Raw genomic sequence first — 270,495 nt, 5'->3', positions numbered from 1 at the left:
TGAGGAGAGGAGAGGAGAGGAGAGGAGAGGAGAGGAGAGGAGAGGAGAGGAGAGGAGAGGAGAGGAGAGGAGAGGAGAGGAGAGGAGAGGAGAGGAGAGGAGAGGAGAGGAGAAGGCTATGGGGAGATCTGATAGCAGTCTTTCGTATCTAAAGAGGGACTATAAGAAAGAAGGGACATAATCTTCAGCAGGGTCTAAAGCAGAGACTTGTGTTGGGATGAAGGGAAATGGTTTCCAATGAAAAGAGGGGAAATTTAGACTAGATATAAGGAAAAAGTTTTTTACAATAAGGCTAGTGAAGCACTGGCATAGGTTGCCCAGAGAGGTGGTGGATGTCCTGTCCCTGGAGATGTTCAAAGTCATGTGGGATGAGTCTCTGAACAACTGATGCAGCTGTGGGTGTCCCAGTTCATTGCAGGGGAGTTGGTCTGAATAGCCTTTAAAGGTCTTTTCCAACTCAAATGATTCTATGATTCTGTGATCATCACTTTCTATGCTGGCCTCTATTACCTCATTTCATCTTGTATCTTATGTTATGCATCTACATACCATTTCTTTTGTAATTAGATTGTCAGCTTCTTGCACAAGGACTGCATGCATGTTCTGCATTGGCTAAGAGCTCTAATGTTCTAAGAGTTCTAATGGAACAAGATATCTGATTAACATGGTCAAAATCAATAAATGTCTTGAATTCATCTTTTATTAAATTCATTTTACTCCAAGTGTTACATAATCTTAGGCAGTAAATGTAGCTGTTCTTAGAAGGACCAATCTCCTTGAACTATTTTTCTCTCTTGTTAACAATTTCAATCTCATTTCCTATTTCCGGCTCTAACTCCCTCCGATAATTCTCCTTAGCTAATATTGAAACCAAGGGGGAAAAATATATGAATAGTAGACATCCGATCCAAGCTTTGTGCAGAGAATTCAGGGATGGAATGTTCTTGAGAACAAGAGGTGTTTTTAAATAGCAGAAAATTGCTTGTTAAGGAAGAAAATTTGCACTGACACCTATATTCAGTGCTGCTGACGTTCGTTCCCACAGTGCTCTTATGTCAAATATAACCATCATCTTGAGAATGGTTTGTGTTGTTTTTTTTTTTTTTCATGGGGAAGTTCTCCATGCAGAGTGCATCTGCACAGCAGTTTGCTGTGTGACTGTGGCTCATGCAGACGTTGTCATGATGTCTTAAATACATGATCTTGAAAATACCGCAGCAGTGACCAGCTGGGCTTTTAATTTCACACAACACACTTGGTAAGCAGTATTGGCTTGGGGTGCCCTTGCCTCTTTCCCTGACTTTTAATTCTTCTACACTATACCAATTTGGTAACAGGCATTTTGTACAGTCATTCTGAACCACATCCAGCCCCATTATTTCCAAAGAAGCACATCCCCTGTAACCTGACATAGCTCTTCATGCACAAGTAGCTGTGGGGATGACCAACTACAAGGGTTCATGGTTCAGACCAATCTCACTCTGGAGTTTCAGCTATTCCAAAGCCCAGCTGAATGTTGCTGGGTGACCTGCCATTTGCTCTTTTTGCTAAAAAGACAAAAACAAGTACTTTATTTATATAATAATGAGTAATTTTGCTAGAGGTGGATATAGGAAGTCCTCCTTAAGAAGCAATCATGAAAGGGTCTCTCTGATGTAGCAGTTTTATGACCAAACCTATACCGGAAATACATCAAAGAGTCATTGGCTATGAAAGAAAGGCAGGAAGGGAGTGGTCTGAGGAACTGCAGCTACACCAGTGACTTGAGCAGAGCCAAAGAATGTCCTCAGACACTGCAACTCAATTGTGCTGTTAAATCGTCAGTCTCCAGCCAGCTACTGCAGATGGCCTGGAAGTTAGCAGGGCGAAGGACCAATCCCCACAGTAGCTTGGCTGTGGCCAACCTGCTGTGTAGGACAGCAGTACAAACTCAGGTGCATGTGTGCCAGTGGGCCAGGAGGTCATTCTGAGTGTGAGCATCAGGATGGTGAGCTGTTAATAGGAGAAGAAATTTGCGTTTTGTAGGTTTCAGTTTCTTCATTGAGGTTCCAAGATTTCTCTGCATGAATGGAGAGGTTTTGTGCTGCTCTGAGCTTTTTGTGCAGATCTGGAAGTATAATTCAGGCTTTACAGAGCTTCCTAATCTGAAGTTACTTAAAGATCTGTCTCTTAGTACACATGTCAATACCTGCCTGGGGCTCAGCATTTCTTCCACTGGATGCTCAGCTACTCCAGGACCAGGCTGTGCATCCTGTAACTCTGCCTCTGATGGCCCTGTCTGGGGATGCAGGACCCCAAGCCATACTATAATTCAGAGTTTGGGTGTGCATCTTCTTCCTTCCGATCCCTGGTCCCCCACTCTTAAACAAAGTAGTCATGGCTGCTGACTTTAGATCTCCACATTTTTTTTTTTATGTTTCTAAAACAAACATTAATTGTTTGTTTTAGTGCATCCTTGTTAATCTGCTTCCCTGTGGGACAACTATCTCTCTCAGAAGCTCTACATTTAGCACTTCTTGCAGCAGCATAGGAGCAATTTTTTATTATTATTATTTTTTAAAAGCCAGCTGGGTTAGGAGTCCATAGTACAAAGCAAAGAAGCAGAGTTTAGGGACATGTCCAAGCTGGAAGTGTAACTCACTTCTGTGTCTATCATAGTACAAACTGTCATAATCTCTCCATCCACTGCTCATGAGACAGCCAGCCCTTCCTGCAGAATCCCTGCACTCTGACACAGCTCCATGCTGTTCTCTCAGATTCTGTCCCTTTCATCAGAAAGCAGAGTTCAGCACTGCCCTCTGAGCTCCCATGAGGAGCTGTAACCACCATGAGGCCTCCCCTCATCCTTCTCTGCTCTGGGCTGAACAAACCAAGGGATCTCAGACCATCAGTCCATGTCTGTGACTGCTCTAGACCTTGTCACTCGGTGTCACATCTATCCTGTTCTTGAAAATCTCCAGGGATGGTGACTCCACCACCTCCTTTGACCAGCTTTAAGTTACTGACCTGAGCAAGGTATCCTGATCCCAGCAGGTTTCATCAGCACTTTATAGGACTAGCATCAGCAAAAGTCAATAGTGATTAGAGTATCTATTGAGCTGTGTGTATTGATGGCTCTGGGAGCTGAGGAGTCCTCTTCCAAGCAGAGACCAGACAAGCCAGGAGGGAGAGGCCATGTGTGAGCTGCTAATGTGAGCCCTAGGTGCTCACAGGAGGTTATGGCATAACCATACAAGATTTGGGTCAGGTACATGCCTGTTGACCTCTCCTACCATTCATGCCAGTGTCCCTTGTCCTCCTGATCCTGTGGCAGTAGGGTGAGGGTTTGATGGGTAGCAAAATCTTTCTTGCGCACAATGAGGAAAGGGATGGGACTGGGAAGCAGTGGAGGAAGAAACTATGAATATCTCTGTAACAAAGAGAAAGCAGCAAAGGAGCTCTGGTTTCTTTGAGAAGGGCATGGCATGCCGCATCTGGAGAGTGATTGTTTTCTTCACAACCTTCCCTAGAAGAGAATTGGCTGGGGAGGCCCATGAACTTCTGACTCAAGCTGTCAAACAGGAGCCATGCAGCTTGTTGCTGGGGCTAAGGGAGGTTTGGAGACAGGCCTGCACTTTCTCAAAGGATTTTGGAGGCCTGTGGAGCTGAATGGAAGAAGCATCAGAGAAGGGCTGCCAGCTGGATCAGCTCCATCATGTGCAGCCTATGCTGGCTCCTATGCCCTGGCTCCTTGCTGGCAGTTTCCACTGCTCCAACTAGGTTGCCCTCTGCAGTGGAATTGCCAGGTCACAACCTGAACCAATGGTTGAGCACCAGGTGAGAAGGCATAACTAACAAGGGGAGCTCAGGTGCAAGCAATGCACCTGAGTGACCAGAAGGGGTGGAGCCTGGATCCATCCCTCCTCACCCTCATTTAAGTGTTAGCAGCCAAGAGAGCAGCATCTCTCTGGATAGGAGCTGTACTTTTTTCAAAGCTGTTGCTGGTAATCAGAAGGGGTGAGTCAATTTTCCTTCTTTCTTACCTGCTGTTGCTCTCTGGGGTTTGTATCCTGTTAGAAGGCACTGTAATCACCTTCCTTTGCAATGTACCCTCTAAGAGAAGGCCTTGCCAGGATTCTTGAAAGTCCAGAAGCAATAACTGGAAAGGATTATTATTTTTTTTTTTTCTTCCCTAGTTCTCCTTGTGTGGGTAAGAGTGGTGGATCTCTGTCTTTTCAGTGTCTTTTCAGATGCTGTAGGCAGTTCTTGCCTCTGTGAAAAGATTTATTTTCTTATGTTCTGAACAACAAAAAGCACAGAGCCTTCTGGAGACAGGATCTCATGGAGAAGGCTCTCCAGGCCTTGTGTCTGCCAAAACTGGGGAAGAGGCATTTGGAGGATGCCCAATGTGGAGCATCAACCCACCTTGGCAGAGGGTAGGGGACATGATATTTGCCACCAACCAATCTGATGGAAAGCTGAAGAGCAGCCAAGTTGAGTGAGAAAGAGAGAGCCTGAGACTGGGCTCTGAAACTTTGTTTTGTATACCTGAGAATGTGAGTGGTCAAAAACACCACTGATCCCAGTGGGTGCTGGCAGTGTTGTTCATAAACTGCTTCCAGGCAGAGAGTTCTTGTTATTTTCCATTGGAAAATGCCAATTCCTTACAATGGAAATGCTCTGCAGGGCTGTATTGCCTCTGTGATTCTGTGAGAGAAGCCAGGCTGCTTTCTTACCCAACTTCTTGGCTCCTCACAGCCCACCCTGGCATGATGCTTTAACCCTCCATCCCATCCTTCTCCACAGCCAAGCTCCTGCTGACCTGTGAAGGCAACACAACCATGTAGTTTTTTACTCCCTAATTAGATTATTGGCCCAGGCATCGGAACAGCTTTTCTTCCTAATTGTGAAATTTCTGGAAGAAAATCTACCACTGATTAAATTCCTTCCTGTCTGCGCTGGTTGGGGGAGATGCTGGATCAGTGCTTCCTGGTTTCCTACTTGGAAGCTGGTTTGTTTCCAGGCAAATGGTATTTAAATGGTGCCTGGAAGGATGCTATTAAAGTAACTTACTATAGGGAAATACTTCGGAATCCTCTTTTAGAAGGAGCTCAGTGCTTTTGACTTGAAGCTGTCAGTAAATATGTAGCTTTGTGATAAGCTTCTATCTTGATCCTAAAGTGGTGGAAAACCTGAGTGTTTTCACTTCTGCAAGTCATCCTAGCAATGGCATGAGGATGTAGTCTGGTTTCTTCGTATCTTTTTTTCCCCCTGTAAGGGAAGGGAATCCTGGGATGAGGGCCTGCAGCTAAAATCTTATTTGCCCTTTGCAAAGACAGGAAGCAAATGACTCGTGCCTGAGATATACCTGAACAGTGCTTCCAAACAGAAGCAGTTTTCTGCTTTAAATATGATAACCCTGGCTTTCTTATGGAGCTGACCAACCTAAGACATATAAAAAAAAAAAAAAAAAAAACACAAAACAAACAAAAAACAACCATAAAACAACCCACAATTGCATCTGTTTTCAGCTCAAATTCAGAGCAGTCCTGTCCATGATCACTTCTCTTAATAAACAAGCACTGTTAGCATGTGGTGTGAAGTCCCCAGGCTGAGAACAACCTATCTGCAGCAGTGAGAGCTGAACCAAGGACAGAGCAGTCTGGGCTGAGCCAAATGTAGTGGGAGGGGAAAAAAAAATCAGAAATGGAAAAATAAATCACATTTAAAAAAAAAAAAAAATGCAATAAAGCCCAAAATATTCCATCTTCCTTATCTCAGGATTTCACAACTGGCAGGGAGATTTTAATAAACTATTTAGTGGCCATGGCAAATTGTGGAGGTGTTTTTATTGTCGTAGTTGAGTAGAACTCAACAGTGTCTGGTTTTTGGTAGCTGGGACTTTGTAGTTTTTCCACCAGACAATGTTGAGTTTTCCTTACCTTGTTTCTATTGAGGTATTGCTGATTGTGAGTGAGACTCTGCTTTAGAGCCCTGATTTTGATTGAATTTTCTCTTTCATACATATATATATATAAATAAAATTACTCAGAGCCTGGAGTTAGGTATGAGAGTACAAACACCTCCAGTGATTTAGGGATTTAATTTGCTGCTTCTCAGGTGTGCAGCAAGAGGTCGGGATCTCCTTGGGCAGGTCCATGCTGCACCACAGTGATGTTTGTAAGCACAGATAAAAGTTGCCTACTTCTCCTTAAGCAGTATCTCGCTCTGAATTATCCCAGTGATTTAGCTCCCACTAGGGCATTGGTTTTAGTTCCACTTTGCTTTATTGCAGCTGTGTTTAATTGATTAAACACCAGGATGGCACTGTGTAATGAGGCTGCTTAAGTGTAATGAAACCCATGCTTTGTTGAAAACCAATGTTTTGTCTGCAGACACTGGAAAAACTGCTAATTAAACACTTCAAAACTGTTAGATATAAGGTTGTGTGCAGCTTAGGAATTTGGAGAGCTGCACAAGTGGTGGACTATATATTTCCCTTTCTGTTCATCCAGGGATTCTCCAGGAAATTCCTCTCCCAAAATGAACTTCAGGGAGGCTTGAGGTTTTTAAAACATGCAGCTCTGAAGTAGCTGCAATTGGGGATGGTTATTACTGAGGTGTGCTTCTGTCTGTCCTCACTTTCACATGAAGCACAGTCCTTGTGTGCCTTTGGTTTTTGGTTTAGCTCTTCCCTTCCTGGGTGTTATTTCAGTGTGTAGGTTGATGTTAGCCACCTGGGTGCCTCCTGACCACTTCTTTTGCTGCGTGTGAAGGCTGCTGCTGGTTTATTTTGCAAGCAGAGCTCAGGAGACTGCTGTGTGCTGCATGCCAGCAGCATCTTTACTGGCCTTGTGGTCACATCTGTAGTAGGAGACCTGAACTAAACGGCTCAGGGTGACTTTCATCCTTGCTCACTGCCTACTGGAAAGGGGATTATAAGTCAGAATAGGCTTGCTGCATCTTCATCTTTGGTGGCTGTATTTCTTGCAACCCTCTGCAAAACCCCTCTGAAGCAGCCAGAGGAAATTTGGATTTGTCCACCAGGTGGTACTGTTAAGCTGCTGTAAAGATTTGATCGTTCTATCCCATCCAGTTCTCCCCTTTGGTTCAAGCTTTTAAAAGCTTTGCACCTTCATGTACCAAGCTGAAGCCAGAGCCCTGCTAATTATTAGGGCTGTGTCTGAATGAGTCCAGCATTCACACTGGACTTCCCTTCACACTAAAGACCAAATGATCTTGTTTTTTCCACCCCTAATAAAAGGGCTGGGCTGAGTTCTGAGAGACCAGAATAACTGTGTGCCATTGGGATCAGCACTTTTATTCAGATGTTTTCTAGAACAGCAGTTTAACTCCATGATGGATGTGGAAAAGTGCATTGGTTTTAAAGTGTTCAAGGATGCAGCAGGGTTTTACTAAGAGCTTATACCTCTAGCCTGGTGTGCACCTTTCCTCCTGCAGTAACAGGAGGGGACAATCCAAGGCCCTGTTAGGGCTTCTGGGATCAGTGCAGTCATTGAGGTCTTGGAAACTCTAATATGAACAGGACATCTTTAACTCATTGGGTTGGTGTGCTGAATTCTTGTCTTGGCTCTCACTGTTTGTGGCTGCATGATGTTAGGATGTGTGGGGAGGGGAGGAGGGGATGAGGGGATATTGAACAGAAAGGGGCCAGGTGGGAAGGAGCAGAGGAAATTCCTTGTGCCAATGCGTAAATGGAGAAATCATTTCCTCCTTTAGAGATTGGCTCTGTTAGGCAGATCTTGAATTATTTTTTTTTTAATGCAGCATCATGTTGAGGCCCTTGAGCCTCTCCCATGGTTCTGCATGGGGTGGTGCCTCTCAAGCCAGAGCAGAGTTACCCACAGAAAGGCTGCATGGCAGGCAGCTTGCAATGGGAGCCAGCCTGATGTCATTTGTAAATGCTAATTCCTGCTTTCCTTCAATTTAATTTCTCCCAGGCTTAATTTGCCAGTGCCCCATCCATAACCTCACCCACTGTTCTCCAGAGCTGCCTCTCTATGCTCAGCTTCCTGGCCACATCTTGCTGTGTTTGTGGACCTGGGGAACAAGTTTCACAAGTTTCTGGCTGCATTATGTCTTGCTGAAGGGATTTGGTTCCCGAGTATCAATATCAGTGTTGCAAACATCGGGATCGTGGGATTTTTTTTTTCCAATTCAGGGCTCCTTTGTACCAGTTGTTTTGCTCTTCTCTTAAATTTCTGTCTATTGTGAATCTTCTTTTGGCAAGGCATACCCACATTACTTCTCATAATGGTAACATTCATCTATCTTTTGTCCAAGTCCTTTTTAGGGCTGCAGAAGCAACACCTAAAATCCCTCACAGTTGAAACACTTTCTGGTTTGAAAACAGATTTATCTGCCTCCCTTTTATTGTGCATTTCCCCTCTATGTGACAGATGATTCATATCATCCCTTTTATCCTCTCTGCTTCAGCATGTCCTTTGGCTTTCAGTGCTCAGAACATTGTGCAAAGCCCTAGTGGGCTCTGCATGATGCACATCTTTGCTTTAACATCTGACTGCTGGGGCTGGGTAACACAATACACCCACATGTTCCCATTAAATGGCACCTGAATTAGAATCACTGACGTTCTCTAAATTAATACTTCATTTAAAGGCTTTTCCTGCCTGTTTTGTGCTTAACAAAGATGCCCAGCAGTGGGGGAAATGGAGTTTAGTATTTCAGCCTGCTGCTCTAAAGAAACCAAGCTATGTGGGAATCAGATTTGCCCTGAAATACTTCTCTCTGCTTTTGTGAACCTGATTTTGAATGGTAGTACTTGAAAATTAATGATCAAAGCCCAGGATACTTACTGTAAATATGCGGAATCAAGGATGCTAACAGTGCTGTGGAGCACGCTTGCAAAGCTGTTTTTGTACGAACTGTCCATCTGCAACATTATTCTATAGTATGTTTCTATGAAGTCATATACATACTGTAGCTCAAGACTGCTTCTTGCAGCTGTAGGCTTGAAAGCTGTTGTTATTTCAAGGGACCTTGCAGTGGAAGCATCCAACTGCCAGAGCCCTGGAGAGAGCAGTAATCTTGGTCTGTGAAAGCAGCCTTGTGCCTTCACGGAGTAGAGACCTGCCACCCTTCTGCCATGCTATGTCTATATACATTACTTTCTGTTCCCCAGCCTTCTTTGTAGCTGCACAATTTAACTCATTATTGTCCTTATTATATATTTTTTAGTTTGTCTAGGCTCCTGTCTGCTCACTCTTGCTGGAGGGCATATACCCAGAGGTGAAAGCTCTACTAAGGATAAACACGTGGCATGCTGGTGACTGTGTTTTGCTTGGGTGTCCCCTGAGATGGAGGACTGTCCCCTGTGGAGTGGGGAAAATATTGTTTCCCTGCTTTCAGAATTGTTTGTCAAAAGGCTGTGAGGCAATGGCCCATGCAGTGGTGCCCAGGTCTTGAGGGAGGAGGCAGCAAATCCACCCCACAGCTCATTAGTTTTGAGAAATGCTTCGGAGTTCATAGAGTGCTTCCTGGAAAGTGGCTTTGAAGGGCCATTTTCCACTTTCAAACACTAAATGAGTGCTTTTGAGTGAGGTTTTCTGTGCCTCATTTTGGGAATTGATATCTGTCCTCATGTCTGAGGAAAAAGCTGAGGAAAGCTGGAGAAAATTGTAGCTTCAACCCAGAGCAAACCAAAAAGGTTTTGGCTTCTCAGTTGGATGGCTAAACTGACAGATTAATTATTCACAGTCTTGTGCACTGCAAATGGATTACTTTTTCCAGGAGTTCAAGGGAGGCATGGTTGGTTGGATGAGACCTGTGGTGTTTCTTGTCATCACAGCTGGTGTTGAAATTGCTACATGCAAGAGCGCACAACTTGATTCCTATGAGAACTTGTGTAGTCTATTGTTTTCTGCTTGTTATACAGGGCCAGTATGCAAAATAGAAAGAAAAATCAAGGAGAGGTTTTTCAAGAAAAAAACTACCTTTTTTTTTTTTTTTTAAAGTTATGTGGCCATTGCTTCTCTACCTCAGGTGTGAGCGTAGAATTCAGCTGGGTAATTGGGTATTGCTTGCAGATCACTCAGTGGAGGGGATAAACTGGTCTATTGAGTGCTTTCCTTTAGGCTGCACCCTTGACTTTCTGAGTGGAATAATTTCAGAATATGGCAATGTCGTAAGCAATATTTGAAGAGCAGTGATGGGGAGTATGATTCAGGTTTTCGAAAGCATCGTGGCTGATCTCCCCCCAGCACCCATAATATTAAATGTGGGGGGGAGGGGCAAAATGAATGGGCTGGTTTAAATTAGGAATTAAAGAGCTTCTTTGTGCAGGGAGGCAGCAAGCAGTGGGATTGTGCTGCCACAGGATGTTGTGGAGACTGTCAGCTCCAAGGAGGAGGTGGACAAATTCATTGACAGTGAACAGATTCAGGCCGTACTGATGTGACAAGTGACAAGTGCTGGCTGGAAACATGGAACATTTTCTCTAAGTATTTGTACAGCCAGAGCTTGGCTGTTTGTGGAGCAGGAATATTAAACCAAGGCAAGTTTGCCCAAGCTGAATTCATTTGCAGCCTTCAAGGAAAATGTGTATGGAAAACCTGCTGGAGCCGATCCACCTCCAGCATCTTCTTTGTGCTTGGCAGCCCCAGCCTCCTGCTGTCCTGTGGCCTCATTCTCTTAGGCATGGCACCATCAGAGGCAGCCTCTTGTGTAGCTGTGATGAGGCATCATGGATGATGGACTGCCCCTGCTTGAGAATGGGTTGGAACAAGGGGTTTGTAGGGCATGATGAGGAAGTGGTATCATGTAGCTGGCTGCTGCTGGACTTTGCTCTTGCTGATGTGTGCACAGTGCAGGAAGACAATCTTTCCATTTGCACATCACCCTTTGTAACACTACTGTCCTTGAGAGAAATAACAGAGTCCATTTTTCATCTGGCCAGGGTTATTTTGGTGTGTTCCATCGTGCTGCCCAAATGTGTGAATGAGCTATGGGGTGAAGCCGGGGTGAATAGACCCAGCTCTGTTCCTGAATGACTGCGGAAAATTCCTTCAGAGGTGTTATGTGTACACAGAGGCTATTGCAGGCTTCCTGAAGGCTGCTACACCTTCCCTCATTGATGAGCCCGTGGGGTTTCGCACACGGGATTATTACAGGGTGCCCTTTTAGCCTCTTCTCACACGACACCGTTTGCATTTGTTCTCCCTCTGGAGAACAGGAGGGAGAGAACAGTGAGATATTGAGGGGGTTAAAACGCCTGTGCTTAACAAAAATGAAAGGGGATCTCATGCCAACTGTGTGATTCGCGCTCTCCCTGCTTTGTGTGCAACATCAGGGCTCTCCCCCTGCTCTCTTTTAGGTGATTAATTCCACCTCCTGCTAAATGGATTTACAATTAAAATGGGCTTATTTGTAGCAGCCACTGAATTTTACCCCTCCCCCTCTTTTTTTATTAAAAAAAAAAAAATAATTGAAAACATACCCCAACTCAAGCTGCCTGTAAGTATTAATTTTCATTTCCACAGAATGCTCTGTCTCCAGGGCAAGGAAGGAAATTCCAGAGAGTTAGCCAAGACAATCAGGGTTAATGTGCTCTTTAAGAAGTGTGGTGCAAGCAGGACCCTCTCTTTCCCATTCAAAGGTCAGTTCAGATGCTGGAACAGTGATTTTGGTATGGCAGGGTTGGGTCGTGAGGCTGCTATTTGCCCAGAATGGGATTTGGAAGACCATATTCCATGTGCAACAACTATGGGAATTGTTGTGCAACTCTTCATGTTGTCTGCATGTTGTTCAGAGGGGGAACATGTGCTTCTTCATGGCTGAACAAAGGCTGTTTGTGGTCATGTGGGGGTATCAGAGCAGGGAGAATGTTGTTGTGCGAAGATGACTTTAAAAAATGTTTTGTGGAGTTGGTACTTCTGGGATGTCCATCTACCTCCTCTCCCCTTGATATTCAAAAGACCAAGTACAGACCCTTTGGGTGAAAGTGCTTCATTTAGCTCAGTTTAAGCTGCAGCAGCAAAGGTGCATCAGAAACAGAAGTGAAAACAGTTCCCATCCCTGGAGATATTTGAGCCCAGGTTGGATATGGGGCCCTGGGCAACCTGATCTGGTGAAATTATAAGAGTTCCCCTCCTCATTCCCACAACTACTTTAGAGTTGATGATGAAATTAGAGATGTTTTTTTGTGCAATGGTATAAAACCCTCGAAGTGAAACTAACTTGTTGATCCTCCACCTCTCTTTAGTTAATCAGATTTTTTTTTTAGGTCTTGATCTGTTCACTAACTTGTTCCCATCCTGCAAATAGGCAGGAACACAGAGTTCTGCCTGCATGATAAGCTTTCAGGGTCATTTGCTCAAACTCTTCTTAAACTGCTGGTCCAAATAGCTGAGCTGCAGAGGAGTCCCAGGGCTGGTAAGAACATTCACAGACTCACTGCAAATACTCAGGGCAGCAGCATAAGGTGTGAGCCAAAGAAATGAGGGCTGTATTTTCTCCCCCATCTTCTTGCCTAATGTGAACAGTGCAGATAAGAGATGACATTAGTGAATGTGACATATTTTTTTCCTGATGGAAAAGTTAAAGTAATGTTGAGTTACAAATTAGAGCTGCCCTTACCCCATAGCCCTTGTGGAAAGCTATACTGGCTGAGGCTGGGAGGGACCTTCTGGCCTGCACTTGCTTCATCCAGAGCAGGACTCCAGGCAGATTTTGGAGATCCTGGGGAGGAAGATATGGTTTGGGTAAGTGGTGCTTTTGAAAGCATATCCTGCATTGACAGCTACATGCAGAACAGTTTTGGAAAGACGTCCAGTAGCACTAATGCCTGCTTGCATGACCTGTGCTGCCCCTGTTTCCTCTGGACAAAGAGTGGCTTTAGAAAAAGGGAGCTTTTTCATAGAATCATTTGCGTTAGAAGGGACCTTTAGAGGCCATCTGAATCAGCTCCCTTGCAAGGATCAGGTACATCTACAGTTTCATCAGGTGCTCAGAGCTCCATCCAGCCTGATCTTTAGTGTCTCCAGGCACCGTGTCTCCAGCTCACATAATTTTGAGACATGACATGAAGGCAATAGACTTGTTATTCAGCAGAATATTCACATGCAAGATCTGTTTTTCTGTGTTCTTATTGATATAAGTGGTAAAGCTGGTTGTATGCAGCTGCTATAAGGCTGATCTCATGGTTTGATAATTAACAATCTAACTTTAAAACATTGTATGTCACTAGGAGAATTGAGAGAGTGGAGCGGTGTGTCAGTTTGGGCATCTGTTTATTGCCATAGTCTTCAAATAGAGAAATATTTGCATTCACAGAATCATTAAGGTTGGAAAGCACCACTGAAATCATGTAGTCCAACTGTCAACCCATCCCCACCATGCCCTCTAACTGTGTTCCTCAGTGCCACATCTCCATGTTTCTTGAATACCTCTAGGAATGGTGACTCCATCAGTTACCTGAGCAGCCTGTGCTAATGCATTACCACTCTTTCTGAGAAGAAAACTTGTCTTTGCATGACTTAAGGCCAGTACCACTTATTGTATTGCTAGTTACCTGGGAGAAGAGGCCAATTGTTGAAATGCACTGGGCTGATGGAACTGATAGAATATTGTCTGCATCAATTTTTAGAAATAGCTATACTTTATACAAAAATGTGCATTGAAAATCTCTGCAGTAATGCTAGTGAATAGTAGTAATTTATTCTTTGTTCTTCAAAGTATGTAAACAGTATTCTGAGAATGTTTTCTTACATGTGAATCCAATTCCTTTGACCATAAACTTCCTGGCAGATTTTCTCATTTGTTAATGAAAAGCTGAGGTCCTACTTGTGGTGAAGGAAAGAACTGTGCACAACTACCAAGAAACTGGATGGGCATCACTGGAGATCATTCTGTCCAAACCTCAAAACATCAACATCAAATTTGTCAGCATCAAACTGCTATCAAATGCAAGGTCTCTGAACAGTGGTGTTATATTTGGTATGATGATCTTCCATGCTGACTTGTGTGGTTATGACAAGGGTGCAACTTAAGGCAGTTTGTGACTCTTCAATTCTGGGCTCCTGCACCTTCAACCTTTGTACACAAGTACAGTGTAAACTGAAGGTACTACTTCCCTAACAACACTAAGATTGATCCCTCTGTAGCCTGTGCACGTTGTGATGCTTTGCCCCTGAGAGAATGGCAACAAATAACTTGCAGAACAGTTATCTGCAGCTTAGAGACTTGACTGATACCTCTTTTCTATGCTGTACAGAAAACCTTGGTTTTGTGGTGTCAAAATGGTATCTCCAGCCAAGTTACTTCTCACAGAGTTATTGTTTTTTCTACCCTTGCAGGAGCAGATTTGATTAGGAGTCTGGGGTATTATTTTGACAATAGTGAATAGTAGCACTTTATTCCTACTCAGTCTTTATGCAGAGTCAGTCAGTATAATAAAATACATAGTTATATAGCATGCCAAAAGGTGATTATGTCAAATACTGAACTTTTTGTGTGCAAAAAAAAAAAAAAAAAAAAAAAATCCAGGTTAGAGAAAGAGTTACTTTATGAAGTTATCACTTACATAGAATCGGGCCAGGAAATTATACTATGTGTAAAGTCAAACTAAATGGGTAAAAGAGGAGAAGGAGAAACGCAGTCTGTTCCCTTGTTCTGGTCCCCTTTGTGCTGGACCAGCCCAGCTTGAGGATGAGTCTACTTCTAAAGCCTTTGTCCTTGTGCACCCAGGTCTTCATGGCCTTGATGTTAACAAATGTGATGTAGACCTTTTTAAAGGCTCATTTGTATTTGGTCAGTCAGTAGGTTTGTTCTGTCCAGGCTCCAGCTGGACATCACAGGGAAGATAAAGACTTCCCTGTGAGCAGTGATGTTCACTGCTGCTCAGAAATCCCCTTCAGCTGATTACAAAAATAAAAATACAAAATTTCAGAACATTACAAATGGACCCCAAGCAGCACTGTAATCCTCAGAGAGGGGATTTAGCAAGCTGCTCTGAAAGCTTCTCAGCAGCTGAGTTTTGTGAAAATTAAGTATCACTGCTGCTCACAGTGGAAGTATACAGGTCAAGAGGAGCATGTGCTGGTCAGTGAGGAATGTACTGATGTGCAATACTTAAAACTGAATTAAAGGTCCTCATTGCATGGTCACAGTGGCTTTTCAAGTAATGCATGTTTCTGCTGCTGCACTGTAGCTCTGCAAGTCGAAGGCTCTAAGCCAGCAGTTTACAAGAAAAAGCTACAGTTTTCCTTCTTCAAACTGGTAAGGCTTAGAAAAGTTGAAAATTGTCCAAGCAGTTCTGGGAGTTGTGTTGGACCCGTGGGGTTGGATGCAGCAAGGCTCAGCAGGTTGTGTGGTGTTGGTGAAGGACAGCTGGATGTCTCTGTGCTCTTCCGTCCCCCACAGCTGCAGCTGTTGGAGAAGAAAATAATTCTGGGGTCTGCACAAGGGGCTGGGTAGATGAAATCAACCTCCCCTGCCCAGCCCGGGGGCTCCCACCTCCTCCTCATTGCTCAGTAAAAAAGAAATAGCTGTGGCCATTTGTCATCCCCTGTTGCGCGTTTGCCTGTCGGTCTGTGCAATTGGGACTATGGTTCCAGATTCCTTCACCAAAGGCATTGCTCAATGGGATGTATGCTCCAGCTGCTGATGACGACACAGCCAAGATTTGCTTATCCACGTGGTCGATTTTTGCCTCTTTATCCTCTTCACTTTCCAACTCCCTCTTGCAGTTTTCTGTATCTTGGCATTTACACTCAGAAGCGCTTGGCGTGATTCTAACAGCCTCCTGCATTCAGGGGGTACTGCTGGAGTAATCACTGGTCTACAGTCTTTACTGTAAATCAGTGCTAGTGAAGTGACTGAAAAAGGTGAAAGATCATTCTCTTGAACAGGGATAATGATCTCCATGGTAGGCTGAGACCTCTTAATGGACCTCCTTATTGTGTCACTTTGCTGTTTCCCCTGGTCCCCAACCACACTGCATATGGGGAGATATGATGCTGATATAACCCTATTCTCACAGCAGAGTGCTGTCATTGTGCCTGCTAAAAACCCAGTTGGACTGGAAAGAGTAGGAGCACCAAACAACATGTGCCAAGACCATGGTTTACAGAAAACAAGCTGTGGAAACTGGTCCAGAAACTGTCATCTTCAGACTGCCAAAGCTCCTGTCTTTCATATCAGCAAAGCCTTCCTCCTTTTTTTCACCTCATCCTCCCCCTTAGTCCAGCTTGGATCTTTTTGTTGTGCAGATAAAAGTCCACCTTTAGCTCTGTGAGCACGAAGCCATTGTAGCTCTGGGAGAACAAAGCTGATCAGCTGGAAATTACTCAGCTGTATCCATCCTTGTCTTCTTTAATACCCCTAATGAGAGACTTTTATTCAACCTGTAATATAGTCAAGGGTTCTCACTCCTGAAAGTGTTTGTTCTTGTCTTTCTGGTCCAAGGCTTACTATTTGGATCCTTGGGTATGCAGCACTTCTTGCCTACAACTTTGTTTTGTTTTCTTTTATTAATTCTCTGGGGATATCTAGGTAAACAGTTCAGTGTTTGGCTGTAGTTGATAAATAATTACTGGGATGCTGGTATGAGGGAGAGCAATTACAATTAAGCCAATAAAATATAGCTGTCAATTGTGAGGAAACCTCCCAGGGAAATGTGTTGATTTCCAAATCTTTGCAACATGTTTTCAGTAGATTTTCAGGGACAGTCTTAGCAAGGAAAGAGACATAAGGTCAACAACTGCAATGTGTTTTCCTCTGAAGTGCAATGTTAAATTCTTGAAATGCTGCATGAATCGGGAAAGCAAGCAGGAGCTTTTTCTCCTCTTCCACTTAAGGGTGAAATGCAGCTCTGATGGCTCTGTCCTGCCTGGGTTCTCCTGTGTAGATGCTGAAACTGAACCCAATATCTCGCACTGTACATGTGAACGCTGCAATGTTATTTAAGAGGTGGATGCTTTCTTCCATCAGTTCTTCCTTGGAGGGAGATCTGAGACTCTCACCTTGAAATGAAATAGCTGAGGTGCTAATTTAGCAATTAAACATGAAAAAGGGCTTGGAATGCAGCTGTGTCCCTGTGCTTAGCATTACCTTGTGCCCAGATCCAGCAGGTTCCATGTAGCTGTAAACAGCCTGTTTTCTTCCCTCAGCTATGGTGAAAGGTCAAATAGCTGTAGTGCAGGATAGTGATGGTCTGTGCTTCTCTGTTCCTGCGTATCTGTTGAGTTCAAAATTTTCCAGATTGCCATAAGAACGTTTCTTCTTGGGTTCATGCTGGTATCTGGGTTTTGGTTCCCTCTCTACAGGTAACGCTGAGGTCCTGGAGTGTCTCCAGAAAAGGGTAAGAGAGCTGCGAAGGGTCTGGAGCAGAAATCTAATGGAGAGCAGCTGAGGGAGCTGGGATTGTTCAGTCTGGAGAAGAGGAGGCTCAAGGGAGACCTTATCATTCTCTACTTCTTCCTGAAAGGAGGTTGTGGTGAGTTGGGTGCCAGCCTTTTCTCTCAGGTAGCAGTGAAAGGATAAAAGGGAATAGCCTCAGGTTGCTCCAGGGGAGGTTCAGGATGGATATCAGGAAACAATTATTCTCCTGAAGAGTGGTTAGGTACTGGAATGAGCTGCCCAGGGAGGTGATGGAATCACTGTCCTTAAAGGAGTTCAAGAACTGTGAAGATGTGACACTGAGGGATGAAATCATTCATGGGCATGGTGGGAGTGGGTTGACAGATGGCATAGGTGATGTTGGAGGTCTTTTCCAACCTTAATGATTCTATACCCTGATATCCCATACTCATGCTAAGAATTGGGAAAAGGATATTTTGTGTCCACAGTCTGAACCTCTCCATCTCAAGCAAAATACCAAGGGCATAATTTCCTAGACCATGAAATCGAATCTCCAGAGGTCTGAAACATCCAGAAGTTCTTCTCCAGCCTGGAAGTTTCTTTGTTGGTAGGAGCGAGGAGGTGGAACTGAGACTGCATAAAGCAAGATAGTGCAGTGCACTATGTAGTGCAGTGAATCCCAGCCAGTTCAAGCCCATGCTTGGAGTTTAGCAGGGTTGGTAATTCTGAAACTGCAATTCCATGAGAACAGTCCTTACCAGTCTGGGCTTGCAGTACAGAAGTCAGTGACGTTGGTTCCTTTAGCAGAGGACAGCTTGAGAAAATGCATGTAGGTGCACGTAGACACATGTAAAACTGTTCCATTGCTATCAGTTCTCACAGCCCATGCTCCCTAAGTCTCATTGCAGTAATATGTTAGTGATTGCCAACAAGCCAAGTCAAATTAGGTCTTTCCAATGCTAGCTTTACACTGTTGATGGGTCTGCACATAATATTTGGGTTCTTCTCTTCTCTTGACTCGTGTCTCTTGTCTCAAAGAGACACCTGCAACTGTGTCCCTACTAGGACTTACTGAAGGATGGCTGCAGAGGTGGAGGTCAGCAGCCCCACAGAGCACAACAGGAGGCTAAGGGAGAAGCAAACTTCTAAATAAAGGAACATTTGGAAATGATTTCCTTCATGCTTTTCTGTGTGGCAGATGGAAGTGGGTTACCCAGCGCTGTATACTACCTACCAAACACCTGCTGAGCTCTTCAGAGCTTTCAGAGTGGCTTTATCATAGAGATAGTGGCTGGGCTTGGAACAGTGTGACCACTGCCATCAAACTTGCCAGATTCATTAGAAAACCTTATTAGAGACTTATCTTTGACAAAGTTTTGGTTTAGTGATCTGGAATCATTAATCAGGCTAATTTCAACTGATGTTTATTGGCCTGTCGCTGCTATATAGCCATGAACAGCTGAGCACACTGAGCTTATCAGCTGAGTAATTGTCTCTGATAAATGAATTGCCTTCAAAAGAAAACAAGAGATGGCAGCAATCCATCATCAAATGGTCTGAGGGAAACCAGTGGATGTGTTCAGTTCATACGTGTTCAGCAGTGCTACTTGGTGTTAAATAAAGAGCGAGGGCAAATTCCAGCAAGGACCTAAATCCCGGGCTGTGCCCTGGGGTCATGCTGCTTCTGTGCATGCTGTGAATCCTTTCCCAGAAAGGACAAATGTATTTATATACGTATGTGTATGTACCTACATATCCCTGACAGTGCCCTTGTGTCCTGCTTTCTTGATGCTTTTGTTACCAAATCTTGAGACTTACAGACCAAAGGATTACGGGGCTTTGACCATGGCGTGCAAGCTTTCATTATATGAGAACAATGGGTTTAGGAAGGTGATGGCATAGCTTTCCCAGCTTTCTCCCCTTCTTTGCCATGCTTTCTCCTGGATGTCCAACAGCCTCAGAAGTACTCTGAAAAACAGTGGAAATTTTGCAACTGTAACATCCAGCTGTCACTATAACCAAAAGTAAGTTTCTTGAGCAGTAAAACAACCCAAGGATGGTGAGGCACTGGTACAGGCTGCCAAAGAGATGGTAGATTCCTTGTCTTTGGAGATGTCCATGGTCAGGCTAGACAGGGCTTGGAGCACCTGATGATGCTGTAGGTGTCCCTTCTTATTGCAGTGAAGTTGATCCAGATGGTCTTTAAGGGTCCTTTCCAACTCAAACAGTTCTATGAAAATACTACAGGAAAATGATAGGAAAAGACTCAGGAGAAAAAAATGGAAGAATAAGGTGATGCTCTTACCTTCTAAAATGGGGGGGAAAAAAAAATAAGAAAAGTTCTGTGGTCTATCCCTGCCCTACAAAACTGCAGCAGCCCTGAGATGAGGAAGGAGCCAGGAAGTTGGGTAGGTTTTCTTTGCAAATGGCCACATGAGCCATGTGTGTTGGAAAAGAAAAAACTGGAAAAAGAAGGCACACGTACCTGCTCGCAAAGAAAAGCCTGTTTGTGCTGCTAGCACACTAGGGGAAATTGTTGAAGAACAGTTCATCCATGTAAAAATATGACCTGTGCAAGGCTGCCAAGGCTGGTTAGAGCTGAGCGGATTCGTTGTCTAAATGCAGGTCAGACAAATTATTGGTGCCTAGGGGCAGCTTTCAGTTACACACACCTTTTTTTTCCCCTATAATTTATAAAACTTATGGACAGCAGGATACAGGCAAATAGCTCATTGGGGTCCCAGTTACTCCTTCCTCTTTCAAATTCCTTGGTCTCCTTGTGGAAATGCCCTTGCTATCGCTTTATTTATCTTCAGACTTGGAGCAGATCCTGGGCTGGGCTGGAGGGAGAGGTGTGCTTTTCTGCAAGAGCAATCACTTTAATGGTCTCTGTTTTATTTTATTTATTTTTTGCTTTTTTGATAGTAGAACAAACAGTGTCTCGTTCTGTGTTTTTTTTTTTTTGAAGTTTTTGGTTTGTAGTAAGATACATATTTGTCAGATTGTTTCAAAGCTGGGTTTTAATCATCTGCTTTGACTTCCTAGTTAACACAGAGCTCATTTCTGCTACAAGCCCATAACTCTTGATGGCACCATGCCTTCTTTAAATACACCCTGATTCAAGGCGCAGAGCCCCCCAAAGTGTCTACACAACCAACTTCAAGCAAACGATCTAAGATGAGAAATCAGTGTATTCCTTGCTCTCCTAATTATAAAACAGCTCAAGGAAAAGGAATAGCCATGCTCCCACATTTCTGCTTGCTTAATTTCTTTTTTATAGAGAAAAATGGGTTACAGCCATGAGTTAAGAGTCAGGGCTCCTGGGTTCTTTTCCCAACTTAGCTACTGACTCATGTTACGTTTGGCAAATCATTTAATATCTTTGCTTGGCTTTCTGCTCTGTAAGAGAGATGTAATAATACTTCAGTGGCTTAATTAACTAAACCTTGTAAAGTACTTTGAGATCTTTGGATGAAATTGTTCTAAATGGTGCTAAATATTGTGGTAGTGGAAAAAAAAGCATAGTAGTTAAGCACAGCATTCACCAGGTGGTATGGCAAGGAGAGATGGAATCATGTGGTAGAATTGCAGAATGGCTTGGGTTGGGAGAGACCTCAAGGATCATCAAGATCCAGCCATGCCACCACAGGCAGGGCTGCCAACCTTCATATTTAATATTAGAAGTAGTGAAGCTTTTGGGGATGCCTGGGAGGCAGGAACCTAAAATCTCCACCTGTGTTGCCGAGGATGTCTTTCCTCAATGAGTGATGAGCATCACATTTTTGAAGGTGAGGGGAGATGCATTTTGATTACAAGGCAGCGTGGAAGTGTTAAGCTGTGCTGCAAAGCTTCCATTTCAGTTTCATAGAGTCATGGAATCATTAAGGTTGAAAAAGGTTAAAATCATCTAGTGCAACTGCCCACATACCGTCAGTGTTGCATGCTAAACCACATCTGTAAGTACTACCATTCCCTTAAACACCTCCAGGGCCAGTGATTCCATCACCACCCTGGGCAGCCTGTTCCAATGCATTAGCACTCTCTCTGAGAAGAAATTCTTCCTAATATTCAATCTGAACACTCCCTGGGGCAAATTGTTGTCACTACCTTTTGTCCTATCCACAGAAAAAAAAAACAAGAAAACTGTACTGCAAGAATAGAGCAAATTTTTGTGCTTTGGCTGCTTCTTTTGCAAGGAGGTCTTTGTGATAAAGGACAGCCCTTTTTCAGTGTTGCAGCTCTCTTGAAGTTGGTTGAGCTGCTTATGAGTGACCAACTCCTGTAAAGACCCCCAATGCTTTCAGTGAGTACTCCAAAGAAAGGTGATGGATAGAAACAAAGGTGTTGGAGCTGCTATGTCGTTCAGAGCTGGACCACAAGCCACTCCTGGCATGTTCCGTTACTCAGTAGGACAGAGAAGTTAACAAGTGAGCTGTATGAAGCAGGGCAGAGGGGGAATCTGAGTGCTTGTCTCCCAAGCCTTATTTTTTAATTTTGATAAGCAATCCAGCTTGCAGCACAGAGGGAGTGAAGCGAAAAGGGGGGAAGAGCAGGGAGAGAATAGGAACTGCAAGGCATGTAGTTTCACAGGCTCACTGGGTGCACAGCCACAGGGTGTTGAAATATTTAAAGGGATTCAAGATAAATAAATCTCGCCTGGGTCCTGTCTCAGCAGTGCCTGTTGGCATAACTCAGCGTCAGAGCAGAAAGTAACCCGCTCTTACAGGCAGTGTATGACTTGAAACAAGCTAATCCATCACTCACTTATCCACCCTTGCCCTCACCTTGCTCTGCCTGATAATTTCTAATCAGTGTCTGGGTCCAGGTGTCACTGTAGCAGCTGTTCCTGACTTTATGGTGCAGAAATCTCCCCTTGCCAAATGCAAACCCACTCATACTGTAGTTTGGTCAGAGGCCAGCCTTAGCCCCTGCCTATCCTGAACCCAGATGAGGCTGCCCTGGGATGGAGACTGCCTTGACACCACACTTGGATCCAGGGTCACTGTGCCAGGTTATCTGTCCCTTGCAGCCTGACCCTTCAACCTGTGGTTTGTGAGCTGTCCCCTGTTTATAGACTAGACACACTTAGCATGGCAGCAGGCAGGGGGATGTTTTGTATTCCCACTCCATGCCCTTTTTGGCAGCCTCATAAGCAGAGTTGCATTTCCTATTTTAGTTTCAAGGCAAATCTGTCTCTTTGGGCACAGTGATATGGTTCATCTTCGAATCATCTGTATCTTCTGAGTTGCCCAACCCATAGCAAATCAGGTATATATCATTCATAGAAAGGACAAGTCTGCCATCTCCCCCTTAGGACATAATTTCTCTGCTGTCCATGCACCTGCTGCTTTTCTCTGTCATCCCAGTGTACTGAAAGGCCCCTTCTCTGCACTGTGCGCAGGGTTGGCCTGTCCTCTCTTGGAAGCAAACTGCTGTGCTCTCTAATTGTTAGTCACCTCCTGGACCTGCCCTCTCCTGACTCTGAATGCTGTTACTGAGTCATGCCTTTTCTTGGCAGATAGACCCCTGAAGAGTAACAATTCAATGCTGTATTGCTGCCAAGTGTGTCATATGATTGGAACAGTGTTGAGAGACTCTCCACAAGTTAGAAATGGGGAAAGAGGCTTTCCCAGTGGATGCTCTGCTTCATTTAGTGCCTTCCCTTTATGGATGGTTTGATGGCAGGGCTAGGCCAACACACACCAGTTGGACACGGGCTTCAGAGGGGAAAAACATTGTTAGATTGGGATCCAGCAGTTGCCTAGACAGAGTGGGCATGACTGAAGAGAGGTTTTTATCTCCCATCTTCATCCAGATCTCTTTCAAGCCCGTCTTACATCTGTCTCGTGGCAGGATCAGGTTGGATATTAAGAAAAATTACTTAGAATGAGAGGTAATGCATTGGAACAGGCTGCCCAGAGAAATGTTGGAGTCATCATCCCTGGAGGTGTTCAAGAGACGTGCAGATGCGGCACTGAGGGACATAGTGGGCATGATGGGGAGGGTTGGCAGTTGGACTTGCTGGTCTTAGTAGACTTTTCCAACCTTTATGATTCTGTTTTGATTTTCAGTGTACTTATGAGGCAAAACCTCTGGAATGGGCTTGTTTGTTGCTAAACTGAGGAAGAAAAATAAGGCTAGATGAAGGGTAGTTGCTCATGGTGGCAAATGGTTCCTTCTTACATGTAAATGTCACAAAGGTCCTGACAAGTTCACAACGTGACATCTCTTCCTTCCCTATTTTTTGCTGTTATTTGTTATGGTCTTTAGTTAGAAGAGAATGATAGAGCCTGTATATGTAGGCTGGTGTACCTACATATAAATATGTATGTGTATATTTGTATACTCATGCTTGAAGGAGAGTGATCTGCAAGACAGGCAAGCAAAGCAGATCTTAAGCGATCATGTCTATGTAGGGTAGAAGGACCAAGCCAGGGCTGCTTGTGGGCTATAGATGGGTCAGGCCTCTCTGTGTTCAGTACTGAAGGCTTTGCACCATGCCAGGAATGGGATGTTGGGAAGACACAGCCTAACCCTCTGGTAGACTTCTATTGGTTTGGATCAGGGAACTAAAGAGCGCTGAGTTAAAGACATGGCAGAAGAGATGTCCCTGTGGTCATCAGTTATTGAGCCTAAATTGTTGCTTTCTCTCATGTCTATGTTGACTTGGCGTCCAAGGTGGAGTTATGGAGTTAATTCACAGAGAACATATTCAAGATTTTTTTTTTTCATTTCAATCCAAATCTAAGGAATTAAAATAGAATGGTAAATTTGGTGGAGACAGATGCCAAGGAAGTCTCTGGAAGGGTCAGGACCTGATGCAAAGCATCTCTGACCTTGTTCAGTGCCATCATCCTTCCTGCCCGATGGGAGTTGGGAAGCTGGTTCAGTACAGTTTTTTTTAAGACTTCTAACTGCAGTATGCTGAGAGGAGTCCTGTTACTTTTCAAGGGAAGTCCACAGACAGTGTGAACTGCTTGGTGTTTGATGTCCAGCCAAGGTATCTCTCTGCAGGACTGTTGCCTATGTTTGTAAACTAAACGTGCGAGACATAGGAAGGTTAGAGCTCTGCTCTCCATCTGACCTCCCATAGGCATAATGTCAGCGTTGACTGTAAATAACTTTTGTCCCATGAGCTGAGTTGTTGTGTCCTAGAGTAATATTATTTTAAGAAATATCTCAACTTTCTTGCACTTTCTCTTGTTCATACAGGTCAGCACCAGGTTGGCTTTAGGAAGCTGAATTTCTTTTACGATAGGAAGGTTTATTTTGGCTTAATCCCTGTCCCCACTTATCACTTTGTTTGAGCCCAGACTGTTGTTTCTGAAGTGAGAAGCACGTTGCAATAACAACATGACCATTGTGTCTTCAGTTGCCTTTTTTTTTTTTTTTTTTCACTTGGGTGTTTTTGTTTCTCCACCAAGGCAAACAGTTTCTCACACAAATCAACAGTTGAAATGCACTCAGGGGAGCTGGGAAAAGCCAGGGCCATGTCCTCTAGCCCTTGATTAGCCCCAGTTCCCTCTGCCCTCTGTGGGAATCTAACAGCACGGGAACTGCTGGATTAGGAATCTAGTGATGAAAAAAGCTGCCAGTGAAAATTAAGTCAATAAATCTCTGGGTCTGAAGCATCTGATGATGGTACCTGGCTTTAGGAAGATCACAAAATCAGGTCTCGGCACCTTCCATGTTATTAGATTGTTCTGGAGAAGTGTCAAGACTTCAGAGTGCGTTAAGGAGCTTGTATAAAGACATTTGGCAGAAAAATATCCAATAGTCAGTAAACAACATGAGTGTATTAAAAATAGATCATGCCAAACAAATGTATAATTGTCTTCCTGTTTTACTGCAGTTTCTAGCACAGCCATAGAGTTCTTGGGAACTGCTGGCGTATGCGATATTGCACCATGCTAGAAACTGGATAAAAAATTCTAAGTGGTTAAAAATACACTTGTACATACTATATATTACCCAGCAGCAGTGGAGTGTTGCTGTTGAGGAGCTCCCAAGGGCACAGCAGGGTGCAAAAGAGGTCAGTAGTGACTCTTATTTCACACCTTCAGGACCAGATCAGTTCCTGGTCATCTGGTGACTTGCTCTTTCTCTCTTTCCTTGATGGCACCGGGAATATTTGTGGGCTGTGGGTGCTGTCAGTGATGCTTACTTGAGAGATGGCCAGAGCAGAGAGGAGGAATCTACAGTAACAATGAGTGAACAGCATCTTGGGAGCAGATATAGAAAAAATGAGTTCAGCGGAGATTAGAAAGTTACAGTAAGTAATGAAATGAATACAGTGCTCTTGGAACAGCTGCAAGAAACAGGCTAAGAAAGACCCCTTTCTGAATATTTCAGTCAGTCTTGACATGAGCTAAGAATTGTAGTCACAATAGCAACCATAAGAAATGGTCAATGTTTTGAAGATGATATAGAAGGAAGATTGATATTTGATATTCTTGCAAGCAGGAAAAACACTTCATATTCACACTGTGTTCAAGCAGTGATGCAAATGTAGGGTGGGACTCGCTCATTCTTGGAAGATGACTAGGTAACAGCACTGGTCAGATGGCAGCAGGGCTTATGTCTTGCCTTAGGCATCCATATGCTCCACTTCTCAGTTCAGCCCCAACCTGTACACTGAACTTCTCAGTTCAGTGTCAACCTTCAGGTCCCAATCCCTTTTTACGCTGTTGATGATTTGGATGCAACCTCAGTAATCACATTCATGTTCTCTATAGAGTGCAGAGATGTCAGGCACAGCCAGGTTGCACTATGCTGCAACCCAAGCTCCTGATATCTCCTCAGCTAAATCCACCAGGGTGCAGACCTTTCAATGGCTTCAAAACTTGCACACATTCTCATATCTCCTCCTGATGACAGGCTTGTGCAAAGAGATACTCTGAGCGGTAGGAAATGTGTGTAGATTATGAAGTGACTAGAAGAGGTTGAAGTCATTTAAGACTTCTGAAACTCTCTATGTGTTTCTTATGCTTGAGTTATGCTAAAAACAAGGCAGTACCTGTGCATAGCATCAGACTGCTTTCATAGTGACCCTGGTTTACTTGAAATTTCAGAGCCTATTAAAAGGCATTTTCAGACTAAACACATATGCTCGTTAGAAGCCAAATAATTAAATAACAGTAGGACTGCAAACACTTGCTGCCATGAGGCTGCAGGTCCCATGCGCTGCAGTAGCCATTTCTCCTTTCCTGGAACAGGAGATGATTTCATCCCTTCCTGCAGCAACATCATTACCAGCCAGCTTTTTGGTAGGGAATGCCATGCACCTCATTCATCCAGCTCACATGAGCACTGCTGATGACAACCTGCAGCATGGATCTTCCCCGAAGCTGTGTTTGTTTAGCCAGTATTTAGCAAAGTCGTTGTTCCTAATTTGTCTGTCTAATTTGTGTGCAATTAGCCACTTTTGAACCCATCATCCTGCACACCTACTTGTGTGAAGTGATCCTGGTAGGTGGAGAAAAGTTGCTGTTGAAATCAAAGCAGCTACACTGGTGCAAGCGAGCTAGGAGGTGGGTATGATGTGGCAATGCTGGAAAGCCCTCTGCTTTCAGGGTCTATACATTAAAATGTACATAGTAAATGGGGCAGCTGAAAAACAGGAGGATTTGTCAGCTGTATGTGTATATTTGCATCAGGTCTGGGCTTGCACACTCAGACCAGTTATTTCTCCACAAAGAGCTTCAAGATCATGCATCCGTTTGCAGTAATGTACCTTTTTAAAAAAAAAAAATAATAATAAAAATTATTTATTTATTTATTTTACAGCAAAGGGTGGGTTGGGAACATCCAGTTCCCCATATTCATGATTCAGATGAGTAATTGGCAGCTGTCCTAAACATGTGTCCTCATGTTTTTATGTATATTTATGATCTTTCTCAGGAGAGAACGTATTTTGCCTCTGCAAATCCCGTGAAATCCGTTTTCTTCTTCATTTTCTGCACCTACAGACTGTCAACAGCCACAAAAGCTGCCCAAATGGATATTGGGGTACCCCAATATTGTGTGGAAGAGGAATGCTGGGGCATCATTTCTCTAGGAGGCTGGGACAGCAGGCTTGGCAGACCAAGGCTCTGCTTGGCAGCTCCCACATCCCTGTGATCCTCACTAATGCTGCCTGATGCTTCCAGTTCACTCCTGCAGGCAATGCTGTTATACCAGAACAGCCAGGCTGCTGGAGTGTCTCCGGATTTCACTTCTTGGAGGCTTAAGGAAAGGGTTTTGTTCTGTGCTGGAGTGACTCCCTGGCCTGGAGTCCCCAGCCTTTAACCAGAAGATGGCACAATGTAACCGCTGTATGAACCTGATTACTGCTCCCAAGCCTATCAGAGAGCTCTCCCTAAATAAAGCACTGACAGTTGTTAAAAGGAGAACTGAACGGTCTGAAGTTTTCTTAGGAATCTATGCTGGCACTCAGGTGATCACTGGAGTGTTGCAGCTCCCAAATCTGTCTTCCTGGGGTCTTCTGTCCTGGAAGCATTGGAGGCCAGGTTGCATTGCCCTGGACAACCTGATCTGGTTGGGGGCAACCAGCCCATGGCATGGCTTGTGAATTAGGTGATCATTAAGGTCCTTCCAAATTAAGCCATTCTATCATTCTGTGGTTATTGTGCTTTTACACATACGTGTGTGCCTTTTTTTCTCACCCCCCTCTCTCCACTTCTGTGTTCATGTGCACACATATGTGAGGATATCACATATACGACTTACACGGGGTTACACCCACTTCCAGCAGGCCTGGATTTGGCAGGCATTTCAGACAGCCAGCAGCCCACCTGCTTAATTATCCCCCTGGCCCCCAGCAGATCTCTGACCCTCCAACAGATGCAAGTGAGACCCCAGGAACTAATGTATTAGGGACCCTGAGCTGTCAGCACCGACTTGTGGCCTCAGTCCCCCAGCCTGTGTCTGCACACCTGGGCTTGCTGGCAGCACCAGAACCCCAGGTGCTCCCTGCTCTCGCATTCCTCTGCTTTTCTTCCTGTGAGATTTGGGGACTTTCTGCTCACGTTCATGGGACTCCTGTGGACTTTCAGCTTAGCTTCGTGTTGTAACACCACCTGTGTTAGTGTTGTACCTACGGCCTTGGGAGTCAGATAATGGCTCAAGGTAGGGAGGCACTCCGTGCCTGTAGGTTATTCTGTATCAGTTGATGCCCATGGTCGGTGTCAGTCTGCCCTTGGAAAGACTGAAAGTCCAATGCTGCCCTTCAAAAAAGGAAACTGAGGCTCATAATAAAGCAAAGGATTGGGCACGGATACTCCATGATTCTATCCAGGGCTCAAGAACATTTGAACAGCACTCTCAGACATATGGTCTTATTTTTGGGTGGTCCCGTGTGGAGCCACGAGTTGGACTCCATGATTCTTGTGGGTCCCTTCCAACTTGGGGTATTCTATGATTCTATAAAATAAATGTAGTCTGGATCTGGATTCCTTTTTCTGTGCCTTGGCTGTGGCTATAGGCGAGCGTGTATCTTTGTGGCAAACAGTTACCCCTGTTGTGCCCCTGACCAAATTCTTGGGCACATTGCAATGCTTCAACAGTCGGGACTTGTAAAGCCCTCTGAGTCTTGCATGAACAGGCCCGTAGGAGTGCTAAGCATTGTGGTGCTGAGGATGGATTATTTTAAGGCAGGGCCCAATTAATGCTGTTGATGATGATGGTATGACAGGCAGCAGCTTAACAGATCCTGCAAGCACTGAGGCCAGGAAGTGAGCAAGGCCAGATTCTCCTATAACTTTTTTGCCTTTTCGCTCAGTACTGACATCAGAGTTGTGCCTCTGGGCATCACCTTAAGGGATGTGTCCCAAAGGCCAGATGCCCGTCTCCAGAATTACTCCTAAGGTTTCTTTGATTGCTACTGAAAGTTTTTATTTCACATTTCAAACAAACCCTTTGCCTATCTAGGAAGATACAAGTCTAAGAGAATTGTGGTGGCAAAGAGAGCTTTAAAAAAAAAATTAAAAAGAAATAGTAATTACTTGCCTGTGTTGTCTCTTAGGTCGCTGAAATTTGTTCTTTGGTGCTTTTTTTTTTTTTTTTTTTTTTTTTTAATTGCATTAAATAATCCTCTTCTGAACAGAAACTGTTGGGACTAATTTAAGTTTCAGGGCATAAATCCAACCTTAGAAGACTGTAATGTGGTAGCTCCTTACCATTGAATTACATGTTAAGTGTCTTACAGTAGAACTGTAATTATATGCTCACTCCAAGCATTGACAAGTAAACAGGATTATAACTGTCTCTGGAACCAGTGTTTGCGTTAATTCTTCAAGAGAAAAAAGATACTTGAGGACACATATGGGGTTTATTTTCTAGCTGAAAGCATATCATTGTTATTTGTTATTCACACACTACTGCTATACATGGCAAAACAGAGCGGCACTTACCAGCTAAGGGGGAGACGTGGATAAGAAAAGAAGAAACAAAAGTAGATTTTGGTGAATTCAGTGTATAATCATACTTCCATTATCTGGGAAAGTGTGGGATGGGAATAGCTAGAAATTGACAAAAATAGGGAAATTTATGTGATGCACTGGGAACACAATAGAGACGTGCCTGTACAGCATCAGCACTGAATGGCTCAGCCATCCTAGAAGGTCTGGAACACTGCACACAGAGCTTATTATCCATCTTTTCTTATCTGCCCTAGCACTTCTGGTTCTCAAAGGACTTCCCAGCCTGAATCCAGCAACAGGATCCTGCCAAAGACTTTTGGCCTGGACCTTGAAACCAAATATCTTGGTTTGCATGGCTTCTGATGTAAGAATTGCAGTGGTGTCGAGCTGCCTTTGAAGGAACTCAGCTGGGTGTCTTCGCTTTACCAGGAAGGTTTAGCTGCAGAGGGACAAACCACCCATCTGTTACTCACTCATGACTGGAGACTTGGCAGAGTTTCTCTCTCTTTCTCCTTTGGCCAGTGCTGGGGTGAGGAAGGGGAACGATTAGCAAGATCAATCTCCTGTAGACTAGATGGACATGTAATCTTCTGCACTATCCTCAAGACAAACTGGGTTAAGGCTATTGTCTCCCTTTCATCTGGGTTTGGATCTTCATGAGCAAAGGTAATAAGAAGGAAGTAGGCATGAAGGGAAAAGCACGAAGGAGAAATGAAGCTGCACAAAAAAGAAAAAAAAAACAAAACACCCACCAAAAAAAACCACAACAACAACAAGAAAAAGGATAGTGTTTTTATTCTGCAGATTCAGTGGGGGCAGGTATAAAGCTGACAAGTATCTGTAAAGATTTCCTGAATACAGTACTTACTAAAGTGAGTAAATGATAATGTGCAAGGACAAGGGGTGGGTTCATGGAAGGGGAAGAGGAAGAGGATGGTGTTGGGAGGACCATGTGCTCATGTAGGTATTTGCATGAGGCAGCAGGAGCCAAAGCAGCAGAGGACACATCCCACAGTGTCTTTGTGAGAGTTTCTGCCTCTAACAGGCTGAACATCAGCTCCAGGCTCAAGTGCTTCTGATCTTTGGAGAAGTTTGGACTCTGAGCCAACTTCTGTGGCCGTGGCTCATCTCTGACCATTATTTTGTCAATCTCAGCTCACAGCCTTCACATTTACTCATTGTGCAAAGTCCCCTTGTTAGGGGGTGGTGGTGTCAGCCGCTTGTCCTACACCTACGTTGTTAGGAGACACTTTCACACCATGTGTCCTGCATTGTGTGGTGGTATCTGGGGCTTCACACAGGCATTCTCACTTCCAGCTCACAAGAGCTGTGACATGACTTGCCATAAATCAGGAGCCTGTATATGATTGACATCTGAACTGGCAGTGAGAGGAGAAGGATTGACATCTGGTTTACTCATGCTCTGTGTCAAAATCTGGGTATGTCCTTGATGGCAAATGCTGCTCCGGTGGAAGCCCAAAGATAAGTTGCTTCTCTGTGATATGGAGGTATTCACAGGCCAGTGAAGAGGGAGACTGAGATTTAATTTATGAATGGTTGTAAAACATTTGGAGATATGTGAGTGACCAGCCTAGTGTATATCTGAATAGCAACCATACATCTCTGAATAGCAACCAAACAGCTTCTTATACAAGCCTAAGAACTGGCGACTATTTGGCTTTACAGGTTTCCCGACTTTCCCAAGGATGACTGTACCTCTGTGCATGTATGGCTGGAGAAATTATAACTTTACATGTAGTATTTCAGATTGCAGTTCTAAGCACCTCAATTTCCTTGTCTTCACCAGTTTTCCCTGGGTAATGATCTGTTGACTTGGGTGTTTCTTGTTAGTTTTGGTGTTTTTTTGCTTTTTGCATATTTGAAGTGAACCTCAAAGGGATGGGAGAAACTCAGTACCTCCTTCTACAACTGCATTCCCTCTCTCATATAGTTGTACGCATAGTAAATGTGACTTACATTTTTATTCTGCTTCTTGAAGAAAACAAAAAGACAGAAGGAGCAAACCAACCTGCACAGAGTTGGCTATAGAAAGGTATTTGTTTCTTTGCGTGAAAACATCAAAAGGATGAAAACAGACAGGGTCAGTTTTTACATTCTTATCCGCAGGAGGGAAAGATCAAGAGAAAAAGTTCAAAATGCCCTATTAGATGGCAGAAGACTTGGCCTGAAAGATTTTCCAGGACTGTTGGAATACTGCTTTGTTGAAGTTCATTAATATAGCATAATTCAGCTGTGTCTTCAGACAGAGTTGTCAGAAAAGTTATAGTGGCAGTAGGTTAACCTCCACTGCACTTTGAGTTTTGTGTCACTTTCGAGTGATCCATAAAGCTTGACTTAGATCCAAAATGACCATTTTGCCCAGCACATTTCTGAGGCCTGAGCAAAAAAGTAACTACTAAGTTGTTCTCACCCATGTGATATTAGCTTCCTTGGGTGGTATTTTCAGTACAGCATGGACCTATGCATAATGAAAGTAATTATGCAAGAATATAGATGTTAGCAAACCAGTTTCTCTAATTAAAAAAAAAAAAGTTCTTATTTCCTTCCTGCAGACACCAGCTTGTATACCCTCCAGTTCCACATTTAAGAGCCATGTGGATGTGATGCTCAGGGACACTGCTCAGGGACTTAGAATGTTAGGTAAGTGGTTGGACTCAATGATTTTAAAGGTCTTTTCCAACCTAAGTGGCCCTCTGATCCTGTGGTCTTCTTGAAAAGCAATTTTTCATGTCCAAAATCTTTCGTTTTTCCAGAAGGTTGCTGCTGATTCCCAGCTTCCCAGGTTTCAAGCCACACAGATGTACTTCCTGCATCCAAATTTCTATCAGTCCATTCTGAAGCACCTTCTGGAGCACTTTTCACAAGGCACAGCCTGTTGTGTTGCCTGAGGATGTTCTCAACATTAGTATGCCCAGAAACATCGTTGGGAAAATGTGTGATGGGAGTGAATATTGCTCAGATGCTTTGTGATGGTTGCCTTTGAGGGGGCAATTCTTCATCCCCTGGTTGGTGGAAGCAGAGTCCTTCTTTGGGCCATTACTGTGGGCTGGCATTATGAGAGCTGCACACCCTGCACACTCACCAGTGTGGCTCTCTCCACTGGACATTGTGGCTGGTGACTTGGAAGAGTAGAGCAATGGTTTCAAGCCTGGTTTTATCTTTGAGTTTCTTCTGAAGTGAGGGCCTAGTGGAACTTCCTTGCAGATACCCTCAATGTCTGTAACCCAAGACCCATGCCTTTGTGCTGCGTTACGTGACAGACTTGTTCACTGCTTTGTAGGAGAATTTGTTGGAATTCACGTACCTTGGATTATTCAGCTTGATCATCCTCATAGTTCTGCCTAGCCCTGAAATGTATTAATTTTTTCCACACTGCCTGGACTTCATTTCCTTGTGTAAGACTCAGGATGTGGTATTCCTTGAAGAATTCTTTTGCACTGTATAATTTTACAATATGCATAATTTCTGCCTCTCCTCCTCCTTCACATCATCTGCTATGAGCAAGTAGGGGTGGTTGTGGCTGTTTTCTGTGTATCTCAGTAAATGGCTGCATCAAATGTTCTAATATCCTTTCTATATTAACAATTGATTTGTGGAAAATACATTTGGATGATAGGTAGGAAAATGCCTGTATAAAGTTTCATATATTTAGCCTTTGTGCACTTTTTTCAACTGAAATGACAGTCCTTATACCCGTGCTAGCAGATTAATGCATCCTTAATGAGCAAGTTGAGCTATATTATGTACTGCCAGAATTCACTGTTTAAGCTCTGCCACTAGAATTCCTGCAGAAATTATGTCTTTGTTTTTCACCCTCCAGATTTACTGTCCTGCTTTCCCATGGGAAGGACTCTCACCTTGCAAGCCCAGCAGATCTCCCCTGGAGCTGGTGAGAAACAAATGTGTCAGAGTCATTCAAAGTATGGCTTTCCCAATACCATTGTGTAAAAAAGAGAGAAGAGGATGTCAGCTCTGATAACGACTCCAGATATGCTTTGTACCACTTGTAGGTTCTAGAATCATTAAGATTGGAAAAGATCTCTAAGATCATTTAGTTCAACTGCCAACACATCCCCACCATGTCCACTAACCATTTCCCTCAGTGCCACTTCTCCACAGTTCATGAACATGTCCAGGGAATGTGACTTTACCACTGCCCTGAGCAGCCTCTTCTAACACATTGCCACTCTTTCTCAGAAGATTTTTTCCATAATATCCAACCTGCTTACATGTTCAGTTGAGAGCTGATATTAAATTCTTTTTCCCCCACTAACTGCAGGTCAACACAGCAGAGAGATGGAGGCAGTCTGGGTTCCACCTTGGGTTATGCAGGTATAAACACAATCACACCCTTGGTTTTCAAAAGCTTTGTTTCTTGCTGTGGTCCTACAAAGGCAAGTGCTCCTTGCACCTGGGAAAAGCCTGAGCACCTGGGAAAAGCCTGGAATGGCTGTGAGCCTCACATCATCTGCCCCTTACCTTTTTGCTAGGGGTAAAATAGCCTGTGGACCAAGACGGATCAATTGTCTTTAGAGCTGGTCAGATTCATGGCATCTGTGAAACATTCCCAAAGATCTGCATGCTGAGGCTGCCAGAAAGCATAAGATCCTCTCCTGCCTCGGGACATCACACTGCTGCCCTGGGCAGAGCTCCTGTAGGATCCCTGTGTGAGCAAAATCCCATTGCTGCCTTCAAACATGCTCTAGATTTGGTTGGAGCGGCATCAAAGGGAAAGAGGAGGTGAAGCTGAGGACCCGACCTGCCAGCCCAGGCTGAACTACAAGGCTGGCAGTGATGAGAAAACATGTTTCTGCTGCTAAACAGATTTGGGCTGGAACCAGTGAGGAATTACCAGGCTGTCTCTGAAGTTTTCTTAGGAAGGGCTCTGCACATGCACAGATCATCCAGTTTTGCTGGATTTCTCTACAATCACTGCTCAGATTTTAGTGAGTGCGTAATTTTCTCTTTGATTGATCACTGCCAGGAATTATTCTGTTATACCAGGGTTGTCTATTTACTCTTGTAAATAAGTAAGTAAGTGTGTTTCTTTCATTTATTCCTCCAGAGCTGCCTGTTTAATCCAATCTCTTTTCCACTGAATTACACCAACACAATAAAATGAGACAAACAGGTTCAGGCTGGGTCAAGGGTGGCAGAGGAAGGGGCTATATGCTTGCCAGATAATAACTCTAGCATTAAAAAAAAGAAAAAAAAAAAAAAAGAATTTATTGGGACTGTTGAGTTTGGAACCCTGCAGGTGTTATTCTATCTACTGAAGCCTTTGTTCATTGCAGGAGTGTTGGACTAGATATCTTTTAAAGGTCCCTTTCCACTTAAACAATTCTATGATTCTATGATTTATCCATTTTCTCCATCAGACCACACGATCTGTTTACGAGGGTGGATAGTGATAGGACAAGGGGGAATGGTCTTAAACTGAGACAGGGGAGGTTTAGGTCAGATATTAGGAGGAAGTTTTTCACACAGAGGCTGGTGATGCACTGGAACAGGTTGCCCAAGGAGGCTGTGGATGCCCCATCCCTGCAGGCATTCAAGGCCAGGCTGGATGTGGCTCTGGGCAGCCTGGTCTGCTGGTTGGTGACCCTGCACATAGCAGGGGCTTGGAACTGGATGAGCATTGTGGTCCTTGTCAACCCAGGCCATTCTATGAATTCTATGAATCATGTACACTGTCGATAGAAGCCCCTGTGGGAGAAGCCCCCATGTCTGCAGCCCTGGTAGGCACTCATGGCACGTTTCTGCTGTCTCATGATTGCCCTACACTGCACACTGCAAGTAGCAGCCTTTTTTTTGTTCTTCATTATTAGTGATATATCTTAATTGCTCTCTTCAGTAAACAGACACCTGCACTTTACAGGAACACGAGCAGATAAGTCCTGCAGCCTGTGGAGGTTAACTCTTTATTTATTTCTGTGGCACACGATTTACTCTCAAGCAAAAGGTTGTCACCTTTCAGCTGCTCTGCCTGTATCTGCTGTTCCCCAGGCCACCAGCCAGCTTCATTCTGCTCCTGTTATTTTGGAAATCCGGAGCTGCGAGTTTTGTAAAGGCTGGGTTAAGTAAGCAACAGATTTATCTCTGTCTAAAGATAAAAGTGTTTGGCAGCAAATGCTGGCAGCTCCTCGCATATTGCCAGGGCTCCTTAGTGTGCTCTCTCTGCTCTTCCCTTCATGTGGGGATGGTGGCGAGGATGGCTGGCCAACCATGGGGGTTTTCTCCCAGCACCACAGTTAATGTTTAATCCTGATGTGCCTGGGGAGGATAGGGTGGAGGCTGTGCCTTGTTGTCCTCAGCATGTCACATGCCAGTAGATTTTGCAGCTTGGGTTCTCAACTAGAACATCCTAGGGATGGGGAAGTATTTGTGTGGATGCCCCATCCCTGGAGGTGCCCAAGGCCAGGGTGGATGGGATCCTGGGCAGCCTGATCTGGTTGGGGCACCCAGCCCATGGCAGGTGGTTGGGGCTGGGGGGCTTCAATGTCCCCTGCAACCAAAGCCTTTCTGTGATTCTATGGTCTTCCTGCAAACCCTATTGCTGGTCCAGAGCAGCCCATCCTGGCTAGATTCACACCTGGAGGAATCAGAGAGTTTCTCAATGAACCACAGCTCCTGCCACCCAATTCCCTGCCAGGAACAGGGAATAATTCTTATTATTTCTTTATTATTATTTTTATTTGAATACAGATAAACAAAACAAAACAAAAAAAGAGATTTCCTATGACGATTGTTTCCGTATGGTTTTATGCATAAGAGTAAACAAAGCATAGCTGTTGACTATAGAGTTAACATATTTTTGGTGGTGTTTCCATCCAGAAAATGCAGCTGCATTATATTCATGATAAAGTGGAACTAATGTTCAACTTCAGCAAGAATGTTAATAAATGAAAGCCATTGCAAACAACACTGATTGAAGCAAAGTGTCTGTGCTCCTCCACAAAGAGAGGCAAAAGTATAATGCCTGACCTGGGAGTCATCAAATTTCTGATTCCAATTGCATCTGTATGAATCCGAAATCATTTTCTTGGTTTCAGTGGATGGTTGTGGGTTATTCCTTCAGATGATTTGGGGTTTATCCTCCCTGCAATGAACCAGGAAAAGCTGTGCTTGTGCCACCCATCTCACCCAGCACCCTGACACAATGCACACAGCTATTACCCAATATCCTACTGACAGCAATTAAAACACAAACACACGGTCATATTTTTGGATGAAATTGTACAAACATTTCAAAACAGTTTATGTATTCAGATTTGTATGTTATCAGAGAGCACCACACAGGCGCATGGAATTTATGGAAAAGGCTGAAAGATTTGAAAAGGAAATAGTTTGGGAAGTTGTCTTATTTTTTTGAACATAAATCCCCAAACAGTTTCCCTTAACATTCTTCACATCTGTGCAACAATTAAGTCTTGACATTTTTGTTTTTCACTCTGTCCATCTTGGGCTTTTAAAATTTTTTGCTTATTTCTGTTTATTTTTTGCATCACTCCCTTCATGTTTGCTACATCTGGAGGACACAAACCCAGCATCAGCGGTTACAATTAAACCTTGTGCAGCAGGATGGTGTGAAGGAGCACTGAGAGGAGATTTAGGCCTCCAAAACCCTGGTCACATCCCCAGATGAGATGTTTATTGGCACAGGCTGCCCATGGAAGCAGTGGAGTCATTGTCCCTTGGAGGTGTTCAAGAAACTTGGAGATGTGGCACTGAGAAACACGGTTAGCGGGCATGGTGGGGATGGTTCAGGGTTGGACTAGATTACTTTGGAGATCTTTTCCAGCCTTAATGATTCTATGATTTTGTGATTTAGGCTCAGGGATGCATGTTCAATGTCTTCGGCTCAGATACCTGGAAGATGTAGTTGCTCACAGATTGTTGGCTTGATCAGTTTTTTTCTCACTTACAGCGATTCCAATGGCTCCAAGGGGATTATTGCTGTAATAGCCAGATGTAAAAGGAAGGCAAAATCAAATCCTTCATATATCAGTGTCAGGCCAACTTCAAGCAAACCCATGCTGAGTGATATAAAGGATAAGGGGCCTGAGGAAGGATGTGTTTATGGAGAACATTTGGAAACTTTAACTACTTGTAGCTAGACCAAGCACTGAGTAAGGAAGCTGCCTGCAAATGTTTAAGAGGGAAAAAAGTATAGAGCATAAAATAAATTGCTCACAGTGATACAAAGGGATATGAGAAAGAAGAATGAGATCCATTCAAAGAAAGCAGAAGGATCATAGCTCTTCCAGAAAAAAAGGCAACCTGATCTCCCATGGGGTTTTTATACCATATTCTTCATCCAGAACACCTTCTGGGTGTGTGAAAATGGTTTGCTGTGGGCATTAGGGGGAAAGTAAGAAAATCTTGCTGGAGGAGAATACGTTTTGTTGGGTCTACTAAGCTTCCCCTGAAACTACAGCCCCTGAGGAAGAGGAGAGCAATATAACCTCCAAGCATCACATTTGGTTGACGGGACTCTGAGCATCATTTCATCACTTTTTCTTCTATGCCAGACCATGGCGTCCATATAAAATTTAATCTTCTGCATATAACAGGCCATTTCATTTCCTTGCAACACTGTTTAAAACAAAGCTTATTCTAAGGGAATAAGCATATATGTGGGGAGAAGTGCCATTTTTTAATAAGAAAAAAATATAGTTTTCATGACCATATAATCCCAGTCCATCTTTCCTTCTGCATGTACCTCTTCTCTGAATATATCTAAGTTACTGACAGACCTTAGCTACCACATATAGAGCAGATGATGATTCAACTCTCAGAAAACATTGCTTTCTTCATAAAACACACTTCATCTTTAACTATGACAATTTATCTGTAGATCCAAGTGACTTAGCACAGTGGCTATGACAAAACTCATCTCAGTTTCTGGGGTCTGAAGAGTCTCACCTGAGCAGCCGAGTAGAAGGTCTAGAACTTTGGGGTGATCTCCAAAGCCTGCAGGTAAAAGCATCTATGGAGCTGTAGAAGTCCATAGATTATCTGTAGTTACACAACATAGTTATAGTTAAATAACTATACAGATATCTATATAAGGTGGTGCCATGTTTCTTGGCTTGCCCAGTGTGCAGATGGGAAGCTGTGTGCTGGGCTCCTTGGTTGCTCATCTGGGACATTCTCCACGCAATTGATAACCAGAGAGGGTTAGGTTTAGGTCACGGGAATGCTCTTAATGCTGACTGTGCCCTTCCTTTCCTCACCTTCTTGTGCTCATCAGCTGTGCCCCATTCCATGGACCCTCCATGCCATGGACCTGTGCCACCAAATGTTATGCTCCATCAAAACATCAGTGCCAGCCCAAGTAGCCTTAGTGGCCCTAGCCCAAAGGTACTTGAATAAACACAGCAGCCCATGTGCTGGCCCATTTCATGGACCTGTCCTGCAGTTTGAAGAAATCCACAAACAGCAGGTGAGGAATTACAACCCAGAGCAGATGTGTCTCCCATATTTTCTGTCGGAAAAAAAAAAGAAAAAGAGGCAAAATAGCTGAGATGGAAAGTGAAGAAAAAATGGGGATCTGTAACGATGGAGGTGAGCAGCACCTGGGAGAAAAGAAGCAAGAAAGCTGGAAAAACACCAAGCCACAACTTCAGAGACAGAAGGAAAGTCATTATGGGGATGTACATTCACTAGACCATCACAAGTCTGGACAACCACATTCTAGCAACAAGGCTTTGGGGACAAGTGGGATACAGATGGACTGTTAGCTGCTCCTTGAGCCATGTGGAGAAACATCCTTGGTTGCTTAGCATTTGGGTCTGTTTGCCTCCACTTTTCCCACAGCTGACTGTGGGGTGCGGGAGCAAAGCAGGGCTGTTGAATTTCAGCCAATCAATCATCCTGCAAAATACAGCCAGCCCAGAAAAACAGAGCTTGGCATGTTTCCTTATTTAGGTGGAAGTGTTGGGAAAATGGCATGAGATTTTGTTTCTGATAAAGTAGGAGCTGTTTCAGGAATATTAATTATTTTTGTTGTATCAATGTTTTACATTTATTTCTCTACAGCTGTATAGTGAAAAAGATGGATGAAGCTTGTGGCCTGGTTTCAGGCTGTCTTTGGGGCACTCCCAAAGCTCTGAACAAGAAAGTAAGAAATATACAGACATCTGGGAGTCAGTAGGGGTGGTTCCCTGGTTATTTTAGCCTGGGGTTTGTAAACTGTGGGCTTTGTTCCCTGTCTCTTTACAGTGAATGTCCCTTTACAGCATTTGTTATGGTCAGATCCTTAAAAAGTTTCTGGATGCCCAAAGATGGAGGCCTAAGGGGAACCTTCAGGTACATGGATGCTTTTGAAAATCTTGTGGTCTACCTATACTGCATCTCTCAGAACGTCCCAATGGGAAAGGCTGCAGGAGGCATTCTGCTGTTTTATTGATTGTAGGATCACAGAACCATAGAATGGCTTGGGTTGGAAGGGACCTCAGAGATCTTCTAGTTCCAACCCCCTGCCTTGGGCAGAGTTGCCACGCACTAAATCAGGCACTAGACAGGTTGGGATGCACTGGGAGACCAGGAGATGTGAGAACACATGAAACTTTTCAATAAGAAAATGAGGACATAGGAGTGGATTCATCCATAGTTACTTTTCCTCCAAGCTGAAAATGCTTTAGACTTCAGTGTGCATGGGGACAGAATGTTGTGTAAATATTTTAGGACCAGATAATAAATGGTGATGTCCTTGGGACAAAAACCTTGCCTCCTTCACAGTAAAACGGCCAGGAAATGTTACCAAGAAGTGTTCAACAGATCATCCTCTAGTTGCAGATCTCATCTTGTGCAACTTAAAACAACTTTATCAGGACCCATGGCACAAACACAACCATGTAGGTCAAGTCCTGGAGGTTTGACTCAGTCAACGCTGCTTTGAAGTCAATGAAGCTGAAGTTATTGCCTGACATGAGGAGCAGTCCATCTGGGATTTCTCATATGATGAACTTCAATAATAAAAATGATGGTAAAAATATGTAAAATAAATAAAAATGATATTGTCAGCCACTTTGTTTGTTTCTGACTCAGGGGGTTTATATGTTTAGTCTTGAGTGTTTTTCACATTGATTATGTATATCCAGATTTAATGCTGTCTGGAACTGCTGAGTAAAGGCATTTAGTAACAACAATAACAGAGGGTGTGATTTCATAATCCTAACAAAACAGATAAGGTGGGTTTGGGCTGTTTCCCTGCCTGGCTGTAGGGATTCTCTGGCTGCAAACCACATTGGGCACTGAGATAGCTTTGTCTTGGGAGAGGCCTTTGTGCTGGAGCACAGCAAACGAGATCTGGTAAATCTGAGAGCCCTGATAGCAGCCTTTCAATATCTAAAGGGGGCCTATAAGAAAGAAGGGGACAGGGCTCTTCAGCAGGGTCTCTTGTGATGGGACAAGGGGAAATGGTTTCAAACTAAAAGAGGGGAGATGTAAGATAGAAGGAATAAGGCTTTTAGAGTGGGGGTAGTGAGGGACGGGCACAGGCTGCCCAGAGATGTGGTGGATGCCCAATCCCTGGGGATATTCAAGGTCAGGCTGGATGGGGCTCTGAGCACCTGATGGAGCTGTAGGTGTCCCTGGTCACTGCAGGAGAGTTGAACTAGAAGGCCTTCAGGAACCTCTTCCAGCTTAAAAGGTTCTAAGATTCTAAATAATGTCAACAACGTTTCTCTCTCTCCAGATACAAAAGGGGAGCTGTTTAGGCAACACAGGTTTAGGAAATCACCAGTATTGCCCACTGAGCTGTGTCCCTCAGTGCCACACCTCCACGGTTCTTGAATAGCTTCAGTGAGTGACCCCCTCCCCCCCCGCCCCCCCACCCCTTTGGGCAGCCAGTGATAATGCATCACCACACTCGGAGGAGTTTTTTTTTCCTAATATACAACCCGAAATGTTAGGAGCCGAATTGTAGCAGCTCATCTCAAGAAAAGACATCCCAACAGCCCATTTTCCAGCTCGTTTGAACTCTTCCCGAGACGAACCGTACCCGAGCGCTGAGTTGGACGCGCAACCTATGGGCGCACGTGGCCCAACGTCCCCTCGCCGCTTCCCTGCTGCCCCTATGGGGCTGCCCACCCGCGGTGCCCGTGGCTGTTGCGCACGGTGGGGCCGCGGGGATGCGCGGAGCCGGGAGAGAACTCGGAAGCTCCAGGACGTGGTTCGGGGACCGCGGGGCGCTCGCCTCGCCGCTAAGGGTTAAGGGGAGCGGCGGGGAGGGCGGGGGCTGCCGGGGATTGGAGCGAAGTTTGGAGCTGGGCGGTGCCGGGCCGCCCTCCTCGGCTCGGCCCCCGCCGCCACAAAGCCCTGCAGGGAAAGTTGCTCGATCGCCCGTTTCTCTTCGCCCCCCCTTCCCCTCCCCCTTTTCCTCCTTCTCGCCCCGACTCCCCAACCCCTTTCCCCTCCTCCCATCTCTCCTTAAACGGGATTCCGGCTCGGGACGGCACCACCGGGCATCCCGCGGCGGCAGCCCCCGGGGCTCCGGCAGGTCCCCGCTGTCCCTCCTCGCACGCACACACACACATACACTCACCCCACCCCGAGAAGCAGTGAGAATTATAACCCCCCCTCTTCCCCACCCCGTCTCCCGCTTCTCTCCCTTTAACCCCTCTCACCGGTGTGGCAAACCGATCCGGGGGTGCCGTGTCCGCTCGGGAGGGCTCAACCCAAAGAGCCCCCGGTCCCGGGGGGGTACGATGAGGTAGAGGGCGGCGGCGGAGAGCCCGGCCGGGGGCCGCGGCAGGAGGGCATGAAACGGAGAGCTGCGGGGATGGGAGGCAGCGCTCGCTGCTGAGAGCCGGCAGCGGCCAAGGTAAGTGGGGACCCCCCCATGGAGCAGGGTGGGTTGGGACGTCCCCGCCTGGGCTACAGGCGCACCTGGCGGCATCATTCCCCGTGCGCCCCCGGCTCCTAATTTTTGCTTTCACTCTTCCCCTCTTGCCCCCTCACCCCTCCTCCCCGTAACCCTTCTCTACGAGCTCCCTATGGTGCAGGCGATGGTTGGATGCGGTGCGTTGTGCATCCCGGGGGCACTGAGGTGTCTCAGCGAGAGCTTCACGAGGGTGAGGAATTCAGACAGTGCTTAGAAAGTGAGAGTGTGAGGGAGCGGGGCGTAACGAGCGTCAAGCCGATCTGCCCCGGCGTATCGCTGCGAGGGCATCGCCCGAGGGTGGTGGGTTTCATGGAGTTTGGCTTTGGGACACACCTCTGGTACTCAAGGAAATAAGTGGGGGGGTTGGAAAATAGGAAAGCGATGCTTAGAAAGCGATGATCCGTGCTGGAGGAGCGCGTGTTCCCGGGGCAAAGCGGGGCCGGTGAACGGAGTCTGTTGGGCTGTGGAGGCAGCGCTCCCCCTCTCTCTCATCCGAGTTCCTCCGCAAATTGTTAACCTGAAATCTTGGTTTACGGCCGCTTTTGCTCGCATTTTGCCTTCCAGACTGGTTCTGTGCGGGATACCGGAGAATTATGCATTAACTGTAAACTTAGAGCAGCGTGCTGGCCTCAGTGGGTCCCTGATTTATATCACGCTGAAGCAGAGCGGAGGGCAAAGTTTTGCTTGCTGAGCGCCAAGGAATGAATTACAAACACGCTGCTGTTGCGTTTACTCTTCCTGCTCTTGCGCTTCTGCAACAACCCTTAAAACTGTACAAACTTGTGGGCTGTTTGCTCATTTCCCCCCGTAATTGCTCCGCTCCCTTTCCTGCAGCTCCGAGGACGGCAGCTCGTACAGCTCACAGGGATCCGCTTTTCACCATGGGATTGCAGCTGGCGCTCCTGCTCGCAGGGATCGTCGCGCTCTCGGACTCAGCGAGAGGTAAGGACCGAGCAGCTCGAGCCCTCCTGCTTGCTGCCCTGCCGTGCACACGTGCTCCATTGCTGCCTCTTGGTGCTGCTGGGCGCAGCGTGGATTTGGTGCTGTGGTCGCAGGTGGACTCGCATGAGACTTTCCTCATGCATCCCATTTGATTTTAAAGAAAAGCAGCTGCATTCCTCCGTGGATCAGAAATACCTCTCCCCTCTTGTAATCCCCCCCAGCCTCTGCGCCGTATATTCCCACCAGCAAATGTAACAAACGCATCCATTAACCTTCCTGGTGACAGACAAATGACAGCTCCTGATAGTGAGAACATTTAAGAACTGGGGCTCCGGCAGTCAGTAGGGTTTCAATGCACAGGTTGCCAAATGCATTGACCTGGGAGTGGGAAGGTGCCTTAACTCGAGTGTGGGGTCAGAGCAGAGAAGGCTGCCTTCTTCCCTGCCCCATACCTTGGTGGGTGCTGTCTGAATGGGAAACCACCGCTGACAAAGGAGGGGTTGCATTGTTCCAGCAGAATGGGTGCGTGGCTTTAGGATGTAGATTGCTTCAGCTGCACGTCCCAAGAGGATTGGAGTTGTGCAGATGAGTATTGGAGTTGAGTGAATGAGTACTGGAGTTGCATGAATTGGTGAAAGAGCTTTAAATCACCTGATGCAATGAAAAGATCTTAAAACTTGTGCTTCATTGGGGCCATAATTTGCCAAAAATAAAACCAAAGGGATGGGGAGGGAGCATTGCTCTACAAACCCAAGGCTCAAATTAGTGCTTTGCTTTTTTTTCCATCTTCGTGTTGGCTCCCAAGCAAATACTTTATGGAGGCAGAAGCACTATAAAATGATCAGCTGGAAGCTGAATGAAAAAGAAAACAGTGCATATAGGCTCAGAGCCCTGCAGACTGAGTTCCCAGCCAGGTCCATAATGTAGACTCCGTTGAAGTTGTAGGCAGTGGCGTATGAAATAAGAACGGCCTCATGGATGTAGGTTATTGCCATAGACTTGAGGAGCTGGTGGAGTTCCGAAAAAAATCTGAAGTGGGCAGAAGAAGACAAAAGGAGTTTTGTCTCTGTTGTGAGCGGAGTGTCGGCTGCTTTCCTGGCAGCCCGTTTCGATGCTGTTTGCACTTGTCTTGCTCGTATTCTTTTATTGCCTCTGGAAAACGTGGTGCGATTGACTGCGGGCTGCTGTCGTGTGAAGAAGAGCCAGATAATTAACAGCGTTAATTTCAGAACATCATTGTTTTTCCTATGGAAAAGGTTTTTATTTTTAAGGCAACATTAACAGGGTCACAATAGTGATTGGGTTTGTTGAACTCGTTCTATTCAGAGCTGGAAAAACCATCTAGTGTGTGGATGGAGAGTTGGTGTGGGTTGTTTAAAATGAAATAGAGTATAAATCCAGGGCCAAACCCATGAAAAACATCATTCACTCGTTGTCTGTAATGAGGGAGGAAGAGAAGAAAGAAGTGTAAATGTGGTAAAAACAGAGCCATGGCCCTACCATTACAGTCCTGCTCTGCCTCTCTTTGAAACTGAGTATTCAGAGGGCGATGGGTGCAGATGAAGGATCAAACGTGCACATGAGCAGAGGTGGCACATCTCTGACACATTGCAGCCGCATTTTGGTCAGGTGATTATCACTGATCATCGGTTGTTTACTTTGGGATAACTTCAGATTCTTGTAAAAACGTGTCCTACCATGAATGTGCCCACAGATTTTTTCCAAATGTATCATGTGGTGCGTTTGGTGGTGGGTAGGTGTCACCTGCTTGAGTCTATCGATCGTTTTTCAGCCTGAGATTTTTATCTGGAGGGAGATGAGCTCTTTGTTTTGGCCAAACAGCCTTTAGTAGCCCTGTCCCAATTGCAAATTTTACATGTGTGGCACAAAGTGTGCCAGCGTTTCCTAACCTGAGTTGTCAAGATGTGCTCAGGTGAGGAAGGTGGCTAAGAAGGCTCTGACTGAAAGCATTGGCCCTTCTCTTTTATTAGGCAAGAGGAGATTTTAGTGGAATTAGGATGTTGTTTGTGTGCACTGCATTGGGTAAGGGCTGTACCAAAGTGCATTTGCACAAGGGGGCAGAGGTAAGTTGCCCACGCAACGCAGCCTTGCTATTCCCTGGCAGCTCATCTGCAATCTTGCATTAATGTTGCCTTACAGTATTTTTACCTCCTTATTTAGGTGGTGCCTTTTAAGGTGAAGGAACCCACAGGGCTGCCTGATAGGGCCAATGCTGCAGCTTTTTCCCAGGTTGGGAGCTGTGCCCTCTGGCTCTGTCACTTCTTGCACACTTGCGACCTGTTGTGTCTCATCACCCAAACACAAAATAGTGAAATAGGGGATTTCTCAGGTAAGCAATATAAACTCTTAAGAAAGCAGCAAGATAAGTATCAAGAGCAGGGCTTTATTTTAGAGGATCGGGTGTGGAACTTATTCTGTCTGAAAGGATGAAGGATGAGGTAGTTTTGTCGAGGTCTGAACCCATATTTTCCAGTACTGAAATTTAAAGACTTTGGCTAGGGGCTTGTCTACACTGGAATAACCCTTCCAAAATAGTTAATTTGGAATAAATGCCCCAGAGACCAATCTTAATCCAGTCTGAGGACCCTCTGGAAGGAGCCTGTACTCAGTGGTTGCTCCCTGGGAGCTGTTTGGGTGAACCTCCACACTCCTCCATTCCCTACTGGGTGAACACGGGAACTTCTGTGTGCACAAAACCCACCATTTGAGCACATAACCTGCTCTCGGGGGGGGAATATCCCTCCTGGCTGGCAGCCGAGGCACAGGGTGACAGCTCCAGCCTTTCTGCCAGCAGCCCCAGCTACGTCAGCCCTTAACCTGGGAGAATGATGCAGGGCCAGTGGCTCGTCCCTCATGTCGCTCCGTTCCCTGCCCTCTGCACAGCCCTATACTGGGCATAAAAGCCCTCCTCCGCGGGGATGAATGCCATCTTGGGTCACTAACCCTTGGTGACTATGTCCTGCAGCAATGTGGCTCCAACCACTCCACACCTCCGGTCGGATACAGGTAATACAATCTGATATTTTCCCGCTGGTGTTAACTCAGTGACACACGACGCAATATTTGTTCCAAATCTGTCAAGTTGCCATCCGATTCACTTTGGTTACCGTATATGGTCACATTGGGATGTGCCTGGCTTGGTCCCGTGGCTTAAACAAGATTTTGTATAGTATGTTTAGAAGTTTTTGGTAAGAGCAGTGACAACCTTCCTGTTAGCGAGTAAACTGATATTCTGCTGGAAACTAATTAGTTTGGATGTTGATTTCATTTTCGGTGCCTTGCGTAGGGAGGGGAAGAGCGGGACCTTAATTACTTTCTACGCTTGCACTTCTCTCTGCGCCACTTGGCTTCCAAATTCTGGTTGGTTCCTGCTTTATGGGGAATGTGTTGGGACTATGTTAAAACTCAACAGTTTGGTGCAGAAATAATGCTGTTTGCCTTTTTTGCTGAGCATTGGAGAAAAGGGAATGGGATACTAGAAAGTTTGTGGTTGCGTTTATTATTATTGTTATTCCTTGGAAGCTGAGTACTTGATATATAAACCACAAAGTTAGGGAAGGTTAAATAAGAGTGAACGGTATTTAATGCGGATAAGATAATGATAATATAAGAGGTGGCTGTTGGCTGCTGTTTACAGTCTCCTTTATTCCTGCCTAAATGTTGTTATCAGGTATAACAATTGGGTAATTCTTCACTTGTGAAAGAGAAGCGCATTCAGATCCACAGTCTGATCCAAATTTTACGTAAGTCGCTGCAGATTTCCTGGTTAAATTTGGTGTCTTTTTTTGGGCCATGCTCTTAGGGAGCTTGCTTGTGAATAATCTGTCATCACGACTTGTACTGAAAGCCAACAAGACAATCTACGAAAATCCTGGTTATTTTTTTAAGCTGTGGTTCCTCCCTTCTTCCAAGACCGTCGGTTTCTTTAAATTGTGGCTGAGTTTAAACATAAAGTACAGCATGTGTTGTACTGGAAAATTATATTTTTTTTATTTTTTATTTTATTTTTTAAGGAATATTACAGAACTCAGCAAATGGCTCAAGTACATATGGATTTTCCTTAACATTTTTATAACTTTGTTTTTGAAGTACGTGTGCTGCTTTGACCTTCATTAAAGGACGCAAGCGGCAAATTCACATACGTCTGTTCTGTGATGCACCTGGAAGCAGCTCAGTTCCAAAGCCAGACTTTTGTCTACAGAAGAAAAATTTACGTGCCATGAGGCTGTACTTGAGAAAATACAGAAATAGCAGTTCTTTCATAAGAAAATATTGTTCAAAAAAAGCCAAAAAAGCAAAAGTGACAGTTCTAGGATGTTGGTACCTACTTTTTTGCTGGTGAAGCTGATCATTCCTTTCCAGTGGGTGTACTGCTGTGCAATGGGTTGGGATTTGCTTGGCCACTGCCTTGACTGCATATTTTGGATTATTTACTGGCAAAAAGAAAACATTTCTACCAAAGTGGGAAAATAATAATACCGAAGTCTTCTGCCTATCTGAAATCAGAACAACAAAACCCTTTGGTCACAGCTTTGTTTACTCAGTGGGAGAGGAATCTGTGCAGCTTTCTGGTTTTTCTAAGATGTGAAACTCCTGCTTGTGTCCGCAGCAACCTGTAGAATTGTGCTGTTCAAAGGGACCGTGCAAACGTATCCCTGCATTACAAGTGTTGGTGGCAATGTTCCTTTCTCTTTCATTTTGTTAACCCCCCTCATTTTGTCTTGTTTCAAAGAGTTGGTCTTTCATCTGCCCTCTTCCTGTGTTTTCTGGTGAGCTGCTCAAGCTGAAATGCATTTGATCTTGTTTTGGGCATTTAATTTGTATTTCTATCCCTCTTCTTGCTCTCTGTAATCAGTCTTCCCTTGGAGCATTCTGTAATATAAGCACGCCTGTGTTTTTAGTTGGGTTGACCTGTCCTCATATTTTGCACCAAACTTGTTATGAATGCTTTTGTTCATAGAAGGGAACTTTTTAAGAGTAGTGTAAATGTGCAAGTTGCAAAGACTTTTGCAAGCTTATTGAACTTGGCACTCATTTGTATCTGCCGTGGTGCTATGATAGAAGAAAGAAACTTGCTCAAACAGCCTGATCCTGCTGCCCTAACACTGGATGAGATAAGCAGATGCAGCCCATGCCAGGCGGAACAGGTTAGGACCTGATTTGGAGCCTGTGAGCATTTATGCTGTGACTCCTCCTCACTCCCATGGCTTTGAATCCATCTCTTAAGGATGACCTGCACAGATGATACGTGATACCGACTGCTGGGCTGACCCCCACTGTTGTCAGTGGTGGGCTTGGGGCAGGATTTTGAATTCTTCTTCTTGCTTGCTCAATGGGACAGCTCAGCTTGATTTTTTTTTTTTTTTTCTCCCAGAAACACACAGATTCTGCCTGCTGCAGGCTCAGGCTGGCAACTGGAGTGTGCACAGCAGAGGCTGAAAGGAACTTGGAAATTCATCGCTTTAACTTTGGGTTTTATCCACGAAGAATGGGTGCCATTCTGCAGGCAGGGTTGCTAGGTGTGGAGGAGCTGACAACTGGCCTAAGTGTTATTTAACAAGTTAATATATGCTGACTGCTGCTGAATCCTTTCACATCTTGGATTTTTTCTTTTTTTCCTTTTCCCCTTTCTGAGTCAAATAAACGGGCTGCTTGGAGCTTGATTGCTTGCCCTCATTACACAGTCTCCCCATTGTATTGCAGTAGAAACACAGTATCCAGCAGTGCTGTGAATAACCTGAAGTTCTGATTTCATCACAACCACCCTGATTTTCAGGAAGAATTTCAGCCAATAACTCCAGGCTACTTCTTCCATTAAGTGTTCAAACTTAGTTTGGAGCTTCGCTAAGGGAAGAAAAATGTAAATTGGGAACAGAGGCTTCCCAGAGGAGGTTAATGTTTTTCGGGACTGCTGCACCACTATTCCCAGCCTCTCCTGCATAAGAATAGGAATGGCTTCTAGTTTGTAAAGATCCCGAATCACTGCTCCTCGTGTCTGGGAAATGTATTTCAAGAACAGTTGACACAGTCTTGGGTATCCTGTCAGGTGGCTGAGAAGTGAATAATGCAAGGATTATCACAACTGTGCCTCTTGGGTTGTATCGCCTTCAGTGATTATTTTAGGACTTGTATTTGTGCATATTAAATAAAAATCCAGGAACAACAGACAAATGCAGAAATGTTGATTTTAAAAAATTTGCCTATTTTGCAAATTAATTCCTATTCTCTGTGCTGGGTTGGCTCACGTATGCCTGGTGAACTGATGGGTGTAGGAATTTGGTACCGCCTTGTACTGATTACCAGTGGCAGCTGTGCACCTCCCAGTTCTGTCCAGAACAAGATGTCCAGGAAGGAATAAAGCTGGAAGAGGTCATGCAGGGAAATCTAAGCATCAGCCAGCCTCTGGGAGGCAATTTAGTCTGAACTACAGTGCTGAAGCTCTCAAGTCCTTGTGAGGCCAAGTGTTGAAAGAGAGACTTGAACGAGCCGAGTGTGTGTGTGATCAGGATGATGAGATGCAGCTATTCCAAATCTGCCCTGTATTTCCCTTTTCCTTTGTGTCCTCCCAGGTGCCCCATATCATTATATATCTGGTGAAGTACCTAATTGACTTCTGGCCACCATGTGACTTGGAGCAGAAGCATCCTGCTGCAAAGGGAGGCTTTTATTATAATTGTTAGTATTTTCCTATTACTCTTTATGAATTTAAATCTTCTGTTTTCTAGACACGTGGTTTGGGTGAGGCCAAATCAACTCCAAAGGAGGGGGAAGAAGCAGTTATTCAGCCCCCCAGAGCAGAAGCAGCCCAACTAGAGGAGTTAGGCTGCTATAGACCCTGGGGCACTATGAACTGGTTTCTTCTTCTCCTTCTTGACTAACAGATTTGTGAGTTGGAGTAATTGAGGGAAGCTGTTTTAGTTCTCACCTAACCCAATCTGTTAACACTGGTTAAGCAGTGACAAGTGTCAGAGAAGTTGCAGGTGCATGTCAAGGATAGAAAGGTTAATGAATAACATGACAAAACTCTGGATATTATGGGATACCTGTCCAGGGCTGCTGCATGCTTGCTGGGCATTGAGTAGTTGATGTAAAATTGGTGGTTAAAAGCCCTTAAAACTTTGGATACCTTTGGGATAGGGAATGCCTTGTGCCTCTGCTTCTGGGTGAACCAAATTCTTTAATGTTCTTCTCCAGATTAACATAATATCCTGGTGGCAATCACAGTGTCTGTTTAGCTGGGTGAGTAATATTAGGAAGTACTTAATGTATTTTAGGGCACATTTAAAGTGGGATCTGGGAGGGCTATTGCCAGCTTTACCGGCAAGTGGAGACCAGTCTTGCTGCTTCAGAAAGTCTGGTCATATCAAAGCATTCAGAGTCAGGTATTGTTCCAAGTTATGAAGGTAACAGTCCTTTTAGGTTCAGTAGCTGTGGCTGAGTGGCTGTGAGTAGGATCAGAAATAATAATCCTACCAGAGAGCAGGAACTGGAGCCTCATCAGAGCAGGTTGTGTGTCAGACCTGTGTAGTGTGGCATTAAGCCAAGGCAAGGTTCATCATGATCTGCAGGAGTTAATATAAAACTAGATTAAGGGATCAGAGCTGATGAGTATCTTTCCTCCTCCTGGTATTCACAACCAATCAGAAATGCAGTATTGCCAGGGTTAATTTTGTTAGGGCCTAATGAGAGTGGAGCATTCCACTTAATCATGGCCTCAGACAGGTGTTTACTTTTCCTTGACAGGTTTGATTGACAAAGAGTTGTAAACCCATTATGGAGACATTTACATATGTAGGGGAACAAGGTTTGGACAGTTTATTTCTAATTGCCACATTTGTTATCTGGAAACGTTTAAGGTAGGGATGGGCAAGGCTTTATCTAGACCAGAGCATGCTTGTAGCACTGAGGCAGAATGCTTTGTTTGATTCCCTGCATACTCAAACTGAGATAGACCAGAGGCTATGGAGAATTTCAAGCAATAGTTTGTGATAGTGATATATATGGGCAGTAGCCTCAGGATGTTTAATTGGAAATTTTATCTGTGGCTTTTCTTCCCAAAAAATAATACCCCTATTGGGATGAGCATTGCAGGCTCATAGAGGTGGGAGTCTGTCCACTGATTCTGTATTTTACCACTAATCCTAAGTAAGAGTGCAGCAAGGAATTATTCACAAACAATTTGTATGTTTATAATATTATTAATATTTATTGAGAGTTTCTGGGGAACAAAAAAGACCCAGAGATCAGCATAAGGTTCCTCTTCTAGATACACTGGAAGAAAAAGGCTGCCTCTCTGAAGACTACAGACTAGTTAAGCGGAGTTTGAGGCTTATCTTCCTTTTATCCTAGAAAATCCAATAAATCCAGTAAATTCTTTCAGTGTGGTCTTCCAAGAGTTTTTCAACTTCGTCTGACTCACAGATTATTTGAGTGCCATTATAGACGAGGGTCAAACAAGTTAATTCCCAAAACAGTATGCTGCCCTGTTTTCAAACTGTGCTAATCAGGGTTTTGAGTCAAAGCATGGTAGTTTGCTTAGTGAAATTATTTTCCTGTTAGAAAATTACAAATAGGCTCTGACTATTCCTACTCGCCTCAGACACTGAGGCACACACACATCACATGTGTGCAAAGCCCCTGGGGATGTGCTCAATGGGATCAGGGCACTGCTGGGGGCTTGGTTCTCAGCTCCCAAGATTGAACTCAGAAAATGAGCTGGCTCTGAAGCCTTATTTTAAAAAAAAAAAATAATAAAAAATTGCTGCAGTTGCATTTACACCTCCATTGGGAGCGAGGGAGGGCTGCATGGAGCTCATCCGATCTGAAATTCCGTGTCCTTTCCCAAAGGAGACATTTGGTGGAGTTATTGGGTTACCTCTCCCCCTCACCTTTTTGTAATTCACTCCTGTTTACTTTTTCTCCTCCTTTCCCCAAGTTTATTACAGCTGCTTGGGCAGAGGAAATGAATTAACATAATTTACTGGTTTTAGAGCAAGACACATTCCCTGCATGTACGTATGCACACGCAGCTGCCCTCCCAGTGCCGTGCAGAGGAGCGTGTTTACAGAGTCTGGGTCCATTTAGGGAGAACAATACCCCGATTATGGAGGGCAGCCTTTTATTCCCAGAAACCAGAAGGAACCACTCGCCTAAAGTAGCTACTGCCCCTTGAAGGCACAGGCGTGCGAGCTGCTGGAATAGGGAATAAATCTGTTGTAGACACAAACCGGCAGCATTGTTCGCGGCGGAAGTTGATTTAGGGCTGGGGGTGAGAAATGGTCTCACGACAAACCAAGCACCAAGTTTAAGATCTACCAGTGTGCAGAGAGGTGTTGTGGTCACCAATCCAATTTCTGAATAATAGCTGTAAGATTTGTGTTTCGTCTGGAGTGAGGGGAGACCTCATTGGTCTCTACAGCAGCGGGGATGGTGTCAATCTCTTTTCTCAGATGACAAGCGTACGCAAGGAAACAGGCTCAAGTTGCACCAAGGGAGGTTTATATTAGATATTAGGAAGAATTTTGCCACAAAGATTGTGCTCAAGCATTGAAGCAGGCTGCTCAGGGCGATGGCAGAGTCCCCATCCCTGGAGGTATTTAAAACATGTGGATGTGGCACTAAGGGGTTAGTGGCAGGATTTGGTAGATCAGATTGATGGTTGGATTTAGTGATCCTGAAGGTTTCTTCCAACCTAGATGATTCTATGATTTAAAAGGGAGTTATTTGGTGCTTTCTGAGCTAGTAAGGCTCTAGGGAGTCTGGGTGGAAAGGTGGCAAATGAGCCTCCAACAATACTTGGATCACTTCTTGGATCACTACAGCTGATCACTTCTAATTGCAATCATGCACCTGTTACTGGCAGATAATGCTGGAGCCATGTCATGTGGAGCATTTGCTTCATGGGATTTTTGGGAAAGGTCAAGCATTTGATTGCTGTCCTGCTAAATTGAATCATTAGCAGCACAAATAGGACCCCCTTCTCTGCCCAATTACAGCTGCTTGGCTCCTGGCAGTAAATGCTTCTCAGGTGTGAAATCATGGCAGCTGAAGACAGAATAAATTGATTCCAGCACCACCCTGCCCTTCTTTTGCATTGCTCCTTGGATGTCTCTTGTGCTGGTGTGAAGTTCTCCTGGCCTTGCTGTTAGGTGTTCTGGGAAATTGGAGCCAGCAGAGAAAAGAGTGCGGTAAGTGAACTATAGCCTGAGCTCTTGGAATATCAGTATGACTATAGGCAGCAAAACCTTTCCCTTCTTTTTTTGTGGCAGGAGGGCTCTGGACTTTGGAGGAGTAGGCCTTTATGCGAACATTTATTGCGTAGCCCCTGAGGAGTGTAAAATGCAGTAGGGTCCATGAGGTCCATGGTTTGTCTTGGTAGGAGGGTGGTTCATTTCTGGCCCTTCTGTACTGGGACTCAGACTACATCAGGACAGTCTTCTCTTTGTGCTGCTCGGCTTGTGTTCATGTTGTTGCTGTCTTTGCTGCACCCTGGCTTTCCCTTGCTCTCAGTTCTCATCTCAAATATGTTTCATCCCTCTGTGTTCCCTCAGTTATGTTTCCATGGTGTTTTAAGTCACAGGTGCTGTATGTTTTGTCCCAAGAAGCCCCAGAGAAGGCCAAAATCACAAAGGAATGAAATGTATGTTCTCCGAAATGGTCTATCTTTGTTCTCTCTTTTGGACAAATGTAGCTCTCTTTCTTTCTCACTAAAAACAAACAAACAAACAAAAAACCCCACCACCCTAAAAAACAGCCCCAACACAAAATAGCTTGAGCTGGACTTCTAAGAACTGACTAAGAATGCAAAGGCCTGTGGTCCTGCACCCTGGAGACAGTAATTGAAATAACAGTGTAGAAGAACAAACCTGAATTAATTTTAACATCATCTTGATGACAGTCTTTTTGTTCATGTTCTTATGCAGTCTCTGCAAGACTAATACATATAATGCATTTAATTGTTAAATGCAAAACAAAAAAAAACAACCAACCAAACAAAAAATACAGAAACTCCATTATGAGTTGAAGATGAAAAGTGCACCAAAATAATTGAAAGAGCTTTGTTTTGTAAGTATCCCTGCTTAAAACCGGAGCTTGGCCATCTTTCTGTGGCATGTGTTGGATGATATTTTGCTACTGGACAGAGATATTAAGGCAGAGCTGGAGGAAGAAGACAGCATTTATTTTATTTTGCTCTTGGAATATGTGTCAGCAAGTGTGTCAGGTAGGTTTTGGTTTATGCAAGACAGCATAACGCACAGTTGTTTTTATAGGTAGTGTAACATTTTAGTCCTAGGGGTTTAGTGCCCAGAAGATCTAGTTGTGTACAAAGCCTGAATCTCATGGTGGAACAGGTGCAGAGGTGCAGCCTATGCATGCACTGAGGGGTTTGTACTGCACACTTATGTGATTTGTATTCAGTGACCGCAATTCCACTCTTGCCTTCTCTGCTGAGTACAGAGTTGGTAGATTTTAGGGAGAGTTTTGCATTGTGCCGTGATTATTTTTGATGATACTTGTGGTGAGATTCCTTGAAAGGAGGGGGGAAAAAAAAAGCCAATTACAGGTTTTTCACGTAGCAGCAAAGTGTTTGCATGCTAACAACAAGTTCTGCCTGCACCCAAGCGTTACTCCGTGTCCTGCTGGAGCCCACCGTGGTTTCTGTTCCCTCCTGGAGCAGAGCAAAGAAATGCCAGCCTCAAATTTTGGAATCCTACAGAGGGAAAAAGCATTGAGAAACACCAGTTTCCACACGTACACACAAAAAGAGAGGTTCTTCAAAAAGATTTCATTTTGCTTGGAAAGGCTGTGGTGGCTGTTGAAAGGGCATTTGGGTGGAAAAGGGCCAAGCAGCCCTAGGCATAACCAACACCCTCAATTGAGAAATATTTTCAAATAGCGATGTTGTTAAGAAGTAATTAAAGTCAAATAAAACAAGGAAAATAATTTATGACATGTACTTGAATTCATCCTGGTTTGAATCCACTGAAACTCATGTAGCGTGACACTGGAGACGTGCAAGGGGAAGAACAAAAACAAGTCTTTCAATGCACTTTTGTAACTATAGAAGTTTCTGACCTCATACACCATTTCAACCAAGTGTTTAAGCACAGACTTACTATTAAGCACCCTAGAATCCCTTTTATTCAAAGAAATGCTTGTGGAGAACCCATTACATTGCTTATTCAAAATGTGGAGGACCTAAGCATAGGTTGAAGTGGTAGCAATTATTTTGGGAGGTTTCTGACCCTGTTGTTTTTTTCTTTTCCATTAAAATAAGTTTTCTAGAATCATGGAAACTAGGGAAATAGTTCAGTTTTCAAGTGGGGGTTGGGGGGGGGAGAGGGAGGGGGTGACGACAGTGGGGAAAGAGACCACAAGTCTTGAGAGTTCTGGAGGATGAATAGAAAATATGAGTTAAATATGAGTTGTGCAGCTTTAGGCAGCAGAAGAAAAATAAGGAAGTAACTTTTGTATAACTTCTTTAAACCAATCGTACTATTTGAGAGCCTATTTTATAATTTTTGTGTTCTTGAGGTTGGCTGTACTCCTGTTACATGAGGGCCTCAGCCTGGATAAGGAGAGCAGTTTGCAGTTCTCATTGCTTCATCCCTCTGCCTTTCCTGCAGAGCTATCTTGGTTGAAATGTGGAGGAGGAAAAAGAGAAGAAAACACTTCTGGTGGCCAACTGTGTCACTTCAATTTTAGCTAGTTCTTGAGGAAGATTTGTGAGGATGGTCCATGGGGGAAAGGTTCAGGTCAGGGGTAGAAATCTGCTTGCCCCATATCAGAGGCATTTATAATGCCAGGACAGCTCTCTGGAGAGTGTCCATCTGTCTGTCCTTTCCTCTGGGGTTGACAAGAGGCAGACAGCCTCCCCACGGCTGCTCCCTCTGTCATGTTACAAATGAGATGCTGAAATGCAGCCCTTGGCCTTGAGACAGCTCTTCTCTTTCTTGTTCATTCTACCCATCAATTAATGTCACATAAAGGTGTTTTATAACTATTTTATAACTTTTTAAAGGGCGAGACCCTTTTGAGGGGAAGTCCAACCCCTGTGCAGGGTGGCTGCCAAAATCTGTGTGTGGGAAGTTATGCTCAGGAGCTCTGCTTGTGGTGGCTTACCAACCAGAATGAAAAAACGGTACCCTAGCATCCAAGTTCTTCAGCAGATAGTTTATCTGTAAAGAGAGGATCTTGTAAGTGAGGGTAGAGAAAATCCAACTTTTCCTGTCTCAGCAGGGCAGTAGTACTTAACACCAGTGTGGAAGTGGTCCTCTATCTTTGTCCAGTTCTGATGCACTTGGTAGTTCTTTGAAATTGTTGGAGTGAGTCTAGTGGGGGCCATAAGTATGCACAGAGACTGGAGTATAGGGATGATAGCCTGGCAAAGACAAGATTCTGGGGAAGCTTTACTGTGGCTGTTCAGGACCCAAGTGGTCATGAAGGAAATCTGGAAGGGGACCCTTTACCAGAGGGTGTATAGTAATGGGACAAGAGGGAACAGCTTTAAGCTTCTTTAAAAAAAATAAATAGAAGAAAAAATTAAATTAGGTATAAGGAAGAAATTCTTCACTATGAGGATGGTGGTGAGGCACTGGCATAGGCTGCCTGGAGAAGCCATGGCTAAACCTTCCCTGGAGGTACTCAAGGCCAGGTTGGATGGAGCTTTGGGCAATGTGGTCTGGTGGGAGGTGTCCCTACCCACTGCAGGGGGCTGAGACTGGATGGGCTTTAAAGTTTCTGCCAAGCCATGAATCTCTGATCTCTCCCTATGCCAGTACAATGAGAGCAAGCAGCGCTGCAAGTCATTGTTCACTCTTGTAGCTCTTGGCCTGTGCAGTGGATGTGAAGCACAAGGAGTGAATTATGAAAAAATAATTAAAAATCATGCAACGTGTTTCCTGATGGAGAATGGCAAGATGATGGCAGAGGCTTTCAGGCTTACCCGCTTCCCATCTCCTCTTCAGCCAACTTCCAGCAATTTGGCTGCCTGTTTTCTTAGGAAACAGCTCCCATCCAACGGCTACTGAATTTTTCTTAAACGCTGGTTTCTGTTAGAGCTGATAAGGCAGCAGCCAGTCTACAAAGATAACACAGGCCATTGAGGCTTCTTGGTTTTGTCTTTATTTGGGTTTCTTAGCAAGTATTTGACACATGTTGAGAGACTCTGGAGATTTTGGGTTTGGTGAATTTTCCCTCTCTCTTTGTTTTTGGTCTGAAAATACTTGTAGGGTGGTTTTGGAGTATTTAAAAAAAAAAAAAAAAAGTGCTAATGGAGTTTGTGAATTAGCAGTGTTTGCTAAAGAGAGTAGGACAGGTGGGCACTAAAGGAGGCTCTGGCTCCTGTCTTGTGATAGTCTCAGCTGGAAATACTGCCTTGGCCACAGTTTGAAAGGGGTAAGAGGCAATACAGCGCCCACCATTGGCAAAACATGTCTTGGTGTAGAAAAGCTTGTAATTGATCACCTTTTCAACTCACTCTGTCTCCAACTCCAGCTTTCCTTTTCCTAAAGTGTTGTCCCTATTTGGGCTGTTGGATTTTGTTACTGTGAAAGGGACTGTTTATGCTTGGCTTATGTAAACCAGAAAATAAGCTTTTCCAGCTAAAGCTGATTAACCTGTTGATAATAATAGTCTGGTTTTCACCCAAGCAAGCCCTTAGTGGCATAAGGTATCCTTGAATCTTTGTTATGAACCTGCTGCATCCCAGCTTGCCCACTGCCTGTGGCAACTTTGTGGATCATCGTGAGACATATTAGGAAATCCGGCAGGAAATCCCACCAAAAAAAACCACCCAAATAATTCATGGCACATCCCTCAATGCTGGGTTATTTACCTGCTTTTTCTTGTGGGGAGCTCAAGTGGTTTGCACAAAGCATGCTGTTATTTTTTTGATATTAATATACGTTATTTTCTCAGTGGTGTTTCACTGTGGTTGGAATTACAATGCCAAACACAAGTTCCTGCTTTTGAGTTTCGATGCAATGAGTGTGCCTTCATGAAGCTTCACAACAGTGCTTATGGGGATGTGTTTCATGCCTGTAGTATCATGCAGGCATCCTCATCCAGAAAGTCAGAGCAGTGTGGGAATGGTGTTTTTGTTACGCGCTTCTGCCCAGCCAACCTTTAATGCAACCTGTCGCATATGAAATTAATTTCAAACGTGCATTTGCTCTCAAAGTAGTGTTCTTCACACCAGAAATGTATAACAGTAGAAAAAACCACAGCCAGATGTCTATATTTATAGAAAACTGGCACGTTCTGTCTGGTGATGACAGAACATTTTGGTGTATTTATGAAGCACTCATGTTTTTAGAAATAGAGAAATCCAGTCAACATCAGTAGAACTATTCATCAGACTTTTTGCTTTTTTTTTTCTTCTTAATTTTAACCAGAGGAACATGTTTCTTTAGTTGATGTAGAAGAAAAAAAGAAAGTTGGCCCCACCTTCCTGTCACCACTGGGTCTTTCTCTTTCAACTTCTTAAATGTATTCATTTTAGAGAGGCATATTTGGTTTTAAACTAGTTGTTACCAGCATCGTGCAGTGTTGATCATGTTCTTCAACATCAGGCATTTTTAACTGAGAAGTAACTGTTCATAGAGCCAAAGGAGTGATCTCTACTCCAAAGATGGATCTTGCTGCATTTTATTTTTTGTTTGTTTGTTTTGAGAGTAAAGTTTTGCATAGCTGCTACTTGTTTGCTTTGCTACCATGCAGAACTTCTCACGCTGGGATCTGAGTGGATTGGAGGTAAATTTGGATCAAGCCAGAGGTGTTGGAGGGTGCTGGAGATCAGGGGGTCCTAGTTTGAACCCATCAGAAATTGTGTCCTCGAGACTGTTCCACTCTGTGGCAAACTCTTAACAGCTAAATTGAACAACTTGATGCCTCAGTTCAGCCATATGTCAAGGCTTTGGTTTATATACCTGACATAGATACGGGAGTTTTCAGAATTGAAATCTGCAGAGATTTCCACAGTTGTTGGTCAGAAGATACATTTTGAGACCAAGAATGCTTACTTGGCAGTACATAAATTTAAGGGATTTTTTGGTAGATATCCTTAAGTATTAGTGTAATGAATGAGGAGCTGTAGAGAAATATAAGCGAAGGGGCTCCTTCTGGGATTTGCTATTAGAACGCAATTGCTAATCTGTGCAATCTACAAATCAAGTTAATTGGGTTTGCTCAGGCTGTTTCTTTCACAATTGCTAAGCACGGTAGCTTGAAGGCAGTGGGGGTTTGGCCTCCCAATCTTTGCTGCATATTTGTTTTTACAGAAAATGCCTTTGATACATGTAAGTTATATTTCCGTGCATTACAAATGATAGATTCCTCCCCCATATCCTGTGACAGCCTTCCCTGGAGACAGACAGTCTGTGTTGTTTTAGCAAGATGAAGAAAGATTAACGGGAAAAGTTTTGCTAGTGTTTGTGAAGACTTGGAGCAAAAGGGAAAGGTTTGGACTGAGGATTTAGACAGGAGGAAAAAGTGTTTCTGCAAACTGCTGCCTGCACTCTGTGCTCCTCTCACTGGCAAAGAGCACCAGGACAGTCCCAATGAGCCAAAGGGAGCAGGGCTAATGTACATTTGCTCCTTCAATGGTAAGCTGTGGTTGGGAGCTTCAAACATGAGCTAATTTCTCTGTGTGTAGTATTGTATGTATTTGGGAAAGGATGGCTGTTCTTCCACTAATAATCAGTTTGTTCCCCAAGATTAATAGACCTTGCAGCTCACTTATCACCATGCAGGAACTGGTATCTAGAGCAGAAGGGGCTCAAAGCATTTACATAAAACCTTGCATGATGTTTTCTTTGCAGAGCATGAACAGAACATAAAACAAATCAGTAAATCAGGTTGAAACAGTTCTGTTCACTGAAAATAACATCATTTCACAGTGACCCTGAAAGCATGGCGTTTCATTTTGAAGCATCCTATCAGAAGATTTGTAGCTGGATTCAGGAGAAGCTGGAAAAGAAAAACTTCCCTCTCTGTCCTTGGTTACAAGGCTGGTGATGCACATCAAGGACTTGGTGGCCTTCCCCAGGGCTAGCTATAGGTCAGTATAGCAGTTCCTGCTTTGTGAGAGTGGGAGAAGATGGGCATGATGGCCGTCATGATAGGGAGCAGTGACAAAACATGCTCTGTGCAGAGCTCCAATTGTCCCTGCTCTGCTGTAGATCACTTGTGATTCATTTCTCTTAATTTTGAGGGAATTCTTGATAGTTCCTGGCCTCTTTTAATGTTAATAGATACATGAGTAGGATTTGTTCAGCCCAATCTATCTGTTTACCTGTATTAAAATGAGATGCATCATGCCTGAAAGCACCTCTTTGTTCTCAAGAGCTGTAAAGGAAAGCAATGCAACCTTCAAGTGCCTCCACTGTGTCTGAAATTAGAGATGAAGTAGTGGTTGATGAGCTGGTTCTCTGTGTGATGGTAGAAATTAGGAATGTCATCTTGGAAGTGGAAGGGGTAACCCTCATTTAAATCCAACAAGTGTGAACTCACCCTCAGGCTGCAGTAAGTGTTGGTAAAGTATTAATATATAAGCCACCCCATTTCCTTACTCAGGCAAAACTTATCCTTATGCCATGAGATTCAGCTCTTTGCAGAAGGCTCAGGTACCGCAAAAGCTCTTAAGGGCTCATGCAGGAGGCCAGGGCTTCGCAGATTTTATGCTCTCTATCTGCCTGCACAGAGAGGTGTTACTCTAAGTAAGTTCATTACCCTGGATTGTTTGTTTAACACCTTTCTTCTGCCTCTGGAAGAAGCCTTGTTCCAAATCCTAAATCTGCGTTATCTTCTGCTCCCTTGATGTAATTGGGGATTTGAGGATTAGAGGATTGGAGCCAATGCCATCGCTGCTGTTCTGCATTTTTTGGAATGTGAGGGAAGAGGCTGGGGGTGGCAGGTTTCTTGTATGTGCAGTTTATTGATGTGTCTTAGGTAAAGTTTTATTGCCTTGCTAAAAGATGTTGAGCTCTATGATTTATTAGCACTGCCGCAGAGTCTTTATAAATGATTATTTCACATTCCATGAGATCTTAGTGAGTCCTGCCCATGGTAAGGTCAAAACGAAGGGGTATTTGACATAGTACTGCTTTACTTACAATAACAACTGATAATGAGCCTAGAAAATAAGTCAGTCTCTTTGCAGGGCACGTTATCTGGAAGCAAATATCAACACAGCCTTCCAAAGAGAACTGTTGACCCTTTGCTACACGTTGTCAGATCTTTAAGAAGCGCCTGGCAAATTTGCATGTATGCACGTGCTTGGAAGTGCTTTTACTTGCTATGGAACAGCCATACCAGTATTAGTAATTATCCCTGGCAAGTTCAGTACCTTCTACAAACCATGCAGGAAATGGTTGGTTGGTTGGGAATGACCATACCCAGTTGGCATATAAATGAATTTGAAAACATTTGTTTTCTAGAGATACTCTAGTATACTCTGTGGCTCACTTGGTGCTTTCCAGAGTGAAGGGTCAAGTCCCTACACCAGGGATGGATAGTCTCAGATTCACACCTGATATAGTCTGGTTCTTGGACTATTTCTGCTGCATGTTCAGATGGCTTTTGTTTGGACTACAAATTCTACATTGCTACAATGCTGGAGCAACTGAAGCTTTAATGAAATTAGTAATTATTGCTGCTTTCTTAATAATAATAATAATAATAATATTATGGAGCAGAGAGCTTCATTTTGCATTATTGCCATCTAGCATTGTTAACTGGGGCTTGCATTTGACCTTGCAGATTTGCTTGGGCCAGTTTGGAAGGACATGCTGTCCATGGGTCAGCCTTGCAGCATCTGCACTAGAAGAGATAATTCAGCAGTTGCATCATCTGCTAGCTCTCCCCTGCTTCCAAAGGGGGTTTTATAATGTTTTGCTAATTTTTCTTAGGCTACTTGTGGCCAACTGAAGGCATTCCTTGTCAGTTGTTCGTGAGGAGAAATGTTAGATTACAGCTTTTCTTCCTGGAATCAGTGAAGCTGATGCCTTGGATCCTCTTCTGCAGATAAGATTAAGAGCGCTGTAATCAGCATGCTCCTGCCAGTGGTTTTGACAAGCTTAGGGGGTAACTGCAGAGAGGCTGTTTTGGATGATGAGAAATTTTTTGAAAGTTTTCCCATATCATTTGTCAAGCACCTCTTTCTGGTGGGAACTGGAAGAAGAGGCTTTCCTTTACATATATATATATTATATATAACATATATATATACACACACACACACAAACATACTGCATTGTTTCTTTAGCTGGCAGCAGCTGTGAAGGTTGCTGCTGAGAAGGCATTTGTTTGAAGCACTAAAGAAAGTTTCTTCATGTTCCCATTGATACTGAACATGAAGCTGGGACATTGGTGGTTTCTTATTCTGTTGCTTTCAGCATTTTAGTTTTTGTATCATGGAGGTCAGGACTTCATGTTTACATTCGCTGCATTGAAGGAGGAAGGTGTTGTGTAGTGTTGAGCTCTTTTTGGCTGTCCCAGTCTGCTGTCGCCAGAGCACTGCAGAGGCTTTCTGCAGGGGATATTTTCAGTAGCCATTTTTATAGGGAACTTGTCTGATAGTGAATGAACTCCAAGGGGCAAACCTGAGCCCCAAAAGGACAGATATCCGCCTGACATCAGGAGCAGCACGAGTTTACACCACTGTTTTTACTTTTTTTGGGTCTATAATTAAACAGGCAAAATCATCCAATCCGTACATCCAGAGGTGTATTTTGGACTCCCTAATAGTTGATGCAAACTCAATGTTTTAAAGCAGAAAATGTATCTGAAAAGAAACCTGAAGTGATGTGAAAGTCACATTCTTCAAAGAAAAATGCCACCCCGTTTTTTCCTTGTGGTCCTGGAAAGGATTTTATCTTGTGCAAAATGCATTTTCCCCTCTGCCCCCTCCCCTTGCCCAGTGCTGTAAGCCTGCTTTTGTTAGGCTGCTGTTGTGGAGCTAAATCCTGGAAACATAATTTATTCGAAGTGTTCCGCACACATGTAAATGGGCAAAACTTATTGATAGCTGAGTTAAAGTATCTCTTTCTTCTGCATAACAAGGCACTTTTTGCTGAATCTTTCAGCCACCGGCTTTGTTCCTCAGATGAATGAAAAGAGCTTATGGAAGGAAAACAGGCAGACAGCGAAAATGCCTCTGGTGCACGTTGTGTGTTTGCACAAGAAGCATGCAGAGGGATGTACAGAGCAGCAGCACCTCTCCCCATGCACGTATCCCCATTGCATCAGAAGGTGCACACGTAGCACACAAACCCAGCAAATGCGTGTTGGATAGAAGATGAGCTGCTGTGGCTGCATATATGGGCACGATGTGAATGTGTTCCTCTGAAAATCTCCAAGCGTTCGTGTGTCCACCTTTTAACTGTGTAAAATAACAATCCCCTAAAGGATCTTGGTATTCGTGTATTAAATTCTGAGCACACAGCAAACTCAGCTGAACTTTCTGCTGCTTAAGCAATACTCTTTCCTCCTCCATACAAAGCTTTGAATTAGCTAATTAAAATCTAGCTGAGAGAGGGAACAGTCTGCAATGTAGTGAACTCACCAGATTTCTGAGGTCATTGCTGGTACAGAGTTCCCCCGCTCTGTCCCATGAAAAGATTTTTAAGTATTCATTGGAAATCTCCCATGGATTTAACTTCTTCCTTTGTTTTGCTTTGCAGTAAAAGCTTGATTGAAAGTGGCTGTGGCAGCAGTAATGCCTGGCTGAGTTTGGAGAAAACAAGCTCTAGGCCCATTTAGACGTTTCATTTGAAAGCAGCTTCCATTATCTCCTATTAGACGTGGTTAGTAAGTAGCAGAGTGAATGCATATGTGTGTTCATCCATTATGACTTCTTTATCAATTTTGTTTTTATTTTTTATCACTTTTTTTTTTACAAGAGGTGGGAATTATTTTATATATAAATTAATGTCTAGTAAACTTGGATCCATTTTTCTAGGGATAAAGTTTGACAGAAATCCTGGGAGTATTAAAGCAATTGATTCCAGAGTTCAAATACAATTTATTCTACTCTGTGCATCCATCTGTTTGAATTTCTTCAGCATTCCATGAAAGACAACTGAAGATAATTTGGGATTTTTTCCCCTCTAAATTTTTTTTGTTTGTTGTTTTACACTTATAAAACTTAGAATTACATACTAGTATTTAAAGTACAAATTAGGGTTAACTGATCAAAGCTGCCCTGTGTTTTATTAAATATCTTGCTTTCTGGACCTTATTTAATGCAGGATGATGACGAGAGGAACAGTTCTTCATGGGCAGCACAGCTCCACTGGCTCAGCGATACTGGAGGAAGATTTTTACTTTCCTATAGCGAAAGGAAAATACATCAAAACATGAAACAGAGTACTTATTTATTGCAGGACATGGCTGGAAATGTTTGTCTTCAAGCCAATAGGGCATATGGAGGCAGTACTAGCTTCTTCAGCACATCTTATTTTGCTAAGCAGGGAATTAATTGCCCAGGGGAAGTTCTTCCCTCTCAGTGTTAGGACAAATAACAATTTGTCAGCAGAAGAAGCTGCATGTAAAAGTCATATTTTTGGGTGTTTCTTTCTGGAAGCCCTTCTCTTTTCATGTCCCCTCCTGATGCCAGCTCCTCTGGCTGCACTGAGCCAGCAGGGTTTATGATACAACTGAAAAATAATGCAACAAAACATCTTCTGCTGGATTCTACTGAATGATCCAAGGGATGGAACACCTTCCCTACAAGGACAGGCTGACAGAGTTTGACTTCAGCCTGGAGAAGAGAAGGCTCTAGCATTTTAATGTCTTAAGGGGTTCTGCCAGAAAGAAGCTGACAGACCATTTAGCAGGGTCTGTCGTGATAGGAAAAGGGGAAATGGTTTCAAACTAAAAGAAGAGAGATTTAGACTGAATATGTGGAAGTTTGTTGTTGCTTGGTTGATTTGTTTTGTTCTTCTACAATAAAGGTAGTGAGGCACTGAAACAGGCTGCCCAGAGGAGTGGTGGATGCCCCATCCTTGGTGATGCCCAAGGCCAGCACCTGATGGAGCTGTAGGTGTTCATGTTTACTGAAGGGGTGTTGGATTACAGATAGCCTTTAAAGATCCCTCCCAACTCAGTTGCTTCTATCGTTCTATAATTAATGACCTAAATCTTCCTTCTTACAATGTCAATACCTAGAAAGTAATAACACTTTAAGGGTAAGAAAATGTCATCTTGTTGTTGGTTTTTTTTGTTGTTTTTTTTTTCCTTAGCTTTGCTTGAAGTTGGAGTTCCTTGTACCTGTGGTCTGCTTTTCTGTCCTCTGGCTCTTACCAGTGAAGTTCATATGGAAATGTCACAAACTAGGAATGTATTTGAACAAAGAACAAGCCGTGTGCCTGCTCAGAGTTGACAGTTGAATCAAAGCATCCTTGTGGTGATGGTGGGAGAATTTGCTTGCTCTTTGCAATTTGAACTTATGTTTGGAAAAGTTTCCAATGCTTCCAGGGTCCACCTGAGGTGGTAGGAAGGAAGGAGTCCTTCATAGTTCATAGTTGAATTGTATGACCCCCAAGGTAATTTCTATCCTCTGTTGTAACTTTTCCTTACAGGTCATTTTTGTCTTGAGCAGGGAAGGAGAAATTGAGAATCCATTAGGCCTTGTTCACCACTGTCATGAAACGTCCTGAGTCCAAAGGCTACTTTTGAGTTGGGTGGGGTTTCAGTTAAGGATTTAAGTATGCTGAACAAAGCAAAGGGCTTTGGCAAGAGGCAGTAATCCAGAAGGGCCTCCCAAACTCTTTGTGATGGATGTTAGTCCTAGCCTGGTGTAACGGGCAAAAAGATGACTGAGTTCTATGTTGTATGTTTGATTTTTAGGCTCTGTCAGGAGCGAGGCTCATGGGCAGGCCAAGCAATGTGCTGTGTGGATTAATTTTAAATTAGCCAAAATAGAATTATTTAGTGAAGCCTCATTTCTCAGGAGGGTGTTGGTGCTGTTGAGCTTGGATGTGGCCTGCACGCAGGACTCCTGTTAGCGTTATGAGTGCGGCTGTGAAATTAACCATTTAACCATGTAATGACTTTTTAAATTTAATCTTCCAAAAATGCAGTTTATGCTGAAGTGTCAGGAGTGTTGAGGGTTCTAATGACGTTTCTTTGGCACATTTCCTGCTCAGTTGTGGTCCTCTCCAGTCCTACATCCCTTGGCCTGCAACTGTGTGGAGGTCCCATTGGCAGCTTTGCAATGACCTTGTGAGCCTGTCTGCTCCTCATGGAGCCAGGTCCAAGCTTAGCCTGGGTCTGTCCAACTTCTGGCTTGCTTCAACCATCATGCCTGGCATTGGCCCTGCTGCTGTCACAGACACCAGGAGTATTATCTCTGGAGCTAGTGTCTGATGAGGCCATCATGAGGCAGGAGCACTTACTGGAAAATGATTCATACTAATTAGATGGCTTGAAGGCTTCTTGTGGAGCAGTAGGAGGGAAGGCACAGAGGTCAGTCATCTTTATTCTTCAAAAAGCCATCATCACCTGATAAAGATTCAACTGCCTTAGGTTTTGAAGAGGATGTTTCATGCTGCTTCAGCCAAAGCAGGGAGTGAAGACTTCAATCCTGTGACCTTTGTTCTCTAAAGAGCGTGTCAAGTTTTGGCTGTGCTGCTGGCCTTGACTTTTAATTGTTGAAGAGGATGTGAAATCAGCCCTGAGCTTTTGTGCTGCAGCTTACCCGGTGAGAGAGGGGAAGTGCTGTGCTTCTCCGCACACCGCTGCCACAATTTAATTGGAAAAAAAACATAACCCCTTGCTTCCCCCAAATAATGAGCTACCTCTAAATAGCAAAAAATTAAAACAAAAGAAAAAAATGACTGTCAGGGAGTGTAAATTTGATTATATTAAAATAATGTTATAACCAGAATGAAAAAACAAACAAACAAAACCCACTAATGTTGCATTAGGAGTTCATTTTGCATGTTTTCAGCCTAAATTCCAAATCCATGTGTTGTGCCAACATCCCATTGGCTTCCTTTGTGGCATGCTCTTGCGAAGGGTCAGAATTAGGGCTGACAAAGCTTTCTAATTGCACTTGATGGTTCAGACACAGTTCTCTCCCCACTGTGATCCAACTAAAGCCAGTGTCCAGGTGCTGCAGTGGGAGAATGCAAATGGGGTGGGTTTGTAAGGTCTGGTATGACTATACCTACCAGGATTTGCAGAAAGGGATTTCTTCTGCAGGAAGATCAATACTAAGTTCTTAAAGATGTTTTTTTCCGCCTCACTGGTTGCCCAACTTGTGTGTGTGAAAGAGATCTATGATTGTTTGTAATCTCCTTTAGAGGTGTATCTGTAAATGAGGTGTCCTCTGGGCCATGTAGTGCCATCCATTATTACTCCATGAACATGCTTTGCTCTGATTATTTGGCGTTCCTGCTCCTTGTACAGGTATTTGCAGCAAGGTCCTTGGAAAGTACCTGCCCATTAAAAAAACCTAACTTTCCTAGTCAGCATAAATGATATATGGCCCTTTTCTGGCTCTTTGGCCCTTTCAATCGACATAGAAGTGCTAGAGTAATGACTCAGAATTTCTGTACTTTTCTACAGAAATGAGTCAGATCTAGAAGGAACGTTCTCCTTCCTTCCCAGTATGGTGGCCATCTCACTCATAGGCAGTCACGTCTTGGCTGACCTCACCTAGGGTAGTCCCCAAATTGTTGACTAGTTACTATCTTGGTTTTGGGGTTGCTGAGATATGTCCTGCAGGGAATGGCACTCAGGAACTATCTTTTTTTTTTTCTTTTTTTTTTTTCCCCCCCTCCTCTTGACAAATATCTGCTTATAACCTATGCTGCTTGTGTGGGTTATGTGATTTCCAAGCTGGCCTGGAGCCTAGAAGTGAACTCATAAGCCTCAAGGAGCAATAAGTGCTGCAGTGTTTTAACCAGCCCAGCCAAACAGTTTGTGTGTGTGTATAAAAGCACTTACAGCAGACTGGCTATCTGGAATGATAACCCACCTGGCCTTGCTCCATTCAATCGTGTTATCAGCTGCAATTCTTTAGTCCCATCAGGAAAAAAAAATGCCACACCAAACAAAGATATTTCCTCCTGGAATAGGATGTTTTAAACAGCATAAATGTTACCTGTAGTTGTGTGTCAGTAGAATAAGCATGATTCCCTGGTTCCTCTCCCAGGTGCTGCCATTTTTGCATTGCTTATACAACAGATATGTCTGTAATGGGTCTGGACGTTCTCTAAGCAAAGTCTCTAACCTGTGGGTTGGAAACAACCTTTGTTTTATACTTGCATTGTGCTGTGCTATTTCTGCTCTGGAGATGCTGGGTTGGCTCCTCTGAGAAACCAAGGAACTTGTAAAGATGTTGAATTGTTTTAGCATGAGCTGAAAGGACCTGTGAATGCTTCACAAGTCCATTAGGAGTGAAATATCTGTCTTACTGTACCAGAGCAGTGTTGTATCTGGTAAGAGTGCAAGAAACAGGCAGAAGGGAAAGGCAAATTAATGTCTTAGCATTTTCCAAAGGTCTTTTAGAACTTTGGATCATAAGGTTGATTAGGGCTTTGATTTGTGGCCTCCCTTATTTTACAGACACTGCACTCATCTATGACACCTGAAAAGCCTGTCAAATGATTTCCTTGTGGAGTAAGTGTGAGCTAGGAGAGTTTTCTGAAGTGCCTGCGTTGTCATGAGATGATCAGAGGGCTCTCTATACCTGCAGTAAAGGGAACTGAAGAGGAATAGTATGACTGTAGACACCTGCATCATAGAAACCTAGGCAATGATAGATTTGGTTTCCCAAACACAGGTGAGTGATATGTGGGTGCTGTTGCCAAAAGGCCCTGCTATTCTACAAGATTTTAGGCATCTCACAGCATCTTATCTGCCAGCCCCATATGGATGACCTGGAGCATCTTGTGTTGCCAGAGATATCTCATGTTTAGAGCAACTCAAGGCTCTGAAGTTTGTAGAGTTGTCTCTTAGCCCCACCTCTACCCATGGTGCTGTCACCAGTATATCCTAGTATGGTGGCAGTTTCATTTGAAAATACTCAGGCCTGTTTTATCCTGTTTTTTTTGTGATCATTTCAAAAACTAAGGAATTGCGATTAAATCAAAATTCTTGACTTGCTTTTTAAAGTATTTTTCATTCCTAAAACAAAAACGTTTCTCCGGGGAAGTTCCATAGGCACTTTATGATAAAGTGCATTCAACAACCCCAAACCCTAGCAGGTCAAAAAAATAACATTAGGAGAAATCATTCTGTTAAAACTGATCTAGTGAGTTGTGGACTGATGTAAAGTAGCAGAACTCAGCTTTGGTGCCAGTGTTGGAAAATGCTGTTAAACAGATCTCCAGAATTTCCCTTTTACTGACACTGTTCTGCCCTAATGAGCCCTTGAGCCATTGTAGCTTTTCTCTCCCAGTTTCTGTGCAGAGGCTGTGCACCATTTCCCAGAGAGACTTCTGCCAGTGCCGGAAAGGGAGACCGTGTTGCTTTGCTCAGAGTTGTCCTTGTGCATTTTCCTCCCTCTTGTTACTAAGATAAGGAGTCTGTGAAAGACTGTGCAAAGCACCATGTTGGTTTAATCAGCGCATGAGGGAGAAACTAGATATGCCCTGTTAGTGCAGTCACAGTGCAAGCATGAAATTAAGTGGAGGTGGGGGTGGATGCGCCTGAGAGAAGTGCAGTCCATCTCTCAGACTTGTAGTTAGGAGTCCATGGACAGTCCATGGATTGAGTCAATGTCCTTGCAGAAAGCCTCTTGGAATCTGGCAGACCTGGATTGCTGTGGCTTGCAATTATTGCACGATATAATGCAAAGTAAGTCATGCTGCAGTTTAGTGTGACAGTATCAAATAGCAGCTTGGGAGAACTTGCATGCTGATTACAGCTGGCGAGGAATGCCATCACTTTAAGAGGGGTGAAAAAGAAGTGAGAACTAAAAGGTTTCCTTTGTGCCTTGAGGGATGTGAGGATGGTGTTTTACTCCCCCTCCCCCCCCCATCACCCTGCAGATTAGTGGAGAGTTACACATGTTCAGTCCAAACATCTAAGCTGGAGGCTGCATGTTGACGTGGGATTTAATGCAACCTGCTAGTTCAATGCTTCTTCAAACTAGGGGGCCATGTGGTGGTGAATATCTCCTAGCCTCAATCACTGTAAAGCAGTGCTGTGTGCTACCAAATGGTTTTTGTTCTTCAGCTCGGTGCTGGCACTGTGGTTGCATGTCTGTCACTGGTACTTTCAGCCTTCAGAAGCCAGTACTGCTGCCAAAAGAAGTGTTTCAGCCTGCCTGCATCCAATGGTCACATCTCAGCCCTGCTCTGTCTTGCACTTAGTGCTGCTGTAAACTGTTAATAATCTGACCCAAGTTAAAACCACTTTCAGCTTCAGTAGCAATTCAGGTCAATGCTGAGTAATTCCAGCCCTTCTTTTCTCTTGTGGTTGTCTCTTGTGGATGCAGGATGAGGCTAAATGAGTTAAATGTGGGCTGGGAATTCAGCCATTCCAGGATAGGTGTCTGGAAGTTCTATGCAGAGAAAAGAGATATCCTGGATATGTTCAGGTTGTATATTAGGAAGGCATTAGTGAGGCATTGGATCAGGCTTCCCAGGGAGGTGGTGGAGTTGCCATCCCTGGAAGTATTCAAGAAAGGTGGAGGTGTGATGTAAGGTGGTTAGTGGGCATGGTGGGGATGGGTTGATGGTTGGACTAGATGGTCGTGAAAGTGTTTTACAATCTCAGTGATTCTGTCATTCTTGTCAATCTCCCATCTTGATGCTGTAATGCACGTAATTCATGGGATCTTCTAATAGTTTTATCTATTAAAACCCTGTATTGCACCTGGCAGTGGATGGGTCTCAAAATGCTTAATAGAGATAAATGGCGACAAGGATGTTTATAGAAACAAGATTCTGACATATGCTAAAAAAAAAAAAAATTTTCTCACTGCTGCTTTAACTGCAGTATCTTTGGTGAAATCATGCCTTGACTCTTTTGTCTTATTCTTAGTTATTGTGTTAGCTCTGTGAGTGTTTCCGTCAGCCTTGATCAGACTGCTTACTGAGGGAAGGAGCTTTCTGCAGATTAGGGGATATGAAGTCATATGGCTGCATCACTTGTTCTGAATGGATTAAATATAGCCTCCCTTTTTCTACCTGCCTCTACTCTAAAGACAGGCAGGTTAGAAAGCATGAGAAAGTAGCATGTATTGCTTTTGAATTGCCTTCCTGCTACTTTTCCAATTTGGGCTCATGGTGTTCCACAAGCCATGCAGCATGTCAGTCTCCAGTACAGGAGGCATTAACCCTGGGCAGGTGGGGTTAGCTTTGCTCTGAAGTAATCATGGAGTCATTAAGGTCAGAAAAGACCTGTAAGATCATCATCTCCAACCCCAACCCATCCCCACTATGCCCACTAACCGTGTCCCTCAGTGCCACGTCTCCATGCTTCTTGAATACCTCCAGGAATGGTAACTCCCACCACTTCCATGGGCAGCCTGTTTCAACACTTCACCCCTCTTTCTGAGAAGAAATTTTTTCTGAAGTGTATAGATCCTTGCTGATCCTCCTGACCAGTGATCTATGCTGTTCTCCATCCTGGTCCCTCAAATTTTCCTTTCCTAGGCTCCTTGCACGCATGGCAGTGCACTGTGAGGCTGTGCAGAGCTGTGTCCCTGCCGGAGGCGTGGGCATCCTGCCAGCTGCCCTGCTCCCTTTGGGCTGCCAAAGTCTGGGGCTGCTGTGAGAGGAAGCCTGCGCTGCTCCCAAAGGGAAAAGGAGAGTGAGCACTTTGTATCACTTGACAGGAAGGCCTCTGCTTGACAAAAGAGTGCTGCTGACAGGCTCCAAAAAGCAGCCCTGCGCTTGTGTTTCCTGAGTCAGCATGACATCCCAAGCTAGAGCATGGGGTTGAAAGAGATGGGAGTTGCAAGCAGGATCCTCAGGTGTTCGCAGGCTTTGGCGGGTGGATAGTTCCCAAAGGATGGATTTTCTACTTGTCCCTTCCAGACTCTAGTTTCTGTGCACCAACTGGAGCATCAGTGATGCTAGCAGCTTGAGAAGTACTTGCCAGATTTCTCTCTTCCCCTTTCACTCCCCCCGCCAAGAGCCTTGCACAGCAGTGAAGCAATCTGTGACATTCAGACAGCGGGAAGGGGAAGCTGCTGCAAAATAAAATAACAGCACCAGGAAGCGGCACCGCGCTCTTTCCCACTCCCAGCTGGGAAATGACAACACTTCATTCAGCTGCTCCAAGATTGTTGCAGCTCAGTCCTGGCTCAGCAGCACTGGCCGATAGCTTCCCTGGCTGCCCCAGCTCAGCACCGCCTGCCCAGTGGGCTCAGGGTGCCGGGAGGATGAGGCAAAGAGCTGCGTTAGCAGCAGGCGCTGCACAACAGTACCTGGCAAAACATTTGCTTAGGTTTACAGCTTATGTGAAGATCCTGGAGGGTGTTTCCTTTATATTTTAATTCCTGCTAGTTACATTTTTGCAGGAAATCCACAGCCCCCTCCTTGCTTTTATGGGGGCTGTTACTTCTGTAGGCAGATCATGATGCAACGTCTTCCAGCCCAAATCCAGTGTGTAATATGTCACAGCAAGACTGCCTGGGGTCAGCTGTCCACTTGGACAGGTGCTGTGTGCATGCAGAGAGTTCTTTTCTTTCTTCCTCTCCTTCTCGTGGTAAATCAGCCCCTGGGTGCATGGAACTGCCACTGTAAACAGGTGTTTGAGTGCAGGGCACTGATCCTGCATTTCATATATGCTTTCTCTTTAATGTGTTTGAAATGGCAATAAAGGAGATAAACTTTCTTTCGTAACCTGCCCAGACTGATTGCCAACAGCCAGTTGGACTGTAGTCTGTAGATTGATGCTATTTGTTCCTGGGGTAATATAATCCTAAAATGAGAGACGCTGGTTTTGTGGATGTTCAGGTTTGTTAGCACCAGTCTGACAGTCTAAAAAGGAGTGTATGATAAAGTGTGGGTATCATCTAACTGTAGGCACCAAATTTAGGTGTCTAAGTGAGGACTCTGAGTTGTGTCTACGCTGTCCATTAGCTGCACAGGAGGGTAAAGATAGACTGTGTAAATAGCTGCAGTCATTTGAGCTTATGGGGCAGCCTCTCAAGGGAAACAGTGCTGAAAGTGCTATTGCTTTAATGGTCAGAATTTCACTGGATGGTGCACCAAGTGAAGTGTTCATGTGCTGACAAAATGCAAGAGCTCACAGTGAAGGGTTTCCTCTGTCATAACCCATTCCTGTTAGTCTGAGCCAGAGATGTATTCCTCCCTTCTCTAATTGCAAGCAATTCTTTCATAGCATTCTCAGTTTTCCCTTCTGTATTGCTCTCTCCATTACTAAGACATCTGGATACAGAGTGTAGGGGGGGAAATAAAAAAAGGTCAACTTAGTATATGAGACCTGATGAACAGAGGCTGATGGCACTGGCTAAGCACCATTGACAGCAAAACTTAAAGTTCTCTAAAGCAGATTATTTGTTTATGTATGGCTGGAATGTAAAAATAAGGAAGTCAAAGCCTCCTTTGTTATCTGGAGTCCTAAACCATGGATTTGCTGTGGATTTGATGCCTGTTCTCCTCATCTGAATCTTAGGGGGCACAAAGGAGCCAGCACTTTTAATGGGATTTTGAGAGTTCTGGAGAATTTCTGTGTACTGTTTAAGAAATCCACAGTTTCAGCTTTGGTGAGATTGCCTGTGTCTGTCTACAAGCCCTCTGTAATCTTATGGTTCTCTTTTAGTTTCAGCCCATAAAAGCTGCTGTCAGAAATTACAAAGCCAAAAAGGTTGCATGTAAATGCACAGGCCACATGCACATCTGCAGTGCCTGGGGAGAGCATCCTCTCTGCTGCCCTCCAAACCCTGTGCCACGTCATTTTCAAGCCAACAGAGGGGAGGCATCTGTTCACTCGTGGTCCTTGCACTGCTGAGTGGGTACTGGTGGAAAGATGCTATGTGTGTGGATGCTCTGAAGACTTCTCCTCAAGGATGGTGAGGATGAAGTTGCTCCCTGAGAGGGATATTTAAAAGCAGTGGGTATATTGCTCACCAAGATGGCCTTTGAGCTTCAAATTGATTATCTTCTAGAGTTCCTAGACTAGATTTTCCCTAGACTTCAACCATGCATGTCTTGAGATTGTAATACAATATTGCTATTCTTTTTTTAACCAGAGCCCTTCCATTGTACCCGCTTTTTCAGCGTGCACCAACAACCTTAGGAATTTCAAGCTGCTGGAACCCCACATGTTGCCCTTCCATCAGGCTGCAACTTGATATCATTACCTGAGAAGTGATGTCATCTCATCACTGCACTGTCTTTGTTAGACATGTTAGAAGGAATGTGATGCTCCATGCCTTCTAGGGTGCAGCATGAGTGTGTGAAATACAAACTGCTGAGAGACTGTGCCTGCTGGAGTTGAAGCTCTTTCCATCCACTTGGAAATTTTATTCCAATTCTTGTGCTTACAGCTTTAATAGTTACTCCATCTGCGTAGAGCTGTCTGCTGCTTGCACAAGAATGGCATAAATGACTGTCCGCGTTCCTGTGGGTTTTTTTGAGTTGCTTCTAGATTTTAAAACCAGTTTGCATTTTCTGCTTGGGTTTTATCAACAGGCAATTTCTTATTTTTCCCTTCTCTTGCTGGATGTTACTTCTCCTCTATCCCACCATAGTTGTCCCCATTCTTCTCGTTCTGTGGTACAGCTAAATCCTGAGAGTGCTGGACTCTTCCCCTACATCCCAAATCTGCATCAAATAGCTGCAGAGTTTCTTGGCCAAGCTCAATAAGCAAGCGAAGGTATTAAATGATGTCACCATCTATTAATAGAGACATTTGGACCTTGTTTACTGCTGAAACAAGAGTGCAGATGTGCTATAAGGAGGAGGCCCCTGGCACATACCTTTGGATCAGTGTGCCCTAAAGCCACGTTCCCCTGTACAATGAGTGATTTTGGAGTGTCTGATCATTTACAGTTGTGCAAACCTGTGGGAAGGGAGGTATGGGCTGCCCTTGGGGGCTGTGTTCCTGCCTCTGCAATCAGCTTGCTGCAGTTCATTTCATTGCTTTGTTCATCTTCATGCTTTCTGCCCTATTACTCTGTTTGGATGTGCTCTCTCAGTTATGCTGCTCCTCATTTGATCAGAGTTCTGACCTGCCTGGGACCTTGGGCAGCTGCTGTGACAGTTTGATGTAAAACCCCACTGTGCATTAACTCATTTTGCATCACTGTAAATGACTGTGCTAGATGCAGCAGAATGACAAATACACACTCTCTTTTCCATGATTATATTAGCTCTGATATATTGGAGGAAAAAGTTTGTAGAAGAGCTGTTTTCCATCAAAAAATGCAGTTCTATTGGAACAAACTGCCATGCGGAGAAGTTTGCTGACTTTCAGACCTGAACAATCCTCTTGAAAATAAGGGTTTACCTTTAAGACAATTTCCACACTTTAGGTTTCTCTGCTGCTCAGTGTCAAGCTGGATTTTGGAGTTCCTGAAATCCTAAGTGAAGCAAAATGCTTGTCTTCTGCCTATCTCCAGGCAGCAGGAGGCTGTCTGTGCCCTGGCAGGCTGGGAAGGCTGTGGGCTTCCAAGGGAGCAGGTTTTCTGGCAGGACACAAGGCATGGAGTCAAATAATCTTGCTGTAGTGTTGTCTGCCTCAGTATGAGCTCCACGTTCAGCCCAGGTCAGCAAACCGAGTCTGCAGATAAAGAGCTATTCTGGGAGAGCGAGCTCAGAGGGGATGTGTAAATGCAATAAAACCTAAAATTTGTACAATATATACCCACAGCTGAATTGTGACTCCCTCAAAATCAAAGTGTTTAACCTGTTTACAAAAAGGCTCCTCCTCAAACTAAAAAATAATACTAAGCTGCATGTTAACAGATAGAGTGGCCCTACATGGAGGCCCTGGTAGCTCCAACATGGGGAGCCCGGTGCTTGGCAGCAAGTATTGACAGAGCAGAGGGGAAGCACCACCTGCCTGCTTGTGGCCCCATTAATCTGTTAATGTGAAGTGGCTGCATCCAGATCTTGGGCTGGTTTTTAAAACAGCAAGTCAAGTGGGAAGCCGTGTTTGTCTGAGGGCTGAGGAAGGAGCTGGTTTTGAGATAGTACTCTTTGACCAAGCGTCTGAACAGCATGGGTGAAAAGATTGCTGGGACCACAGCCCTCTTTTTCTTGTCATCCAGGAGATGTGTGCCTTTTTTCTTTGAAGATGATTTTATTTAGATAAACTCCTTCTGTGGAGGAAGGAGAGTGGAGAAAGGAAACGGTGGCAGAGAAGAGTTGGTGTTTTGTTCTCCATGGTGAGTGAGGCACGACTGTGTGGGTAGGGCATGGCACGTTGGGTGATGCACAATGCAGAGGGTAGGCTGCAGGATGGTGGGTTGAGCTCGATGTGGCAGATATGGCATGATATGGCAGATAGGGCCTGGTGTCAGAGAGCTCCTGAGGTGGCCCATGGGCCTTGTGTCCATTCGGATGGCACTGGACAGAAGTTAGAGCTTTGTTTTCTGGTGCTTGCATCTTGTTCACCTTGTTCCTCAGGTATCCTGTGCTTTCATTGAAAGGGTGTTTTTTGGATTTGCCCCCTGTCTCTAGCAGAAGCTCCTCTGCTGATTGAAACCTTAAAGACAAAAGAGCTTCACTGGGGTCATGGAGATGGATTCAGTCTATGGTCTTCAAAAATTAGGATTAGATTGGCTGCCTAAAATGATCCTTTCCAGAAATATGATGAGACTAGGTGTCTACAAGCCCCACTGCTGGCTGCAGGCCTGTGTCCTTTGGGACATGAGCTATGCCATTTGAAGTGTATATCCACTTCCGTGTACCTATTTTACCAGGGCAGATCAGAGGAAAACCTTCAGCCAAGAGTGCTCTCCTCATTTATTAGAGCCTTGACAAGTTAAATAGAGGTAGAGATTAAATATGAATAGGACTTATGTTGGAAAGATCAACGCTAGAGACATTAAAGAAAGGGGAGTTAAGTCAACAGGAAAGTCATCTGACTAACGTGAGGGAAATCTAAATATGGGGGTGCCACTGGAGTCCTGTTTGCCACCTGAGACATGCCTGGATATAGCATTGCTATGCTCAAGAGGCAACTATAGCTTAACACCATTGTTTTAAACGTTCTTACAGGTTTGTTTTTTGTAAAACAAAAGGAAAATTTTATGCAAAGCAATTAGTGGTTTCTTTCCGCGTGCTGACAGACTTTGTCTGTCTGTCTGCTTGTCTTTGCCTAGTTAGGGAATTTCTTTCCCTATTTAGGGATTTCTTAGGCTGCTAAACATAAGTTTCCCATCCATTATCTTTATTTATCATCAATACTTGTCTGATGATATGTTTAGCTGTCAAATTGAGCTGAAGTCTCACCAATTTCTTGCAGATGTATTACTTGCGTGAGAACAGCTTTATGTTGTCTGTTTAAATTAGAATGAAGATGTAGTCATGTTAATGACAAGATCAAGATGACTCCAGCTTTATGTCAGCATAGCAACAAAACTTGGCCAATATGCTATTTTTTTTGCTCTTAAATAGGAGGTTTTCATAGTGCTTGTTGGACTTTTTGTTTCATTTATTTAAAAGCATTTACTGAAACAGTGAATTTCATTTTAAGGCTATTTCTTTAACAAGGAAGTATGTTATAAATAGAAAAAAAAATCTCATTCCAGGAAAGTTGGGCAAATTTTGTCTGTATCTGCTGACTTCAGCAGGGTCACATCAGGTTTACACAACACACATTGCAGCTGGACTCATGTGGTGCCTATGTAGAAAAAGTGAAGTCACTATTAGAGGTGATGGGAACATTTAGGGAAAATGAAGCTTTTCTGAAATTGTTTTTGGACTTTTGTTGAAAACCACCTATTTGAGAAGATGTAGAAGTATGATGAAAATTTAATCAGAATGATCCCAAGATGGAAGCCAAATGACAGGAAGAGCAAGACAAGGTGGTGCTTCTCATCTTGAGTTGCCAGTTGGGATAGGAAGCTCCAGATTCAAATCTCTGATTCACAAACTTCTGCCTTGTTCCTGGTCTTTAGGCATTTTGCACACTTTCTGCAGAGTATCACTTTGTCAGGAGGGGAGACAAGGTTGAATACAAATCTAATAGCCAAAAATAGTTAGCAGAGGGAGACTCCAAAATCTCTTTTTACTTCTTTTTAATGATTAATGACTTTTCTCTTGTCCAGCGTGGACAGCATGAGGCTCTTAATCAGTTGATACCTTCTTGTTCACTTAACAACAAACACTGAAGCAGTGTTGTGCTCATGGTGGACTCAGTGTTGCATTCAGGGACAGGATGACTTGTGTCAGTGCCAAAACCCACAGGCCTCAATGTACAAGCTCTTGCATCACTGGAACTGGCTCTTCAGTTACCAAGTAAGAGAAAGGCAAGTGGATCTCATGCTTCTTGATTGAAGCTTGGGAAAACTGGGCTTCACCAAAAGTTCCCTGTGTTGTGTACTTCAGGCTTTTTTCCAGGCATGGTCCTTACTTCCACCTTTCCATCTCCAGTTACCTGTTCCTGCACCTTGCTGTGCTGTTCAGCCATCTGTGCTAGTCAGGTTGTTCATGTGTTTTCTTTGTAAATAGGATCAGCGAAATGATGAAGTTTAAAAAACAAATAATGACATTCCCTAAACCAATAAAGCAGGAATAAACCTCTTGACAATACTCCCTCTCTCCTCCTGCAGATGTTAAGCATGGAGATGCAAAGGCTGTCTCTCCCTTGGGTGCAGAGAGTCTCTGATCTCACTGATGTCCTTGAAGTGATGTGTTATAAGTAGGAAGGAAAGAGGGAAGAGCCCAGGTCTCATTGGCAGAGAATTCATGGCTAGTTTTGTGGGCAGAAAACCTTACCAAACTGCAATAGTATGGATGCTCCTCTGGGAGATAGTCACCCCTTCCCAGACCTAACCTTTTGCTCTCTTGCTGTTGAAATCCCCGTGCTGACATCCTAACCCTGCTGGAGTGCAGCCTTTTCATTTCTTGGATGTGCTAGCAAGAATTTTTTTTTTTCTTTTTTTCCCACAGTCAGTCTATTCAGTGCCCCTCAGAACAGGCTGTCCTGCTGGACATTTCAGTGCAATTAGATATTAGGTGTCAGGAGCAGATAATGGGCAGACGCATATCAGAGGAGATGGCACTTAGCTAATCACTGTCTCTCTGTATCTAACAGGCTATTTTAGGGAAAAACAACAACAGTGCAAGAAAGATCCCACCACAGCGCCTGTGGCTGAGATTGGCTGCTATTTCCTTGGGGTTGTGTTGGCATTTCCATTCAGGCTTCACTTGATGCTTTCCCAGCAGCCTTGTTTTCACAGCTGCCCCATGACTGGGCAGGAGCTGAGTGGCAAATAAAAGCAGCCACATCTCTTGTTGTTGGCACATCTGTCTTCTGCTGGATCGCTTTTTTTGCTGTTTCCCTGGGCAGATCAAGAACCTAGGTATGGGACTGTATGGGAAAAGGAGGAGAACTTTTAGGATAATTAGCATTGCCCATCAAACCTCTACATTTTCGATGTCTGTTACATCAGAAGCATTTAGCTTTGAAGTTGCAACTTTAAGCATTTTAGTGTGTTTGAGCACTTGATTTTCTGCATCTCTGGCATCAGCTTGGTTTAGGTATCTTACATCATCTTCCTGGGCTCTGTTTCAGCAGCAAAGGGGAAAAAAAAAAAATAAAAGTATGTTGAATAAAACCTAGGGTGGCTGACCTTACACACTCAGATTATTTTTTTAAGCATTCTTTGCCTGAAACTAATTAGCTCATACTAATTAGACCTAAGTGGTGAGTTGCTAGGGAGGCAGCTGTGGATGTTGTTAGTTAGACTCCAAAATGTGGTTCCTGGTAAAATGAGAGCTCAGTGAGCCTCTCTAGTTGGCATCAAGGTTGTTACTTTGATGAGTTGCCCTGGGTACCTCAGCTGCTTGAAACAGTGGAGAAAAAGCAGGAAAAGCTGTGAATCTGAAGGATTTGGGAAAATAAGTTTAAAGAGAAATAGAAATTCCATCTTGCTGCTGTGCCATACAAAAAAGAAAATCTCACCATGTAACTCCTGAATTGCAGGAATTCCTGGAGCCCCAGCAAACTCTGTCTAATCTCTCCCAGTCTCTCACGTATCGCCTCTGAATGTTTTCAGTGAGTTCCCAGACCTCGTGCTTTCTTGCTCCTGATAACTAGCCATTGCTGGGATGCCAGAACCACTGCATTGCATAGTTCAGCTATCAACAAAAATACAGTGAGATAAGGAGGGTGGTTAATAGCAGAGTGTTCGTGGTAACGCAGATGTCAGAGAAACTCAAATGTCTTTCCTGGAGAAGTTTTTTAAATGGGTCAAGTTACTTTGGGAAAAATAGTATGTAGCTCATTTGAAAGTGGGGAAATCCATAAGAATATCAAGCAAACATTTCCTCCTGTTGAAGAGACAGACATGCATCAGATGTACCCACAGTACTTCAGAGTCTTGGCGAAGTAATGCCGCTCATCTGGGACTTTCCGAAGAAAGCCTGTTGGGTGCTGAGCATGTCTGGTGAGCTCAGACTTGCAATTGAAGATGAAAAGCTTGTCTGAATGCTGGGCAATGTGTTCTTTTGAGAATTAAGCCTATAAAAATTGAAATCTGATAGAGGAGCTGAAGGATTTATTGAAATGACTGAGCAATTGTAGGATCACGGATGCCAAAGAGGAAGAATGCGGCTATTGGGTCTTCCTGCCAGATCAGGGCTGTTCTCTGCAGTGTCTGGTTTAGCAACCTGTTCAGCTGTTTCGAGTGAGAGTTTCCATTGCTTCCCTTCTGAGACCGTTGTATTTCCTGATAGGAAAATTCAGTAACAATGAGATCTAATTAGGCCCAGCCAGCATGGGTTCATGAAAGGCAGGTCGTGTTTGACCAACCTCATCTCCTTCTACGACTGGGTGACCAAACTGGTAGATGAGGGAAAGGCAGTTGATGTAGTCTACCTAGACTTCAGCAAAGCCTTTGACATGGTCTCACACAGTATCCTTCTGCGGAAACTGGCTGCCCATGGCTTGGACAGTTTTACCCTCCGCTGGATAAGGAACTGGCTGGAGGGCCGTGCTCAACGGGTGGTGGTCAATGGAGTGAAGTCCAGCTGGAGACCTGTTACAAGTGGTGTCCCCCAGGGGTCGGTACTGGGGCCCATCCTGTTTAATATCTTCATTGATGACTTAGATGAAGGGATTGAGTGTACCCTGAGTAAGTTTGCAGATGACACCAAGTTGGGAGGCTGTGTCGATCTGCCTGAGGGCAGGGAGGCCCTGCAGAGGGATCTAGGTAAGCTGGATCGTTGGGCTGAGATGAATGGGATGAGGTTTAACAAGGCCAAGTGTCGGGTTCTGCACTTTGGCCACAACAACCCCAGGCAGCGTTACAGGCTTGGGGATGAGTGGTTGGATGATTGTGAAGAGGAAAGGGACCTTGGGGTGTTGGTTGATGCTCGGCTGAACATGAGCTGACAGTGTGCCCAGGTGGCCAAGAGGGCCAACGGCATCCTGGCCTGCATTAGAAATAGTGTGGCCAGCAGGAGCAGGGAGGTGATCATCCCCCTGTACTCAGCACTGGTGAGGCCATACCTCGAGTACTGTGTTCAGTTTTGGGCCCCTCACTACAGGAAAGACATCGAGGCCCTGGAGTGTGTCCAGAGAAGGGCAACGAGACTGGTGAGGGGTCTGGAGCACAAGTCTTATGAGGAGAGGCTGAAGGAGCTGGGAATGTTCAGTCTGGAGAAGAGGAGGCTCAGGGGAGACCTCATTGCACTCTACAACTTCCTGAAGGGAGCTTGTGGTGCAAAAGGGTCTGGCCTCTTCTCCCAGGCAAATAGTAGGACCCGAGGAAATGGCAAGAAGTTATACCAGAGGAGGTTTAGGTTGGATATTAGGAGAAACTTTTTCTCTCAGAGGGTGATCAGGCACTGGAATGGCTGCCCAGGGAGGTGGTGGAGTCGCCATCCCTGGCAGTGTTCAAGAGGCGCCTGGATGAGGAGCTACGAGAGATGGTTTAGTAGCTTGTGGCACTGATAGGAATGGGAGGGTGGTTGGACTAGATGATCTTGCAGGTCGTTTCCAACCTTGTGATTCTGTGATTCTGTAATTCCTGTGCTACGCTTTTTTTCTTCCATCTAATTGCTGGCTAATATTCTTAATCATTGTAATGAGAAATACATACCCAAATAAGAGAGAAGGGGGGACCCTTAGTTGATGCAGTGTTTACTGTGATATTTTTGCTGGTTTGTCACTAGAGAGTACATATTGCCACTGATACATTTGTGTCTGTCCATATGCAACAACTGTGATGATTTGGTGGCTCAGATTACTTATATGGATAGTGAAGAAAAACACAAAGCATGTTTTTTGTCTTAAGATCTGTGACCTGTGAATTTAGATAGCTCAGAACCCATTGCTCTTTGTTTTAAAACATGTTGCTGGGAAATGGGATGGAAGCAATCTCTTCCTGATTTTGCTATTAGATTTGGAAGCATTCTGAACTCATGAGTAAAATGTCGGTTTGTCCATACTGGTAGGAAAGGAGGGACTGCACTCCCTTCTCCATTCATGGGGATGCTATACTTCCATTTACAGAGGGGGATTGGCCCCAGCTGTGAAGGCATGTGCCACCCTGCCCCTCCTGCCTGCCATTTAATGCTTGTTAAAAGAACCCAACCTTTAGTTTAGGTTCAGCATTTCACTTGATAGCTCTCTGTGCAGCCACTGGGGCTGGGAAAAGGGAGGGAAGAAGTATCTCAAGAGCAGAAGCAAGGCAGAAGAGAATAGCTAGGGAAGGGAAAAAATATAGAGACATTGTTTCTAACAGCACTTAGCGGCCTAGATTTTCCTTTCACAGCTATTTCAAAAGTCTGCTTTATTGTAGATCCATTCAGCTTTTATTGGTACACTGTGTAGTAGCAGCCACTGTTGTCTGCACAGCCCTTAACATGATACTCTGCCAGATGGCAAGAATATAAACCTGCGTTTGTACTCTGGGATTGATCAAAGTTTTTTGCTGTTGTCACCCCTGTAACATTGTCAGAGATGGAAGGCCCTCATCTATGTTACCTCCCTGTGTGTAAATTCAGTACAGTGCTCCTTTTCATGGCAGTGTAAAGCACGCATTCCTTAAATCCCAGGAATAACCCTGTGCAGGGGAGGATGCGCTGCGAGGTTTCACCAGGAGTTTGTTAGACAAGGTTTGTGTATAGGGAGTGAACCTGGGCAGGCAGATATCTGGTAGATGGCAATCAGCAGCTCAGTTAGCAGAGCTCCAATGCAGAACGCAGTCTGGGAGCTCAGCAGGAGCCCCCAAAAGAGGAGGGATTTGGGAGTGATTAGAGAAATATGCAAGGCAGTGATTGTTCAGTGGTTTGGGATTAACAAAACTTTGGAGAGGGAGTTTTGGAATGGGAAATGAGGAGTGGGACCGTGCCTCTGTAACGAGTAAAGAGAAATCAGATGTTACGGTCCTTGCTCTAAGGAAGAAGGATGCTTCTAAGAAAGAGTGGTGAGGCACTGGAACAGGCTCCCCAGAGAAATGTCACCATCCTTGTTCAGAAGCAGTGGAGATGTGGAACTGAGGGACATGTTAGCGTGTGTGGCTGTGAGGGATTGATAGTTGCACTGGATGATCTCAGTGGTCTCTTCCAACCTTAATGATTCTATGCCAAAACCAGACAGAGGGAATCAGAATTGGATCGTGAACAATTTTCTTTCTTCTGCTCTTTAAGGAAATGACCTGCGACTATGGAGAGGAAGGAGAGGCAAAGCAATGCTCAGAGGTCTTGTAGGACTGTTACTTCAGAAGGCTTTTACAAGGCTGCCCTGCTGTAATCCCACCTCATGCGGCTGGAGCAGGGCCTTGTCACGTGGCAAGAGGAGGTGATCCCCTCCAACATGCCGCTGTGTATGAATCACCACAGGGAAAACACTGCTGATGCAGTGTTGTAAAAAAAAAAAAAAAAAAAAAAAAAAAGAAAAAAAAAAAAAAAGAAAAAAAAAGGCAAAAGCTGCCAGTTTTATCCTTTTGACATTTTACAAAACTGGCAACTTTCTATTTTAAAAATTTATTAATTGCCTTGTGTTTTTCTCACATTGATGGGGAGCAGGAGAGGAGAAGCCTGGTTTGAGATGATTTATGGCTCCAGGGGTGGCTAACATTTTGGCAAACCTTGCAGGAAGAGCCCCCGAAGCATGCCAGCTGTAATCTGCTGAGCTTTCCAGGGATAAACAGAGCAAGATAACGTTTTATTTATCCTTGCACAAACAGGCTGATGGAAAATCAGTATGTCTCAGACAGGCAAATTCTTCCTCCTCCCTCTGCCCCCTTGTCCCTGTTCAGGCTCCCTGTGAGCAGCTGAGCTTTCTTACTCCTGCAGTCCCCAACAGCTTCAAATTCACTTCCCTCAGCACCTTCAAAGGAGGTTTTGATAAATGCATTACACTTTACAGCCAGCCAGGGCTCTAATTGCCAGGAGGATTACGATAAGCTTTTTTTCTAGTTGTTTCAAAACAGTCTGGAGGACGGCATGCCCTCCCAGTGCAAATCCCCAACCAGCCAAACGTAGGTGCAGCAGGGTGCCATACTCACCCTGATTATTGCATTAAACTGGGGGTTATTTGATTATAATCCAGCTGAGGTGATGTGGTTTGGAGCTCAGTGCAGACTTGCTGGTAACCTACACTGGATAGGGGGCTCATGCCAAGGCAGCTCCTTGTCAGCCCCCAGAACCCTGGCACTTCTGGGGGCTCAGGAGTCCTACCACCAGCCCAGCCTCGTGGGCCAGCAAAGTGGGAACTCAAGAGGTCTGTCAGCCCCTCGGAGCTGTGTGGTTATTGTACTTCTATGCTTTTTTTTTTTTTTTTTCCTTTCTCTTTGAGAGGCTGTCTTGTTCGTTTGCTGCTAAGTTTAATGACCATGGTCTGGTTAAAAAATAACGCGAGGAAAAAAAGCAGAGCTGCCTTAAGTTGTGAGCTAAAAATAGGGAAACCTGTGCCATTAAATTGGGAGGATTTAGAAGCATAACCATAAAGCCAAGAAGAGTTTGCCAGGGCGTATCGAGTGACACAGATTTCAGCTCCCTGCTTCTTTTAATTTTCTTCTTTTAAAGGTGAACTGAAGAGGCTTAGGTTACCACTTTGCAGTTTTTGACTACAAATAGCGTTCAGGGGTTTCCCACTGTGACAGCTAGTATTAGAGCTTCCTTTGTAATTTTTATTGACTTTTATTTGTAACTTATTTCCAACTCTTTCCTATCAACAGAGAAAATACTTTGTAAGGACTGTTTAACCCTTCAGTGCCCCAGCATGGGATTGATACATACAAGACATCTGTTCCAGATGAATTTGAGGACTTGTAACCTAGAGAGGAGAAAAAACAGTGTAATGGTTACTGTTCTTGGCACTTAATGCATGACAGTGAGCACCCAGGTAACGGGGAAGGATTTGGCAAGGAAGAGTGAATATCAATGGGTAGTGTAAGGTTGAAGATAGCATAAGAGCATTCTTTTGGTTTGTGTGGGCAAGGGATGCTTAAATATGACATTCAAGGCTAGGCTGAACAAAGCTCTGAGCAATCTGATCAAGCTGTGAATGTCCCTGTTCACTGCAGGGGAGTTGGACTAGATGACCTTTTAAGGTCTCTTCCAACTCTATGCGTTGTGTGTATGACAGTTGTGCATCATCTGATCAACCTGAGAGAAATCTTTTCTGTCTTTGCCATCAGCAGCCAGTGCATGAGTTTCCTGGGTCTGTTGCTTCCCCAAGAATACCTTCATTGGGAAGTGCTGGGTTGCCTGTAAGCGACTTCTGGCATCTACCTGTAGGGCTGAATGGAGATCTGAGACAGAGCTGTCCAGCCTCTAAACACATGCTGTGGTCTGGTGTCGAAACTGGCATCTAGTGAACATCTTTTGAAGTTGATCTTTTTCTTTTTCTTTCTTTCTTTCTTTTTTTTTTTTTTTTTTTTTGCATAATACCAGGTGTTTTCCTGTTCAGTGACTGACCGACCCAACTTACCATTCCCCTTATCACTGATAATGACTACTTACCTATCTTTGATTGGTCTAGGCTTCAGTATTAGCTCTAAAGCCCTGTAAGCCACTGATGTTGTGTAGTTGAGCTTGTACTATCCTTGGATGACACTGTTACCCATCTCAGTATTGCTATGTATGAAAGAGAATCATAGAACGGCCTGGGTTAAAAAGGACCACAATGATCATCTAATTTCAACCCCTTGCTGTGTGCAGGGTCACCAACCACCAGACCAGGCTGCCCAGAGCCACATCCAGCCTGGCCTTGGATGCCTCCAGGGATGGGGCATCCACAGCCTCCTTGGGCAACCTGTTCCAGTCTGTAAGCACCCTGAATCAGACTGTCAAGGAAAGATTCATTTCTCTTTTTTTCTGGACACTGTCTTTGAGTCAGCTGGGATCTGTCCCCCTCTTGGCTTCTTCTGTATGAGCAGAACTGTCCAGTGTGCCAAAAGGCAGCATGACAGACATACAAGGAAATATTCAGGGAACTCTGAAGGTGATGAAAAGTGAAGTTATTCTAGATAAGCTCTGGAACACATTGCCATGAGATAACACCAGGGACACGTGCTGGTTGGGATTAAAAAATATGTAGATATGTTGATAATGGGAATATCTGCTCTCATATTACCCTGTTCTTTTTTAAGGGATGCTAATCTTGATGCTTTAAAAGCATATGCTGAATACTGAATGTATGGTTATTTAAGGATTGCTTTACTGGTATATAATGGTATGCTATGCACTTGGTGTCTTTCTAGCGTGAATGAAGCTGCTACAACAAAACTATACTTTAGTCTATACAGCTAAAGCATCCTCTAAAAACTGAAGATATTGCAAGCTTTCTGATATACGTTATCTGTTCTGAGTGAATCTGGGATCACTCTTAGCCTTACCATTGTAGTGGTAACGTCATTCTAGGGTTTGCTACTCATACCTGGCTGTCTGGAGGCAGAAGAATTGTATGCTGTCTCTTACAATGTTCCTGGCTTTCAGAAATAGTGCCGGGATGACGCTCTGGTGGGCAAGGTTACAGGTCAGGTAGGCTGTAAACAGAACATCACCTGCTTGTCTGAACCAGCAAGGTGACAAGCTTCTTCTGCAGAGTGCTTTGATTTATGTGCTCTGGCAAACACCGTGAGGGGGGCATGATCTCCGTGAAACACTGTGATTGCTGGTAGAGAGGGGCTGAATCATGATGCTCTGAGGTGAATTCAGCATTGCTTTGGAAACATCTTTCTGCCTGAAGTGGAAATGTTACCTTTAGATAGGTATGTTCAAAACTGATTGGAGATGTCAGAGGAAGTTTTTCTATGAATTTCAAAGGGAATTGCATCCTTATCCCAATCCACCACAACCGCCCTACAGATCCTCTAGCTCCTCTCTTGTTTCAGAATAATCTCACTTGTTTTTAGCTCCCTGTCACACCAGCCCTTCAGTTTGTTTAGCAGATGTTGGGCCAAACTTCGATAGCTAGGGTAAACAGAGCTAAGGTCAGTGTGAGAGCACAGCACCCCAGGAGAACTGCTGGTGTGCTGCATTCAAGAGGAATGGGAGGGAATCTGGGAAGACATGGGTAGGATCAGGCCCTTTTGAAGGTAGGGGAGTTTATACCTATATTAAAAAAAAAAAAGCATACGGTACAGACGTGTGCAACCTTAACATGAACTAGAAAATCTATACTGTTCTTGTGTTTCCTCCCTTTGAAGACCTTGCATTTTGTACTCTCAGCCATTACCATATGAATTAGTGATTTTTTTTTTTTTTTTATTAAAAACAAACAAAACAAACTCAACATCTTGATAAGAACCTGACTATGCTTTACCACTCCATCCTATAAGGTAACCACAGAGAGATCCTTTTACTCCAGCCATTATTGACAACGCATACTATGTTCTTCAGAGACTGCCTGTCTCATTCAAATGCAAGATCCATGTCTTGTCTAAGCATTAGTGTTACCTGATAGACTATGTCCAGCTTCACCTTGCCTTTCCTAGAGAATTGGGCTTAGCTGCAAAGTTACAACATAGGCAGAGCGAATAAAGAGCCTTTGTGCTTCTGTTGAGTCCATTCTCTGAAGCTGATCAGGCAGCAGGATTGATTACCAGAAAGGTAAGGGCCTGATAACCTCCTGAATCTGTATGACGACACTTTTCTGACTTCTTCCTCCTCTGATTTGCATTTCAAGCTTCTGCCTCGTTTTGGAAGTGACTCTCTCTTTCTTTCATCAAAAGTTCAAATTGGAGTAAGTAGACATGAGAAGAGTCAGGAGGGAAAGCATAGGCTTGAAGGCCACTGTTCTAAATTTCCATTAATTAATTAATGGAAATTAAAACCATTGCCTGTTCTTTAAAGTACAGTTATCTTTAGGTCAGCTTCTTTGCTTCATAAGTACCGGGAAATAATGTTAATTTATCCACTCCTTAAATGTATTTACAAATGCATAAAATGACATTAAACAAGTTATTAAGGTTACAAAAAAAAAAAAAGACTTGAAGAAAATCACAGAATCATTAAGGTTGGAAAAGACCTTTAAGATCGTCTAGTCCAACCCCAACCCATGCCCACTAACCGTGACCTTCAGTGCCACATCTCCGTGTTTCTTGAACACCTCCAGGGACAGTGACTCCCACCACTTCCCTGGGCAGTCTATGCCAATGCATCACTACTCGTGGAGAAGAAATTTTTCCTAATATCTAACCTAAGGACATTATATCTTGTCCTAGAGAGGAAATGTCCTTTTCTGCCTTAATTTGTCTTCTATGGGCATGTGCTAAATGGTACAACTTCTAATTAGTAGACATTCTCCTACCCTTTTTCTGCTAAAATTACATTTTTTCATAAAAATTCGATGTCCCAAACATGCAAAAGCGTTAGCCCAAATTCTGTTAGGCAAAATGATGAGCAATTAAAATCTTTTCATCTTCAGTTTGAACAGCATGTTAATTCTCATCATAACCACTGAGACAATGGTAGCTGTTAAGTATGGAGATTCTGTGTGTAAGTCTGCATTTTCTTTTGTTCAGGATAGGAACAGAATAGGGAGAAATTTTGTATTGAAAAGATGCTTTTTTTTTTTTTTTTTTTTTTTTTACATGTTGTTAGTCTTATGCAAGAGTGACGATCTTTGTTCAGTGCCTCCTCTTTCTGTATTGTGTTGGTGTATAGTGGCTCCCAGGAATGGGAATGGTTCATGCTAAGGGCTGTGGGAGTGGGACACTGTTTGTGTCCCTATCTGCCAGAAGCTCCTTGCCTTTGTGTACAAATGCTCAAGCTGTTTACTTGTGTGACCTATTGTAGGGTACCTGCTTTAGCGGGGGATTGGTCTCAGTCTCTTGAGGTCCCTTCCAACCCCTGTGATTCTGTGCGCAAAGACTTTAAGGAACTGTGCTTCTCTCTCCTCTATTTGGGAGGTGACCCAACGGGCCCCAAATCTCTTATTGCTGCGTTACAGAACTGTGAGGAGAGGTGAAACCTCTCTTGCCTAAATCCAATGATTATAAACAAGCCACTTAGACAAAACCATAAAAGATTGTGTAAATGGAAGTATGTTTTCCCTTAGGGTTTTCCATCAGAGGATCTGTTTCCCTGACACCCAGCCCCAGGGAATAGCCTGCTCTTTTGTGAGCGATTCCTATGGGAGGTCTGAGGAATTCTGAAGCTGTCAGGCTGTAATACCCTGGTTTTAGCTTTTTCAAGAAAGCACACTCTTTTCCAGACACTGAAGCCAAACTGCTGGTTTAAAGCTGCTACATTTCACCAAAAGAATGCTGATTATTTCACAGTCATGTGAGCGCCTGACCGGTAAAACGTGTGGGCAGTCTGCAATTTTTTTTTTTTTCCTGTTTTTTTTCACCCATTTGGCTTCTTCATGCAATGCCTGAAGATCTTTTGAAAGGGCCAGAAAAATCTGCTGACAGCTCAGGCAGCTGATTTGACCCAGAGTGCCTGCTTGGCTGAGCAGAAAGATGACACTGCAGCAAAAATGTTACTTTAAGGGAAAAGAAAACGCACAACGCTCCTGCCATTGTTTGCAGCCTCTGTTCTGGTGCCAAGCTCAGCACTTAGCAAAACACAGAGGTACCAGGCTTTAACCTTTTGCCTGCTTCCCGCAGGTGTTGTCTCTGCTCTGAATAGGCAGGATGAGGTTCACAAATCACACCCTTGCCTCTAGCAGCCCCATTGGCTGGATGAAGATTTGTAGCAGGTTTTGTGGTGAGCAGCTTAATAAGATTTTCAGTGAAAAGGATCATTTTCTCCATTCTGCTCTTTCTAAGCTTTGCTTTTTAGCTTAGTATTGAGTGAAGCCTCTGGTATCTTCTCTTGCTGCAATAAAGTGGAATTGGTTCAGTGTTGGGATATCCAGCCAATGTCACACTATGGAGCAGGCAGATCTCTCTGTTTTGTGATTAAACTATATTTCATCATTGACAGAGGAGTTGAAAAAAAGAATCTAAAGTGACTTTGGTGAGGTTCCTGTTTAAATACTTATTGTTTTGAGTGAAAATGGTTTGTGGAAGGAGAGCAAAGAAAGCTCTGACTTCAAAGCTTGTCATTGTAGAGTAATCTGATGGTGAGTGGTCACGCATACCTGAACGTCACTCCTATTGCAGCAAAGCCAACATGCTGGCAAGCAGCCTGGTCATGTTCCCATTAAAGTCCGGATGAGAGATGCTAAGCTGGTGTAAGTCATGATAACTGTGTTTAAATGTTTTTTTTTTTTTCACACTTACTGACTGCACCAAGGGCTGGACACCACTTCTGAGTCTGTGGGAGCTTCTCAAAAAACCCTCTGACTCTCTTATTTGTTTAAATTGTAGAGGAATCCTTTGAGTTCAGGAGAATTGGGTACAAGTACGTACAGAACTTGCTGTACTCTTTCAGCCTTTCAGGCTGCCTTGCTACCCCACTTCACTTATCAGGACACTGGTGAACTCCCAGATGCGTTATGTGTTCCCTTCATATTAGAGTGATATTGTTTAGTCAAGTGACTTGGTTTAGTGGGCATGGTGGTGATGGTTGGACTAGATGATCTTAGAGGTCTTTTCCACCCTTTGTGATTCTGTGTTTCTGTATCTGCCACAAGAAACTGGTACCACTCATTTAGCCTAGCTGAAAGGTCTTGATAAAAACGGCCCATCGTGCTACGTTCTTGTAGCTGAGTTGGGTACTGTTCTGCACCCATGCAATGTTTTTTCCTGTAATTTTTTGATGTGCAGCTTGAGATATGGAAACCATGGAGTTTTTTCTTCCTTCCCGGTAGATGCATGTGCAAGTTGACAGGCACGTACTTTCCCACCATGCAGATTGAGTAACTTCTTGCAAGGGTGATGCAGCAGTGATGACAAATTAGTGCCTCTCAGTATTCAGAAGATGCCTGGAAGGCAGACAGATTATCTCAGAAGCACCTCAACTAATCCTGCTCAAGAAAACCAGTTTGCATAATCTCTAATCTACCTACTGAAGCTAGGGTGGATTTGGTGCACTCTTTTTTTCTTTTTTTTATAGGTCTGTGATTTAAGGTGATATGAAAACTGGCAGCTCAAGTCTAAAGATTTTTTGTTTTTCTGTGAGTGCAGAAAAAGATGAAATATTTAATATTCATGATTTAATATTCATTAAATATTTTTTTGTTGATTAGTCATTTTTAATGTATTTGTGAATACCCTTCTGTGCCTTTGGAAGTGATAGGTGTTGATAAAAATCCACAGCTTGATGCTTTTGTCACTGAGGGAACTTGTGTATTATTCTATGTTAGTCACACTTTATGAGATGTTTGAGCCAATTCAGACCTTTCTGCTGCTAAATAAATAACTGGCCTCTCTTTTTAGTGCAGTGTCAACAAAAGTGTAGGAAGTGGTGTGCATACAGGAGGCTGTAACTGCTGTGGCTGCAGTTGTCTAAAGGCTGGCAGACTTATCTCCAGAGATTTAAAAATAAAATGCTGCTCTGCTCTGGAACAAGCTCAGAATGTTCCATTATTTAATTTTTTTAATTTTTCACAAGGTGGAATGTCAACAAAAATTCCCTTTTGGGATGGAAGTCTTGAGCTTTCTGCATTCTTCCTGGCCACTGTACGTGTTCAGTACAGCATGCGGTCTCTTATCCCTGCTTCTTTGGATTAAGCTGTCTGTAGCCATCCTGGCAGCAGGAGGTTGGACTCTGTATGTCCCACTGATCTCTACTCTCAGTGAGGGCTTCCTGGGTGAAACCGTAGCCCTGTGTTGACCAGGATTCTCCTTGTTTATGGATGAACCCATTCACTGTCACTTAAACTCCCAACCTGTAACTTATACTTTAAGTACACATACAGCCATTTCCCCCTCATCAGAAGAAATTTTGAGACATGCTGGCTGGCTCATTTTGCCTTGTTGTTTTCTCCATTGCTCGAGTTTGTTGTCAGGTCATGCTAACCTGACCACGGATGTGTGTTTTAGCTAAAGGAATCACGGATCTGAGCCTTCAGCTAGAGTTCATAGCTGAGTTATAGTGACTTAGCTACATCAGTTCATTGTAAATGAGCATCTATCTTTTTAAAGTGACCTGACCCCTATGGAAACAATTCCATGGAGCACAGGCTTGCAGACAAGGCTGGAGCAACCTGCCAGGGAAAGGGAAATGGAAGCAAAAGGCATGAGAGAGGAAAAAAACCATAACTTGTACTCCCAGGGCTTTCTGGTAGTGATGCTACTTAGGACTATCCTGGTGCTTTCCCTTAGGGGAAAAAAAAAGTTTATAAAACATGGGGATCATAGAATTACAGAATATCCCATGTGGAAAGGAACTCAGAAGGATCAAGAAATGTTTAGATGTTGTACTGAGGGAAATGGTATAGTGGGAATACTGGTGATAGGTGGATGGTTGAACTGGATGACTGTATAACCAAGATGTTATAATCACAATATAATTGTGTATAATCAATAGATATCAAGATGTTATAATTGCAATATAATCAAGAGAGTAATGCAAAGCAGACAACGATCACAAAAAGAGAATAAGTGGAAGAGCTTACCCTTGGGTTGAGCTCACCAGAAGATACCAAAAGAGGGGATCTCCAGAAGAGATCCTTCCCCTCTGGTAGCCAGCTCTTAAATAGGTCCAGGAGGGGTGGAGCCAGGCTCCGGCAGCACAGGTGAATTGCCTTCACCTGTGCTCCTCTGGCTGACTCCAGGCTCACCTCAGGTGATCAATCAGAGGTTCAGGCCGTGACTCAGCAGTTCCCATACAATGACCTTAGCGGTCTTTTCCAACCTCGGTGATTCTGTGGTTCTATGATCATTGAGTCTAATTTCTGACTCTGCACAAGACTATGCACAAATCAGACCATATGGAGATGAATAGTACCATCATCATTATACAGATGGGGGAATGAGGCAGAGAAAAATAGAAAGACTTTGGCCTATTCATCCCACCAGGAAAACAACAGCATCCGGGTCAGTCAAGTCCCAGTCTTCATGCCTTAGTCCTTAGCCTGTGGCTTTCAAACTGCCTTGCACCTGTGCAGATCAGGCAGGCGCAGAGCTGCCTGAGCAGTGGCCATCCATGGGCAGAGTTGGTGTCAGGGGGAAGTCAAAGCCTTCCTCACTGCTGCCTGTCCCAGATGCATGGCTTGTGTCCTCCCTGGGGGAGAAGGCATTGCTCTTGCAGTGTAAAATCGTGTAGTCAGCATGAGAAATTTCATGCTCTGTGTCCTGAAATCCAATATGAAGCAGTTGCTTTCTCTCTGTCCCACTGGCTTGTTACACAGCTCTGTGTGTGGCCTCTCCCATAATCAACCTGAGGGGGTTACTTTCCTTTTCTAATTTGTAGGAAGTGGCTCATGACATCTGTTGTAGCCCTGAGGCTCCTTCCTACAAACTTTTAGCTATTTTTCATTGAAAGAAAAGGCAACACAAAGAGGTGTAACAATTAACCAACTTGAGTCCTAGTTTTCAAAACAGCATCTTCCGATTGCTCAGTAAAGGCTACTGGAAGCAAGAAAGAATGAATGTGCTTCTTAGGGAACTATTGACTTAAACTGTAGGATTGAACTGTCTCATTTCTGTTCATGTTAACTCTTCAGAGGGGAAAAGAAAAAAGAAAAAAAGAAAAAAAATCAACCTTGGAAGAGTTTTAATGCACTTTGCTTTATTGTTTGTTTCAGCAGCCCTTTGTTTACCTGTTCTGCTGTGTTATTTACACTGACCTGTCGCATTTTACCATAACTGGCACTGTGAGAGCTCCCCTATAAAAACACTACAGATTTTGATCCTTATGCTGAAGCTTTTTGGAAGGCAGAAACACCTTTTATAGGCTTAAAAGGCAAAAGGGATCATTTGGAGTCTCTTACTGTATAGAGTTTTTTCAGGTTTTTCATTGCATTTTGAAGTTAGGTGGTTTGGGTAAGGAAAATGTCTAAATGAGGCAGATGGATGTTACAAGTTAGCTGGTCTGAGATGATCTCAATCTCATTTCTTGGAGCCACTTGTTATTACAAAGCCAGTGTTCCTCAGGCCAGAGAGAGAGAGAGGCTGCAGAGGTGAATCTGTGTGCACCAGGGCTGTGAGAAAATAGTAGAGTTTAGTTCACACTGATTTACAGCGGTACTTTAAATGAATTTCTGTGATCTAGGCTGTGACTCTTCTGACAAACATATAGATCTTAAACCTAAAAATTGTTTACAGTGCCAATTTTGGTAGACTTTCACCCCAAATTTTTGCTTTTATCCAAGTTGGCATCTTCTGACAGAAACGCAGGCAGCTGGAAAATTGTTGTGCTGTGATCTCATCTGACCTCTTACACAGCGAAGTCTCACGAGGTAATTTCTGCATCTTTTCTATTGGGTATGGCACAGAAGTTGTGAGGATGTAGCAAACCTTTAAGAAAGCTGTTTTGTGTTTACACTGGGTAGTTTGTGAACAGCTTTGACTTCACCCAGCCTCCTGATGCCCTTAGAGCATTTGGGTTTTGGAATATTGCTGGAACTTCTGGGGTTATTAATCAACAGCTATCTGAACACAAGCCAGCTGTATACCCAGGTGGCCAAGAAGGCCAATGGAATCCTGGCTTGTATCAGAAAAAGTGTTGCCAAGAGGAATAGGGAGGTGATCTTCTCTCTGTTCTCAGCATCAGTGTCTGCAGCTGGATCTTCATTAATAAATAACAAGGTATATGGGAATTCTGTGTAGGAGGCTTCTGCAGGACCAGGCAGAGTGTGTGGATGAAGAGCCAAGGGCTGTGTTCAAAGAGAAGGGAGCTTTTGTATAGCACCTTTATACAGGGGTGTAACAAAATATATACGATTAGGGCTGATAGATACGGGGGTTGAAGAAATCAGTTCTGGGAAAGATAGCAGTGCAGCGATTGCTTGGAGCTGCAGGAACCTGGGCTCTGCAGTCGCTGCATGAAACAGCTGAGAGCAAGGCGAATCCCTGCTGTGTTTCTAAGTGCTTTGTGGTCATTAGAAGTTTGTTTTTTGAGTCCATCTTGAAGGGGGGACCTTGGGCCATGCCTAGGGTTTGCTGAAAAGCATCTATCCGCCTGCTGTCCTTCTGTTAGTGTGGTGTGTCCCGATGCAAGATGCTCCTTCCAGAGCTTTTCCTACCAAGTTATGGTATTGACATTGCTCATCTTATTCAATCTCAGGTTCCTCTACAGGCACCAGAACAACCTCTTGTTGCTGGAGAAAGGCAAAGATTTAGATTTAGGCCTGCTGCACTGAGAAGAACTGATACTTAGAAGTCAAGTCCTAAGCATTCAAATGTCCATATTTAATGATAGTTGTTTACACCCATGCTTAGGGACTTACACAAGTTACGTGGCCTTGACCCTCAGAGGCTGTTGTAATTCTGTTAAAAGTCCTTGTAATTCTGTTAAATTTAATGCCAGTTTAATAGGCGTCTCCTGCTATGAACCCCTTCACTGGTGAGACAGAGGTGCAGAATTGTTACAGAAGCCTCTGATTTCATCCCCCCTAAGTCCTGCAGTGGATGATGAAGATGTAATATTGCACTTCCCAGAAACATGATTCAGTCTTCAACACCCAGGAAGACATTAGCATGTCCTTTTAGGTTTCCATTTTGGATGTTTATTACTTGTTTTCTGGCTGAGGGTTCATACTCTCAAGCTTTCTACAAGCTTGTCATCATATCAGCTAGAAAATTCCTTGAGGTTCATCCTTTTTTGTTATCCCATAACTCCAGAAGCTGAAAACATGAAAACACACTAAATATAGTTAAAATCAGGATGAAAAGGGCATAATTGGCATCTTGGGGAGTTTTGCGTAAAAGTTAACATTTACAAGATAGGCTAGAAGTGGCATCTTCTTGTTTGATTAACTTGATTGGGAATCTATTCATGGAGTCAGCACAACAGAAGGAGGGTGGGATTGCTTCTCATTGATCATGTATCTCATCAGTAATAAGTGTGCAAGCATTGATTGCAATTTTTTCTTTAATAGAGTGAGATGATTTGAAGCTGTGATCTCCATCCCAAGGGAAACCAGAAGGAAGGTTGATGGACATGGGAGGGAGGTGGTACAGAATTGGCTTTTGCGTCTTCACAAAACAAATCAGGTCTGCTACTATCAAGTCTTGAAGTGGGCAGCTCAGGAGGCAGTTGACCTTGGTTAAGCGCTATGAGAGCAGTGGAAGTACTGTGGCAGTGCGTGTCACAGCTGGGATGCTGCAGTACCTGTCCTGTTTGCAGGAGTTCAATCTAGTGTCACCATGGGGGCTGTTTTTTGCTCCTTGTTGGGCTCACATAGCACCCCATAAGGCTCACTGGTAGCAATGAATGAACCATTATCACTCTGCAGTCCAGGCATGGCTGTGCTAATAACCACAGAGCTTGGCCCTGGCTCAGCCCTCGGCTGTTGTAATGAAATTCAGGGAATTCCAGACACAAGTGCTTCTTCATTTCCCTCTGCTTTTATCTGAATGACTGAAGTAATTTGTGCAGAGAAACGGAAGATCTTGAAGGCTATGCCAGGCAGCCTGCAGCACAGGGCAACCTCCCAGATGCTTGCAGAGAACAGGTCACTGCAATCATTCCAGCAGGGAATGGACAGAACAGAACATACTGGAGGGGAAGGGTTCCTTACCGAAGTGCTTGTCTGTTGCACATGCGAATGAAGCAATGAGAAGCCTCTGGCACAAGGTCTCAGCACATTCCCTCTTTGCTTGCTGACACAGGGAGCTGGTGTGCTGCTCTGCATTACAGCTCGTTGCCTCTGTGCCTGAAAGAATTAAATTCATTTAGTCTTTCATTCACCTCACCATGTAGGGGAAGGACTCGTTTTGTCTTTTTGAAGTACAGTCTGTGAAATCCTGTGTAGTCTTCCTTTTAGGAGAGTAGCTGTTGGCTGTACCAATATGCAGCTGCAGAAGCAGCTTGGAATAACAAAACAACTGTGAACTGCTGTGAAATGTAGGATCACATTCAAGAAATGTGTAGATGTGATTCCTAGGGCATGGCTTAGTGGGCAATACTGCCTTAGGTGCAAAGTTTGACTTGACAACCTGATGGTATTTTCCAACCTTTTTTCATTCTATGATTTTATGCTCCTGTGTCACCATTGGTTTTACGTTTATAAATGTTTAAGGATATCTAAAAGGAGGTGAAAGGCAAGTGGATGAGGCCAGGCTCTTCTCAGTGGTATGTAGTGATAGGTCAAGGAGTAATGGCCTAAACTTGAACATAGTAAGTTTGGTACTAACGTTTAGAACTTCTTTATGGTAAGGGTGACAAAACACTGGAACAGGTTGCCAAAAGAGGTTGTGGAGTCTTCTTCTATGGAAATAATCAAGACCATCTGGATGCCTACCTATGTGACCTATTGTAGGGTACTGCTTTAGTAAGGAGGTTGGACTAAGTTATCTCTTGAGGTCTACTCCAACCCCTGAGATACTGTGATTCTGTGAAACTTTGAGGAAAGGTTTGATTTTGGTCATTCATCAGGTCCGCTAAAAAAAAAAATAATTAAAACCCAACCATCCTTCTCTTGTCTCGTTTCGTGACTGTGCCTGGGGAGCTTTGTCTTGGATCAGGACAGGCAATTGTACAGATGAAGAATGGTAGGAACAGAATTGTCTCTCGCCCAGGGAGGTTGTGATTGCAGTTTACTTTCCTCAAATGAAAACCATCATTTTAAAATTTGAAATAGTTTGTGCGTGATTGAGGTTCATTTGTAACAAAAAGCCAAATCTTCCAAAAGCAACTGCCGAGACTGAAATGAAACTCTCCCAAGCCACTGATATAACGTTTGACCAGATAGGAAAATATTTGTAGATTAGCATTTTGAGAAGATCCTGATGTTCTTACTTTCCATTATTACTTGCTACTCCTCCTTGGAATAGAATAATCCTTTTGAAATTTCAGAGAACTCTCTGGAGCCTGGAAAGCCATTTCCCCTCTCCCGGCTGCAATTAGCCCATTGTTAAGACGGGCAGTGTCAGGGTGTGGGAGTTTTTCCCAGTGTAATTTCTAACCCTGCTCTGAGCAGTTATATGATCCAGTATGAGAAACAGCTGAGTCCAGTCTTGCATTAGAGCACTGCTGTTGCTGCTACTGGCTGAACAGAACTTATTTATATTTTTAATGATGGGGCCAGTTTTTGCAGCCCAGACAAGGTCTTAATTATACCCTAAGTGTGGGGTCATGCCACTAGAACGTAGATTCTACATACCAACTATAGATTTTGAGTTACAGAGGAGCCCTATGGCTGGGGAGTAGCACCATATGCTTCATTAATGCAATGCTATCCCAGTTTCCCCTCACCAACTGTATGTCAATACACCCTCATGCGTTTGGGGTATGTGGGATCCTGGTATGTCCTGATCTTCATGCATGCGTTTTCACATCTGGATTGTGCGTGTGCATATGTGCACGTTGTTCATGTGCATGCACATACAGAGCAACCAATTACAAGCAGCCAAGTTTGACTAAAATCTTTTTTCAATTTAGAGAAACAGATTTCAAATAGCTTTTAATGCCTTCATCCTTTTGCTTCAATATTTAAACACTCCCTCCTCCTTTTGCCTTTCCATTCGCAGTAACAGTTACCATTTTTTTTCCACAGCGACAGTAGCTGTCAGGCGTTCTCAGTGCCTGAGGAGTTTAGCAGGGGGATTAGCAGGAGCTCTTGGCTGGGCTGTGCAGGCGGTGGCAGTGCTGTTGCCACATGGGTCACTTAATGTTAGTAGTGACAGTGAAGATGCACCAGCAGAGCGCAGTGAGCCACCCTAAAGGTGCACCCACCTGTTCGTGGATGGTTTCCTGGGTGATAAGGCTGCACTTTGAAAGCTAGCACTGCCAAAAGCTCTCCAACTACAAGATTTTGAAGCTTGGGTGTGTTTCTAATGTCACAGGCTTGCAGGATGATGTGGCTATGCTCACTGCTAGCACTGTATTCACATAAGAATTGAGTTCTTTAGGAAATATGAAGTCCTCCATTATCAGCACAGTGGAGCTAGGCATGTCTGTCACTGCTGCAAGGGTCCCATCTGAGCTGTGCAGTCCTTCTCACGGGTTCCCATCTCTGAGCACAGTTTGCCCTGTCTCAACAGGGAAATGCAGTCTCTATACAGCTGTGCTTTATTCCTTGCTGTCAGTGGTATGAGCTCTGTGAGTACTGAAAACCCCCTAAAATATACATGAGTAAGAGAATAGGATTAGCTTCTGTCATGTTATAGTGCCATTGAAAGTCTTCTACATCACACAGCATGCAACATCTTCCCCTTCTCCTGAAGGCTGAGGGCTTTCCTTTCTTTCCTATTCCATTTTCCTCCAAGGAAAAAGCAGTGCTATACCTGGAGTCCCAGCCCCTTCCTCCCACTGGTGTTTACCTGCCTGAGGAGGTTCATTGAATGGGAGAAGATTAAATGTGCGAACAACTGCTGGCTAGGGAAAGAGAGGTTCAGAGTCCAGTCTTGGAAGAAAAAAGGGGGGGAAAAAAGCAAGTTTATATTGTTTGAAAACAGTCGCTCCAAAGAATTCCCTTTCCCTAGTATAAGGATTTCTTCTCCTGGAACATCTCTCTGCAGTATCTGTCCTCTTCCTTTAAGTGGTTACATATTGAGAATGTAGTATGCTGCCAGGACAGCCTTGATTGTACTACTTAGGCTAAATGAACTGAAAAAGAAAGAAAAAAAATAGAAATAAGCATTATAAGATCTGTGCTTTCCCCTAATTGTTCTGCAGAGAGGTTTTTACCAGGTCTTTAAGCTTTGGGACCAGGTAGGAAACTCTCACTGCACAGCTGCGTTTCTTTCACACATGTGCTGAGGGAATGTTTGCAGCAATGATGACAGGGCTGATCCTTTTCTGATATGTGTCTTTGTGAATTGAAGGAAAGAACACTGACACTGTAAGAGGAGAGCATATGTGAAACTTGTGGGAGAAAGAAAAACAACAGTTCAACACACTGGACATTGATAAGACTTAGGGTCCTATCTACATAAGCACACCCACATGCTGAACTTTTCATGCTGAAGTAGTCTTGCTGCGAACCTTAGTGCTGCAGTTGACTTTTGGTGCATCTCCTCATGACTTTGTGTCATGTTGCCATTTCCCTGGCTCATTAAAATGATGGATCTTCTCTGCTTCACCATTATCTGCCACAGTGTTTCCCCACAAATCACCAGTTTCCTTTTCTTTCTCCCGCAGAAGCCTCTCACTGCAACTTTCTTGGCCAGCCGATAGCACAATATTTGAAAACCCCAAGGCCTACTGGGCTCCTCATGCATTACTGAGGTTTCCCAGGAAGGGAGCGCATCCCGGTGTGGAGATGTGTTTTCTGGTTGTCACTAGTTGAGCACTGGGGATCAAAACTGGATTCCTTCTGCTGCCGGAGACCTGCTGGGCAGGCCTGGGCAAGGTAACTCTGTCTCTGGTCTGTATTATATTTGTAGTGCTTTAATGGGAAATGGGGAAGAGATGCCAGCAGGGCTCTTGCTGATCAAGAAAAGGGTAGATATGGCACTGAGGGATGTGCTTTAGTGGGCATGGAGATGATGGCTTGGTGGTTGGACTTGGATGATCTTAGTGGTCTTTTCCAGTATTAATGATTCTATGATCCTGGCAACTCTTGTTATGGTCTCGTGAATGTTGTAGGGAGACACAACGTTTTCTTCTCTGTGAATTGTGTGTGATTACAGGACGAAGCATTTTTAAGCCTTTAATTCATGAAGTGTCCTGTATCAATTACATAGATCCTGTACTGATTATTGTATCCCTGAAGGGAATGGCACACAGTAGCACCTTCTGGAGAATTTCCTATGCACAAATAAAGTGGTGGGAGAGAATGAAACTGTTCATCTACAAGATGGACTTTCATTTTTTTTTTCTTCTAAATTCTGTGGATAGTTTAAACCAGAATTTTCTTATTGTTTTGCCTCAACTTTTATATTTAAAACACTGGAGCACTATACCTCCTCTGTGCTGGATGTGCTCCAGTCTAAACAAGCTCCATTCTGCTTGCCTAAATTCCCTTCTATAGTTTCAGCTGAATGTGCAATTCCTTTCTGCTCCTCCATCTCAACTGCTGTGTGCCATCACTGGAGGCTGAAGGACAGCTCATGGGTTCCACTCTGGAAGTGGCATCATCTTGGTGGTGTGTGAAGGTCTGCGTAATCCTATAGGATCCCTCGGGATAAAAAGCTACTCTATAAATATGTTTTCATTGTCAGTCTGGGTTCAGGAGTGAAATGATCCCACTTAGTTAAGGCAGGATGAAGTGTCTATTTTCATATTTGTTTAATTGAACCAGTCAGCATGTCTGATAGTAATGGTTTTATTTGAAGCATGTGGTTCTTATGAGCTGTTAAGATACCAATAGCATTTGGATTAGTCTTTCTGCCAAGAAAGCCAGGTCAATTCTTCAGGAAAAAAAAAAAAAAAAAAGCTAAGGCAAACTTTATTTTAACAGTGTCTTGAGTTTCACTTTAGGTTCCATAAATATTTGTCAGTGTTCCTTTCATAAGACCTATTCTAGCCCTTGGCAAGATGTGAGGTCTATCTCCAGAACGCAGAATGTAAATAAATTCTCCAAAACATGCTGCAGAATTGGAGGCAACTTCAGCCTATGTGAGAGACTTGGAGCCAAGCAATGGGCTGATCGTGGTTCTATTTATCGAATTACTATTTGTTACAGGAGAGGGAATATGGGGGGAAAAAAAGACGAAAAACACGGAGAGGAGAAAATAGAAATATTTGCAGAATATAAGAGGTAGCCCACACCAATCCATGCAGAAAGGTGGTCATTCACCAAGGCAGTGACAGAAACGTGCTTGGGTTCCTGTTGCTGTCTGCTCCTAATGCTTCCAGAACAGTTAACAGAATTTTCTCATGCCCTAGAGGATAAGGGAGGAAATTTCACATTCTTTATGAGGACTGGTAATGCCATCTGTTTGAGAGGATCAGGCCAAAAAAGCACTGTGGAGCAGCCCTGGGTGCCCCCCTCCCCAATTTCCTCTGAATACCTTCGCTATTCCTGAGAAGTTGGTTTATTTCTGTGGTTTTCAGACCTATATCTAGGAGAAAAAAAAAAACCATGATGTTTTCAAAGACTTGCCTGTAGTTAAGCACTTAACCAGAGGTTTAGGGTGAAGGGCTTTTGATTTAAGAGCAAGCCCCATTCTGTGCAGTTAAGGGGGGAAATAGCTGAAATTTTACCCTGTCCCTGACCACAGATTGAAATTACTGAAGCAGTACAAAAGCAGGGAGTCAGAATGAAGGAGGTGTGTTGAAGGAAGCGGGACCTTGGCTTCCAGCAATGTGCTCTGGTTGCTGGATCAGCTCCAATAAAAATTTAAATTCAGACGAGCTGAATGCCTTGTTTGTCTGGTTAAGGGAGAGGAAGATGGGGATGGGTGAAGTTTTTCCTCTGAATCCTAAAATAATGGTAGCAGAATGAGAGAAGTATATATTCCTGCATAATGTGCTATTGTAACATCAGATAGTTAGCACCTCTTTTCTTCTTTATGTGTTTAAGTTGAAAAATTACAAGGCGTGGATGAATAGACAGGAAAGGAGTTTGCTGGAGGAGAAAACCCTTTTATGTAGTGAGAAGCGAACCTACCTGTCCATAAATCTAGAATTTCCTACAAAATGCTGGACATCTTTGATCTCCCTTTAAATTAATGGGAATTGAGTGTTACCCACACTTTTCAAGATCAGGCTCTCTCTTTGCGCGCAGAATTTCCAACAGTGATCAGTGATCTCCATGCCAGCCCTCAGTTGTCTGTAAATGCTAAAAGGGAAAGCTAAAAGAGCCATTAACCCCATGTTTTCTGCTTTCATGGACAGCTATTTGGGGCCCTGTAGTAATTGAGCTCTATAGCTTTCTATAACTGCCACACTTTTCCTATGTATGGTTTTGGAAGTCGTGACTGAACTTTGCTAACAGTTCCTTAATCTGGCTACTGTGGATGGTAAGGAAAAAAAACCCAAAACAGGTAACAGCCTCCATCTGCAAAACCACTTCTGGTTTTGTGACTGAGCTTAATACACAGGGAGCATTTTTATTTAAAAATACCTTCTTTCCCTCAATGAAACAGGAAGCATCTTTCCAGGAATGCTTGGGAAACTGTTTGACTTTTATGTCACAGACATATCTGGAGAAAGTTTTAAATGACTTTAAAGCTAGCAAAGGTTTAGCCAGACAGAAATACTGAGCTCTACCAAAATTTGAGCTGTCCGTTCTCCCTTTTTTCTGATGTGAGTCTGTACATGTGTGTATCTGCCCATGACTACGTGAACACTTACTGAGCCAGTGTTTATTTGCAGTGTGGCCCTGATTGGGATTCGCTGTGCAGGAGCGTGTCCTCGATCCCATGGCACACACACCATATGCCCAGGGCACCTCATGTTATTGTGGATGGCAGTGTGCACAAATTAGGTCAGTCCAACGCAACATCACTTAGCATTGTTGTTTTCTTTTTCTTATTAAGAAATTAACATTTCTCAGTGTAGCTTTTGTTTAAAAATAAACAATGGGGTTTCAACATTATGATTTGGAGTCTTTCAGTTTCGCTTTCTTCACTGTTTGAAAAAGCACATAAGAACCTTTGCTAGCTAACATTGGCAGGGTGCGTCCAGGCATTTCTCTCCTTAATGAGGGAGGAGGGGAGGGATGCTCACTTCATTCCTGCACTGAGGGCTGGGGTTTACATAGCTTCATTGTATTGCACAGGATTTCCCTGCCCTGCAGCTTGACTTGCTCTGTGACAAATTATTCCTTAATTGCTGGATGGCAGAAGAAAAGCTTTGCAGCCCTGAGGTTATTCCTAACAAATCAGGTTACAGAAGCCTTGAAAATTATATTGAGCAGAAAAGAAGCACCATGAGGTTTCCTTGGATGCTTGGGCTGTGTTCAGCTTGACTAAGGCAATGTGCTAATGAAGCTTGTTAAAATGCAATTATACTTTAATGCTGAGGTTGTAGAAGTGAGGATAATCAGTGGAGAGGTGCTAGTGAAGCTATGGTGATTACTGTGATTTATGTGCGTCACTGTTGTGTTCAGAGCCTTCACCCTGCTGAGAGCTGTTGACTGGCACCACAAACAGGCTGTGCCCAAATTGCTGCCAGGGGCATGAAGTGAAGGAAGATAGAATCACTAAGGTTGGAAAAGACCTTTAGATGCAATTTGAGGCCATTACCTCTCGTTCTATTGCTGTTGTCTGGGAGAGCTGTTGATCCCCATCTTGCCACAACCTCCTTTCAGGGAGTTGTAAAAAGGATGCAGTATAAGTGCAGAGGAGATGCTCTCACATGGGACAGACAGCTTGACATAAAACACCAGTGATGTTGTTTGAAGACAAAAAAACAACAAAACAGAACAAAACAAACAACGGGAGGAGAGAAATTGGACTTCTAGGTCAGTTGGACAAAGCTGGAGCTTTGAGAGAGAAGAGGTGCTATTGAAAGCAGGACCAGGAGAGCTGCCTGGGGAGGTGATGAAGCCACTGTCCCTTGAGGTTTTCAAGAAATACATAGTTGTGGCACTGAGGGATGTGGTTTATTGGGCACGGTGGGGAAGGGTTGATGGTCAGTCTAGTTGATCTTAGAGATCTTTTCCAACCTTTAAGATTTTAGGGGTCTTTGCAGTGAAGTAAAGTATCAGCCATTTGAAAGGGAAAGCTCAAAATGAAGAGAATCGTAGAGTGACTTAGCTTGAAGAGAGCTTCAAGATCCTTGAGTTCCAGCATCCCTGCCATTGACAGGGTTGCCAAGAGAAGCAGATGTGGTCAAAGTGGGGCCTAGAAAACATGAGTATAGCTGAGGCAAGAACTGTGCTTCGTCAAGGCCTGCTGAAATGTGACAGGATCATGGATGCTGACTGAGTGAATGGATGGAGAGTTAGGGCCAGGGTTTATCAATGAGCTACAGCAAGATGGTGACACATGTTGGGGTGTGGGCAGCCAGAGGGAAAGCCAAGGAAAATCCAGCAGCAGTATAGTCACAGTGTATGCAGCAATTAAGGAAGGAGGTGGGGAGGGGGAGAAAGATTAAGAGCTCTGAGCTCGAGCTGACAGCTCAACATCCACGAGATGTCAGGGTGACAGGCAAGGTTTTCATCCGGACAGAGAGAGGCAGGCCTGGATGATCAGATCAGACAACTGGAAGAACTGATTTATGTGAGAAGATTAAAAGAGCTGCTTGTAAATGTATGTATTGCTTGGCTAAGTGACACCTGAGGGGACAATAACTGTCTACAAGTGTATGAAGGGGTTGGATATCAGAGCCAGAAGGTGGGGGAGGCAGAAGCTTAGGGTGTAGGTGAAGATTTTGACAATAGGCGGTGCAATATGGTGGAACAAAGTGGTCTGTGCTGTTCTCTTAAGGAAAAATCCCTTTGACAGGCTGGAAAGATTCTGACTGATTTAAAAGACACCTGTTTATGCTTCTAGGTATCCATCTTCTCTCCCTTCATTGTAAGGTGCCCACAGTCTGCACCACCACAAGTAGGAGATATTCCTTTGGGTGGATGAAGACTCTTCAGTACCCATTTGACCGTTACCATTTGGCTTGATTCAAAGACCTAAGGGACTACCTTATCTGTTAGCTTGTTTTTTCTGCTACTTTTCTATTTTTCAGGGGTCAGTTCTGTTGATAGGATGGTGAGAGGAAGAACTTCCAGATTACAATTTTTGTGGTCTTCTCTACACATTCCTTTATAGGATTGTTTTTTTGTTTGTTTTCTCGTGGTAATGTTTTTTTTTCCTTTGTAAAACCAAGTGAAGAAGAAGCAGGTACTGCTTTATCAGTCCTGTGTGAGCTGCTCCCATCAGAAAACAAGCTATGAAGGGACCCACTGAAAGCGATGTAGGTTCAGATGAAGATTTAAGATTGAAGCGATTTTACTCTAACCACCCTTAAAACTGATCGGTACACTAGAGGGTAAGAACATGGTACATGTGTGGTTGGTTGAACTGTGTTAGTGGTTCTTTTCTGGTTATAGCTGTAGTAATCATTGGTAAGGTCCTCAGTTGTGATGTTTCTTTCCCAGTGATAGATTGGACTAGTTTGGATCAGACAGCTCCATTTCTGCTCCAGGAGTGCCGCTGTGGGATCCACCAGCTAAGGATCTCAAAGCACGGATATAACACAGTCTTTTTGGGAAGGAGTTGATGTGAGTGATAAGTTCTTACAAACTGTGAAATGGAAAGCCATGTAGAACAGAGTGATTGTACAGTTGCTGTGTCCCACCACCACTGTGCCTGGGACTAAGGCCATGGCATGGCTCCAGCCTTTGCTAAAAGTTACATAAATGGATGTACATTAATGGATGAAAGTGTTGCTCTACAGGTGCAGGAAAATTTGCCTGCAACTACAAAACTGTTTGGTTTGTGGCAGCAAGATTGAAAGGGAGAATAGAAATAGTGAGTAAGTGGCCTGTTATTGCAAATGCTGGAACAGTGCAGTATGAGTTGATAGCCATCGCTGGGAGACTGAAGGAGTGTGCTTTGCTGATAACCATCAGTACCCTTTTCTGTGCATGATTGAAAGGATACCATCCCTTACACCTGCCAAACCAGGTGCCCTGGTTGCATTGTGTGTGAGCAGTAAAAACTCAGGTGAGATCCAAACAATGCAGAACCAGAATTTTCTTTTGCAGTTCTTGATGCAGACTGTAGATGCATTTTAGTGATGCAGCACTTCAGCAGAGACCATGGGTCTCCTCCTTTCTTCCTGTAAGGAGTTCACTTTTGACCTCAGAGCTCCCTGTTCTGACTTCCGCTTCTGTTTCAATAGGACCAAAATCTGTGGGGCCTTTCTGAATATTTCCCTCCCTGCCAAAAATGAGCCTGAAGTGTTGACAGACAGCAGCACACTCAGTGTGTAGGAATCCAACATAAACAGACTTGCTGGTTGTGTACTTGGACATGCTAAACGAGGTCTCAGCTTTGATCTTCCCTGCACTATACTAAAGCCCAGCAAGCAAAGGCTAAGTAAACAGACCTTTGATTTCAGAGCAGAGGTCTTGTAAAACTTTTATCAATGGCAGAACTCAGCTACTGAAGTCCCTCCTGGACTGTAGGTGCTGCAAGAGTAGTAGCATGGTTTTACTGACCCTGATGTCTCGCTTTCTCTCCTCTTCCCATAATGTCAAACATCTGGAGATATGAGCCAGCTTCCTGTTGATTGTTATATACCAGTTTCCCTAGGAGAGGCACCTGCTTATAATCTCCTATATGGTGAATGGAGTGTAAGATATATTAGATCCTATAGCTATTGGATCCCGCAGCTAGTGTAGCTTTTTGTTAATGCGTGTCATAAAGGCACTTAGATAAATGGCACGGGACACATCCGTGGGAAACACTCGCATTACTAATCCTGCGTGTTCAGCACTCCTCGGTCAAACCCCAGAAAACCAGTGCTGCAGCTTAAATATCATAAATGTTACAACAGATTGGATTTTATTTATTTGCTTACTGTTTTGAAAGCATTTAGTGATTCTTCATAATCACAAAGGTCACAGATTCCCTCTCCTGTTCAAATAAACAGAGATTCTCCATTGGGATTATGCCCTCACGAAAGAGACATTAAGAAACAAGCACCTAATATCACAACATAAAAGCAAGAAAATTCTGAATGCAGGCAGATTCCCTTCAATGGATGAAACACAGGAGTTAGTTTGGTCTCTGCTTGCATTTTTCTTAATATTTTTTTGTGTCTTTCAGTGGATTACATGATGGGGGGGGGGGGGGGAGGTTGGCTTTACTTCTACCCACCATTGGAAAGTGATGTGAGGATAAGCTCTTGCCCAGATGTTTTGTTTTCGTGTCATATTTCCATTGTTTTTAAAGCTAAGAACCGCCATATTCTGCAATTATGGATTTCAGGCTTTTCCCAGTGGACCAAACCTGCCACCTCTACTACTGGGGCCATTCCATCCCAAAGCTCAGTTTATCTCAGATCAAAATTCAGCGCGTTTTGCTCACTCTTCGCTCAATCCAGTGATTACTGCCTTTTATCATGATGAATATTAGATGTCACTTTTGCACTGCTCTTACTGTGACATCTGGAAGCAAAGGTGAGACCAATGGCTCTGTCTGAGTTCTTGCACAGATGTTTTGAGCCCAAGTGCATCTGGTTTGGTCTCTTGTATTTTGCCCTGTCAGTCTTCTAATATAGGCTATGATGATGATGAAATTTCTTACATTGCCTTTTCTTTCTTAGTCATAAACTGAACCTCTTATGTATGTAAAACAATGCCTTTGTTCTCTGTTCAGAAGTGAATTTTTCCCTTTGTCAGATAGTCAAATCAGTTATTAGATAAAAGCCATTTTAAACGACCTTTCATTTGTCAGTGTTTGAAGGCAGTTGTGGCACTGTTCTATACAACAAATCGATTTTGCATCCATCTTTTATCACTGAGTCTTCCAATGGGGTTTCACTGTAATCAGATTGGCAATTATCACAGCACTGCCGTTGGGAAAAGGTTGGAGTTTACACGCAATAAAGATTAAAGGATTAGCAGGTGATTAGGGATGTGTCGATTTGTCCACCACAGGTGACAGGAAGGGGTCCTGTGCTGTTTGAGCAATAGGCTGTGACCTCCTGCGTCCTTACTCAGAGATGCCAGTGTGCAGCACAGGTGTGATGTGTCCTCACTAAGAATAAGTTCAAGTTGTCACAACAGTAGAAACTTGTATTTCTGCAGAGAAAGTCAGAAATCTTCCCCGTAATGGGGACTTCGCTGTGCTACAAGGAGCCAATCTATGGCCACGCAGCCAGGAATTCCTGCTGACAGCTGTTGAGATGTGCGTGTTGGTTACGCACGCGTGCGTGATGTGGGGTAGTGCTGAGACAATATTTCTCCATGCACAGATTCACTAGATAGCTGCTGGGCTCTCCAAGTTTCTCTCCCCCATGCACACATGGAAGAGGGCAGTGGGGATTGTGCATTACCAGACTGTGATGTAATAGGAGAGCTCACTGATTGATATTCCAGGGTAGCCCTATCTACCTGACAGAGACAACAGTACGTGCCAGTGTGCAGCCCACCAGAGGAATGACATCATTTGCTATCACAGGGCAATCAGTGCTGACAAATCCTGCATGCTCGGGAGCTGTAGTTTGAATAACGCTGCACTACCAAGATAGTGTTTGTACTTCAGCTGTGCATCACACAATAATTAGCACTATGTATGTAGGTTTATGTAGATGTGTAGGTTTATATAGATATGGGATCTTCAGCAAAGGAGAAATATTTCCGAAACGTTTGGGTAGTTTGGGGAATTTCAATTTTAAATTTTTAATTCACATTTTTATTTTTTGCATTTTGATTTAGGCACAATATCCCCATTATTAGGTGTTTTTTTGGTAATAGTGCTCATCCTGAGATGCTTCATGTTGCTATACAATAGGGGCAGAGAGAAAGCATCTTCCTTCAGATGAAGTGAAGCAGTTTATGAGCAGCAAGGGATGCAGAAGAGCTTCAGACACACCAGGTGAAATGCATTGTTATTGCCTTCAAATCTGAGCTGCCCTGGGACTGTCCAGAAACTCATCTGACACTCCTAGCTATAAACAATGACTTTGAGAAAGATAACTTGAGTTTTAACAGCAAGAAAAAGAGTTGGGTATACTGGTTGATGGCAAGCTGGACATAAGCTAGCAGTGTGCCTTCACAGTCCAGAAAGCCAATCATATATTGGGTTGCATCAGAAGAAGTGTGGCCAGCAGGTTGAGGGAGGTGATCCTGCCTTTCTGCCCTGTGCTGGTGAGAACTCACCTGAAATACTGTACTAAGGATGTGGAGTCCTTAGTACAGGAGAGACACGGGCCTTTTGGACAGCATCTAGAGGAGGGCCACAAAAATGATCCAAGGGATGGAACACCTTTGAGGGTATCTTCCAACTCAAATGATTCCTGTTATCCTATGATTCTATGAAGTTGCTTGTACATGGACTTAGCAGGCATCAGCACGTGTTTTAATATTGTGCTGTGGCACCAAGCTGGGGTTGATCCATTATCTGCTTTCCTTTGGGTATAATCTGAACCTGGGGCTGTTGACTGTCAGCTGTGTACCTGACAGGATATTATTCTATAGGAGTGAATGCTTCATTCTTTAAAAAGCCCTGCTTCTGCCAGTACCAGACTTCTGCATCAGGTAGTGCGTGCCTCAGTGTCTGGGGAGCAGGAACCAGATGTGAATGCTATAAGAATTCATTGATGGTTTCCTTATTTTCATATGTGTAAGACTTGGCATTTCTCGAGTATAATGTATGTTTTCACTGAATCAACCTATGTGAACACTTTCTTTTAAATTGCCTTTAAGTATTTTCCCCTCCTGGAAGAGATGTACAGACATGTCAGAGTTAGGCTGTGGAATAGCACAGCAGGAGTAGATCTTGAAAATGAAATATTTGGTGCTGAGGAGGTGATGTTCACACTATAGGCATTTGGGGAGTTTATTCTGGATTAGCTCCAGTCTGCTCGTGTAGACCAAGATCTTGTTAATGGAAATCCAAGAGCACAGCTTCTGCTTTTGTTTTACCAGGCACCCAACTAGCAATTTTTTTCTATATCTGCATTAGCAAGTGCTGAGGATTGATAAGATTGATAAGATTGGATCTGGATATTAAAGCATTTGGTGCTGCGGACCTGATGCTCTCATTTCAGGTGGGTATTCACTTCAAAATAGCCCCTGGCTGGTCCTATGGATTATGTGCCAATTTGAACTGGAAGACAACTTGCATTTTAATTTAATACACAAGCAATTCAGTATGTGCGCTCAACTACAGCTCTGTGATTTGAGCCAAAGTGTAATTGGTGGAAATGACAAAGAAATTCAACTTAAAGCAGGTTCCTGATTCAAGGGTATGCTTAAGGTAGGCCCTGATCATGAGAGTTCAATCTGGAGAGGAAGAATATCTCTGAGCCCTTCCGCCACGCATAGGGTGGACAGAAGGCTTTGGTAGAGCAACTGTGGATGGTTGCAGTCAAAAATGTAAATTGCTGTTGGCTTGGAGGCAGGTGGATTGTCAGCTTTGGTTTGCATTTTTCTTCTGGAGCAAAATGAGGATTTTTTTGTTTCCTTTTTCTTATGTTTGTGTGTGTGTATATATATATATATATATATACACACACATGAATGTATAACATCCATGCTTATTAATTCACATATTTTCATATTTCAGTGATGCAGCATTTAAAAAAGATTGCTATTCCTTAATCTATACGCTTTCAAAATTCAGACTTTTCTATTCACTTGTTTTGCATCGTTATTCATCAAAATTCTGACGTGAAAGACTTCTCATAATGAAAAGGCAAGTATTGAAAGAGAAATCTGGACAAAATCTCTGCTTTTGACAAAAAGAAGTCATTTTCTGGTAGAAAAGCTTTTCTGCAGAACATTCCAGGACTAAGTCTGCTCTCTGGCCATCCAGCTAGAAGCGCTTTCTGTTTCAGAGAAGCCTCTGAAAATAACTTCAGTTTTTAAATACCACGGTGTTTATCTCTTTGTGGTCACCAACAAACATTTGTTACAGCGTTTTTGTGGTGAGCAAACTTAGAAACCCCCAGTGACAAGAGTAGAGCAAACTGAGGACAGAGAGCAGCCTCACTATGTAGGGCACTGGCACTGATGTTCTGACAGCAAGAGGTGTATGGACATTTTGGCAGTGTCTCCTATTCAAGAACGAGCATTCAAGACCTTTTTTTAATTTTTTAATCCATGTTCTCAATGCCCTTATAACAGATTTTCTGCCTTGTCTGTTGGGAATGGCCATTAATACCAGCAATGGATGGAAGAGTATCAACTCTTCTGTAATTTTGTTCCTTAAAGGATACTATTATTATTATTTTAAGAATATGTTGAGGAAAACGAAATTTCTGGATACTGATGAAGAAGGTCCCTGTGTTGATGTGTGTCTGAAGGCTCGCTGCTGTGGATTAGCAGGAAGGCAAACCTGCTATTTACAGACCTGAGCTCACATCATTCCCGAATATGGCACGGAGTCAGCCATCGTGGTTTCTGTTTCCCTGCAGACATAAACAATGACACTTACAATTTCCTGCTTGTACAGCTCTCGCACAAGCATCTGTCTATAAGGGAAATGGCTAATTACTTATTAAACCTTAAACTGTGTTTAGACTGGGTTAAATATTGACTACCAAGGCTCAAGGGGAAGTTGTGTCACTGAACTTGAACCTTGGCATCCCTTTTTCTAGGAGCATTCAAATAAAAAGATTGAGTGGCAGGGGGACTACATGTCAATAAGGGGACAAAGAAGGGGACAAAAATTGAGCAGACTGGCTCAATTTTATTGCAAAATATGTGAACTAAACTGAGATTTGCAGATCTGGTTTGTTTTGCTAAAAATCTTGGAGGTGGTGGGTGATTTGGCTGGGAAATGCACTGGGCTCACGGAGCAGGATTTTCGTAGTTGGAAGGGAGCAGTACAATAGCAATTCTGTTAAATTTGGGGTTGCTTAACCCCACAAGCCAATATAGGGCTGCCTGACTGGATTGTTTCCCAGAGAGTACAGTGAGCAAACAAATGCCTTGTGCTGGCAGGAATTTATGATGGAGGCACCAGCAGTTTGGGCTGGCTTTGGGGAGAGCAGGTTAGAGCTATTGGGCAAGATTTTCGCTTGGGCTCTGGATCCTGCTGCCTCACTCAGGCCAGATGACTTCTAGCTTTCTTCCAGCATCAGGCAGTGTGTCTTGCCTAGAGATGAGGCTAAAAAAAGCATTTTCATTTCAGAATCTTGCAAACATGTTGTAACGACTTGGATTTTTTAGAACAGGCTAATTGGGAATGTCATTATTCGGATAGGCTTGCCTTCTTGAATGGGAATGAAGAAGGCAATTTACTTGGGAAGGAGTGCCAATGCACCTTTGTCACACCTCTTTTCTATGGAAACTTTTCTGGTTATCCGTTGTGCTATGTACCTGGAGTGCACTGTCAGTGTAATTTTAGCCTCAGAATAAAAATATTAGTCCTCCCTTCTCGGCCACATGAAATCTATTGGCAGCACTTAAGAGACAATAAATAAGATATTTTCTTCCGCACTAGAAGAGAAACCTTCTAACCTGCAAAGACTGTTTCTTCAAAAGTAATTTGAAGTAATCCTAACTTTCCTTTGCATTTGCTACCTCAAAACCTAAGGGATACAGTTACTATTTTTTGCTGCTGAAAAAATGGTCTGCAAAACTTGAAATTGAATGTCACCTATGCATATTTAATTTAATAAAATGGTAATTTCATGTTAAATAAATACCAACTGATTATTGAAAACATATGCTCGAAGGATTTAAAAGCCATGTAAGAGATACGTATCTCATCTACTGCTGTTGAACTGTAATAAATCTATGCAATAATCAAGTGCCAATTGTTTAACATACAATAACTATTTTATTAAATCTTGGTGAAATGTGTATGCAGAGCACTTAATTAAATGGAACATGTTCCCAAATATTCTATTTTTTTCTCATTTTTGGAACATCTAGAGTAGAAAATTTACTGGCAGCCTTCACTCAAGGGACTGGTTCTTACTCATATAAAACATGGCAAGCACTTCTTGTGCTATCAATAAATATCAATTTCCTCAGAAAAGCAGCTCCTAACACAGAGGTAGGGAAGAAAGAGAAAATAGGCCACTTTACTTGACATAAAACGTATCTGCAAAGCTGTTTCCTCTGTCATGTTGGGCTCAGCTGCACAGCTCAGGCTCACAACTTGCTCTTGAGACTATTTCCACAGCTAAGATTGACCATTCATCGTGGCTGATCAGCAAATACTTGTGGTGTTTTTTGTTCCTCTCTAGGAGCCTTTGTTCTGCAGAGATGCTGTTGTTTTCTTCTATAATCTTTTGATTGTTTTTGATAAGCGTTGTTTTTGTCTGTGGGCGCCTATGTTTTCAGGCCAAGAAGGACCCATTAGCTCATCTAATCTGATCTCTTTATGTCACATACCAAAGCATGTGGCCCAGTTACCCCTATGATGACCCCTTCTTTGCTTGGCTACTGCATACCTTTTGGAAAAGCAGACTGTTTTGTTTTAAAAAATGAGAAGTTATTGAGTTCACCATTCCTGTAAATTGCTTATGCCAATAGTTAATGTTGCATGCAGGCAAAGCTTTCACAGAATCACTGAATCAACAGAACTGCAGAGATTGGAAGGGACCTCTGGACATCACCTAGTCCAACCCCCTTATGTCTTCATTTTTATCAGTTCTGCTTCCCATGTAGTGGCTTCCCTTTGAGCAGAGACTGGGCGTGGACCTTTGAGGAACACATAATAGTGTTAATTAAGATTTTGCCATCATTGCTTGTAAACCCTTCCCTGTGGGACTTGCTTTTTGGTAGGTGTTCGTCCACCCCTCAGCATAGTGGGCCTTCAACCCAACATTACAACTTGACTGCCAATGCAAATAATGGTAATTATAATGTGTGAAGAGTGCAAGGAGTGCTCAAACCTTGTACTGACATTGCAAAGAACTATTACAGAATGGGTTAAACTCCGAGCAGAGATTTGCAGTCCAATAGGTTCCTCAAATTAACAAAGTCAAGTTTTAAACTTGATTTTGAGATGACTCTTTCCAACCATCCATGTTAATTCGGGAACATGGAAGAGGTGATGGAAATTGTTTCTGCTGTGAGCCTCCCTTGCAGTGAGGACTTTGGAGGACAAAGTTTGGCAGTGATGAGTACAGTGAAGGCCAAATGTTGCGTCAAATGGTTTAAGAGATTGGGCTCACACTGAACAAGTGGTTAGTGGCCCTCGTCCAACTCCTTCACCTCATTGTCATAGTGGAAGGCTTCTGTGTTTTGCTGTTTTCTTTGTGTAGGACACACCGTGGTCCCTGATGTTAATTCCTTGCGTGCACTGATGAGTTGTTTTGGGTGCTTTGTGGTAATAGACTTTGCTAATTCGCTAACACAGCACTTCAAACGAAATCTTATCTTCATGGAAAGTGAATGTGTTTGGTATTAAATAATAAAATATGCTTAACCCATGGGGCTCTTAAAACTTATTTAACTTCTTTATAAACTTCACAATGCAGTATGTGGATATTATAAATTACTTTCCATTCCAAGAAACTGTCCGGGCTGGTTGACCTTCTTTGGAATTTCCTCTTTGTAATTATGTTTAATGTGTTAATAAAGTTCACTTTGAACTGTACCATGGCAAACGGTCTCTTAGGATGTGGGTCAGTGCTGGTGTGTTCACCATATGTGAAGCTTGAAGTCAGTGTGCAGTTTAGTTCAAGAAATAACAAGGCTAAGTCCAAACAATTGTAGAAGCAGTATCTCCTCCCCAGGTTAGCAGTAAAAGGGGTTCATGGAAAGTTAGGAATGTGGAGTGGGAAATCATTTAGCTTTCACTGCTAGGTGTTACTAAATTATAGTGTTAGGTTCGAGTCACTATCAAAACACCATATATCTGGAGGTTTTTCACCCAGAGCTATAAATCATGTTTACTACAAGTATGAGTTGAACGAGTGCGCGAACTTTGCAGTGCAGTCCAGGAAAATATAATTACATGTGTGTGTGTTTTTGACTGTGAGAAATGTGGACAGGAAGCTCCAGCCTATTCCACTGTTGTGTCTTAAATACACTTCTAGAAATCGTTTTTCCCGCTTCCTGAAAAAAAGCGGGGAGGCTTTCTAAGTTTTACATAACCCCTTTGCTAAGATGTGGCAACAACCGACTCTTCCAAGCACTGGGGACAAGAGCAGGAATGCTTGTGAAGTCGTGTCAGCAATACAGCAGCAAGTGGGGCTTTTCCATGGTATAGGATAGTAGAGAGCAGAATTGCCGGATATAAATTGAAAATTGCCCAGCTGTTCAGTAAGACAGGTGTAGGATCTGTCTTTTATATAATGGAACAGAATGGAGATTCCAGTTGCTTGTATTCATAAATGAGGCAAATAAATCTGCACACTTGTCTGCATGTACATGGGCAGAAATATTTAAAACAAACGAGGTGATCACAGCATTTCCTTGTTAATGTTTGACTGGGCTTATATGATCTTGAACAGAAAACTTGGCATCTGGTTGGGACTGTTGCTTTCTTTCTGAGTGTACTCCTATGTATTTGCAGATGGGGAAACTAGAAGCAGGAGAATAACTTGGTGGAAAGTGTAAGGTCTGGATTGTTTAAATTATATTTTAAGCCTGATTGCACCCTGGCCCTTGGAACTCCAGGCATGATCCCTTCTAGTAATGAAAATGATTTGAATGGTATGGGGCAAAGTTATATTTAGTTTGTATTTGGAGAAAGAATAACAGCCAGGCACAGGGGAAGGCAGCTGCATTCCTGTCACTTTTTCCCAAGTCATATCCATGGATGTCAAACCCCACCCTTCCCCCCCAGTCCAGATATTAAGAAATGAATCAGTCAAACCATAGGGTTGAGGACAAGGGGAGTGAATGATACCAGCCCCTGTGGGGTTTGTGTTGAGGGTGGGTGTAATTTATTGCACCAGCTCCTTCTGTTTGCCTGGGCTGTGAAGTCAGCCACACCCTGCAGCCTGGTGTGGCTTAAAGAGTTTTTCTCAGCAGCACCCAGTAGCCATAGAGAGCTGCCTCTGCAGAATGGAGAGCTGAAAGAAACAAGGAATGGTGCTTGTTTTCTCTCCCAACTATAGTAGCATGCAAAAACCTGCATCAGCAGTCTTGGTGGAATACCCACCTGGGGCCTTTCCTTTGAGCTCTTCTCCCACATCCCATGGGAAAAAGGACTGTGTGAAGGTCTCTCTCGCTCCAGGAGCATCAGAGGCTGCAGATTCTCTGCACTTACAAAAGCCGGTCTATTTCAAGAAGCACTGCCCAGTGGCTAAGAAATGAGGGAGGTATGGAGCAGGAATTCAGGATTTCCAACCAGAAACAGCAGGCACTGCTCTCTCCTGCTGTGTTTGAAAGGGCCCAGTGTTGTGCCTTTACCCATGAGTCCTGGCACATGGCAATTGGATCACAGGGGATGGCTAAGTGTAAGGATAGAGGGATTGGTCTAGAAGAATAGTGTATATTGGCATTAAAAGGTCTGTTTTGGTAGATGTCTACATTAAATATTTTAATAATATGTCAACAAAATAATTTCAAGTTTTGAAACATAAAGCTGGGGTCTAGAAAGGCTGAAACTGTGACCCTGGCTGCTTGGGGAGTGATTGCATCAGCTTTTTAGGTCAGCATTATAGCATGAGGCAGAAACCAGCAGCATCAAGGGATGGGGAGTTGGCAGTACCTAGGGCTCAGTCTTTAAGTTTGTTGGCAGCTGCACGTGAAGCAGCCTGTGGATATCTTCAGATCAGTGCCATGGGGGAGCTGGCAATTATCAGCAGCACTCCAGGATATTATGGGATGATTCTTCGAGTTGGGGAGCTTTCTTCAGTACCAGTGGTTCATGTGAGATACTGAGATGCGTGGCTTCTTTTTAGTCTATCCTTTTACTCACTTCATTTCAATGAAGATGAAACTGCTGTAGAGAAGCCCTAGAAATCACAGAGGGCCTGAGCAGCTCTGGGCAGCTTAATGCATAGATTTGGAGAGGGAATATGTTTCTGTCTGGATGGTGTGGGATTTCTGTGGTATGTCATGCTGTGCTAGGGAATGTGGCAAAAACCTTTCTGCAAAACATTTGTCCCCTTCCACACTGTCTTCCCTCAGAACACTGCCGGTGAGATGTGCCAACGTGTATCTGGTCTTGAAAAGCATTTATCTGTCTCTATTGCAGTCCCAAGGCAGGGCTGCTCAGCTATATAGTGAAATAAGACTGAGAGGATGCTGGTATGTTAGAAAGAGAGACAGAGATCAGTGATGGACAGACTCGTCTAGTATTAGATCTGGAGGTTGGCAGCCCTGCCTGTGGCTGGGGGGTTGGAGCCAGACGATCCTTGAGGTCCCTTCCAATGCAAGCTGTTCTATAATAAAATCAGCATTTGATTTTGCTGTGAGCATCCATGGGAGGACAGGATCTCGCTGGCTTGTCAGGGCCTCTGAAGCCTCTGGTATATGTGAAGGCACTGATTGCAGAGGGAGAATAGTGCTTCTGTGGGAAGTTATTAATACTAAGACGATGGGTAATTAAATAGGAATATTTACAGCACCAATAAGTAGAAGCAAGATTTTAGCATCCATGCCTGCATCCGTATGATATTGAGGAGTGCGTGCAGCTGTATCCAGAAAAATTTGTAGCAAGAAAAAAGCCACCAGAGGGGCTGATGGAGGGGTAAAGAGTTGCAAAGGACCCCACCGGTGTTTTGCTTTTCAGGCCAAAAGGCTCTGAGAAATACACCCTTTACTAAATGTCACAAAGGTCTGTGAGTAGATCCTGTGACTGAGAGCGATCCAACAGTTCCTCAGAACGAAAGGTCAATCAAAGGAAAATGGCATTTAGGAGGACCAAGATTTTCGCTGACCCAACCATGTGACAGATCCAGAGGCAACCCCAGTGCCGTCAGGAGAGCTGCTTGTGCAGCCCGCCTCAACGAGGCACATGACGTGACTGGGAAACTATCTGATTCCTCCAGGTCTCAAAATTCATCAGGAGTCAACCTGAATGTCGGAAGGAAAGGGGTTTTGAAGGAGCTTCAGGGAGGAGGGCGCTCGCTATCCACTGTCCCTGCTTGCCCCGCACCAAACATTTTCCCCCAGCACTAATTTTAGGTCTGCTTTTGCAATCTGAATATGCACAGAGTAGTTTGCTGGCTTGCAAGTAGACTGTAATGAAGCTACTCTTGAAGTTCGACTTGGCGGGGCTTTAAAACACAAAGCACCTTTCCAAAGGGCAACCCAGAATTTCAGCAAAGCTTTGAAATTGTTTGGACAATTCTACTTCCTTACACTGAGTAATTTAGAAGAATCTGGGGCTGGATCTCATCTGGTGTGAGTGAATTCCACTTCTTTAAGCCAATAGGCACAATTCCTCCTGATGGGTGGAGCTCTTCTTAAAAGATTCAGCAACGTGACTTGTGTCAGATCAACATTCAAAGGATCTCAGTATTATTTTCCCATCCACTGAGCTGCTTGGAGTTTCCTTACACTCAAAAGTGTCAACAGTGTGACTTGAGTGCCCAGGAAGTTCTGATCAGGCAGGATTTCTCACGGTGTTTTGCCGTTTCCCTTGGTGTACCATTACTTCCAATATCCTGTTCCACGTGTGTCTGCAGGAGATGTGCTATGATGGTGGGATCATTGTCTGGGAGTGAGTTTTTCAGAATAAATGCTCTCAATATATGCCTGCTTTAGGACTTCAACAGATCTCCAGAATGCATGTGTCTAAACTAAGCCCCCCTGTTTTAACCAGGCTCATCATGAAGCTAATTAATGAGTTTCACACTAATTTCTGACTCTTTACTCAGCTTGTGCAGCACTTCTGTTCAACAGCAAAGCTGTGAAATTCATGGGAGCAACTATGATAGCAGCTCTGTAGCCATTCCTGAACCGGGCTGTATGTGCTGCGTTAGTCATACTGGAGAAAATTCTGGCAGACGCAAAAATAATAGGAATTAGTCATGAGGAAGTGCAAATGTGAACTCTGTAGCTTGTCCCAAGTGAGTCCTATCCTGCAAAACACTAGAAACAGAAAAAAAACACGAAGGAGCAGCTTCAAATCCCACAAACATCTTGTGGGTTTGGGTGCAACTCAGCATCAGCAATCCTTAGCAAAACATTTTGTCCTTATGCAAGAACAGGGCACTTATTATCACACCCATTAATACACTATTCTGGGAAGAGCATTGCTATTGCAGTTTGAGCGGGGAGCTTGTGCAATGGGCTGATTAATGAAAAGACAGATGAGGGAAAAAGAGGCTGCTTCAATTTTTCAGAGCCTGGGGAAGAAATTCCAGGTTGAATTCAGCTATGGGACCATTCCTACCGTTGGATTTTTTATCACTTCTTTTTCTACATATTGGCCTGGTCCAGATGATCCTGTTATCACATGGCAAACAGCACGTTTGATACTCTGTAGCGTATCAGGGGCTCTGTTTTGCATGAAATTATCACCCTTTACAAAGAACAAACATTTGACAGTTGGGAGAATCCAGCAGGGTTGCAAAGGCAATTTATGAATATGTCCTCTTTTGGACTGCTAGCAACGCAGCAGTGTCAGGCTATGCTGTGATTTGGTGAAGCTGCGTCCAAGTGTGGAGCCCCCAGTACAATAAAGACAGGGAGCTGTTGGAGAGGGTCCGGAGGAGGGCCATTAGGATGATCAGAGGACTGGAGCACCTCCCCAATGAGGACAGGCTGAGGGAGCTGGGCTTGTTCAGCCTGGACAATAGAAGGCTGCGGGGTGACCTGATTGCAGCCTTTCAGTACCTAAAGGGAGCCTGCAAAGGGGAGGGGAATCAACTCTTTGAAAGGGTTGATACGTGTAGGACGAGGGAAAATGGTTTTAAGTTGAGGGAGCGGAGATTTAGGTCGGACATCAGAGGGAAATTCTTTACCCGGAGAGTGGTTGTGGATGCCCCGTCCTTGGAGGTGTTCAAGGCCAGGTTGGATGGGGCCCTGGGCAGCCCGGTTCAGCATTAAACGTGGAGGTTGGTAGCCCTGCATGTGGCAGGGGGTTGGAGATTCATGATCCTTGAGGTCCCTTCCAACCCTGGCCATTCTGTGATTCTGTGAAGCGTTATCCAGTGAATGCTTTATGTCCAACAACTGCAGGCGTATGTGTCTCAGATAAAGCCCATGTGGTGACTATTAAAGGGAATTACTGTACATATCACATGAAAGGGCTATAACTTTTTGAGGGGGGCAGTGTTTTGTTTTAAGTACTGGTGCTGTTACTAATTTTGTCTTCAGGATTGGTGGTAAGTTTAAAACAACTACAGTTGCTTTACCAAATATAGCTGAACAGTTTGTGTAGAGAGCTCCTTCTTGCTATAGGAAGGCTGCTTTGGAAAAGGAAGAGAGGATTGCACTTTCCTGATGTGTTAGAGCTATGGATTAGTGCAAGCTGCTGCTGATGGTGAAGAAGATGTAGCTTCAGGTTTTCCACAAACCCGGATGTCCCTTGATGTCCCTCTCTATAATCACCTCCACTTTTAGCGCTAAAACATTTTTGGTGAGCCCTTATTGCTGTCTCTCCATGTGGCAGTCAGTGTAGTGCCTTGATTGATGGCTGTCCTTTAAATCAGTGCTTTATCAGTGGCAAAAGCAGTAACAACTCTATCTCCCTCTGCTCTTTCTTAGGCCCTCCGAGGATTGCCGATAAAGTGATCCACCGTCAGTCAGTGAGGCTGGGCAGGACCATCAAGCTCCTGTGCCCGGTGGAAGGTGATCCCCCACCCCTCACCATGTGGATGAAAGATGGACGCACCATCCACAGTGGCTGGACGAGGTTCCGGATCCTTCAGCAAGGGCTGAAAATCAAAGAGGTAGAGAGTGAAGATGCGGGAACCTACATTTGCAAAGCCACCAATGGTTTCGGCAGCACCAATGTGAACTACACCCTCATCGTGATAGGTGAGTAAAGCTACAGAAAGGCCAAGCCTGACTTTCTCTGCAGGGAGGAGAGGGCGAGCTGATTTCTGGGTAGCTGTCAGTGACTGAAGATTTGCTTAGCTAATCATTGACTGATCTCCACTCTTAACTGGACCCTTCCAGTGTTTGAGGACTGCCAGAGCTGGCTGTGTTGCTGCACATCTTCTGCAGCCGGCTGTAGGCAGATAAGATTACACAGTGCCAAAGGTTACAAATAAACAGAAATGATGCAATAGTCACTAGGGTCTAGATCACAATGAATTCCACACAGGAAAGACTGTGCGATAAGGAGAGGTCACACTGATCTTTATGTTTGCTGCTGGAACGGGGTAGTTCTCAAAACAAACATTAAGGTACCTATAAAAAAAATGTACAGCTGGAAGATCTATGTGCTGAGCTTTTGCAAAGTGTTATCTTTAGGAGTAATAATATTTACATTGAAACAAGGTTTAGAGATAGTGTATGACTCGGTGATGCTCGCTCGCTGAGAAATTCACTTGATGGTCGCAGGATTCAAAAAACTTTGGATAACAACTTGGTGATCTTGGATTCTCTGGTTGTGCTTTTGACTGGCCCCGACGGGCTTGCTTGATTTGGTGATGGGATTTTGGGGTGAGGATTCCTGAAAGTCCATAGAAAAACTTCTCTGGATAATCAGAGATTCCTCTGGCGTGGCTGCCACAGAAATGTGCTCAATACCCTTTGTCTCTGGAGGGAAAATGCTGTGAAGAGGCTGGATTTGGATTACACTTGACATGGTGGAGGATACTGACGGAGCAAAGGGAAATGTTACAAAGAGAGGAAATTAGGCATCTTGCTCATGCTATTGCCAGGTCAGCACTCCCAGTATTTGGTCCACAGAGTTCTCTTTTTCCTTGGAAAGTAAAAGTGAAGATGGTGCTTTGGGCTCCATCCTGCTGGTTGCACTTGACCTGTGTTTTTTTTTTTTTTTTTTTTTTAATTTTTTTTCCCAATTTATTCTTTCTGTGCTTAGTAGGAGGACTGCTCTGGACTCAGAGCATGCAGCAAACACTTGACACTGCTTGGTAGAGGATTATCACCCGATAACAGGGTGATTCTTGGTGAACGCACTTTGCAAAGCCAATATGGGAAAGAAAACAGAACATATGTGTCTTATCAGGAAAGAGGTACTTAGGTGAGGGAACACTTGCTGTACAACTCCTGTAGCATCAGTGATATAAAACTGTAAAAGCCAGCTTATAGCTTACATGCCGTTTGTAGCTTGGTTTTCGTCATACACATTCCTTTCCTTGTTCATCCTTTCTTCATTGCTACTCTGAGCTGAAAGAACGAAGTGAAAATAGTCTATAAAGATTAATGCCTCTGCAGACTCTTGGACATGACTTCCAGACTGTTTAGTGTGGAGAAGACAGCATTATAGGAAACTGCTTCAGTCATGCTTATGCTGTTCACAGAGGTTGCCAAAATCTTTAATTCTGTCATCCATTGCCTTCTATAGCATTCAGGGTCCAAGCTGGCTGATGTTACTCCAAGGCAAAGTGGTTTTTCAGCATCTGTAAGACAAAGGCGGCCCTTGGTAGCATGACTGAAAGAAATGAGAGGGAAAAATGAGGAGGCACAGGCTAAAAGCTGACTTGTATTCAAGAACGACTGAGACAAAAATTGCGTTTCAGTTGGTCAGGGAAATTGGATTATCAAATTAAATTGTATCAAGAACAATGATGTTCATTATATTTGGCACTGAAAAGCCTTGAGCACAAACACCAGTTATTTGGGGCCTCATCACACAGCTATGTAAGGAAACAGCAAGCTCCCATCGGCCTCTGTGGGTGTGAGATTGAACGCTATGCAAACAAATATTGATAACCAAGTGCCAAGAAAAGGGTAACTTTAAACTAAATGTGTGGCAGGCATATGGACTGAGTTATTGTTCATCTCTTTGCGTCCTTATTTTAATGCTGGCTAAAGACAGTGATTCTTAGTCTTTGTACTTTTCTACCTTGTCTCACAGTGTTGCTCAGGCCACTTTTGATGGATTATTGCTGTCTCTCATCTCCAGTGATACAGAAGTGTTCTTGTAATGTTCAAACCAATTTCTTTTCATTACAAGAGTTTCCCTGAAAACAAATGTTCCCCAGAGACTTTCTTTCCAAGGTCTTCAAGTAAACACAAGGTATCAGTGACTTATTCTTTCAAAAGTTCCAAACATTTAATGCTTTAGCCAGATGCTCGTGTTCATCGTGGTGAAAATGCTTTTGGTTGAGAAAGGTCCTTTGTTGATTTTTGAGAAGGAGGCAGTGTTTTAAAACCAACCACATGTTGGTTTTGAGGATGAAGATCAAATTGATGGAGCTGTTTTGTTTGTGTTCCGGAGAACACAAACTTCATTAGGCACAGTGGCCTTTTGAACCATATGGGCTCTCATTCTCCAGCTTCTTCAAAGGAGAAAAGTGCTCCTATAAACAGCTTTACTGCTGACACCTAATGCGCATAAACCATGCAGGTGTCAGGCATGGGCAAGGTGGTTAAGACATTAAATCTAGAATAGAATCAAAGTATTCATTAAACACTGTGTATTAAAAAAAAAAATAAATCTATTTTGGCATGAAAACATTCTTGGAATTTCAGTAGTGATATCTGAAATCCATACAGTAGCTTATTGAAGGATTTTGTAGTTATGTTATACAGTTTTAACTGACTTTTTCCAAACCACTGGCAAGTGAAGAACTGTAACTGCTATGTTATATATGTATAAAGTGCAGAAGGTTAACCTGAGGGCTTACTTGAGATCCTACAGAGAGTAAAAACTAAAATTCAGCTGCACCGTACCTCTCTGCATTCAGTGCTGTATAACTCTTACTAATATTAACTTCAATTAATCCCTATTTTCATTAGAGTACAACAGAGAGCCAACAAAAGTTTGTGACACTGTACAGAGGAAACAGATCAGTGGGTCCACTGACATCAGTGGGTGGCAGAGGTGAGCTCCCATGTTTATTTGTCAAGCTGGTCTCTGTGAAATGTAATAATGTGGGTTTAGGACTCTTCTAATGACACTTGTGGCTCTCGTGCCAGGTCTTGCTTGCAACCAGCTGGCTCAGTGCACAAGTACAGCAAACTTGGGGCAGCCTCTGCATGTCTTGTAGACATACCTACACATTGCCTGACTGGAGAACTTCCAGTCTGCAAATGTGGATGGGAGAGATTACTGGGTTTTTACAGATGGTAGCTAAGGCAAAGAGAGATCAAGTGATTATTTCAAGACCATAGAAAATATGAACTGTGGCTCAGAGTTGAGTCTAAATTTCTTAAATCTCACCCTACTCCTCCTTCACATTGCTTGGTAAAGTCTTCTCTTCCTAATTATGTTAAAAGGGAGCCTTCTCTTACTCTGGCGTTTTGATCTCAGACAAGGATTTTGCCAACCCACATGGTAGCAATTGGTTTCTGCCCTGCTTTTTTCTACATTCTCTCAGACTACAGGACCCAGATCCCAAAGATCCAAGGAATCCTGGTCTAATACAACCCTGCGTGAAATGTAAGCCAGTAAAAGCAGATAACCAATATAAGTCAAAACTACAATTTCCTCTTCTAGCCAGCCTTACTAGTTTTTGTGGCTTACCACAAGATTTGGGATGCCAATTATACTGCAGACAGATTTACTAATGTTGGAAGAGGAACTCATCTTTAATCAGCATTAAATCTGCGTTGCAGTTATTAAGTACAATGGTTTCTTATTATGGGAATTATCTGTTGCTCATCAAAAGAAATGTGCTGTGCTTCCCCAAAACCTTACTTGTACAATGGTGTCTATGAAAATTTTATCTTTGAATGTCCACTACAGGTTTAATTTTTTTTTCTTTCCCAGCTGAATCAAGTCAGAAAAGATGGTTTGCAATCTATAGGTGTGAAACTTAGCTGTATTTTGTTTTTAATTTATTGGGTGAAACCTGTGGTTTCTTTACTGCAGAATGAAACTTCCTTGCCAGTAATCTATGAAAGGGAGCCTAAGGCCAAAGAGCAAAAAACAAAATATTGAATAACTGCTTATTATAATTTGAAAACTGTCCACCTAATGTACTGAATGAGGCACATTCTGCAGGAAGAAGTTCCAAGTAATAGTTTAACTGAAGCCTGCGTCAAGTTGTAGCCAGAGTGGAGAAATTCTGAGGTTGCATACAGCCATCAATTTCTTTGCTACTTATCCTTTGATTTTACGATCAGTTGTGGATTCTCTGAGATTTTAGTGGGTCACGTGGAAAATAAAGAAAATCAGGAAAATAATATTCCTTCTTACAGTATTGCATCGATAGCCATAGTCTTCTGCACACACTTCAGACACTGGTGCAAAGGGCTTCACAATCTGGAAGGGCACTGGATAGCATCCACTACCATCCCCTTCTACAATAATAAACAGGATCACTTGTTCCAGAGGTCTGCTCATTCTCTGAAGGGAAATTCATTGATAAACACCTGTAGGAAACACTATTAGTAAATATTTATGATGTGGCATAATGACCTCTTTCACTAATGCACAGCACAAAAGGCTTTTCACTTGCAGAAATGTTCTGGGTGAAACCCTGCAAGGTGTGCCAGCATTGCAACACACAGGACTATTGCTACAGGTGCTACCAGTAAATACTTCATCTTGCATCAACTGCTCAACCAAGTGATGAAAGATCAGACTTTCTGTATTTATTTTTGTGTCTGCATGCATGCTTCTTATTACCTTCTGCAGCAAGAAAAATAGAAGACACTAGCATGTGTAGGTTTCTTGCTTCCCTTGATGTTTGTCAATTACATAAGACATAATGCTTCAGTGCATCTCAGCACACTCTCAAAAGATCAATATTTAAATCCAAGGAACAGCTTCTCCAGTGTTTTTCTTTCTTACTCCGTACCTTCGCCTATCAGATTTGCTTTTTCTCTTCTCTGGGTTGATTTGGGGGAAGGTTTGTGGGAAGAATATATCACTGTCAAGTTCACACTCCCCTTCCTGCTGCCTGGCCCTCCAAGTGGCAAGGCCACATAGTTCCCTTTTGGGGCTGTGGAGCAGGAAAGTGTTGATGCACAGAGCAGTAGGAAAAGGACAGCTTGTTGTCCTGACCGTCAGATACGTTATTGGGAAATTGAGCTACATCTTGTTTTCAAACAAATCAAATTTGCTGTTAAATGGCTACTGTCTGTCTGCTGCAATTGATTGCTTTGAGAATCCCCCTGACATCAGAAGATTTATTTTTAGAGTAGTTTTTTCCTGCTGAGCCAGCTGCTATTTTATGCTTTTTACAACTTGACTAGAGACAGCTCTCTTGGATAACTGGCATGTGTGAAAAAATTGCATTAAAATAACCTTTTTTTAACAGTCAGCATAAGTATCCTGAAAAAAAATCATGGCAATGTCTGAATGAATATTTATTTTAGTGTGTTTTTTTTTCTGCTCATAGTAGTAGAAAATACCAAGTGAAAAAAAAGACAAGTACAGTAAAATATGGTTTGCATTACAGTTCTCCAATGAAGTCATCAATCCGTGTCTCAGAACTCATTTATAGTGCAAAAGCTGAGAAAACATTTGTAGCCTAGAGTAGAGTCAGGTGCCATCAGCCATCTTGGAAAAGCATGACAAATTCATTTATGCTTTGATTTTGGCCTCTTAATAAACTCCAGGGAACAGAGAGAGATGTGCTCAGCAGTACAATGTGAATCAACATTGAGTCAGCAGTGTGTGCACCACGGGACTGCTAATACTAAGCAAAAACTGCAGTGAGTCAGTGCTTTTAAAAAAAAAGAAGTGTATTCGTTGCATTTGAGCACAAGGTGGTTGAGCTTGTGCTAGTCATGGTAGGAAACTAGCAATACTGCTTTAGCACATTTGCATCAGCACGAAGTGGGAAAGGCAGCCCATCCAGCATGGGACCGTTAACACAATCACAGGGCATATAATCATGACTAATGATGATTAGTCAGTTGTTATATGGAAATGAAGAATTCCTTGTGACAATAAACAGTAACAAAGTTCTTGTGTTTAATTTGTTAAGGCAGCTGGATCTACATTGGTGGCCTTCTGTGCATACGCAGCCTGATTAACACCAGATGAGGATCTGGCCATAGTCACTGATGCTTAGTAATGGTTATGTTGCTAATTAAAGCTCAGTTTGTTTTTTACCTTTGGGAGCTGTACTGCAAAGGGTAGACCTGATGTACTCCTTCATTGCAGCCTACCAACTGCAGTGGCAGCACAAGGCCTCATCAGCACATGGTGCGGTGCCACTGGGGCACAGCAAGACATCTGTGCTGATGCTCAGGGCTTTGGATCACAGTAAAGGCTATCTAGGGGGTGGTGTTGAGTGAATCACAGAATCACAGAATCACCCGGGTTGGAAGGGACCCCAAGGATCATGTAGTTCCAACCCCCCTGCCTAGCAGGGCCACCAAACATACACATTCAGATCAGGTTGCCCAGGACCCCGTCCAACCTGGCCTTAAACACGTCCAAGGACGGGGCATCCACAACCTCCCTGGGCAGCCCGTTCCAGGGCCTAACCACTCTCCTAGTAAAGAACTTCCCCCTAACATCCAACCTAAATCTTCCCTCCTTCAACTTGGATCCATTTCCCCTAGTCCTGCTATTGTCAGCCCTTTTGAAGAGTTTACTCCCCTCCTGGGTGTAGGTTCCCTTCAGGTATTGATAGGCTGCAATGAGGTCACCCCGCAGCCTTCTCTTCTCCAGGCTGAACAAGCCCAACTCCCTCAGCCTGTCCTCATAGGGGAGGTGCTCCAGCCCCCTGATCATCTTAGTCGCCCTCCTCTGGACCCTTTCCAAAATCTCAATGTCTTTCATTGAGTGAAATCAGTGAAGGGATCCTGTGTGTCAGCTTCTAGGACGAAGCTGGTAATGTGCTTAGCTTAGCACTTAACTCTTAACTAGCAGAGCCAAGCATAAACAATGTATTGTCAAGTTTTGGTGCAAATACATAGCTAAGGACTTTTTGTCGGAAATGAAGCTCCTTTTGCAGTGGAAGTGACTCATCGTTGCCTAACGATTGTCTCACCCAGGCCGAAGGCTCTTCCATCTGAGTATTTATTAGCTTAGGCATGAAGACACACACGCTTGTCCCTGTCCAGGGACAGCACAAACATACATGTCTGGATATTAAAAGTCAACTAAAAGGTGTTCGCATCCCCCAAGTTCATGGAATCGTAGAATTATTTGAGTTAGAAGGGACCCTTAAAAAGTCATCTAGTCCAACTCCCTACAATGAACAGGGACACCTACAGCTCCATCAGGTGCTCAGAGCTCTGTCCAACCTGATCTTGAATGTCCCAAGGAGCAGGGTGTCCACCACCTCTTGGGCAACCTGTGCCAGTGCTTCACCACCCTTGCCGTAAAAAACCCTTCTTTATATCCAGTCTAAATATGCCCTCTTTTAGTTTGAAGCAATTTCCCCTTGTCCTATCAGTAGTTTCACTGGTGCTTCATTTCTTCCTCATTTGGGGAATCCCATTTATAGTCTGTTTTGTCCTGGAAAATATCCACTGTCCTGGGAGAGGAGAGGAGAAGAGAGGAATACTCAAAAGTGAAACAGTGGCTATTTATGGGTTGTTTGAGAAAAATGTTTTTACTATTTTTAGTCATTTTGATGAGTTCTATGCTATTTTCATGTCAGAGCAGCCTGTAGTAACTTGTTCTTGAAAAGTCTCTCTCTAGAAAGAGGTGATGATGTGAGTGCCACTACTAGCTATAACCATTCTAAAATTGACTGATCAAGAATGTAGCAAGAAGAGATTTGACTGACGGCTGTTGGTCTGCAGGTGTGAAAGGCTGGAAAACATCACTGGCAGCAGTCTTATTTCTTCCAAGTCCAGATCTATAATGTAATGCAGTGCTAATTCAGTAAAATGTCCACAGTTTTTACAAGATCTTTGTTAGATTTTATTAGCTTCATTTGATTTTATAACAAACTTTACAGTATGCTTATCAATACATCATGTTCTGGCTAACAAAAGCCTCACTGTTTTGGGTAGATTTCTTTTCCCCTTCGTGAAGCTGTAACATAGAAGCCAAGTTAAGAAGGTGACAACACCTGTTCACAATTTAAAGGAAATGAAAAGATTCTTTTTCCATGGATGTAAGCATGAAATTCGTGCATATATATGTGTATATATAATTTTCCCCTGCACGCCGTCCTGTGGTAGACTGTGGCAGACCAGAGCTGCAGCCAGTGTAAATTTGAGGCGTGCAGGACATATGGATGCATTTAGCCCACAATCCTCTGCAGATGCTTTGGAGTGTGTAGCTGCTGCTACACCCATGCAAGTATCAAACTGCAGCTCAGTTTGCTGCACAAATATTGTTTGGGAATGAAAGCAGTACACAATGCCAGGCAGGCTGATGTTAAAAGCATGTTTGATCTGAGCAGTTTGTGGCTTCCATCAGATGGTACCAATAGAATCGGCCTCTGACTCCAGTGGGTTTGTGGTGTACATGTTAGATGTTTTTGTCGGTATGTCTGAGTTTATTAATCAGTTATCTTTGTTTTAATTCTCCATACAGTTAATGGGCAGAATTTCAAACTGTGTGAAAACAGAGCAATGCTGGTGTGCGCAGCTGCTGGTCTGCTCACATCTACTGGTCTGTAACATTTAGTAATAGCCACAGGTCTATGCAAAGCCAAAGCAGTCCCTCCAAACAGGTGGTATGCAGAGAGCAGACATAGAAGGTGGACTAGATTACAAACCCAGGTCTCTTGTTAAGGGTCTTTTGATTCACCACCAAACCGGGCTGCCCTGAGCCACATCCAGCCTGGCCCTGAATGCCTCCAGGGATGGGGCATCCACAACCTCCTTAATGGGGCCAACTATTACACTTAATTTTGCCCTGAGTATTGGGAAGTCGTCATGCTAATTGCAGACCTGGTCATCAACAGTTTTGAGATACCTGCCCTCATGCCTACCATCCTAGATCAGCTTCTCCCAACAGCAAGATCTTTCTGTTAACTTTTTACAACTATCACTGTCCTCCCATTCTTTGGTCAGTTTCCTTGGCACCTGTGCCCCTTATACATGCCACAAACTGGACTTCACCTGGCCACATTGAGCACAGGAGACTCTGTAGTTGGGTTGTTCTTCTTGGACAGTGTCACCATGAGGTCTGTGCCGAAGAGCAGCATGCCCCATTTGTCACTCACTTGTTTGCCCCATAAATACCACAAGAAGTGTTTTGTAGCTAAATTTCATTCCCTTTCATATCAGTTAACTGAGAAATGCACGAAAGGCACACTTATAAATTAAGGTACAGTGCATAATGTTTACTATAGAGAGAACAGCAGAAGTTGGGCTAATTTATAGGGTGTGACTTGACTGTTGATTTTGGAGACTCCTTCTTTATGCATAAATGCACACACACACACACCATTGATTGTTCATGTACTGCTTCTCAATCCATGCATGTAGGTATGTTGATTGTTAAAATGTATGGCTGTAGAGGAGGTATATTTTTACATTCCTGTAGAATCTGGTTTCCTGTGCTGTATTTGGCATCTGCATTAAAAAAAAAAAAAAAAAAAAAAAAAAAAACCACACCAAAAAAACCTTCTGGCAATTTGTATAAACCTATTTTTAAATCCAATTTTTTTTTTGTTTGATGAAAGAAAGAACATATCCTGCATCGTGCTTGATGAATAATAGCATTGTGCTAGAATGCTTTGATTCTTCTCACTTTATAATAACGTGGGTTTCGTAGTCAGATGATCCTAGTGTTTACGTTATACACTTCTGGCAATAAATTTGGAAAAGCAGAGAAAAAAACACTAATCCCAGGAGTTCTGAAACCTACACTCCTTCTTGAGCGTACCCTGTTAAAGACATTAAGTCCCTTGCAAACATCCATCTATCAGCAGTTGAGAGTTTGTAAAAGGCGTACTTTGTTCTGAACTCCCTGCCCTACTGATTATGCACAGTTCTTTTATTTTGTGAATAGGATGATGACCCCTTAGCCTGGTAATGATGACAGATTTATGTATTTTAACACCCAGACGCTGCCGTATTTGTTAAGGGCTGCCAGACTCCAGCAGTGCTGCAACTGTAGTTTATTTTCACTGTCAGTTTGTGCTGCTTTTTAAGGTGTTCTGCAGCCACTGGAAGCAGCCCTGCTGCAGCTTTCAGAGGTTGAGATGTCAGGATGTTAAGAGCATAAGCCACCATTCTTGGACTGTTTCCACTCATAAAATGTCAGTTTTTCTCTGGTTGCACTGATGAGGTGGAACCTGCTGCTCTCACCGAAGCTGAGGAAACGAAGGGAGAAATAAACCCCTCCAAGTGGTAAAAGAAATCAGATACTGTAGAATCTATCCCTTCACTTTCTACTCCCGTAATGTCTTTTGCTGCTCTCAAAGTAATGTTTTAAAGGGACCTTCTTTTAATGTTCAGTAAAAGTGAAGGACATGAACATCATCTTACAAGCTGAGCTGTGAAAGCACTGTATGGGTCAGCGCATCTGTCCTCTGCGCAGCACATCTGTCTGTGATTTCTTCTGTATTGTTTTAAATTGCTGCAAGTGGCAGAACAATAGACAGACAAACAGTAAGAACAATGCTGTCGTTTAAACAACAACTAAATTACAAACAGCCCCGAACAAAAAACATTTTGTGCAAATTAAAGGGAAGCAATAGTTTTATTTTCCATTGCGAATATCCAGTGCAGCAAAGGCAGTTGGTGTCTCTCTTTTTTTTCTTTTTTCTTTCCATTCACAGAATTGTTTGAGTTGGAAGGTACCCTTAAAGGGCATCTAGACCAACCCCCCTGCAACGAACTGGGACACCCACAGCTTCATCAGGTGCTCAGAGCCTGTCCAGCCTGACCCTGAGTGTCCCCAGCAATGGGGCATCCACCACCTCTCTGAGCAACCTGTTCCAAATTTAAATCTCCCCTTTTTCAGTCTGAAACCATTTCCTCTTGTCTTAGCACAGAAGACCCTGCTAAGGGGTTTGTCCCCTTCTTTCTTATAGCCCCTGTTAGATATTTAAAGGTTACTACATTCCTCGTGCCACGTGTGTGTATATAATTTTTCTTCCACTACAAAGTTTATAGGGCAAGAACTGCAGAATATGGATGGTCTTCCTGTTTCTTCATGCCAACCAAGCCATTAAATCTGAGTTTATCACACAATGATATGCATAGGGCTTTTATTGCCATTTTTATTTTAACTCCAATTCATTCTTTCCATGAATAATGTTGTCAAGTCATTGAACTATCACATTGAGTCAGTTTTCTGCTTGATAGACAGCACAGGACTTTGAAATAATTGGGATTGGGTCCTCCCTCACGAAATTATTTTGATTTGGAAAAGGCACCATCACAAATTGTTGGCTGACTTTTATGTAGGCCAGTATTAGATATTTTTCCTCTTAAAGAGAAGCCGTAAGAGTTGGCGTGTTGATTTTGTTCAGATAGAATGAATGAATGTGACCTATCTGCTGAGGTCTCCGTCTTACCCTTGCTGAATTTGCATCGGGAAGGGGAAAGAATTGGTGACAGTCCTCCTTGTTCACTGGTGAGGAGCTTGGGGAGGGGGCTGGACTCGCATCATCCATGCGGTGGGAATCCCAGACCTGCCTGCTTCTCTTTCCAGAGCAGTACTAGGAATCTGGTGGCAGAGCAGAGGAATGGCACCTCCCCAGCCCCGGCACTGTCCAGTTTTTGTGCTGTGTTTGCAGTGTCTCCTGTCAACTCCAAGCCTACTTCAGATTCTTCTGATAGCCCTCATATGTGCTTTGGCTGGAAAAATGCTCCAGCCCAAGCGAAAATTGTGGGAATTGAGTGCTCAGTGGGTTGTTCCAGCCAAGGACTCTGGTGAACTGCTTTGGTTTGAGTGGAGTTTTGTTAATTCCTTTCCTTCGAGGAGGCTTGGAAAATACAACAGACTTCACCTGTGGGAGGTGGATAATATTGAAATTGAATTTTGAGAAGCTGATCGGTGCCTCTGGCTCAAAGCTTGAGTGAAGTGTTGAGTGTACTTCTCCAGCTCCAACAGGTGTGTCCTTGCAATGTGAGCTGACCTTATTCACGTTAGTGGTTATGTTAGGATTACCTTTGGGTACTCCATCAGCCATTTTTCTCCGGGATGGTTTTCAGAGCCTACAGGGAGGTGTCTGAGAAGCTGTAATCATGGCCATTGTAAAAATATCTCTCTGTGACCTTCAAAAAATAGTGTTTGTTATCCGAGTGCTTCGTTCTTGGGTAATTAGGGAGAATTTTGTGATGGGTCCCTGAAGCCTTGCCAGGATAAACAGACAAAAGGGCAGCGGCTGTCAGGGGTAGACCCATGGAATTGCATCAGAGAGGAATTTGACCGCCTGACATCCTCAGTACCCTCAGCACTGAAGTGTATCTTCCATCCCTTTGCCAGGAATGATTTGGTTACTTTTTTGCCCTCATTCTAAGCAAAACCTGGGTCATGGACACATCCAACTATAAATTAAACTATTAAACTTCAAATAGTGAAGATAGGCTTTCGATGTGGTTATTGCCATTTGTTTGTTTGACCTGTATTAACCCCTCTGAGGAATTTTTGGCTCCTCTTTGTGCTTGAAGTGCCACATTTTACAGGACGGGCTGTACACCAGACTACTCACTAGTGCTATTTTTCCCATCCTTCAGCGCCTGCAGTGAGGGAGGGAATGCTACTGCTCCGACAAGGCCACGCTGACATGTCCTGAAGGGCAAACTCATTAAAAGATTCACCAGATCCTATCCACCTGGTATTTGGAGAAAGCACTCCTCTGTATTTTGGGCCGAATCTATTTATCTTGCTCATATGCTATGGACCACAGAAATAGTTTCAGACGTGGGGAATGAAACTTCTTTCCTGTTATTTCTGCTGCAGCCTGTATTCACAGTGTTTTATTGCCTTTCTTATTGACAGTTACCTCCCTGGAGCCCCATACCAGCTTTTTTGGCACTTATCACAGGGAGAATGTTTGCTGTAGGGGAATGAACAGTTAGCTTATTTGCTTAGTTTGGAGCTACTCTTTTTGTCTTTCACAAAACCTGATACCACCTCATCTCTGCAGTGTGCACACAGATGATGGTTTAAGTTTTGGGGATGACCCTGGTTCTGTGCCTTGTTCATTCATGGTCTCATGGACTCCAGAGTGTAGTTCCAAGTCTGCTCACTGTGTCCTACCTGTTCTATGGGATTTGATATAGTAAGGGGTTTTTTTTCTCCAGCTTCAAATGCTAAACCACTGCCAAACTGAGATGATACAGCCAATTATTTGCTGAAACTGCTCAGAGCATAAAGCAGCAGGTGGATGTGTAGCCATCATTCTTACAATCCTCTCTTCCAACATGGCATGACTCAGTACATGAGTGAAATGGTTTTTGCCTCTTCTTCCCTCCCTCAGGGAGGAAAGGAGAGGACTCCATTGACAGGTTTGTAATTTTAAAGGATGCTAATCTGAACTTACAATTTATCTCTGGGGCCAGCAAAGATGGAAGATAAAGGGAATGTTTTTAAAAGCACTCAGCCAAGGCCTTCTGAAGAATTCCTATTAACTTCCTGGGAATGAATATTGCCAATGCTGAAAGGTTTTGAAACCTTACCTAGCCATTCAGTGACACCTTTTGAAAAATGTGTGTCCTAAGCACACATTGCACCCTAATTAGGGTGCACATCAGCTGAATACTGAGGGGCTTCCTCAGGAGCTGGTGTTCTAAAAGGAAATTGAGAAAATGGAATTTTGAAACAATTTTAATACGCCATAGATTGTCCTGGTCAGTAGGAAAATAGTACTTAAGCTGCAGCTATATTTACAGATCGTTCTCTTTGTAAGCAGAGCTTTACTGATAACTTTGCTGTCACAATAAACAATCCCTCTAACACCAGCCTGACACACTGCTGTTGTGTGAACTCACACAGAGCATGAAACAACTGCAAGGTTTGCTGGTCCCTAGCTCAGGGCTTGTCCAGAGCTTTGGGATTCAGACTGTGGAAGACATTTACGTACCATCTCTGGACATGAGCTGTGACTGCTGTAACTGTTAAATACAAATTAATAAGAATGTGGAAGGTGAAGTCTGAGACTGTCCCGAGGTTGCAGTAATCAATTATTCTTTTCCACTTCGAGGAAATTCTAAGCTCAGATATCAGAACACTATCACTGGATGTAATGCATTCATTCAGTTGCTGTTGGTCATAGCAGGAAATCAGTGAATTACTCAGAAAGTATGTGTGTGAGTCAGGGTGTTCTGCCTGTGTTGCAGGGAGTCTCCCTGATACCTATCCTCATTAGCTTTAGGACTGCTAATATTCATTGCACACATCCAAGAGGAGAGGAATGGCTTTCTATTGTGGTTCTGCAGGGAGGAAATGAATGAGAGAAGGAGTAAAAGGAGAAAAATATCAGGTGAGGGACTTTGTAAAATCTTTCCTTCCTTTTGTATTGTAGACACGTTAAGTACCTAATATTTTAAGAGCATCTTACTCAGAAAAGCTGGCAGAGATGGGATTCACTGTGAGTCTGCCAGATTGATTTACAAATCGGCCTTACGAACTCCTACTGCTTAAACACACCAGAATGTGACAATTAAAGCCAACATCTGGAATTCATTGGTGGAGCAGATCCTGGATAAACATTAAATGAATGTCCATTTCCTTAGCACTGGATTTCCTCTGGCTACCATAGTTTTAAGCAGTGTCATCCTATCAGATAGAGCTGATGATGTTAGTAGAGTGAATGTCAAAGTCATGAGCCAGGTCTCTTCTCTTTGTTCCATCTTTTAGCAACAAAACTAGAGCTAGAGCTGGGCTGAACAGACACCTGCAGTTTTTTTCCAGCTGACTGCTGAGATGGTATCCTCTTGTCACTAACCTGGACTAAGATGGTCCTGAGGCTCCCTTTTTTTTCTGCAAAGGTAGGGGAGAGTGGTTTAAGGTGGGGCTGTTAGTAGAACCCCACATTTGGATCCCAGGAGCACGCCCCTGGAAGGGATGTCTAACTCTGCCTTGGATTCAAAACTTCAGGTAGTTAGGTTAATTTCCCTTGGAGATTCAAAACAAAGCACTGGGGAATTGTCATTTCAACTTGAAAAGTGTTCATTTTATACACACACACATATATATGTATGGATAAAAATATTTACTGTATACACCCCTTTCTTCCATCATACGTTCCCTGGGTTTCTGGAAGGGTCAAACTTCACAACTGTAACCACAGGTTTTGTAGTTTTCTAAGCTAGAACTTCCGTGTCTTTTCATGAAAAATGATGCCTAAATCTGTAGTTTTCACTTTGTTGGCAGTCATGTGGACATCCATCCATCCACGTTTATAAACTACTAATCTATGTTCACAGATCTCTCCAGCAAAAGTCTCCTTGAACATCTTTTTGTAAGTTGAACGCCATCACTAGTTTTTGGGTAATTGTCCAAAACCTGCTACAGGTTTGAGGTAAGAAGGTCAAACTGTACTGAAAGTGCTTCCAACCCCAGTGATATGACTGCCATGGATGCTGAGATCTAGGCACAGGGAGCCTGTTCTTCTGGTCCTCCTTTTGGGAGCGAAGATGTAGACAGGATGAGAAGCCTTTGGCAAAGATCTGTGGTCCACACTGGCTAGAAGGCAGAGCTATGCATGTGAAATGCTTCTGTGACTCTGCTGTGTCAGTCAAGCAGAATTTTTCAAGACTAAAATTCTGCTTAAGCCTCACTAAGGGGCTCAGAACCATCAAGGAGTTTTATGTTTGTACCAAACCATCTCCCTGCTTTGACATGTTGCTAGAACAGGCCTAGGGCTGTAATTAAGTCCTACCAAGTCTATTGGAATATGAGTTTAGTAAACAGCAGTTTTGGGGGTTTTCTGTCAGTCAGTGCTTAGTTATTTTGCTGATAGACATTCACGGTGTTTCTGAGGGTTAGAAGAACTCATTGCTGGAGAACCACGTGTCTGTGAAAGTAGAAAACACTAAAATGAGCTATCAGCAATGGATGTGGGTGGAAAGGCTTTCAGACAGACTACCTGGGCTTGATTTAAGGTCGTAATAGAGTTAGAAAGAAAAATTCAGAAAGCTGAAGAGAGTCAGAACATCAGAACACAACGCTAGATGACCTGGTTTTGTACACAACTGAATTGCTTCCAGTTACCTGTACACTATAGAGCAAGGTTTCAATGAATAAAACTGAACATTTTTTATTATTATTTTCAAGTCTTTGAGCATTTGTAAAGCCTCACAACTTCTGTCCTCGAGGCAGACATTTCTGAGTCTCCTAAAAATATGCTCTATATACAACCTTGAAAAGATGCGTACCTTTGCTATACCATTAAGAAATTTTATCTCAATAGAGTTTCTCTCTTCTCTCTCCATTTCCTTTAAATCTGCCAAGGTTACTGCAGTCTCACTCTGTTTCCCAAATCCAGGGAAGGATTCTATTAGATAGGTTCCCTGAGTCATCCTTTGAATCAGCAGGACTTTCTCCTCTCAATGCCCCCAGCCTGGTTTAGCTGCAGGGAGATGGTGACCTTGCATACAGCACCCAGTGGGCTCAATATGACGATGCCAAAGAGCTGTAAGTGAGACCTGTATGGCTCTAGCATTTTGCTTTCTGATCATATAGAGTTGCCTGACTCAGCTATGCTGGAAGAGGCAGAAGTATTTTCTGCTGGTTGTTCCTTTTCCCCTTGTATGTATGTGAATTTATCAGCAAGCTGAAACTGCAACATAGAAGAGCTCCACAGAGAGGAAAGATTCATGTAAGTTTGTGGTTATGTCATTTTGCTTTGCTGGTGACTTCTATCTGGTGGGTTTTCCAAAGCAGATGATAAATATTTTTTGTCTGGTACAATGCCGATGATAGTCTGAAGTACCAATTTCCTCCTGCGGAAGATAGAACTCCAAGGTCTATAAAATTTATACAGTATACTTTTTGATTTTTATTAGCCTAGTAAAAGATACCATATTTTGTGTGCTTCTGTATTGCTGGATTCTATGAACTGGGGAATTATTCCGCAGGGCAGTAGGCTGAATGCTGTGGTTAAAAATACTGATTTATCTGAGCTGTGAAACCACTCAACCCAGCAGATAATGAAAGTCCTTGAAATGCTTTAGACATCCACAACCATTTTAGAATATCCCACAAGGGGGCTATGAGTTACGTTGTCATTTAGCTTTCAGTTGTTGCTAATTAGTTCCACCTAAATGCTGATTTCCCCAGCTCCATTCCTTGTTTCTCAAATTTAACACCCCCAAAGCATGAATACTGTTTGCTCTCTCAGTTGCTTGTGACAACTGGTTTGTTCGTAGATGTGCAGAATCTAGACATCTTTTAAAAACATAATAATTTTCAGGAAAAATATGCTTCAGGGCCCAACGAGGAGAGGGAAGGGCAGGGGTAGAGCAGAAAACAAGTCTCAGATTTATAGCCTAAGCATGCAAAGCTAATCAAGGACTGGAGAAGATAGAAAATGTTAAAGGGAGTTTCTGAACCTTGTGTGGAGCACCAGTGGTATAAGTGGGCTCTTTATGTTCCCTATTAACTTTGTATCTCTATTGTTTTTCTTATCTGGGCAGCTAGAAAAACAAAGTATTGGCCAGTAAAGCACGTATTGTCTAAGAGCCTCTGTTGCTATTCAAATAGGAATTCACAGTAAGAGTGGGTGAAGTGTTCTACTGGGGACAGAGCAGGCTGGGAATGGAGGTACATTTGGGTACAGCTTCTCCTTGCAAGATCAGCCATGACTTTGACTTTGTTCTTAAGGAGAAGAGCTGTCCTACAATGAAGGAGGGGGAAAAATAGTAGAAATGCACAGTGAAGGAATTAGAGTTCTGTTCACAGCTTGGCTTAGGTATTTTTTAGGTAAGCACATTTTGCCAATATCAGTCATTTGTGAGCAAGAAATTGCCCAGGATGACCTTGTATCAACACACTGTCAGATGTGGGAATGGAGAGTATCAGGACTGTGTTCTGGAATGGGATCTTAAGAGGATCTTTGCCATCTGGGGACTCCTGCTCCTCTCTCTGGGAAAGCAGTGGCTGCTGGTGCACTACCCAGACACAGCCCAAAATTTGCCTCTCTTGCTTTGCTCCTCTTGCAGCCAGACAGCACAGAGCTATGGAGGTTTTGGGCTGTGTTACCCTTGCACAGCCCCAGATCTGCTGTCAGAGGGCGATACCACATCCTTTTGACCAAGCAAAAATCCAATAAAGTGCTGTTTCTCTGTCCCCGTTACTTCCACACGGGAGTAACAACCAGGTTCTTTAGCCCTTTGTTTAGTAAAGGCCAATGGAAGGTAAATGTGAGGTAACTCTATTTCCTTCTGCACCATTTTTCTGACTGAAAAATAACACCACAGCCCCTGTGGTTGCCTGTAGGGTTATTTAGTGCTCCAGCCTCTTTTTGTTCCCCTTCCCTTTCCCGAATGCTAGTGCTGCTGAGCAGAAGAACTGCTCCATTGTGTGAGCCCAAAGGAAACACTGCATAGAAAATGCGAGGAATTTTTAGGCCATGATATGTTTGGACTAGGAAGCAGGGGAGTCAGAGGAATGCGGTGCGTGGTTCCAAAAATATTCCTTGCAATAGCTCTCTTGGTCAGTAACAGCTATTTGTGTTGGCCCGCCAGCCCCTCGAGCACTGGTGATGTCATTCCCTGGTGCAACGGAGGTGGAAACACAGACACAGCCCTGTGGTTCTGTTGGGGCTGGGAGCAGGCAGCTCAACCTAATGCCTTCTCCTGTCTCAAACACTCCTTCTGTTGTTAAAAAAAAAAAAAAAAAAAAAAGTATTGTGGGGGTTGATGAGGATGGCTTCAAAATAATTAACAGCATCACAGAAACATTTTCTCCAGTTGTAGTTGCATCCTCCCATGTGGGCTCCCTTCCTGTCAGCTCTGCTTTTCTCCTTATAGTGAGACATGCGTTTGGGGGGTGCTTTTTGGGTTGTGTTGATAATGTTGCATTCCTTCAGCTCTTAAAAGTGGTCAAATCATAACGTAGCTCTTTCAGAGCACCTCTGACTGAGGCGTGAATGTCTGCATGGTGATTACAGTGGGCTGCTATACTATGGAATGCCTCTGTAGAAGAAAGCTAGCACTTTTTCTGTAATTAAAGGATAGAGCAGTGAAATACTGGGACCTTTTTCAATGCTGGCGATTCTGAATATTCAGTGTGATCTCCATGTCTTCATGATGCTGATTTGACTTTTAAGAGCATGGGAGAGAGAGACCAAGAGAGAAGCTGTGCTTTCTATAAGAAGTCTATCCAGGATGATAGGACAGAAAGAACTGTGTGCATTCATATATGGTATGAACCCAGCAAGACCATAACTTCACCACAGTCCTTCCTGTCGTGCCTAAATTATGTTCATCACAGGTTGCTAAGCCAAATTCTTACTTCACCCCACAGTGAGGTGCCACAAGACAGTGGCTGCAAGGAGAGGAGCTGGATTTTATTCCTCTTCCTGACATTTAGCTACCAGATGCCACTGCTTATGGCTTTCCTACCTGAGTCTGGCATGTGGCACTCCCAAAGTGTTCATCCTCACAGGGCTCTGATTTTGCCTGTGGCCTCTGGATTCAATTGTATGGCAAGTAGTAGCCATGCTGATGATGTTTGCTCCCTCAGTAGATCTTTAGAAATTATGACTTCTCACATGACATGCAGGGCAACAGAATTGAACTATTTTGGATCACAGGAGTGATCCACAGCTCTCCTCTTCAGATCCTTATTGTATGGAGTTACACAGAATGACTTAGATTGGAGGGGACCTTAAAGATCATCCAGTCCCATCCCCCTGCCATGGGCTGGTTGTCCCCCACCAGATCAGGTCGCCCAAGGCCCCAACCATGGCCTTGAGCACCTCCAGGGATGGGGCACCCACAGCTCTCTAGACAACTTGTTCCAGTGCCCCCCTCACCATCCTCTAAGTAAAAAAATTCTCCCTAACATCTCCTCTTTTTTAGTTTAAAGCCATGCTCCCTTGTCCTATCACTACTAGGGCATGTAAAAAGTCCATCCCCTCCTGCTTATAAACTCCCTTCAAGTACTGGAAGGAAAGGACGTGAAAACAATCCAAAAGCATATGAATGCAAAGGTTTTTTGGTCTTGATACTTAACTTTTGTCTTGATAAAATCCATTCCATGTTGACAGTTATACAGTGGCAGGAAATTGTTAAAGGTGTCAGGTTTTCCATTTTAATTCTGGGAGCACTCTGGGAATAGATTTTCTTGAAAATGCTGTTGAAAAGGTCCTATTTTCTAAATTGGAAAGATTTACAATTTACCTTTTCTGTTAGCCTCTTGTTCCTCAAAAGGTTAAATAAGGGAAATTCTGCTTTTTTAACACTGGTAGCTGTTTGACAGGGTTTCCCTAGCACTAGGTAACGTTGGGATTCTCAGCAAATGAACCAGAGTAATGGTAAAAGAAGTATCTACTTGGAGGCTCTTTACAGAGGTCCTAGAAAACTACTTAAATTGCATAATTTATACACACCGCTTAATATACTCCACTAAAACTTAGATCTTCTAAGGTGCCTTACCTCTTCAGTGTCCTATACAGTTTTGGGTGAGTTATTCCTCAGAGGACTTGGTAAGGAATTAAATAACCAAGATGGAACTTGGGATATCAGCACAGCTGGTTAATTAGAGAGCATAGAAATGTGTTCCTTGGTATTGCTTGAAACCTGAATTTCGTTAAGATAACTTTAAAGCAGAGCAGAGTCTGGTAGATTTGCAGTAGGCAATATGAGATGGAGGCAAAGGAAGTGCTAGATGGTGGCTGAATGCTGGACAATGGGAGAAGGGAAGGATGCTGCAGTATGCTTTTGATGTGTTGACTCAGGCTGCTGGGAAATGTGGGCTAGGGACAGTGCTGAGTTGCTACATAGGGTGCTAGCACAAGAAATGGAAGATGGTTTAGATTAAAACTAGAGCCTCTGTGGCTCTAGCAGCTCTATAGCTCTGCAAGGCTGATGTACCTTTGGGAAGAAAAAGGGACTCTTGTGAAACTCTTGGAGTGTTTGGAAAGGGATCAGGTGATCTCAAGGAGCAGTCTTCCCATTACTCCGGTTTTCTGCCTGTAACAGCTAAGTAACCAGCTTCTTATTCTGTGCTTGTATTCCAAAACTGGTGTGTCTGGGGTTTCATCAGGACTTCTTAGTGTAATGTATCATCTGCTAACTATGGAGCAGGCCTGGAAGACTATAGGGCAAGCTATGGGCAAGGGAATATGTCAGGATTAATAGGACAGCCAGTCCCTTGATTAGCTCTATCCTGGCAGCTGCCTACTAACCAGCTTCCAGTATAAATAATCTTATAAATCTGGGGTTGCTATTTCCAAAGTTTAAACTATGAAGGCCATACCGTGCTCTTTCTCAACACCATGACCTTAATAGGTTTCCAGTAAGAGCTGTAAAAATTGTCCCCCCATCTGCTCTGCTTTGTGACTTGAAAACATCTGTGCAATAATGTATGGCCCGGGCAGGGAGAGAGAGTGACCCGGGCAGGACTCAGTGAAGCCCCTTGCTTAATAGGAGAAGAAAGATCTTTGATGTGTCCCAGATTAAATACATCTAATGGTCTCTCTAATTAGTCACTGAAATAGATTTGATAGATCTGAAGCAAATTGTATTAGAAACTTTAATGGTCATGGGTAATTCTTTTTTATTCTCCAGATAGTCAGATAAACTGCAATTAGGTGATTGTTTTGGTACATGCAGTGAAGAAGACAAAAAGGACAAAAGAAACTGCTTTGGAAAAAACGGGTAGAGAAGGCTGGTTGTACAGCGAGATGTTCAGTAGGTTTCAGATGCTATAAGGAACTCAGTGCGGCAGATTATGGATGCCTTATGCAGAAACCTAAAGCATCAGATTTTTATTGGTGCATGCTTCCATCATACCCATAGATGAGTGCCAAATGCCACCAAAATTGAAGTAAAATGGGATGAAGGCAGTTTTGTACAGCTGACAGGAGCACTGAGGAAATATAAGCAACCTTTGGACTGAAGGGCCCCCTACCCTTGTGATGGGGATGGTGAAATGGGAGTGGGGAGCACCAACGATTTCCTGCAGGATGAAGCCCTGATTGTCTCCTAGAACCTCGCTAGGCTGGATGGCCTATTGAAACGGGTGCTCCTGTATTCGCTTTCTCATATTGGCATTGTAACCCCTCCCAGTGAAATTCCTGTCTTAATTTCAGGCATTAGCAGTCCCAGTTTACACCCAGCCATTCCCTGATGAGGCACAGCTTGCTCTCTCTGCAGTCATTTGCTGCCTGGTCCCATTAAAACAGTTTTTTCAGTCTGGATTGTACCACACTGCAAGGCCAGCAGTGAACACTGGATTCATTTTCTGTGTTATTGTTAGAATGAGCTCTTTTTAACCATTCAATTTTCCTTTAAATAAATCCCATTTGGAAAAACAAATCCTGTCCATAAAAGCAGCTCTCTGTACTGGGTTAGTTTTCAGCATACTGTACACGGCTGTATATTTGGGTTTATGTCTCCAGGCTAAGCTCCTGCATACAGCCAGTATTCATGCTGGAGCAATGGCAAAGCCATTTCCTGGGATTCGTGGGGTTTCATTGGGTGTAATGACATTAGGGAAGATGGAAGAGAGTAAGGCGGGAAAGTAAATAAGCCAGGCAGTTTGTTCCAGTGACCTCTGTGTGAAAGATTAGATAGGATTCAAGTTCATACCCATAAAGTCTAAGGTAGAAAAGATTCATGCATTGGCTTTTACTCAGCCTGTATTGTACATCTTGCCAGTCTGACTCCCATGTTTGTGTGTGCTTCTCCTTGATCCCTCTCCTTTTCTTATGCTGTCCCTATGCCTTGTGGATACAAAACCTTGGCTGCAAGCTACATCCGAAAGCAGGAAAGGTATCTAACCAGTATGGTCCCCATCCAGAGCAGCTGGGAATTTTCTGTGTGCACATAGGATGTTGGGAGGGCTGGCCGATTAGAAACAGATTCAGTTTTGCGGCACTCAACAGGTTGCATGTGCTTTGATAGAGAAATCAAGGGGGGGACTATCATATTTGCCAAATTGAGTATTATTGTGGACTTTGTCTTAGCAGTTCCAGTGTGTAAGGCACTGTGGACCTCTACTGATAGGACACAGAGTGGGAAATTTCCGATAGAGCAGCAGTAGTCTGAAAGTGTAACTGTGGGGGATTGTGAGGCACCCTCTTCCTTCCCATCCCCATTACATCTGGAATCAGTTCACTCTGCTATTTGATAGCACTATAATAATGTTACTTGGCAGTTTTGCAGTATGTGTGCAAATAAGGCCTCAGTATCTTTTTAGTGGTGAGTCACACTTAAATTGCAAAAGCTTTTAAGTATTTTTCTCCTAATTTCTTCATGTAATCCTTGAGGCAGACTGGCTTATTTCTCTCCTACCTATCCTGGATGTGAGAGAATACAAAGACCTACTTCTGGATATCGTCTTTGCAGAGAGCTTGAGGCTTTTCTCTTTTTTTCTTCAGCTTTTTTTTTTTTTTTTTTTTTTTTCTTCACTAAGCTTTAAGGGATGGAAGGAAACCTGGTTTAATGCTTTAATCAGAGCACAGGATGAGATAATTTTAGGAAGTTTCTGCGTGCTGGAGGGACTGTGAGCCAGTGCTGAGGAGACAAGTCGGGATTTTTGGACACTGCAAAGGGACCGTATTGTTCTGTATAATGCAGAGCAAATTCCAAGGGGGACTTCCTAGACATCAGCAAGCAAAATTGGCCAAAGGCTCCTGTTCCTGCATTTCTTTTGACCTCCTGTTCATCCTTCCTTGTGCAGAACAATGCAGCAGTCACGGGAGAAAAGTTCTTCAGTTCCTGTGGATCTTCACAGCTTGCAAATGGTTCAGCCTGTGTGGCTCCTGTTAAAACAATTTCCTTCGCAAAAGCCATTTAATAGAAATTGGGAATGTAGTCCCTTCAATTCAAGTGGCAAGTCTCAGGCTTAGACATAAGGAGCTGAGCTCGGGATTTCATTGTAATTATCCTATTTTAGGAGTTAAGGTGAAATTTGGATTCTGGTAAGCTCATGTCACACCACCAGTGCTCTGTTTTTCCTCAGGTAGAAGTTTTGCCAACTGTACTTGTGTCCTTGGGGAAAAATAACAAGTGTGTAGGATTAGAATGATGATTTGATAGTGCTGAAAAGGAGAAAGGTTTTACATTGAGGTAAATATTTAGTGTTTATGTCAGTTGGGCATACAGCATTTGATTTCCTTAGTTCTCCTCTCTCCCTTTCCACTTACCTCTCTCCTTCATATACATTTTTGTATGACATGGGAACACGTGTCAGAGGTTTATAAGATGGGGGCTTTTATGGACCTTTAATTTGCATTATGGTGTTGGGATAGCCAAGAGGCAGCACAGTGCTAAAAAGCAAGATAGTGCCTTGCAGTCCCCTGGGATTCAGTGTAGCCTGAGATGCTTGGGACTGTGCCAAGTCTGAATTTGATTCTCTGGTTTTGAAATTATTCTGCTCTCTGTCTGAGGGCAAATCCTGCATGTATTTTTCAGGATCCAAGGCTTACACCATTTATACCATGTCTGCTCCCACCCTGCTGTCTAGGATATCAAGGCAGCTACATCCATCTGACAGATCCTGAGAATCTTCTATCCATTCTTGGCTACAAACTCTGCCTAGTCTCACCCCAGGTCTGGTCTTTTCTTTGTTGGGCAGCAGTTTTCCCTCCTGCTTTTCACCGTATTTTTACAAGAAGCATGGATTATCATTCTTGCTATTCTTTTATCCTCCTAAAGCTATTTTTCAGTTCATTGTCCCAAACAATTTTACATATGTTGGAGTTATTCATTATTTATGTCATAGTGCTCTGAAATCCAAATGAAAAGCAAGGCCGTGTTGTGCTAGACATTTTTCTTACATGTAGTAAGAAATAGATCTCACCCTTATGATCTTAGAGGCTGAGTCTATTCTATAGACAAATTATGAGTGGCAGCCCTTGTCCCAGTTCCCACAGGAAGTTTGTAGAGAAACTGGAAATTGAGCTCCTTTAGGAACTGGAAATTGAACTCTGTGTTACAAGTCCCAGTGCCAGAATCAGAAGTCTGTCTGTCTTCTCTAAAACTTACATATTAATGTTATTTTTCTACATGGAAGGCTTTTCCAAAACCTAAATATTTTCTTCTTGGATTTCGTCTTGCTTGTTTGAGGTAGACATACTCTAATGAATGTGATAACCCTTTTTTTCATTTGGCTTTGGCTTTCTACTGTTACAACTCAAATACATGTTGAAGTATAGGGTTAGGTCCTACTTATAAAAACAAGATCTGCTGGTGTGTCAGGAAAATTCTAACACATATGGTAGGTATTAAGTGTCAAATCTTGCCTGGAAGACATGCTTATAAAAGAAAATAAAGCACAATGTAAGGTTCTGGCATGAAGAGGAGAAGATGTGAGATAAAGGTGCTTCCATGTAGGCATACCTGGCTCAGATACGGAAGATTCAATCTTCTAACAACTCAGAAGTTTCTGCAATCTGTCCTAAGCTCTGACTATGGTTGATGTTTTCCTCTGAAGATTATATATATGTACATACACACATACATATATTTTTGTCCAAATTTGTTTCACGGGCATGAGGATCCCCATATTGTACTTGTTGAATTAGTGACCCAAAAGTGTCCCATTGCACTGGCTGTGCCATAAATCTTCTTGACCTTTTCACGGACTCAGTTTGATCTTAGAATTTCACAGATTTGTAGCTTTACAATAAATGAAGTACAACTTCTGTTTTCTAAGGATTTGCTTTTTTTTTGAGAAGTCTTTGAAATTACAATCTGTACTGGGCTCTGTGCTACAAAATTGTACTATTAAACTATCTGTACCATTGCTGATATCTGTGTTATTGCTGTATTATTGCCACTGAGTTTGTTCCCTCAAATAGGGTCTTTACATGCTGTCTTTAGGAATGGGACAGCAGAATGGTGTTTTGTAACCACTTTAGGTAAGTGACAGTGACTGCACTGTCTTCAAGAAAGTGAAGAACAAAGGCTGTTGCCTTTGATAAAAAGAGACTATAGAGCAGTGTGACTGAAACTGAAGGGAGATATTTAGGTAGGCAAAATACATAGTAGTTACACAAATTGGAATTATGCCTGGAACAAGTATGTTCTGTAAAAAAAATACAGTGAGATTTTTAATGATGACAAATGATCAGCATACTGGTTTTATGTTTTGCCCAAAAGATAGATATAAGAGCTAGAAATGAGTTAGAGAATTAGATTGTCTTATTCATCCCCAAGACAGCATCACATTAATGCTTGATGGTTCAAGATACTTAAAGAACACTTCAGTAGTAGCTTCTGTGTTCACTTGTTTCTTTCCTCATAATTTCAGGTTACATTTCACTGCATTCCTGCAAAAGAAAAAATCAAGAAATCTCATTCTAAGCCTTTTTCGTGAGATGCTAAGCAGTATTCAAGTGACATAAGTTGGGTTCTGCCCAGGATTTTTTTAGCAATTGCCAGCCAACTGAGAATTTCTTAATTTGAGTATTTTGCAAAGATAACAACCATTGGATCAGCCATTTGTGTAGTGCCAGGAAAATACTACACTCTAGCATAAAACTGGCATTTTCTCTGTGGGGTTTTTATGGTGGTTGCATTTAAGTTTAGGTGGTAGCTCACTCATTTCTCTCTTTTAAAAAAAATGTGTATGTATGGATATGTCTAGAAGTTAAACAGATGAGTATAAAATGACATCCATTTCTAGGTAGGGCTAAGCTGATGGATTTAAAGGAAACTTTGTTTGACAGGATCTTCTAAATACAGCTTTTAAGCTAGCTCTCTGGAAAGTTATGGCAGGCTTTTAAGGTTTTTCCTGAAAGTAGATGTCTACAGAAGGCACCCCCAGGATTTAAAAAAAATGTTTAGAAAGCCATCAACTCAACATCATCCTTTATTTTCAGACTTTCTGTAACTGTTTCCTTTTATACCATTTGGATTAAGGACACTTAAATTGCACCAGACTAGGGGCTGTGTTGACAATTTGCCAAGCTCTTGAAAGCCACATGTAATTTGCAAAATATGGAGAAAATTGCAGCTGGTGCTTATTTGGAACATGGCAAGTTACATCACTTAACCATGCAAGATCATTACTATGTCCAGAGAGGGATGCATATTTGGACAGAGCTATGGTTATGCCAGCCTGTCCTGGGTGTCCTGAAAATCCTCTTCCTGTGCCCTGTTTTCGTAAGTGGGGATTTCTGAGTAAGTTCTGAGCAGGAGACGTTGCATCATGGGACGGCGTTAGGAAAGTTGTCTGAACAGCTGCAGCTGCTACACCCCGTGCTCTGCTGAGCAGGATGCTGCATGCTTACTTGAGGGTTGTCAAAAATACCTGCAGCAGCTCAGAATGCAAAGCAGCAGAGAATTCTGCAACCAAATATTGCTGTGAACTCTTCCTTAAAATAATACAGATAGTTCAAGTCCTTTGCAGGTAGAGAGATAAGCTTGCCCTTGACTTCATCTTCCTGGAGTGCTTGAGCCAAGACACATTTAATGTGTTAGCAGGCAGCCAACCTGGGTTTCCATGGAATATCTGAAATCACTTATGTGTTTTTAAATGTGATAGTTACTGTTCACAAGGCAAAAAAAGTGTTGAACATTGTGCTAACAAATATATTTGCTAACGCAATGTTTTTTGCCAGTGATGATAAGACAGAAATATTTTGTTCCAGGTAGCCAGAGGAGGAAATTGTGCATGTTCCTCTACTAAAAGCAATACCATGGGCTTTGTTGCTTATCACTTGTGCGGCTGGGCAGGTGCCGGGAAGGCTGGCTGATACCATTGCAACTCATGTTTTATTACCTAACAAGAAAATAATAACAGTGACTCAAAGCCTATAAACTAGATGTAAGGCTGCTTTGTGCATCTGTGTCACCTTGGACATATTCTCCTGGCCTCTGAGTCTCACATTTTATGTCTGTTTTTAATTGGGAGTACAGTGTGGCCATATGCTGTACCTGAGTGTCTTGTCTGCGTGGTGGTACAGAATTAACAATAATAATTAAACCAGCAGTCATTGCACTGACTGGGATGCTACACTGTTAAAATTCACAGGTTACACAAAAGTAGTTGAGGAAAAATATGAAGAAAATAGCTACTACCACAGAGTAATTCCTATTATCCTCTTTTATAGACCACTCCAGTAGAGCATACCAACACAACAGAGACTTTTTATCTTATTTCTGAGAAGCAGAAAATCACCCTGCAGCTGCAGCAGTTTCAACGTCTGTCTTCTTGTCTTACTTATGTGGTAAGGGCCGTTCATTGCCAAATGTAAGCCAGCCATTTTTTGCTCTTGAAAGTGTTGGCAGGAACCTCTCGAGATTTATTTTTCGTTGTTTATTTGCAGTCAGGGATATTGCTAGCCCGGAGGCCTAGCTCAGGCAATTAATCCTCTTTCTCACTGGGACCTGGAAAATCAGTCTGTGGTTAGGCTTACACTGTTGTGCTCTACCTTGTTGCCTAAAAATTGAAAACTTAGTGAAACTAAAGGCTTCAGGGTTTTCAGTGAAGAATTTAGACAATGTATCATGCCACATCATAGGTCAGCAGTCAGAACAGATCTTTCGGTGTACAGGTTATGGAGGAAGGGTCAGTCTGATCCCATAGGCACTTCTCCGGTTGCCTCCAAAGAGGAGCCGGCTGGCTTCTGTGTGCAAGGATTTAGAATCATATGTTTGATTCTAAATTGAGTTGGAAGAGACTCTTAAAGGCCACCTAGTCCAACTCCTCTGCAATGAGCAGGGACACCTATAGCTTCGTCAGGTGCTCAGAGCCCCATCCAGCCTGATCTTAAGTGTCTCCAGGGCTGGGGCATCCACCACTGGATCCTCTCTGGCAACCACCTCTGGGCAACCTGTGCTTCACTGCCCATCTTGTAAAAAGTTTGTTCTCATATCCAATCTAAATCTTCCCTCTTTTAGTTTGAAAGCATTTCCCCTTGTCCTATAAAAACAGACCCTGCTAAAGAGTCTAATTCAGTAGCTGCCTTTGCAGTTTGTAATGATGAGGCATCAGTAAAGAGGCTGTGCTGAAGACAGCCTGGATTATATTGGCTAAGTGGATGGAGCACAGCAGGCAGATCACAATTCTCTTTAGAAGCCTGTCCCCATGTACAGGACTATTGTGTCTTGCAAATGCTTTTCATATGTCTTTGAAACATGGACTGTGATCGAAACAAAGAAAGGTCAAGCATATCTAATAAAGTGTCCACCTTTGCTGCATGGACCTTGGTATGGATTTGATTTTACAGGACACTTAACGTTCACACCTGGACGTTAATTCTCCCTTCTTAGAATTCATCCACTTGTTTTGTCCTAGACTTTCCCCTTCAGTCTCCAGAGTTTACTGTTTATTAATCAGCAAGCAAATGATTAGAATAATATGAGGCCTCATAATTAGCTTGTGCTCAATTTTAATTACATTCTCTAGTCAGACACTCCTGAAGCTTTAATCATAGAATCATTAAAGTTGGTAGAGACCACTACGGTCATCTAGTCCAACCGTAATGAGACAGAGAAAATGAGTGAGTGAAGAACTAATGCTCTGTGCAATAATTATGGGCATTGGTAACATCCTTGAGGTCTTCTGAACAATATAGGAAACCCAGAATTGTAGTAGAAAGGAGCTGGGTCACGCGCACTCTGCTGGAGAAAAAGAAATTGCCTCTAGATCAATAAATGAAGAAGGCTTGTGAAAAGCTATGAAACTATTAACTGTAGTGTAGTGTAGGAACGTGCCCTGTCTTGTTTGCTGGTTATTTTGTTGATTTTTTTGGCTTTTACCCTTTTCAGTAGAATCTCACTCTGTGCTGCTGCTAAGTCTGATTTCAGCAACCTGTTAGGCTTACAGACACATAGCCTCTGGACTCTTTGGTACAGTGCAGACAAAAATACAAGACTAATGTGTTGGCTCCTTTCCACGCAACTAGGATTTTTACAGGGTAAAGCATCAACTGAGTTGTTGAGTGAATAGGGATCCTTGCCATTCAGCACAGCTTCTTAAGCAGCGCCTGAACATGTTTTTAGCAGAGGGAGAGTGCACCAGGGGGACTGTAAAAATTCCCATTTGTTCCTCTTCAAAGAGATGGTTTTGCTCTCATTACCTCCCCTCTCTTCTCCGCTCAGCTCTGGCCCTGCCCTATTTAGACACATGATTTACTGGCCTTCCTTGACCTCTGGCCTGTGTCAGTAGGACCATGGTGTAAACATCTTCCTGTGGCTACAAAGCCGTGACCTGCAGAAGCAGGTGGGGGATGAGAGTGGTGTTGGGGTGAGAGCAGTGTCATGTGTTCAATCCTATTTTTGGTCCAGGGTCTAATTTGGAAGGTAGTTCCTTGCTGTCCAAGAGAGCAAGAGTCATGGAAATCAGGAGTCTTTCTGCTGGTTGGATCAGGCCACATGTTTGTTGTGCAAACTGGAAGATAGCCCCCATAAAACCCACTGAGAGAAAGAGAAAGGTTTCCTGCAGGCACAGGGAGGGCTGTATGGGTGATCCCTGCAAGTGCAAGCGGACATGGGTTCCTTGTGTGAGATGTGTCTCAAAACAAAGGAGAAGTTGGCATTGCGAAAGCCAGGCAGGAGAGTAGCTGCCTCCAGACACGTAGGCATTGTTCAGCACCGTGCCGGGAGAGCAAGATGTTTTGTGCTTTGTTGTTCTCGTTGCTGCCGGTGTCAAACTTCAGTCCACCTGGGAGGATGTAAAGGCAAGTGGGTGCAGAGAGATGTTAGTTCTGTGCAGCTCCCAGAGGTTACTGGGAAGGAGTCGAGTGTCAATCCATGGTTACAGCGTTGACTCCAACCTGCTTTGTGGAAATGCCAGCTGTGCTGTTCATTTTTCCACAGTGCTTGGTTTGAAATCAGGCTTCAGCCTGGCTCTACACCTACAGCCTCTACTCTACTCTACAGCCTCTACAGCTATCATTGACTATTTTCTACTATATATATTTATGAAAATGAACATTAAAATTGTTTTGGATTCTCTGTGTGCTTCCTTTTCTACCTGAGAACAGATGTTTTTCCACAGGACCGCATCTGTTCCTGATACATTTGTATTTGTAACATGATTTTCTCCAGGAGCCGTTTATGGAGCCAGTATTACATGCACGAAATGAGATCTCAAACTGGAAAATGTGGATACTGTGTAAGAAGCTCAGATACTGTGTTGTTTTTCACTCTGATGAAAACAGTGGAAAACCAAGTTTTTTGTTTTTTTTTTTTCTACTGACCTCAGCTTCTGCTGAGCTCCTACATGGACAAAATTAAGCTCAAAACTGCATCAGTATATAAGCTGACTAGGATTTTATTAGAGCTCTAAATAATTAACCTTAATTTCTTGTCTTTTCCAGCATTAGCCAGTCTGAACAAATCCTTGTTGAAATATGCACATTTGCATTGCAGTAGGTGGAGATTCAACCCCGAGAGAAGAGAATGGTCATTCAGGCTGTGGCTTATGTGGCCCAGTTAGAATTGCCAGTCTCCTTGGGAATATTTTCATTTACATTTTTGCGTATATACCTACCAAAAGGATTTGGTGCTTCAGGAAGCTGAATGCTCTTAGATGGAATGCTGCAAACAGTGGGAACCTGACTTCTTTTATAACATGTGATTAACATATACGATTAATGTAAATTTTAATCAGCATTTCAACAAACAGCCTCTGCCATCAGTCTGTATTATCAGCTTTCTTGAGAGATGTCAAAATACTTAAAGATAGTATTTAGAGTAAGGTAAGGACTTCCTACCTCTCTGAGTGCATTTTTAGTTTGGTTCAGCTGGTGGGTGAAGGTTTAGGTCAACACTTGTGTTTTGCGCCCATAGACAGCTGATGATCCTTGATGTGCTACTCTGAAGAAAGCTGAAGCAAAGGGCTGAGTCTGAATACACTTGTATTTTCATGGCAGTAAGGTGCTACTGAATTTACAGCTTTTAGAACTCCAGATTTTGGATGAAAGATGTTGATGTGATCCCTGTTTAATGAGCTACTCCAATCAGCTAAGCTGTGTTAACCAAAACTGGATGCTTCTGTGTTACCACATTCACAGCAGTTTGGATTTCCGTGTTAATTTTCTGAGGGGCAGGCTGAGTTATTATGCGTTGTGATGAAGAGGTAGCTGGGAGAGATACAGCAGCTCCGCTGTCTTTGCTTGTGAGCCTTGATGCTGAAAGGAAACATAGCCACATAGCCTGGGTTTGTTCTCTTGGAGTTTCCAATATGCTGAGCTGTAAACGTGTATGGAAAAGGTGAAAAGCGTGCAGGAGCATCACTGCCTGCCAGTGTCGAGATTAGTTGTCCCTGTCGACTGCAGCATAAGTGAAACCTCCCAGCAGGAGCGTGCTGAAGGCATTAAAGAAGTGGGACTGAGACTGGATTACAGACACAGCAGTCAGGAGGAAGGCAGCAGAAAAGAAGCGTGGAAGAAGGATACAAAGAAAGAGAGCAGACAAGCACATGGCAGTTTGGTGTGAAAAGCAGAAGGGGCTCAGATAGGAACACAAATGGAACATGCTCATCCTTCCTTGGTTAAAAGCTTCTTTGGGTCTTGGCAGCATGGCAGAATGTCGAGGAGAAAAGAAAGAGCAACTGTTTTGGATAAAGGACACTGGAATCTCTGGTGACCTAGAGAGGAGACTGAATAGCATTATAGTGGCATGCTCAGCATGTAATAACAATTCCTCAGAGTCCTACATCTTGTTTATTGGGGTGGGTTTTTTTCCTTCTTTCTGCCTATCTCTGTAGTGTATATGAACTACAGCTGTTGACAAGGAAAGTATGTAGTTCTCTGCAGTGGCAAGAAGGATAAATAAATCATTCTTCCCCCACTCCTGTTACTATTGACTTACCAACGGCTGTGCTAAGGTTAAAACTACGTAGAGCTGCATGTGTAAATGACAAGGAATTTGCTCTGAAATGGAGCACGTTTCCACACATGACAGATAAATTCTCTCAATTCTAACTGCATTCCCTTTGCAGGCTGTACAGCAGACTGGCGATAAGAGTTATTTCAGCAAAATTGCTCCTATTCTGCACCAACATGATGCTTGGAGAAGATCAGCTCTATCAGGAGCTTTGTTATAACAATAGTGAATTCTGGGCACTGGGTTGATTGTCTGAAACAGAGTTCTGGAGAGGATCTTCTGTGTAAGTGAGGGTGAAATTTTCTCCTCAAGATGCTTAATGGTGTAGTGCTTTTTATGCCAGAGCACTCCCTCTGCCCTCCTGCTTCTCCCAGCAGACGTAGTCATACATACTCACCAAACAGACTCGAGCAGATAGTAAAATTTGCCCCAGAAGGCATGCATATTTGTGTGAATAGATCAGATGTGACCAAGGGCACAATCTTAGTTTGTCATGGACAGATCCTCCTCTGCTTTATACTCTAGACACTCAGTCTCATTAGCAGAGCTACATTCATTTACACCAACTGACAGTATAGCCCTACATTTTAGATGACTTTGGGAATATATATTCTTTTCTTTTCTGAGCCCTTCTGCCCTCGGGCTCCCATTCTGCCTGGCAAATGAATGTTTCAAATAGACATCAAAACCCCATCTCTTGTCCTGCGGTGAAAACAAGGCTGACTGTATTCATTCTTACTTGTCACTCTCTAAAATATGTCTTCCTGATTGAGTTAGTGGACAAGGGCTAGTCACACACTGTAATGCAATACAAAGAATATAAAGATGCATACTCTGCTCCCCATGACCTTTCTTCCTTCATGATCCATTTTTTTTAGGATTTTTTTGTTGTTGCTGTTAAATCCTTCTGACTTGAGAATGCTGCTTCCTTTGGCTGATCCTGCTGACTTCTGTGTGAGTAGATGAGCACGAGCAAGGTCAGAATTCCGGTCTGTCTTGCACAGACAGCACATATTTCTGTTTTGCTGTGACTGTTTGTATCAGAATAGGCACACAAAGGACATGTATAAAAATCTATATTCAGCAGACCACATAGCAGATTTGGTGTCATTGGTCTACATTGCTTTCTACTTGCCTGCTAAGACTTTAAAGTTCAATGGCTTTATGGATTTGAGACAATTCAGTATTCAGTCTCCAGATGAGAGATTGAAACTGGATTATAGGATTATCTCAAATGTCATCACATTGGCTACCTATGCTACACTCATTCCTTTTGTTTGGAAAAATTGTGACATATTTGGGTTTGGTTGTTTTGTTTTCATAAATAAAGTAGGGTGAAACCTACTAAGATTAAAGTTGATGAAAAATGGCAGGATTAGGAATCTTTGAAAGATTTGCTATGAAAAAAAAAACAAACATCCACCGATCAGTTGACTTCTTCAGTCCCTTATTGCAGCTCTGTCTATGTTTAAGTCTTTTCATGTCCAAGAAGTGCATGTGCACACGCATCTGCATGTGCAGGGATTAGTAAATTCATTTACTTAGTGATTCATACAGCAGTTTTTCATCAGTCTTACAGATAGTTATTAGAATCCAGGTATTGTGTATCAGCACATGGTGAAAATTATAGAAAGGCATTGTATTCACATAGGTGATCAAAAGAGCTAGTGGACAATTTACTGGCTGCTTTGCATAGAGAATAGTGGACTACTTGGATCATTATAGGGTGTTCTAAACTTCTGAGGCTAGGTGCACCCACCTGCTGATAGTAGGGAACAGATGTAGGCTGGAGGAATATGTTTTCTCAGTGACAGAAATAGAGATGTAATACATAAACTGCCATCCTGACTTGTAATATTCTGTAGCCAATGAGTGAATATTAAAAGTAGAAAAGAGATTGAAACTACTGTTTTTAAGTCTAAAAGCCACGAGGAAGAATAGTGTGTCAAAGGAGCCCAAGAATTCACAGCCAGCTTTTGAAAATGGAAAGGAGAAAATTAAGCTACAGGTAAGGAAATGGTGGTGGCAGAAATAGGGATATTCCAAGGAAAGGGTTGGATGTTGTTTAGTCAGGTGCAAATTATCCTTTGCCATTTGCTAACTTCCAGCCCCAGTCACAGGTTTTCATTTTGCCTAGATAATTAAGATTATAGAGGCTCTAATTTTATGTGTTGCTTATGTAGTAATATCTTTTAAGGAAATTCAACTCATTTAGCCTTCTGTTGGGATGTGTTGAGGACCTTAACACTAACTAGCATTTTCTCCTGGTCTCTTTATTATTTTTGGCCTACTTTTGTACTCCCCTTTTTTTCCCATTATTTCTATTTCATTTTTGATCCATGATTTCTAGTCTGGACTCTGAATGCTGTCACGTAGAAAGGCAGACTACCTATCCTCTTCTACATAGTATTCCCCTTATATTAAAATAATACATTGCTGTTGTCAGACCACAGGTTTTGCCTTAGAGTTCATTGTTGAGCAGTGGAGGGTGTAGTTTATCCGCAGTCACTCATCTGTATTCTCTGTGGGCCCAATATCCACAGTCATCTTTTTCTCCAGTCCTTTCTGTGCTACCATTGATGGTTTTTCCTTCTCCATCCAGCAACAGGCTTACCCTAAACTGGAAATGGGTTTTTAAATGTTGCTTTATTGGTTTTGGCTCTATGAGTCCCTGGTGTTTCACTCTTATAGCTTGAGTTTTATTGCAGGCTGTGTTTTTTAAAGACTAGTAACATTCTTTGTCATCAATCTTATCCCTGTTTTTCAGGGAATGTATATACACACATATATATGAATGTATATGCATTTTCATAATGTTTTAGTAGTACTTTCACACACTGTTTTAGCTGGAACAGTCTTTGATGAATGGAAAGTTTACTGGCTTCATGGGGAATGGAGTAAATACTCCATTTACCTGGAATAAATGCTTCAAATCATCCCTGGAAAGTTTCTTTCAAAAAAGGAAGGGGGGAAAAAAAAAAGAAAGAAAAAAAAAGAAAGAAAAAATGCTATGTCTAGGGGCTTAAGAAGTAGCCACTGTCGTTACTAATGGAAATGGATGGTCTGCCAAGGAAAGCAGATGCTCTGTGAAAAAGCTTCATGATTGTTCAGCCTTTGCTCAGTTGACTGGTCTTGTTGTAGGTAACAGTTATAAATCTCTCTTCTTCCTTCACGTGGTCTGGAAATCTTTAGATTATCATGCATTACTTAGCACAGTACGACACAACCATTATGCTCCCTCCACCCCTGCAGACACACCTTCCTCTGTGGAGGAGGCTGGGTACATAATTCAACAAATCCTTTCAGGGATGATGACTGCTGGTAACTTCCTCCTCACCCACAAGTTATTCAACACACATCTTCTGTACGTTTCTACAGACTAATCAGATATAGAAATTGGGGTCTGATGCTAAATGTGAAAGCCAAGTTGGGTTCTTTCCTTGGGAAGAATAAGGCCTCTAGTTTGTCTGTCCTACTCTAGAACCTAAGGATACCTTATGAGGGAGCAGTCAAGCTTACGAGGTATGCTTGTTTTGTTTTCTATAGCAATATAAATTTCCATGTTAATTCACCTCTTCAAGTTTGTAAAATGAGTCACTAGTGTGTCTTCTCCTTTCCTTCTCTAGTTATGCTGAAGTGCTAAGTGAATAGTTGTTACACAAGACAGTGAAGAACCAACAGGTCTCAAAACCATCGTGGTGCACATTCTGTTCTGTACTTTGAAGTTCAACTTCATGGAAGATGTGCTTCAATTATACAAGTTTTTTGCAAATAATAAAGCTATAGAGTTGCAGGTAACTTCACCTGATATTTGTTTTCCCATCTAAAGCAAAGCCTACTTGCTATTTCAGCTTGACTGCACCTCTATATGGCGGCCCTGGTTTTAACACAGTGGAAAAAAAACAAGTGCCTAATCTTCTGTAATGAGGAAACCAACCAAGGTGTGCCTGTGGTGTTATCCAGTATGCCATACAACAAGGATGAAAGGGAGCAGAGAGGAGGAGAGTTTAGCTGGAATCATGATCTAGTGGTTAGGCCAGTGAGGCATGCTGTATTTTCCATTTCTCACCTCACCTCACCAGTAGGCACATGAGTAACTGTGTGGTACAGGAGAAGAGCACAGTAGGTGAATGTGTCGCAGCTTAATGAAGGCCGTGATCCAGCCCAGGTGCTCATTCCCAGCAAATTGCCTGTAAGTCACTTAGTATTTAGAGTCACTAATACTTGTTCAAGGTGCCAGAAAATAAAAACAGATGCTGACACGTAGCGGGCACAAAATGAGGTTCTAGCAGCGCAGATGTGAGGTTGGGTTTTGCTCCAGTGCTGGGAAACATGGTGCTGGGGGATTGCTTACAGAGGGGCCGACTGGGCCACTCTCCAAATGAAGTGTTCCACATGACTTCACATCAAACACACTTGTTGTGATAAAGCAGCAATACAATAGTGCATTCATAGAGGATTTATTGATTGGGCTTTTTTCCTAAGCTGCGATAGTACAAGTTTTGGATGGCATGTTCCCATGTTTCATTGGCTCCAACAGGTGGACTGCAGCCATTCATCTTGATCGGTTATTGTCACATTCTTTCCTCCAAGCCCTGAAAATAACTTTTCTTGCCCTGAGGAGTAGATGTGTGCAATGCAAATGGAACTTATTTGCCCACCTAAGAACTGATAGCAACAGGAGAAGACCTATTCAGTGGTGTGTTGATGAAGAGCAATAAATTAGTGTGAAAGTTCTCATCAGCATGTTTTTGAAAGTAAATTTGTCATCTGAGCCATGTTCAGCAGGGTTTTGTCAGGGGCTGAAGGCCTTGCCAACTTCTTTCATGATCCAAGGACGAGTTCTTTATATGGCAATACAAGAAACTTTGTGAATGTCAAATTGACTTATGTCTTAGAGAGGAAAAATATGCCAAGGGAAACCAAAAAAGCTATCATAAAACAAGGCATTGGGAGTGTATTTCTTCTAGGATTTAATGATATTGGTAACAAGGTAGGATTTAGGATTTAGAATTTAGATTTCCGTCACAAACTGGGAGCCTATTATGCTAGCCCATGTGCCAAAGAACAGAGATGATTGCTGTCCCAGAAAGTTTGTGAGAGCTGGTTGGGGGCTTTTTCCCAGAGCCATTTTCTAATGGAAAATTAAATTAAAAAGCCATTAATTCAGAAAACTTCTGATAATGCCAAAACCATCAGATCTTCTGTTGGGAAAATCTCAAAGAAATTTTGAGTGTGTATGATTCAAATTAAAATATTTTATTTTATTGAATCTGACTCACTCAGTTTTGAGTCAATTCAGTAAGGTATTAAGTTGCTTCTGTTAATGCAGCAAGCACCCTCTAGCAGTTGTGCTTCAGTCTTTCCCATGGGATATTTTAGTAATATAATGCGTATATCTCTGGTCCAGATTTGTTTAATCCATTCCAAGAATCAATCATTCTACACCTGATAGATGATGAGGTATGGCCAAAAACTACAGCTCCCAGAAGGCAATGTGGAAGGGTAGGAGAAATTATGTCAAAATAAGAGAAAATATAGGTTTTTTCAATGCATTGCAATAGGATATTTCTTTTTTGAGAATATTAGCATTTTTTTTTTTCATTTGACAGCATGAAATTTAAGCAGCTTGACATTTTGGTCTACTAGACAAACATTAAAAGGTGTGAAAAATTTATACAGCCCGAGGATACATAACTAATGCTGAAATGTCAGAATTTTCCATAGAGCAGAAATTCTGTATTTTGTCTGTACTTTTCAGTTTGTTCCATGCTCAAAGTTGTCTCAAGATCTCTGTGTTAGTCACTTTATTTTATTTTGTTTCATTATTTATTTATCTATTTATTTTGTACAATGGTCTTGCAGATTGCATAGTTGCATTAGAAGTAACACAGGCATGGTTCTGATGTTCTAAAAAGCCGTTTAGCTTGAAGGACAGATTCTGCTAGAATGAATATCTCATTCAGATGGAGAAGGATCCCTAATTCTTCTGCTGCAGTGTATCTGCATGTTGTCTTAGTGGAGATTGGCCTTAACACTGTTGGATCCACATGTTTTCACAGCCTGATTTTGTTCATATCTTGGCTTACGGCTTGGGGTAATATTTTAGTAGAACCCTAGGGTGTAGAATGGGGAATGAACATGTATTTATAAATGCTACATATAAAAATGCCATTCTCGTTTTCTAAGTTTAATTTGACTTTAGTGAAGAAGGAATAATATGTCTTTAAGATGTGAAACAGCGATTAGCTATTTTTTACATGCATACCTGGAGATTTGAAAGAATCTGCAGCATCTATACGTGATAGCTCTGCTGTGATCAAACAGTTGTGGTTTGGTGTTTAAACAATCCCCTTTCTTTGTGATCCGGTGCAGTGGGTGTGGCATTGAAAAGAGGGATTTGATGGTCAAATCCATCTCTGAAGGAAGATTTGTCTTCTAAGGCACGGCTTGCAAGCAGAGCAAGTAGAGGCAGTGATTAAACCCTACCCACACACTGCTTTGATGGCACAGAGGGGTTGTGTTACATGAGGGGAGCGCACACAGATTTACTTGTGCAGCAGATGAGGAAACCTCACCCTTTTTCCCCGCAAAGACAAATATTTAATTTGTGATCCTGAGAAGTGATTCTTTTTCTAATTATCATTATTGTGAAAGCAACAAAGTTACTAAATTTTCTTTTGATGTAAAAGGACCATTGTAATTGGGATTTTAGTTCAACGTATTTCTTCTGCCTCCATTACAAACAGCGCTGGCTTTAAAAAGAAACTTCGCCAGCTCTGCTGTTTTATAGAACTGAAGGAGCAACCACAGCTTATGCCTTCTTCTGCTGGATCCAGCAGCACTGTGCACCATGGGATTGCCCAGGGTGAGAGAAAAGGGAGCCCTTGGCTACTGCCATGGTTGCATCCTGCCTGCAGGGCAGCCCTCCTCAGGCGTCGGCCTGTCTGCCGCCAGCAAGGACTCCCATCCAAATGGCAGAAGCAAAGCCAAGGTGAAAGTCCTGGCATCACCAATGAGGAGAGCCTGCCAGCCCTGGACACAGCTGTGTATGGGAAAAGCAGGGCCTCGTCTGCTTTGTGGGATGGCCCGGGTTCAGCAGCCAGCGTTTGGCTGGGCCCCACTGTATGACTGACCTTGGCGGTGGGCTGGAGAGCAGGTCAGCATTTGCCTTGGCCAACCTGACTGGGGTTTATTCCTCCTGGAGGTGGCAATAACCCCTGCCTGCTCACTTTCCAGAGCTTGTAGTGCGTGTCTGTAACATTGCTGGTGCGATCTGACCCTCTAGCCATCCCATGCAGCAGTGAGAGGTGACATGTCTTGCTTCTCGTGCCCACAGCATTCTCAGGAAAAGCCTTAGCAGGACAGTCTGTGTGCTTGACTTATTTTCCAGCAAAATCTTGTTTGTTCAGAAGATACTATGTGAAAATGCCAAGTTTCTGAATACTTGTGCTAAGAAGAAATATTCATGGAAAACATGGCTTTGAAGAATTTGTGCTGAACTAGTCTGATACTTTACCTCCTTATAGTCACTTTATGACAGGGACAACTACATTAGTGGGAACTGGTTTTCCTTCATTAGTTTGAGATTTCATTTGCAGGAGAACATTCCCTTTCTTATTCCTGTTTAAAAATAGTTTATTGCAAATATACACTCCCATGTACTAAACGGGGTCATGCTGAGACATGGATGCAATTATAATGCATATGCATATAGGTATTTTATAGTAAAACTCCAAGGCTACTTGGAATTTTGCATTCCCAAGAGAGAATAGGAATCCTATGTTGCTTTGGTTGGAAGATGCCAGAATAGAAAGAGGTCAGCATTTGGTAGGACTGACAACTGGTGATCTGACCTGCTGCAGGATACTTTTCTACTTTGAACATTTGCCCCACTCATTAGGTCCTCTGTAGTCCAGGTCAAGATATATATCTGTAAACCTTATATATGTTCAAGTGGCAGATTTTTCCCCCCACTCTTGAAAGACAAAGGTCATAAGGGACATTTTCCTTGTGATCGTAAGCCAGGTCCCGATCTTGTTTCCACAGCTAAATATCTGGAATAACATCATGTGTTTAGTAGATTTGCTTCAGATCCTTGGCCATGTGAATGACACCATGAAGAACTCTCCCATCCCATATAAGCTATATTGCACTAACACACCGAGTCAAATTACAGGCTCATCGAGGAAAATGCGCTTTCAAAAAATGAATGTGCAAACACACACTGGTTCAGAGCGATGAATTTGGTATGCAACTTGCTGCAGTTTATTGTCAGGATGTTTCATTACTTAAAGGCAATGGCAGAAGCTGATGCTTGGACATCACCCAGTAAAGAAACTGTATCCCTTTGCAGAAGGCACTTTGAGTGGCTGGGAACACGCTAGTGATAAATATATGCATACATGCATATGCATTTGCCCATCCTGCTACAGTAGATCTCCTCCCAAGCTTTCATCTAACTTCTGCTCTGGAAAATATCTCTGGTCATATATAGGGAAGATTATATGTTGTGAAGTTTGAGGTTGGTTCCTTTACCCTCTTTGGTTCATGCCTAGGTGTGTTTGTTATTTTGTGAATAGAGATATGCTGGTATACCAGTAGCTGCTTCTAGTGATCATGAATTTAATTAAGAATTATTTAATATGAGGTTGACCATGTGAATCAAGGGAGCATTCTGCTTGCTTAATCCAAGATCTGTGACATTATTTAGTTGGCTCTTCCAAATTCCTCTGCTTGTGAAAAGCATTAGGTGATTTAAAGGTAGCAAACCCATGCACACTGTCCAACTGCAAATCTCATCTCAGCATACCTGATCATCTTTTCCTCAAAGTGATCCCAATCACATAAAAGCAAAAGCTGTTATCAGTTCCTGTGAGCATAGTGTGGATTGCACATATGGCTTCACTGGGAGTGGGTTCTGCTGCAGAAGGGGAGAGGGAATATGAATCTCTGGTACAAAACCTAACTCTGAATGAATTTGTTTGTTGGACACACTTGTTCCACAATAGAAAGAGCTGCATTCTACAATTACCCATGGAAGATTGTGGGGATAAATGAGTAAAGGAGAATTAATGGTTGATCTCCACAGAAGGGAGCACTGATGAGCACTTTGGTACACCCAAAACTGTCCCACCATAGGTGCACATCTATACTACGTCTTAGCCATGGGGGCCAGGAACCAAGAGAGAGATATGGAGAGTTCAGTACACTGCTCAGCAGGCTCTGCAAAAGGTCAGAGAAGAGCTCTGAGGCCTGCAGAGCTACTGCTGTCCTATTTGGTCAGAGTATGTTACTGGTCTTGTAAAAATAAGCTGTTCTTATTTTAAAAATTGATTACTTTCATCAGTTTTCTCCTGGTCTCTGAAGTCTGAATCTCATATAGCACTTTTAGACTTGGATCTGCTGATGCCAGTGCAGCTGCACTGATTCACAACAGTAACATGATCCAGTTACTTTTTCTAGTAACACATTCACAAAATCTTGCTGTCTGCTTTCTCCAACTCTGGCAGGGTGAAGTCCACATGGGCAAATTTAAGCTCCACCAAGCCAGTGCCCTTCCTCTTTCAAGCACCCTTCCACTTTGATATATTTTGCTACAACCCCATGACCCCAAGCAAAGCTCTCTGGACAGGCAGTCGGCAGCACTGATCTGCTGCACCATCTGCTGCTTTTCTCCCAGCTCTCTGCTGCCCAAGTCCTGAGCCCTGCTATTATGTGCTCTCGCTGGTACTTAACACAGGCTAAAAGGAATAGTTTCACATTCTTCACTCTGTTTCCTCCCCATCTTGGCTCCGGTCTTTTATCTTGTTTTTGCATTATTGGTCATGGTGTCTGGTTTCTAGTAGCATATTAGTAATGTAGAAAAAATGAATGTAATTGCAAAAATACCACACAAAGGGCTCGTATGTCAATTTCCTTGCTTAATCCGCTTGCTGGGAATAATTGAATGGGATTCCTTTTGTTTTGTGGCTGCTTGATTTGCTGGGTAGAAGTCCCCTCCTCCTAAGCCTGACCCTGCAAATACTGATGGGCAGGCAGACTTGAGAGAAATGAGAACCAAGTCTAGCCCTTTGAAACTGAGCCTTCTCTGCAGAGGCAAAAAGTCTTGGTTGGAAGTACTAATGATTGTCATTTCTCACATCCCAGGGGCTTTACAAACACTGGCTAAGGCACCTAGGCTGTGATGTGTCCTGTGCTGTGAGGTGGCCGTGATAAACTCTGTGACACTTTGGCAAAAGCCTGAAGTGACTCTGATACTGGGGGCTGTGTTGCTTTAGTGTGGGGAGCTTCTCCCAAGGAAGCTGAAATTCAGTGGTGTAGTAATGGGGAATGGCCTTTAAAGGAGACCTCTTCTGTCAGAAATGTTTTTTCCTGATTCTGCCTAGCTGCTACTAGTTCTGTTTAAAGCCTCGTTGGTCCAAATGTGTGTCATCACCCTGGTATAAGATAAATGTGGTGGTTTAAGGTGGGCTCAGAGCCACAGAGCTTCTGTTCACACCAGCAGTTTTCAGCTTCTCCCTCCTCTGCAGCACACAGACATGTCAGATCACTTTGCACAACTCCCATCATGATTCTATGATCCCATTTCCTCGATGGCCTCAACACTTCTTAGATCCTCAGGGCATGGACAGAAATATTGTGATAGGAAAGCAAGACAGGAGCAAGAGCTGCTTGGAGTCCTGTGACGAAAAATGCATCCATGAACTCTTGTGTAGCCTTTGGGGTTGGCTGGTGATGTATCCAAACTCTGAGTGTGCACACAGAGGCCTATTTCTATGACAGTTTACTACAGGAAAGAAAACATATGATGTGTGATGCTCCAGGGACATGCCATGGGTCTTAATGGACATGACATACTGAGCGACGGTGACTTTTTTTCCTGTTGTGAGCATCTAATCGTAATCAATTTACAGCTGCTCATTCAATTAGCAGACAATTTTTTCCCCCTTTTGTAACATAAAATTACTGGATATGAAGTCTGTTGATGCATAGTCAAAGTTGGGATTCAAACTCCAGCACTTCTCTTTAGTAAAAGTAAGTCAAAAGCCTGTGTGCGAAGACTCTGTTCTGGGATAGGTTTAAGAGTCCCAGTCAAATCCAGTCAAACTGAATATTTCCCTGCAAACAAATTAAAGTTTGCCTTCTCTTTCAGTCCAGATGCAGAAAGTTAGTGACGCTGTTGCAAAAGAACTGGTGTGGTCCCGCTCATAAGGAGTAGGAAGTTCTGTCATGTGAAAACATTGGTGACATAGCGGGATGTTGCACACAACTCAAAGTGCCCATAAATTAAAAACCATGTTGACGTATGAAAAGCTGCAAAAATATCAACAAAAGGAAGATAGGACTTTAATGGAAGAGATTTAAAGAAGGTGTGGATTTTCCACCTCTTGGTGTCTCCAGTTTCTTTCTGGAAGCTTTTCTGAAAAATGTTTCTACTAAATTCAGCAGCACTGACCAGATGGGAATTCAGATTCAGATTAGATGGCCAAAAACGTCTGTACATCTTCTTGTCAAACATAAGCATGAGATGGGACATGGCTCTTGAGAGAGGCTCGGAAGACCTGATGCCTTCCCGAGTGTGATGCTGATGTATTTTACAAACCCGGGGAAATCAGTTTTGCGTGGTCATCTAAAAAGTCATTCAGGACAAAATATTCACGCTGTATTTAAAGATTAAGCACTGAAATAACCAGGCTGATTTCACCGCTGTTTAACAGAAGTGAGATCTGCAAACACTTTACCTTTTTACTGTCCTGAAATAATGTCCCTAAATAAAATTTGGATGCTTGGGTTTTTTATACTCAATTAGATAGTGTACTTTTCCCCTGTATCAAACTGGCACTACCTGAGTACATCCCACACATTGTGAAGTGTTATATAGGCACTGTAAAAGTCATGCCTACTATTTCACTCTGGGAGCAAACCAATAAATATCTCTTGCAGAAAGTTGCTGTCTGTATGGAACTCAGGCCAGGCCATGGCAGCTTTATTGTGCAGCCGTGCAACATTCCTCCCCATAATATATGTGTGTGTGAGCAGGGGAGAGAGGGAGGGCAGGAGGTAATTATTTCACTGACAGAAAAGATATAGACAGATGCACAGAAGCATTCTGGTACAAAAATGGGGCTGCATCCACTGAAACAACAGATGCTGCCTTGTGAAAATATTTTTTCCATTATAGCTCCAATGTCATCTCCCACTTATCTCTCAGGAGCACAGAAGGAGCTCATTTCAAGGGTACCTATTCTTGCCTGTGGCATTCCTCCTGCCTCCAGCCTCAGAAAAGGGAATGGGTTTTTAACAGGCATCATGGTGGGGGGACCATTTGTCTCGATTAGGCCCGAGAAAGGAAAGAAACTTTTGTCCCAGTGAAAGGGAAGCTTGTAGTTCATTAAGCGGTGGGGGGATTAGCCGTGTTCAGGGCTCTGCTCTGAACAAGTGCTGGAGAGGGCTGGGAGGGGAGGTCTCTCCCTAAGAACTTTCTTCCTTTTCTCTTCTATTCTGCAGGACTTTAATGGCTTCCCCGCGGTGGGGCATGGTGTAAGTAGGGGATCCTGTCCTTATTAGCGTGCCTTTGCTCCCCCTCCAGCCCAGCCTCCCTTTATCATTCTGCCAATTCATTGTGGCCTCAGCAAGGACTTCTCTGCCTTGGGATAAGCTGAAGGGAGTGAAAGAAAAGGGGCTGGGGGCAGGAAAGGGGATCTGAAGCAATTAATTTGGGAGCATTCAGGCCTGAGAATGTAGGCCACTCCAGAAGAAACATTCCCCCAAAGAAAAGAGAAACTGGGAACCTTTAACAATGTTTTCTTTCAGGGTTTTGGCTACTGTTGCATAAAACCCTCTGGAGCTTTGATTTTTATTTTTTTATTTTATTTTATTTTTCCACCACTAATTCGCCCTCACTGAGGAGTTTCTCAATAGAAATGTTTCCCTTTGTTAAGAGCTTTTGAATTTCCCCCCAATCCCAAATGCTCAGGAGGCAGAGAGGATTTTTTTGTTTTGTTTTCATGAATCAGTATTTTCTTGGGTCCAAAGTTTGTTCACAGGTAGAGCTCCCTCCATGCTGAACAGGAATCTCACTTGAGCATCAGCCAATGTAGCCAGCAAGCTCATGGCTCCAGGGCTTGCCTCCTGCTGTTCCGATGGAACATTCCTTTGGCAACCAAAATAGTTCATGTTCTTCTTGGGGAATACTGCTGAACGCAGAGTTAATGCAAGTGAACTGGCACAGAGACTCGTACAGGGAGCCTGGTTTGCTTTGCTTGTGCAAACACTTGGAAATTCTGGAAAGGTTTTTGTGGCATATGGTGACACCGATTCTGAAGTGCAAACCTCCCTTTCCAGGGGCTTGAGCTCACTGCTTATTCCTCATCTGGAAGAGAGCTTGGAAGTAAGAGTATTGTCAGGGGGCTCACAGCAAAATAATAATCCTGGAGCCAGCTCCAAGCACAGATGCTCTTGGAGTTATTTCCCCTGGAGCAGTGGGAGTTTTGGTGGGCATAGAGGTCCGGTCTCACCTTCTCACCATGCCAGCCTGAATCCAAAGGCATCCAAACCATTTCACTTGATGAAAGGGTCATGATTGAGTAATATAAAAAATATCTCTAATAGGAACAAAAAAATATATACTGAAACTCATCAAGTTACAAGCTTTGCTTGTACCCTATATGTACCCTCTTGTTATTTCCGGCTCACCAGGGACACACCATGACAGACCTCTAGGAGTAAGGGGATATCTGGCTGAACACTGGAAAGGTTATGCATTTTTTTAAAGAATATCAGAAAAGATGGAGGTTGGTTGGTGATGACAGAGCTGTCTGAGAAAAGTCTGTGTTGCCTGTAAAAGCAGTCATGTGTTTCTCAGGGCTTGTATTTCTGTGCTAAATGCATTCACCACATCATTGAAATACTCAGCATATGCTGCATTTCCACTAGAGATGAGCCACAGCTGAACAACTCATATGTCAGTTTGACTGAAGAAATCCGGGCTAATTTTTTACTGTTTTCTCCTAATTTTGGCTGCCCGTGCATTTGCTATGAGATGTTTGGCTTCTTCGTGCACATCTGCGTGTTTTTCTGCTAGTGATGTAGACGAATAGTGTTCACAACTAATTGCAGGAGCTGTTGGTAGCAGAAATCACATTTCAAATATTTATTTTACAGAAGTCCCACAGTAGTGTGGTGACATTTGTAAAGGTGTGTCAAGTCAAGGAGGGATGCAAACATAGCGTGGGAAAGGGCATCCACTCTGTGTTGGCATAACATAAATCTATGAAGCTATGAAGGGGAAGAATCTGGGGTAATCATCTCCAGGGAGACTTAAGAGTGGCTTTTCACTACCTGAAGAGGGGCTATAAGAAAGAAGGGGACAAACCCTTCAACAGAGCCTGTTATGATAGGACTAAGAAGAGATGATTTCAAACTACCAGAAGGAAGATTTAGGTTGGATGTAAGGAAGTTTTTTAAGTAAGAGTGGTGAGGCACTGGCACAGGTTGTCCAGAGAGGTGGTGGATGCCCCATCCTTGGAGACACTAAGGTCAGGCTGAAAGGGACTGTGAGCACCTGATGGAGCTGTAGTATCCCTTTTCATTGCAGAGGAGTTGTACCAGATGGCCTTTAAGGGTCCCTTCCAACTCATATGGTTCTGTGAATCTGTCATCTGGAGATCATGAGACCCATAACAAGACGTGAGGATGCCTGATAAAGCCAGAAGATCAGCCACACCACCAGCATTTCATTGTGTCAAGCACAAGCAGTTTTAGCAACATCAGGAAGGCTGCAGAACAACTCAATCGACCTAAGAGATTTAGATGATCTGATTGATACTGCTGCTTTGCACCACAGTTGGTCCTCAACCATGGTGCTCCTGGTGTCTCCTGGCCCACCAGAACACTTTAGAACTCTACCTCTTTGGAAAATGACCTTCCCCAGCCTGAGAAGGGCAGCAAGACCATTTGTATGCAGTGGCCTGTGGTTTGAAGTGTGGGTGCCAAATTCTTGGCTCAAGCACTTGTTTAGCAGCCGAGTCGCCTGTTTCTGTCTGCGGGCAGGAATTAGGCACATGAACTGAGCATATTATTAGGAATGCTATCTTCACTTGTTTTCTTTATTTCTCTTTTCACTTCCTTTTTAGCCAAGGTTAATTCAGACCTCTCATGGGCTCCCAGTGGAATGATTGGAGAATGTGTCTTGATATTTTCCTAACAGTTTTCCAAGCGAAAGCTGCTGGTACAAGCAGCCACGAGGCTCATACTGGCAATCAGCAGCTCTGACTTCCAGTATCTTACCACAAGGCAAGCCATAAAACAGGAGGTGGTGGGTAAACTGAGAATAAAATTGTGGTGGGGAGAGCTAGAGGCAACATCTGCTTTTCCCATCAGGGCAAAGGCAGAACCGCTACCCCTTTTATTTTTAGCAGCTTGATTTGAAACCATGTGATATTGCACTGACTTAGAGTGGTCACTGAAATGGATGTTTTGGCAAGACGCTTTCCTCCTGGAGCCTTGACTCAACAGAGTGGGGCTGAGCTGTGCCTGGACCTGAGCCCACATTGCATCCCTGCTGTCCATCCTGTTCTCAGCTGCAGATTTTGATTCACAGCCTGAAGAGAGAAAAGTTACTTTTTAATTATGAATGGAGTTAATCAGTTAGATAAATTGGAAACCCACTCGGATTTTAGTGCAGAACTCACTCTGCATATTTTTTTTCAGTTATTACAAACCCAGATCCTAGTTCTCTCTTCCCCACCCCCGTCTGTGTATTCATTGGTATTTCTAGGTTTTAGTCTGGTCCAAGGGCAAAAATGCTGAGCGGTAATAAAAATCAAAGCTAATGCACCATAATATTGAGTCAAGTGACTTGTAAAAATTCTTCCTTTAGTTTCTGTTAGCTCACACACAGAAGGTTCAGAAGTTTTTACCGCAATATTTGCCATTGCAACATGCTGTTATTATGACAGCTTTTAATTTTAGCAATCTCGAGAATCTCCTTGGCAACTATTTTTGGGTTGTCTACTCAAGTATGCTAGTGCTTTTATTTTTGTTTAATTACTGCACACATAGTTCTGTTTTAATGCTGTTTTTATTTTATGACATGGAAATTTTTATTTGAGTGAACTCAAACATATGAGCAGTTCATTTACTGATGTATGTATTGAGAAATTTAGAACCAGGAATCTTGGAGCCAAAACCATGTGTTTGTCAAGTAAACTGAGAATCGACTACAACGTGATTTAAACAAGATAGTTATGGGTGACAAACCTTCATGGGCAGACCTTCAGGACCCTCAGATTAATTTGTCTGAGTGAATGCTTATTTTTCAGAGTTTTATGCAAACCATGGAGGTGTAGTTGAGGTGATCACCTGACTTTCTGCAGAGGGGAATGCTTTGCTCCATCCTGTTCCAGACCATCCATCCCCTTCTGTCCTTCTGGGTAAATCTCCTCCATGCATCTAAGCTGCTGAACTAGTTCCTATCACTTTGTCTATTTTTTTAATCACTTATTACTTTCATAGAATCATAGAATGGCCTGGGTTGAAACAATGAACATCTAGTTTCAACCCCCTTGCTATGTGCAGGGTTGCCAACCGCTAGACCAGGCTGCCCAGAGCCACATCCAGCCTGGAAAGTACTTTGAAAGTAACTTCCATCATTAGTCTAAATCATCCAATTCCTCTGTTTCTGCTTTCCCTTCAAAGAATCACAGAATGGCCAGGGTTGGAAGGGACCTCAAGGATCATGAATCTCCAACCCCCCAGCCACATTCAGGGCCACCAACCTCCCCATTTGATACTAGACCAGGTGGCCCAGGGCCCCATCCGGGGACGGGGCATCCACAACCTCCCTGGGCAGCCTGTTCCAGCACCTCACCACTCTCTGTAAAGAACTTCCCCCAGTATCCAACCTGAATCTTCCCTCCCTCAACTTTAAAGCACCTCCCCTTGTCCTGCTGTTATCTACCCTTTCAAAGAGTTGAAAGAGTGAAGTTCCTTTCACTGCTATCTCAATCTCCGCAGGGCTCATTGCTGCACTTCAGTGGTCAGTTTAGGAAAATATCAGCATGCCTGTGATTTTATAAGGACTCTGCAATGCAGAAATTGGATATATTTGTGTCCAAGTAAGAATGACAAGGGCTGAAATGCATGGAAACATTTTAATCCAGTATGTTAATAGTTCTTTTCCTGTCTCGGAGATGTCTGTTTCCTACTTGGGCAAAAGAAATAGAATGCAAAAAAGTTATGATTTGATCTATTTGAAAAGCCATCTCTGGTTTAATATTCAAGAGCAGAAATTGACCATGACAACTGTCCATGGAAGGTATTTGTCAATGCCATTATGCAGAACTCTGAAAAATGCCATTTTTCCTGGTAGACTGTTATCAGGAAAAGTTATGTTTTTTTGCCTAAAGACTATTACTTCCATTGTTTTTGAACTTTACACCAGACATACTCTATCACAAAAATAATCACTTGTCTTGCGACAAAATAAACCATTCCGTTTCTTTCTTTTTTTTTAAGGCACCTCATTATCAACTTTGGAAGGAAGTTGAATTTATAAAAAGATAAGTCATGTAAATAAGCTGGAAAAAATCTAATGAAGGTCCTTTGTCTTCTTTGGCAAGCACAGCTCCATTAAGCCACGATTCTCCTTTGAAGCTTCAGTTACCTGACTTACCAGAGCTGGAGCACAGGAGAAATGCCTAATATTTCCGAACAATGCACATATGTGTGTGTAAGGGGAAGTTGTTACTTTTGAAAAAAAAAGGAAAGTCTGAGCACGTTTACAGATTGCAGTTTTATTGTTTTGGCCATCTGTTTAAAATCACAGGATGAAATTTATCCCTGATGTATCTCTATTGTAAGAAAGCAGAGGAGCAGTGCCAATAAATGTATAATTCCAGTGCTATAGCTCCAGGGGTGCACATCTCCATTCCCTTTCCCACATGCACGAGGGTGGGTGTACCTCAGCCTTGGATTCACACATGTGTACAAATTCAGATCCCCCATGCTGCTTTTCTTCTGTGCACATCAAAATTGCTGCACATTACTCCCACACCAGCACTTTCCAGACTGTACTGCTCAGGATGCCCGTCTCCTTTTCAGTGCTGTTCTTCACCACCATGTTTACATCACTTAGCATCATAGAATGGAATCATTAAGGTTGGAAAAGACTGCTAAGATCATCAAGTCCAACCGTCAGCTGCCAATTCCAGCTTCTGCCCATTCAGAGATAAATGTGAAGTTCCCTCTCTGTTTTCTAGGTATGCCACATCACCATTGTAATGGAATGATGGCAGATGCGATCAGAATGGATACCAGGAGGAGCGGCATCCCTTTGCCACGCTGCTCTGTGTGTCTTAGGATAATGTTAGGCTGAGTAAATCAGAATAACTCTGAAATCTGGAGTATTTGGGTAAAATCATAGAATCATAGAATGGTCTGTGTTGAAAATGACCACAATGATCATTTAGTTTCAACCCCCTGCTATGTGCAGGGTTGCCAACCAGCAGACCAGGCTGCCCAGAGCCGCATCCAGCCTGGCCTTGAATGCCTCCAGGGATGGGGCATCCACAGCCTCCTTGGGCAACCTGTTCCAGTGCGTCATCTGGACAGATGTTCAAATGATCTTCCTCTGAGCTCAGGTAAACTCCAGGATTTGCCACAGCAAGCTGTAGGACTTGCAGCAGGAAAACCTGTCCACCTCCTCCCAAATGGCACTTCTTCAGGCTGCAGTTGAGTATTCAGCTGATGTACTTTTCTTACAAATGGTTTTAATCCTTCCAAAAGCCCTCCCCATCATACTGGGTTGTGTAAATAACCTAAAAGATGAGGGCTAAAAACATGGATTTTCTGTTCTTTGTTGGAATGCTACTCTGGTGTAACTGAGAAGAGAATTCGACCTGCTGTATCCGCTTTTGCAAAGTTCAAACCGTAATTCCAGGGCAGATTCTAATCTGTGCCTCTCGCTCATATTTCACTGAAGCTCTCAAAAAATACATGTGCTGCAGACTGGAGTGCAGTTAGTGACTATTATCTGGCCAGAAGGGTCTTCTGGCAAAAAAAAAAAAAAAAAAAAAAGATAGTGATCAAATTGCTGAAGTGAGCAACTGATGGGTGTTTTGAGTCTTTAATTTGTTTTTCTTTGCTTGGAAAAGCAGAACACTTTTGTCTTTAGAGCTAAAGGTGGTTATTGATAGTGCTACTTAAGTGAGCAGAATAAAATGCTTGCAATGACAGTTATCAAAAGTTAGGTCCCTGGAGATAAAAAGCATTTGTGTGCGTATATGCTCCAACTCAGTCTTGCTATGGGCCCACATAAAGTATACAACAATGTGCTTCCCTTCTGAACTTTTTTGGGACATGGTATGGAAAGATTGTAGCAGTCTTCATGAAGTCAAATCCCAGATGGGTATTGGTTTCAAAGGGAACGATGACTAGCCAGTATGTTAAATATTTTAATTCAGTAAAGCCTCCTGTTCTCCTTGATGTTTGCTAAAGTTACGTTCAGCAGCTGTAGAGGAGAATGTGCACAAGAAACCAAAGGAGAATCCTGTGTCCTCTCTCCTCTTGCCCAACCAATAAATTTTAGCACTGAGTAGGCATTCACAAGCCCTCCTCACCTTGGCCATGGGGTTGGGAGATGATCAGCGAGGAGCTCAGATGGAGCTGTGAGCAGCTGGACCAGGTGCTCTGAAAAGTCGCTTGAAGGGCTATTAACATAGTGAAGGCTTTTGAAGGCTCCAGAAGTGTTGGTAGCATAATCCTTCCGCTTTTCTCCTACAGCACTCCACGTGTTGTATCTATTGGACACTTGTGTGGACGAAGCCCACCACATACATAGCTCAGGAGAGAAAAATTGGAGTAGGTGCCTTCAAGGCAGGCAATTGGAGATAATTGCTGCTTGTGCTCAAAGCCTGATACAGGCAGTCTGACCTGCCCAGTTACTAGGTTCACTGAATTTTCCCAGACTCCTGTGTCACCTGGGTCTGGGCAGAACTCCTTGAAAGATGAGAAATTAGCAATAGTGAAGGAGAAGGGTTGTTTTGGAAGGGTTGCTTACCCTTTGTGCTGACAATACTTTCTACAATATTAGAGAACAATCTTTTCTACAATGTTAGGTTGGCAGCAATTTCTGGAGAAAAGGACAGTTTTTAAAGTCAGCCAATACAACAGTGTTTTCTCCAGCACAGCTGCCCTGGCTTTTGGTTTCTTTTGCCTCCTTCTGCTTCTTTACTATGAGAGTGGTGAGGTGCTGGAACAGCTGCCCAGAGAGGTTGTGGATGCCCCGTCCCTAGAGGTGTTCAAGGCCAGACTGGATGACACCCCGGGCAGCCTGGTCTGGTATTAAATGGTGAGATCGGTGGCCCTGCCTGTGGCAGAGGGGTTGGAGATTCATGATCCTTGAGGTCCCTTCCAACCTGGGCCATTCTGTGATTCTGCTATTTATTGGCTTCTTTCAAACTTGTCCAAACTTCCCTTGCTCAAGATGTGAATCAGGATCTTTACGACCTGCTCAGATTATCCCTGTGGGTTTAAGGCAAATCTGTGGGACTTCTTGACATGTAGCTGACTTCTCATCAGCGCCCCACTCTGAACGCCTCCCTGGCTCTGGTGGCCTTTCTTGGCCAGACTGAAGTGAAGGAGGGACGAAGCTGCTTCTCATGCTGAATATGCAGTAGTTAAGACATAAGAAAAAAAATCTTTTTTTTTCTAGTGCTATGAATAAGCCTTAAAATGCTCTCAGCTGTGGCTTTGCACTACAGGTGTCTGAGAGTTTGTTTTGTCGGTTATGAGGCATTTAGCTCATTCTCCAAGAGCATCTCCTTTACCTTTCACAGGGTAAAGCTCAGATGTGTCATTGTGCACTACCTTTGGCTGGTCAAATCATTTTCCCTTTGCAGCAATTTTTTCAGTGCTGATTATTTAATTGTCTTGTTTCTTTTCATTGTAATTTATTGCCAGTTATGTTTTCCTTGTTCAGAAACAGTAATGTATGACATAAAAGCCTGCTTTCCCCTTCCTTCTGGGTTGTGCTTGTCAACTGTGTTCACTCATTGCTGCTGTTTTAATAACCGGTTCCTGTTCTCAGATCTTGAAGATGTATGATTAAAAAAAAATCCAGCAGCCAAGACCCACAGTAAAATGCAGAGTTTTTGCTGGAAAAGCCAAACCTGCTACTTGTGTTTTACCTCAAGGGGATGGTGAAGGTGTGGAAAAGGTTATATTTGTTATCTGATCCCTCTCTTTGCACAAAGTAAGGTTATCTGGACAAGTAAATCCTCACCTTTCTGAGAAAGTGTATCTTCAAACCCAAGGATTTTCTATGTATCTCGATGCCCACTCATTTCAAATCAAGCACTGTTTGATCTGTTTCCACTGGCAATTTGAATCTTTGTTTCTGCTGCATGCTCATCTCCCTTTTTATCAGTAGGCATGGCGGTAATGGGTTGAAAGTCTAGATGAACTTAGTGGTCTTTTCCAAATTTAAAGATTCTACAATTCTATGACTCTATGAATTGCCCATGCTTGGGCAGCTTCACACTGTCCACCATTCTCTCCAAGTGTATTTTTTGCCAAATATGGATTTTGGCAATGGTGAAGATTATTTGTTATATGAAACAGCAAGAACAGAGAAAGCAACGTAAGGCCAGGTGGAATTTCTCTTGCATGGGGTGCTCCCTTTTGTGGATGATGTTGGAAGCTTTGGTTAGAAGCACAAACCAATGTTGGCTTACCTGCTGCGAGCAGACAAGCAATCACGTATTTTGAAGAAAAAAAAACTTTCCTTTAAAAGCAAAATCTGTAAGAATTTGGGCCACTGACTGTGTGCAGATCAGGATTTATCATAGAGGTCACTGTTTGTTAAGCTCACAAAAATAAATAAATAAATAAATAAATAAATAAAAGAAACAAACCCACCAAGAAGATACAGATCAAATCAGGAATCAAAGAACTCATACAAATAACCTATGTAGCATATGTTGTCCTACGGCAACCTTTTACTAAACAGATGGTTTTGCATCTCTCACTGCCTTTCGTTGCGCTGCTGCTGTTAACAAGGCATTTCATCTTTCCCTCTGGTAATACCTATGTGCAGTTTAGGTGTGAGTTAGATTTGGTTTCAGGCAGAAACTTTGAAGGGTGAAGTTGGTAATTTTATCCAGGCTTTTTTCCAATGTAATCTGTATTGTTCCTTGTACTGAGAACTTCTACAGCTTGTGTTTCCATTGTTGGTTTTTGTGTTGTTCGGTTTTTTTTCTCCTGTGGCATTGCTTCAGTCTCGTCCATGTAATCCCTTCTTATATGATGGAAAACACTTCAGCCTTTCAGGGAGAAGCTATTAAAGAGAAGTTTCAGGTTCTTGGTTTTTTCAATATTCTTGTCTATCCCTAAGTATTAAAGTCCTCCATCCATTAGACTTTGAAGCCAGTGAACAACTTAATTGGCTTTAGTGTACTTTGATAGTAGTATAAGGTTCCTGTCATGCTGTATAGGTTGTTAAAAGGAGATTGTATTGACTTTTTCCTCTAAAAGCATCCTAGCATTGCTCTTAGTTCTTACTAACTCCTTGTAGTGGGAACCTACTGTGCAACTGGTTGTAGACAGTTGAAAAACCCCTTGCAATGAATAAAAGCAGACAGGACAGAATTAATATTAACATAGGTAATTTGCTAATTTTTACTTCGAGGCATTGGTAAAAGTTGAGAAAAGCTCAGCTCCCCTGCACCTTATTCAACCAGTTGTTCCTGAGCACACCAGCAACTCCCTTTTCAGAACAGCAGAAACAGAGTATGTATCTGAAAGCCTTTCTTGTAAGAATCGGTTTGCCCATTGCTATGGAGCAACTACAGAGAAGCTGTTTAACAGTACAAAACCCACATTGTATGTGAGATTAGAACAGGAAATATGGGATTGCAAGTTGAAACTGCATGGTGAATTTAAGTGAGTTATACACACTGACTAAAACAACATGCCTGTCTATCTGCGTCTGTACTTCTACCAGAGGGGCTCACAAATGGGCTGCAGTTATCCTCATGTTACTCCCAGTTGGTGGGAACCTGCTGCACCTGGTTTCACAGATGAGGTCTAGGCCCATCATCAGGGAAAGTTGCCTCGGTGCTGGAGGAAAACCCAGAGCTCAGCTCAGGGCTCATCTGCTCTGCTCCTCCTTCTTTGAGAAAGGATGTGAAGAGAAAAGGGGCTCTGATATATTTGAGCTAACAGCTCCCTGAAAATCTCTTCTGATAGATGTCTTCTGCACAGTGTTCATATGGCATGTTTATCTTGGAGGCAGGTATGTGTTCCCTGGCCTTATCATCATCTCCAAATCAAATTTTTAACTTCTTTTTTTTTTTTTTTTTTTTTTTTTTTTTTTTTAAATCAGTAGCTAAAAAGTTATTTTCACTTTGTTGTGCTTTTCATTTTTGTAAGAAAGCTAATGAGAACAAATTACCTGCTTTCCAAGGTTTTATTTTTTTCTGCTGCCAAATTTAACCCATTGTCTATAAAACAGAAAATTCCATTTTTCCACTGAGTAGGAAAAAAACACGACTGCAATGAATAAAGTATAATTAACCCATGAGATAGCACTTAAAACCCACTGCAGTACTTTCCCTGTGGAATAAAGCAGCAGTAGTATTCATCCAGGCCAAACATGGAGTTTTTATGATCAGTTGTATTATTATTGCAGTTGTAGCATTTTTATAGCCAGAGCAGAAAGCTCCTGTAAGTAAGGTGATAGATAATCTTCTTAAGACTACTGGGCATCAGCTCACTGTGGATGCTATATGAAGGAGGTAGCATTCTGCCTTCTGCTCTGCTTTATACAAAATCAACAGCACATCTCCATTTGTGGGAAGTTTTCATTTGGAATATCCGTCACTTGAGTAGTGCATAGAAATGGGATAGAAGCAATTAAAAAGTTAATCCTAAATTCCACTAACTTCACCTTAGCAGATGAAGGAAAGTTTTTGGTGTGGGCCTCTGTGGTTATGAAGTTTGCATTTCAGTGCACTGGCAGTGTGGTTGCACCTGCTGTTGCTTCTGAAAGGACAACCTGGTGCATCCAGAGAGCTGCAGGTTGGGCAGGTGGACTTGGCAGAGCTGTCCTCACGGGCAGGAGAACCTTTTGAACCCTTGGTTGGGACAAAGATGGGCAGATTTCAATGGTGGTACTGGATATCTGCCAACTGAGCTGAGCACCATGGGTTATACTGGGCCAACTCTCTCTGTGCATAAGTTAGTCTTGCAGGAGGAGATACTTTTAGTTGGAAATGCTGGGAAATGATGGTTACACCAACCAGAAGTCAAATTAAGAAAGATTCATGTGTAGGCTGATATCATTTTCCAACGGTATAATTTTAAAATGCTCATAAAGCAAAGCACAGTTAAATCCCGCTGAGCTTGTGTTCCTTGCTTCCCTGCTGTGTTATCTCAAAGGGAGCTTGCCAAATCACTCAACTTTCCTCTCCCTGCATGGAAGTCTGCTGGGGCTGTTGCTAATACTGGTTTTGGGGCATATGGATACGGGATCTCCAGACTTCGGAAATACATCAGACAGCAGGTCTGAGTCCAGGAGTTTGCTGTAAAAACAGTGACTAATCTCTACCCAGATGTGATTGGTTTGGAAGCATACAGGGATATGTAATCAGGTTTCCTTGCAGCAGGCTGGTGATTGTGCAGTGAGATATTTGGCCAGTGCATTACACATCATGTTGATACGGGAAAGTCCTGTTTGCGTGAGTGCTTGGAGATCCAGGCAGTTCAGCAGGGAGATGCAGGAACTTGAGCCATTTAATTCTTATAGAAATCTCAGGGATGTGACCCCAAAAACCAGTTGAGATGAGTTCCGCTTTCCTTCTGAACGGGAATGGATTCATAGTTAAAAGACTTCCTACATCTTGCTTGGCACAAGAGTTTTGCTTGCCTTTTATCAGCTTTTCCAGCAGAAATAAAGACAAATCTATAGCAACAGCATTGGCAAAACCTGGCTGCTGCCATTTGGTTTGTACTCTTGGGTTATTTTCCCTGGGCCTCCAGCAGCAGCCATGAGTTTGCAAAGCAGAGGTTGAACACTCACACTGCAGTGCTTCACATATCACGGGCTTCACAGAATCACAGAATCACCCGGGTTGGAAGGGACCTCAAGGATCATGTAGTTCCAACCCCCCTGCCTGGCAGGGCCACCAAACATACACATTTAGATCAGGTTGCCCAGGACCCCGTCCAACCTGGCCTTGAACACGTCCAAGGACGGGGCATCCACAACCTCCCTGGGCAGCCCGTTCCGGGGCCTAACCACTCTCCTAGTAAAGAACTTCCCCCTAACATCCAACCTAAATCTTCCCTCCTTCAACTTGGATCCATTTCCCCTAGTCCTGCTATTGTCAGCCCTTTTGAAGAGTTTACTCCCCTCCTGGGTGTAGGTTCCCTTCAGGTATTGATAGGCTGCAATGAGGTCACCCCGCAGCTTTCTCTTCTCCAGGCTGAACAAGCCCTACTCCCTCAGCCTGTCCTCATAGGGGAGGTGCTCCAGCCCCCTGATCATCTTAGTCGCCCTCCTCTGGACCCTTTCCAAAATCTCAATGTCTTTCTTGTACTGAGGGCTCCACACCTGGACACAGTACTCCAGGTGGGGCCTCACAAGAGCCGAGTAGAGAGGGACAATCACCTCCCTGTCCCTGCTGGCCACCCCTCTCCTGATGGAGCCCAGGATCCCATTTGCCTTTTGAGCTGCCAGAGCGCACTGCTGGCTCATGTTCAGTCTCTCATCCATCAGGACCCCCAGGTCCTTCTCTGCCGAGCTGCTCTCAAGGACCACTCCTCCCAGCCTGTACAGGTGCCTGGGGTTCTTCCGGCCCAAATGCAAAACCTTGCACTTTGCCGTGTTGAACCTCCTTAGGTTCACCTGAGCCCAGCTTTCCAGCCTGTCGAGGTCCCTCTGAATGGCATCCCTTCCTTCCACCGTATCAACCGCACCACTCAGCTTGGTGTCATCAGCAAACTTGCTGAGGGTGCACTCAATTCCCTCATCGATGTCATTAATAAAGATGTTAAAGAGCACCAGTCCCAAGACAGACCCTTGAGGGACACCACTTGTTACCTGGACATAGAGCCATTGACCACCACCCTCTGTCTGCGGCCTTTCAACCAATTGCTTATCCATCGGGTCGTCCACCCATCAAATCCACTTCCCTCCAATTTGGAGATGAGGATGTGGTGGGGGACCATGTCAAAGGCCTTGCTCAGGTCCAGGTAAATGACATCGGTCGCCTTCCCTTCGTCCACCAATGCCGTCACTCCATCATAGAAGGCCACAAGATTAGTTAGGCATGACCTTCCTTTCATCACAAGGGTTTGTTTCTTCTTTTGGAAAATGTGGCTTAACTCAAAACATTCTTTTCCATGGGTTCTTCTCTCCTCTTTTGGTGGGTATCCTTTGGAGAACCTCCTCTCCTGCATTCCTTCCATCCCAGAGCCATGCTACTGCGCTTATTCCTGTTCAGATTGCTGCAGCTTTTCCTCCTCCCCACAGCATTCATGTGTCCCAGAGCAGGGTTTACCCCAGGCTTCCCATTGCGTCGGCCTCTGTACTGCTGCCAGACGATACTCGTACTATATGCTGTGGGGTGATTCTCTCAGCCTCTGGAATGAATTATTTTATTGCTGCCAGCTTGTCAGAGAAATCAGCTTGAAAGCTGAGCCAGAGAGAGGTCCTCGGAGCAACCAATTCAAAGCAGAAGCAAGTCACCAGCAAGCAAAATAAATAGGGGAATGCATTGGCTGGATAATGTGAGCACCAGTTTATAGGGGAATTTCAAAAGAACCAATTAGACCTCAATAGGGAACCACGTTTTATATTTAAACCTCATAAAAACACACATCACGACATTCTAATTAAGTGCTCTTGTTTCCCAGGTTTTGTGTTTTAAGGGTATAGCTTTCTGTTTAACTGCTGTCCTTGTAAAGAGTTGGCATGGTTGGGGACATTTTTCTCATCTTGGTTACCTTGCCAGGAATTTGCATTCCTGCCCTGTGCCTGCGCTTTGGTGTGCATGCTGCCACTGAAAAGGCTGTTAGTCATAAATAAAAGAACAATATGACCACAAGCACCCCATGCTGAGGAAGAAGAAAGGCAGGAGTAAAATAATATGACAAAGAAAATCAGAGACCAGATAATTTATCCACCCCTAATTATTTCTGGGCCAGAATGGAGTATTTCAAATAGTAAGAAAGCAATTTTTTTTTTCTTCCTCTTTATTTATTTATTTTTTTGCCTGTGATTTCAAACAATTTGCCTACTACAATTTTGTTTAATTTTAGTTGGCTCCTTGTCAGGAAAAAGATTACTGAAGGTCACTTACCAGCACTATCGACTCAATTGCGTATACATTTCTGAAGCAGAGGGACTGTTTTTTCATGCATTTCTGACACTTTCAGCCATTCAGACTTCTATGTCTTGAATGAAAACACATCTCAGGTGTCACATTAATCTGGCTGGTATGAGATTATGGCTTGCCAGTTGCTGATTTTGGAAATGAATGCTTGGTTCTTTTAATTGACTTCAGCGTAAATAGTAATACTAGGCCACAGTGGAACTGTCTTTCAGAAAAAATCTACCCTTGTTTAACAAAATGGCACCCTAGAAGTGTGAAATTTTGTAGTATTAATGAAAACTGGAGGAATTACTAGGAATGTTCTCACATGATGGAGCTCCTCATTCAGGATGTATGGCCAGGGAGACTGCACAGAGGGATCTTGTTGGATCTCTTCTCTTGAAGTCATCTGCGGTGCTGTGACATTCCTCCAGTGCAATCTATGATGTATTTATAACATTTGCATGTAATCCACCAGGCAGGGCCTGCGCTATAGAGCGTGGGAGTTTCGGGCTCTTGGGATTTGTGAGGCTGCAAATGCAGGAGCTGGAGGCAGTTGGATTTGTGGCACGGCTGGGGGTTTCCCCGGCACTACGAGAAGTGAGCAGTAAGCCCTGAGCGTGCTGCAGTCTGCCTTCACACAGGATCTTCTCACAAGGTTTCGATTTCCAAGGCTTTGGTGATTTTTGGCCTTGAAGTGCTCCTTTTAAGCTGATCTTCCACAGCCTTTCAAGGTTCACCCACAAGTCGTAACTACCCCGGAGAATAACAGCACATGGATGCAATGAAACGCATTCATAAAAGTGCTTGGTTTTGTATTGATGGGACTTGAGATGCTTGTTATCTCTGAGCAGGATTTAGAGAGACATAAATGTAGCATCTCATCTTTACACATTCATAACTCCTTCCATCAAAAAATCCCCAATCATTTTACGCACAGATGTAACTGGATAATACGGCCTGTTGTCTGTGTGGCATCTCTGACATCAGTTAACATCATTCTAAGCCATATGCCAGGGTCTAGAGTATTCCCTGAAGAATTTTACATAGGAGGAATACATGTAAATAGAATATCTGGCAATCTATGAATGGCTCACAGGATTTTAATCAACTGCGCAGATTTAAAATTGGCATTTAAATCCTCTCACATCTGTTGTTTAAAATAGCCAGCAGTGTGCGGGATACATTCAGTGTGTAATATTCATATGAGAATGCTAATAATTAAAATAAAATACATTATGGCAATGAAAAATAAGGTATGTAAATGCACTACTCGTAAGAGTAAGTATTTAGAAGTTTTGGAGAAAGCTCTGTTTAGTTGTGAAAAATAAATATATTTTCTTCACAGATTAAGGTAGGATAGGTTCTTTGTAGTTTGAATGAGAGCTTAAATGTTCTTGTTTGCACCCTAAGAGTGAAGTGTGGCTCTCCAGGATCGGTCCTTATGGGGTAACTCACATAGAAAGCCAATAAACTGCACCTGCTTTAGCTTCTAAATATCAGAGGTGGTGAAAAAAGTTCTTTATGGATCATCTAGGCAAGGTCAGAGGTGGCAGCCAACTCTGATTTGGTGCTACCCAGCTCTGGTTCGTTCATAGCCACTGGATTTGAACAGCATACCTACTCCATTTTCTCATTGCGTTTGAATGGTCTTCACAACTGTTAACTATTCCCAAAATAGATTTACTACTGCAGATTCTTTGCTACTTTATCTCAGCAAAGTCTTTTTAAAGAGGCGCAGGGTATGAAGCACACTGACATGGGTGACTTGTGCCTCTAGATTCAGTTCTGACTGTCGGGGAGAGCTGCACCATTGCTCTCTAAAAAATGCAGTAACTGCGACTAAAGACCGAAATGCCTTTGAATGCACCTGAAATTTTTTTGCATGTATTGTTAGATGGCTCCTGACTGTGGTTCCTTTCTGGTTGCACTCTGGCCACCATTCTCTTACACTGCGGGTCATGTGCTCAGAGAGGGATTTAAAAAATGAACAATAAATCACAAAAACACACAAGAGAAGTTAATTCCATCCCACAGGAATGACTGTGCTACACCAGTCATTGTTTTGAAGTATGTTTTAGAAATTTGTAATGACAGCATTGTGAATATAGAGTTAATTGTGGAACAACCATTTTTACAATTTGTGTTTTACCCCACATGGAAAGCTATAATTTACTCCATGTAATTAGGTTAAGTTCAATTCTGGCAAGACATAGGCCAGAATTATCCAGTGTAATATACTGTAATCCTCACGTTATTTGAGGTGCCAAGTATTCCATTTGTTTTGGGAGCCAGCAAAATTGCCACTTGTCCAGAGTTGTTCTTGGACAGAATTGTGAAAGTGGTAACATTTTGCTCCTTGCTATTATTAGTCAGACAATGACCAGATATATATGCAACCATTCATTGAACATCACGGAGAAGTAATAAAATTACGTATTTGACAGCCTATGGAGAGAATATCAAATGACTGTTTGACATCGTCAGGCACTGAGGGTACTTTGTATTTTCATGATCAGAACCCAAAGTTCCAGGTTTTTTTAGTTTCTTCTCATGCTGAAAACTATAGTGATCAGAGAGATAGTGTGAAAAGCCAAGGTTACATCACTGCTGTATTGCTGTTGCATTGCTCCATATCATTTTGTTAACAAAGGTTAAATCAACCTTGAACACAAAAAACTACCAAAATTTGATTTTCTTCTCCACTTTTTCCAATGCCTTTTTTATACTATCTGAGTAGTTTACTTGTGTCCTCTAGAAAGTTCATTTATCGAAAGATATTTGATATTGCTCAGAGACCTGTAGTTTGTTGAGGTGATGACGGTTGCAGATGACATCATTTATGGAATCCTATTTATTACGCGTGGACTGTTTTGTGAAATAGGAGATCTCTTTATTCCTGAAACTTGAGGCAAAAGATTCCATACCAATGTTCCGTGTCTTACTGCATATAACTAAAAACTTAAACACTCCTTTTCATTATGTTCTTTTAAAGTCCAGTTGAAAACCATCATCTTCTACCCATTTCATAGCACTTTTAACACATACAGGTGCTATTATTGAAATCAAAGTTAAACTTAATATGCTATTGATGGATCTTGATGAGGTGTGAGTTTCTGCCTCAAGCAAAGAGACAGGGGACTCAGTTTTCCCATCAAAGATGTTAAGCAGCAGTTCTTTCTGCGGCTTAGCTTCCTTTCGTAATAGCTCTACTGCATAGGATGTTTAATTTTCTTCCATAGGAGATATTTTCCCTTTACACCAATAGACTGTGAAATATGCAAGCCCAAAAATGATGTTTAAATAATTTTCATACTGGCATTGAAGAAACAGCTGGATCCACATTCCTATCTGTATCATTCAGAATTGCAATTCCCAGTTCATTGTGATGAATTAGGTAATTCCACACCAAGGAATTAGCTCAGTGTTTGGAAGGGTCAGGACTGTATGATTGATTATTTTTGTTTGATCATGAATGCCATCTAAAAATAATTATTGCACTCAATCACTGACATGTCTGACTTCTCTTTCCCAGCAGTCCCTCTGGAAATTTCTGGGAGCTGGCTGTTTTGACCACATGAAAGTTCAGGGAGATTCAGTACGTATCAGTGATGTTCATACACATCTCAGTAAAGGAAATAATGAACATCAATCAGCACTACTAGGAAGGGGAAGGATAGAGGTAACTTTATGTGAGGAACAGTAGCTGCGTAGTAGTTAAAATACAAAGCTGAGAGCCAGGTCTTAGCAGTTTATCCTTGGCTCTGCTGTAATCTTCTTATCATTAACCTTGCATTAGTCCTTTTAGTAGCATGTCTCCCTCCCCCAACCCTAAGCAGTTTAGGATTGTTGAAGATGGATTTTTGGCCAATGTTCTTGGGTGGAGCGTTCATACCACCTCATTTTTGGCACCCATTGTACATGGCTGAGGACCCCTCCATCATCCCTTTGCACTCAGGGAGAAGAGGTGGATGTCAACCTAACCTTCTCCTCCTCACTCCTAACTTGAATGCTGATTTTTAAAGGAGAGACTATTTAAAAAATATGTACTTGTCAGACAACAGTAAACCAAATGAAACATGCCATTTTTATAAACTTAAGGTAAGTAACAAATGATTCATTAATATAAGTAATTACAAAATTGTTGTAAATTCAGATATTGGACTGACTGATAGTATAAATTAAACTTAGTTTCTCAACTCTATGAATCGATGAGAAATCCTCATCATTCCCCTAGCAGGCCAGAATGACTGCAGCCTAAAAAAAATATTATTGGCAAACTTTAATATACTCTGCATCCACTCCATGCTTGCAGTACTGAGACAAAAAACCTTGAACAGGGACTGTCTTTTGCTCTGTGTGTGAGCAGTATTTAATATAATGGGAACCTGTCTCTAAGAAATCCTTGGTATTGTCATGGTACAAGTAATGTTTTAAAAATACTGGAAGACATTCTCAAGTTATTCAAGGGCTGGAGGAGTTGATTGGTAACTGCTGTTTGCTTGGTGCTGCTATTTCATGCCCAGAAAATGCTGGTGACAAGGCAGAAGCCTAACCACTTGTCTTGTTCTCTGATTCCTTTGTCCTTTCATCCTCACCAGCAGTAGATCAAGAGCTTAACCGCAGACTGGTGCCTGTGGTGCAGAGCTCTGGGAGCTACTGTCTGTGTATGGTGTAGCATGCTGATAAAAAAAGTAACCTCAGCAACAAGAACAAAAAGGAAGAGTTATTTTCTTGTCTCCTGTGTAATGGAGACCTGGATGCAGGCGGGAGGTCCTGGTGTCTGGAGAAGTCTGTGTGGCAGAAGGGCTCTGATTGCCTTTGTAATTGTCATAATGGTAGGTCAGAGAATTGCAGTGGTTCCATGAGTGACTCCAGCCATTGCCCCTTGTGGTTCTTTGTGTGGTTACAGCAGTAGATTGAGCATCCTCGTGTGCAGATGTTCCATGGCTGGGAATGTCTCAGATGATTTAATGAGTTCTGTGGGTAATAATGGGCCACAAAGAGCAAGGCAAGAGAACCCAATCTTCAGGAAGGCTTCTCCCTCTACAGCAGTATGGAAAGTGGTTGAGGAAGAGGGGTGCAGAATTAAAGTGGGTGAAAACCTGACCCAGGTACAGAGAAGCGAAGGGGACAGATGAGCATGGTATGCCCAGGGCAGGTCTCATCAGGAGCTCAGAACATCTCTGCAGTTCCTCTGTATGGATACAGCCACTAGTAAAGGGATTTTTTTTGGATCGTCAAGGTCTTTTTGTCATGAACATCATTTTCTGTTGAGCATTTTCGTTCTTGCTGATCATACAATTATAGTGATCATACAATTATATACAATGGAGAAGTTACTACAGCATGCTTTGGGAACTAGATGATGCAACATTTGCCAATGGATTCATAAAATCTCTAGTTCAGCCATAGGTAGACCATTACAATTTTAAATCTCAGATGTTCCAAAAATTGAAGGAAATAAACTTTTGATTTTTCTAGGTGACATAGTCCAGAAGATACCCCTTTTGAGAAGCTCTCTTATATGCTGAAATTTAAATACTTTCATTCCACATCTCATTATTTGTGCATTAATACTTTTACGTGTGCCTAAAATAGCCCACTCTTTCTGAAATTCCATCTCTCCTCTTTACACATTTACTTCTCTAAGGAAATATGTGATCCCTTTCCAAACCAAAGTTTTTTAAATCAAGCTTAAACTATAAACCACAGCATTCTTTGGGGATATGCCTACATTGCACACAGCAGAGGATTGCTGTATAAAGAAGGAATTGGTGGTAAAAGAGTTAGCTCAGGTGCTGGTAGCAGCTCATGCATAGCAGTGCTAGAGTCCCTGTGGGCTGCTGTCTGGAGAAGCAGAATAGGTTTGCCTGTGCCTGAAGCTAGATTGGTATCAAGATATCAAATAAGCTGGCTCTGTCATGTTTATTCTACACCATAGTCCCTCCTTCTTTTATTCTGTAGAATGGTTCTATTTTCTTTGGTCTTAAAGCTCCTAATGTATGTTCACCTCTTGAGATGTGGGTTGCAGCAATAGATAACAACTAAGAGCTTTGTCATCTACAATGAGGAATGGTATAGATTAAAGAAGTGGAATTGTAGGAAGGGACAGAAGTTGTGTGTCCTCATTTCCTAGCCAGGGCTGTAGGCTATAGGCTGTAGCCTGTGGTGTCCCTGCTGAATTCATGAGGTGGGCTGCAAAGGATTCTTTTCAGCACATCTTGCTTATAGAGAAACTCCCAGTACTGAGGCTGAAGTGAAATCCATGAATTATTTGAAATGGAAATTCCCATGAATTTAACCAGAGATGAAAATACCAAAAAAGCCACTAGCACAAACCATACTTTATACATATATAATCTAAATATTCAGGAAATTCTAGTACCAATAGCTCTGGTTATTTTTGGCCCAACCGAAACCAAAGGCAATAAGCAGTAAAGTCTACAGTGCCCATTACAGAGGCAAATTCTCTGCCAGTAACATATATTTTTTTGTTTAATAAAAAAAAAATAAAATAAATAAAAATAGCTAGAGTGTTCCTTGGCTATGTGCTCCTCTGAGTGGGTTTCTTCCTTTTCATCTTCAGGGGTTTAGTTTGGCTGGGCCCAAGGAAAGGGGTTTCCTCCAGGAGACTTTTTTTCATTGCTCCAAAAATTCCTGATCACTTTGCTTTCACTGCACCCTTCCAAATAAATTCTAAACACATTTCCTGCCTTTTCATAGCATCAGCACTGTTAATACAGTGGATGACACTGTTAACATAGTAGTAGGCAGGTTAAGGAGTGGCAAGCATGAAATGAAGGGTTGCTGGAGGAACTATGAAAAAATATTCAAAATACCACCTAAGATTTAAACTAGGTTTATGTTAGTGGGATGAATTCATTGGATTTTTTTCCTATCTGACTCTAGCATAAAGGAGTGTTCAGAGAGAAAGCTTGCTAAATTAAACCTTAGTGATGTGAGTAAATTCAGGATTAGCTGAGATACAAATTTTACTTTTTAATCCTTGCTGTGATTTCAAATCAGGCTTTGAATTCACCTATGGATCACTGGACTCATGAGACCTAAACACATAATCCAGGCCTCAAAAACAAAAACAAAAAAACACGAGGCAATTAAAAAGGTCACAAGATCTCCAAAAACCAATGTTTTCTTCCTTCCAAGTCTTCAGGTATATTTATGCAGAATTCTTCTTTGCAGTCACAGACTGCAAATCAATCACAAACAAGCCCTGAAATTCTCAAGCAATCTCATGCCAGGATCAAAGTTCTTTAGAATCCCCAAATATCACAAGGCAAGTGATGAAATCCTGGAAGCTGGCATAAGTAGCTTTCAGATTGAAATCATGCACTAGCCAGTAGTCTGGTACTCATTTCTCTGACCATTGGGAGTTAATACCAGCTGAAATTCTAAGTGAAACCTGGAGTGTTAATCCGCATTAAGGAGATCTGGGGAAAGCAAGTGCCTTAATCCCTGCAAACCCTGTGATAAAGTTGTTACTGCCTGTCTACATGCATACCTCATGGTCCATTTACGTGGACATCAGTTGAACCTGTTAGGGTAGCAGGAGGCTCAGTAAAACAGAATGATCTTACCCTTGTGTTTCCCTTTAAATTTCAGACAGTACTACAGGAAATCCTGAATTTATCTGAGATAAACTGTAGATACAGACTTTTTCAGATTGCACTTGCTTTCTTCTAAGTTCTTTATCCTGTCTGCTGCCAGGACTACTGGGAAAGGAGTCCAAACACTTACTGGTCTATTCTCACACCTTAATTTTACGGTTAAGTTCATGATAACAAATTCTGACCTAACTCCAAGGAAGGCCCAAGACCCACCATCCACAGCCAACTGTAAGTTTGTCATTTACTGGGCTTCTGCAGCAGCAAAGTTGGGGCACAAACACCATGTGCAAATATGGTGCCCCTAAGTAAGTGCGAGAGAGAGCACCTAAAGCTGGAGTTCAGAGAGATCCCTTTCATTCATCCATGAGAAAAGGCCTCATTCTAATTGTTCAAGCCTGACTGGATTGCATCACTTTCCCCCTCATTTCACTCCCTCCCTCATTTGCACCCCTTGTTGGGCAGCAGTTGAGTGTTGAGTAGGGGCTGCCTTAATGATGCATGCTGATCGCTTCATTCCCTGTTGCCCCCTTCCCCCCTCCCCCCTTTAGCCCCCCAGTGCCTCCCCTAGGGCTTTGAAGTGTGTTCCCGTCTCAGGCTCCAGTTCAGAGGTCACTTTGTTTATTTATGCAAAGCTGGCTCATCTGCGAAATGGGGCTTTCAAGGCCTCTGACATCAAAGGCTCCAAAGCTGGTCACATCAAGTCAGAGCAGAGACTGGCCTTGCATTATAACAAATTAAAGCAACTTTGTGAATCATAGAGAAACATTATGGCTAGAGTTTTGCCTCATAAAAAACTGAGATGTTTTGACTTGGGGATGGGTGCTCAGAACATGGTATTGGTCTGAAAACAAGTCATGCCCATTCAGCTAGAACATGAAGCCTCCCCAGAAAGTCTGTGGGTAAATAAAATTTGATCCTGGCTCAGTAACAGCCTGTGAGTATTTCCCATCAGCTCCTCTTGGAGTCAGATCATTATGCAGAATTTTCCATTTGTTTTAACTTTTAAGAGTCAGTGGAACAATTCTGCTGTGGTAATAAATGGTAACCATACTCTGCTTATATGGTGCTCTTTGTCCCATAGGATCCCATTTGTCAGCTGATGGGGTTACATACAGAAATCCCTGTCTGAAGAAATCTAACCTGTTTTGTGAAAGGAAATCAACCAGGAGGACACATGACAGGCAATATGCACAGAGCATCATGCTTTCTGGAGTGTGAAAGAGCAATTTGGCCATGACGTCAGCACTGATAGCCGAGGCTTCATACTCTCAGATGCATCAAATCTCATACAGAAACAAGCTCACAATCCCCCTTTCACCCCACCCAACACCCAACACTTCCCCAGCCTATACCAACCCATGGCATCTCAACCTGGGAGCTAACTTGGAACAACATCCTGGGGGGCAGCAGCTGGGGGGCAGCACTGGGACGGCATTCCTGAACAACTGGGTGCCTTTGGACCCATTCTGACCCAACCTTTAATGGCCAGGTGTGATACTTGGAGGGGAAGGGGGCTACACAGGTTTGTCCCTTGTCTCCAAGTTTATCACCTGACATAATATGATAGTTTGTCACCTGACCTGATATGGGAGTCTTCCACCTAAGGTTTCTTGACAAATTATTCAAGCTTTCTAACACCACAAAAACAGCTTGTAGAGAGAGGACACCCAAATCATGTGCAGAGCATGTATTTTCCTACCCCCAAGATACTCGTGACATAAAATTAGTCAGTGATTATTTTTCAAGGCAGGTTTTCCACTTAGTCTTCCAACTGGCTGCTCTCCTAACCCTGTGATAGTGTCCAAGATGTCCAGCACAGGATGACCTTCCAATATAGGTCACGGAAAAGGGAGCTCGTAGGAAACTTCATCAGCTCATCCTTCTTAGCACTGCCTCTTGCAGTAATCTGCTGGCAGCCAGGCTGGCCCTGCTGCATAGCTGGTTTCACTGCCCTTTGGCTGCTGCTGGATTTTTTGTGTGTGTTCTTATCACCCTGACCTGGCTGCCTCTGTGGGAAGTGACAAAAGTTTGAATAAGCAATCAGTTTATTAGGTCTTTTTTGAATATAGCTAAGATTCATGATTTTGATTACCAATTCATTCTTTACGTGCTGATCATATATATTTGAATGAGACTTGTTTTCTGAGGCCCAATCTCTGTCTAATAAGGAAATTCTTCAAAACAGGGAAGAACAGACACTTCTTATGTAAGCAATGCTAACTTGGATGTGGTTGTGTCAGGTGGAAGTCAAATCTCATTGATATATCTGAATTAAACAGGGCTCATCCATAAGAAGATTGCTCCTGAGATATCTATCTCCTGCTTTTCTGTTCCACTTTTTAAATAATGCGCTTCGTTTTGGCTCTCTGGTACCACAGTTCTGTGCTTAAGACACTCACCCAAGGTGCGGGAGAGGAGGTTCAAATGCGACTGTGAATGCAGCAGAAGGACTTGACCCTGGGGTACTCTCATCCCAGATTAATGCTTTATTGTTATATTACTGGCTGTTCTCCTGGCTTGCTCACACTTCTAAGCTTGCACTGAGATTCCCTTGTTTCAAGGAATCACTCCCAAATGAGCTTTGCTGAGTTCCATCCAGTATTTCATAAATCAGACTTTTTTTTCTTTTTTTTTCGCAGTTCTCAGGTTTTCTTGCAGTTCTTGCAGCTGGAACAGAGATTTCAGTAGCATCCCCTCACCCATTGTGCACCTCTGGGTCTGGGAAGGAGGAGTAGTTCTATTCTACACAAGTTTCCATGTTTATGACATTTCCACTCCACCTAAGTCTTCTGCTATGTTTTGTTGTTAACATTGCCACATTCCTAACAAGCATGAAACTGGTTCCAGTGGATCTAAACCAACAAACCTAAATGCATGTGGCTACTTCTTGCTACCCTGCCAAAGTATTTATTTCATATGCTCACTGTGGTGACATGAGCTATCCCAATCTCTTCCCCCAAAACGATTTTCTCTGGGTTTGGTAAGTTACTCGGCAAGTTTGGGATTTGGTGGGATAACAACCCAAGAGGCATCTTCAAAAGATCAAACAGATTCAGGGCAATTTTATTGACATCAAAAGCTTGGCAGCGTGTCAAGAGGTGTTGAGGATGCCAGTCGGTCCTGGTGTGCAGGCAGGAGGAGTGCACATGGGCTGACATATTGTAACATGAGGCAGGAGGCAAGGGAGGCTGCCCTGCTCTTTGCACACTGAGCTGGAGAGGATTAAGATATAACTGACAGGACATCACCACTTTAAGGCCTTAGCCACTTTTAAGATATTCGGCAGCTTAACAGTGTGCAGGATTCCTGCATCTCTGACCATACTTTTCATTTCTTCTTCATTACCCAATACATTTTTATAATGGTACTAAAGGATTTACTAAATTCTCTGCCATGGAGCATCCAGAATTTCATTCACAGCCCAACTGGTATTTATGAGAAAAATTGTACAAGCACCAGAAAATAATCCGTTCAGTATTTTAACTGAAAGGACGCAATCCATCATAAGCAAGCCACCATATATAATGGGTAAATTTGTACTGCCTGCGTTCAGTTTGCCAAGGCTGTTTGCTGAGCGTGGCTGCGTTTCACGCTGCTTCCCCACTGCTCAGCCAGGAAAGCCTCTGGGATTCCAGGGACGGCGAAGGGTGAGGGAGGTGGGACAGGGCGGGCGGCCAGAGCGAGCTGCTGGAGCAAGGGCACGGCGTGCTGCGGCCCTGAAAGTTTTCTTTACCCCTCGAAGTGACAGCTGCACATACCTCTGGGGGGAACCGTGCCGAAGTCACCACGAGGAGAAGAGAAAAATCTGCCAGGGGTGAGGGGAGACAAACCCTTATGGCACTGCAGCTTCGCTGCTTAAGAGACAGCAGGAAACGAGAGCCAACCATGTGGCAGCATAAAGTGCCCCATGTTGAGGAGACAGGGTGATTTTCCAAACTAATGGAAACTGGGCTGAGGATGGGGTTATAGCTATGGACTTCACTCACAAAGCCAACATGCAGGTTTATATGCCACTATTTAAGCCCATTGCATCTTCTGAAGTAACTATAAAGAACAGTTCTACTCTTTGCACATTTTGCATATACAACTCTCTATAAAAAAAATATTAAAAAAATACAGAGCTTTTTCTCTCCACTGAAGAGATTAGTAAAGAATTTTCTCTCTTTTGCCTGAATTATTTTTTCTTATGAGTTTGAGGAGCTGAGCATTCAGAGGGATTCATTCCTTAGATTAGGCATTTCCACTTCTCTTGCTGGCATTTTACACTGCTGTAGAGGTAGTTCTGATAGTTCTTACTAAGGTAGATCCTGCCTTCCTCTGACCTCTCTCTGCCTACCAAGTTGCCGTCACAGAGATGAAGACTTTAGTTCTGGCTTTATTACACACACTTAGAATCATAGAATCATTAAGGTTGGAAAAGACAATTAAGATCACCAAGCTCAGCCACTGACACATCCCCACCTTGCCCACTGACCATGTTCCTCAGTGCCACATTTCTAAGGTTCTTGAACACTTCCAGGGTTGGTAATCCCACCACCTTCCTGAGCAGCCTGTGCCAATAATAGGAAGTGATTAGGGGCAGAGAACTGTATCATTGCTATAGGTGGATGGGCAGCCTTAATTTCTTTTTTTTTTTTTAAACATACATGTATACATAAAACTTTTCCATGCTTTGACCAGCCCTATCTTTGTGTTTGATATCCCTTGAGGGCTCATTTGACCCCTCAGCAAACCTGCTTGCTTTCCTGATTTTGTATGGAAACTGAAAGGCAAATTAGTGGCCCTAATTCCATTGCTTGTGCTCTGTGTGTTACTGATCACATAAGCCTTCATGACCTCCCAGGTTTAATTATCTGTAATTTTGACTTATACCATTATTTGCATAGAAGGTACAACAGATCGGCTCCTCCTAGAGAATGGCAACCTGTAAACATAAACAAAGAGTCTTTTGTTAGCTATTAATGGAAACATTGATTAATCTCCCATTGCTTTGGTTGCTTGCCGAAAAGCTCATAAAGCAGCAACTAAATTGTTTACTAAACTGGCTAAGCTGTACATGCCAGGATATGAATGCCAAATGTATGTCAAGTGCCTTTCAGCTTCACGGTGCCTGCAGGAGGAAATGCAAACTCCCTTCATCACACTGCTGCACTGCAGGAGATATTCCTAACATCTTCACTTTCCTCTCTGTTGCAGATGACACCAGCTCAGGAAAGAACAGCCAGACACCTGAAGGCTCTAATGGAGAATATGAAGATCATTCTGGGAAGCAATGGGGTAAGGAACAGTGTGTATTTTCCTTATGTTCCTGTCCAGTGTTGTTCACACAGCATGTTTCTCAGTTGCAGAAAGAAAGGAAAAGGCAGAGCAAATGGAGTGAGTTCTTCCTGCAGATGCTCAAATAATAAACAGTCAATGTGTATCTGTGGGTTTCAGGAAGAGAATGAGCGAAGTTGCAGTTGGTGTTTGCAGAGTCTTGGGCACTGGAGAAGTGAGAGAGGAAACTTGGTGATTGCCCCAGCTTGCCAACCAGCTACCATTGTGGAAGGAAATCACTGGGGAAAGCGCCTGCCCAACAAGAGTAGGAAAAGATAGATAACCCTGTCCTCATTTTCCCACAAATGACTGAGCTCTTATCCTAAAGATCTGAAAGTACTTCAGTGCTTGGTAGCACATAGGATTATTTCTGTACATATTATTAGTACATAGGATGATTTCTAAGCATCAGGAAAGCTTGAAGCAGCACTATCACTATGTGGAGGTATACATGGCAGATCACAGCAGACTGCATGTTTTAGCTAACCACCTAGATTTGTTATCTAGGGAGATGAGATAGCTGTACTCCTTCCCAGCTCTTTGTGCTCATAACCTTCTGCTTCATTTCACTTTCATTAGCTTGAACCTTCATGGTAAACAGGTTTCAGCAAGAAACCCATGCACAACACTGTTTCTTTGTCCCTATCTGCTCATGTTTTCCCTTGATCTTGTGCTTGGCATAATTTATACTGTACAAATGTGCTGTTCATGTTTATGAAGCAAACACCAAGCGATGTGGAAGAGAACAAGCAATGAAGTATAAATAATACAGGGGCACTTTGTAATGACCTTCTCTGGCACTCCAACAAGCAAAACTTCTGTAAATGGTACAGATCTAGGGACGGACATTTACCAGCACAAACTCAAAGGAGACCTTTTCTGTCTCACAGTGCTGCTTCTCTCTCCATCTCCTTTGTGATTGTTGAGCCTCTTTTTCTCTCTTATGTGTGTGTCTGTCTTCTTCTCCTTTTTTGTCCACTGTCCTTTCTAAACTCGTCCAATTCAGGCTTTTGTCAAGGAAGCATTCAGGGCTGTGTAAATGGGATCTGATTTCAGCATATTGCATGTAGGCTGAAGTAGCTTTTGAGAGCGCATAATCACTTAACTTTCCCTAAACAGAACAAGAAAGAGAAAGAGCCAAACAAGTTTAGCTTTACTTGTAGCTTAGTGTGTATCTGAGCAACGTTGCATGAGAGATGAGTGCAAAACTTCAGACAGATTTATGGGAATCAGAGCAGGAGAAAAATACAGAAATGTTATAGGTCTGCTTCTGGGGAGAAAGTTTCTCTTTTGCACCACTCTTACTGAACACAGAGATCACGTCCCGAAATACTGCTGTGGAAGCAGGAAAGGGTGAGGGGAAAGGCCTGAGCTTGCAGTCATTCCTAATATTCAGCCCTGATGGGGTTAATTTCCCCTCTAGAGGCCAATTGTTTTGGTGGAAGGGAGCCTCCTCTTGCAGCAAATCCTCAAGGGAATACCCAGAAATTTACACAGAAGGAGCTGTGCAGGGGGTTATTTACGCACCAGGAGCTGTGCAGGTTAGTATGTCACACTTGCTGCTCAGCTGTCATGGCAAGGATTCTCAGAGCCAGAGTTGCTCCAGTTCATTAGATTACACATGAAAGTCTCTGTATGGAGAGCAAAGCATTTCTCAGCAAGAGTTTGAAATAACATGAAATGGCTGGGACCCAAAATGACAGTCAAGGAGGGCGAGAGGAGGCTGCAGAGGCAGATGGTTTCTCCTAAAGAAAGAGACTCCGAGAGAGGGGAATGCCAAAGGGTGTCTTCTTCTGAGAGGAAGATCTGTAGGTCAAGGCTGCAGATGGGTGAGAGCACCAGGGGACAGGGTCACAGACCTCGGAGGGCAGTGGCTGCAATTTGAAGATGCATGGAGAGAGGAAGCTGCAAACTAACCTCCTCCATCCATCAATTCTCCACTATAATGCACATCCTGGAGCTTCTGCCCGTTGCTGGGCAGCAGGGCTGACTCTATAGTAGGTAGTCCCACCTGTAGCAAACTTCCCCAATATCTGAAGTACAACCTTCTTAGCTTGCTTTGATGTGCTGTGTTCTACTGATGTTGTGGATCTCTAATTGCAGTGGTTGATGGGCATGTCCAAGCCAATGGCCATTCATTCTCTGTTTTTCATTTTCTCCAAGCAAAGAAAGGAAATACAAGAAAAGCTGTAATTTCTTTTGGATTTCCAAGCTTTTGCCTTGCAACAAATCATATAGCATTAAGTGTCTTAAAAGCGTGCAAAGCAAAGCATTTTTTCTTTCTACTGATTAATTAGACCAACTCATGATTTTATAGGAAGATCCTCACCAGTATTACTAAAGCTACCAAGGTATGAAGATGCCACTTCTTTTCCTTCTGGAATTCTTATCTAATCCAAATCTGAGGGCATAAATTCTAGATTTTGCCAGGTGAGGGACCTCACATTTCTCTGGTGTTCTTGTCACTGTTTCTAGGAATACTAGTTATTTCGATCCTAAATCAGGGTAACTTTATCTTATCCCATGATTCTCTCCACCAGCAGATATTGCTTCATAGTACTGGGGATGGATGGGCATTAGGTTGACTCAAGTTTTCTTTTATTGTATATTTCCATGTGTTTTGTTTGTTTCCATGTGTTGTGTTTGCTCTACTCAGCACTGGTGAGGCTGCACCTCAAGTACTGTGTTCAGTTTTGGGCCCCTCACTACAAGAAAGACATTGAGGCCCTGGAACGTGTCCAGAGAAGGGCAGCAAAACTAGTGAGGGGTCTGGAGCACAAGTCTTATGAGGAGCAGCTGAGGGAGCTGGGATTGTTTAGTCTGGAGAAGAGGAGGCTCAGGGGAGACCTCATTGCACTCCACAACTTCCTGAAGGGAGGTTGTGGTGCAAAAGGGTCTGGCCTCTTCTCCCAGGCAAATAGTAGGACCCGAGGAAATGGCCAGAAGTTATACCAGAGGAGGTTTAGGTTGGATATTAGGAGAAACTTTTTCTCTCAAAGGGTGGTCAGGCACTGGAATGGCTGCCCAGGGAGGTGGTGGAGTCGCCGTCCCTGGTAGTGTTCAACAGGCGCCTGGATGAGGAGCTACGAGAGATGGTTTAGTGCTTGTGGTACTAATAGGAATGGGAGGGTGGTTGGACTAGATGATCTTGCAGGTCGTTTCCAACCTTGTGATTCTGTGATTCTGTGTGATTCCTTTGGGTCTTTCAACATGAATGCTACGTAAGTTAATACTCAGTGGATCTGATGCCTTTTAGTTCAGATGATTGTTCAAACGTCTTGCTCACTTCTAAGACTGCGTTACAGTTTGAAAAGTTGTTGACCCTTCCCAAGTTCCACAATAGCCAGTGAGAACTAAGAGGCAAAAACGTCTTCAAAAAATGAAGCTATAAGTGACAACCAAAGGACTGAGAAAATTGCCAGCTTAACAGGAATCTGTGGCTTTTTTGTTTGGTCTTAGCTAAGGTCTTGCATTTCTGGCATAGAATATGTTAACAATTATAATGTGATTGAGGGGTCACATTTTGCCTTTAGCATGATTCTAGTATTATTTCGTGAGATTCTTTGACTCAGTTGCCTTAGGGACACTGAGGAATTCTGGGGTTATTCCATGCATGAGGCTAATGTATTCATAGCAGTCCTCTAGACACTCGACTGCATCAGACTGGATAGTGCTTTCTATATGAGCTGGAATATGAGATGTCTTGTATGGTGCTGCTGAGAGCCTCTTGAGAAAATTTGGCCATAATGTTTGACAGTAGCATCCTGCTTTACATGCCTTTTGCTAATGTCAGTTGCTCATGCCTTTTGCAGCCCAGCCCAGGTTCACCCAGCCTGCAAAGATGAGACGCAGAGTCATCGCCCGTCCTGTTGGCAGCTCCATCCGTCTGAAGTGTGTGGCCAGCGGCAACCCACGGCCTGACATCACGTGGCTGAAGGACAATAAGCCCCTCATGCCCCATGAGACTGGGGAGAACAAGAAGAAGAAGTGGACACTGAACCTGAAGAATCTGAAGCCAGAGGATAGTGGGAAATACACCTGCCGAGTGTTTAACAAAGTTGGGGAGATCAATGCGACTTACAAAGTTGAAGTGATTCGTAAGTGCAGCCTCTATGGTGGAAAGGGGGGGGAGGGAGCTATCAGAAAGGGGCTGGCTGAGTTAAGAGAGCATGGTTTTGAGGATGTAGTGCTGACAGCTGGATATAAACTTGGGTAAGTGTTAGAAATACCAACAGGAACCATCAGAGAAAATGTTGCTGAAACTAGAATAAACCTAACATCCGAAAAAGACAGAGTGTTAATAATACAGTTTAGAAGTTCCTTAATAAAGAGAAACTCTTAGGAAACTGTCATCTCTGACATCACTCACATGGCATAAGTTCACAACTGACCAATTCAACCCCATACCGCTGACAGTCAGTTTAAGAGCAAAATGAGAACTTACCAAGAAGACACTTCACAGAGGGCCATAAAGGAGGGGTGGAAATACTAGGATGGTCCGGATTACTTTATCAGAGTGAAGTGAAACCAAGCAACTGAAAAGTTACACTAGACATCTGTAATAAGAGACTCACTTCATTAGAGAAATCTCCCAAGGGAATGAGCAGATATCTTATGACTAGATTGATTAGCCAGACACGGCTTCAGGGCCAGATTTTTAAAAGCATTTAGACATATGAAAGTTCAGGTGGATACAAATGAGATGCTAACAAAATTCTAAAATTCCACTGAAGTTCTGTGTGTATCTTCAGTCCCAGCCCTTAGAAGATGAGCTGTGGGGGATTACCTTACTTTGTGATGTAGTAGAGTAAATTGCTCCACTTACCGTCTAATATTCTGATTTTTGGCCTCTAATCTCCTGTTTCCCCTATTATTACTGAAGAAAATTATACTCAAAGCTACCTAAGTCGACCAAAGTAGAATTCTTATTCTTAAATCATCATGCCTTGTCTATGACATCATCATAAATTGTCATGGAAATGATTATGGAACAGCCAGCTGAAGAAGAAGATGAGCAGAGTGGGGGAAGATAGAATATCCTTCATTAATGAGGAGCAGGGGCACGAAGGGCTATTTCCAGCCACATGGAAAGCATGTTGTTTGTCCGTCTGTGCATGTGTTTTAGCATGAGAAAGTTTATCCCAGTGTGAAAGATTGTTCTTAAAGGTAAAGATCTGGTCTCTGATAAGTCCTTTCTCTAGAATAACAGGAATTAAAAGCACATGTGGGGAGCTCTGTTGGGCTCTGAAGGCACAAACCTGCTAGACATCTGGATTTGATAAAGATGCAGCTGTGTGGAGACAGTAAAAACATGTGTTTACACTAAAACCAGGAGCAGAGACAGGGAAATGAATCAAGCCCCATCCTAATGGCAGCTGTGGCATTTTCACTTCATCAAAACCAGACAGCACCAGGAACAAACCCCTTTCTGTGTCCCTGTTTATCTTGGTTTTTATCAACTTAAAGATGTATGTAACCTTTGTTTTCATTAGCTTTTGCTGGCTAGGAGTGAAAACAGTAACGAAAGCTGGAACCAGAGTCAGGCAGATAAGGGCATTAAGCAGTCTTCAGACGTCTTTCTATTTTTAACATCATTCTGTGGAGTATTTCAGGTTTTATTCAATTTCCTCCTTTTTTTTTTTTTTTTTTTTCTTCTTGAGCCTCCACTCCTAAACCCATCCTACTTATCTGAGTCTCAGTCTCCCCAGCTGTGATTTCTGCTTGTAGTCCTATGGAGACCCTGGTGGTATTTTTGTTTCCCAGGCACATCTTTGGAGCTCTCATTGTTGACAGTACCCTGACTTTTTTTGAAAGAGGGTCCATTGTTCCTTGCTGTCACCTCAAAGCCTGTGCTGGTGGGAGCTGTTGTGTTACACGATCAATCCAGCAGTGTTTTGCCTTCAAAAGTGGTTGATGATTGCCAGCAGTTACCACCCACTGTGATACCATCATTTCTCTCTGTGCTTAGGAAAGAAGTTTTCAGTAAATCCTTGTCCTTGTTTCTGTGATGCTACCACCAAAATAAGATCCTAATATTCCTAGGAATCAGGAATTTAGTTTTCTTTTGATTTTACGTTATATTGACACAACTTATGGCTTATGATCATGCTGGAAAGCATGGTCTTGTGAACTTTTGTGTTTGATTTCCTTTCCTACCATCTTGTTTCCTTCATTAGCTGAGACGTGAAACAAAATTTGAGTGAGAAATGGAAGATTTTGCCATTGTCTAGAAAAGATCTCTGGCTTATTATTTGACAAATGTTACTTCACAGTGAGTGTGTGGACAATTAGACTGAAAAAAGGAATAATAAAAGCAGATGATAGGTGAGGCTGATGCAAGATTTTCTGCACTGGTGGTGCCTGTGGCTTCAGCTGCTCTAGCCCAGCAGTGGTGATATGGTGTGGGATGACATCCAGTAGAGTTTTGATCCCATGGACATATGCCAGACCCAGCAGGAAAGGTGACAGACTGCTCCCAAGGGATTCCCAAAGCAAAGATGTGAGAAGTCCACAGTCTACCCTCACTGCTGATGGACAATCTGTGAAGGAAGGGGCTTCTTCCCATCTGTTTTTTTTTTTTTTTTTTTTTTTTTTTGTCTTTAAGAGATATTTGGAAAGACCAAAAGGAGAAGGAACATGTCTTACCCCAAGTTCCTGTATCCAAACTGTTGGTAGCCTCATACTGCAAATAATCTGATCTAAAAAAAATAAAAGCCCTTGTAAATTACACCCTACCAGAGGCAGTGATAAAAGACACAGAATCACAGCATGGATGAGAGGGGAACCTCTGGGTCCTTCTGGCTCCATCAGGGTCCCCCACTGAGCAGGTGCCCAGCCCCACGTCCAGGTAGCTTTTGGAAATGCTCAAGGAGGAGAGCCCACATCCTCTCTGGTCCCCGTACCAGTGCTTTGGCAGCTCCCACAGCAATGCTTCCTGATGGAAAGAGGGAGCTCTTGGGCTTCAGTTTGTGCTCAGTGCCTCTTGGCATTGAGAAGAGCCTGGCTCTGTCTTCTTTACATCTTCCCTTCAGATATTTCTACTGATAATTGATAAGACATTGATAAGACATTGATAAGACATTATTGGAATCACACATTTACAGTTAGATAAACCACTTAATTCATGTTCAGACCTGCTGTATTGTTCAAATTTAATCCCAAAAGTGTTTTATTCTTTTGGCTAATTTCAAGCCATTTATATTCCTCTGCAACCTTTCAAACATTCTGTAGGTGCAGGTACATCATTAAGATCACATCTTGCTGGGATGCATTTCCTGAGATATGTTTTAGTGGGAGTACAAGGAAGGATGACCTCTTTTAGCTCTTTCTCATAGTTGCAGCCTGGGAAATGGGACTGGGGAAATTCAGCTGAGATCTCAGCCTACTGTATGGCAGAGAGTTGGATTAGACAATTTTTTGCATGCATTCTACATCTTATTGCAATGGTTCTGGAATCACGAGTTAATCAGGTTGGCAAACCCCATTTTCCATGGAGCTCCTTGTGTTTTTGTGCAGAGAGAACGAGATCCAAGCCCATCCTGACAGGGACACACCCCGTCAACACAACGGTAGACTACGGTGGGACCACATCCTTCCAGTGTAAAGTCCGCAGTGATGTCAAACCTGTCATCCAGTGGCTGAAGCGGGTGGAGTATGGCACAGAGAGCAAGTACAACTCTACCATTGATGTTGGGGGACAGAAGTTTGTTGTGCTACCCACGGGGGAGGTCTGGTCCCGTCCTGATGGCTCCTACCTGAACAAACTGATGATTACTCGAGCCAAGGAAGAGGATGCAGGGATGTACATTTGCTTAGGGGCAAACACCATGGGCTACAGTTTTCGCAGTGCTTTTCTCACAGTCCTGCCAGGTGAGTTGTGCTTTTATTTCCCCAGTCTGAATCAGTATCCTGTGTTTTGGTATTTAGTAATGCATTACCTGTTGTTCTCTATGAGCCTCAGTGATGCTGTGCTGATTTAAGCTAGTCCAATTCTACTAAGAATATGTGAGCCGTGATTTAAATCAGCCCCTGCTGAATTTCTCTTGCTGATGGTTCCTTTTCTCCCATCCATGGGGATCAACAATTCCAGCAGGGTGAAATACAATGCAGGACCTGGAAATCATACTGCAGTTACAGGGTTCAGCAAGAGGGTGCAGGAGGTGAGAGGGGGACTGAATAGCAGCACAATTTGCAGCCCTATTCCCTGACATTTCTCCTTTCTCTTGTTCTTACTTGTATTGCTTTACTGGTAGAAGAAAACAATGATGCAAGCCCATAAAAGGAGAGAAGAATAAAAACTGTCCTGGTCACAAGAAAAGGAAATGAATGAATGTGAAAGAGGGAATGATTGATTAGTTAAATTCTTACCCAAAGATCCCCTGAGGAACGTTGTACCAAACTCACTGCTGCTTCCTGCTCTCCGCAGGCCTCAGAGCTGGTGTCTGTGTCCAGCTGAGGCTATATCCTGTGTATTTCAGGCACACCATCTTCACTTTATCATTTACTTCATTTAGTTTTGCCCAATAAATATTTTTATTGAAAGGAGAATCTCCTTCTGCCTCATTTGGACATGTGAATCTAGCTTTAGAACCATCACCTTTATAACAAAAATCCATCTTTCTGCTTTTTCATCCCTTTACCTGCACAAGGCCAACACAGATAAGAAAATGCAGGGGCTGGAGCCAGTATCAGAACATTTTAGCTGTCAGATCTAATGCGATGTCACTGGTCAAGATATCAGTAAGAGACAGAGACCATAAACTCTCCCAGAGTATTAGGACTGTTGTTTTTTTGTGTATGTAGTGGGAAAAATGACTCCTATAACTAAGCTACCATGGCTACTTTTGCTCTATGCTTGCCACACTCTGCATCTTAGAAGTCATCAAAAGTCAGCAACATGAATTTAGACACCAACAGCATGTTGCCAAGTAAGAGAAAAAAATTCAATTCGTCCTTAGCACCTTCTTCTGCATCACTTAGATTTAGGACTAAACTCCAACTAGAAAGCCAGTGTGAAGCAGAAAGCTGTGTGGGTGGGATATAACTCAAAGCCTCTGGAAGTTTCCAAACTACAACAGCCTGATCCAGCTCCCACTGAAATCAGTGGGAGACTTTCCATTGATTTGAATGGCACTATAATGAGGCGCCTCATACCAGAACCAGCGCCCGCAGTCCTGCTGTTATTGGCAATAACAGAGAAGGAGAACCCAGCTTGCCCTCAGAAGCAAAAATGTGGTTGCAAGGCCATGAGTTAGAAAAACAGAACTTTGCTCATAAATCTAGCAGAATTGACATAGACAGCTTAGAAGAATAGTATGGTTGAATATCAAAACACTTCTGAGTTAGCCCAGCAGATTTCTGCCAAACAATGTAAAGACTATTGTTCTCGTGGTCAGCTGATGGTCATTTCCCTGATCCTGTCTTGCTTTGAGCAAGGGGTTGACCTCCAGAGTCCCCTCCAGACTAAATTAGTCTGTAATTTCCAGTGTTGGATGAAAGTTTTGTCTATTGAGGTCAGCAGTACACGTCCTCCTGACTTCAAAGAAGCCACATGGTATATATTTAATATTTCAAACTAGCCATTGAATTGTTTGTCAAGGAGAGAAAAAGACATGAGTATTTTAAAGAAGTTTGGCTTGAAAGTTAAGTGATATATGTTTGAAAATAACATTCTGGGCTGTTTGGATAGCCTGCGGTTTTCTAAGTTTCTGAATGTCACCCTGCAGGCTGAACTCTGCACCTAGGTATTTTTCAGGGCTTTTGAAAGCAACAGCTGGTAGCTATCTAGGAAGGGACTTTGATAGCTGGGGTCCTAGCCCAGTACTCCTTTGGGGTCTATAAATCGAGAGATCAGGCTGTGAAACCAGAGTGACTGCTCAGGAAGGTGCAGGCTGCCAACAGCACAGAGATTAGGCAGCTGTGAAAGATGCTGTCTGGAGCCTTTCTTATTGCCTTATTGCCTTTCTTAAATGAGTTTGCTGCCCATGGAAAGCCAATAGTAGCTCCAAATAAATTAGTGGAGAAGGAGGCCATTTGGCATCAGTAGTTGGGCAAGTGAAATGTTAGTTCCCTGTTGCTTGGGCACCAAGGAGAAGACATCAGCTCACTTGTGATTTTGACCTTTCTCTCAGCTACACAAGAAACTCAAGACAACCCCTCCAGAACACCAAATTCTTGCTTCCTGCCCTGGCAGAGCGTAGTTTAGTAGCTCCAGTATCACTAAAGTATGTCTAAAGCTGTTCAGACACAGATATGCTCAGTAAAAGCAAGCATGCAGCATGTTGTGGCTCTGTGTGATCCAATTGTGCTGCTGACATGGAGATAGTACTGGCATGCCATGTGTTGTGTGCTTCCATCTGGACGGAGAAGCCCATGCCATCACAGAGTAAAGGTGTTAGGAGACTCTTGGGCTGGCTCTAGTATATGTACATCCATTACAGCTTGGATAAGTTAAAAAATCCCCAAAGACCTTCCCCTACACCAAAGAAAATTAGTTGCTTGTCCTTCCAGGAGCACTGAAAAGCACAGCAGTTACCAAGTACAATGTGCTGGCTTGATTTTTCCCTCGTTACTTAGTCTGGCAGAGTTGCCATACAGCCTGTACAAAACCAGCTCAAGTGTGACATCTGTTTCAAATTTACCTTGGCTGCTTTTAATTAACTCTTTCTGTCTCTTCCCTGCCATGATGTCCATCCAGATCCCAAGCCTCCGAGTGCACCTGTGCCCCCCTCCTCAGCCAGCAGCCTTCCCTGGCCTGTGATCATCGGCATCCCTGCTGGGGCGGTCTTCATCTTTGGGACAATCCTCCTGTGGCTTTGCCAGACCAAGAAGAAACCTTGCTCCCCACCAGCTGCTGCCCCTGTGCACCGGCCGCAGCCCCGGGACAGGATCTGTGTTTCCCAGGTCCCAGACAAAGACTGCATCTCCTCCATAAACTATGAGGAATACGTCGCCCAGCAGCAGCATTTACTGTCCCAAGGGCCTGCGCTCGCTCCAGCCATGGCATCCAAAATGTACCCAAAGATTTACACGGACATCCATACCCACACCCACTCGCATGTGGAAGGCAAAGTCCACCAGCACCAGCACATTCAGTACCAGTGCTAAGAGGGCGGCCGTGTACAGAAGCTCATGGGGGCTTTTCCTCCTGGTACCTCAGAAGAGACTGCTCAAAGTCAGCTCACACTGCCAGCAGTAGGCAAAGCAGACAGAAAAGATTATATATATGATTTTAAATATATATATACATATATATATAATTGTATATGCGTGTGTATGTGTGTATATATATATGTGTATATATCTATATCTATCTATATAAATATATATATAATAGAGAAAGACAGAGAAAAGAGATTTTTTTTTTTTTAATTATTGCAATCAGGATGTAGCCAAGGAATAATGAAGGAACTCCAAATCCCAGCAGCTAGGCAGCTGTCTCCACCAGTGGAACCTTCCTGGATTTTTTAAGTAAGGTGGTGGCAAGTGAGACAGGATGTAGGGATATAAACCACCGCCTCCTTCTGTTGCTGAAAGGAGCGAAAAAAGGTGACATGGTGCTTTTCTAGGGCAGGCACCCCTGTTCTTGTGCTTGCTGCATATCGTGTTTTGGTGGGAAGACCCCAGACCTGTCCCATTTATGTGGGAGAACCTTTTCCCTTAGAATGACTCAAGCTTAAAGATTTAGTTCCAAAGCACAAGGAGAAATGACCAACTCACCTCTTCCTAATAACACAAGGGAAAAAAAAAAAAAGAATTTATGTTCCCAAAGTGAAATGTGGAATGTTTCTCAAGCACAGTTGTCTTGTCTATAATGCTAACCAAGATGCTTGCTTCAATTTCTTCAAGTTAAAGGCATTGAGTTCCCCCATAGAGGGTTTTACAGAGCACATGTCACTGCCCTAGTCCCAGGACTCAGTGCCACTGCCATGAAAAAGGAAGGAAGGAAAGAGGAACGTTGTACAGAACACCTTTATATTTATATTTAAGAAATAATAATAATTAATAATAATAATAATTGAACTGCTGATGGTGAAGAAAGCAAAACACGCTGCCCTTCTCTGATGGCTTACGGTGACAAGCTACTGGATTCTCTACATCAATGCAAGATACGTGAGAACATAAGGAGAAACAGAAAAAGAAAATGAAATAATAATATTGTAGGAAAAATTGCATTTGAGAAATATTCACCTAGGTTGTGTGTGGTTGTCCCCTCCCCACAGGTAGCATTTTGGAAATGATACAGTTTCATTCCGGTTTGAACAACGGTGAAAACAGAAATAAAAGAGATTAATTAAGGGCCATATTAAATACCTGTATGGACTGGAAATTAATCCAAATGCAAATACAAAACCTTTGTAATTCTATATAGAGTTTAAACAGAAGTCATGTATATTTAATTTATTTTGTTAAACAAGAAAAAAAATGTATGATATTTTCCTCAAGACTGGCATTTCTATGCATATTTTTGATCAAAGAAAATAAAGATTTTTTTTTTTGCAGGTTCTATAGATACCACGCTCAGAATATGCTCAATGTAAAAACAGTAACCAGCTGCACTTCTCTGTATGTCTTCTCAGACATAATCTCCTCGTATTATCTCAGGTTCTGAGTGCCACCATTTACATTAGAAAATTACCTTCTCCACCATTTATATTCTGATTTTTCAGGTTGGATATTAGAAAAAATTTCCTCACAAAAAGGAGTTGTGATGCATTGGAATGGTCTGTCTGGGGAGGTGGTGGAGTCAGCATCCCTGGAGCTGTTCGAGAAAGATGGAAATGTGGCACTGAGGGGGATGGGTTGGTGGGCACGGTGGGGATGGGTTGGTGGTTGGACTTGATGTTCTTAGAGATCTTTTCCAACCTTAATGATTCCATGACTCTATGATTGTGAGGATCTGCAGTGACTGGGTCATTTCCCATGGGCCACTTGTCACCTCCAGGAGCAAAGAGCTCTGCTCACAGGGAAATCTGTTTCCTTAATGCTTTTTTTTAATGTATTTTTAGGGGGGAGAGTGAAGGGAAGTGGGATAAAAGGTTGCAAACCACAAGCCTGCAGGTGTTTTTCTTTTAAAAAGAATGTTTCATAAATCAAAACATAAAAATTTGTGAGTCTGTAAAATGAGCTTCAGCCTCAGGGTGCTCAGGAGGAGAAAACACATGATGAGGTGAGACCTTTCCATGATGCTCCAGTGATGGAGCAATTGTTTGCTGCTTGCTCGAGTGCCACTCAAAGCTTGTTGCAGGGAAAAAAAATATATATGTGCCAATTTTTAGGTTTGAAACTACTTCTTTCTCAATTCTGCTCTGCAAAAGAGATCTTCAGCTTCAGCTGCTCTGACTTAGAGTGAAACACTTCATTTAAGCTGAAACAAAAGAGTGCTTCAGGCTTTTGTTTTCCTCTGAGTGTTTCCAAAACTATTTGCTCTGCATCGATTTGCAGTTATTTTTCTGCTGACTTGTTGCATCCTCAGATGCAAACCAAACAGCTCTCCGTTTGCTCAGCTGGATCACTTGAGATGGGGTCCTCATTCAGCAAAGCACAAACACTCCCACTTTCCCTCATCAACGCATGCCTCCCCAAAATGTCTCCCTTTTTGCCTTGGCCACCCAGGTCAATAACTCTCTTAACACAATGGTTTTTCTGTAGAGGTTATAACAAGGCAAGCTACTGCTATTTTATTATTATTACCAATATTTTACACTTTTTTTTAAGCGGGTTAGTTCATTAGAACTTCGTTAGTGCCATTTTATGAAATTCATAAAAGCTAAATTCGCTAAATGGATGTCTCTGCATACATTCTCTCTGCTTCAGGAAGACTTAAATACGAGCACTGAGGAGGACTCTGTATATGGCAGTGCTCTCAGTGGCTACAGTTTATTGAGTCACTTCATGGAGAAAGCCAAAATACTTTTATACACTACATGCATCGCCAGTTTTTTAAGAAGACAGCGTGTGGCTGATACCAAGAGCTATGTCTTACAACTCATGCCTATGTGAACCTACTTTTTGCACTGTGGTAGGCACTGAGAACATCTCAGCAGCTTTCAGGGCACAGTAGCTGTACCTGTAAGCTTGCCAACCTTCCCAGCTATCTGTGTTGGTGCTACAGCAAGATGGCACCTAGCTCATGCTGATACCAGCTTTAGAGGAGGTGCTCAGCCAGTTTCATTTGGTTCAGCCCTGTGCAAATCCTAAGTGATGGCCTTACAACACTTTCTAATAGCAGCTATATCATTGACCCTCAGAGCCTGCATTTCCCATAGGGTATAGTCTTCCTGCTGAGCACTTTGCTCTCAACTGCGGCCTTCTACCTGCTATGATCCAGGATGAGACCCTTCCATGATGCTTCCAAGATGATGCTATGATAGCCAGTTGGCTCAAGTGGAAGGAGCTTCCTCCTTCCTGTTGAAGTTCCAGCTCTGGTGGAAGACAGTGCAAACACTTTGATTTGCACATATATTTTATGTCCTGTCTGGATCTTGCACTGACTTGCTAGGCCTGAGTGGATTTGGTGTTTCGAGGAGTTATTTTTCCTCCACAGGACACCTATAAGCACTCTTCAGAGTCACTGTGTCCCATGACTACCACCTACCACATGCCATTTCTTTTTTAGGGCTCAATTGTGCCTTGCTTGCATTGCAAAATCTTTAGCCTAAATAAATTCTGCCAGATCCTGCGCATGTCAGAATATTTTGTTTTCACCAATGAGACAAGATTTGGACTCATCTCTGCTCATGCATACAGGGCATTTAAAGAAAATCGTAGTCTTGCTATTAACTACTGACCCTATTTGGAACACAGAAGTTTCTTTTGTTTTATACATAAGAATGCGTATATATATGGTCATATGCATGTAAGTACTGGGCTGTGATACAGAAAATAGTTGTACTTTAAAAGCCATCAGGCTTCAAAGATCAAAAGAACATCAGGCTTAAAGCTCTCCATCTTTGTTTAATTTATTTGCATTACAGATCAAACATGGCCTTACATGTCGGTTTGTGTGTGGCATTTTTAAGCTTTGTATGGACAATGCTTGTACTGTCAGCCCTTTTAAACTGAAAACCTTTATTAGACATTTACAAATAAAAAGTGTTGTGTGATTTTCAAACAGTAGCAAACACAATAACTGAGGACATCAAAAAGAGATGGGATGGCACTGTGTGCATCTGGCTGTGCAATAAAAGCTAGAAAGGAGGAAAGAATGATTCTCTTAGGTTGTTTTGAGGGAAAGGGTGGTGGGATGTGTGTGAATACACATGAGAAATACATGCCAGAATGATGAAGCACACAGCACTGAAAAATTCTCTCTGCACCATGACCCAGCCTGATTAATTAATTGCGTATGTTGTGAATCCAGGGCAGACTTCTTGGGGTGGTTTGGAAAAGTTTTCTAATTACTTAGTGAATAAATAGGCTTAGGAGAGACATGGATCTGTTAGAGCATATCCAGGGGAGGGCCACAAAAATGATCCCAGGGATGGAACACCTCCCCTGTAAGGATAGGATGAGAGAGCCAGGATTGTTCAGCCTGGAGAAGAGAAGGCTCCGGGAAGACCTGACAGTGGACTGCCAGTATCTAAAGGGTCTATCAGAAAGAGGGAGACAAAATCTTTACCAAGATATGTTGTGGCAGGACAAGGGGAAATGCTTTTGAACTAAGAGGAGAGATTTAGATTGGATATGAGGAATCAGTTTTTTACAATAGTGACAGTGAGACACTGGCACAGGTTGCCCAGAGAGGTGGTGGATGCCCCGTCCTTGGAGACACTCAAGGTCAGACTGAATGGGATCTAAGCACCTGATGGAGATGTAGGTGTCCCATTTCACTGCAGGGGGGTTGAACTAGATGGCTTTTAATCCAAATCAAACAGTTTTATGATTCTATGACGTCTATTTTTGATTGCTTCACCTCCATAGACAAATGGCATAGATGCACCATAAGCCAAACTAAATGTAGCAAGATGAAATCTTGGGTATGCAGGTGTCAATGGCAGCATTATAGTGTCCAGAGAAGAGCAGGGGGTTTAGGCTGAGACCCAGCTGCTCCAGCCCTTTGGGGTGAATGTGTGGGTGAATGGCTGGGTGCCTCACAGCAGCAAACATCCAATTGTGGCTACAAAAACAGTGATAAGACTGAAGAGGGAGATGTAAGAGGAGCAGCTGAGGTCCCGGGCCAGGAGCAGAGCAGGCTGAGGTGAGGCCTCACGGCAGCTACAGCTTCTCATAGGGAGCAGAGGGACAGCACTGAGCTCTGCTCTCTGTGACAGTGACAGAGCCAGACAGAACAGCATGGAGTTGTCAGAGGAGGGGCAGCTGGGGATTAGGGAAAGGGTCTGCACCAAGGGTGGTGAGCATGGAACAGGCTGACCAGGGCAGTGGGCACAGCCCTGAGCTGCTGGAGTTCAAGGAGTTTTGGAACACTGCTCTCAGATGTAGGTTTGGATTTTGGATGGAGCTGTGTGGAGCCAGGAGTTGGACTCAATGATCCTTGTAGGTCCCTTCCAACTTGGGATATTCTATGGTTCTATGATTTCAAATTCAGTTCACCCAACCTGTACTGGAGCTTGGGCACAAGCAGCTCTGTGAAGAAGTGGCACAAGTAGGGCGAGGAAAAAGAAATATTTCTATGTCAACTCCATTTCTATGTCTGTCTGAAATTCTTCAGACTTTTGAAGTAAAGGAATAAAGCCCCACAGGAGATGTAGCATTGGATAAAAACTGGGAGGTGGTCAAAAGTTACTGGGGAATTTTTCATGGCTTTGCTATGTAGGTATCACCTCTGCCTATGTGGGCTACCAAAGGAAGGGATAGAGCCTGCATCTCTCACAAGTGTCACATGAAGGATGGGTGCTATATGGGTACTGTGTTCAGACACGTGGTATTGTGAATGCTGTTGTAATGAAAGGCCATAGGGCCTCATCCAGAGATCCCTTCTGGCCTCAAAGACATGCAGCTGAGGATACAAGCACAGCTCCATGCCCCAGGATTGCAGATAACCACAGATGTGCAGCACAGGTATCAACATTTGGCACGTGGGCTGCACACTCAGCTCTGCTGCTTGCAGCCCTACTTCCTTCCAGGCTGTAAGTATGTCAGCTCAGCATTTTATGGCTTATTACTAAAGTAATGGTGTTATTTATATAAAATGGAGTTGTGCATTGACATTTTCAGCATCTGCAAATAACCCCTTGTGTAAACAGCAGCATAATCCTGTGAATACACACATCCCACTCTTTTACATTCAGTATTTTGGCAAATCTTGCTGGGTTTACTGCAATTGGTGTCAGGGAGGATTTACACGTGAATTGAGAATAAACACATGTGCTTAAATGGCCTCTGAGTTGTTCAGACTTGTTATTGGTGAAATTCTCTACAATCCTTTTTTTCTTCATGCAGGGAGGGCAGAATCCTTCTCAGAATTCATGTTGGTGTGGACACAAGTCTGTCCTGGCTCTCATTCGAACACATGGACTCACTAATTGGGTTGTAGAGCTTGGCCAAAGTGAACCATGCAGGTCTCCTGCACACACCTGGTCCCATTGGTGGTGGGCACTTGTGTGCATTCATCTGCTCATGCATCCATATAGTGAGGATTCAAGGGACATGGCTACAAACACACCCAACTTTATGGGGTAGGCTTCACCAATGGAGCTCAGCAAAAATTTCAGAGGGAAAAAATAAGGCAGGAAGATGTCAGCCTGACGAGGGCCAGGGTCTGTGATCCAAATGGGACCCAGGCCAAGTTGCCTCCACAATGGGGGCATGGGAGAAAATGCTACTGGTTAGGATTCTGCAGGTATTTCAGACTTGATCTTGACCTTACCTTACCAGCAAAGTGTTTCTTGAATTTAGATTTCTATCTTTTAAAACTTTGCTACAAATGCTAAACAAATGAAATAAAATGCATTATTGAAGTTGAAAAAGAAAACGGAATTAAAATATTAGTATTGCATTGACTATTAACTAGCACATACATATTGTCTGCTTACAGAGCAGAGTCTGGAAGAAAGAGAGTGCCCATTTTACCTTTCGTGTTTAGCACAGGCATCTTTGTGTCTGTTCACCATTTTCTGATCCCTCGGAATAATTCATGGTGCAGTGACCTCTATTTGTTAGTATTTCAGCTTTTACACTTCTTCCTTTTCTCTTTCCCCTTTTGCCAGTCTGTTGTAATTAGGATTTAATATATCCTGCAGTACATATGGGCATCAGCAAAGCAATGAATATTCTTTTATTCTCTCATTTTCACTAACCAAATCCAGTCTGCAGTGCGCTTTCCATCTGAGTTGATCTATGCTTTGGTGAGAGGAGTAATAAATAACACTTTAGAGCAGACTTCAAAATGCCTTTTTTCTTTGATCTGAGTAATTAAGGGAGTCAAGTTGCTGTTCCTAAGCATTTTCTGATGGAATTACACGAGTTACACAGCTCTTCATTTGTATGTCATTAAACATTATGTTTTATTGCTGCTGTTCAAACAATTAGTACCTAAATATGCCCCATATTCTCATAAAGAGGCGGTAGCAGTGCTAATATTAATGCCCTGATTAACAGTTTGTTCCCATCCAGAGTCCACCATCATGCCTGATTGCCATTTAATGTCAATCAGATCTTTACTGATGCCCTTCTGAAGTCATTCTCTTCTGCGGTCATTTAACTGCCCAGCAAAATGAGGATAAGTCAAACAAGAAAGTTAACTGAAAATGGCATTTCTTTTAACACACGGAATTTTTAAAAGTTCATTACAAGTTTTGGTTATAAAAAGGCCACTGCTTCATGGTGATCAGTCATTTTGACATTTTTATGGTGTTTTTATTACCCCTGGCTCATTTCCATACTAAAGGGAACATTTGTAACAATACTTGCTCTCCCTGTTATGATTAGGATTGTGCTTTTGCCGTACTTTGTTGGGCTGTTGCTGCTTTCAATAATGCTCTTGGCACACGTCCTCCCAGACCCTGCGGTGTGTTTATTCAAAGGGAAGGAAAAAGAAGTGTCTACTAAAATAATAAACTACTACTGCTTGCGTTAACATGGCCATAACTTCCTTGTTCTGCAGACAATCAGTTAGCAAAGCTGTTAGGTAAACTTGCTCCTTCACTGTTGAAATAATAAATATTCATGAATCTTGCAGCCACATTTTCCCTTGCTTTATAATGGAGTTGAAGACCATGAAGGATTTTAAAGCTAATAATTTAACCAGAGAGATAAAGATGGGGGACCAGATCCTGAAAGCAGTGGGAGCTGAGATCCTAAATTGTACTGGGTAAGTACTTAAGGCTGTGTTATTTCAATTTTAATGTTTTTACTAGTGCTGCTTAAGACAGGATGTGAATGTGAAAAGAGAAGTCGTGAAAAAATTTCTTCTCAGCATTGGCACAGGCTGCCCAGGGAGATGGTGGAGTCTCTGTCCCTGGAGGTTCAAGAACTGTGTAAATATGGCACAGAGGGACATGGGTTAGTGAGCATGGCAGGGATGGGTCAGTGTTTGGACTTGGTGATCTTGGTGATCTTTTCCAGCCTTAGTGATCCTATGGTTCTATGAAAGGTAAGGAGGGACAAATAAAATAAAACAGACAGAGAGAACATGTCACAGAGGTTTCTGTTTGGCTGGTCCAAACAGATTGGAGTCCAGAAATAACCAGGATTTGGTGTTGGGTGCTAGCACCTTCCCCTGTCTCCATACCCATAACAAACCTGTGCACTCACCTCCCATATAACAGGCAATTTCTATGGAACATGTCACTAAAGAGCATCTTTAATTTGAAGCATGTTCTTGCATTGCCCAAATCTGAAAGAGAAGTAACAATGTGTTTTTAAGCTTGAATCCATCTTAATGAAACAGATAGTGAAGTTACTGCCAGAGTAATCATGAATTGGCCCTTCCTGCAGATGGTTTAGTTTTTGGGTGGAGCAAAGGACCAACAGAGGCCCATTAAAGCCAATGAGCTAAGCTAGATTTGTCATCCAGGTACCACAAAACAAAAGGATGAATCTGGGTTTGGGCACAAAACAGAGAGTTGGAAAACTACAGAAATGCGTAGCACTTTGGTAAAATGCCCACATACATTACATTTACCCAAATCTGGTGGAGACTTAAGTAAATAATTCTGCCTTTCCTTATGCTTCTCAGCCTATGAGCCTGGAACAGTGTTTTCCTGAATACCTTTGCCCATTAATGGGGAGGAAGGGAAAGAAACCACAGGGAGGCCGTGAGAGGCTGCCTGCTGGTACAAGTCCCAGTTTTCACTGCTCCATCCGCTGCCACCTGCCCTGGGCCCATGCTGTCAGGGAATGTCAGGTGCCCTCTGTCATGGTTCAGAAAGAGCAAAGCTTTCCTGCTTGACACCAGAGGAGATGCATTTTGATGTTTATCTGAAAACCTTTTTCAAATGTACGTACACAATAGAGGCTGCATATGGGGACAGGTCTGACCCGATAGTGATAAAACACTTCTCTCTCGTTTTGGTGTGTGAAGACCTAATACTCCCATATGCCAGAAAAGATTTGTAAGGGGCCATAAAGTCAGCACAGCTCTGTTTGCACTTGCTTTTGGTTCCTTGACAGTGCTGCAGGGGCCTCTGTGCAAACACTGCTCTGTGGTGAGTATTTAAAGAAACATTCCCTGCAGCGTTTAGGCTGGTTGGCCACTTTTGCCAGATCAGGCAAATACCAAATGGAAGTCAGAAAATTAAATGGGTAAAACGAGGTCATAATGGCACCTACCACCAAGGAAACCCTGTTTGTTTAATAGTTTTAGAGGATATGATGATTTACCTCACGTAGGTGAATTATCATGTGCCATTTCAGATTGCCCAGAGAAGTGGTGGAAGTCCCAACCCTGGAGACACTCAAGGTCAGGCTGGACGAGGCTCTGAGCACCTGATGGAGCTGTAGCATCCCTGTTCTTTGCAGGGAAGTTGGACTAGATGGCCTTTATGGCTCCCTTCCAACTCAAACAATTCTATGATTCTATAATAGAGTGGCTCTAACCTGGTGCTGAGCTGGCTTTCTCACTCAGCTGAAGTCACAGTTAATCTGTTATTCTGTTCAGGGTTGTGATTTATCCTTATTCCTCCCAAAACATGGTCTAAAAGCCATGGACAGAAACAGAACTAGTTCCCCAGCTACTGTGTGAGGACACCAGAGTGGTTTGGATTAAACTCAGCCTCCTAAAAGTCATTAAGAATCTTACACTGAATTTTTTCAGGAAAAGAATTCATTTATCTTACAAAGCTTTTGACAACTGTTGTCATTCAGCACTGAAAGATGATTTTTTTTTATTTTTCTATTTTTGCAGTAAACATGTGCAAAAGAAAGATAAAAAGAAATTTTGCACCATTAAGAAGGACCTGTACAAGATGCACCAACATTGGTCCTTTGTCCTACAGCTGCTATGGAAAGCTGTGTGTGATGCCAGCTCATGCACCTCCAGCAGTCAAAAGCTTCTATGAAAGACCATGTGTCATTTTTCATAAAACTGGAGAAAAAAAAAATCATGACAAATAATTCACATTTCAAATAACATTAAATGGAAAATTTACAAAGCAGATTCAAGTTGTTCAATAAACGCTGATAAGTCCCTCCAGGAGTATCAGGCAACAAATGATAGATAATACTTTGGCAGTGAAGAGAAGTGACTGCTTCCAACAATTATGGATGACCAGACTGTCTAGAAAACATGTTTGGACTGTTAATCTTGATGGTTTGTCATTGTTGAGATTGTAATGGGAGGCACCAGCACAGGGAGAACTGTATCAGATGGGGAATTTTTGTAAGTGTGTGGTGTTAAATTTTGGATGTTTCATCATTCAGAATTTAAAAAATAGTCTATCAAAATATTCAGTTTCCAAAATCCTCAGTGTTTGCACTGTTTCTAAATTTTTATTATATTTATTCTTGATAATTTTTAGTATTCCAGAGACCAACACAGAACATATACAGAGAGAAAACACATTATTGCTGTTTTCATCTACAAAGTCTGAGTGAGTTATTATGATCATTGCTTTCATATTTGTGTGCTAGATTATATGGAAATCTGTTTTAATTGTTTCCAAGACTATTGACTATTTAGCTGTCCCATGACTGTATTTATAATATTGTAAATATTTGGAATATAAAAGGTATTTGGAGTTCAGAGACCAGATTTTTTTAAATGCAGCAGCTTTGCTCTTGGTTGCTGCTTAGCTGACACCCCAGCAACCTCAACCTTAATTCAACGGAAACCTCAGCGGATACATGCAGAATTGGATGGCTCTGAAGAGGAGCGGGCCACAAGTACCCTGGGACTGTTGGTTGCATCTCTCAGTCCTACATCCCAGCACAGGAACAATGGTGGTGCTGCAAATGACTTCATTTTAATGTAAGCAAATGAAGACAAGAGTTAGTGACCACAACCCTTATTTGGAAATCTTTCACGGCCCATCATCTGCCACCATCTCAAGCCAAGAATCATAAGCATTATAACAAGGAGATATACTTGAGCACAGAGGATTACAGTTTTGTCAGGGATTCTTCTCATAAACCCCACAGTGGGTAAAGCTCAACATAGTTTATGATAATAACTGAGTATCGCATTGCCTGGAACATCAAAAAATGACAGCAAAATTCAGGAGCAGGTGGGCAGCTTTAATTATATAGGCTCCAAAAGGAATAAACACTGGGATGATTTTTACTTTCTGTCTGCTATGAGTCAGTGCACAATGACCCCACTGGTGTTGATTTGGTGAGAATAAAGCATTTAGCCCATTATTTAACCACAGAAAGTGTCTTTACTCCACCCCTCCCTGTGAGAACAGAGAAAATGGGATTTGTAGGAGGAACTGGGGGTTGTAATGCTGCCAGTGATTTGCACATATCAGGGCTGAAACATCAGATGGAGGAAGTACCCGAACAGCTGTGACTGCAACAGATGTTCTCCAGACAGCTCCGCCTCATGAAGATGTAGTGTAGCAATAGGTCATGTTACAGAAACAGAAAATTAAAAAGAGTGATTTTACATGCATGAGCACTGGCTCACCAGGCCCAGCAGTATGAGTGACACTGAACAGGGAAAGCAGCTGGGACTCTTCTGAAGAGATCATTGTGCCCCTTATCACCAGAACTCACTTTTCTAACATACAGATGCAGGAATAACAGGGATTGTGGTACCAAAACACAGAAGGAGTGAGTGCAAAATCTGCTTGTCATTCCTGCAATTTAAGCATGGTTTCTCAATTTCTCGGAGCCTCTGCTTCAAGGCTTCCAGTCTCTTCTACTGCCTTCCTTCCCTGGGTCATCAAGCAGGGAGTTTCTGGTATACAGACCTATGAATAGCAAATAATGGTAAAACTTGCATCATCATAGCCTGAAATTTCCCTAGATGTTTATCTTTAGTCATACCATATGTTCAGAAGACCATTTTCTGGTAAACCCAAGTGGTAATTACCCACCTGGTGCTCCATGGCTTAAATCACACAACCCATCACTGCCACATAAGGCCTCTCAGAGACAGCTCCAAAGCATAGAATCATAGAAACATAGAATTATTAAGGTTGGAAAAGACCACTAAGATTATCTAGTCCAACCATCAACCCATGCCTGTGACCTCTTTAAACCATGTCACCAAGTGCACATCCATCCTTTTCTTGAAAATCTCTAGGGATGGTGACTCCACCATCTCCCTAGGCAGCCTCTTCCAATTTATTAGCATTATTTCTGAGAATAAATTTTTCCTAGTATCCAATCTGAGGCTCCTCTGGTGCAACTTAACGCCATTACCTCTTTTTCTATCACGATCAGGACAGCTGCTGCCTTCTTTTACTTTTGGTAGCGGCTGCTGCTGACATGTATGCATGCAGGAAGAGGAAGGCTCTACATGAGGCCAAGAAGCACCAAACCTTCCTTTCCTTCACACCACAAGACTGTCCTAACCACTAGGTCATACAGTTTCTTGAGTTCTTTTCCTTGAAACTGGGATGTTTTACAACCAGGAATGCAAGATCAATGTAGTCAAATGACAATCAGGGAGAAAAGAGGAATATCTTCTGGTATTATTACTTTTCTATCGTAAACATATCTAATACATCCTAGTAGGATGCCTTGGAAAGAGTTTGCATTTGAAGCCTCTGTGCAATGTCCTCCCTCCAGCTCCACATCAACATCCCTTCCTATCCCTTCCCATTGCTCTACCAATAACACCTCCATCTGTGCAGGGGAACACTGATCAATTTCTCACCACCCAGGAGGGAATAAAGTTTATTCAAAAGCAAACCCCTTGAGATGTTTACAACTACCCTCACTACTGACTGGTGACAGCACTCCATAAGAGAATTTCTCCCATGGTTAAAAGCATTCTTGGGTCTAGGATCTACATGATGTTACATAGATGATCCTCAAAAACACAGCCCATTTTGCAGAGGCTTTTCTGAACTGCTCCCAAATCTCCTGTGATTCATTCTTCCCTAGGTCTTTGGCTCTGCTGTACAAGAGATTCTACCAATTGTTCCCACATTGCAGAAGACCAGTGAGAGAGATGAGGCTCCACATCTTGATTTATTCTTTTTTTTTTTTTTTTTTTTTTTTACGAAGGAGAAAGACAGTAAAGCACAGCAAAGAAATTGACTGGAACCCACATAAAAAAAAAAAAAAAATTAAAAAAATGTATTAAAAAAAAAGGGTGTGAAGAGAAGATGAAGGAGAACAGAGGGTGAACAATTAAAGCTTCCTTCTGGAAGGCTTGTCTAAAGGATAGCCAGTTTTATGTGGTCTGAAATGCTTCAACAGGAAAATCTGCAGGCAAGGAAGACACAAGAGGCTGTTTCAGGATTTGAGAGGCCTTTTTGAGAGTGAAATTCAAGGAATAAATGGCAGGGATAGAGAAATCAGAAGTAACTGTGAGAGTGTAGAAAGTAGGGGAAGTTTAGGGTCAGCTGATGTAATTTAATATAACTACACTTGCATTTCCCACCACCATAGAATCTCAACTTTCTTTCTTAATACTAAGCAGGAGATGTACAATGGACCATGTTAACGTGGAGGAAGAGGAGGAAGCTGAGTTAGGAATGAAAGTATTTATCACTTTGACCTAATCTACCTCAGTTTTTTGGTTCTTGTTCAATATTTTCATCAATGACCTTGATGAAGGGATAGAATTCACTCTCAGCAAGTTTGGTGATTATACAAAGCTGGGAGGAGTGGTTGATGCACCAGAAGGCTGTGCTGCCATTCAGTGAGACCAGGACAGAATGGAGAGGAACCTGATAAGCTTCTAACATGGGCAAGTGTAGAGCCCTACACCTGCGGAGGAATAACTTCATGCAGGTTACAGTACAGGTTAAAGGATGACCTGAGAAGAGGAGCTCTGCAGAGAAGGACCTGGATGTCCTGGTGGACAGCAGGTTGGCTGTAAGCCAGCAGTGTGCCCTTGTGGCCAAGAAGGCCAATGGTAGCCTGGGGTGCATTGGGAAGAGCGTAGCCAGCAGTTTGAGGGTGGTGATCCTCCCCTTCTACTTTGCCTTGGTGAGGACTCTTCCAACCCCTACGAATCTGTGATTCTGTCACCCGTGTATCCTTGAGAATGGGGCATTTTCTCTCCGTCCACTGATGGTAAGAAGCCTTCACAAGAACTGATTTGCTGGAACAGCAGATCTGCCTGAAGGACTTGGTCTCCACAAGCGAGCAGAAAACTCATTCCCTGTCCTGTGAGATTTATCAGGAATTTCTTTTTCCCCGCCTGTAATAAATAGAAACAAGTAAAATTGCATGCCAAACTCTCTACCTCTGGTTTCAGATCAGCTTCCACTGAAATCTTTAATTTGAAGCATATGGGAATGGTTTGTTTCAATTCTGATATCTAACGATAATTAAAAACTTTTGAAACATTTAACACTGCAATTTCAAACCAAAGGTGCTTCAGAATCAAAATAAATTCCTCATCTAAAGAAAATACAAGAGACAGAGACCACATTATGTCAAGTTGAGAATAATTTTCTTTTTTAATGTTTAGTCTGGAGATTCTTCCTTCTTCAGAGCTCCTGCAAACAGGTTGCTTTCTGACAAATTGAGTTTCCAGGAAATCTGGCTTTTCTCTTGCCAGTTCCCTGCTCCGCTTGGTAGATCCTCATCTCAGTAGTCCTGTGTCTCATCAACCCCTTGAACTTGTGCTGAAATGACCCACACTGAGCTTTCTGGTCGTGAAATTGGTCCATTTACATGGGCGGGGCAAGCTGAACTGAATAGCAATATGCTTTTGCTAGTTACCAAGAGAGTAGAAGTGAGTTAATGAGCAGCAGAGAATGCAGGAGGAGGCTGTTTGCGCTTTTTTCCCTTTTTTTTCTTTTTTTTTCCGTTTCCTTTTTTTTTGTTTTTGTTTTTTGTTTTTTTTTGTTTTTTTTGAAGGGGGAACTGTGTCAATCAGACACCTTCTGTCAGCCTTGAGCAGCAAGCCGTCTGGTGTATACAAAATATAAAGTATCAGGAATTTTGGAGACTGGGACATAGCCCAAAACCATGTTAACAGGGCATTCAGATGAGAATAAAAGAAACCTTATTTGAGGAGTTATGAAATCACTGCAATATGTTCCACGTATAGAAGGAACAAGAGGTCACTGAAGTGGCCAGTTGGGCTTACACAAGGCACTAAGGGCAGAGAGCTGGCAGTACACAGGCTAGATTGCTGCCAAAGAAATCAAATGTAGTTTGCTTCAGCTTAGAGAGGCCAATTGACCAATAACACAAAGAGATTCAATTATAACTTGGTCAGTACCCTGACGCTAGCATGTTTCCAGAGCTGGAACTGAAGCTTTTCCATCCAAAATAGAGCTTTTGTGTATCAGTCCAGTGGCTCACCACGTCAAGCTGCCTCTTCCAAACTGCCTCTTCCTCACTCTGAGCTGAGCTTTAGGTTTTCTTCAGGCCACAGGTGGTTTTCTTCATGACGACAGAAAACCGTGCTAGATTGAAAGTACGTATCCCACAGGGTACTGCAGAAAGCCTGACCCCTGTCCTTGCACTCCCATTACACCAAACCCCCATCTCTTCTGCTTCACACCTGAAGACCCAATTGCCCAACTTCCAGTACAGACCTCAATGCAGGAAGTGGTGAGCCTCTCATATTAAAGACACATAGGATAATGTGTGAAGCAAGAGAGTTCTACATAGAATATCCCGTCTGTAGGATTTTTGAAGGGGAGAGAGAGGAATGGATGACTAATTTAGTGCTTGGATTTAAGAAAAAATCTCCAGCTGTTAATCCCACATGAATTTTCTCCCATTCAGCATTTTGCTGTTTTTGTTTTGTTGTTTTTTTTTTAATAGAGAGGCTGGTACTAGGCAGATCCTTGCTCAGGGTGCAAGGTTTTGTGAACAGGCACTGCTAAGAATTGCCTAAATAAGATTTAGGAGCAGAGTCTAATGCTGATCCTTAAATCTTTCCTGCGAATTTAGTACCATACATGCAGGCATTTAGTCTTTGGGAACAATCAGTCCAGCTTGACACGTTTTGGTTTTCCTGTCTCTAAAACTTTCAAGCTGAAGAACAATAAGGGAAATCCCGTAAGAGTTTGGCTCTGCATTTGCGTAAACCATCTGCATGGCTATTTCTAAATATTTACATTACCTGAGATTTTGTTACAAAATTAATGATAAGTGCTGCTGTACTCCAGCAAGCAACAAAAAACAGCCTTTGGCTTGCACAATGCTTGGAGAGTGGAGCATTCTGAAGTGTCTGGAAGGCACTTTGCCCATGGAAGTGCATAAACACACTTGTGTGGTGTTTTGTGCTTGTAGCAGTAAATTACTTCTGCTTTCCCTTCTGAAAAGTTAATCTGAAACATGGTTTCCTGTGCAAAATTAAAGGGAAACTTATCATTCCACAAAGCCATAATTCTGTAGGTTATCTAACTATATTTCATGGTTAAGTTGGGGCATATTTTCAGAGAAACATCTAATTTGATACTGTTTTTCTTCTGTTTACTGTTCTTTCCATTGTTCAGATAACAGTCACTATTAATAGACACACCATCGAAGTCAACAGTTGGCAATTCCAGTTTGTGTTTTTAATTGAGAGAAGCATATCTGAGTAATGTGGGCCGTACCGCCCAGATCCAGGCACTGCAGCTGAAGCAGTGCGTACTCAAGACTCACTAGATTCAAATCTTAGGAGAGAAGACAGATGGAAAAATCATGGACAAATGGAAGAATCGTGTTTGCTGAACACCAGTAAAGATCTCTAACTCAATGGATAGATAAAAAACTATTATAAGCTAAATAGGAACAATTCTAATAGGAAGGTTTTGAGAAACCTGGAATGGGTGTATCAGGCCTTGGGCTGACCTGCTGAAGACATTCATTGCCAGACATAGCTTCATTGTCTTTAAGAACAATTGTTTTCCTAACTTAAACCTGTTTTAGATTAGACTTAAAAGATGGTACCATAAATTGGTATTTAAAGATTGGGGCAGATGAATAGCAAAACCATTCCGGATGTCCTCCAGGTCTTTTCTTTGCTTGACAGCTGTGGAGGCAGTGTTCAGCACTAGCACCTTGGGCTGTAACCTAATCCGATCTGGTTTTGTTCTGTGAGTTGAAAAGGTGGCTAATAACAAAAACTTCCTCTGAAACACACCAGATACTGCTCTCCTCAGTGTATGCAGTGTGTTAGTGTGTGTCTTTAGTACACCGTATGCAAACCCAGCAACAAAAATCTCTGTTTTTTCACAAGACTTTCCCACAATAATTCCTGTAAGTACTTTATTTTATTTGGTTACAATAAGCAAGGTAAAACTAAGTCTCGCATCTCCTCCCTTAAGTTCCCAGACCTTCCATAGCCAAAATGATCTTTTCCAATCTTTCCCTAGAAGCACCTTGCTATCTGAAGCCACCTATTGTTGAAGTTTGTCCTAAATAGAACCCTGGACAGTGTTTTCTGTGCTGGCAATTACCTTTTCTCCCTATGGCTCTATCCCGAGCCTTTGACAAGAAGGCATTAGTACCATTAGAGCCCGCCTCTTTATTCAGTTCCTCCTTATGCTGATGAGATCCACCAGCTGTGAAAATCTCCAGGCCTACTGCCATGTGCTTCTCATCAGCAGCAAAGGAAGATGAAGCTGATAGGGTCAGACTGTGGATGAACTAATATTTTAAATTAACAAATCAAGAAACCACATGAAAAAACAATGCAGTTTCTCAGAGAACGGCAATTAGCTTACTGAAGTGCTAATAAAGAGGTAAGTTTGCTGAAGAAATACATGGAGAAGGGCTGGGGGTGCAAGGAGACTTGTAGAGGAGATAAGGGGAGGTAGACTATGTCTAGATAGTGTGGGAGTCTGCAAATGCAGGTCAGCATCTGACAGGTAGAGGAGCAGCAGAGTTGGGATCACACTCCTACGTTTGGGTGCAGGCACCAATTCCAGCCTACCTGATGATTCCTTAAGGACTGTTAATGCAGCTCACATATATGAGAATTTTACCTTTTTAAAGAGCTCCAAGAGGGTGTTTCTAGTTACTAATTAATCTCTCCTAACTTTTCTTGTCTCACTTTACTCTCTTCTTTGCAATTCCCTGTGAGGTCCCCAGGCCTGGAAATCTCGTTACCACAAGCACTGTCTTTTGCTCCCTTCAAAACTCACATCATTACAGATCCCAACTGTTCTTGTAAGAAAAGTAAAAGGTCGACTTGGAACTTCTCCTGGGTCTTCCTAAGCATTTTAAGCTGTGCAATTATTTGCCCATCAATTATGTGATTTAGGTGTTGCACTGAAAGGAGGGCTCTGCTGTCTGAGGTGCAAATGAGACAAATAAACCTCAGCCTTCTCACCAGGGTATTTACAATCCACCTGCATGCGCAACAATGCCTCTCTAGGGCTCCTTGTTGGAAAAATAGCTGTACAACTGTGTGAAAACTAACCACTAATTGAAGGAAGAGTGAGCCTGGGCTGCACAGAAAATACGTGAAAGGGTGTTAGCTGGGAACTCCACAAAGAGAATTTCTGGCACTTCAGTTTGTTTGTGGGTGTCTTATTTCTTTTCAGCAAGATGTAAGTTCTGAGAAGATGATGTTTATGTGGGAAATAAAACACTGCTGAGCATTTGGGTGTTGGTCAGAGCTGCGTTACTCTCTTCTGAGAGATGTGTTGCAGAGCTTTAAGACCAAGACAAAGTTGATGAACCTCTTTGTACATGTAGATATCATGTAACGCATTGTAGACTGAGTCTAACTTATCGAAATTGGAGACCTGAGGCAAATTATGTTGTTCTCCCTCAATTATTGGGAAGCCCCTCAGTGCTGATGGTACGAACCTTTTTCCTTGCACTAAAGCAGTGATAACTCTCTTCTTGGCATTCTTACATGTACAGTGTATCTGTCCCTGTCTAGATGCCAAAATTGCATTAATCAAGGCCTCATATATATAATTTTAACTATTACACTCATTGACTATGTACTAGTCACCTGATAATCTTGTCTCCATTCTCCTCTACCTCTTACTTTGAGGTGTGGATTAAAAATCAGAAAGATCCAAGCTGACAAGCCTTGTCTGTAGTGTATAGCACCAAGTTCATCCTTGATGAGACTGCTTCAATTCAGCGGGACCCCAGCGGTGATGAATTCTGACCTTTTACACAAAATCCAAGGCAGAGCAAGCAAGAGTGTCTCTGTTTTCTAATTTAAATTTTACACTTGAAGGATATACATACATTTTAAACCCACCTCTTTAATCCTCACAGCTGAACCATTCAGCTCTTGTGTTGCCACTGAGAATTCAGGCAAAATGTTTGACAGAGGATGAGAGAACTGCTTCGCATCATTAAAGAAAGCTCTAGTAGGGGGCGAGAGTGTGTGACCTCTGGAAGAAATAACCTGCGCTGAATGCACCAAACAGTAAAAAGTTGCTAGAAAGGAAGGGGATTAAAAATCTTAAACCACACTTGAAATCTCATATGCTTAAAAGTAGAGAAATTCTTTCCTAATTTGTTTTCTCTCTGTATAATTAGTCTTCAAATATGCTTACTGGAGTGAGCACATTTGTCCCAATAGAAGGAAACAAATGGAATGATGTAACTGGTTTCTTTCAGTTCCCACTTCAGTGCAACTTCACAATACCCTTGGACTTCAGGGGATTAAGTTCCTGTCTTGGCCGTGGTCCAGTTACTGGTCATTGCTATTTGTCGATTATCCCAGCATTCCAGAAAACATTTTATCCCCTTCATTAATTCACAATTGACCAATCACATAAATCAGGCTAAGGACTAGTGGACATGTCTACTGAAAAAGGAGAGGCTCAAAGAAAGGCCAGATTAAAGAACAGGTTGAATTTGATTTTATTTTTTTTATTTTTAAAGATCTCTATGCTTGAAATTGCAAATAATGACCTCTTGGGGGGGGAGGAGGGGAGGGAAGGAAAGGAAGAACATTAATTAAACCTACTACTTTTTTGTTTATGCTTTCAAAAGATAAAAAATACCAGTTTATCCAAAGGAAACCTCCATTTTCTTAAAGATACATATCTTATTTCCATTGTTGTGTTTAAAAACAGGTTACACATGTAACATCTGTGAATATGTGAATATACAGACACACAAATGCATTTCTATTTTTGGTTTAACGTGCACAATTACTTGTGTGCTGTTATGTAGGCAACTGAATAATGTCAGCATACTGATGTAAGATCGTATTCAGGATCACAAGAATCTTTAACTTAACTATTGAGTGAGAAGTCTCAACACTGATTTCACTGAGAGCAAGACTGTATGGCATCAGCCAGGTAATATGTTTGTAGCTGAGGGCCATTCTGGTTGCAGGGCTGTAACTTCTACTTGAACCCAAGGACCTCCAAGCCACCACCAAGGTAATGATTAGGGCTACAGTTGTGGATTCCCCTGTTTTCTCTTGTGTTTTGCTACAATGCAACCCTGGAGCTGTTGGATGGCAATGCAATTCTTCTTGCCTATAGTTGGTATTTTGAGTATATTCTCTCTGTCTGACTTGGGGACAAGTCACTGCAAGAAAGATATTGAGGCCCTGGAACGTGTTCAAAGAAGGGCAACAAAGCTGGTGAGGGGTCTGGAACACAGGCCATATGAGGAGAGGCTGAAGGAGCTGGGAATGTTCAGCCTGGAGAAGAGGAGGCTCAGGGGAGACCTTATTGCTCTCTATAACTTCCTGAAGGGAGGTTGTAGTGAGCTGGGGGTCGGCCTCTTCTCTCGTGTCATTAGTGATAGGACCAGGGGGAATGGTTTCAAGCTACGGCAGAGGAGATTCAGGCTGGACATGAGGAAGTATTACTTTTCAGAAAGGGTGGTCAGGCACTGGAATGGACTGCCCAGGGAGGTGGTGGAATCACCGACCCTGGGGGTGTTCAAGGAAAGGCTGGATGTTGTGTTGAGGGACATGGTTTAGTAGGAGCTATTGGGAATAGGTGAACGGTTGGACTGGGTGATCTTTTAGGTCTTTTCCAACCTTAGTGATTCTATGATTCTATGATTCTATGATAAGTGTTTACAAGAATGTGGCTGGATGAGTTTTAAATTGTACACTTCTGTCATGGGTTTCTCCAAGCTCTTTGCATATGTGTAGCCAACATGTCTCTGTGGGAAGGATCAGTAAATGCTGCCTGATGATGGGTGACTTGTGTGCCCACATCTTCTCCATTCAAGCCCTGGGATGCGGTGGGCTCCTAGGGAAAAGCAAATTATGTGGTTCCCTTCTTTTGTGTGTTTAATTCTTTGTAATGAAAGGTATGTCTTATTTTTGTGTACAAAGATTGCTCTAACTTAGGGACATGGATACTACAAGACCATATGTTCTTGTTGCAGTATTAGTTACAACAGGGAAGAGAAGTTGAAGCTGTTAATCAGTGTGAGACACAGTCTTGTTTCTTCTCAATAGATAGGGATCATCATGCAGAGAGAATACAGAGAGCTTTTCCTTCTCTGCATCCTTTAGGTATTGGCCTTCATGATGAACTTCTTGAAAGACCTGTTAACACTACCTTTAGCAGCGTCATTTTGGTAGGACAAGTGGAAATGCTTCCAAACTAAAGGAGGGGAGATTTAGACTGGATATAAAGTAGTATTTTACAATAAGGGAGGAGGGCCACTGGAACAGGTTGCTAAGAGAGGTGGTGGATGTCCCATCCCTGCAGGCACTGAAGGTCAGGCTGGACGGGATCTGAGCATCTGATGGATCTGTAGGTGTCCCTGGTCATTACAGGGGAGTTTGACTGGATGGCCTCTAAGAATCTCTTCCAACTCAAACAATTCTGTGATTCTAACTCTGTGGATGTTTTGCATCTCTCAAAGCATGGAGCTCCTTGACTTGAGTCTTGAATCTCAGAGTTAGTAGACGAGAGCTGTGGACTATCTCTAAGGAAATGCATCTTTTAACACGTATAAGTCTGGTGTTGTGACATCCAGCATTGATATACACTTGGTGTTTCTATGGCACCTTATGACACCACAGTTAACTGATGCGAGTCACACACATTCTTGTGGCTCTGAGATGTCCTCTTCTAAGCTGTTATAACAAAAATGGAAACCAGACATGGGTGGCTGAAGGGCTGAGGACTCAAGACACTTTCTTATTGCTCAAAATGGTGGTAGTTGGCTGCAAATTCTGTGTGTGTGTGAGTGAATTATGTATGCTTGTGATCTGTGTCTGGCATTAAGACCTGCCTGCACCAATCTGATTTATTAAAAACTAAGTCTTACAAATGGTGACCATAAGAAAACTGGAAAAAATAGGAATGCTTACTCCTGACCTATACCCAGCCTGGGGTAATTTTAGCCAGCCTTGGACAAAACCATGCCAGCTAGCAGCTGTTCTAGCAATGCAAGGTAAAGAAACTGAGTTGATTATCCAAGGAATAAAGGACCTCTTCAAGGGAAGGGCAGAAAACTATCCAATACCAGCAGCCCCAAAGCCCCTAGACATCCTGTGTTGCCTTCAGCTGTACTACAAGGCCTCTTTGGGCCTACTGCCATAAGTAGAACCTGAGTCAATCCCTCAATATCAGTGGATAAATACCCAGAATTATGTTTTGTAATTCCTCACAATATTGGAACAGGAAAAGATGTAAGTCAGCATGAATTTAAGTTTAGAGGGTTTAAAGAATGGAAGTGGTCCCTTGCTTGAAATTCATTGAACTTAGTGCATTAAATATAGACTGTGATTTAAAATCCCAGATGCAATTTGGCATCCATGCCTAGGTGATGCCTAAATAAGAGCAGATTTTCACCCATCATTATTAAGCATTCCTCTTGGCAAAAGGACAATGACATAGTGTGTTGCTATTACATTTGCACCAACTTTTCACTAAGTACTGATTTATGTTTATTTAATCACCATTACTGGTTTATATGTTATGCCTCATTTCTTTAAACAGTATGACTTTTTCCCCAAAAATATCTGAGTAAAGGATTTATGATGGAAAATCCATAAAAGATTCCTTTTGTTCCACCTAATTGAATTTCACCTCCCGTTAACATTACCTTATTCCTGTTAGTAGCACATAGAATGAAAAGCATTGGCAAGTTTTTGGGTGAGTACATCCAAGAAGTCAGAAATCTTGGCCTTTCTTCTGGAAGGTATTGTGTAAGGCAGACATCCTGGACATATTCCTCTGCTTTTCCCCCTTTCCTTCTGTGTCATTCCTAGATCCAGAATGAAGTTTTAGGGCACTTGCACTCAAGTGTTCTATAGGATAGAGTTTCCCAAACCTATGTTAGCTCACCAAGCACAGCTTCGTCTGTCTAGTATGCTTTTTTTTTTTTTTTTTTTTTTAAAAAAAAAAAAAAGAGGAGTTGTACAACACTAGCAGGCCTGAGAGCTTATTTCTGTAAGTCTTTGGTTCAGGAGTGACTGCAGCCCCAGCACTTACCTGGCAACATCACATTGCAGCTTTGTGTCATGCCTTTCTTGTTTTATGCAGTCCTAAGCAGCTTGGTGACTTCACTCAGTGAAGCCCACTTCTGTGCCCTTCCTGCCTGCAAAGGGCAAGTTTCCTTTGTGCTTTCATTTTTAATCATGCTCAGACAACATCTATTCTTAACAAAGAAGTGATGCTTTGTGTGGTAATGAACTACCCAGACTATGTATAAACTTACTGCTGGAAAGAACATGCTGCTTGCAGGGGTCAAAGGCCCTCAGTTGCCAACAGACATATAATGTAATGAGTAGAAGGCATTTATTTCTGAAAAAAAAGAAAAAAAAAAGAAATATCTGTGATCTAAAGCTTGCTCCACAGAATGAATAGGATGCCTGACTTACTCCCTGTGGACATAAGTGCAAAAAGTGGTCTTCCAGTGCTTCACTGTATGATATTCACAGTGGCCCAGACATATGAATAGATGCTAACAATGGAAAGGTCCCCCAGCGTGAATGTCCTTGTGCTTAAGGACGTTGGAAGACTGAAGAGCTGGGACAGGTCTGTTGAGAACAATGTTCTGATACCTGAAAAAAATGTTTACCTAGATGTTAGGGATGATTTTATCTAGATACTGAAGTATCCATTCTAATCCCGGGTACACCCAGCTAAATTTTGATCAACCAACACATCTCATCTACAACTAAATCCTGACAGGCTGTGTACAGGAGACATTTCTCCAGCTGTTTCATCAGCAAAGTGCACACCCAGTGGTGTTTGTGGGGCATCTGCTTCTGTCACGGAATCATTAAAGCTGGAAAAGACCACAAAATGCAGCCAGTAGACACATAACTGAAGGAAGATGTTCTAGGAAGATGACTTTATGCTGCTAACAACGTAAGTTATTAAGTTATTTAGGTGGCTTCCATTCCACATCACTCATACAAATTATACAGTGTTAAAAATCCTTTTTCTGGATTAAAAGCATGACTTTGTAAGGTATAAATGAGGTTAACTCCTCTCTGCAGATATTACTCTTGGCAAAAGTCTGTCTCATCTCAGGAGTAAGGGCATTCTTATGGATCCAATTAGAGAAAAAACACTGTTTGGCAAGGAAGAATAAAACCTATAACACATGTTATTATACAATGGCAGCTGGAATAGAATTTTCTCTTATGGGAGCGTGTGAGCTTAATGTGAAAGTAGAAACTGGGCTTGTCAGACTTAATTAGAGTGAGAGAAATGGTTTACGGTCAGAAACAGCATACATTATCCACTCCTGTCTGCTGGGGCTGTGCCAGGCTCAGAGGACGATGGGACAGCACCCAGCACTGAGGCACATCCAGACAGACAAATGTTCACACCACGAGATTCTCACTGGTGATGGTGAGAGCACTGTGGACTCGCATTGTGGTTAAAACATTATCTCATCCCAGTGACCAGATGATAGTTCACCAGAAAGTCTCGAAGCATATTCTAATTATCAGCCAGTGAAAGGCCCTCTGTTAGACATGGGATATAAGCCAGCATGTCACAGCTTAACATACACATATTGAAGGCTAGTTTGGAAAGTAAGAAGGGTCATCATGGGTAATGCATCAGATCTGTCCACCTGAAATACATAATTGGCTGTTAGATATGTTAGTATTTAAGTACCTCGTAGCACTCTTCTAAGCTAGAAATTTCCTCTTATTCCCAATTTACGTGGAAGGCTATAGGATTTCAGTGGGATCTAGATGTTCAGATACCCTTCTAAAACCAACCCGTGGGACATACCCATCATTGTTTGAGAATGGTCTCTGAAGGGCTGCCAGGTGTGCGCCCATGAGATGGTGGACTGGGAGTGCACTCTTATTGGCTCACTGTCCTGCTGTGTTTATTTGGGCACCAGAGCTCACACGGCTTTGCAGACAGTAAAGAAAGAGATGCAGATTTACTGGCTGTGTAGCTATGAGTAAAAGACCTGTAGAATTCTCACTGGTACTATGCACTGAATCAGGAGTGCACCTTTTCTGAGTTAGGATCCTGGATCATGGGGGGAGGGAGGGGTCTTTCTCCACATAACAGCTTTCAGGATGACAATTTTGTTTCCCTTTTGTTTCTGTAGATCTTAATAAATCAATCTGAAGCAGAATCACAAGGTGGTGAAAAATCTTTAGAGAGAAAGTCAGCAAAAGGGGCACTTACCAACCTGCCTGATCACAAATATATTTGAGACAATTCTATCATAGGAGAACTTATAAAGTGTGAGCAAGAGACTCAGAGGGGCTTTTCACGTGCTTTAGTTTGCGAGCATGAATAAGTCATTTTATCCATTTCTCAGTAGCTAGATACAGGATAATATTCTCATCTTTTGCCTTCTGCCACTTTGTATTTTATGTTTCCAAGAAAAGAAGCTGAAGAGTGATTAGGGCTTAAATCCCATATGAATTCTCTAAATGTTCATGAAAATACAAAAGTAGTTCACTGCATGTCCTCTTCTGCACTGAATCTAATATTGCTACTAATACAGGCTAAAGATCTTGGCTTTTGACAGTAAAAGTCATTGGAGCAAGGGGAAAGAGATGCTTGTAAAATTTTTAATTTTCATTTTAAGGGGGTTTTCCCACTTGATGCAAAACAAAATGCACATTTCTCAATAGAACACAAGAAAATCCCTGCTTTTCCACCTGACATGGTTATTCATGTCATCATGCTCTTAAGTGAAAGGACATCATGTACTCTGCTAAAGACCAGGAAGGATTATGTCCCTCTCTTCTTGAGGCAAATGTACAAGTGGTATCTTGGACTCAGATGTATGCAGTCCTTTGAAATTTGATTTGTTCCCTGGTCCGGTTGCCTGTTATGCAGGGTGGAAGTGGGTGGAACTGTCATGTTGATGTCCCCATTGGTGACCACATGTATTTCAGGAATGTTCTGTAATACAACCTAGCTCATTGTTGACAGCCAGAACTTTCCATGAAGTCCACAGGCTCCTTTTCTTCTCTTTGGCTTGCTTACTTAATGTTGGTCCATTAGTGAAACAGGTGTGCCTGGAGTAGAAGGAGGCATCACTGCACCAAACTGCATCCTTCAGGCAGAGCAGAAGAAGGCACTTCTAGGGAAGAGATCTCTTGCCACTGTCTGCAGGCTGTCCTTATATATTCATCATTGCTTGGTATATTACCCAAGGACAAAGATCTGACCAACTTCTAAGCAGGCACTGTGCCATCACAACAGATGAGCGTAAATGGGGCAGCCAAGAAGCCATGTATTTGCATCTAGTGTGTTTAAGGGTTAGATTCCCATCCAGGAACGTCGCAGCAGCTGTCCACCCTCAGTTTACGTGCCTATAGTTTAGGGGGATCTGCCATCACTAATCCAGCTTCAGAGCTGGTTTAACTTTCAAAAATTAAAAATAGCACTTGCTGCTCCATATGGAAAGTAAGTCTTGACCCATTCACATCAAGGGGTTGTGTGGGTGAATGGAGGGGGGCTAGCATCAAAGAATGGCAGGGCAGGGAAGTGCATTGACCTCCATTTGTCTTTTTGTTGGGATCCACTGTAGGATTGTATTAGGAATGCCTCCACACACTCTGGCTCTGGTCAAGGTGCCCAAGGCAGGGTTTGGGCTCTGCTAGAAGATCTCTGCTTCCCTGCATCATAGAGATACAAATTCTGCCATCCCTTTCCACTCCACCCTATGGGTCCATGCTGTTCCATGTCAGATCTAGTTTGCATTTTAAAACTTAAATGGCCTATACTTAAAAGTGTCTAAGGTCTGGATTTCAGATTTTACTGCTGACACACACCTCATCAAAGAACTTAATTTCTCAAAAAAAGATTCTCTGATATTGCAGGTATGTGGATGCAGCTCTTTCCAAGAAAGATCTTTTCTCCAAGTTTAAGTATTGCATTGTAAGAGTATTTAGAGCCTCAGAGCTAGAACTAATAAAGGATTAATTGATAGAAAAAGGTCAGCCAGTGGAGAATGTGCCTTAGAAGTTTAGCTGTTTGAGAGCAGTCTGGATCTCTGAACTGAGGACTCTGGATTTTGTTTCACAGATTACTTAAGAAAGGATGTGAGCCAGTCAACACAAGGGAAACTGTGCTAATTAAACCCAAGGTAAGATTAAATACAGGTCAGTGTTTGCCATCTTGCCAACTCATGAAACCTCTAGTGGTGATAGCCCAAAGGCTAAAGCATCTTTATTCATTTCCAATCAAAAACATGGAACCTTACACCTCAGTGTCTATAATGCAAACACGTACCAAACGTTACCAAAGCTCAGGTTTTATCCTACTCTCATAAAAGCTTATTCTCTATCTAACAAGATATCCAGGGAAGATGGCTGCACCTTTTCATACCACGTGATCTGAGTGGGATCTCACCTTGGAAGCTCTTATCTCAGTGATTGACCCTGCAGGGTTTCAACATGAATTAGGTGTCTTGAAGAAAGGAAATGTACTCATCAATACAATTCAACATATTTAGGGAGAAGCTTTGGGTCTATAGCTTAGGACTCAGAAGAGCTAAATTTTACACAAAGGCACATCCTGAATACCTGGATTCTTTTGGGATTTAGATGCTCAAAGATTCTGTGACCCCAAAATATTTCATCTTTGAAATCTTACTGGGCAAATGTTGCAATAATAATAATAATAATAATAATAATAATAATAATAATAGAATTAAAAAATAAAAATTAACAATAAATTAACCAAACTCTTATTTTTCAAAGTGACTTAAGCTTAGTGACTTGAGATTTAGAGTTTGGTTGTACAAAAATGTCATCACAGAGTGAACCAGAAGGTGACTTTATTTCACCTTGCTGAAGGTGAACATGAAATTCAGCATGTTCTTACCTGTGGTAGTGTGTGAAGTAGATCAAAGCACTAGGATTAGCTGTCACACTGGAGTGCTCCCACATATAGTTGTCATGACGTGTCCCCTGATCTGTCTACCCAGTCTTCTCATGCCTTGCTCATGGGAACATGTTTTGTGTCTTTACCCCTCAAACACAGCTGGAAATGTTTTCTATCATCTGAAACATCTCCTCTTTTCCACTTTTCTCTGCTATTGCTTATTTTCATTTTTTTCAGCATTGCAAATTAAGTCCCGTATGGTGTGTGAATTTGGAGCTCACATGAGAGAAATGCGGCAAAACTTGGAATTGTGTCACAGACTTTTCCAGGAGCCCCTGTGCAAACCACATTATTATGCCATATTTGCAGCTTACAAGTGACCTGTTGGGATATGCCCACCACAGCATAGTTATCACAGCCATGAAAACTAACACACCTCCCTGTGGTATGTGAATTCTTCCGAATTACTGAGTTTCAGACTACAGGGATGAATAGTGGATGTCTGTGTGAGAGTTTTCCATATTTTTTGAGAGGAGAGATCATCTCAGTGTTTATTGTATCTCTACAAAACAGATCTATCTACACAAAAGTTAAGTTGCCACTTTAGGGTGCTCTTTGGTTGTAGCTCATCCTTTCTGTCACAGCTGCTGAATTTCCCCTAGCTTTACTCCCATAATCTCTGTACATTCTATAGTTCTGAGACTACTCACCATGTGCAAGCACTGTGTACTTGCAATGTAAACCAAAGAGAGTAATTTCTGCAATCACACACCTGTAAATGTCTTTATTAGTATACACAAAAACAATTAACAGAACAGGAAGAAAGGGCCATAAGATAAATAAATGTTAATTTTGCAGAGTTACTGGAATATGCCAATGGCAATTTTTAATACCTTTTATTACCTGTGTTATTGTATGTATTCTGATGGTGCCAAGGCATCCAGAAGGTGCGTAAGGGCAACACTTTCACAGACAATTTTTAACCCAGGAATTCAGGAGCTCTCACAGTGTAGGATTTACCCAGTCTCCAGCCACTGCCTAAATAAAAGCATGCAAAGTAATTTTGTGATACTCATCATTGATCTCATATCACGTGCAATATTTCTTAAACTTGCAGATCATGCAGTTAAAAATGTAGCCAGATTTGTAAAAATGGGTGAAATCCATCAAATAAATTGTTTGTTGAGGTCAACATATGAACATTACTTGAAACAGGGAGGGATGCCCTTTTGTTCATATTCAACTTTTACCATCAGTTCATATTTTCCTTCTTGGTAGCTTAGTGGTTTTCTGTCTATTAGCAACAGCAGAGTGCCTTCCCCAGAAATGGCTGTAATCTCTCACCCTCAAGGAATGGTTAAGACATTCTATGGAGGAATTATGACTTATTGACTCGAGAGTAGCATGGGGAAAGTCACAGTTATTCTTCATCCAGACCAGAGTAGGGATGTCCACAGCACCATCCTGCTTCACACTGCCTGACTCCTGCTGGCAATGTGGCCAGTGCAGCTGCTGGCATCCAGCCCTGGCATCTGGAGTGCTTGAGTTTGATGCTTGAAGAAAAGGCCTCTGTTGCAACAAAACAGAATAAGACTTTGCCTTCTGGAACTTTCTGGACTTGCTCTATTCCCCAGCCACCGTAACACTCCAGCAAATACTTTCTGAGCCAGTTTTCACACTGCTTCTAGGAACACACAGAATATTCAACCAAAATATCATGTGTCATTTATTTGACCTCTTGGCATCCATTGACATAAGATTACCTCATAGCTACTATTTTCCTAATAAATTATGTTTAGGGTTTGTTTTTCAAGCTTCAATGGAAAATCGCAAATTGTGTCATTACAAGAGTAAACACTCCTACACGCTAAACATGTTCTGCTTTCCATTGCTCTGCTGCCAATGTCTGGGGGTGAAAAAAGGCCTGAGAATGCTGAGTGTCAAGAGTAAAGTACAAGAGAGATGCAGCCGATGTGGAGTCTGGAGCTTTGTGTTACTGCAGAGCTGAGTAGCTATTGCCCTGGTCCATCTACAAGACCTCGATCATCAAAGCTTTCCTCTTAATTGACAAATGTAGCTGTCCCTGTGCTGATGAGCTGCTGGATGCCCAAGGGAGCAGTGGAGTCACCATCCCTGGAGATGTTCAAGAAATGTAGAGATGTGGCACTGAGGAACATGGTTTAGTGGACATGGGGGGGATGGGTTGAAAATTGGACCAAATGATCTTAGAGGTCTTTTCCAACATTAATGTTTCTATTATTCTAAGGGCTGCTCTTCCACAGAAGAGATAAATTTAATCTGCAGAATGCCAAGTAGATCACTGAGTCTGGCATGTGCGTCTTGAACACCTGCACAGTGGACAGTTCTGGACCAGCCTGGAGGAGCAGCAGTGCACCATAATTCCCTGTTTTTTCACCATCTGAACCCAAGCTCTGTCTCTTTGAAAGTCTGAACTCAGAGCAGCATTTCAGAGAAATGAAGGGGTTGAATTCCAAAAAGGCCTTGGGAATGCAGCTGGGTGATAAGGTGCCTGAGCTCAGCACATAGGCTTGACTGAGGTGCTCTGCACTCTGGTCAGGTCACCTGACACAGAAGGTGTCTAAATTTCTGCCAGAAAGCATAAGCAAATCTTCCAAGTCCTGGAAATGCTTTGATACCTGGATATATGCATTAATCCCAAGGGATTCCCATACCAGCTGTTCCTCTTTCTTCTGCCTGAGGACCAAAGTATGGGAACATTTAGATTAGTGCTCATCAGAAAGTGTATAGGGGTATGACATGTATGAAAAGGAGGGGTAGGGAAGGATGAGACAGAGGAAGAATGTGGTTTCCAAATCTTAGATTCAATCTCCTACATTTTAGCCACGTTTTCACTCTGTGGCTGTGCAGGAGAGTTGGAGGAAAGGCAGACCAGCCTTGCAGACCTTACAGTAGTGTAGGACTCAGAGCTAAGTTATGTACTTAACTGCACAGCAATGTTTATTTTGCTGTGTCTGTTTGTCCCCTCTACTTCTAGGATCTTCTTTCACATTTAAATACAAGTTTAAGCTGCAGAGTCGTTTATCTGAGACATATGCCAGGTACAAGCTATTGTACGAGAAATCAAAACGTATCCTTAAAAGGCTGATTCTTTGAGACAGGCTTTTCCACCAGTTACACTGTTTTTACCCCACTGATTTAATCAGCTTTTTCCTTGTGGAGCCAACTTTGAGATCTGACCAATGAGTCTGAGTTCAAGTAGACTGTGTTCTCAGCTGCCTGTGATTTCCCGGGTCTTTCTGAAGCAGCAGGTGGACATCTAAGATCTCACCGTGAGATCTTGGTGTAATCAAAATAAGTGACACTTTTGGAAAAGAGAAAGGTCTCAGGAGACCTCATTGCGGCCTTCCAATACTCTAAGGAAGCGTATAAACAGGAGGGGGAACAGCTGTTTATGAGGGTGGATAGTGATAGGACAAGGGGGAATGGTTTTAAACTGAGACAGGGGATGTTTAGGTCAGATATTAGGAGGAAGTTTTTCACACAGAGGGTGGTGATGCACTGGAACAGGTTGCCCAAGGAGGCTGTGGATGCCCCATCCCTGGAGGCATTCAAGGCCAGGCTGGATGTGGCTCTGGGCAGCCTGGTCTGCTGGTTGGTGACCCTGCACATAGCAGGGGGTTGGAACTGGATGATCATTGTGATGATCATTCTATGATTCTATGACACAACTGACAAATCTTTTATTGATTTTCCTCAGTGAATGCTTTTACTAAAAACAATTAGATCTCAATAACAGAAACATAAAAAGTGTCTCAAATACTGATGTGGTCAAAGTGTTCATGTTGAAATGAGAATCCTATTCCAGAGATGTCTCACTGGAAAGAAAGTGAGGCAGCTTTGAGAAGGATTCACTCAATGCTTTCGTATTTATATTATGCTTTCAATTGCCCAGAGAAGTTGTGGATGCCCCATGCCTGGAGACATTCAAGGCCAGGTTGGATGGGATCCTGGGCAGGCTGATCTAGTGGTTGGCAACCCTGCCCATGGCACAGGAGTTGGAACTAGGTGATATTTAAGATCCTCTTCAACCAAAGCCATTCTATGATTTTATATGCAGAGAATTACTGGACGTGGCGTTTGAATTACCTCCTCCCAGCCCTGAAAAGGGCTTCTCACAAGGTGAGCATTCAGATACCTCTTTCTCAAGCTGGGCACATCACAGCAGAGTTTCCCAAAACTGCTAGTCACTTCAGAAATGCTTGGCTCTGGGTTCTGTCTTGAAAGCTTTTCTTGACGCGTCCAAAGATAATCTCTAGTCTGCCAGAAGGACTTTGGAACCAAAATATTAACCTTTCATTTTTCGTTTCTGTCTCTACTGAGTTCAGCTGTGCTCTTAGGTAAGAAGCAGCTTGCCTGTGCTGGGAGCTGCTTTGCTCAAGCCTTGCACTGCACATTCCCAACTGTTTTTGCAAGGAGAGAAAAACCAGCTCCCCACCAGGATGACTGCTTCAGGGGAGCAGGAAAGGGGATGATAGCTTGCTAAGGAGAATTTTTACACTCTTTGAATTTTGTCTGTCCTTTCTCTCCATGCTGATTGCCATCCAAGACATATTCAATCTTGCTCTGTAAAAGGAATACTGTAATAACTCAATGGCTCATTCACCTAGCAGAACTCAGATTTTCCAAGGAGAAATGCCAAGGTGGGTCTGAGAATCTACATGCAAATAGGTCATGGGATATGCGTGACAACTTCGTGGCTCTCTATAACACTGCTGTTGTGAGAATAGCAACATACTTTTTTTTATTAATGCAATGACTGATCCATTTTCCAGAAATTCTTACCTTATGGTAGATAAGACAAGCGTAGATGTAAAATACAGTGCTTATTCATCCCCACATAAACCCAGCTGTTTCCAGATGGAAAGCTGCTGTAGTTTCACAGTTCATAACAATAGTATGTAAAATTTTAGAGCTGAAATCGTACTTCTCCCATATACTGAGGCTGACTGCTGTAGATGCTGTCACAAGCTGCATGAAGATTACAGCTGTGTGGCTAGGTAAGTAATGGAATGCCACCTTCACCTGTTAATGGGAGGTGACTAGTTAAATATAGCATCAGTGGACTGATTCACCTTCACTTTTCCAGCTGTTTCCAAATAAAAAATCATAGAATCATTAAGGTTGGAAAGACCAGTAATACCGTCTAGTCCAACCATCAGCCCATGCCTGCGACCACTCTAGACCATGTCACTCAGTACAAAAACTACCCTTTTCTGAACACCTCCAGCTATGGTAGTTCCGCCACCTCCCTGGACAGCCCGTTCCAATGCACTGTCACTCTTACTGTGAAGAAATTTCTCCTTATATCCAACCTGAACGCTCCCTGGTGCAATTTCAGACCACTACTTCTTTTCCTATTGACAACATCTTCAACAACTGAACTTCCTCCAGCCTGTACATTTCTTCAGTGTATTATTAGATCATCTATCAGTATTGCTCCCTAGAAAGACGAAGGAATTGTTCATTGAAATGAGTAGGTGAGTAAAGTGACTGAACTGGAAGAAAATGTTATCAATATGGACACATGCCAGACCAGTTAATAATAGTAATATGAATAAACAAGCACCATCAGTATCAAAAAAGAGCTGGAGTGAAGGACTAGTAAAGAAGAATGCAACACTTAAACAGAGCTCTGTAAATAAATACTCTGTTTAATGGGACAGAAGGATCCAGACTGAAGAAAAGTGGAAAGGGCGTAACTACAAACATTGGGATTTAGGAGGTGTGAGCAGGGAGAAGGAGGCAGATCAAAAAGGGCAGCTCTAAGAAAAATGGGAGCAGAGTCATAGGAAAAGAAAATGGAAAACTGAGAGCAGGACAAATAACGAGTTCTGGGGCAAAATCACAACTTGCAGAGAGGTTATACTGCACCTCATGGCACAACAGTTGGATAGAAAATATAGTTTTGCAAATAATGCATTGTAAGGGGATAAAATAGCAACAGTTTCAGATGGCAGTAGGCCATGTGGTCCATCTACCCGCTATATCTGTCCACCATGGGATGTATTTTCTCTCCAAACACCAGACTGACTCATGCTTTAATGTGTTTGCAGTTGCACAACTGCCTTTGGATGTCTCTGAAGCATGCAGACATTTCTTTTAACCTCCAGCCTCAGCCGCTGTTTATGAGCTTTTGATGGTGTTGTTTTGCATATTTGAGTAAGTGAGAGTCAGACCTCCTGACCCTGTGGGCTGGAGGGGACCCTTCTCCTAACTTGTCCAGGGACTGTTAGCTCCATTTGATAATATAACTGTCCCAGGGCAAAATCCAGTGCCACTGGAGTCACTGGGATGGTTGCCATTAGTTCCAATGGATCCAGAACTCAGGGCCAAAAGTGTCTTTGATCCAAGATGGAGAGACATTTGCAGTCTGTCCAGCTCATAGAAGCTGCGTTCTGTGATTCATTTCCTTTTTTCTATACATTTTGAAAGGAGGCTGGCCTTTGAATATAAACATCCACTGGATGTGTGTGGTTTGCATGAGATTTGTGCTTGCTAAAAACTATACGCATGTTAGAACCAAAGTCATTCAAAGCCAGACAAGCTCGTCTTAAAATGACAACTCCTAAGAAAAAGGGCTCTTTAAGTTCAGGTCTGAACTTGCTCTTTACAGAAGAGAAAAAGCCAGAAGCATGAGGCAGTAGGATCCAGAAGTTTTTCCACTTCCAAGAGAAAAGCAAGACAGAAAATCGAATGTCTTCTCTGCAGAGTGAATCTGGGCTAACCAGAGATCTCTGCCCCCACCTCTGCTGAGATTTAGCGTGAACACTGCTCCACCTGGGAGCATCCTTAACAGACCAGAGGGCATGGCAATGGGCTGGGGAAGGGCTCCCAAGGTTATTCTGGTGAGGAAATGTCAGAAATGGCAGCTGCTTGTGGTGGGGGGAGGACATCAGGTAGTAGAGAAGTCTGTGCCTGCAATAGGTTTGTGTCCTTGGAACAAACAGAAGAACGAGAGAGCAAGAAAAGAAATCCAGAGATAAAACGAGAAAACAAGCCAAAAAGTCATTTGCAAGAAATAATTTTATTTGACTTCCTCTTTCTCACTTTTTTTTTTTATTGGCTACTTTTTCTTTTGAGCACCTTGAGCGTCATTAAAAATCCATTTCACTAGCTTGTGCCACAGACTAATTATATCCTGCACAGAGCACGCTTGGACTTGACTACCCAAAAGGGACAGCTTGAACTGGATTCCTTAAAAAGAGTTTTTTGTTTTATAGCACTATAAAAAATAATTATGTTATTCAGTCCCAAACTCACAATAACCAAAATTGTAAGGCACAAAATCCTTTCCACCAAATTTGGACTTACTATTTTTCTCTCCTTTTTTTTTTTCTCTTTACACTGGTCTCAGAATGTTTGTCATTTCTTCATCTGGAGGTGTCCTGAATTAATTACTAATTATTATTATTATTATTGTTACTATTAATATTGTTATTATTTTATCAGTAGTGCTGAGGTTGGCCAAAATTGCATAATTGATTCAGGAAAACACTGATTTTAAAATAACATTTAATCTGATATTCTATGTCTCTGAGGCCCCTTTCAGTGAGGTACTCTGAAAACATAAATGCAGGCAGTGTTGGCCTTGAAAGAATTTATGTGCTGGAGGCTCTTATCCTACTGATATAAATCAGTGCCCAGATGGAACACACTTTATCTTGCAGAAAGTTGAGTACTGCTAAAGATTACTGAGCCAAAAATGACTCCAGCTATATCTTGGCTCCCTGACTTGAGTTGTGCTGTTGATAACAGTCTGATTCGTAAACAGAATGAAGAGAGCTGCTAATGAAAGGGCGCCAAACCAATGGCACATTTATGGCCATTTTTCTGATTGCAGCTGTGCCATAAATAACCTGAGACAGCCCTCTTTAGTAATTGTTTAAAATCTGGAAGCATAGCTAACAATTTCCAAGTAACAGGACTTTCACTTCTGACAGGATAGAAGAACACAGGAATTTGGGGTGTGACTGAAAAATGACATTCCACAACTATACTCCGGTAGCTCTCCAAAGGCTTTGCTCTGTTTCTAAGCTTGTATCACTTGGCAGATTTGGCCTAATACAAAGCTGGATTTTGTAAATCCTGTCTGAAAGTGTATTCTCCATATGATTTAAACTGTTAGGATATTAGAAAAAAATCCTTCTCCTAATGGCTGCTTGGGCACTGTAACAGACTGCCCAGGGAGGCAGTGGAGTCACTGCCTCTGGAGGTGTTCAAGAAATGCGTAGATGTGGTACTTAGGGATGTGGTTTAGTGGGCAATATTGGTGATAGGTGGATGGTTGGACTGGATGATCTTGGAGGTCTTTCTGAGCCTCGGTGATTCTATGATTCTATGATTATGTGAAAGCATGAGCAACATCCTGTATTCTGGATTGCCTCTGAGCACAAGATGCTCTGTCAGGCTCTTGATATGTGAAGGATGTAACTGAAAAGATACGAAAACAGGCTGAGGATCTGGCTTGTTCAGCCTAGAGAAGAGAAGGCTGCGGGGTGTCTTAGTTATAGCCTTCCAGTACCTAAAGGCAGCTTACAAACAGGAGGGGAGTCAACTCTTTACAAGGGTAGATAACAGCAGGACAAGGGGAAGCGGTTTTAAGTCGAGGGAGGGAAGATTTAGGTTGGATGTCAGGGGGAAGTTCTTTATAGAGAGCAGTGAGGTGCTGGAACAGCTGCCCAGAGAGGCTGTGGATGCCCCATCCCTGGAGGTGTTCAAGGCCAGATTGGATGGGGCCCTGGGCAGCCTGGTCTGGTATTAAATGGGGAGGTTGGTGGCCCTGCCTGCAGCAGTGTGTTGAAGTTTGATGATCCTTGATGTCCCTTACAACCCTGGCCATTCTGTGATCCTATTATTCTATGAAAACAAACCACCAGGCTTTTTTACATTTGCCTAGAAATAATTCTCCTGGAATACCCACAGGAGAAGACTCCCTCTGTCCTTGGCCATGCCAAATGGTGAGACCATAACATAAGAGGAACCATCCAAGAGGAACATAGTCCAGCACAGCACCCAGCACACACAACACTGAGTCACAGGTTGAGTTCAGACTAGGCAGAAGCCTGCTGGAAACAAAAGCTTTCATTAGCTGGTTATGTAGCTGATTTTTAGGACTGCAATTTCAATTGGAGGCTGGAAGTGGATTTATACCAGGTATGTGTTAGCATGGTGCCGAGAAATCTCATTTTAAATTCCAGACATTGGGGTTTAAGTCAGAAATTACTCACGGCACCCTCTCTTCTTCCTTTCCATCAGTTCCGTGACCCAGAGTCTTACCCCATCTGGGGAGGTAGAGCAGAACTATTTCTTTCTGTCCCACATATTTGGTGGGTATCTTCCTATTTCAGAAAACATCAAGTCATTGAAGATTTCTAACTAATTAACATTAACTTTGATGTTAGCCCCTCCTGTGAGCAGTGACCTGTCTTACAAAGGGTAAGGTTTCTTACCCTGTGATAAGAAAACATGTTATTTAATCAATATATTTTTCAGTGTACGTGTTTGGCAGGAATTGAAAATCGTCACTTTTGAGTGTGTGTGTGCGTATGTGTGTCTGCACAGGTCTGTGTGTATGCACAGGGATTCCTTTTTCAGAAAACAGAATTGTTGGACATCGATAGGAATGTATCTGGCACCTCTGGTAGAAAGACTCAGAAGAAAATCAGTATTTGAGGGAGTTTTGCAAGATATCCAACTCTGACTGCTTTGCGGTTAACTTTCCATTCCAAAATTGCTAATGGTGAGCTGTCCAGACCATGTCTCTGACCAAAGAATTTTGGAATCGTGAGAAAACAATGAGTTAGCCGTTAGGAAAGATTAACCTCCTAATCTTAATCCTTCCAACTATCGCTTTACATAAAAAGGCATTCATGTTTAAACCACTGCTAAAGACTCTTGGATAAATTTCTCTCTATCCTAATTCCAGTGAAACTGTCACTGCTACTTCAAATATATAGTGATTTTATGTGACTTGGCTACAGTTATTATTGTAATAGTATTAGAATTGCCACCTTATATTGGTGTCCTGTTAATACTGCCACACATCATATTTACACAGAGAAAACTTACAGACAGGGCAGACTGCGGAGAAATAAAGTATTTTTGTACTGTTTACATAGGCAATAGAGATTGAAAGTAATAAGTTAATTTAAATACAGAAGCATAAAGAGTTTGAGATCAAATGTGAAGCAAACCCAGTTCTACTAAAGCCCCCTTCAGCCCTCCCTGTTGCTTTCCAAAGCACTTTAGTGTTTAATTCATTGTGGAAAGGGCAGTCTGCCCCTTCTGATTTTGCCAGTGTACCCACAGCCAGAACAAAATGTAACAATTCAGAATAACTGAATAAATAATTTCCCAGAATAAGTCTGCTGGCAATCCCTTGTATCAATAACTTTTTAGGCATAGAAGCACAAAGGTGCTTAGTGCCTGTCACTTACTCAGGCATTTTAATCCCTGCTGATTTCCTAAACAGGACCTCAACTTCTCAATATGTTTGTAGTTCTCAGGCTTCAGGTTTTCAAAATAATTTCTCAAATGTTAAAAGGATAGCCCTGTTTTGTTCAGTAGCCTACCTGGCAAATATTCATCCAATCTCACATCAGCACAGAATTATCTAGTCAGTAACATAAAGTTGCCAGTTACAATCTCCCTTCCTTAACATCTTCTATCCATACAGCTGCATTAAAAAAAATATACTTTTTAACTCTTTTAAGCATTCAAGGACAGGCTAGATGGGTCTAAATGGAAGTGTCGTGCCTATAGCAGGGGGGCTCTTAACTGGTTGATCTTAAAGGTCCCTTCCAACCAAAACCATTTGATGATGCTATGAGCCAATGATTATGCAAACTGTGGAGACAGCAGCTAAATCCTCATGCAGTTAAGAATGATGACAGCAGCATTGTGGTTTGGTGGCTCCAGATTTGGTGGCAAGACAGGAGACAGCTGTGTTAGCATAGCAGCTGCCTATATCCATCCTACCAATTGTTTTGGATAGGTCCTGTTGATCTACATGCCCACTGACCATCTGACTGCAGCTTTCAGTTAAGTACATTTTGAAGAGGAATAAAATGGGGAAAAAAATGTCCATCTCACCCAGCTTTGTCTTCTGGGCTGTTGTCAGTAGCATGGGGGTTTGGATGGGGATCTCAGTGCTCAACCCATCAAAAAGGAATGTTAACACTGACTGCATTGAAACCACCACAGAGATGCAGACCTGACTGATGAGACAGAGGGTACAGGGAATGTATGCCATAACTCACCAGCTTAGCAAAGGTAACTTTTTAGCATGAAGGCTGAATAGCTGTAATTGGTATGGTCACAAGCTTGCCCCTGGCACCCTTTGCTGTGAGTTTTCAGACAGCAGAATGGTCACCACTGTCCTTGACAAGAAAAACAAGCTATGACAGATGGAATAACTGCTTGCAAGCATTACAGACAGAGGTGAAGGCAGATGTTTTTTTGCCATTTTAGAGCCTCCCTATCATTGTACTGCACCAAACTAAATCCTGTGTAAAGAAAGAAAAAGAAGGATCATCTTGCTCTTAAAGGCTGCTGTACTACCAGGAGAGCAATGTGGTTAAAATCACTTTGATCCACTCTTTTTGCAATCTCCTCAAAGAACCAGATGGCTTTTTTCACACTCGTTGGTGGTGACAGATGCCATGTCATGTCACTGAGAGTGACATGGGGTCCTTCTGTCTGTCCTGAGTCCATTTAATCACATGATGTGTCTGGTGCCTCCTCTGCACTGCACAGAGGAACAAAGCACAGAACTACCTTTCAGGTACTTTGAAGGAGGCCATAACATCTGCATGCTTTGATTGTCAAATACAAGATCTGCAGTTTTGATGGTGATCTTAATTCTTGAGTTCCAAGACAAAGTACTAATGAAGGCAAATATTAGACAGGTACACATACAGCAAGAGGGAACTGGGGAAACAAAGTTTAGGACATTCTTTTTAGAATGTGCACTCATAGGATCATAGATTATTTCAAGTCAGAAGGGACCCACAAGGATCATCTGGCTCTGTTTCCTGATCCAACTCCTCTGATTCCCCACTCCCACTCACTGTAGGTATACCTGCGTTGGGCTGTTGTGCTCATTGCATAGTATCTCTAGCTGCAGAAACATTCGTTGTGACAGCAGGATGGAGGATGTGTCAGGAGGAACAGGAGATAAATGGCATGGAAGCCACACTAATTTTTGTTGATGATATCACTGGAGAGCTAATATATCTCATGCTCATATATCTCATTGCTGAATGAAACAAATCAAAGGTGGCAGCTTCTCTAGGCTATATACGCTACCATGTCAATAAAAATTATCCAATGGGAGTTTATTTTGGTACATCATTTGATGCATTTAAAGGAATTGGAAAAATTCTTTAATATCTTGACTGCTTTGTTGCATTTCTTGTTATATTTGGGTGCAGGAAGCAGCAGTGCCTGACCAAATTGTTTCTAAGATCATCTATCACAAAAAGATGAAGAAAAATGGGAAAAAAGTTATTTAAATTTTCTGGAACTATTCCCACCACCTGTGTTCCAAATACACCTGCAAGTCCCTTGTAGTGCAACATTTAGGTTTCCTGGAGAATTTCTGCACCCGCCAAAATAGCAAAGTTGTGCTAAGCAGCATGAGGAGAACATGACTGTAGCAAAAATGCTGTCACAGCCTGCAACAGTGACTGAACACCTGGTGGGAAGGCAGGGCCAGCCCAGGGGATCTCAGGTGCATGCAATGAACCTGAGTGACTGTAAGGGGTGGAGCCAGGATCCAGCCCTTCCCAGACCTATTTTAAGAGTTAGTAGTGGAGATGAGATTATCTTGTTGGAGACTCTTGCCTACCAGAGATCTTCGATTGGTAAGTAGTTTTTCTTCCTTTGTTTTTATAGCTACTGCATTGGGGCTTGTTCTCATTTGCTGTAGCCTGGGATTGTGCCACCCTACTCCTACTGCTGTACTTTCCATTGCGTTATAATCCTATAGCAATTATGCCAAAAACAGGAATGCTGTCTGCCACAAAAATGATCTAGATCTAGTCTTAGTTCAGAGTTATAAAACCAGACTTACACTCATAGCTGGTAAACATTCTGGATTTCATACATATAGATACGAAGATGCATGATGTGCAGAGTTTAAATATACATATGCTACCTATGTTCATGAACTGGAATGTGCTGGCAGTAGTGGGGTGGAAGTATTGTTATGTACTGCAAGACAGATGACCTCATGTCTGTAAGTGCTACATAGACATGCTTCAAAGTCCAGTGCTGGTGAGGCTGATGCTAATATCTGGTGTTGGGCATAAATGGTTTTCTTGAAAGTATTGAGGCTCCTTATCTACCCAAAGCCAACTCTAAAAGCCTGGAGCGTTAGTTAACAGAGATAACAGTACTTAAAATTTGTTTGTAGTCCAATAGTGGGTTTAATTTTATGACTGTAAATGAATTACACAGCCAGAAGAGATTAATCGGTTGTCTGCTCAGTCCTCTGGACGTAACCTGGACTACCAATTCCTTCCAGCCATTCCTGCTGGAATACAGCAAATACAACAACAATAGACAAGGAAGTGTCAGCTATCAAACAGGCTGAAAGCACTTTCCATTTTTAAGTAAAGGATTTCCTTATGATTTCCCATGCCAAATAATAAATTGTTAGTTAAGCAGTGCATGCTATAATATGGGCTACTGTGATGATATTAAAACTAGATGACATCTTTACCACCTCTTGTCATAGCCAGTTCAGAACTACCTCCACTAGTTGCAAGGCTAGGATTAACCTTTCCCTGGGCTTCTACTCCAAGTGGAAAATATGGAAAAGGAAAAGGAAATTCTGCATTTCATGTTCCCACCCAGCTACTACCAGGATAGGCAGCCCTTCAGAGGGCAGAGCTATGGCACAGCCATGACCTTTTCCATTTCACTGATAGCAAAGAATATGAACTTGTTCACTGCTTCATAAATACAATAAGTGTCACTTTTTATGGGGTCTTTCTTCCTTTGTGTTTTTTTTTTCTTTTTTCTTTTTTTTTTTTTTCCCTTCCAACAGCTAGAAAAGACTAGTGATGAGGGGGAGAAGGAGGGCTGCAGGGGAACCCTGTTCCCTTGGGAAAGCTGTCGTACATATGTACAGGAAATTGAATGCAGAAATTATTGCATGTGAGGCTGTTAAAGAAGTGACAGGGTTATAAAACAGATCTTTCAACCGCCACCCATTATGGATATTCCAGTTGTGAAGGGTCACATTTTAATACAAATCTGCTGTCCCAAATTACATTTGTCTTTTTCCATAAACTAGAAGTCAGCAAAGATTTACAAGAAGGTAATTTTCCTCCTTGTTATTTTAACTCATTTATCTCCTCTATGAATTTCAAATAAAGAAGAAGAAAAACCCACTGGTTTCATAGAATTTATTAGGTTGCACGTTATAATGGCTTCTGTTCTTGAGCTGCTGAAATGTCTGTGAAAACTGTGAGGGTCTCTTTAAACATACTCTAGACTTCATAAAATGGATAATGTGGTGCTGCAGAAATAGAACACAAAATCTTATTATGCTTGATGTGACTAATTTATTACCTAAATTCCACACTCCTGGTCTGATATTGCACCATTTGCCACCTGAGATTATGGTGCGCGCTGAAAGTGAGACGGCTTATTTCTAAATAATCATGACAATGAAACAGTTTGGTATGCAGGTCTTTAATTACTACTTGGTATTTTGGTTATGCTTTCCTTTCTCTTTCTCTGCTCTTCTTCCTGTTTTCAAGGCAACAGATGAAAAGATGTCTCAAGGCCATTCACAGAATTAGATTTGAGATTACAGTGTAAGTAGGTAGATGAAGTACCAGTTAATTCGATTAGTTTTGAAAATAGGTGAAGGGAAAACAAGCTCTCAGCCCTATCAATGAAATCATATTTCAGAAGAATGCTGTTCTGTGCTATTATTTTTCCCCACATTCATCTGACTGTTGCTATCGGCAAATCAAAATCTGATCTTCCAATCTTAACACCAATTCTGATCTAAATCCCTTTTTTCACTTGAAGCCAGACACAAAACATATTTTTAAACGCTGCTGCTCAGTTTATACCCTGGCAATCACTGTTTCATCTGGCTGTTCCAGTTCTATTCATTATTCCTTCAGAGTCTGTAAATATCCAAAGCAAATCCCCCGAGTTTTGCTTTTAAGTCAGCAAATTCAATTTCGGTGGCTTTATGCAAACTTTGAAGCTCTGCTGGAACCAGTTGCTAGGAACTGCAGCTCATACTTTACAGAAGCTTAGTCTTGATTTTTGCAAAGTGCTTTTGTGTAATCAGTCAATTAGAGCTGTGACCAGTGATCCATATCAGCAATTGATAGCGAAGTGCAGGATTGGTACGCTTGGAATCCAGGTTTCAGTCTTTCTGGTTAGGTAGCACCACTCACACAAAAGTTATGGTGATTTCTTGAATTTCTTGACTAAAAGCATTTGTATACAACTCTGCATTAACTAGAAAGAGTTGGGAAAGGATTTGTTTTAACACTTTTACCTCCATTTGCTCTATTAGAAATCCCTCCCTGCTGATTTTTTTTTTTTTTTTTTTTTGGTAACATCATATGGAAATGGAAATAAATGCAGTGATACGATTATAGTCAGTTAACAAGCAAATCATGCTTGAAATGCATTTGTTTGTAATCTACAATGGGGTAGACAAATTGTTTTTATCTCTTTTTGCACAAGCGTAACTCTAAAATGAGTATTAAGCCTCAGTAAATTTTGAGTTAGCACTTATTTAAAAGCTGCAAATCTAGCAAGACACAATAATAGCTGAAATTCTATGAGAAAGAATAATGGGGAAAAAACCCTCAGATTAGCATTATTTTATACTTTCCCCTTTCAGTGACCTCTCCGGATCATATTTGCTGAGATATTTATTGATATAAAATGCTTGCACAATTACTGGCAATAGATGTTAGATGCAAATACATTCTTCAGTGCTTACAATGCCAACAGAAGGTTTATTTGATAGTGAGAGCTATTCACTTTAAATAATTATGTGAGCTGAAAGTTACTAATGCATCTCTAAATACAGCTTTGAGTATCTGTGAGTTTAATAGTGCTGTTTACTACAGCCCGGATAGCAGAGAGCATGCTATGGGGAGCCATGCACATGGGTGAAGTGGCTTCCACCTTGGAGGAGCCTCTGAACGTTTGTGGGTGAGCATAGAGGAGAAAGTAGTGCAATGACCAAAACTGCTTTGTGAGCTTAAGTCATGTTGGAGAAGGAGAATTCCTGGGTTGCTGCTGTGAGGACTGCTTCTGCCCTTTCGTTTGGCTCTGCCCCTCTGATAACAAGTGTCACACTTCCACTGCCTAACCACCAGAGCTGGTTTGTGCATAGGTGCCCTGGGGCACTTTGGGTACCTTGATGCCAAAGTATTTAGGCATCTGAACCCAGAGTGAAACTGGAAATTCAGATTAATTCCCTGGGCTCCCTGTGTGGGAAGAATGGCCTTTAAAACATAGACAAACCAATGTGATATACTTTATCTGGATAGGAAGCTCATCTCCTTTGTAGACTGGTCACCAGATACAGGAGTCAATGGAATGGGGCTTGCACTGTTTCTTCAAGGATTGATGAGTGAGAGACTCAGTCTCTATGGGGGAAGAGTGCAGGAGTTCTATTGCTATCTCTCTTCCAGCAGTGTAACAGAAACAAACCTGCCAGTGAGAACTAGAAGTCATTTAGTTGTAGGCTCATAGAGTCCTGAAATCATCGAGCAGTTTGCATTAGAAGGGACCTTAGACATCATCTAGATTCAATGTCTGTGCTGTGGTCTGGGTTGCCAACCAGAAGATCAGGCTGCCCACGTCCTCTCCAGAAGTACTTCACTCACAGTCTTATTTTGATGTTTGCTCACCTGTCCTTAAGGAACTGGCTTGTCTTTGAAAGGAAGGACACAGGCATGCTAAACCCCTTCTCCTAAGCACACATCCATCATCTCCTGTTTTTCTAGTGCTTCTGAAGAGAGATTTGAACCTGTGACAGTTTTGAGTAAGGGACTTGTCCAACTGGGGGCTTAAACAGAAAAATGGCACCCTCCTGTGGCAACGTTTTAAAACAAACAAACATGATTTTAATAAATGCAGTGTCTAATTCAGTCAGTACATGTGACCCACGTGCACGTCACTAAGTGTTTGATAAGGGATCATGGTGCCCTTCTGCTTAAGCCAAAAATTGCCTCTCAAGCTGAATTGGTGGAGTGTGGCCTAGCTGTGGGTAAAGACCCTCCAAGGTCAGGCGGAGAAGCCTGCAGCGAGTTGTGAGGCGGCAGCTTGGCTGCATGGAGCCACCCTGCATCCCAAAGCCCATGTCCAGCCAGCTTCAAGAGCCTACATACTTTTTTTGGACTTGGCTCTTTGTCAAAACCATAGGGTACAGCGCCTGCATGGACTTCAAAGGAAGGGCACCAAATGTGATTTGGCCCAGGCCATTTATTGCTAGCATCTTTGTTAGATACTGCTGCCAAGGGTTAAAATGTTTACATGCCCCCTGATTTTAAATGGACTGGGTTGCATGTCAGATGCCAATGGGAGAGACAGCTGGAGTATCTAAACCAAGAGCTTTGATCTTAGTATCTGTAAAAAAGAGGTCATTTGGTCTCCCAGGAAGCAGAGGCATTTAGAAGGTCCCTGTACAACTCATGCAAGTATTTTATTAATGACAATTTTTATTCAAATGTAGGTAGGTTCTATTGCTACTTACTGAATGCATATATGCATGTATATGTATGATTATGTGTCTGTAAATATACATGTATATATACACTTGTAGATGCACTAAGTTGTGTGCTTTTGTATGTGTGCATTCTAACATCCCATGTTTCTATATGTACTAATCTGTTTATTTCATTTGCAAAGACATGACCATGCTTCAAGCGTGATGTTTATCTCTCTGTGCTTTTCACAATAACCTGAAGCACTCTCTGCTGAGCGAATGCAAATCTGTGTAACAGTGTAATTGCAGTAAGCCTGTACAGCATTCTCAGGAAGATGCAGGGATGAAAACACAGACTTCGTTGTCCTGTAATCATGTCTGACATTGATTCAGAAGAGAGGAATCCTAAAATATGATATTGCACAGGGGAAATATTTCTATTCTTTTAGTAGAAGACTTTGTGGTTAGTTCACAATGCAATTAAAATAGCCACCAGATGTTTATGACTTCAGGCAGCAGTTAGCATTAGTGTCCCTGATTGCTGTCCTTTGCTCCTTTGTCAAAACAAACAAGATTTTTTTTGTGCTGGAGGAAAAAAAAAATCTTAATTTTTAAGCATACAGGGGGGATGGTCTGTATTTCTATTTGCCAGTGCTCATGTTGCTCTATGACAGCCTTGTAAGCAACGATAATCTTAAAGTTAAAATAACATCGGTCTCCAGGATAAAATAAGCATTTTACTTAAATGTGAGACAAAGCCTACAGTATCTTATCATTAAACTGATCTGTGAGAAATAGTATTAAAAAAATAATGCTGGTTTTCCAGAGTGCTATAAATTTGGAAATATGCTTTTTTTTTTTTTTTTTTTGCCCCCTGTTGAATAATAGAATTATTAATATGCAATTTATTTTTAAAGACATGTTTAAAGAAAGCCTGCTGTGCTCTGACTTCAGTAATTTTCCTTAGAGCCCATTATTCTTATTTGTTTCAGGGCTATTAATTTTGAAGCCACATTATATTCAAATTATCGTTGATTACTAGGCTCGATAAGTGATCATAGTTTGCATTTCATTACCCAAAAGGCAGCTAATGAAGTTAGCTGTGCACTAACATTTGGAGAAGGAAATTATTTGAGCTCTGCAAAGCAGATGAAAAAGGAAAGAAAAAAACAAAATAAAATGAGCTGCAAGAAGTTATGAGAGCAGCAGGAGAGATCGAGGGGGGGAGAATATCACCAACGGACGTCCTAATTGTATAATTTCAGCCTCCTGGAGATGTCTGAGATGCTGGATTGATAAAATAATGGAGAACTTAAGTGAAAGGTTCTGAACCATCTCAGACAATGTGGGAATACGTGAGAGAATATTACATGCGTGAGCTCAGTGTTAAATAGTGAAGTGACAGCGCAACCTTCAGAAACGCAGTAGTGGTGTTTAAAACAAGTCACACTGAACAAAGACATGAAGAGGTAACATGAGGCTTGGTGTGACTTGTGTGTGCTGATGAGGGCTGTGGGGAGCTGTGTTAATGCGCAGAAAGCAGCAGTTTCTTACCTAAGCTGGGTACTGGCACAGATTGCAGCTAAGAGGGAGTAGTGCAGATATTCAGGGAGAAATAAGCAGAAGGATGTGAATTTTCCATGCTGTGCTGAACCCTGAGGACTCGGTGAGAAGATGTTCAGTGTCTCCTGCACCAGAGCTCCTTAAGGCACACAGAATACGAAGGTAACCCTGAAACAGCATTTTGTGTCCTGTTTTGCAGCCTTTCATAGAAGTGCCATCATCCAGCACTGTGGGGCTGTCCCACATATATCCCAAACTTCCTTCTCCAGGTGTTGGTCAAATTCAGGAGGCTGTACATTTCAGCTCAGATGAACAGGCATTTTTCCCTGCTGCACAGCTGCTGCTTTCTGTGCTCTCCCCTTGTGCTGCTCCTGTTGCATCTGCTCAAGCCGAGAGCTGCAGATCTGGGCGCTCATCAGCTCCAGCTGACAGGCGCTCAGATACTGCTCAAATCAAAGCCTCACACTCCACTCAAAGCCCCATGTTTCATTAGCTCCTCAGTGCTGCTGTTATGAAAGTTGTTCAGGTTGAGGGAGGGTGAAGGAAGGAGTTGGGATTTTTGAATTTTAACTCAAGAGTGCAGTGTTTTGGGATGCATGAGCCATGCTGGTTTACTGGTAGTTGTTGCTTCAGAACATTTGCATTTCATCCCCTGTAATGAGGGCAAGTGGATTGCAATGGGTCAGCTAGTTAATGCAAGTCACCCCACATCCAGGAAACTGTATTTTTGTAGAATACCAGTCAGTCACATTTACTCAGATCAGGGCACAATGCCAAGACCAAGTTGTGCCTGCGTCCTCATGCTGGTCTGAATTAATGGAAGGGCTCATTTTGCTGTGTATCAAATCCAAGCAATTGCATTTGAACTCTGAATGAGAAGTGATACTCTGAAGTATGTGCATCTCCAACAGTACTATTTCCCCCCCAAAAACAGTATTTTTTTTTTAGCCGTCCTTTTCTGGATTATATATATGTATTTGTACTAGTGTGCAGGATTGCTATGCAGATATATAACCACATAGTTCTCTGCTTCAAAATAATTTCCATCCCAAAGAGTAAACCTCTTTTTCTCAGCTGCCTCTTTTCTCACCCCTTACTGAAGAAGGGAGCACGTCATCTTCGCACTGTTTTGTTTTTAAGCTGTGGTAGATATTACCTGAAGTCTAAAATCAGTGTCAGTCGTTTTTTTGCAGCATGTTCCTCAGTCTGTGCTGAGGAATTCTCCCATGTTTGTTGCTGTACCTTTTTCCTTGCATAATCAGCCAGTGAAGCTCTCGTTCTTGCACAGTTAGGAAGAGGTACAATAGTTCCCTTGTTGTATTTCTTGATTCCTTTCCAGCAGGAATTACTTTTCAACATAAGCAAGAGCTGCACAGGAGAATTATGAGCCTTGATTAAATATCAGTATTTCCTTCTGTCATTTTTCAGTGTGTTATCTTACCTGTGCCTCAAGAAGTTCCTTATTGTTTTATTATGAGAAGTTAAATAGTAACACCTGATCTCACAGCCCAATATTGTTCACTACTCGGTGTTTTTATCATGTCCTTCCTCCTCTCTGACCCCTTTTGGCTTCTACTTCTCAGCTCACTTTGTATGCTGGATCTGCGTCTTGCAGATGCTTACCCACTCTGATATTCCCTCTGGGTCAATGGGACTGTTCAGATGTGCAAAGTTACTCAACTATTTGAGTGTCTGAGGGGAGCAGGGCATGAAGCAGAGCGTGCGCCAACCAGGCAGGCTCCAGAAAAGCTTTTCTGAACCACAGTGAGTTGTTTAATGTGTTAAAATCCACAAAATGCAAAACGGATGGGAAGCTGTGTTGGCTACAAAAGATAAGAACGCTTCGATAACTTCTGACTCTCCCTTTGATGTTCTCTATGCAAAGCTGCACTGGTAACAGGGTCACCTAATGCAAAATAATAAATAAGCAGGGAGGCAGCGTGCAATTAGTCACCATTCAGAAAGTGTTTGAATAAACCACGGTTTTGCCCTGCTGGAGCTGTTGAAAATTGTTTGTATAACAGCCTCCCTGTTGCTCAGAAACAGCACATGAGACCACTGAGCATCTGCAGAAACTCAAATCTGGTTTGTTTGACTTGGACGTGCAGTAAAACAGACTTTAAATGTTACTTCAGCTTTGAGTCAGTGATTACCCTCGTAGTTTTACAGTCCGTGCCTGGAAATGGGATGTTAATTGTTGTTAATGATTCTGTCCACCTAGGTAAGGTCTGAAGGGCAAAACTCACAATGTAATTGCTCTGTCTTGCCTTCAGCAACCCCTTCCAACCCTGTTGTTTCTTGCATTTGTGAGCAACGCCACTAAATCTGCCAATTCAGATCTCGGAGTTTTCTTCTCCATCTAGGACAGCAGTCAATTTCTATCCCTCTCTCAGCTGTGCTTTAATGTGATTTTTTTTTTTTTTGTTTGTTTGTTTGGTGTTTTTTTGAGCGTTACTGAGATTCAGTTCTTGCAGATATCTTTGGCATAGGGAAAGGTTACTGATGATTACAGGCTTTGGGGAAAGTTTACACATTGAGCTGAAGATCTCCATTCCTAAAGCAAATTAAACTATAGTCTAGGTGAGAGTGTTGGTGCACCAAGCTGCTTTATCCCGGTGGCATTTTTTGTGCACAATTTTTTGTTCCATTTTTTTTCTCAGATTAAATTTTGTCACAGCTTAGGACCAATTGTTACCATTTTTGTTTGCAATCCATTCACTGTGCTCTCCTGCAGACTGAGATTTCATGGGAGCTCCCTCTGGAAATCATGAGTACATACATAAAAAGAGTTATATTCCTAGTTGAGGTAGAGGCAAGAAAAAAAGTCTTATCTATTTGAAACATGGCAGAGTTGGATTTTACTTTTTTGAGTGTTTTCTGCTTGAAGTCCATGGAGGTATTCAAGGCTGGGTTGGATTTGGTACTTGGTATTTTGATTTAGTGGTCGGCAACCCTGCCTGTGGCGGAGAGTTGGAACTAGATGATCATTGAGGCCCCTTCCCGCGCAACCATTCTATGATTCTGTGGTCATCTGATGTTATTCACATGGAAGAAAACAATATTGGATTGAGAACTGAGATTTTGGTGCCATAGTTTATAATCCCATTAATCTGCATCTAGCTCTCCAAGCTTCTCCAAAGCATGTCACTCCCCAGACCACTCAAAGTGTCTGTTAAAAGAGTTATATTACACCACAAGGTCCTTGAACTCATTCTTTACAAGTAGGGCAAAATAATGGATGGGAATTTCAGCAAGAATTAATTGTTACTTGGTCTTGGCCGCTTTGGGCCCAGAGACGAGAACTCCTGGAAAGTTCCCCATGAGCAACTGCTCAGCTTGTGCGGTTTGGCTTTTGAAACCAAAGATATCATAATGCCACAAAAGCAGGTAGCAGTGGTATTTCCAAACTCACATCTTCAAGAAACTGAAGTTTGTCTGATGGAAAACCAGGTCTGAACATGCTGGGGCTCATGGAAATTCATGCTCTCAGGTCCAACATCTTCATCTTACAATCTTACAATTATTTCAGCTTAATCTTCCTCCAAGGTCAGAGACTGCCTTGGAGGTCAGAGACTGCGGTGACTTTCTTGTGACCCTCTATGTCACTTTCATTGTGTTGCTGTCCCTTGCATCTTCTCACATTTTTGAATGAGATCCATCTCCTTTATCTGCAGCCTTTTCTACCAAGTCTGAGCAAGTTTGCAGCTGTATTAGATGCTAGGATCTTTTCCTAAGCAAAGGGAAATTTGCAGCTTGCATTGCATTTTGGATGGGATGGGGACCTGCCATTCATTTTTATTACATTCAAAGAGCTAGAATTTAAGGGGAAAAAAAAAACTCAACATACTCCCATAAAAAAAATAAATACATGAATAAGTTAAAAATAATAATAAATAAATCCAAACCCTCATAGTTAAGAGAAACAAGATCACATTGCATGTCGTTAATACTTCTAGTGAAACCACCTCTGCTTTATCTTTATGCAGGTAACCTTGCTGCCCTGAACTTGGCCCCTCAGTACCCAGAAATAGTGACCTCAGACAAATATAGGCTGACTGTGAATTGGCCTTTTTATGTTCATACAACAACTTGGCCAAAAAAAAAAAAAGGTTGAAAGTCACCTTTATCTGATGTCATTCTTGCTATAAAAGGACAGGTTCTGTACAGTGCCCACCCCGTGCCTTAAAGCTTGTAAAATGCTTTCTCAGTGCTGCGCTACCATAGGGTTCAAAGCATAATTCAACTGAAGTGGGACGTAAGTGGGATGTGTACTTGGATTATATGACACACTAAAATTAAAATTATCACCGGAGATCATTTGCTTTTTAAATTGCAATTCAAATATCTGAACACATTTTTGCAAATTCTGATGGTGGCAATTTTTTTGTTATCGACTTCAGAAAGAAAGAAAAGCTTTGAGTTTGGGTGACAACGATTGTTCTCCTGCAGGGGGAAAAAAAGCCACAAGAACTGTTTCAAAACTAAGTTATGGGAAGATTTTATTCCAAGAATCATTAGGAATCTGTTCTTCCTCTATTAATCTGGACCCAAAATCTAAAAGTGACCATAAAAATACGGTATTTGATTTTAAAGCTCTTCTGTTGTTCCAGAGAAGTTTTATGGAACAGACTGAAACTCTTTTCGTCTTGCTTTCATTTCTTTATTATGCAGTTAAAGTGTCTCACTTTTGAAATGGGCGTTTTAAAGGCATGCTGAGGATCCAATTATTTATGTTGATTTTCATATTTCCTTAGATATGAAATAACAGAATATAAAAAGGCAATATTTGGAATGGGTAGTGATTTTAAAAAAAAAAAAAAAAAAAAAAAAAACCTACCTTGGCTGGAACTTTGTTTTTATGTGTTGAATTACTGAATGTAGTAATTGATTTGTGCCTCACTCATGTGTTAACATTTTCCTTTGAAAGAAAAAATAATAATAATTTCAGGACCCACATGGAATATGAGTGTAGAGACATCAGTTACAGAATTACAGGTACAATCAGTCTTTTATATTTGATATTTTTATGTTTATATCACTTGTAATGAAGAAGAAAAATCAAGACATACAAAAAAATTAGTGTTATCTTAATTGCCAGAGAAGTCGCAATGTAAACTGAACAATACAGTCCTACATGTAATATATAGAATATTATTTGTAGTGCATGCTATAATAACAAATATTATCTAATACTTACAAATTGCATGAAAATTATTATTTTATATATCAATAGTTATTTTCAATAATGCTTTATTGAAATGCAATTCTGTTTATGATAATAGAATATAACAAGATAATGATATTACTTGTTGGTTTAAAAAAAAAATACATACAGTTCATATTATTAATGTTCTTTTCCATACTGAAGAGTAGGCTAGATTTATTTAATGGTTTATGCTTATGGTTTATGCTTAATATATGGTTTTTATGTCTAGATCATATTGTATTCATTTATTTAGGATTTTGGAATTTAAGGCAGGAAGTTTTCTCTGTTTTGAAACATCATCTTTATCTTTACAGAATATGCAGTGCTCTACCTGGGCTGGCATAGTCTGATTGTACACTGTATAAACGCTTCTGGGGATTTCTCTATAAACAAAATATACTCTACACAGCTACAGCCTTTTTTGGAAGATATTTTTCTGTTTATTTTGAATTTTTTTCCATATTCACTGTTAAAATCAATGGAAATACACATTTTTCTATTCTATGCTGACATAAACAAAGGAAGTGTTAAAAGAAGACATAACAAATTAGGAAAGGTTAATTTAAAAATCAATGGCATAGTCTGATGTCTGTTCTCTTTCACACTGTCTATGTGACTTCTGTAAACAGCAAAAAGATGGTGTTAGGATTGTTACTGAAGCTGACATTTGGACAAATGAAAACAATTACAGAGATTTTTACTTTCATTTTTTTCTCTATGTTGTTTCTTTACAGATTTTGATGCAGAATTTAACCAGCAAACTCAGTAATACGACTTTTTCCCTTTTGAAAAAGAAAATCCATTCTTCATACTGAATTGTCTAAGATTCAGAAGATGCCTTCTGTTCTTCTTTTTTAAGGGGTTTCATAAATGTAATCTGTTAACAATTTTTTTTTTTTTTTTAATCCATTAACAAGAATTGCCAGATCATTTGGCTCCTCTTCGGTGAGCTCAAATATCAGTGATCACCTTAAAGGGGGGGGGGGGGAGTAAACCCTAAACTTTGAGATTTTCACTAGAAAAAAGCACCAAAGCTTTTGATTAAATAATGGCTTTGGGTTTATTGAGGAAAAGAAATAATGGCTTTGCCCTTCCTCTTTGACATGAGTTGCAATCATGGCAGCATTCAAATTTTCTGTTTTATTTCCTTTCCCAGTGCTCTGGACCACTCTGTCTGGATTTTGTCTGATGTCATTTTAAGCTTGACCAGTAGAAGGTAAAGATCAATGTAAATAAATTCAAGGGCAAAAGTATGGGGTAGTGACATGTCTGCAAAACAAAAAATAAGGCTCTACAACAGCTGTGTGGTATCAGTTTTGCTTGATGCTGCAAAGACCTGGGGCATTACGCAAGCTGACAAGAAAAGATTTGATGCATTTGATAGCAGGTGTTTAGGAGGGATCAGTAATGTCAAATGGCTTCACTATGTTGGGAACATCAAGTTTCAGGAGAGAACAAGAAAGGAGAAGATTATGGACTTCCTAACAAGGAAGTGGCTTCGAAGGTCTGACCACCCAGCGAGCATGGAGTAGGGCTGGGTGGTAGGAGATGGTTTTGGGGGCTGGTTTTGCTCTCCAAGCTTCCCTGCCCATCCTGACTCAACAAAATATTGGTGAAGACAGGCAAATCTCATCTAGATTTTGACTTTTAAACCTATTTGCTAAGCATGGCGAAGCTTTGGGCAAGGGATGTTGTTTTAGTTCTCCAGCATGAAAGATGTAGTTATTACTCACAAACCTGGTGGGGAAAGAATTGAATGAGAACATGAAAATGAAAGACAACTTCTTTTAAGACACTGCTCATCAGCAGGAGTATTCGTGGGAATCAAGGATTTCCAAACCAGACCTCTAGGGTTTTGTAGCACAGACCATGCAGGCAAAACGGGGTTTTACAGACTGTCAAGCCAAAATCTACATCAATAGGCTACACTGACCTCAATGAACCTTGCACAGATGTGAATCAGTGTAGAAGTCACCTGTTGTTCACATTTTCTTTCAGAAACGGCCTTTGTGCATGTAGCTGGGGAGCATCTCTTGAAAACTGTAGCTCAAGAATGATAACTTAAAACAGATGGGAGCAAGAAATAATAAAGCCAGACCATATGGGTAAAACGGGCCTGTTTCAAGCAAGTGCAGCCAAATATATTATGCTGTAGTAATGTGTGAAAGAAGTTGTACTAATATATGGGCTATCTGTAAGTTGGATTTTTTTCACAGCTGAATCAAGAAAAGGAAGTGTCCTCTATATGAATGGTAATAAGAGCCATATTTCAAAAAGATCCATGTTAACTTATTACATCAAGCAATGTCAAAAGTAGCTCATCATCCAAAGTAGCATTTTACCTTTGTTATTTACAAAACTCTGTTTTATCTTCCGAATGTTCTTGAATAAGAACTAGTCTACAATTTATTAATACTCTTTTTTTGTATAAAGACTCTTTGGGCTGCAGCAAAGTAGACAGTAACTATAACCAGACATTTAAGACACATACTCAAATCTGTCAGCAATAGACCTGTATCACTATTTCTTGGATTGTTGTATTTTCCCTTTTCCATGAAAAATTTAGGATAGCCTTCCAAAAATAGGTGAGTCTAAAGTGTAGTAGTTCAAGTGGTTAAAATGTTATTTCTCTGTGATATTGCGTGGTGTACTTTTAAAAGCATAGGAGCACTAATCCAGGAGTCCACAAAGAGAATTTGCTCTAAAATTCGTTTAAAACCAACGATACTTACCCCAAGCTATTTTCAGTTGAAACATTGGCTTTAGCATTCAGTGAGAGCAAGTAAAAATATTTACTCAGGCAGCTAATTGGCCTATCAAACATCCAGCATTCAGACGATCTCATGACAGAGCAAACACTCATATGAGTGCAAGGGGAAGGACAGACTGCCTTTAGCAGGCAGGGCTAGGGCTCTGCAGAATGAGACCTGGGTAAGGGCAATGACATTTAGCAAATTACTATAGAAAACTGATAAGGGCATGATCCTTTTTTATGCTGAAGATCATGTATAATGCCTCTGTGCTGTGCCTAAGTACCTATTCATAAATTTAGAATGGAAGCTCGTGGTAAGATGCTGACATGCGCCACAGAACAAGTAATAAACCCCTGCCCCAGGCAGCAATGTTCGGGCACCGGTTTGTACCTTGCAGCCTGGTACTGCAGTGGCCAACAATTCATCCCACATAGCTCAGAAGGTGATGTAGCATTGATGTAGGCCAGCAGGTTGAATGAAGGTGCAGTTTTTGAATCATGAGATTAACTCTTAACTATGTTACATGTGCTCTCAAAAGCAGCATCCTGCTGGGCTCATTTCAGATGAGTGTGCAGAAGTGTAGCATGCCACTAAAAAGATAAGTGATGACTGTTTGCATGTCCTTTAGCATGTTTGTCATGTCAATTAATATGATTCTGTTTTAGTGTTAGTATGAGTAGACTCTAAGGGTGGGTAGTGCTGTGAAATTAACCCATGCCATAGTTTTTTGGTGGTTTTTTTTTTTTTTCTGACCACTCTTCTCTCCCAGATATTCTTATAAGGGCTAGAGAACTTCTAGGAGGACTTTTGCACAGATTGATAGCAGCCCTTTCTGGAAAGTGTCTCTGATTTTTTTTATATATAGCATTTCTCACAGAATAAGCAATACACCATTTTGTTTGGAGTTTTGTGGCATTCTAGATCATAGGATGGACACGGCACAGCAGACTAATCATAGTGTTAAGTGTTAGAGTTTCAAGTGAAGGCACAATTCTGTAGGTGAAAATATACAATCATCTTGGCCATAGTCAACTATTTCCGAGCCCATAAACCCTTCTGTCAGGAAAGACTCACTAAGGAGTCCTTTGTTACCGGGTCAGGAGGTGCTGAGGTCTCAAATCAGTGCTTGGCCTTATGTTATTACTGCAAGATATTTTTGTGGCAAAATGGTTGCTATGTCAAAAAGACTTTTAGAGTGGAAAATGAGTCTCCATGTCTCTGAATTCACACATGTGGCAAAAATCAGGCAGGAAAATGCTACAGTTACAATCTAACTTTTGACTAAATGCTTGTTGATTGTTGGGTGGTTGTGGTGTTGTTTGTTTGTTTGTTTTTGTCAAAATAACAGTTTTGCCCAAAAAAGAAATCTTCCATGAGAATAGGACAACTTTGTTTTGTTTTGTTTTTTTTTTAAGATTATAGAAAACTTGAAAAGATATATTTGCTCCATTTTGATAGAAAGAGGGGAAAAAAAAACAGTTTGACCAAACCCATTCAGTTATATTCAAAAGGAGATGGCTCGGGTGATGGGCATTAACTTTTTTTTTTTACTGGAATTTCTGTTCATTTCCTTTCAGTTCTGCCTGAGAATAGAAAAGAACAAAATGTCAGAATTTTGCATACAATAGAAATTCAAAGGTTTGACCCTGTCATAAAAACAAAGGTAGCAAATTGTAAGACCACAATGTGTAAACACTTAGAATTAATAAATTTGGGGAATTCATATCTTAACTGATTCCTAGCTGCAGGTGGAAAGCAGGAGGTGCTCAAGTCTCATTTAGATGCACATAGATTCATAGAATCATAGAATAGTGCAGGTTGGAAGGAACCGTCAAGCTCCAACTCCCCTGCTGCAGGCAAGGCCACCAGCCTCCAGATCTGATAAATATCCCAGAAGATGCCACCCTTCATTCTTGCATGATTGTCCCTGCTGCTAGCTCAGAGGCACCATGGTGACTTACTGTTACCACCATATTTGCAGGGAGCACCTATGAGCATAAATTCCACAGAATTCATGGAAGGGGAAATGACTGAAATCGTCAGTCTTCACACAAACAATGTGGTTGGGTAAAAAAAAAAAAGAGCTGTTCCGTTATAGCTGGTGGCATTTCAATGGTAAAGAGAAAAGAAATGGGCATATAAGTCATCCAAACAATACCTGGCTTACCATCAAAGGCAGGTAAGGAAGGGAGAGGTTGGCAACGTTAGACACAAACTTTTGAAGGTCTGAATGGGGGAGTTTACCCTGTTCCAAAGGAAAAACTGGCTGCTGATGACAGCTCCTACAAATTTCAGGAGACAGATTCACAGTTTCCCTACAATGGGGCAAATTTTGTACAAGATCAAGAGGAAAAGCATGGTTAGTCCTTTACAATGGATTTCACATTGCCAGCCTGAAGGTGCTGTGGCAATGGTCATTTGTACAGTTTGGTTATTAGCCTAGCATACTGCAGGTTGCTAAGAAAGCAGGCAATGTGTGTGGAAACCCTCCGCTTCTGTGTTCCTTGTGAACTGGTGCTAAATACTCCTTTTTCATTTGTCCCAGCCATTAGAGTCTGTTCTGAAGGAGTTTATGGGTTTAAGGTTCACCTTAGGTATATACCTAGTGATTTTTGGCATGAGGCTGTGTCTGCTCCCTCTGTAACAAAGGGAGTTTCACCACGTGCTTCAGGCCACATGCTAAGCTCTACTGAAAATCCCACTCTGCTAATACAACATCCTGTAGCAGATGGTATTGTTTTGTATGATTTTTTCCCTTCAGGAAGATTAGACAAGGAGATATTGAGAAGAAGGACAAAATCATCAGTTCCCTACAGGAGCTTCAGGTTGGTGGGAGCAGACAGTGCTTGGAACCTCAGGTATAGAACCCACGGAGTGGTGGAGAGATGTGGGATGTACTAAGAGCTTGTATAACGCAGCAGGCAGATGAGGCTCAGAGGGGACAAAAGCAGCTTCCCAGGAAGCAGAGGAACCAGCTGGGATGCCCAGAAAATTCTCTGGCTATCTGCAACTAAACTTTCAACCTATTTCCAAGCCACTGACAATCTGGGATCCTTCTTGCATTTATTTTGGACTTTCTCACACGGTGTAATGCTATTTCTTTCTCCCTGAGACATTTATGTTACAAGTCTGATCCTCTTCACTTTCAAAGCAAAACTCAAGGGAACCAATATTTCCAGATCGGTCTGCACAAATAGGGACATGATGTAAGGGGTTCTTGGTATTTGTATCATTTCACCATTATGGCAGTAATGGTATAGAGCAGGAACAACTAGCATAGCGCACAGCTTTGTTCCCCAAGCACGTATCTCTGATCAGAAAAATCTTCTAGGGACAAAACTGCAGTGTTAGTTAGAAAATTAGCTAGTCTTTTTGTTACAGCCTCAGAGCGTCCAATATGACATCCTTTTCCACTTCCACCAGAGTGCTGCTGGTGTTCCTATTCCACAGACAGGTAATTGGATGTAGGGCTGCACTGTCTTTTAATCACAGACAGAAACCCACACGTTTATTCAAAAATTCATAGAATCATTAAGGCTGGAAAAGACTTCTAGGATCATCTACCCTGAACATCAACCCATCCTCTCCATGCCCACAAATGCCCACATCCCGTGGTGCCACATCTCTGCAGTTCTTTTGCAGCTCCACGGATGGTGACTCCACCACCTCCCTGGGCAGCCTGTGTCAATGTCCCACCAAGAAATGGAAATTCAAATACGTAGATTTGCGTTGTGACAACACATTATCCGTGCTCTGGAGGAAGTAAGGATGCTGAGCCTGCAGAACTTGTGAATCTGCAGGAAGCTTTTCCTTAGCCTGGTGGGGTGTTTCACCACATGTGGTGGCTTGTGAAGTACAGACTCAAAATAAAGGTCATTTGTCTTGAGGATTCACAGGCCTCAATTCAGCAAGGGGGGAGGTGTTGTTTTTAGTGAAATCCAAGGTGGCAGCATCTTTGGAACGCAGCTCCTGTTTGTACAACAGAGCTTTTACACCAACACTTGTACAGCTCAGCTTCTCCTCTTAAGCTTTTAAGACCTCAGCCTGCTTTACGGTGACTTAAAGGGCATCTGTGATTTTACTCACCAAGTGTCTTCTGCTGTGTGAAGCGAATGCTGCATGGAGTTTACAAGTGCTTGACTATGACATCTGGGTAAGGCATAGATGGCAGTGGGGGGAAGAGGTTTTATCAGACAGACCTTGGGCTTGGCACATAGCAAGTGGTATGAATAATGCAGGCAGCTAAAGGAGTGCTGTGAAAACTGTGCCTCCTCGTCATGCATTCAGATTATGCCCCTTCCCTTACACAGATAGCTATTTTAGGAAAGTTTAGGAGAGCTCAAAAATATTTAATTAATTAGGACTACTTTTTTTACATTCCTTGTAATAAAGTAAAGGGTTTTATTAGCTTTGGTCCATCACAGGCCTTCATCCTGACCAAAAATAGCCTTCTCTGTTCATAAGAACATTACAAATTAAAATTCTGACAACTTGAGAGCTAGGAATGAGCATCTCGTATCTAAAAGTGTCCCTTTTCTACAGCACTAAGAGGCAAGTGCTAAATCTGGGTTTGAAGCTTTGGCATTTTTTACTATAAACAAGTGCTGCCAATAACTGAGCACTTTGATCTGCCGGACCACAAGCCAGAGTAGATTTGTAGGGAAATATTCCAGTGCCAAAGCACTGGGGAGTGGGAAGAGACAGGGCTTAGCTGGGAGCATGCAGACTGACAGATCAAGAAATTAATGGATGGAATGCAAATGAAGCTGGGAAGGAAAATGTGCTTTGGTCACTTGTCCTTCTGCTTGTATTGCCAAGCCTGCTGTGCAAACGAAGCTTCTTGGAGATTTATAAATAAATCAATCTGATTGTGTTTTATCTGCTAGATCTTGGAGCTCACGGGGAAAACTACACTCACCCACCCTGCAGGAGGAGCACAATGGCACCCTCTGTTGCCCTGCATGCTGCTCACATGTGGATGTATGAACTCCCAAAGGTATCCATTCCCCACCTCCAAATCTCATCTCTTTCCACTGAGCTTCCTTGTTTCTTTGGAGTTATCCTGTTATTTCCATTTGTAATAAGATCCATCTTGTTCTTTTTGTACTGAGTGCAGAAACACTGAGAGGATTGCCACGCTCATTTCATGAACAGTGTCCTCCTGTCCCCATTCTGTCCTCCCTAAATGGCAGCTCCTTGCAACAGCTGTATTAACCACTGAGCTCAGCCCTGCAAAGCGGTGGTCATTTCCAGCATTAACTGGAAAGCAATTAGTCTTGATGAGATTGGATTGTCCAACTTTCATGCAATCAATTAAATTACAGCTTTTCTTTCATTTGGTTAAACAAAAACTCGATTCATTAATTAAAATACATAGTGAATCTGATTTTTCTCTGATCCTCTGTGTGTTCATAAGCAAGCAACCAGTTCCTTTTAGGAACCAAAACAAAATTCCTTCTGGAGCATGACAAGTTTTCACTCCTAATCACCTTTACTTTTATCCATGTGAACACACTTTAATTGCTCATTAATACAGAGTTAACGGGCTGACACACAACTGGCTGCTTCTTTTTGGACTTCTCTAACAATGACTTTGTTGTGTGTGTTTGGTAATGAAACCAGACATTTCTGAGAGTCAATCAACTTTTTCTGTGTTTTGCTCCCATGCCATGCTGTATAGGATTGTACAATTACCTCTCTGTGATGTTATTATTCAGGACTGATTTTACTGTGATGGTGTAAGAGGAATTAGATATATCCTTTCTATTGCTGTTGATGTGACTGTGCCTATTTTCCCCAAATACAGTCTGAAAGAATGATCAGAAGCAGTACATAGAACTCATCGCTTAGAAATGATTACTCAGAAGTCACTAAATGTTGTTAATGTAAACAGATTTTTGTAAAAGCTGTGTTTTGTCCAGCACTTTTAGATGAAAATATTTAAACTGAAGAAAAGTTTTCAATTTTTCAAATTATGATGTAAAAGAATTCAGTGAGAATTAAAAATCTGACATAAGATCCAGTATAAAAAAGTATTTCAGTGCATCTCTTTGACAAACACAAATGATCTGTTGAAGTATAACAAAAAATGAGTTGGAAATATCTGATGTACTGTGTCTGTTCAGCTTTAAGCAGCCTCACCTACTGTGCCAATGACTTACAGTCAGCTTTGGATTTTGTGTGCTCATCATCAGCTTTCAGGATCCACACTACATTTGCTTCCTTTGATTCCAAAAAGATTTTGTCAACAAATTGAACTGAATTTTATCCCAGGCCTCACAAATACAACCATGTTTGACAGTTGTGGGAAAGAAGGGGGTTCAAGCAGCATCTATTGTTTGTTCAGAAATATCTAATTTCATAAATCAAATTACTCGTAATGATTCCATACTAATTTGTTATTTGAGTCCTTTGCAGGTCCACTTTCTCCCAGATGATGGGAGACGAGAGGAATTGCCTAAGCTTTTGATGCTGTGTAGATCTCTGCTGAAACACATTCTGATTGCTACTGATCCAGATATCTTTTTTTTTTTATAAGCTTAAACCCACAAGCTTCAGAATTCAACTTAAAAGACCAGCTGTCATCTGATTTTGTTGTTCTTTTTTTTTTTTTTTTTTAGAGAAATAACTCAAATTTAGAAAAAAACAATTCAATGTTAAAATGACCAAGAAAAGTTTCTCTGAAATGAAAACAAATCCAAAATACCCACACTTTAAAACAGCACATTTCAGCAGAGCTTAAAGTGTTCCTCCCTTCTGTTTTCTCAAACCGAAGTGCTGACAAAACCAGTATGTTTTCTGAAGTGTTTGAATTTGATCAGATTTTCAGGTTTTGGTGAAATATGGATCCACTGATGGGATCCTGGCTGGCTGAATGTGTTGTTTCCTTGGGTTATGGCATCCACGAGCCTACCCAAACTGTCTCGGTCTTCCATGAATGGAGAAATGATTCCAGTTAAGTCAAAAAAAAAAAAAGAAAAAAAAAAAAAAAAAAAAGAAAGAGAGAGAGAAGAAGGTAAACCTACCCTCAAGTGTTGTCACCCTCATCTAGAAAACCAGGCCCAACTGAACATTTAGAATAAGGACAGAAATGGATGAAAAAGATGTCATATGAGAGTTTGTTCAAAGGCAGAAATTAACCTGTACTCCCTACTATTGTGATGGAAGATGTGACCCTACCTGGGTCTCTTGGATCTGCTGGAAGTGTTTGGTGCTTGAAGATGAAATAAAAAGAGATGGGGGGTAAAATATGTTCAGTAACAGGAAAGTGTTTATTCCTGGTGAAGAATTGGGGGAAGATTATGTTAGATGTTAGGAAGAAATTCTTTTCTCAGAGGTTGGTGAGGCACTGGCACAGGCTGCCTGGTGAGCTGTGGATGCCGCATCCCTGGAAGTGCTGGAGGCCAGGTTGGATGGGGCCATGTGAACCTAATTTAGTATGGAGCAACACAGCCCACAGCAAAGGGCTGGGAGAGAATGAACTTCAAGTTCCCTTCCAACCTAATCCATTATGTCATTCTATGATTCTGTGCAGTCACCTGTCTTTGTATTATGGAGAATATCAATTCTCAGTCAAAGACATCCTCATCCCTTTTATTTTTCTTTCACATTTCCCTGTACACATCTGCTACTGACTTGACGGGGCAAAAATGCCCATTTGCACGAGCTATGAGTCTTCTAGGGACTCCATTGCCTAGCTCATCACTGTAACATCTCCACTCTACTTTAAAATGCAGAGCTGGAACAAAGGATGCCAAACCAAACTGCATGTGTCCATCTCCAGCTGA

General features: G+C 42.6%; 1 protein-coding gene across 1 annotated transcript; it reads left to right on the top strand.

The window, feature by feature from the left end:
• Window positions 1-42,126: 42,126 nt before the first annotated feature.
• Window positions 42,127-207,030, top strand: FGFRL1 (fibroblast growth factor receptor like 1). Its single transcript, XM_042871089.1, has 7 exons — window positions 42,127-42,585; window positions 43,480-43,587; window positions 122,290-122,562; window positions 195,638-195,718; window positions 199,570-199,854; window positions 203,273-203,626; window positions 206,454-207,030. The coding sequence occupies exons 2-7, from the start codon at window positions 43,527-43,529 to the stop codon at window positions 206,861-206,863; spliced, it is 1,464 nt and encodes a 487-aa protein (XP_042727023.1). The 5' UTR covers window positions 42,127-42,585; window positions 43,480-43,526; the 3' UTR covers window positions 206,864-207,030.
• Window positions 207,031-270,495: the final 63,465 nt, after the last annotated feature.

The sequence above is a fragment of the Lagopus leucura genome, unplaced genomic scaffold, assembly GCF_019238085.1.
Source record: "Lagopus leucura isolate 7727_CA_CO unplaced genomic scaffold, USGS_WTPT01 Super-Scaffold_100004, whole genome shotgun sequence".
NCBI classification, from domain to species: domain Eukaryota; kingdom Metazoa; phylum Chordata; class Aves; order Galliformes; family Phasianidae; genus Lagopus; species Lagopus leucura.
Note: the sequence above shows the minus strand (reverse complement) of the source record. Positions and strands in the feature narration are given on the sequence as shown.

What these genes read in the sequence shown, in the direction of transcription:
- FGFRL1 (XM_042871089.1), top strand. Translation starts at nt 43,527, where the DNA reads ATGGGATTGCAGCTGGCGCTCCTGCTCGCAGGGATCGTCGCGCTCTCG. An exon ending in CTACACCCTCATCGTGATAG is followed by an intron (nt 122,563 to 195,637) that starts GTGAGTAAAGCT and finishes TCTCTGTTGCAG; the next exon opens with ATGACACCAGCTCAGGAAAG. An exon ending in TTTTCTCACAGTCCTGCCAG is followed by an intron (nt 203,627 to 206,453) that starts GTGAGTTGTGCT and finishes ATGTCCATCCAG; the next exon opens with ATCCCAAGCCTCCGAGTGCA.